This window comes from Salmo trutta, chromosome 15 (assembly GCF_901001165.1).
Source record: "Salmo trutta chromosome 15, fSalTru1.1, whole genome shotgun sequence".
NCBI classification, from domain to species: Eukaryota; Metazoa; Chordata; class Actinopteri; order Salmoniformes; family Salmonidae; genus Salmo; species Salmo trutta.
The window spans coordinates 22,445,684-22,734,041 of record NC_042971.1 but is presented as its reverse complement, the minus strand read 5'-3'; the positions used below and the strand labels follow the sequence as shown (position 1 = coordinate 22,734,041).

The following is a 288,358-nucleotide window of genomic DNA, read 5'->3' as shown; positions in this document are numbered from 1 at the left end:
AGCTTTCCAGTGGGAGTCTGCAGGGAAAACCATTAGCACATTTTATGAAGCATAAGGGAAATTCCCGTCTGACCAAAAGACGACGAGACCAGCCCAGAACAGACCCTTATTGTGAGCTGCACCAGGGGGAGACACATCATCTGTTACGTTCGTTGTTAAAGGTAGACCAAGGCGCAGCGTGTGTTGGGTTCATCATATTTTATTTGACGGTGAACCAGCAAAAAACCAAACAATAAACAACACAACGAACGAAAAGTCTTGCAGGCTACTAACAGCAATACAAAAACAAGATCCCACAACTGACTGTGGGAAAAAGGGCTGCGTAAGTATGATTCCCAATCAGAGACAACGAATGACAGCTGCCTCTGATTGGAAACCATACTCGGCCAATCAAAGAAAAACAACATAGACATACAACACATAGAATTCTCACCCCATGTCACACCCTGACCTAACCAAACAGAGAAAAATGGCTCTCTCAGGTCAGGGTGTGGCAGTACCCCCCCAAAGGTGCGGACTCTCAGCCGCAAACCTGAACCTATAGGAGAGGGTCTGGGTGGGCATCTACTCATGGTGGCGGGCTCCCGTTCGGAGCGTAGCCCCCACTCCACCCGCTGATCCCTCCGCTTTTGTGTCGCCATAGGAACCAGACCGTGGATCATCGACGGAAGCTCTGAACCGTGGATCGTCGCTGGATGAACCGGACCATAGATCATCGCCGGAGGTTCTGGACTGCAGACCGCCACTGGAGACTCTGGATTGCAGACCCTTGCTGAAGACTCTAGACTGCAGACCGCCGCTGAAGACTCTGGGATGCAGACCGCTGCTGGAGACTCTGGACTGGGGAACGTCGCTGGAGGTTCCGGACTGTGGACCGTCTCAGGAGGTTCCGGACTGTGGGCCGTTGCTGCAGGCTCCATGCCATGGATCATCACTGCAGGCTCCGCGCCATGGATCACCACTGGAGGCTTTGTGCCATGGATCATCACTGGAGGCTCCGGGCCATGGATCATCCCTACAGGCTTCTTGCCATGGATTATCACTGGAGGCTCCGGGCCATGGATTATCACTGGAGGCTTCGTGCCATGGATCATCACTACAGGCTCCGGGCCATGGATCATCACTGGAGGCTTCTTACGTGGAGCCGGAACAGGTCTCACCGGACTAGGGAACGTCGCTGGAGGCTCTGGACTGGGGAACGTCGCTGGGAGCTCTGGACTAGGGAACGTCGCTGGAGGCCGGGTGCGCAGAGCAGGCACAGGGTATACTGGGCCGTGGAGGCGCACTGCAGGTCTAGAGCTTATGGCTGGCACAACCCGTCCTGGCTGGGTGCTTACTTTAGTCCGGCAAGGGCGGGTCGCTGGCACAGGACAAACTGGGCTGTGCAGGTGCACTGGCAACACAGTGCGTAGAACTGGCGCAGGATATACTGGGCCTTGGAGGCGCACTGGAGGTCTGGAGCTTATGACTGGCGCAACCCGTCCTGGCTGGATACCCCCCGTAGCCCGGAAAGCACGGGGCGTTGGAACAGGTCGCACTAGTTTGTGCTGGCAAACTGGGGGTACCGTGCGTAAAGCTGGCTCAGGATAACCTGGGCCGAAGAGACGCACCGGAGACCAGGAATGCTGAGCCGGCACAATCCTTCCTGGCTGAATGCCAACTCTAGCACGGCCACTGCGGGGAGCTTGCACAGAGCCCACCGGGCTGTCGCTGCGCACTGGCACAGTGCGCATTACCGCATAACCCGGTGCCTGACCAGTCCTACTCTCCCCACGGTAAGCACAGGGAGTTGGCTCAGGTCTCCACCCTGACTCTGCCAATCTCCCCGTGTGCCCCCCCTTGGGGCTGCCTCTCGTGATTCCGTTGTTGCCGTGCTAGTTCCTCTTCTCGTTGCCGCTCTGCTCTCACTGCCTCCACCTGTTCCCATGGAAGGTGATCCCATCTAGCCTGGATCTCCTCCCACGTCCAGGATCCCTTGCCGTTCAGGATATCCTCCCAGGTCCACTCCTGATCACGCTGCTTGGTCCTCTTGTGGTGGGATCTTCTGTAACGTTCGTCGTTAAAGGTAGACCAAGGCGCAGCGTGTGTTGGGTTCATCATATTTTATTTGACGGTGAACCAGCAAAAAACAAAACAATAAACAACACAACGAATGAAAGGTCTTGCAGGCTACTAACAGCAATACAAAAACGAGATCCCTCAACTGACTGTGGGAAAAAGGGCTGCCTAAGTATGATTCCCAATCAGAGACAACGAATGACAGCTGCCTCTGATTGGAAACCATACTCGGCCAATCAAAGAAAAACAACATAGACATACAACACATAGAATGCCCACCCCGTGTCACACCCTGACCCAACCAAACAGAGAAAAATGGCTCTCTCAGGTCAGGGCGTGACATCATCCGCAAACAATTGAGGGACGGCAACTGATTTCAGTAAGTCAATTTAATTGAATCTGTATTAAAACATAAACAAATTATAAAAAATATAATCAAGGTGAGTAACGCATTAAAAGGTACCCATAGTCTTATAGAGAGAACACTATTCACTAGTTTTATGAGAAAACTAGAGCAAGGGCATAACAGTACCAAGAAAGCCCCGCTGACAGCTGTCTGTAGGCATTTATAAGAAACGTCTATTTGGTCTGCAGCCACTACAAAATAACACAAGATATTTTTGAATATGGGGTGTTATTTATATGTAGAGGAAGTAGTGGCAAGTGTACCGTTGAAAATACATATGGTGCATAGCAAGTAACAACAAGAGAATCGTTGAAGACGCACATGGGGTAATAAGGGAGATTACCAAGTGTGTTTGGGAATAGTACTAAGTGAATGTGGATGTGAAAGTTGTGTGATTGTGAGATATGACATATTAAACTGATTGAAATTTGGAAAATAACATTGAAATTACTAATATTAACCTTTACACACCTGATTTCAAAATATCTCTAACGGTCGCCCCAGCTTGAGTTTTTTTATGCACGTGATGTTAGAATGCACTCACCATTCCAAAATGTAATTGTTACGCAACAGGACATTTAATCCGCGCTGCCCTCAAACCAAGGCACGCTGCCTGTTTTTATTTATAGGCTGTTTCAACTTGTCAATTTCAAATGATTTTCTAACAAGTTTTTATTTTCTAAGAACAGTTTGAATTGAGGTGTGTTCCGCCTCCACATTGATTCACATAAAAGTAGGCCTTTTTACTTTTGGGGACAATTATTTTGGGGGGAATTTCTGACCCAGACAAAATTCCCCAAGCATTTCCTAATTGTTTGTGCAGTTCAAGTCTGAAGATATTTGTGCATCTCCCGTCAGAACAGGACCTGCACACACGTGTTCACATTTTCCGTCTGGTGCCCGCATCGCAGTCATTGTTGTTTTCATTACTAATAATAACTTTGGAAATGTCTTAGTTTCTATCAAAGTAAGTGCTTTATTACGTTATAATAGTTTATGTATGTCATGTTATGTCGTTTCTACTGTAGCTCACTATATGTATGGAGCATAATATATTTGTGTATATTCCTTATAACCGCGGACACGCGAGGTAACGTTACTCATTTCATTACCTTTATGGTGTTATATTCAATCGTGCTTATGTGGCTAGCTATGTTCTTCTATTACCTCTGTAAAACAATGCTAATTCGTCAGAGAAGTATTAGCTTGTGTTGTATTTTGAAGCTACCCTGGCCTTATGACTCCCAAGTGGCGCAGAGGTCTAAGGCACTGCATCTCAGTGCTAGAGGCATCACTACAGACACCCTGGTTTGAATCCAGGTTGTATCACAACTGGCCATGATTGGGAGTCCCATAGGGCGGCGCACAATTGACCTAGCGGCGTCCGAGTTTGGCCGGTGTAAGCCGTCATTGTAAATAATAATATTGTTCTTAAATGACTTGCCTAGTTAAATAAATAAAAAATACATGACCATGGTTTGTTTTCATTTGGCCTATTTAGCATAGCGCTGTTCTGCCCTGCCCTGCCCCATTGTGAAGCTCAACAGTTACTGTTTCTTACTGTTATAACTCAAATTTGTGATTTTGTCAATGCAATATATTATTTTTTATAGCAGTGTTTAAGTGTTTATTAGGTTACTTCTTTGTAATATTGCTTTATTGCTATATCCTGATATAGTATTCTAATTACTAATAATTCTTCTTTGTTCTGTACTTTCAGAAACCACACACACAAACATCCTTTTTCAACATCATAACTGGAACTGGGGCTGGACATCTTTCGAGCTGAAGATTGAGGTCAGCTTTTGTATGCTAGAGTACTCTCCTTAACAGTTTTACTGGATGAAAACACAGCAAGAAAACGCATAGGCCAATATGTAATAGTCGTCTATTTTATTGCAGTATTGGTGGTGGTTGGTTGAACAAACATAGGATCTGTGCTCCAGTATTCTCTTAGGGAGTTCTTCTTTACTATTCCCATGAGAAGGACTGTCACCAGGAAGGTATACATTTCACTAATTGTGGTTGTCACCCATTTAGCGAGTTTCCCCTCACTCCTGGCTCTCTCTTCTCCTGTAGCTCCAAGGCATAGCAATTGGTCTCCTCTACTATGTCTCCCACCAGCTCCTCTGTCAGAAACAACCTGAAGCACTCTGCCTCCAGACTGGGACTCATCAAAGCAAACAGCATGGCCAGGAGGGGTGAAATGGCTGGCAGCCTTCCAGCTACCACAGAACTCCTGTACTTCATCCAATGCCTCCATCACTACCAGCATCTTCAAAGGGACATGGGACTTCGTCAGTGGACAAGGAGTCCTCAGATTCAGGGTTCTCAATGACTACAAGGTTGCGGGGCAGCTCCTCACTGTCACTGTCACTGTCAGAATCTGATTCCTGACTTTCATACTCAGACTCATTGTCAGAATTTTTTAAATCTCCAGAATTTCTGCATTTGTGAGTTGTCTCCTTTTAAAAGACATTGCTAATGCTACAGCTTAGCTCACTAGCTACATACATAAATAACAACACTGAATGGCTCAGAGTGGGAGTGAGAGGTTACGTGATTAACTGCCGGCAAGCACCACTTGTATCAATAAACCACTATCAGAAAATGTTTTGAGTTGTAATTATTTATATATTTACTGTTTTATTCACATGTTTTCAAGTACTGGTGACAAATCATGCATTCTGATTCTTGCATAGATTGTAATGGGCACATATTATGTGTGTAAAATACCTTTTTGAAGGTTGTACTGATTATAATGAGCTAAGCTAATTCCAGCTATGTGTGGAGCCATGTTTGTTGACGTACAATGCATTCTGGGTTTCACGTAATCGTCTGTCGGACCAAAGGTGTTATATCAAAATTAACTGAATAAGGGTTCATTCATTTTTTGAGAACTTCCGGAAGTGAATGGTGGGATGTGAACAATGGTAGACGACACACCCCCTTCAACATGCATACTATAAACAGACCAAACTCATCATGTCTTTTCTTGTTATCTTTGGTTTCTGTGAGAAAAAAGCATGACAGCGCACAGAAACTACCCATCGTTGGATTACTTTCGATTTCTAGAAAGTGTTTTGATCAATTATTTCAATCAATGGTGAGCTCACCCTTGATGTGATTAATTATAAATAGTAATTGCTATTAGCTAATTCATATTGTAGTTTCTGTCAGCCGAGAGTTATAAAAATATGACCGCTTGTGTTACGTCAATCTTTCCTCAGTTAGCGCTAGGACAAGTGTAGCCTACATTTTTCTGGTTTGGATGATTGTGTTATGCTGTAGCTACTTCTGTGAATGTCTGAACATTGCATCCAAAAATAAACTACTCACATTCTGGACATAACTTAGTAAGGATTGTGTTTGTGCAAAATGTTTCTGAAAAAACAGTGTGGCCAGCTCAAATGCTGATTGTTGCGTCATACCAAAACTGGATGTTCTAAATAAGCGTTCTAATCACACTGGTTTGATCGTACGCTACAGGGACCACTGTAGAATGATCACACCTGTATGTTGGTAGGTGTGAATGGGTTAAAAGGACGTACTAAAACACTATCTGAAGAAGAACATGAAGAAACGTTGAACGATGAGTGTCGGGACAGAGGGGGGTGGTCAACTGTGCCCGTAATTGATTCAGGTTTATCCAGCATTGTTTATTTGGGGTTTTTGGTTGATTGTGTAGGTCTGCACACTGTGAAACTTATAGTAATTAAAAATAAGAATGCATTGAGATGCCATTACCAATCTGTCATTATCGCAATGATGATAATAGTTAACGCTAGAAATACAAGATGAATATACTGTATGTCAATGTAAATGTACATTCTGCCAGTATCAGTGTTGAGGGTCTTAAATTAAAGTGATAGAACCAACGTGAAGCTCTAAGAACTGTCATTCTAAATTTGTGTTGGATAATTTATCAATAGTTAGAATTATGATTTGGAAAGGCTTCTAGAGAGCCTAAAATTTGAGGAGAGCCACTCGATTGTAGCTTGGGCTAACCTTGCCCCAATCTCATTCTTATCAAGGTTGGTGTGAAACTGTTATAACATGTTCTCTCTCTCTTCCCTGTGAAAGTCAATATGCATGTACCCTAGACCAAATTCGGGAGATCTCTAAAGACGTAGAGAAAATTGGCAATGCTAAAATAATTACGTAAATTGGCTATGCAAAACAGAGAGGCTCTTTTGGCAGGTCAATGGGTTAATTGTGCACTCATTGGCGATGAATGTTGTACTTTTGTCCCAGATCACTCTTCTAATATGACTGATCTCGCCGAATACATTGCCACTATTGCTAAGAATAATTGTTCACAACCAGTAGACAATGTCACGTCCTGACCAGTAAATGGGGTTATTTGTTATTGTAGTTTGGTCAGGACGTGGCAGAGGGTATTTGTTTTATGTGTTTCGGGGTGGTGGTTTGTTTAGTAGGGTATTTGATTTATGTATTCCGGGGGTTTTTGGGCACTGTTATATGTTAGTGTATTTCTATGTTCTGTCTAGTCTTTTGTATTTCTATGTTTTGTTAATAGGGGTTGGACTTTCAATTGGAGGAAGGTGTTTTCTAGTTGCCTTTGATAGAGTGTCTTATATATAGGTGTAGATTTGTTGAGTACTTTGTGGGAGATTGTTCTGTGTATAGCCTTATGTCTTACCAGCCTGTGAATAGTCGTTGTGTTTTCTTTGTGTACGTGTTTATTTTGATTCTCCTTCTTGTCCGATTATAATAAAGAAGATGAGTGCACATTCTCCGCTGCATTTTGGTCTAAATCAAACGACAACCGTTACAGACACCTGCAATTTGGAATCCCTGTTTGGAAGTTGGGGATCCTAAATTTGCCAAATGGGCTGCAGCATGTTTTTTTCTTAGTTTGTCTAAATTGTGTTATTTAACATGCTGTGTATGTGTGTATTTTTTTTAAATGCACTCCCGTTAATAGAAGTATAACCTTTATTATGATTATAGTTTTACCATACTAATTGGATTGTAGAACTCAGAATGAAGGGTTTGAAATTATGAAGTGTCTTTTTTTTTTCTGTGTTGATTTCCCTTACTTTAATAGGAGTATAGAATATTTTGATATAGAAGCTAAAATCTAAATGCCTACATTAAAATGTAATGACTATTATCACACAAGTGATAAGAGGATGGAATGTGATGCAACATTTGATGTTGGTGCATTTCTATATTATACATTTCTGTGTTCTATGTTTGCGCTTTTCTATAAACCAATTTCTGTGTTAATGCAAGTGACTTATTGAACGAATCCTCACTATCAGTATCTGCAATTTGGCAGTACGTCCAGACCCTTGTTTTGAGAACCATATCTCAGTTTCAAGGTCTCAACTTAGAGAGAAGAAGCCTTGTGAGGTATTGGTCTGTTACATGCATGACCTATTATTGGTTGGTCACATGAACGAAGCAAACATTAATGATGAATGAATGATGAATAAGCTAAGTCATGCAAATATGACTTGTCAGTATATAAGGGAACTAACGGGGCTGCCCCGTTAGCGCTCCTGACAGATGTTCACTATGGTGCATCAAGTTTGTTGGAACCTTTCCAGCGCGCTGACAATAAACAATGATTAATTCAAGATTGACTTTGAGTGTCCCTGTGTAAGAGTTTCCACAACAGTGTTGTATGTAGAGACAGTGAGCAGTGAGATCTCCTGTTGGACTATGTTCTCCAGTTCAGGAATAGCTTGTGCCACACTCCCAGTTACCCTAATACCACCTGGATAATCTCCAAGCAGGATTTCTGTCCACTGTAATCAATCAACCGCATTGTCACCTAAGATAGCATCCTCTGACTAAACACACACACACAGAGAGAGAGAGCCGGCCGTAGCCTTTTGGGGGCCTAAGCAAAACAGAAAAAAGTACATTTCCTGCAATTCTACACATTTTGCCATGGAGCATAGAGAAAGTGAGGCAGTTTTTAAGCACGTTTACTGCAGTTCAACACATTTTCCCATGTCAGCAGAGAGAGGATCTTTCAGTTGTATGACTTATTTTCATGCAATTCTACTCATTTTGCGATGGGGTGGAGAGACCAATGTGCAGTTTTACAGCGAATTTCCTGTAATTGTGCACATTTTCCATAGGGTGAAGAGAAAGTATTTGCAGTTTTGAACTAATTTACTGAAATTCTAATAATCTTGCCCTGAGTTATGTCATGTCAATATGATATTTGAGTGACGAATAAAACCAATGGGGGCCCCCTGGAGGTCAGTGCCTCTGGGCATGTGCCCTGCGTGCCTGGTCGGTAATTCGACCATGATTACTATAGGTTTAGATAGTCCAGCCAGCTAACATACCAATCTAAAAAAATTTGCTGACATGGGCTAATTGAGTGATTGTTAGTGACTGACGTAAAAAAAGAAAAACTGCTGATGCACAACCAAATTCCAAAATTGCACCTTGTGTTTTCTACTATTCTAACTCTCAACAGTAAGTTGAGTGGCTAGGGTGCGCTCTGCAGACACACACACGCACTCGCACACGCACACACACACGCATGCGCACACATGCACCTTACACACAAATACACACAGGCATGCACACACACACATATGTATGCACATTACTATCTTACTCATCTCACTCTCTGTCACAGAAACACACACCCACACATAAAGAATAGCACACACCATGTTTTGTTTTCCTTTACTTTGTCTCAAGTCGATTGTGTTTGTTCTTCGTCTTGTTGAGGCAAGGAGCAGAGAATGTCTGGATTGTGCCTTTAAGTATTCTGTATCAAATGATAAAAAGTAGTTCAAGTGTATTGATTGAATGATTGATTACACAGATTACCATCCATGGAACTGGGGTTCAAATGCAGGGACAGACCCACCAGGCACAAGCTGGTTGAATCAATGTTGTTTCAACGTAATTTGTCAACGTATTGCAAAAAAATGAAATATACACTACCGTTAAAAAGTTTGGGATCACTTAGAAATGTCCTTGTTTTTGAAAGAAAAGCACATTTTTTTGTCTATTAAAATAACATCAAATTAATCAGAAATACAGTGTAGATATTGTTAATGTTGTAAATGAGTATTGTACTGTAGCTGGAAATGGCAGATTTTTTAATGGAATATCTACATAGGTGTACAGAGGCCCATTATAAGCAAACATCACTCCTGTGTTCCAATGGTACATTGTGTTAGCTAATCCAAGTTTATCATTTTAAAAGGCGAATTGATCATTAGAAAACCCTTTTGCAATTATGTTAGCACAGCTGAAAACTTTTGTTCTGATTAAAGAAGCAATAAAACTGGCCTTCTTTAGACTAGTTGAGTATCTGGAGCATCATCATTTGTGGGTTCGATTACAGGCTCAAAATGGCCATAAACAAAGAACTTTCTTCTGAAACTCGTCAGCCTATTCTTGTTCTGAGAAATGAAGGCCATTCCATGCGAGAAATTGCCAAGAAACTGGAGCTCTCGCACAATGCTGTAAATACTTATGTAAATGTGATACTTCATTTTTTTTATATATATATAAATTAGCAAACATTTCTAAAAAACGTTTTTTGCTTTGCCATTATGGGTATTGTGTGTAGATTGATTGGGGGGGAAACAATTTAATCAATTTTAGAATAAGGCTGTAACGTAAAAAAATGTGGAAAAAGTCAAGGAGTCTGAATACTTTCCGAATGCGCGGTATATAGTGCAAGAGATCAGCAATCCTGGTTTAAAAAAAACTAATAAAGCAACACCTCATGGCACAACGCCTCTCCCCCATGTGACCTACTTGTTGTGTGTATATACTGACGTGTATGTGTAACTGATGGATGCACACACACACACACACACACACACACACACACACACACACACACACACACACACACACACACACACACTACATGATAATGTTTTTAAATGTATGTAAATTGAGTCTTTTGTTTGTCTGTAATGTATTTTTCGTTATATGTCGGACCCAAGTAAGACTAGCTGTTGCCATTGGTGTCGGCTAATGGAGATCCTAATAAATGAAATCCTACTGAATAATGATCTATCTACAGCTAATGGGGGATCCTAATAAATACCAAATACCAACAATACCAGGGTTTTAACCAAGCCCAGCCTGCTTAGCTTTGATATTTGTCACTAACCACTACCAATGTGCTATCATAAGAATGATTATTAAGAGATCTCTTAATATCTAAATATAATCACTGTTGCTACTGAAATCAGGGTAGGTTTAAAAGAGCAAATGAAATGTAACCATACTTTGTAAGTAATGTATCATCAATAATACTATTTAGGCCTATATAGCATTTGCAAAGTCATCAACAGCTACTGATTTTAAATTCAACCCAGGATTAAATCAAAAATAGACAAAACATATAAGCCTAGGATTTCAAGCTTTAGTTCATTTCAAATATATCTTCAAGTTAATCATTAAACTGATGGATTTTGATGGGGACTTTTTTGTATTATGTTATTTAAGGATTTTTTATGTTGGATTCACGTCTCCATCTCAACCAAAAATCCAAGTTAAAGAATAGGGCTAAATCAAATCAAACTTCATTTTGAGTAGATTTAAAGTTTGATTAGATTAGAATTAGGCCTATTCTTTAATTTAGATTTTTGGTTAAAAATGGAGACATGAATCCGACAATATCAATGACTCATTTGTAGACGCCAGGGTTGTGGGTTCGATTCCCACGAGGGGCCAGTACAAAAAAATAAAAATAATCCATGAAATGAAATGAAATGTATGCATTCACTACTGTAAGTCGCTCTGGATAAGAGCATCTGCTAAATGACTAAAATGTAATGTAAAATGTAGACAAACTGTATATTGAATTGTCAACACAACCAAGTATCAACATTTGAATGAGATGTATCTTCTGCTTAGATAGTTCCATCTGTACCAATGACTTAGTCTGGTTTTAATTCCAGTTTGTCTACAAATTAGAAATTGACATGTTGTATTAACGTCTCCATCTCTACCAAAAAATCTATGTAAAATTGTTGCAATACAATTGCAACAGGGTTGGGGATGTGTGTGTGTGTGTGTGTGTGTGTGTGTGTGTGTGTGTGTGTGTGTGTGTGTGTGTGTGTGTGTGTGTGTGGGTGTGGGTGTGGGTGTGGGTGTGGGTGTGGGTGTGGGTGTGTGTGTGTGTGTGTGTGTGTGTGTGTGTGTGTGTGTGTGTGTGTGTGTGATTGGGACTGACAGCAGTCTGTATTACTGGCTGGCCAGCAGATTTAGCCGACCCATTTTAGACACTCTAATCTGGATTAACCACTGCAGTGTGTCAGTGGGGACACGGCCCGCACCCTCCTCCACCCTCTTATTCCTTCACCTGCTTCCCCCTCTCAATCCCTCCCTCCCTCCATCCACCTCACCCCACCGCCCTCTTCCCTCTGCCACCTTGTTCCCTCCAACTCTCCCTACTCTCTATCTCTCTGAGTTTACCTGTGTTTTTCCTCCCTTCCTCTTTCCTATCCTCCTCCTTGACCACCTTAGCCGATTCTCTGTAATCACTTCTGTCTACCTGTCCCCCTCCCTCTCTCTCTCTCTCCCTCCCTCTCTCTTGTTTTCTCTCTCTCTCACCTAATTCACTCTGTCCTCAATCTGTTTCCATCTCCCTGTCTCTCTAACTGCACCATCTTCAACAATTCCATCCCAAAGCTCTCCCGTAGCGTAATTTGGTGTGTGTGTGTGTGTGTGCGTGCGTGCGTGAGTGCGTGTGTGGGGTGCGGCACGTGGCAGCATGTGGCCAAGGATTACGGGGGCTCAGTCCTCTTCCTCTACTTCCCTAATTGCTCCTGCAGCTGTTCCACAATCTAGCATGGCTGCCTGTCTGAATCATCTGTATTGTGACAGTATGTAGACACTGAATAGTTGCTGACTGTCAATAAAAATGAAATGTCAAAAAAGTTTAGAACAAAAGTGGTTAACTATTGGATTTTACCAAATATTTATTTGACAAAAAAAAAAATCCTGAGGAAAATATACAGCTTTAAAATTATTATTTTGTCCAAATATTTGTCAACATTGATCTCCAAAAAGACAGCTAACGAAAGCCACAACCACATAGTTAATTTTCTCTTAGCTTGAACTGTTGACCAACACATTTAATGTGTGATGCACCTGTTCAATAACTGATTGAAAACCTTGAGTTGCAATTTAGAATCAAAGTTGAAGCCACATTCCTGAGTTTCAGCCAGGCTAAAAACCAAAATATACATTTTGGACATTTAGACTACGAGTTGTAACATGCTAATAAAGCATAATTATATTCTTAGAGAATGGTTATATAATTGAAATTACCATTAAACAGAAGAAAATATTGAAGATTGTGCCACAATCACCATCCTGTTTACAGTTGTGTTCAATCGTTTTGGTGCTATTTTTACAAGTTTCTGGTGAATCTTCAAAACATTTACTACAAAACTCCAAACTGGTAACACTTATAACAGAGCAAGTTTCATATTCAAAGCTTTTTTTACAGGTTTTTTTCAATTGCTTTGGTGCAATTTCCACAAGTATGTGGTACATTTTCCCAACTCTTAGTACAACATTCAAACCATATCATCAAAAAAGCAGTTGTTTCAAAACTATAAGCACATTTTCAATTGACTAAGTACAACACACAAAACCATACAGACACTTTTTCACAAAATGTTATTAGTGTTTCGTCTAGAAATACACGTTTCACATTGCAAAACATGTTAATATAAAGTAATTGCCTTTCACAATGCAATGCTCACATTACTTTTGATATGACTCATTTGTTAAAATACATTTTACTCTTGCTTAATATGACTGCTCTTAATTGATAATCACTTAAAAAATGTAAATCTGATATTGACAAGATCAGATATGTACTGTACTGTACTGTACTGTACTGTACTGTACTGTACTGTACTGTACTGTATGTAACAAATGCATCCCCTGTCCAAAATAAAATGTTTTGATGGGGAGTTAGGTAACACTGCTTTACTAAAATTGCATTGGCCAATGCAATACTTTAACACCGTAATATATGCCATTTACGTAGGAGTCACTTTTACCCAAAGTGACAACAGAGTCCACAAATGTTCATATGTGACCCCAGTGGGAATCAAACCCGACAACTCTGCTGTTGCTAGTGCCATGCTCTTACGAACTGAGTCACGTACAGGAGCACTACAATACATAAGTACAATACAATACTGTAAAATACAATACAGGATTACAATAGAGGTAGAAGATGTATGATTGTAATCCCCATGAGCTACCACCCTCCTTCAGGCCATGGATGAGGCATGCAATAACCTCAATCCAGACCTGTCAGGCAAAATCTATATTCATCATCATCATAATTATACATTACGGTATATATCATACTTTATATGTTTATACCAACCAACATACACTATAGACATACATAGACAAACCAGTTTAAAATCTATATGATTACCAAACGGTTAAATTATTATAAATTAAGAGCAGTCGGATTAATTCACAGTAAAATGTATTTTAACAGATTAGAAGAGGATCATTTCAAGTAATGTGGAAGGCAATTATTTTATATGAACATGTATTGCAATGTGAAACATGTAGGCCTATATCTAGATGAAGCACTGATTCAGTTTGGTGAAAAAGTGACCATATGATTTCGTGTGTTGTACTTAGTCAATTGAATATGTGCTTTTGAAAAACCTTCCTTTTTGATGATCTGTTTTTATTTTTGTAGTAAGAGTTGTGAACATTTACCACATACTTGTGAAAATTGTACCAAAGCAACTGAAAAAAGAACTGTAAATCAGGGCTTAATTTGCTTAATTTGTCAAATTATTGGCAACATGTTCATTGTCCACCATATTCTAAATAAAAATGCAGTTTAGTTGGGCCAACATAACTCTATAAAACAAATCCCGTGAAAACCTCGCAAAAACACATGCTTTTTACAGAACAAATTAAACGAATATGAAATATTTAACCGTTTCGGCTTATCACAAAAAAATGAAAGTCAAAAGAAATTATGAATAAAATCTTGGTTCAGAGGATGGTTGATTACATCAACGTTTTAATTAGATTCCAAAGTAGGCTAATCGAAATTACTGTGGACGAACATTAACTAATTTCTCATTGATTTTCAAATTACAATTACAAATTGAAACGTAAAATTGTAGGCTTATTTGAGAATTTAATGAAAATATAATTTTTGAGTAATGCAACATATTAACAATGGACTCAATTCAGTCATTTTAATTACTATATTAATATAGGCCAAATATGTCCTCGGCTGTATAATTTATAATATTATGTCTTGATTTCAAATGTTTAGAGAACGAATGTTTATCAGTTGTCGTTAATAAATCCTCGCATTTGAAAAAGTAGACTACTAAATATTATTTCTTGCTACAGCCCTCAAAATGTATAGTTTGAAATAGGCATATGTTCAACAACAACAAAAATGTTACCCAACCCATTCCTAACCAAAGATAAATCAGCCCAGCCCATACATCAGCAAATGCTTATTTTGTTCCATGGAAATGTGATGAATGCGAAAATCTAAACGTGACACATTTCGTTTTTTACTACGAAAAAGTACACCTATCTGCAAAATTGTTTGTAAATGTATCTGGGAATAAAAGTTTAATAGATGATGCGATGAAGTGTAGTGGGATGGGCAGAGACAAAAGAGAGCGAGAAAGAGAGAGGGGGGGGTTCTGTGCGTCCACTTGGTACCTTTAATTAGCTCACCGTGTCTGTAAAATAAGTCAGTGTAGTGGCATCACCCCGCTCACCGGCAGCACGCACCTCTTTTCCTGCTCCTGGCGCGCTAAAATAGAAGTGTCCGCACGCTCTACTATGTCCTAAACTGCATCCTAAATTGTCACGAAGGTTGCACTTCACATTTGTTTGTGTTTTCGACATGTCAAGTGAGAAAGAGTAAGAGGGAAAAGAAAGAAAGGCAAATAAATTTGAGACATCGCAAGATACCTTTGTCACTTGGCAAGGTCGATTTGGAGCGGGACCTAAACTTCAATACATTACCGACGGAGACGGACGGGTGGTAAATAGCCAAGTCTCCCAAGACCGGTCGTGTGTGCCTGTTCAGAGAGACGACCAAGTGAGCGAGAAGGCATAAAAACCCGGTGCGAGGATGATGTCCTACATTAAGCAACCCCATTACGCCATGAACATGTCTGGGATGGATCTGCTACACACCACCGCTGGATACCCATGTGAGTATAATAATATAACCTTTTTTTATTGTCATTTACCTCCTTTTGTATATTTTCTGTCAGGTTTGATGTAACTTTTTTTTTACAACACAAAACATACACTTACAAAAGACGATAACATCCCCCCTGCCCAGACCCACCTGCTCATACTCCATCTCCAGCGCACATACAATTCTCTGCCACATGGCCTCAAACTGCACCATTGTGTTTGTCTCCATTGCCCACGCACTTTCAACATTTAGATAATAAAGCATTTACCACATTTTTTCTAATTACCAATGTTTTTTAATTTTTTAATGTATATATATATATATATATATATATACTAAAACAAAAATATAAATGCAACATGCAACAATTTCAAAGATTTGACTGAGTTACTATTCATATAAGGAAATCAGTTAATCGAAATAAATTCATTAGGCCTTAATCTATGAATTTCACATGACTGGGTAGGGGCACAGCCACGGGTGGACCTGGGAGGGCATAGGCCCACCCACTTGGGAGCCAGGCCCGCCCACTGGGGATCCAGGCCCAGACAATCAGAAGGAGTTTTTCCCACAAAAGTGCTTTATTACAGACAGAAATACTCCTCCGGTTGGCTGGTCTCAGATGATCCCGCAGGTGAGGAAGCTGGATGTGGAGGTCCTGGGCTGGCGTGGTTACACGTGGTCTGAGGTTGTGAGGCCTGTACTGCCAAAAAATGGTGTTGAAGGCAGCTAATGGTAGAGAAATGAACATTCAATTCTTTGGCAACAGCTCTGGTGGACATTCCTGCAGTCGGCATGCCAATCGCACGCTCCCTCAAAACTTGAGACATCTGTGGCATTGTGTTGTGTGACAAAACTGCACATTTTAGAGTGGCCTTTTATTGTCCCCAGCACAAGGTGCACCTGTGTAATGATCATGCTGTTTAATCAGCTTCTTGATATTCCACACCTGTCAGGTGGATAGTTTATCTTGGCAAAGGACAAATGCTCACTAACAGGGATGTAAACAAATTTGTGCACAAATTTTGAGAGAAATAAGCTTTTTTGTGCGTATGGAAAATTTCTGGGATATTTTATTTCAGCTGATGAAACATGGGAACAACACTTTACATGTTGCGTTTATATTTTGTTCTCAGGATACATTGGCCAAAGCTTGACGCTGCTCATGCGTAAAACATTGCGCAGTGTATGCATTATGTCCATGCACCATGGATTTTTCAGCCCCTAAGGATTGGACCCTTTTTTTAAATTTTCGCCTAAAATGACATAAGCAAATCTAACTGCCTGTTGCTTAGGACCTGAATCAAGGATATGCATATTCTTGATACCATTTGAAAGGAAACACTTTGAAGTTTGTAGAAATGTGAAATTAATGTAGGAGAATATAACACATTAGTTTGGTCTCCCCATAATCTTTGAAAAGCAAGAGAAAGGCCTCAATGTATTATTCCAGTTTAGACACACTTTAGATTTTGGCCACTAGATGGCAGTGTATATGCAAAGTTTTAGACTGATCCATTGAACCATTGCATTTCTGTTAAAATATTGTATCAAGTCTGCCCAAATGTGCCTAATTGGTTTATAAATACATAACTGTGCACTCTCCTCAAACAATAGCATGGTATTATTTCACTGTAATGGCTACTGTAAATTGGATAGTGCAGTTAGATTAACAAGAATTTAAGCTTTCTGCCCATATCAGATATGTCTATGTCCTGGGACATTTTCTTGTTACTTACAACCTCATGTCAATCACATTAGCGCACGTTAGCTCAACCGTCCCACAGGGGGACACCGATCCTGTAGAGGTTTTAATAATGTATAACAACATAATAATAATAATAACTACAACAACAATAAGAATAAGAATATCAATGATAATATCAGTAAGAATATCAATACTACTAACAATAGATTATTTTGTGACTTGTTCACGTGACAATATTTAACAAAGGGTAGGCTAATAGCAAATAATAGCGATTCCTATTCAAAAAGCAAATATGAAATCATTGTGAGAATTGAAAAGAATAGAGAATAAAACAAAAACAATGTCGATAGTCCAAGTTGGATAAATGTCAGAGTAGTCCTTTACATTCGGCTATGCATTTCTGTGTCAAAATTTCTATTTTTGCATCTGCCATTACCATCATCACCAGTTGTAACACTTGTTCAACTATCACACAATCACCATTTAGCCTAACCCATATCTTCCCATATATGGGGAAAGACTAGTCAGGAAACTAATAGTTTTCACATAGCCAACATTAGCATAGGTCTCTTTCTTTTTTTTGCTATGAATTTACCTGCTGTGATTCATTTGAATATCTCAAAATACCATAAAGATAATAGAAACTATAGGCTATGACATTGCACAATGACTTGTTTTACCATAGAGAGTGGTCATGATAGATATTGAAACCAATACCACTGTTATCAACAGATATAGCTACATCCCTTTACCAATGAACTGTATGACTTGCAAGCCTAATGAAATGCAATGTGAATGTCAATCACTTTGAGCACTGAGGAGTGCTACTGTCCATTAATGCCATTCCATCATACCATTATTATCACACAGTCTCTGTGTCTCTGGATTTCTCAGCCACCCCGCGAAAGCAGCGTCGCGAGCGCACCACTTTCACACGCAACCAGCTGGATATCCTGGAGGCCATGTTCTCCAAGACCCGCTACCCCGATATCTTCATGAGGGAGGAGGTGGCCCTCAAGATCAACCTCCCTGAGTCGCGTGTACAGGTACGGTCTAATGATGATGGAATTATGTTTAACGTGATTTTTTTCATGACTACCTCATCTCTGTACCCCACACATACGATTATCTGTAAGGTCCCTCAGTCGAGCAGTGAATTACAAACACAGCCACAAAGACCAGGGATGTTTTCCAATGCCTCGCAAAGAAGGGCACCTATTGGTAGATGGGTACAAATAAAATAAGCAGACATTGAATATCCCTTTGAGCATGGTGAAGTTATTTATTACACTTTGGATGGTGTATCAATACACCCAGTCACTACATAGATACAGGCGTCCATCCTAACTCAGCTGCCCGAGAGGAAAGAAACTGCTCAGGGATTTTACCTTGAGGCCAATGGTGACTGTAAAAAAAGTTACATGGCTGTGATAGGAAAAAACTGAGTTAGTTACTCCACAATACTAACCTAAATGACCGAGTGAAAAAAGGAAGCCTGTACAGAATAAGACTATTTCAACACATGCATCCTGTTTGGAATAAGACACTAAAGTAAAACTGCAAAAAATGTGGCAAAGAAATTAACTTTATGTCCTGAATACAAAGTGTTGTTTTTCAGGAAAACCCATCACAACACATCATTGAGCACCACTCTTCTTTGGCATGGTGGTGTCCGCATCATGTTATCGGTGTGCTTGTCATTGGCAAGGACTACGGAATTCTTTAGGTTAAAAGAAACAGATTAGAGCTAAGCACAGGCAAAATCCTAGAGGAAAACCTGGTTCGGTTTGCTTTTCAAGAGACACTGGGAGACAAATTCACCTTTCAGCACGACAATAACAAAAAACACAAGGCCAAATATAGACTGGAGTTGCTTACCAAGACAAATTGAGTATTCCTGAGTGGCCTAGATACAATTTTTACTTAAATCGGCTTGAAAATCTATGGCAAGACTTGAAATTGTCTGTCTAGCAATGATCAACAACCAAATTGACAGAGCTTGAAGAACTTTTTTAAAGAATAATGTGCAAATATTAGACAATACAGGTGTGCAAAGCTCTTAGAGACATACACAGAAAGACTCACAGCTGTAATCGCTGCCAAAGGTGATTGTAACATGTATTGACTCAGGGGCATGAATACCTACGTAAATTAGATATTTCTGGATTTCATTTTCAGTACATTTGCAAAAAGTTCTAAAAACATGTTTTCACTTCGTCATCATGGGTTATTGTGTGCAGATGGGTGAGAGAAAAAAATACATTTAATCCATTTTGAATTCAAGCTGTAGCGCAACAAAATTTGGAATAAGTCAGGGTATGAATACTTTCTGAAGGCACTGTAGATAAAGTAGCCAATATGAAAATATATAGAAGAGATAGTGGCATATGCTCTCAGAGTACAATTCACCAGTATTGTGGTAAAGACTGTAGAAGGACATGTAGCCTACTAAATGCTCTGTACATACACATCCCACACTCGTGACAGTTTAGCTCACAGTTCTGTCTGGTACGGTTTTGACACACAAATAATATCACAGAGTATACAGATGTAGGATCTTAATTTGAGCCAGTTTTATTATGTGGATTATAATTAATGTAGAAAGCCAGTATGAGGGTTTTCTCTCAAGCTAGTAAGAAAGGTGGGTTGTTCGTAGGAAAAAAAATTAATGTTCTTTTTTGCAAGGTTTTTCCCTTACAAAAAATGTGTCAACCCTTACAAAAATGTCCATTCATTACAAACCTCCTTGGATTCTTCCTTTTCATGATTTAAGTGCGAGTACCTTTTGAACTCTTGATGGTAACTAATGTACATTTTTGTAGGGATTGATACATTTTCATAAGGGAAAATCAAGTCGGATTTTTGAAAGTGAAAATTACAAACTTCAGAAGCCTTTTTAAACCTCAAATATACAACAAGTTTTAAAGTTGTAAAGCCTTTAAAAATGTCAAATACACTACAAGTTTTCGCATTTCAAGAAAGTTCTCTTGCAACAGGGTGATCAAATGAAGATCCTGCATCTGTAGGTGCACATTGGCATAGTGACAGATATATCAACAATGATGTAGTAACATGGTGTCCTTTTCCCTCCACCAAACAACTTACTTTCACAATCACAGAATTTCGACATGTTTTCTTTCTCTATTCTAAGGGGTTGTGTTTGTGTGTCTCTGTCTCTGCAGGTGTGGTTCAAAAACCGCCGTGCCAAGTGCCGCCAGCAGCAGCAGCAGAGCAGCGGCCAGTCCAAGCCACGCCCGCCCAAGAAGAAGGCGTCACCCGCCCAGGACCAGCCCAGCAACGGCCCCGACCCCTCAGCCAACAACCCCTCTGGCTCCTACAGCCCCTCCCCCGACCCATCAGGCCCCTCCCTGCCCCCTAGCGGCAACAACCCTGGCAATGCACCCATCTCCATCTGGAGCCCGGCCATCTCGCCACTCCCTGACCCTCTGGCCTCCTCAGCGCCCTGCATGCAGCGGCCCTCTGCCTACCCCATGAGCTACGGCCAGCCTCAGGCCTACGCCCAGGGCTACGCCGGCACCTCCTCCTATTTCACAGGCTTGGACTGTGGCGCCTACCTTTCGCCCATGCACTCACAGCTGTCGGCAAACGGCGCCCTCAGCCCCATCACCGTGCCCTCCATGGGGGGCTCGCTGAGCCAGTCACCCGCCTCGCTCTCCTCCCAGGGCTACGGCACGGCTGCTTCACTGGGCTTCACCTCCGTCGACTGCCTGGACTACAAAGACCAGCAGGCGTGGAAGCTGGGCTTCAGCACCATGGACTGCCTGGACCACAAAGACCAGAATTCGTGGAAGTTCCAGGTGCTGTAGAGAGAAGAACAAGAACAAGAGTGGGAGGAGCTGTGATTGAATGAGGCCCTCGCCAGATATACGATCAAATACGATCAAATTATTCTGACAGATGACTTTGTTTTGGTTATTTCTTGCTTGTAAGTTTTGTTTCTCGTTTGTAATCTTGGTTTTTACAACCCCTGTAGAATGTGTTTTCCATTCAGGTGAGAGAGGAGAAGAGAGACGCAGGGATATAATTGATACCTCCTCCTGACTGTGAATGCAGGATATCAGGTCCATTTACTTTCTCATGCAGTAGAAGGGAAGGATGCCCCTTAGGATCACACTATATGGGAAAGACACTCAACTAGAAACTGATTTAAACACACAGGCCATGGTTCAAATGCATTGATTGGTCTGTCATGGAAAAACATCCTCAAGAGAATTCTGTTGATACAACCACGCAATACTCAATCGTTCCTCTGTTCTTTTTTTCTGCTGTTTTCAAGAAACATATCAATAGATCATATTCACAGAGCTTTAATACTCTCGTAGTCTCTCTCTTTTTTGTTCTGAAAAACCATCAGTGTTAATTTGAGTTTAGTCGTTGTTATATATGCTACAATTTAAATCTTAATTTGGTTATTTTTAGGCTTTTGGAGCTAACATGTTACTATGGTGTTAGGCTAGCATCATTGCTATTACATTTTGATGGGAGAAAAAAAATGACTTCTATGTTTTTTTTGTGTGAAATATTAAAGCTAACTTTGAATCTACATTTATGCCCAACGAAAGTCATTGCGATTACAAGTTTGAGTGACATTTTGGTTTCACAATTTATTTGAAGGGGTTCGGGTTTTTTGCATTCAAACGTACTGTACATCATGTATTGGTATTCCCTATTCGGAATTTAAATAGGTTGAGTTGAAGTACAAAACTGACCCAGAACTAAACAAGTGACCATGTTGTTATGGGCTATATTATGTGCGTGTAGTTTCTGTTGTGTTGCCGCCTTGGCCCACATGGCTCTCGAGTGCGTCTTGCTGTCAGGTATTTTTGCTGATCTGATTCTGGAGTGGCCCAATCCTCTTACCCTCCCTTTAGCAATGTCCTAAGTGAATTAGTCAGGATTACTCCTCTGTCCCCCTCTATCTCTCTTTCCTTCTCTCGCTCCCTCCTTCATTCCCTCCCCCTTCTCTCTCTTTTTTCTCTCTACCTCTATCTCTCCCCCTCTTTTCCTCTTCCTTCTCTCTCACAGTCTCTTTCCCTGTTTGTCGGTCGTCTACATGTCTCTCAATCTCCTCCACCAATGGTCTCAATTATTCCTTTTCTCCTTGAAAAAAGCTAAATATACCCTATAAAAGAAGGAAGGATGCCCTTGAGGATCATACTATATGGGAAAGACTTAACTAGAAACGGATTTAAACACACAGGCCATGGTTAAAACATATTTCAGCTAAATTCAAACTCTGCTATAGAGGAAAATGAGTGACTCAGAGATGTCATCACTTCCCCTTTATTTATTTCCTTCCAAAAATTGGTCAATGTCCAAAGAAAAATCAAGACTGTCATCTGTGACATAAAGTATTGTCTATCGTCCCTCAGGGTAACACAAAGAACATTTACTTCCTGCCTTATCCCACCCCTCCCCTCGAACCCATCTATTTTCCTTCATCTCTGCCAGCCTCTTATCCCCCTTTGCCTCCCTCCACACCCCCACTACTCCACCTCACCCCCCTCTTCTGACAACTCTAACAACTCAGTAATCCCTAGTTGACCTGGTTACATGTCATGCAATTTCACCACAAGTGGACATTTGTGTGAGTGTGTATACTTGTTTGTGAGTACAATATGTGTATTCAATGTGTATGTGATGTGTGTGTGTGTGTGTGTGTGTGTGTGTGTGTGTGTGTGTGTGTGTGTGTGTGTGTGTGTGTGTGTGTGTGTGTGTGTGTGTGTGTGTGTGTGTGTTCCTATCTTTTCCAATAAGGCATCTTCATTACAAATGTGTGTTGGAATCTAGACATCGAAAATTATGGATTCCATAACATATTTTACAGTGTCTGAAGATGACTAGATTTCTCATTAGGTGACAGAGTAACAATTTGTTACTTTAATCTTGGACAAATATGGACTCTAAAAATGAAAAACCTATTCATTTATAGAACAGAATAACTTCGTTTTTCAGAGTGGAACAAAAGTATATTTATCTAACAATGTTGCGAATGAATAACATAGGAGAGTGATGAATTGATGAAGAGTTCATTTGAACACAAACATAATACAGTATAGCATTGAGACGTAAAAGGGAAACTGGAGAGTTTTCCATAGCGCACTCAATACGCACAGTACATACGCACTCAACTCGCTGGGTTAATCCCACTCTGCACCACTTTAATCCCTCTGCCCTCCCTCTCTGTGATCTGATTGGTTAATCCCTGCCCTCTCTGTCTGGGTCCTGATTGGTTAATCTCTCTCAAAGGGTGCAGTGCGGTTGTAATCTGCCCGTCATCAGCACAGAGAGTTTTAGACAGACAGACATGTTGCTGGTAATCCCTGAAAGGAGCAGATGTGGTGGGGGATGGAGGAAGGGATGGACAGCAGCACTCGGCAGACCTTGGGGAAGGTGAATATAGAGACACAGCATTCCCAATGTGGGTCGTGTTCATTAAGCACCAAACAGACAGACACAGGGAGGGACTAGCTGGACTTGTCCAATCACAAACAAAAAAAAATTGTTTTCCATTGCAAAGAGTTTTAAAATGTTGTCCATTGTGTGCCCTTCTCTCTGAAGTATACTCACAAACTGTAAACCCTTAACACATAAGACCTAAATCACCAAATCATGACCCTTTAAAATATAGCATTTCCTTTCTCTTTAGGGAATAAGGAACACAAACACTTAACCACATCAGTCCAATGACTACTCAAACTTCTCAATGATGGAGAACTTAGTTCAGATGAGGTGTAGTGGTAAAATATGTGCATACCCTAATGCAAAGAAACATTTATTCACACAATAAACGCTATTTACAAAATAAAGAGTGGGTAAAGTGGTACATGTATACAACATAAACCTGTATAAACCGGGTTTAAAAAAACAAACAATTGTAAAGCAATGGTCACCAACCCTGGTGATCATTGGAGAGCTACTGGACGTGGAGGGTTTAGCTACAGCCCAACACAAAATTACTTAATTCATCTGAGTTTATCGAGACCTTGAGTTGATTAGCTGTATCAGGGTGGTATTCATTCCACCGATTCTGTTGCAAAACATTTCTTAAATGGGAGCAAATGGAATGCAACGGGGAGGGACATACCTGAATGTGTTCAAAAGAAACTCTCATTTGGCTCTGTATGCTTCCGTTTGGTTCTTAAACAGTAAATGGTTTCCGTAATGAATAAAGCCCAGGTGTTTTAGTGCTGTGTTGGCCGGAGAAACCCCTGCATACCACCGTACCTCTGCAGGACCAGGGTGATATTCATTAGTATCAAAATATTTTGCAATGGAAAATGAAGCCCTAGTGACTGAATACAACCCAAATGGCAATGCCAACTGTAGCGTAGGCATACAATTGCTATACATTAGTGTAGTCAGTGGTGCATCTCCATCTAGGCCTATACATGACCACATGAGTAAAAAATATATATGTAGTCACCACTGTAATCACTTTGAGTGGCAGATTTGAGAGAAATTGTGCCTTTTGTGATAGAGGCACCACATTTTACACACAGCTAGGGTAAGTCCTACTACATACCCCAGCTGCCATACTAACCCTGATTCAGATGACCATTCTACCCATGCTAGATTACGGAGATGTAATTTATAGATCGGCAGGTAAGGGTGCTTTCGAGCGGCTAGATGTTCAATATCATTGAGCCATCAGATTTTCCACCAATGCTCCTAGGACACATCACTGCACTCTATACTCCTCTGTAAACTGGTCATCTCTGTATACCCGTCGCAAGACCCACTGGTTGATTCTTATTAATAAAACCCTCTTAGGCCTCATTCCCCCTATCTGAGATACCTACTGCAGCCCTCACCCTCCACATACAACACCGTTCTGCCAGTCACATTCTGTCCCACTGTGTGGGTGAAAGGTGTTCCTAAGCACTGACCCAAGGTCTGTTCTGTGTGCAACCTCGTAATTATTTAGTTCAGGTTTGGACTTGGGGAAGCTGATCCGAGATCTATCCGAAGAACCTCCCTAAAGTCTAGAACCACAGACGGATAGGACAACCGCCAACACAAAACACTGCAAGTTCTTTTTAAAGACCCTTACTGTCATTTTATTTTTTGTAATTTGAAATAGATTTCTAAGTCTTTTTGTAAATGATTGTAAAGCCCAATATGGAACCCACATCCCTGAGTCGCTCCTCTTTTCAGTTCGCTGCAGCTAGCGACTGGAATTACCTGCAAAAAACACTCAAACTGGACAGTTTATTCTCCATCTCTTCATTCAAAGACTCAATCACGGACACTTTAACTGACAGTTGTGGCTGCTTTGAGTGATGTATTGCTGTCTCTTCCTTCTTGCCCTTTATGCTGTTGTCTGTGCCCAATAACTTTTGTACCATGTTTTGTGCTGCTACCATGTTGTGCTGCTGCCATGTTGTGTTGCTACCATGCTGTGTTGCTGCCATGCTATGTTGTCGTGTTAGGTCTCTCGTTATGTAGTGTTGTGGGGTCTCTCTTGTCATGTGTGTTTTGTCCTATATTTAGATTTTTATCCCAGCCCTTGTCCCCATAGGAGGCCTTTTGCCTTTTGGTAGGCCGTCAATGTAAATACAAGTTTTTTCTTAAATTACTTTCCTAGTTAAATAAAGGTTAAATAAAAAATGGAAGAAATAAACATAGGCTACCTGGGTCGTGTTCACTAAGCAAGAAACTGAAGGAAAGAAACAGTCCAAAACAGGGAGATACTATTTTAACTTCAGAAACACTCATTTTCATTTTCCACCGCTCGTTTGGAAGCTTTTGGCAACTATATGCCCTAATGAATACGACCCTACTAGTTGGTGGAACTGTAGCGCAGTACAAACTGTGCCAAATCTACTCCTGTTCAACTTCTTACCCCTCTGGTCAGGCATTGTAAGAGGAACTAGGAAAGAAAACAGGCCTGTCTACCTAAGCACACGGATCTCTGATGATGTAACAAAAATAAATACATTTACAAAGCTCTGACAACCTAATCTAACTTGGGAATCGCTGTCTTTCACTGTTATATAGCACATTTTCGACAATTCCTCTTGGAGTGGGCCACTAACAAAAGTGTAAACAAGGAGCAAAGGAATGCAACGCATATTCACATGCAAATAGCAATTGGTTTCTATTGTGCTTTAGGAATGACATTCCATGAGAGCAACATTACTTTTAAGAACATGATTTCAAGCTGTCATTTGTTTGCCTGCAAAAACAAACATTTGAGTTCTAGCTCCTTAGTTTTTTGGTTAGGACAGGGCAGGGACGGGCAACTGGCTGCCGGCGGACCGCAACCCTTTTGAAGGCACTCATTCGGGGGATAGAATAAACAGGGTGCAATTTCGAAATGTGGTTGTGCATCAGCAGTTTCTCTTGTTATGTCAGTCACTGCTAGTCACTCAATTAGCCCATGTCAGTTAACATTTTTTAGATTGGTAAATAAGTCTAGCGGCCAGGTATCTAAATTTAGTAATCATGGTTGAATTATCGGCCAGGGGTTTCCACATTGATTTTGTTTTTATTTATTTGTTTTTATTTAACTAGGCAAGCCAGTTAAGAACATATTCTTATCTACAATAACGGCCTACCCCGGCCAAACACTAAACCGGACGACGCTGGGCCAATTGTGCGCCACCCTATGAGACTCCTAATCACAGTTGGTTGTGATACAGCCTGGAATGAAACCAGGGTCTGTAGTGACGCCTCTAACACTGAGATGCAGTGCCTTAGACCGCTGCGCCACTCGGGAGCCCCGTCAGTTTCACTCAGATATCATATTAAAAACTGCAAACATTTCTCTCTCCAGTTTATGGCAAAATGTGTAGAATCACAGGAAATTAGCTCTAAAAGAGCTGTTTCTTCTCCGCCCCATAGCAAACTTAGTAGAATTGCATGATGCACATGTGGGTATACAGACACGTGAGAAACCCCAGCCCCTCATGACTTCAGATTTTTTATGGCCCCCACCCCCATCAAAAGATGCCCATCGGTAATCTAGTTGCATTTATAAATCATATTCTTTCAAATCAAATGGGTACCTCACCAGAATGTTTCATCAATCAAAATCCTACATCTCTTACAGACTACGCACGCAACAACAAGTAAAGAGCGAAACATTTGTAGAAAAGGAAATGGACAAAGACACCCATTTTGTATATCTATTTATTACCACCATAATATGAGAAATTTGGAAAATACAAACATTAGCTTATTTAAACATCTGAAAAAATATAAGAAAACAAACATGAGGTTATATTGTGTATCACAAATTTCGAGGAAAAGGATAGATTCTATGGTCAGAGCTAGAGAAGTGAGAGCAACAGAAAAGAACCCAAACGTGCAGAGTAACTCTTGCTACTACAAAGTCAATTTATACAGGTGTGACAACTCTAATGCTTATCTTAAGAGACAGAGATCGGGTAAAGAGATTGAGAGTAGCATCATGGATAATGACAGATTGATAGTGAGAAAAACAAAATAGGAAGGGGGCTGGTATATATCGGCCCCGTGTGGCTGCCTTTGGAACAGGAGCTCTCTTATGAAACAGAGCTCTTCCTGATTGGTTTAAAAATAATTCTGTAAAAACAAGTTTCCCATGTCTTAAAACGTCAATCACTTAGTTTTTTCTTATTCCTATTTTGACATCTCTGGCAGTTGTAAAAAGAAAATATATGTATGAATTATATATATTTTTTAAAGACACCATATCCACAATGATAGTAATAGTAATAAAAAAAATAAGTAACCAAGAAGAGATACTTGTTTGCCTTTGAATACAATTTGCTTGGCTGATCAGAGTTCTCACACCAACAGACTAACGGCGTTCCAGACAACCACCTCCCAACCATCGAGTTAGAGGGGCAGGAGAGTGCGGAAGGTCTGGATAGGGATCAGGGGAGTAGGCGGGGAAGGGGTCTGGCTGTGGTGGGCAGGAGGGCGCATGGGGAGAGTACCCCAGGTCAGGTGTAGAGGATGGAGCAGGAAGTGGGTGAGAATGGGAGGTGGTCAGACAGGGCAGAGGCCCTGGGGTTAGTTTAAGTAGCACCCTGCTGTGGAAGTTGCCACTCCCCTTAAGCAGACTAGCCCCAGGGCGACACCCCTCTGGTCTGCACACCTGTGTGTGAGAGTGTTGCAGAAACCCAACGCCTGTCACAAAACACACACTTGCCTGATATCTCCCCTGGTCAATCAGAGTGGAGTTTTGTTGTAGGAGAGCTGAGGATGCATGGTTCTAAGTGTGTGTGTGTGTATATATATGTGTATTTGTCTGATCAGCGACACCTACTACATGCACAAAAAAGGTACCCTAAAGCATCTGCTGAAGACAAAAACTATGAGACGAGACTTTTCAAACACGTTTCTATCTCATCATAATCACCGTTACTCTAAAGTCTACCAAGAAGAATACAGGGAGAGGGGGCTGAGGAGTGAGATGGAAGGGCGGAGGGAACGAGGGAGTGAAGGTGAGGACAGTTTGAGGTAAAGAAAAAGAGAATAGAGCTGAAACATTAAAGAGAGAAAAGAAAGAAGGACGGCATCTAAGCACGCTCTCCGCGGATGCGGCGTGCCAGCTGGATGTCTTTGGGCATGATGGTGACACGCTTGGCATGGATGGCGCACAGGTTGGTGTCCTCAAACAGACCCACCAGGTATGCCTCGCTGGCCTCCTGCAGACAGAAAGATTTTTACACACACACACGCATGGTGAACAGTGGGTCAGCACAAAAAAAATAATTTCAGATGTGTGCAGTAGGCCAATTAGGAAAGGATCTGGGTTAGGAGGGATAGAGTTTCACAAACACACAGCTACTGACCTGAAGTGCTCCAATGGCGGCGCTCTGAAAGCGCAGGTCGGTCTTGAAGTCCTGAGCAATCTCCCTCACCAGGCGCTGGAAGGGCAGCTTGCGGATAAGCAGCTCAGTGGACTTCTGGTACCGACGGATCTCACGCAGGGCCACAGTACCGGGCCTGGAACCAACACACTGTCAGTATGACTAGGGGGAAAAGTCATTATATGCTTTTCTCTTTTACTATAGTACTCCACTGCTCATATCCCCATGCTGAATGCTACTGCCCTGGTCGTGTCTGGCCATGGTAAAAACTGAGTGGTTACGACCGTTTACCAGCAGTCACTGCTTAGTTATAAGGCTTGTTTGAACGGCTAATTGAAAACAGTGTCTGCGTCTGAAATGGCACCCTATTTCCTATGGGTCCTGGTCAAAAGTAGTGCACTATATAGGAAATAGGGTGCCATTTCGGACACACAAAGGGACTTACAGGATTGTCAAGTCATCTCCATAACAATATGGATTGGTAGCACCTCTGTGGTTTCACACAAGCTCTACATGTCATAATGAACACAGACTTATTTCTAGGGGTGAACCGATGCTTTACCTGTAACGATGGGGCTTCTTGACCCCACCGGTGGACGGCGCACTCTTGCGGGCAGCCTTGGTGGCCAGCTGCTTACGCGGAGCCTTTCCTCCAGTGGATTTACGGGCGGTCTGCTTGGTACGAGCCATGACGAGTTAGTTATACTTGAAAGACAGGAAAAACCACATTGGAAACATGTTGAATATGTGTCAACAATGCTCTGTTAGATACATTCTGTGAGTTCCAAATATATTGAAATATAATGTTTCAAAGTGTTAAATGTAGTAGTCTGATTAATCAAACTGTAATATACAATTAATTGGAATATACAGCCTAATACAGCCTGTGTGGAAAATCTTGTAAATGTTCCTTACGAGCCAGAATGTTAAAAAGATTACATTTCAACTTACTGTACCAGTTGTCTGTGTGGTTTGTCCTTCTGCTACTCAAAATATTAGAAAAAATATCCACAGGAAAGTATTGTTTACCTGACTTTTTAGAGAGCTGGTAGATATATGGTTCAGTTCAGCACCTAAGCAGTTTGTTTTATATTGGAGATTGAATAAAAATACATAAAAAATATCATTCTCCATCCTCTCCTGATTCAGAATATACCATTTTCTTTGTCATGTCATGCTTGCTTCAATAGCTATTGATGGGGAAAAAATCCAATATAAAACTAACTTTACCTAGGTCCCAAATGAATATACAGCGCATACGGAAAGTACTCAAACCCCTTGACTTTTTCCACATTTTGTTACTTTGCAGCCTTATTCTAAATTGGATTAAATAGTTGTTTTTTTCTCCCCTTCAATCTACACACAATATCCCATAATGACAAAGCAAAAACATGTTTAGGAATTTTTGCAAATTTGTAACAACAGAAATATCACATTTACATAAGTATTCAGACTCTTTACTCAGTACTTTGTTGAAGCACCTTTGGCAGCGATTACAGCTTTGAGTCTTCTTGGGAATGACGCTACAAGCTTGGCACACCTGTATTTGGGGAGTTTCTCAAATTCTTCTTCGCAGATCCTCTCAAGCTCTGTCAGGTTGCTGTACAGCTATTTTCAGGTCTCTCCGGAGATGTTCGATCGGATTCAAGTCCGGGCTCTGGCTGGTCCACTCAAGGACATTCAGAGGCTTATCCCGTAGCCACTCCTGCGTTGTCTTGGCTGTGTGTTTAGGGTCGTTGTCCTGTTGGAAGGTGAACCGTTGCCTCAGTCCGAGGGCCTGAGCGCTCTGGAACAGGTTTTCATCAAGGATTTCTCTGCATTTTGTTCCGTTCATCTTTCCCTCGATCCTAACTAGTCTCCCAGTCCCTGACGCTGGAAAAACATCCCCACAGCATAATGCTGCCAACACCATGCTTCACCGTGAGGATGGTGCAAGGTTTCCTCCAGACACAACGCTTGGCATTCAGGACAAAGAGTTCAATCTTGGTTTCCTCAGAGCAGAGAATCTTATTTTATTTTGGATATTGAACCTGGCTGGGGAGCCAGCTCTAGGAAGTCTTGGTGGTTCCAAACTTCTTCCATTTAAGAATGATGGAGGCCACTGTGTTCTTGGGGACCTTCAATGCTGGACATTTTTGGTACCCTTCCCCAGATCTGTGCCTTGCCTTGCCACAATCCTGTCTTGGCGCTCTACAGACAATTCCTTCACCTCATGGCTTGGTTTTTGCTCTGACATGCACTGTCAACTGTGGGACTTTATATTGACAGGTGTGTGCCTTTCCAAATCATGTTCAATCAATTGAATTTAGGATTATCAATACAAACAGGATGCACCTGAGCTTAATTTCGAGTCTCATAGAAAAGGGTCTGAATACTTATGTCAATAAGGTATCTGTTTTTTTTCTTCTAATACATTTGCAAAAATGTCTAAAAACCTATTCTCGCTTTGTCATTATGGGGTATTGTGTGTAGATTGATGAGGACTTTTTATTTATTTAATCCATTTTAAAATAAGGCTGTAACGTAACAAAATGTGGGAAAAGTCAAGGGGTCTGAATACTTTCAGAATGCACTGTACCTACAAGCTCTCTTAAAAAAGTCAGGTAAACAATACTTTCCTGTGGATATTTTGTCTGAAATTTCGAGCAGCAAAAGGCCAAACCACACGTACAACCGGTATAGTAATCGTAAATGTAATTTAATTAAACATTCTGGCTTATAAGGAATATTTAGATGATTTTGCAAACAAATGTCTCAGGCTGTATACACCAATTAATTGTGTATTACAGCCTGAATAATCAGACTAACTAGTATGTTGCTATTATGGAGAAATGATGACTGAAATGGTTCCATCTGGAATACTACTCTGTCATGACAACTTTCTATTTTGCTGTACAGCTGCAATGCTACAGCAACAGTGGGCCAGTCACGGAAATCTATTTCTCTGGGCCAGTATCCTACCCGTGAACACTCGGATACTGCCCAACCAATCAAACTAGTATGCAGATCGCTTATCGAAAAACATCCAATCCAGTTGGCAATTTTCTCGCTGTCGACCAATCAAGATACACTACTTAGAACGTAGGGCTGGGTCCACAAACCATTGTGCCGCCTCTAACCGCAAGATTATGGCCGCAGATGGAGAGGCAATCGAATAAGTCTACCGATGTACTGGCAAAGAGCGGAACACAAACTTTGAAAAATCTAATAAAAACAAAGCAAAAATCAGGACTAAGAGTATTAAAACATCAAAGTAGACAACTGTAGCTATCCAAAAAGTTGCTTTGAGTTGTAGGTGAATGCTTGTTTACACCGTACAAGCGAAGTAAAACTATACATGAAATTGGATCAGAATTTTATATCTGCTTCCGCCAATGGAAGTAGAAAGCCTCTGGCATCGCGGCAGTCGCTTTTCCATTTCTACACCGACGGAATGGAAGGATATTTTGAAATAAAATGAATTTTAACCAATCTAAAACTTATATAAAAATGTGGTTAAGTGTTTTAGACAAAACAACATGCTAAAATATGCCACTTACCTGACGTGAATATAAATGTTTTTTCGCAAGGAAATAAATGTTATGGTTGTCTGGCAGTTTCAGTATTTACTATCTCTCACACAATGGTGGGAACACGGCGTCCAGCAGGAAAATGGCTGCCGTGTCAATCATTCTACTCCCATAATGCAACGTGTTTCATTTTTGTAAACACCGTTTTCTGATTGAATCTTTCCCTGAAAGGACCATTTGCATTTATTTCTAGTGAATTGTCTATCAATGTGAAGTAATATAATAAGAAATACCCTAAAGTGTTTAATCAATTAAACGTGAAAGAAAGAATAAGGTAGTAACCACAGTTTATCTGTCTGCTTTTCCAACAGCATGTGCTATGCCAAAGAGGCAGTCTCCTCTTTCACTGCAACAGCCTACATTTATTTGTAGGCTAAAACATGTAGGTAGGCATATATTATGCAATATGGCATCAGCTGGTGTATAAAAGTTTGCTAACAATTTATCAAGCAAATACAAGATATTCAAAACAACCACACAATCTGGGAAAGGGTTAAGAAAAAAGGAGAGAGGCACAGACTGGTGTCATTGACCATCAAAGCGAGTTTCAAGGACATTTAAAGCGGAAATCAAGGATAATTTAAGGTTTTGTTGATTAATCATGGCTGATTTGAGAGCTTCATTAAAAAATATATAATTTAATCGTTTAGAGATTAAGTAAATGATTGTTAATTTGCCTTACTGTAGGTCTGCTTTACAACAGCCTTCCCGTTGTGTGTGATGAATCAGTTCACTGAATTACAGTGTTATTAAGAAGTTGTAACCACTGACATTTAATTCAAACAAAAAACAACACTTGATTTTGTAGGATGGTTTATTTGTTATGGTGGAAAGGCATGGTGTAGAAAGGTCAGACTCTTGATTTATGACTCGATGCTAAAAACCACATGAACAAGCAGAGTTTAATAAGCAATTGAATTCAGTTTTTTTTTATTGTAACTTTTCGGAATTCAGTTCCCAGTCATTTCCCATCAATTTTACCAATGAATCTAGGCTAAAGGCGCCCGCATATGAGGTTTGGTTTGCCCCTAGCATACTCCCTTAAAAGACCTCAGGAAAAAAAAACATGGAAATATTACTGTTTGTCCCTCTTGAGAGCCGAAGCAAAAACATAGCCAGTATACACTTCCTCAAAATAGTCAAATTAATCTAAGATACGTCAAGAAATCTGTCATTAATGTAGAGTTTTTTGCTGAGGAAGTCTTAGTCACCCAATTTTACATCTAAGAGGTGCAGTATTTATCAAGTTATTTAAAAAAAAAAAATGTATACGAACAAAATGTCTTCATAATATATGCGCAAACTGTTTCAACTGGGCAGCATGCGACATGCTTTACAGATTTCTTGAGTTATCTGAGATTAATTGAGTCTATTTTGAGGAAGTGTATACTGGCTATGTTGCTGCTACAGCTTCTCAAGAGGGACAAACAGTGATATTGCCGCTTGTTTCTAATATTTCAAGTGAAGGTCTTTTAGGGGAGTACGCGAGGCACAGACATTCGCTTCGGCAAGCAAAGTTCTGCTAGGAGCAAACCTTTAGATGTTAGTTTCATGTGCTCTGTCTCCCTCTAGTGGTATGGTTTGCTTCTGCTTCTCTGAAGTTCACCATCATGTGAATATTGTTTTGGAGAAAAACTACATCAATGGAGATTGAGTAGGCTACAACTGATGTCTAATAAATTATACATTTATTTAATTAAACCTTTTAATTCGGCTCTATACTCCAGCATTTTGGATATGAGATACAATGGCTGCTGTACAAAATGTCACCTTTTATTTTAGGGTATTTTCTTACATATTTGTTTTGCCGTAGAAATGAAAGCATTTTATGTATATAGTCCCCATTTGAAGGTGTCATACTGTAAGTATTTGGAGAAATTCACTTATAGTATATTACATTTAGTCAAAAGTTTAGTATTTGGCCCCATATTCCTATCACACAATGATGGGAGCATGATCTTTGTTGAGTCTTTAACTTTCTCACTCATCGTTAGTCATTCATGATTATCTGTAATCATTGTAGCATTCACATTAATGTAGAAGTGTTCAGAAACATATTCTATTCTTATTTACAATAAAATTGACTCCAAAATCACCCAATGCATTATTTACTATACATTTCTATTGGGCACAACATAATCCGAAACAACCAAAACCAAATGCAAATGCTTCCAACAAGTTTGTAGAGTCACAAGCTTGATTTAGTCATTGCATGCTAGGAATATGTGACCAAATACTAAACTTTGGACTACATTTAATGCACTTTGTTCAAATACTTATGACACCTTCAAATGTGGGGGACGAGATACATAAAGTGCATTCATTTCTAAACTGTAAAACAGATATATATGAAAATACCCTCAAATAAAAGGTGACATTCTGTACTGTCGCTTCATATAAAACATTTGATCTGAAGTCCAAAATGCTGGAGTATAGAGACAAATTAAACTTTTTAATTAACCTTACTGTCCAAATATATAAGTAGGGGAGTGTATTTGATACATATTTCTCTATGCTTTATATCACAAAATAAACTGTTGCTACCCTAAAGAGACATGGAGGAAAAGCCAAGGAGATGAAGGACTGTGGTCGGGCAATGGAACACCATCACCAGACAGGCTGAATATAGGCAACAGTGATGCACTCTCATGAAAGCCTTATATTCCACATAGGAATTACGATTATGTAAGTAAGTATTCTGTCATCTTATAGACATTTTCATAGCCATGGTTTTGAAACTATTTTATTCAATTTGAAAGTAACAACAGCATTGCACTCAAACATAGTGAATGGAAAACTGTACCTGAAATTAAGTACAGGATCTAAGGTTAATAAATGTAATCAGCATCTCGATGTTTCAAGTAAAAAAAATTTTGCAGTCAAGGGTTCTGTGGGGTGCCATAAACCTCAAGCAGCTGAATATGCGGGTCGGGTCGTTTATGTTTTTCATATATGTTGCATACGTTTCATATAGAGTACCAGTCAAAAGTTTGGACACACCTACTCATTCAAGGGTTTTTCCTTCTTTTTTTACTATTTTCTACATTGTGGAATAATAGTGAAGACATCACAACTATGAAATGGCACACATGGAATCATGTACAGTAGTAACCAAAAAAGTGTTAATAAATCAAAATATTTTGAATATTTTTGAAAATTCAAAGTAGCCACCCTTTGCCTTGATGACACGTTTGCACACTTCTGGCATTCTCTCAACCAGCTTCATGAGGAATGCTTTTCCAACAGTCTTGAAGGAGTTCCAACATATGCTGAGCACTTGTTGACTGCTTTCCCTTCGCTCTGCAGTCCAAGTCATCCCAAACCATCTCAATTGGGTTGAGGTCAGGTGATTGTGGAGGCCAGGTCATCTGATGCAGCAATCCATCACTCTCCTTCTTGGTCAAATAGCCCTTACGCAGCCTGGAGGTGTGTTTTGGGTCATTGTCCTGTTGAAAAACAAATGTTAGTCCCACTAAGCACAAACCAGATAAGATGGCGTATCACTGCAGAATGCTGTGGTAGCCATGCTGGTTAAGTGGGCCTTGAATTCTAAATAAATCACAGACAGTGTCACCAGCAAGCACCCCGATACCATCACACCTCCTCCTCTGTACTTCCCGATGGGAACCACACATGCAGAGATCATCCGTTCACCTACTCTGTGTCTCATAAAGACACGGCAGTTGGAACCAAAATCTCAAATTTGGATTCAGACTAAAGGACAGATTTCCACCGGTCTAATGTCCATTGCTTGTGTTTCTTGGCCCAAGCAAATCTCTTCTTCTTATTGGTGTTCTTTAGTAGTGGTTTCTTCTAAGCAATTCGACCATGAAGGCCTGATTCTCGCAGTCTTCTCTGAACAGTTGATGTTGAGATGTGTCTGTTAGTTGAACTCTGTGAAGCATTTATTTGGGCTGCAATCTAAGGTGCAGTTAACTCTAATGAACGTATCCTCTGCAGCAGAGGTAACTCTGGGTCTTCCTTTCCTGTGGCAGTCCTCATGAGAGAGCCAGTTTCAACATAGCGCTTGATGGTTTTTGCAATTGCACTTGAAGAAACTTTTCGCCATTGACTGACCTTCATGTCTTAAAGTAATGATGGACTGTTGTTTCTCTTTGTTTATTTGAGCTGTTCTTGCCATAATATGGACTTGGTATTTTACCAAATAGGGCTTCCATCTGGATACCACCCCTACCTTGTCACAACACAACTGATTGGTTCAAACGCATTAAGAAGGAATGAAATTACACAAATGAACTTTTAACAAGGCATACTTGTTAATTGAAATGCATTCCAGGTGACTACCTCATGAAGCTAGTTGAGAGAATGCCAAGTGTGTTCAAAGCTGTCATCAAGGCAAAGGGTGGCTACATTGAAGAATCTCAAATATAAAATATATTTTGATTTGTTTAACACTTTTTTGATTACTACAAGATTCCATTTGTGTTATTTCATAGTTTTGATGTCTTCACTATTATTCTACAATGTAGAAAATAGTAAAAATAAAGTAAAAACCTGGAATGAGTAGGTGTGTCCAAGCTTTTGACTGGTACTGTACATTCATACTAAATGTGCTGTGTGAATTTAGCCTATGTCATTAAGGACAAATGTACAACAAATGATGATACATGATACTTTTTTTTTCTAAAGTACTTAAGTAAAAAGTACTATTTAAGTAGTGTTTTGGAGTACCTGTACTTTACTATATATTTTTTGGAGTGTGCCCCTGGCTATCCATAAAACTTTTTTTTTAAATTGTGCCATCTAGTTTGCTTAATATAAGGAATTTGAAATAATTTATACTTTAATTTTGATACTTAAATATATTTAAAACCAAATACTTTTAGACTTTTCCTGGGTGACTTTCACTTTTACTTGAGTCCTTTTCTATTAAGGTATCTTTACTTTTACTCAAGTATGACAAGAATATAAGACTTTTAGGAGTGACGCCTACAGCAGCACTCCTACATATATGAGCCTGGGCGTTTCCCAGCCGTGCCTCCCTGCTTATAGAGGCCTTCTATATCAGCAGAAAAAGAAGGGCATCCAGAGAAAGGAGCGCATAGCAGCGCCTGCCGCCATGCCCGCCAGTAGCCCCAGTGCCACCTGCTCTCCTATGCCATCGTATGGGTCTCTCTGGATCAGTATGTGGTGGGTACCTGAGAGAGATGGAGGGTGAGACAGGATGCTGAATATATGGCGTACTACTGTATACAGGAGCGTAGGTGAATATTTGAGTGTGTTTTATCAGAATTTTCGGATTTGATATAACCAGGATAGTTTTCTCAACAACTGATTTCAGGGAGTCTTGGAAAGGATTGCTAGATTCACACTTACTTGCTAACATCAGTCGTATTCACTAGGCACCAAACGGAAGAAAACAGACTGAAACAGGGAGGGACTACCTGAACTTGTGATAAGCAATTTTTTGTTTTTTATTGCAAAACATTTTGCTACGGTGTGCAGTAATGAATATGACCCAGAGCTTGGGTGTGTTGTCCTTACCTGATCCAGGAGCCAGGTAGATGGTGTTGTGGCTGTCCAGTGGGACGGACGGGTAGGAGTCGTTATACGGGTCATAAACAAACTGGAAAGGATAAGAAGATAAGATAAGGCTAGGGATAAAACAAGAATATCCTCTGAGCATCCCAATAAGCATTGATCATATGCTGTATGATATGGATATGGGATTTATTGATACAGTACTCAGTGGTGCACGTTGTAGAAATATACTGAGTTACTTACTGGGTCTCGTCTCACCTCTAGAATTGTCAATTTCCACGCTCTGTAAAAACAGAATGAGAAAATGAGAAAGAAAGGAAAGGAGAATTAGAGAGAGAGTGAGAGAGAAAGAAAGAATGTGTGCTGTAAAACCGAGGGAGTGTGTGTGTGTGTGTGCGTGCGTGTGCGTGTGTGTGTGCGTGTGTGCGTGTATGTGTGTGTGTGTGTGTGTGTGTGTGTGTGTGTGTGTGTGTGTGTGTGTGTGTGTGGGGGAAAGAGAAAGGGTATAGACTCACAGTGCCTCGTCCTCACTGTTGGCACACAGGATCACTGTGGTACTGTCTCTAAGCTGCACCACCACCAGGTTTTCCCTGGGGTGGTTCTCTGGGGGAGAGAGACCTGCACAACAACAGAGACAGCTAGGGTTACACACACTTACACACACATTATTAGGGTGTCCATATTAGGACAGCCTCAATATAAACTGGTGTTGTGTCAGTCTAATATGGACACTGTATATTTCAATACTTTATTTGGGTCCACATCAAAGGCACAAATCTTTTGTAGGTCAATAAAGATATTTGGACTCCACGTTCTTTCTGTAATAAAGAATACAGCATGTCTCAAGAAACTCTGGTCAAAAGTAGTGCACTATAAGCCCAGGGAATAGGTTGCCATTTCGGACGCATCCATTGTCTGTTGAACACCCCAATCTTTCCATACACTCCCTCTTCACCTGCACACTCCAGGCCAGACTTGACGCTCACACAGCTGGTCTTGAGGCCCACTCGGTGCTCAAATTCTCGCCTACTGTCCGTCTTGTAGAAGGCCAGGGTTCCATCGATCCATAGGTCACACCAATTCAGCTTCCAGTGTTTTAGGATAGAGGCTGACAGAAGTAAGTAAGGAAGAGAGGGAGGGAGGAAAGGAGAGAGGGAGGGTGGGAGATGGAGTGTGAAGTGGAGTAGAGTTGGGGTTAGTTTATGATGTCTAGTTTCCAATCGGTAAGGTCGACTTTGACAACTGTGTATACTTTTATTTAGTTTATCCACATAAACTGAAATGCTCTACTTAATTTATCCACCTATTGAAATGTTCCAGCTATTTCATTTATTCACATTAACTGAAATGCACCGTCAGCCAGATTCTGTCTCAATTCAGCACATACCCATTTTAGTCAATGATTCTGTAGTGGCTAGACCTACAGCCATTTTTTTTATTTATATGGTTGAAGCTCTAAATCCGTTGTTGTTTTTCTCCGGCGGTTGAATCCCCAGTGGTTGGCTTGTGGCCTGTCTGTGTGAGTCACTGATTCGCTAACGCTCATTAGATTATGGCCAGGCTGCACAAGTAGAGCGAGGATTAGAATTTCATAACAATCGTAACATTCACCTTCTAGAATGATTCTGATCTTATTTAAAAATCCAAATCAATCGATCTTGATGGCATCAACAGTCTTAAGAACATGGGAGAATAGTTTTTGGAGCGAGTGGCATGGACTGCGGACGGGAGAAAAGATTTCTACAGACCTCACACGCCACTTAACCTGTCTTTCAAAGTGTACTATATAGCGCTGATATCATTCTTATACTAGTGCCCCACACAACTTCTTATGCTTTGTTTAGCCGTTGAGGTCTACACTTGGTAAAGATAGTACCTGTAATGGCTAAGGCTGTATCCAAGACCAAAACATGTAGACACTAGGTTAGACTACAACATGACATTATTCGAGAGACATTGAAGGTACAGTACTCACTCTGTCTCCAGAGCCAGCCTGACTTCAGTAGAGCCATGGGTACGGTCAGTGAGCTGTCCACGACACAATTCCTCACCGCAAATAATATGTTTGTGATAGGAGTGTTTGTTCTGTGTATGTTGAGAGTTTGTTCTTGGTTGAGGAGCTGTCTGCAGAGAGACAGAGGGACATACGGTGCCTTTATTTTGATTCTGGCCCACACGTCTAATCTGAGAGCGAGAGGCGGAGACGGGGGCTAAACTAGATAATTTGGGATTAGGGGGCCTGGATTGGCCACACCTTTTCTCCTGACTCATCTACTTCTTCCCTCTCGGACTGGAATATTCTCACTTCCTGTCTCCTCCACCTCCTCTTCTTCTTCCTCCTCTATTTACTCTGCTTTGCCTTTATTTATATTTTATGTATCATCTCATCTGCCTTTAGGAACTAGGGTTATTAGGCTACTGCATATGTTGATAGTGTGTAGTGAAAAAGGCATACCACACTAACACACCTTAATCCCTGCATGAATTAGATAACTGTTACAGTTTCTTTGGGTCACTGGTGAGAACCTTTTTTCCTTAAACCCCCATTATTAGCCAAATAATGGTCCTTCTGCATAAACTTTTTTTTTTGACCGGACCACTGGGCTAAAGTTTGACCAGCCCATCTGGCATTTTCTCAAACTGCCATATGGCCAGTCCATTTCTGCTTCCTGTTTTAGTTCAGATGCACTTGTGACCCGAGTATTCTTGAGTCACTGTTGTAATATCATTATGAAAGCTGTCCAAGTATTTTCACAAGCAGAAATGTGGGTCTGCTGAGAAAGAAGTCATGATGCCAATTATATGACGTGAACCCAGTGGAAATGCTAAGGCGTATCAGATTGATTCAGTAGGGAATCACCTTGGCTCTATTTTAAACCTTACTAGAAGACTGTCTATTCCCTCCAAGTGAGCCAATCCCATGGAGGTATAATGATGACCTCATTTCTGTTGCCTGTATCATGGACACTGCCTCAGGTCAGTGCGTTATATAGAGGGTTTGAGTTTGAGATGGTTAAAATGATCTGGATATAGCCAATTAGAAATTGCAAAACAATATCAATAACTGTATTTATAGAAGTACGAAACAATATCAATAACTGTATTTATAGAAGTATACATACATTAGGTGTTTATAGATGCATTATTACTAATCATACTGTAATATTTCACAATGAATGCCTCTATAACATAGTCTATCCCTGCCATGGCAGAACTGGGAATTTTGGGAAGGTGAAGCTCATTTACTACAAGGACTTTTCTGGAAGTTGAAGCTCATTTATTACATTCCTACACTATTTAAAAACTCTAAAATGCTATTTGGAGAACAGCAAAAACAAGCACATATCAAATCAAATTGTATTTGTCACATGTGCCAAATACAGTGAAATGCTTACTTACAAGACCTTTAACCAACAATGCAATTTTAAGAAAAATAAGTGTTAGGTAGAAAATAGAAAAGTAAGAAATAAAAATAAAAGAGCAGCAGTAAAATAACAGTAGCCAGGCTATATACAGGGGGTAATATGTACATGAGGTAGAACTAAAGTGACTATGCATAGATAATAACCAGAGAGTAGCAGAAGCGTAAAAGAGGGTGCAGGGGGGTTGTTCAGGAGTCTTATGGCTTGGGGGTAGAAGCTGTTAAGAAGCCTTTTGGACCTAGACTTGGCGCTCCGGTACTGCTTGCCATGCGGTAGCAGAGAGAACAGTCTACAGTTGAAGTCAGAAGTTTACATACACCTTAGCCAAATACATTTCAACTCAGTCTTGTAATCCTAGTAAAAATTCCATGCCTTAGGTCAGTTAGGATCACCACTTTGAAATAAGAATGTGAAATGTCAGAAAAATAGTAGAGAGAATGATTTATTTCTGCTTTTATTTCTTTCACCACATTCCCAGTGGGTCAGAAGTTTACATACACGCGATTAGTATTTGGTAGCATTGCCTTTAAATTGTTAAACTTGGGTCAAACGTTTCGGGTAGCCTTCCACAAGCTTCCCACAATAAGTTGGGTGAATTTTGGCCCATTCCTCCTGACAGAGCTGATGTAACTGAGTCAAGTTTGTAGGCCTCCTTGCTCGCACACGCTTTTTCAGTTCTGCTCACATATTTTCTATGGGATTAAGGTCAGGGCTTTGTGATGGCCACTCCAATACCTTGACTTTGTTGTCCTTAAGCCATTTTGCCACAACTTTGTAAGTATGATTGGGGTAATTGTCCATTTGGAAGACCCATTTGCAACCAAGCTTTAACTTCCTGACTGATGTCTTGAGATGTTGTTTCAATATATCCACATCCTTTTCCTACCTCATGATGCCATCTATTTTGTGAAGTGCACCAGTCCCTGCTGCCACCCCCGTGCTTCACGGTTGGGATGGTGTTCTTCGGCTTGCCAGCCTCCCCCTTTTTCCTCCAAACATAACAATGGTCATTATGGCCAAACAGTTCTATTTTTGTTTCATCAGACCAGAGGACATTTATCCAAAAAGTACAATCTTTGTCCCCATGTGCAGTTGCAAACCGGAGTCTGGCTTTTTTATGGCGGATTTGGAGCAGTGGCTTCTTCCTTGCTGAGCGGCCTTTCAGCTTATGTCGATATAGGACTCGTTTTACTGTGGATATAGATACTTTTCTACCCGTTTCCTCCAGCATCTTCACAAGGTCCTTTGCTGTTGTTCTTGGATTGATTTGCACTTTTCGCACCAAAGTTAATCTCTAGGAAATATAACGCGTCTCCTTCCTAAGCGGTATAATGGCTGCGTGGTCCCGTGGTGTTTATACTTGTGTACTATTGTTTGTACAAATGAACGTGGTACCTTCAGGCGTTTGGAAATAGCTCCCAAGGATGAACCAGACTTGTGGAGGTCTACAATTTTTTTCTGAGGTCTTGGCTGATTTCTTTTGATTTTCCCATGATGTCAAGCAAAGAGGCACTGAGTTTGAAGGTAGGCCTTGAAATACATCCACAGGTACACCTCCAATTGACTCAAATTATGTCAATTAGCCTATCAGAAGCTTCTAAAGCCTTGACATAATTTTCTGGAAATTTCCAAGCTGTTTAAAGGCACAGTCAACTTAGTGTATGTAAACTTCTGACCCACTAGAATTGTGATACAGTGAGTTATAAGTGAAATAATCTGTCTGTAAACAATTGTTGGAAAAATTACTTGTGTCATGCACAAAGTAGATGTCCTAACCGACTTGCCAAAACTATAGTTTGTTAACAAGAAATTTGTGGAGTGGTTGAGAAACGAGTTTTAATGACTCCAACCTAAGTGTATGTACACTTCCGACTTCAACTGTATGTTTAGGGTGGCCTTCCTCTGACACCGCCTAGTATAGAGGTCCTGGATGGCAGGCAGCTTGGCCCCAGTGATGTACTGGGCCGTATGCACTATCCTACGTAGTGCCTTGCGGTCGGAGGCTGAGTAGTGATGCAACCAGTGAAGATGCTCTCGATGGTGCAGCTGTAGAACTTTTTGAGGATCTGAGGACCAATGCCAAATCTTTTCAGTCTCCTGAGGGGGAATAGGCTTTGTCATGCCCTCTTCATGACTGTCTTGGTGTGTTTGGATCATGATAGTTTGTTGGTGATGTGGGTACCAAGGAAATTGAAGCTCTCAAGAGGTTGTTAACTTGGCACCACACGGCCAGGTCTCTGACCTCCTCCCTATAGGCTATCTCAAGGGCCCCCGTGTTGAGGATCAGCGTGGCAGATGTGTTGTTACCTACTATTACCACCTGGGGACGGCCCGTCAGTAAATCCAGATCCAGATGCAGAGGTAGGTGTTTAGTCCCAGGGTCCTTAGCTTAGTGATTAACTTTGAGGGCACTATGGTGATGAATGCTGAGCTGTAGTGAATGAATAGCATTTTCACGATGGTATTTGTTTTGTCCAGGTGGGAAAGGGAGGTGTGGAGTGCATTAGAGATTGCATCATCTGTGGATCTGTTGGGGCGGTATGCAATTTGGAGTGGGTCTAGGGTTTCTGGGATAATGGTTTTGATGTGAGCCATGACCAGCCTTTCAAAGCACTTAATGGCTACAGACATGAGTGCTACGGGTCGGTTGTCATTTAGGCAGGTTACCTTAGTGTTCTTGGGCACAGGGACTATGGTGGTCTGCTTAAAACATGTTGCCATTACAGACTCATTCAGGAACAGGTTGAAAATGTCAGTGAAGACACTTTCCAGTTGGTCAGCGCATGCTCGGAGTACACGTCCTGGTAATCCGTCTGGCCCTGCGGCCTTGTGAATGTTGACCTGTTTAAAGGTTTTACTCACATCGGCTACGGAGAGCGTGATCACATAGTCATTCGGAACAGCTGATGCTCTCATGCATGCTTCAGTGTTGCTTGTCTCAAAGCGAGCATATAAGTAATTTAGCTTGTCTGGTAGACTCGTATCACTGGACAGCTCGCGGCTGTGCTTCCCTTTGTAGTCTGTAATAGTTTGCAAGCCCTGCAACATCCGACAAGCGACGGAGCCAGTGTAGTACAATTCAAACTTAGTCCTGTATTGATGCTTTGCCTGTTTGATGGTTCTTCTGAGGGCATATCAGGATTTCTTAGAAGCGTCTGGGTTAGAGTCCCACTCCTTGAAAGCGGCAGCTCTACCCCTTAGCTTTGTGCGGATGTTGCCTGTAATCCATGGCTTCTGGTTGGGGTATGTACGTACTGTCACTGTGCAGACAATGTTATTGATGCACTTATTGATGAAGCCAGTGACTGATGTGGTGTACTCCTCAATGCCATCGGAAGAATCACGGAACATATTCCAGTCTGTGCTAGCAAAACAGTCCTGTAGTTTAGCATCTGCGTCATCTGACTACTTCTTTATTGACCAAGTCACTGGTGCTTCCTGCTTCAGTTTTTGCTTGTAAGCAGAAAACAGGAGTATAGAATTATGGTCAGATTTGCCAAATGGAGGGCGAGGGAGAGCTTTGTATGCATCTCTGTGTATGGAGTAAAGGTGGTCTAGGATTTGCAGATTTAACATGCTGGTAGAAATGAGGTAAAACGGATTTAAGTTTCCCTGCATTAAGGTCCCTGGCCACTAGGAGCATTTTCCTGTTTTTTTTATTGCCTTATCTAGCTCATTGAGTGAGGACTTAGTGCCAGCATCGGTTGTGGCAGTAAATAGACAGCTACGAAAAATATAGATGAAAACTATCTTGGTTAATAGTGTGGTCTACAGCTTATCATGAGATACTCTTCCTCAGGTGAGCAAAACCTTGAGACTTCCTTAATATTAGATTAGATAAACAACAGCACCAGTTGTTGTTTACAAACATACACAGACCGCCACCCCTTGTCTTACCGGAGGCAGCTGTTCAACTTGCCGATGCAGCGTAAACCCCGCTAGCTGTATTTTATCCATGTCGTCGTTCAGCCACGACTCGGTGAAACATAAGATACTACAGTTTTTAATGTCTTGTTGGTAGGATATTTGTGATCATAGCTTGTCTATTTTCTTATCCAATGATTGTACATTGGCTAATAGGACTGATGGTAGATTATCCACTCGCCGTCGGATCCTTACAAGGCCCCCCAACCTATGTCTCCGATATCTCCGTCTCTTTCTCATGCGAATGACGGGGATGTTGGCCTTGTTGGGTGTCTGAAGTAAATCCTTTGCGTCTGACTCGTTAAAGAAAAAATATTTGTCCAGTACGAGGTCGGTAATCACTGTCCTGATATCCAGAAGCTCTTTTCGGTCATAAGAGACAATGGCAGAAACATTATGCACAAAATAAGTTACAAATAACACACAAAAAACACACACACACAATAGCACAGTTGGTTAGGAGCCCTTAAAATTGCAACCATCTCCTCCACCGCCATTCAGTTTCCTCAGCCATTAATTATTTAAGGGATAATCAACAAGGGGCTATGTGTTCTCTGGAAAATAATGAATGACAGGGAAGGTGTGTTCCACAATGCGCTAGCGGATTGGTTAAAACCGCATTCCAGCCGACACAAGTTACCACTGGCTAAATCTATGATGTTAAAATGCCTATTTACTCTGTTCCATCTGACTGCGCAATCCACTGTCTCATCAGCCCAGCCAAGCAATTTATAAACTTGATCTCCACTATAAAAAGCATCTTGACATTATCTCACATTTCTTATAGACTAACATTTAGTTTTCAACAGCGTAGAATTGTATAAACCTTGCTGTCTGTCTCTCTGAGATTTGCAACATTGTTTCAATATTCAAATTCGATCTCCAGTTGTCCTATAGTAATGAACGAGTCAGGATGAGACAGACATGCAGGCAGCGTTTCTCAGCCAGTCGAAATACAAAGAAATTGAAAAAAAGTCAAATGAAACAAAGAGCAACTAGTTTGCTGTCTTTCCAGCTTTAGTTTGAATTGATTGTGTTAGCTGTGTTATTGGCTAGCTCCTCTGAACAATAGTGTCCTGATGAGTGAGCACATTTTCTATGCCAGGCGAAATCGCGTCTCGTTCGCTCATTGTTATGGATGTATCCAAATAAATGTCACTATAAAACATCTTAAACACATGCAAATGCAGTTACTTTGCTTTTATTCTGGCTGCACTTCTTGACGTGACTGTAAGTTAGCCATAGTTGGCTAGCTAGCAAGCAAGGGATAAGAACATTTCCAGCCAGTATGGCAACGGAACATTGAAAACCAATGAGTGGGTCACATCTGTAGATACAGAACAAAAAGACTGAACGACTGGGTTGCGTGTCTGGCAACGAACCGTTAGAACAAACGATCAGCTGGCTTAGGTAGCAAACCTAGATTTGTGTCGGGACTATATCTTGTGGAAGGATGAAATAGTTTTATTGTTTTTCATTAAAATATTTCAATCATTTTTTTAATATGTTGGTAACCCGTTGTATAAAAGTGCCTTCGTCTTGGGCCGATAGGGATAGGGTCCCATCAGCGGGACACCTGTCGACAACATCCGGTGAAATTGGAGGGCGCGCAATTCAAATAAATAATCGTAATATTAAACATTATGAACATACAAGTATCTTATATCAGTTAAAAGCTTAAATTCTTGTTAATCTAACTGCATTGTCCGATTTACAATAGGCTTTATTTGTATGTGCGCCCCACATCAACATATTTTTCAACCAGCACAGGCTTCATAAAATCACAAATAGCGATTAAATAATCACTTACTTTTGAAAATCTTCCTCTGTCTACAATCCCAAGGGTCCCAGCTACAACATGAATGGTTGTTTTGTTAGATAAAATCCTTCTTTATATCCCAAAACGTCTGTTTAGTTGGCGCCATCGATTTCAGTAATCCACTCATTCAACATGCAGACAAAGGATTCCAAAAACCTACCGCTAAACTTTGTTCAAACAAGTCAAACTATGTTTCTATTTAATCCTCAGGTACCCTAAAATGTAAACAAACTATAATATTTTATATGGAAAGAAGTATGTTCAATACAAAAGGAAAATTAGCAAGTGCGCGTCCTCTTTGTCATGCACCCACAGATTGATTTTCCACTGTGACTCTGTAGCAAAACTCCAAATTCTTCCTTTTTTTGGAAGAAACAAGCCTGAAACCTTGAACAAAAACTGTTGACAACTAGTGGAAGCCATAGGAATTGCAAACTGGGAGCTGGAATTGCATAGGACTCATAGCTTTCCATTATAAGAGCCTGGGACCCCAAAAGAAAAATACAATTCTGGTTGGTTTTTCTTTGGATTTTCGTCGACCATATCAATAGTGTTATAGTCTAATACATTATTTTATCATTTCTACAAACTCTAAAGTGTTTTCTATCCAATGCTACCAATTATTTGCATTTCCTGGCTTCTGGGCCCGAGTAACAGGCAGTTTACTTTGGGCACGTCAGTCAGGCGGAAGTTCTGAAAAAAGGACCTTTGCCTGAAGAAGATCCTCCAAACACCGGCTTCAAGGGCATTATCACTTAAATAATGCATGCTCTAGAATGCAATTCAAGCCAATTAGAAACGAGTTTTCAACAATGCCATGGTACTGTATATACAGTTGAAGTCAGAAGTTTACATACACTTAAGTTGGAGTCAATAAAACTCATTTTTCAACCACTCCATACATTTCTACTTTGTGCATGACACAGGTATTTTTTCCAACAATTGTTTACAGACAGATTATTTCACTTATAATTCACTGTATCACAATTCCAGTGGGTCATAAGTTTACATACAGTAAGTTGACTGTGCCTTTAAACAGCTTGGAAAATTCCAGAAAATGATGTCATGGCTTTAGAAGCTTCTGATAGGCTAATTGACGTCATTTGAGTCAATTGGATGTGTACCTGTGGATGTATTTCAAGTCCCACCTTCAAATTCAGTGCCTCTTTGCGTGACATCATGGGAAAATCAAAAGAAATCAGCCAAGACCCTAGAAAGAAATTATAGATCTCCACAAGTCTGGTTCATCCTTGGGAGCTATTTCCAAATGCCTGAAGGTACCACGTTCATTTGTACAAACAATAGTACGCAAGTATAAACACCACGGGACCACGCAGCCCTCATACCACTCAGGAAGGAGACGCGTTCTGTCTCCTAGAGATGAACGTACTTTGGTGCGAAAAGTGCAACTCAATCCCAGAACAACAGCAAAGGACCTTGTGAAGATGCTGGAGAAAACAGGTAGAAAAGTATCTATATCCACAGTAAAACGAGTCCTATATCGACATAACTTCAAAGTCCGCTCAGCAAGGAAGAAGCCACTGCTCCAAAACCGCCATAAAAAGCCAGACTACGGTTTGCAACTGCACATGGGGACAAAGATCGTACTTTTTGGATAAATGTCCTCTGGTCTGATGAAATAAAAATAGAACTGTTTGGCCATAATGACCATCGTTATGTTTGGAGGAAAAAGGGGGAGGCTGGCAAGCCGAAGAACACCATCCCAACCGTGAAGCACGGGGGGGGGGGGGCAGCATCATGTTGTGGAGGTGCTTTTCTGCAGGAGGGACTGGTGCACTTCACAAAATAGATGGCATCATGAGGCAGGAAAATTATGGGGATATATTGAAGCAACATCTCAAGATATCAGTCAGGAAGTTAAAGCTTGGTTGCAAATGGGTCTTCCAAATGGACAATTACCCCAAGCATACTTCCAAAGTTGTGGCAAAATGGCTTAAGGACAAGGCCCTGACCTCAATCCTACAGAAAAATCTGGGCAAAACTGACAAAGCGTGTGCGAGCAAGGAGGTCTACAAACCTGACTCAGTTACACCAGCTCTGTCAGGAGGAATGGGCCAAAATTCACCCAACTTATTGTGGGAAGCTTGTGGAAGGCTACACAAAACATTTGACCCAAGTTAAACAATTTAAAGGCAATGCTACCAAATACTAATTGAGTGTATGTAAACTTCTGACCTGCAGGGAATGTGATGAATGAAATAAAAGCTGAAATAAATCATTCTCTCTACTATTATTCTGACATTTCACATTCTTAAAATAAAGTGGTGATCCTAACTGACCTAAGACAGGGAATTTTTACATTTTCATTTGGCCCTAATCTATGGATTTCACATTACTGTGAATACAGATATGTTGGTCACAGATACCTTTAATAAATGGGCCTCACAATGGGCCTCAGGATCTCGTGACAATATTTTTGTGCATTCAAATTGCCATTCATTGTCCGTAGTTTATACCTGCCCATACCATAACCCCACTGCCACCATGGGGCACGCTGTCCACAATGTTGACATCAGCAAACCGCTCGCCCACACAACGCCATACACGTGGTATGCGGTTGTGAGTACGGTTTGACGTACTGCTAAATTCTCAAAAATTATGTGTGAGCGGCTTGTGGTAGAGAAAATCACATTAAATTCTCTGGCAACAGCTCTGGTGGACATTCCTGCAGTCAGCATGCCAATTGCAAGCTTCCTCAAAACTTAAGACATCTGTGGCATTGTGTTGTGCGACAAAACTGCACATTTTAGAGTGGCTTTTTAGTGTCCCCAGCACAAGTTGCACCTGTGTAATGATCATGCATTTAACATTTACATTACATTTAAGTCATTTAGCAGACGCTCTTATCCAGAGCGACTTACAAATTGGTGCATTCACCTTGATATCCAGTGGAACAACCACTTTACAATAGTGCATCTAAATATTTTAAGGGGGGGGGGTTAGAAGGATTACTTTATCCTATCCCAGGTATTCCTTAAAGAGGTGGGGTTTCAGGTGTCTCCGGAAGGTGGTGATTGACTCCGCTGTCCTGGCGTCGTGAGGGAGCTTGTTCCACCATTGGGGTGCCAGAGCAGCGAACAGTTTGGACTGGGCTGAGCGGGAACCGTGCTTCCTCAGAGGTAGGGGGGCCAGCAGGCCAGAGGTGGATGAACGCAGTGCCCTTGTTTGGGTGTAGGGCCTGATCAGAGCCTGAAGGTATGGAGGTGCCGTTCCCCTCACAGCTCCGTAGGTAAGCACCATGGTCTTGTAGCGGATGCGAGCTTCAACTGGAAGCCAGTGGAGAGAGCGGAGGAGCAGGGTGATGTGAGAGAACTATGCGGTTGATGTATTATCTTGTCAATTGAGAAATGCTCACTAACAGGGCTGTAAATACATTTGTACACAACATTTGAGAGAAATAAGCTTTTTGTCCGTATGGAACATTTCTGGGATGTTTTATTTCAGCTGATGAAACATGGGACCAACACTTTACATGTTGCGTTTATATTTTTGTTCAGTGTAGATGCATAATACAGCTATCAAGTCACAACAAGGCCGACTTCAAATACCGACATCCATAGGCGCGGCGCTTGAGTTTCAAGTTCGGGGAAGCAATTTTTTCACTATAAAATAGCATCTTTATAATAAAGGATTGCATACATCTATCATCGCATTAGTAGACTAATGTAAGATAGGTTACTATTCCTAATGTGATGAGTAGATCACATAGTCCTAATTTAGGATAATAATGTAACTCAATCCCTCTCTGCTGGTGTCAATTGGGACTTGGTAATTTTGATTACTAGAGACAGATTTGAGTATTTTCTTTGTCTTCTCTTTTCAGCAATAGCCATTTGCTTTCTAAACTCTGTTTTTCTTATGATTGTATTGTAAAATATTGCAATTGGCCTATTTAACTGCCTTTCACTGACCGCTGCAACTCAACAATCAATCAGCTATTTTGTAGGCCATTTGATTCACACACTGCCCCAAATTGCGCACTTAAAACAATCTAAAGCTAATGATCCTCTGTGGCCAAATCATACTCTCTGGTCTAATATTTTGAATGATATAGCTAATTTTGAATTGATATAGCTAATTTTGGTACATTTAATAAAATGTACTTTAGGGGAAGCTTATCTTCTAGCCTATTGGATGTGCTGCCTATGCCAACATCAATGTGAAAGTAACCAGTGCATAAAACAGCTGGCTGAGTTCAAATTCAAAGCAACAAACGGCTGACCAGCAAAGCAAACTGTCTGGCACTGTCTCTGCGCTCTGCTTTCTTAAAGTGAGAGAAAGGGGCGCAGGCTGACAGCTTCTCTCCGAGTGATTTAATCGGGATTGGAATGATTTAGTCTACATTTTTGTAGCCTACTTTTACATTTTTTGGTCTTGAGCTAGGGTATGTCAGCATACCTTACCAAACCAAACTGAAGCCCCTGTCTCAGGGTTTGACCTTGAACCGGACTCTATTTATTCTCTCTGTACACTCCGTGGCCACTAGATGGTCCTATTCCTACCCCTATCAGTACCACACACTATTGTATTGAAGATCATGGTCAGCAAAGTCAGCAGTGACCCACTGAGTTCCATGACATTAAATTACATAACATGACAGTCCCTCAACATTCATCATAGCCCACCAAATGCATTTCTCTACTAGTGTGTTCTGTAGGATATTGTAGGATACTGGGACTATTACTCAATTAGAGGTCAATGGTACTAGATGTTGGTGACAGTAGCCCTATGTTTAGAGTGTAAGTGTTTTTAGACACAGCCCATCAACTTCCTGTCCGGTTAAGATAACAGGCCTTCTTTAACCCAATCCACTGGCCTGCCTGAAATAACACTGACTTCTAGCTGTTTGGAAAGCCCTCTGTCCAAAGGGGCTACACAACGCATATCATATGTCTATAACATTCATGACAGCTAGTGTCTTGACAATTATCTCAACAATCATGATGACACAAACCAATGTGTGGTTTAGCAAATTTGCTTGGTAAAACATCAGCCAACTTGTAAAATAACTAGCTGTCACCATATCAGCTGTCATCTGTTATGAACATTATTATGACAGCAAGCAATTATATGGCTTCTAGGACAGAATGCTCAAGTCAGGTCATTCTGTAAAATGCACAAGCATATCACATTACTTGTGGTGATAAAAGCAGAATTAGACTGCAGGGTCTGCAAATGTCAATAGACATCAGAAGACTGTGCTCTCTGCAAATTAACACTTATAGTTGAAGTCGGAATATTACATACACCGTAGCAAATACATTAAAAAAAATATTTTAAAATTCCTAACATTTAATCCTAGTAAAGATTCCCTGTCTTAGGTCAGTTAGGATCACCACATTATTTTAAGAATGTGAAATGTCAGAATAATTGTAGAGAGAATTATTTATTTCAGCTTTTATTTCTTTCATCACATTTCCAGTGGGTCAGAAGTTTACATACACTCAATTAATATTTGGTAGCATTGCCATTAAATTGTTTAACCTCGGTCAAACATTTTGGGTAGCCTTCCACAATCTTCCCACAATAAGTTGGGTGAATTTTGGCCCATTCCTTCTGACAGAGCTGGTGTAACTGAGTCAGGTTTGTAGGCCTCCTTGATCGCACACGCTTTTTCAGTTCTGCCCACAAATGTTCTATAGGATTGAGATCAGGGCTTTGTGATGGCCACTCCAATACCTTGACTTTGTTGTCCTTAAGCCATTTTGCCACAACTTTGGAAGTATGCTTGGGGTAATTGTCCATTTGGAAGACCCATTTGCGACCAAGCTTTAACTTCCTGACTGATGTCTTGAGATGTTGCTTCAATATATCCACATCATTTTCCCTCCTCATGATGCCATCTATTTTGTGAAGTGCACCAGCCCCTCCTGCAGCAATGCACCCCCCACAACATGATGCTGCCACCCCCGGCTTCACGGTTGGGATGGTGTTCTTCGGCTTGCAAGCGTCCCCCTTTTTCCTCCAAATATAACGATGGTCATTATGGCCAAACAGTTCTATTTTTGTTTCATCAGACCAGAGGACATTTATCCAAAAAGTATGATCTTTGTCCACATGTGCAGTTGCAAACCGTAGTCTGGCTTTTTTATGGCGGTTTGGAGCAGTGACTTCTTCCTTGCTGAGCGGCCTTTCAGGTTGTGTCGATATAGGACTCGTTTTACTGTGGATATAGATACTTTTGTACCTGTTCCCTCCAGCATCTTCACAAGGTCCTTTGTTGTTGTTCTGGGATTGATTTGTACTTTTCGCACCAAAGTACGTTCATCTCTAGGAGACAGAACGCGCCTCCTTCCTGAGCGGTATGACGGCTGCGTGGTCCCATGGTGTTTATACTTGCGTACTATTGTTTGTACAGATGAACGTGGTACCTTCAGGAATTTGGAAATAGCTCCCAAGGATGAACCAGACTTGTGGAGGTCTACAATTTCTTTCTGAGGTCTTGGCTGATTTCTTTTGATTTTCTCATGATGTCAAGCAAAGAGGCACTGAGTTTGAAGGTAGGCCTTGAAATACATCCACAGGTACACCTCCAGTTGACTCAAATGATGTCAATTAGCCTATCAGAAGCTTCTAAAGCCATGACATCATTTTCTGGAATTTTCCAAGCTGTTTGAAGGCACAGTCAACTTAGTGTATGTAAACTTCTGACCCATTGGAATTGTGATACAGTGAATTATATATGAAATAATCTGTCTGTAAACAATTGTTGGAAAAATTACTTGTGTCATGCACAAAGTACATGTCCTAACCTACTTGCCAAAACTAGAGTTTGTTCACAAGAAATGTGTGGATTGTTGGTAAAACGTGTTTTAATGACTACAACCTAAGTGTATGTAAACTTCTGACTTCAACTGTACCTGCTGCTAGCTCACCTCACATCAAACCCTTACACCAAACTAGCTAAGTTAACTTAATAGATTATTTGTCTGGTGTGTTTATCTTCAGTTGCCACTGTAAAGCTTGGCCCTAAATTCTGTTGCATGTTTTTGTCCGTTTAATTAATCACCTGGTAGCTTTCTGGGGCTGAGGCTTTTGAGTTGTTGTTAAGTTTGGTATTTTGGGGTATTTTATTAGGATCCCCATTAGCTGTTGCAAAAGCAGCAGCTACTCTTCCTGGAGTCCACACAAAACATAAAACATGACATAATACAGAACATTAACAGACAAGAACAGCTCAAGGACAGAACTACATCAAATTTGTTTTTTAAAGGCACACATAGCCTACATATCAATACATACACACAAACTGTCTAGGTCAAATAGGGGAGAGGCGTTGTGCCGTGAGGTGTTGCTTTATCTGTTTTTTAGTTGAAATAAGCAAGTACTAGCAGAATTTGGGATGTGGTTGATTGCATAAATGGGGTGGCAGGGTAGCCTAGTGGTTAGAGTGTTGGACTGGTAACCAAAAGGTTGCAAGATCGAATCCCTGAGCTGACAAGGTAAAAATCTGTCGTTCTGCCCCTGAACAAGGCTGTTCCTAGGCTGTCATTGAAAATAAGAATTTGTTCTTAACTGACTTGCCTAGTATGGGGCCACAGTGTCTTCTGATCCCTCCTGTCTCAGCCTCCAGTATTTATGCTGCAGTAGTTTATGTGTCGGGGGGCTAGGGTCAGTCTGTTACATCTGGAGTATTCTCTTGTCTTATCCGGTGTCCTGTGTGAATTTAAATAGGCTCTCTCTAATTCTCTCTTTCTTTCTTTCTCTCGGAGGACCTGAGCCCTAGGTCCATGCCTCGGGACTACCTGGCATGATGACTCCTTGCTGTCCCCAGTCCACCTGGCCATGCTGCTGCTCCAGTTTCAACTGTTCTGCCTGCGGCTACGGAACCCTGACCTGTTCACCGGACGTGCTTGTCGCACCCTCGACAACTACTATGATTATTATTATTTGACCATGCTGGTCATTTATGAACATTTTAACAACTTGACCATGTTCTGTTATAATATCCACCCGGCACAGCCAGAAGAGGACTGGCCACCCCTCATAGCCTGGTTCCTCTCTAGGTTTCTTCCTAGGTTTTTGGCCTTTCTAGGGAGTTTTTCCTAGGGAGTTTTTCCTAGCCACCGTGCTTCTTTCACATGCTTTGCTTGCTGTTTGGGGTTTTAGGCTGGGTTTCTGTATAGCACTTTGAGATTTCAGCTGATATAAGAAGGGCTATATAAATAAATTTGATTTGATTAGTAAAATAAAAAACAGGTTAGAATTTGGTTTTCTGTTGTCTTGCCATGTTTGTCTGATTCTATTAAACTCAGTCAAACTATCAAAAAAAGTGGGACTCCCACTGTTTGTTATTCGCATACAAAACATATTATAGTGCTATTATGATTGCCATGGCAATAGTGAAAACACAACAGAGCTCAAAAGGCTGGTATGCCAAGTATGTTTTGCAAAGTCATCTGGCACAAATCTCCAATATTTCTTATAGGAAAACCTTCCTGCTATTGTCATGCTCATTCTATAGGGCAAAGGTATGGAAACTCTTAGCCTACAAGGTCCGGAGCCTGCTGGTTTTCAGGTCTACCTGATAATTAAATGGAGTGGAATAAATGGAACGGAGTCAAATATGGTGTTTCCATATGTTTGATACCCTTACATTCATTCCATTCCAGCCATTACAATGAGCCCGTCCTCCTATAGCTCCCCCCACCAGCCTCCTCTGGTAGCGAGACTTCTGAATTGGTCCCTGTTTGACATTCACCTATAAGAAAAAGTTCCTCCCATTGTGTTTGCAAGGTTGTACCCAAGACAGTACAATATGAAGACAGAAACTGATTTTCCAATAGATAACGCTTGTAGGCGATGTTCTGGCGACGTTGGCTAGCTAAGATCATGCGCATAAACAGTCATCCGCTCTAACGGTCGTCTCGCGCTGAACTGCGCATATGCAGACCGTCAAATCAAGGCTCTCCTTCAACATAAAGTTGTTTTTGACGAAAGCTTGTCAGTTTGTATATAACTTCTCTAAATGACTTCACAAACACCGGCCTGGTCTGCTTCGCAAGCGTTCCCGGAAGTATCGCGATGTTGCGCCTCTGGGTTTAGAAACTCTGTGGTTTTACTGCCACTCTGATACCTCTCCTTTGCTCTCTCAATATTCCCATCCCCCACTTTGTGTGGATGTCGACGTTACCAAAACGCCACTTAGAGAACCCACCGAAGTAAACCTTGGAGAAAACTGCCAGCACTGATCAAGGGAAAACAGTGACAACACCGAACTCAGCATAGAATTAAAGGCAAGGTGCACCACGATAACAAATCCACTTTGACATTTTGGTGAGTTTGATATTATAACGTGATCGAATATTTTAGACAGATGTGTCCTGAGAATGTAAAGATATAGATTTGCTATGCATATGTAAAATATGTAATGGTCATGCATGGTTGAAAATATTACAGATGGATAGACTAGGCTACACGTTGCACGCCATAGATCCAAGGGCAAAGAAAACAAGACAATAGTGTTTGTGTGTAGCAATGCGGCTTGATGTGTGCAACAATATAGCCTTATGGCGGTAGCAACGGCTTTGGATCTAAAGGATGCATTGTAAAACATGACAGGGACTTGGAGTGGGTGCAAAGGAATTGCTGCCGACCTCTTGTCCCGGCTATACATTTTTCCTACTCATGCAGCAGCAGCATTTCGGCTGTTGGTAAAGGTTCGTGCTGCTCAAAATGGTGTCGGGACGTTGAATGTGTGACATAAAAAAAAACAAGTACATTTCTGAGCTCTGTAATTATTTCAGGACCGCGTCCACAGATAGAGAGGACAGACAGGGGAAACTATTTATTTCACTTTCTCACATCAGCTGAATCCAGATCAATCTTTCAGTTTGATAAAGGACAAGAGATGACATTCATTGATGTATTGTAGACCTATGCGTGTAATAGCTGCTGGGGAAATGTTTTTTATTACTTTTCTCTGTTTGCGGTGGTGATTATGCTTTTGGAAAGTAGGCTAGTACGATTGCAAAATAGCCCCTTCACTAGCTATGAAGTTACAATAGGCCTAGGTGGGAAAATTGTGCTTTGTGCAAGGTAAGAAATAGGCCTATGATCAAATCTAAGCTATTCAGTGATAATAATAAAAAGCCTAATATTCATAGTATAAGCATGCATAATAAAAATGATATTGTAATAACACTACAATATAACGAGAATAAGAATAATACCACAAATATTGTAGGTGTGATTTTCATTATGAAGGAAAAGATCAATAGCCTGTTGCACATCCAAACAATTCACATTTTGAAAATGTTGCTGCTGCTTTAGAGAGGATGAACAATCATTAACAAAACCAAATATGTTGGTTTATTGACAGTGCACATTGCTTTAGGACTTTAAAACCATGATTTAGGCCTGTGTAGGCTTGCCACCTTTGTGCATCTGAAATGGCACCCTATCCCTACATAGTGCACTACGTTTGACTAGAGCCCTATGGGGAGCCTTAAGGGGATGTTAGTAAGACAACACAAGGGGTGCATATGAAATGGCACCCTTGGGCTAGGGGAATAGGGTGCCATTTTGGATGCACCCCTTGTGTTGGGTTGGTAACACCCCTTTGTTGTTCTGGAAGGACAGGATGGACTGGCATGAGTGTCATCTTTATATTGTTGATTTTGATTGATGAAACCTCAGAATCCATATAGACTTGTCTCTTTTGCCTTAGATTTAGTGTCAAAAAAAGAAGCAAGCTTCTGTATTTGAGATCTATCCCTTTCACTGTGCACTGGTAGCTACACTTGCAGTTACTTATACTTGCAGATACTACAGTTAACCGATGTAGCTTACAGGAAGAGCTAGATCGAGATTTGGGGGTATATCAACTACTTTCAATGTTGTTTTCAATTGCCAAGTACTGTATCTGCAGTGATATAACCCACTACACTCCTCCTGCCTCTCCTGGCTTTATCAAACCATGGATGTGCTTCACAATCACCCCTTGGGCTCTCCCTGCCTTTACCAACAACACAAGGGAGGGAGCGAGAGAAAATAATGACTGAGCAGACCAATAGAGGAGAACGAGAGAGAGTGATGAACCAACATGCCCGCGGCTATGACCAACTGAACAATTCCCCTGTCTCTGTCTTTGAAGACACCCCAGGGATGTTGAGGATTTTTTTCTTCGCTGTTTTTTCTTCAAATGTTTTATTTATATCCCACTTTATCTCTCCACGTTGTGTATGTGTCTTTATAGTTGGTTTACCTGAGGCTGATGGGGGATCTCCAAAGCTCACTGAGTCATGCAGCAAGGCCTAGGGCAGAGGCACCGAGACTAGTCTAGCTTAATATCTCAATGTCACAATCTGCTTTTTTGTTGTTAGTTTGTTTCACATCTACCATAAAGCAAATCTACAGAGATGACTTGTAAAAATGTAATGAAAACTCCAAACAAACAGAGATGACTGCATTGGGTTAGCACTGGACACTGTGAACAGACGCATTGACAATGCAGGGAATTGTGGGATTTGTAGTCTGGTAGTTTGGTGTGAAAAGGCTCATGCTGTCCTCACCACAGGACTGAAAGTCACATCAAACATGATGCCCCACACGGTCATGAACCTGAAGACATCCTTCAGTGCAGCAGGGCCATGTTCAATAGGCAAACATTGTGGAACATTTTTAGATAGAAATGACATGAATCCCCATTCTACCCGTCAGAGGCATGTTTGATCTACATAACATATTTGTACCTGAACGGTCCAGTTCCACTTCGTTGTGGTCTGCCGAACATGTTCCAGGTGAACGCTGTGGACTGTGGCTGAGTATTGTGTCGCGCGGGGCGAATCTGCTGCGCCACCGTCCTGTGAGTGCGGGTGCTGCTGTGTGATCTGCCGGGCTCCAGAGGGCAGTGAGACAAAACACCACAGAGATGTGGAGACGCTCCAATATCTGTGGAAAGGCACTTGTTCCCGTGTTAATGTTTTAATGTGTCTAAATGGCTGATTTCTTCGTTAATGATACACCGTTTCTCATCGTTTTTAATGACTAATCGTTTCATGTCTCGTGTAGCTCAGTTGGTAGAGCATGCAAGGGTTGCGGGTTCGATTCCCATGGGGGACCAATACAAAAGAAAGTATGAAAATGTATGCACTCTGGATAAGAGCATATGCTAAATGACTAAAATGTCAAATGTAAAAATGACTAAGGCCTACTCTGTTCCACCATGTCATGTTAAAACTGTTTTTTCTGCAAGTCCTTTATCTGGATATGTACATAGTATATTGTAATTAATGTGTTGTTGGCCAGTGGCCAGGCTGTTTGTAGTGAAAGGCGCAGTGCTATAAAGTTGCTATGAAGTTTTATCCACTAATAGTTAAGGTTAAGGTTAAGATTGGAAGAAGGGGAGCTGATCATTGATCTGTACTTAGGGGAAATGTAATCGCGGAGTGAAGGGGAGGGGTCAGGTCAGTAGGAGGATTGGACCAGGCAGTAGGAAGCTGATTGGCTCGTTGCTCGGTCCTCGGGGACAGATGTCAGAGGGAATCTGAACTCTCTCTCACCTTAGGTAGCCCTGGGCCGCTGAAACAAGTCTCCACACACTCATACTGTCGACCGCGCACAACCCAAACAAACAGCAGCAAACACACTTGCATTTGCAACTCACACACACAAGTGCACACACTCACACACACACAAAGTATAGACACTCTCACACACATACACTGACTTTACAAAACATTTAAAAACACCTGCTCTTTCCATTACATAGATTGACCAGGTGAAAGCTATTGTAAGAATATTTCCTATGTTTCTCCCCCTGATTTTCTTTGGGGTCTGTGTTATTGAAGAGTAACATCAACTGCTAACACTGATCCCTTATTGATATCACTTTTTAAATCCACTCCAATCAGTGTAGATGAAGGGGAGGAGATAAGTTAAAGAAGATTTTTAAGCTTTGCGATGTGGATTGTGTATGTGTACCATTCAGAAGGTGAATGGTAAGACAAGCATTTAAGTGCATTTGAATAGGGTATGGTAGTAGGTGCCAGGCGCACTGGTTTGTGTGAAGAACTACAACGCTGCTTGATTTTTTTCACACTCAACCATTTCCCGTGTGTATCAAGAATAATCCACCACTCAAAGGACATCCAGCCAACTTGACACAACTGTGGGAAGCATTGGAGTCAACATGGGCCAGCATCCCTGTGGGTTGAGTCCATGCCCCGATGAGGGGGTGCAACTCAGTATTGGGAAGATTTTCCTAATGTTTGGTATACTCAGTGTGCATGCACACACACACACACCTCGAAGTTATGAGGCGTGCAGGCTCACAGTGAATAGAGAAGTCTCTTGGCTGAATGCTGGCTGGCTGAGGAATAATTTTCTCCGGGAGGAGAGCCATCTTGAGATGGTTTCTATTCTCAAAATTGAGGAGAGAGAGGAATTGCGATTCCTTGGCGGGTTTTATGCGGGCTCTAGTTAAAACTAGTGCACTATATAGGAAATAGGGTGCCATTTCGGATGCATCGTAATCCCAACTCTCTCTCCACAGCCCTGCAGTTCCTGTAACTGCTCTGTTTTGCTGTAGTAAAGGAGGCACAAAAAAACCTCAAACCTCTTTACCGCTGACGTCATGGGTTCACTCCTTTCCTGTCTTTCTCTCTTCCTCTAACCTCCACATGTTCACTTGATCCCTTCCCTTCATTTGTGTGCTGTGTTTTGAAGCAGAGCTGAGGAGCTGACAGACACAGGGTTATTTTCTATGGGGAGATCTTCTGGAATACGTGTACAGAATTCTCTGCTGCTGTTCCGTAGGCCTCCTCCTGTGGAATGATGGAATGTCGGAGTTGTTCTCTAGGAATGTTGTACCTCTGAACCCTGTCGAGGAGGCTGCCAAAGGGTGTGTGTTGGAGTCTACAATGACTCTGTAACATGCCCATAGGATTTGGGCTGTGGCGGTCACAATTTTGTCAGCTGGTGATTGTCAAGCAAATAACGGTCGGTCTCACGGTAATTGGCAATTTAATTAACATAAACACATTTAGCATCTCCTGGCTTCCACACATAGCCTACAAGCCATTTAAAAAAGTCTAATAAATACAGTTGAAGTCGGAAGTTTACATACACTTAGGTTGGAGTCATTAACACTCATTTTTCAACCACTCCACAAATTTCTTGTTAACAAACTATAGTTGTGGCAAGTCGGTTAGGACATCTACTTTGTGCATGACACAAGTCATTTTTCCAACAATTGTTGACAGACAGATTATTTCACTTATAATTCACTGTATCACAATTCCAGTGGTTCAGAAGTTTATATACACCATGTTGCCAGTGCCTTTAAACAGCTTGGAAAATTCCTGAAAATGATGTCATGGCATTAGAAGCTTCTGATAGGCTAATTTATATAATTTGAGTCATTGGAGGTGTACCTGTGAATGTATTTCAAGGCCTACCTTCAAACTCGGTGCCTCTTTGCTTAACATCATGAGAAAATCAAAAGAAATCAGCCCAGACCTCAGAAAAAAATTGTAGACCTAGACAAGTCTGGTTCATCCTTGGGAGCTATTTCCAAACGCCTGAAGGTACCACGTTTATCTGTACAAACAGTAGTACGCAAGTATAAACACCATGGGACCACGCAGCCATCATACCGCTCAGGAAGGAGATGCTTTCTGTTTCCTAGAGATGAACGTACTGTGGTGCGAAAAGTGCAAATCAATCCCAGAACATCAGCAAAGGACCTTGTGAAGATGCTGGAGGAAACGGGTACAAAAGTATCTATATCCACAGTAAAACGAGTCCTATATTGACATAACTTGAAAGGCCGCTCAGCAAGGAAGAAGCCACTGCTCCAAAATCGCCATAAAAAAGCCAGACTACGGTTTGCAACTGCACATGAGGACAAAGATCATACTTTTTGGAGAAATGTCCTCTGGTCTGATGAAACAATAATATAACTGTTTGGCCATAATGACCATCGTTATGTTTGGAGGAAAAAGGGGGAGGCTTGCAAGCCGAAGAACACCATCCCAACCGGGAAGCACGGGGTGGCAGCATCATGTTGTGGGGGTGCTTTGCTGCAGGAGGGACTGGTGCACTTCACGAAATAGATGGCATCATGAGGCAGGAAAATGACGTGTATATATTGAAGCAACATCTCAAGTCATCAGTCAGAAAGTTAAAGCTTGGTCGCAAATGGATCTTTCAAATCGACAATGACTCCAAGCATACTTCCAAAGTTGTGGCATAATGGAGGCCTACAAACTTGACTCAGTTACACCAGCTCTGTCAGGAGGAATGGGCCAAAATTCACCCAACTTATTGTGGGAAGCTTGTGGAAGGCTACCTGAAACGTTTGACCCAAGCTAAACAATTTAATGGCAATGCTACCAAATACTAATTGCGTGTATATAAACTTCTGACCCACTGGGATTGTGATGAAAGAAATAAAAGCTGAAATAAATCATTCTCTCTACTATTATTCTGACATTACACATTCTTCAAATAAAGTGGTGATCCTAACTGACCTAACACAGGGAATTTTTACTAGGATTAAATGTCAGGAATTTTGAAAAACCGAGTTTAAATGTATTTGTCTAAGGTGTATGTAAACTTCCGACTTCAACTGTACTTGTAATGTAGCCTACACCTTCACAATGAACCCATTATATATTTTAGACACTTTTAAATAAGCATGATATGTAGAAAATGTTGTTTATTTCAGAAGAAAAGAATAGCATAGAGTAGGGCAGGGTGATATGGCCAAAATCTCATATCCTGATAACGATACATATCACGATATAGCACATTTTCTGTAAATTCAATGAATAAATAGTTTATAAAATTACCACATGTACAGTCGTGGCCGAAAGTTTTGAGAATGACACATATTAATTTCCACAAAGTTTGCTGCCTCAGTGTATTTAGATATTTTTGTCAGATGTTACTATGGAATACTGAAGTATAATTACAAGCATTTCATAAGTGTCAAAGGCTTTTATTGTCAATTACATGAAGTTGATGCAGTGTTGACCTTTTATTTTTCAAGACCTCTGCAATCCGCCCTGGCATGCTATCAATTAACTTCTGGGCCACGTTCTGACTGATGGCAGCCCATTCTTGCATAATCAATGCTTGGAGTTTGTCAGAATTTGTGGGTTTTTGTTTGTCCACCTGCCTCTTGAGGATTGACCACAAGTTCTCAATGGGATTAAGATCTGGGGAGTTTCCTGGCCATGGACCCAAAATATTGATGTTTTGTTCCCTGAGCCACTTAGTTATCACTTTTGCCTTATGGCAAGGTGCTCCATTATGCTATAAAAGGCATTGTTCGTCACCAAACTGTTCCTGGATGGTTGGGAAAAGTTGCTCTCGGATTATGTGTTGGTACCATTCTTTATTCATGGCTGTGTTCTTAGGCAAAATTGTGAGTGAGCCCACTCCCTTGGCTGAGAAGCAACCCCACACATGAATGGTCTCAGGATGCTTTACTGTTGGCATGACACAGGACTGATGGTAGCGTTCACCTTGTCTTCTCCGGACAAGCTTTTTTCCGGATGCCCCAAACAATCGGAAAGGGGATTCATCAGAGAAAATAACTTTACCCCAGTCCTCAGCAGTCCAATCCCTGTACCTTTTGCAGAATATCAGTCTCTCCCTGATGTTTTCCTGGAGAGAAGTGGCTTCTTTGCTGCCCTTCTTGACACCAGGCCATCCTCCAAAAGTCTTCTCACTGTGCCTGCAGATGCACTCACACCTGCCTGCTGCCATTCCTGAGCAAGCTCTGTACCGGTGGTGCCCCGATCCCGCAGCTGAATCAACTTTAAGAGACGGTCCTGGCGCTTGCTGGACTTTCTTGGGCCCCCTGAAGCCTTCTTCACAACAATTGAACCGCTCTCCTTGAAGTTCTTGATGATCCGATAAATGGTTGATTTAGGTGCAATCTTACTGGCAGCAATATCCTTTCCTGTGAAGCCCTTTTTGTGCAACACAATGATGACAGCACGTGTTTCCTTGCAGGTAACTGTGGTTGACAGAGGAAGAACAATGATTCCAAGCACCACCCTCCTTTTGAAGCTTCCAGTCTGTTATTCGAACTCAATCAGCATGACAGAGTGATCTCCAGCCTTGTCCTCGTCAACACTCACACCTGTGTTAACAACAGAATCACTGACATGATGTCAGCTGGTCCTTTTGTGGCAGGGCTGAAATCCAGTGGAAATGTTTTTGGGGATTCAGTTCATTTGCATGGCAAAGAGGGACTTGGCAATTAATTGCAATTCATATGATCACTCTTCATAAACTTCTGGAGTATATGCAAATTGCCATCATACAAACTGAGGCAGCAGACTTTGAAAATGTATATTTGTGTCATTCTCAAAACTTTTGGCCACGACTGTATAGGCCTTTAACCTATTAGGCCTTTAGCCTATTTCTAATTACATTTTGAATTATTCTCAACAAACAAAAAGGTACTTACTCATATTTGATTATTTATTTTATTTAGAACCTGTGCAAGTTGTCAATTAAAAATTTAACGAAATATAAACTATGAATGTATAAAATCTAAAAAGGTAAATAGAAAACACTTCAAATATAGCCCTAAAATATGCTTTTATATTTCTTTTTTTGGGGGGGGGCTTGCCTGTTTTGGCATGTTATTTTGGCATTAATACGTGTCACATCTCAATTTGCATTTGGTACCTTGGGTTGAGTGTTGGCACCAACTCACGAAACCCCCGTTTCTCAAACTTGTAAATTGGGGCCATGTCTTTGCAGATATAAGTTGTAACGGCAGCTGTTATCTCCTTCCATCTTCGTGATTATTTGCCATATGGTGTGCCGTGGGCAAAAGCCTCTTGCAACGTCTGAGTCGGGGGTTTGTTTTGAGCACTCGACTGTACTTTTTTGGGGTCTCATCCGTAGACTCTCTCCGTACTGTTTCACATGATTCTTGCGTAGGTGGTAAGAGGTTAGTGGTGTTTGAGCCTGTTGTTGGGACCGGCCTGCGGCATATTTTCATACCCAAACCATGTTCATGCGACCGAAGTAGCCCCTCTTTTAGGTACGAGCTCCGTGTCTCTGTGCTCTGCCACGTTCACTCTCTTCCATGTTTGTTTGTGTTACAAATTTCCTTCCACACGGCACGTGCAAAGCGTCGTCCAATTGACGAAAAATATTGCCGTAAAGAGTGATTTGCGACACAACTAAATAATCGATAGAAAAACGTCTATCGTCACACGATATATATTGTCATATCGCAAGGCCCTAGCATAGAGTTGTCCTTATGCTAGGTCCTGATGTGGCTATGCCAAATGGCTGTTGGCTACACTAGTTAATGTTTCAGACAAGATTTGTTTGTAATTCCATGGCATTATTTTATATTGTTTTATAGTATGAAGAATACAATTGAACAAAGCTGAATAAAATATATTTAAAACAATTCCAAACGATTTGAGGGAGTGTGCACATGCGGCTATTCTGTGTTGAGCGGTTAACAAAGATATAGGTACTCCGATATGCTTAATTTAGAGTTATTCATGTAACTTTACTTGTTCTACAAACGTTGGCCTATATGTTTTGAATTTTAATACATTGTAAGGCTGCATGATGCAACTCTAATGATGATTTTAAAAAGTTGCATGAAAGGCATGAGCTCTGCTTTGTTTTTTGTGCAGGCTGTACAGTCTTTCATTCACAATTTGACAAGCACTTGATAATGCCTCGAATTTTAAAGCGACATCCCCTTTGTGGCCATAACGCACCCTAAAAAATCCATGCCTTTTGCGGCCCGGAGTGCTGCGTTGTGCCCTTCTCCCTGAGTGTGCTGCGCAATACAAAGCCTCTCTCACTCACATGGCTCTCACTCACATGGCTCTCACTCACATGGCTCTCACTCACATGGCTCTCAGTCACATGATTGGGTTTTTCTCACAGGCTACAAGTCAGACACACCAGGGACGCAACTGTGCGTGTTCTTATCCAATTCCAAGGTGCATATTGAAGATATTGGAAGAACTGTTCACATTTACTTTTCGTCGGCCAACAAGATGAGTAGACCTAACAAACAGCAAAAGCACTAGCCTATGTCAATCTACTATCCCCCATAGTACAGAAGTCGACCTATTCTATTCTGTGTGAGAAATAAATATTCCAAACATACTCTGGGACAGTTGTGGGATGCGATAGATCCCAAATTAGTACAACCACTAGAATATAAAAAAACGTTTTTTTTTTTGGCAATATGGCTGATGCAACAGATTAGAACTTTTAGCTTCAAATGTTGATAAACTATTAGGCTATTTCTTCACATTATAAACGCAGCAATGCACACGTTAGTAGGCTATAAGCGTGAATGTTCCATTAGTGAAAAAAATAACAAAAGTGTCCGCAAATGCAATTATGAATGTAATGCTTTTACATTTACATTTTAGTCATTTAGCAAACGCTCTTATCCAGAGCGACTGGATGAATGCATACATTTAATTCATTTCATGCATTTTTTTATTTTTTTTGTACTGGCCCCCCGTGAAAATTATCTTCCCCGAACTTGAAACTCACACGCTGCTTATATATGCCAGTTAGGCTCTACACCCCTTGTGAAGTGCATTAATGTGCTTAATTTTAAGAAGTTATTTGGCCACTTTAGTTGTGATACAAACCTTCTTAAAATATAAGCATATGGGCTTGGCTACAAGAGGTGTACGACTATGATTTTTTTCTTATGCTGGGCATCATTCACAAGTGACAATATAAAAGTGATCGGCTAGAATTGTCACCCATCAGACTATTCTTGATTTTAATCTTATCTTTACATTTGTTTTGATTTAGAATGGACCGTTATCATGCACCTGTATCGAAACAATGGCAGCGGAAAAAATACATGTCATCTATGCACTTAAATAGCGAATGGAGGATGCTTTTCCCCATGATTTATTTTCATGCCAGCCAGGTAGGCTATACTCCTGTTGTAAATAATTATAAGCAATGTGCTTAATATTAGGAAAGTTTAGAAATAAATATAGTAGGCTTAGCCTATAGAAAGCTGATGAAATCCTTGTATTTTTAATAGTGGGCATCACTCTGTTCTTTCGCAATTGCATAGCCTATAGAAATGTTGCGCAACATGAGCTCATGGGCTCTCATGAAGTGTTGGATTAGTTTTTCGATTACATTTGCATTGATGTCAGAGTGATTCGAGGGACAATGGAGTGCTGAGTACCAGGCAGTTAGCAAGTTTGGTAGGCTGCTAATGATAAGCAGCAGCATCAGAACTTGGAGAAGCCTAATCACCGTGACTAAATGTTCACATGGAATTTGACTGCCTTCATGACTTGTGACCGCCGGTGTGGCGGTAATACGGTCACCACAACAGCCCTACCTAGGATGCCTATCGGCTCTTAACCTGTAGGGTCGTAGCTGTGTCTCCATAGGTACAGCCAAGTATGTCAAAAGAGACAAATCTCTACTTTACAATTCTACTAATTTCTCATCACTTATAGTTGAGGATTCAGCACTGGACCTCAACGAAAAAGAAACTATGGAGTGAGCTCGGAAGACATTGTTTGTTTTGACTCGATCATAAGTCACACTCTCCCTCTTGCTCTGCCATTTTGTTTACCTTGATCCAAGTGTCAGTGTCTGAGGAAACTAGAATAGCCTCTGTGTCGTGCTTCCCATGGCTGGTAAACACTTGTTTGCCGTCAGGGAGAGAAGTTAAGAATTAATTATCTCCTTCTTGGAGGCACTCTTGTGTTCGATACATGGGGCCTGGCGACAGACAGCCCACCGCAATCAGGAGTGGAGTAGTCCTGGCTGCAATGCATTCCAATCATGCACGGCTACGCTACAACGCTCCCACAATGCTCCTACAAAGTTCCGGAGCTTGGTGTGCAATTGAGTTCTACACTCCAGTCGTCTCTCCTCTACATCTATTAAAGTGTTGATCTCAGTGGTGTGTGCTACTAAAAGGAGAAGTGATAGGGTGAGTGTAATTCTTGGAGGTTCTTCTGAAGGTAGGTTATCAGAAGTGTGCAAATCATCACATTGACCTTCTAACCTGGCTGTGCTAAATATCAAGGTATTATCATGGATGGGATCAGATCTACGTAGATGTATGGTATATACAGTATTATAAACTGGGTGGTTCGAGCCCTGAATACTGATTGGCTGACAGCTGTGGTAAATCAGACTATATACCACGGGTAAACATTTATTTTTACTGCTCTAATTACGTTGGTAACCAGTTTATAATAGCAACAAGGCACTTTGGGTGTTTGTGGTATATGGCCAATATACCACGGCTAAGGGCTGTGTCCAGGCACTCTGCCTTGCGTCGTGCTTAAAAACAGCCCTTAGTCATAGGATATTGGCAATATACCACACCTCCTCGGGTCTTATTGCTTAAATAAGCTATTGGTACACTCTGGTGGCATGGCTTTCAAGTGTCATGGATCATTAAATTACATTGCTTTGTTTGGTTTCCTTCCACCCACAGTTTTTTTGCATTTGCACATCCATCATGCTGCTGTATGTGTGCTCTGTGCTTCTACTTTAGAGGTGACCTACCTTGGCTTCTTCTGTTCAATTATCATGACCTATCTCTCTCGCTCTTTCTCCGCCTCTCTCTCTTTACCCCTTCTGTCTACCCCCCTCTTTCTCCTTCCCCCCTCAATGTCTCTCTTTCTCCTTCCATCTCTCTGCTTATGCTGCAGTCATACCCTCTCACTGCTACCTCTCTCCCAGTCTCTCTGCTTCTGTTATAATCATGGTTCTTTTGTTCATTTTCACAGATTTGCGTTGCCATTTCCTCCTCCGCTCCTACACTAGCATTGCCCCGAGAATGGCCGGCGGGCACCCCACCGACCAATTCAGTTTCTTGTACCAACCCGAAAGTGCTCAGAACCTGAAGAGGTCAGTGTAGAACAACTTCGATGCTTTAACCCCTCCGTCCTCCCCTACCAATGTGGTGAAATGGCCCAGAGTCTGTTCAGGAACGGAAATACGTTACAGAACGTTGAGCTAGAAACTTTTAACCTCACTGAATAGGCTACAGGTGTGAGGTTGAGGTTCATGAACTTTGACCTTGCTGACCTCTAAACATGTCACCAAATGAATGTCTGAAAGTGATGAAAACCAAATTAGCAAAATGGATGACCACATCGTAAGTCCTTACAGTATGTATATATTACAGTGTAACATGCGGACCAGACAGCGCGTCTGCAAGTTGATTTTGTCCACCCACACCAGACACGATCAGGACAAGCAGGTTGAAATGTCAAAACAAACACTGAACCAATTATATTAATTTGGGATAGGTCGAAAAGCATTAAACATTTATGGCAATTTAGCTAGCTAGCTGTTGCTAGCTAATTTGTCCTGGGATATAAACATTGGGTTGATATTTTACCTGAAATGCACAAGGTCCTCTACTCCGACAATTAATCCACAGATAAAATTGTCAACTGAATTTGTTTCTAGTCATCTCTCCTCCTTCTGGCTTCTTCTTCTTTGGACTTTATATGTTGGTTCGCAACCAACTTTAAGGTGCATTACCACAACCAACTGGACTGGAGTGTTGACCTCAGTTCATCTTTCAATCACCCACGTGGGTATATGCTCCTGAAAACCAATGAGGAGATGGTATATGCTCCTAAAAACCAATGACGAGATGGGAGATGCAGGCCTTTCCACGCGTCAAGCATCACAAATAGAACCAAGTTCTATTTTAGCGCCTAGCTATGCAGACGCTCGCGAGCAGTATGGGTACAATGATTTAATGACATGTATGTGTACATTTATTTTGCAACATTAGCGTATGCGACGCGTCTGGGTCTGGTCAGCATGTAATAGTGTGATATAATTTCAGCTTTTCTTTTCTTCTGCATTATATGCAAAAATTAGTTGGTACCAAATTAACTGAATATATTGTCATTTTATTTCTGCATTTACTCTGTCACAGGCTTGGGTGGATGATGGATGTCCTGACATGTTAGTGACTTGTTTTCTGTGTTTGATATTTTTTTCCTATGACATTTTATTTCCCAACCTCTATGCACAGTTTTATGTACAGTACCAGTCACAAGTTTAGACACCTACTAATTCAAGGGTTTTTCTTTATTTTTACTATTTTCTACATTGCAGAGTAATAGTGAAGACATCAACACTATGAATTAACACATATGGAATCATGTAGTAACCAAAAGTGTTAGACAAATCAAAATATATTTTAGATTCTTTAATGTAGCCAACCTTTGCCTTGATGACAGCTCTGCACACTGGCATTCTCTCAACCAGCTTCACCTGGAATGCTTTTCCAACAGTCTTAGTGTATTCCCACATATGCTGAGCACTTGTTGGCTGCATTTCCATCGCTCTGCGGTCCAACTCAACCCAAACCATCTCTATTGGGTTGAGGTCGGGTGATTGTGGAGGCCAGGCCATCTGATGCAGCACTCCATCACCCTCCTTCTTGGTCAAATAGCCCTTACACAGCCTGGAGGTGTGTTGGGTCATGATCCTGTTGAAAACAAATGATAGTCCCACTAAGCGTAAACCAGATGGGATGGCGTATCGCTGCAGAATGCTGTGGTAGCCATGCTGGTTAAGTGTGCCTTGAATTCTAAATAAATCACCAACAGTGCCACCAGCAAAGCACCCCCACATCATCACACCTCCTCCATGCTTCACGGTGGGAACCACATGTGGAGATCATCCGTTCACTTACTCTGTGTCTCACAAAGACACAGTGGTTGGAACCAAAAATCTCAAATTTGGACTCGTCAGACCAAAGGACAGATTTCCAATCATCTAATGTCCATTTCTCGTGTGTCTTGGCCCAAACAAGTCTCTTCTTCTTATTGGTGTCCTTTAGGAGTGGTTTCTTTGCAGCAATTTGACCATGAAGGCCTGATTCACGCTGTCTCTTCTGAACCGTTGATGTTGAGATGTTTCTGTTACTTGAACTCTGAAGCATTTATTTGGGCTGCAATCTGAGGTGCAGTTAACTCTAATGAACTTTTCCTCTGCAGCAGAGGTAACTCTGGGTCTTCCTTTTGTGGCAGTCCTCATGAGTTTTTGCATCTGCACTTGAAGACATTTTCAAAGTTCTTGAATTGACTGACCTTCATGTCTTAAAGTAATGGTGGACTGTCATTTCTCTTTGCTTTTTTGAGGTGTTCTTGCCATAATATGGACTTCTTTTACCAAATGGGGCTGTCCTCTTTATTCCAACCCTACCTTTTCACAACACAACTGATTGGCTCAAATGCATTAAGAAGGAAAGAAATTGCACAAATGAGCTTTTAACAAGGCACACCTGTTAATTGAAATGCATTCCAGGTGACTTCCTCATGAAGCTGGTTGAGAGAATGCCAAGAATGTGCAACACTGTCATCAAGGCTACTTGAATAATTTGTTTAACACTTTTTTGGTAACTACATGATTTCATAGTTTTGATGTCTTCACTATTATTCTACAATGTAGAAAATAGTAAAAATAAAGTAAAACACAGGAATGAGTGGGTGTGTCAACTTTTGACTGGTACTGTGTGTGTATGTGTGTATATTATAACAACAAAAAAAATTGCTTCGGACCCATTGGTCAATATATGCATTTTTGACTGGACACCCTACATACTTGTGTTTTGAGTGATACTCAGTGACAGAGTATAGGCCTTGTGTTATACAGTGACGTATCATCCTATACATGGACAAAGCATACACGAGTTATCTATGAAAAATTATACAAGGGATTTCAAGCGTCTCCGTGCTATTTTGTGTGTGTATTTGGACAGCCATTCGCTGGCACTCTGCTGTCATATGAATCCTCTGAGCCCACAGTCTTGATGCTTTTTGTGTGTAGCAGAGCAGCCTGTTTTTCTCAGCAAGAACCCACCAGTTTATTTTGGGAAGGCTGAGGTAGGTGCCGGCCTTACTGCAGTGAGTGGGTAGCAGCAGCTTGGAAGCCCTGCAGTGCTGTACCTGGGAATCATTGTTTCAAGCTAGGTAATATATGTACAGTATATAATATGCGTGATTTATATGTGTAGTACACAACATATAACCAATATATTTGTAGAATATGGCAAATACAGTATATTTGTTGTATATGTCCAATATATTTGTGATAAATGGTCAATGTAGTATACAGTCAGGTCCAAAATGATTGGCACCCTTGATAAAGACGAACAAATAAGACTGTATAAAAGAAATTATACAAATTCTGAGCTACAGTGCATTCGGAAAGTATTCAGACCCCTTGACTTTTTCAACATTTTGTTATGTTACAGCCTTATTCTAAAATTGATTTAATTTTTTTTTTCTCTCATCAATCTACATACACACAATACCCCATAATGAGAAAGGAAAAAACAGGTTTTTAGATATTTTTGCAAATGTATCAATTAAAAAAAAAAAAATGAAATATAACATTTACATAAGTATTCAGACCCTTTACTCAGTACTTTGTTGAAGCACCTTTTGCAGCGATTACAGCCTTGAGTCTTCTTGGGTATGACGCTACAAACACCTGTATTTACGGAGTTTCTCCCCTTCTTCTCTGCAGATCCTCTCAAGCTCTGTCAGGTTGGATGGGGAGTGTCGCTGCAGAGCTATTTTCAGGTCTCTCCAGAAATGTTCAATCGGGTTCAAGTCCGGGCTCTGTCTGGCCCACTCAAGGACATACAGAGACTTGTCCCGAATCCACTCCTGCATTGTCTTGGCTGTGTGCTTAGGGTTGTTGTCCTGTTGAAAGGTGAACCTTCACCCCAGTCTGATTTCCTGAGTGCTCTGGAGCAGGTTTTCATCAAGGATCTCTCTGTACTTTGTTCTGTTCATCTTTCCCTCGATCCTGTCTCGTCTCCCAGTCCCTGCCGCTGAAAAACATCCTCACAGCATGATGCTGCCACCCCCATGCTTCACCATAGGGATGGTGCCAGGTTTCCTCCAGACGTGACGCTTGACATTCTGGCCAAAGAGTTCAGTCTTGGTTTCATCAGACCAGAGAATATTTTTTCTCATGGTCTGAGAGTCTTTAGGTGCCTTTTGGCAAACTCCAAGCAGGCTTTCGTGTGCCTTTTCCTGAGGAGTGGCTTCCGTCTTGTCACTCTACCATAAAGGCCTGACTGGTGGAGGGCTGCAGAGATGGTTGTCCTTCGGGAAGTTTCTCCCATCTCCACAGAGGAGCGCTGTGAGAGTGACCATAGGTTTCTCCCCCGATTGCTCAGTTTGGCCGGGCAGCCAGCTCTAGGAAGAGTCTTGGTGGTTCCAAACTTCTTCCATTTAAGAATGATGGAGGCCACTGTGTTCTTGGGGACTGTCAATGCTCCATACATCTTTTTGGTACCCTTCCCCAGATCTGTGCCTCGACACTATCCTGTCTCGGAGCTCTACGTATAATTACTTCGACCTCATGGCTTGGTTTTTGTTCTGACATGCACTGTCAACTGCAGGACCTTATATAGACAGGAGTGTGCCTTTCCAAATCATGTCCAATCAATTGAATTTACCACAGGTGGACTCTAATCAAGTTGTAGAAGCATCTCAAGGATGATCAATGGAAACAGGATGCACCTGAGCTCAATTTTGAGTCTTATAGGAAAGGGTCTGAATACTTATGTAAATAAGATATTTCAGTTTGTTATATTGTAATACATTTGCAAAAATTTCTAAACCTGTTTTTGCTTTGTTATTATGGGGTATTATGTATAGATTGAGGATTTTTTTTTATTTAATCAATTTTAGAATAAGGCTGTAATGTAACAATGTGGAAAAAGTCAAGGGGTCTGAATACTTTTTCAATTCCCTATATATTGTATTAACTTTAGGTTGCATGTATCTTTCTTTCAATGCCAAACCCCCCTCTTGTGTGCGTGGCTAAAGAGCTCTTACATGTCATCTAACAAATGTAAATGCCTGGAATTTGCTAAACGGCATTGGCACTTTGATTGGAACCGGTTCTTTGGTCAGATGACATGAAAATAGAGCTCTTTGGCCACGCACATCAGTGGTGAGTTTTGCTTCGAAAGAAAGATGCATATGCAGAAAAGAATCCCATACCTTCTGTACAATTTGGTCATGGATCTTTGGTGTTCTAGGGATATTTTGCTTCCACTTGTCCTGGGGCCATTCTTAAGGTCAACTATTGAAAATTGAAGAGGGCAGTCCATTACCGCAGAGGAAGGATTTCAAGTATCTGGAAAGATTCTGTATGAAGGAATGGTCTAAGATCACTGTGTCCAATCTCATAAAACATTTGAGAAAAAGGCTCAGTGTCGTTATCCTCGCAAGGTGAGGTATTAAAAAATCCATCTCTCTGAACAATTGTATTTAGTACAAAATATTTCCCTTTTTTTTTGGGAGCATACAATATAGGACAGTATTTGTAATATATACAGTTTGAAGTCGGAAGTTTACATACACTTAGGTTGGAGTCATTAAAACTCGTTTTTCAACCACTCCACAAATTTCTTGTTAACAAACTATAGTTTTGGCAAGTCGGTTAGGACAACTACTTTGTGCATGACACAAGCAATTTTTCCAACAATTGTTTACAGACAGATTATTTCACTTATAATTCACTGTATCACAATTCCAGTGGGTCAGAAGTTTACATACACTAAGTTGACTGTGCCTTTAAACAGCTTGGAAAATTCCAGAAAATGATGTAATGGCTTTAGAAGCTTCTGATGGGCTAATTGACATAATTTGAGTCAATTGGAGGTGTACCTGTGGATGTATTTCAAGGCCTACCTTCAAACTCAGTCCCTCTTTGCTTGACATCATGGGAAAATCAAAAGAAATCAGCCAAGACCTCAGAAAGAAATTGTAGACCTCCACAAGTCTGGTTCATCCTTGGGAGCAATTTCCAAATGTCTGAAGGTACCACATACATCTGTACAAGCAATAGTATGCAAGTTTAAACACTAAGGGATCGCGCAGCCGTCATACCGCTCAGGAAGGAGACGCGATCTGTCTCCTAGAGATGAACATACTTTGGTGTGAAAAGTGCAAATCAATCCCAGAACAACAACAAAGGACTTTGTGAAGATGCTGGAGGAAACGGGTACAAAAGTATCTATATTCACAGTAAAACGAGTCCTATATCGACACAACCTGAAAGGCCGCTCAGCAAGGAAGAAGCCACTGCTCCAAACCGCCATAAAAAGCCAGACTATGGTTTGCAACTGCACATGGGGACAAAGATTGTACTTTTTGGATAAATGTCCTCTGGTTTGATGAAACAAAAATAGAACTGTTTGGCCATAATGACCATTGTTGTGTTTGGAGGAGGAAGGGGGAGGCTTGCAAGCCAAAGAACACTGTCCCAACCGTGAAGCACAGGGGTTGCAGCATCATGTTGTGGAGGTGCTTTTGCTGCAGGAGGGGTTGGTGCACTTCACAAAATAGATGGCATCATGAGGCAGGAAAATTATGTGGATATATTGAAACAACATCTCAAGACATCAGTCAGGAAGTTAAAGCTTGGTCGCAAATGGGTCTTCCAAATGGACAATGAGTCCCAAGCATACTTCCAAAGTTGTAGCCAAATGGCTTAAGGACAACAAAGTCAAGGTATTGGAGTGGCCATCACAAAGTCCTGACCTCAATCCTCTAGAAATTTTGTGGGCAGATCTGAAAAAGCGTGTGCGAGCAAGGAGGCCTACAAACCTGACTCAGTTACACCAGCTCTGTCAGGAGGAATGGGCCAAAATTAACCCAACTTATTGTGGGAAGATTGTGGAAGGCTACCTGGAACATTTGACCCAAGTTAAACAATTTAAAGGCAATGCTACCAAATACTATTTGAGTGTATGTAAACTTCTGACCCCCTGGGAATGTGATGAAAGAAATAAAAGCTGAAATAAATCATCCTCTACTATTATTCTGACATTTCACATTCTTAAAATAAAGTGGTGATCCTAACTGACCTAAAACAGGGAATTATTACTAGGATTAAATGTCAGGAGTTATGAAAAACGGACTTTAAATGTATTTGGCTAAGGTGTATGTAAACTTCCGACTTGAACTGTATTATACAGTCTTTGTTCATCTTTATTAAGGGTGCCAATAATTTTGGACCTGAGTGTATATGTCTTGTTTATCACCTCTGTCTGTCTGCTGTCCTGGACTTTCCCTAACCAGTTGTAAATATTCACTCTTTAATATACCCCTCCTTCAGTTCCTCAACCTATTCTTCTCACCTTGTCCATGCATCCATCCGTCATCCCATCTCATCTAATCTGTGTATTTCAACATCCCCTTATCTCATCACCTCTCTTCCTCCACCTTTCCACCTCCACTGTCTGGCCATCATGTGATCATGTCTTTTTTATTCTGTTTGTCAGTCATTTTTGTATTTGACTCTCCCTTTTTTATACATCGTTTATCTTTATTGATTTGTTTATCATTCTCTTTATCAGTCCCCCAGCGTGCACGCACACACACACACACACACACACACACACACACACAACCCACCCATCCATCTCTTCACTCATCTGTTATCTGTCCATTCCTTTTGCTCTTCTTTTCTTTAAGCACTATCTCTCTGTGTCTGCAGCGGTGTCTTGGCTATTACATTTTTCTCAATTGCATATAAGCATTTTTTGGAACTGGAGGTCAAAAGTATCAACAGCAGAACAACAATGATCAAAATGGATTAATACATTTGCCCAACTTCTTGCCTTTGTATCTGGATTGCATATCTTTACACCCGTTTGAAAAACTATTAATTTAATTGGCGTCAGGGAAATACTCTCCATCACAGTTGACAACACCACAGTGCAAAGAACCTTGGTGTGACGTCAGGCAACAGCCTGTCATTCTCTGCTAAACAAACATCAGAGCAGTGACTCGCTCCTGCAGGTTCATGCTCTACAACATCCGTAGAGTACGACCCTACCTCACACAGGAAGCAGCGCAGGTCTTAATCCAGACACTTGTCATCTCCAGTCTGGCCTACTGCAACTGCCTGTTGGCTTGGCTCCTTGCTTGTGCCATCAAACCCCTGTAACTTATCCTGAACGCCGCAATCCGCCTGGTGTTCAGCCTTCCCGTGTTCTCCACTGTCACCTTGTTCCTCCGCACACTCCACTGGCTTCCAGTCGAAGCTCACATCCACTATAAGACCATGTTACTTGCCTACGAATCAGCAAGAGGAACTACCCCTCTCTACCTTCAGGCTATGCTCAAACTCTTCACTCCAAACCCGAGTACTCCGTTCTGCCACATCAGGTCTCTTGGCCCTCCCATCCCTATGGGAGGGCAGCTCCCTCTCAGCCCAGTCAAAGCTCTTCTCTGTCCTGGCACCCCAATGGTGGAAACGGCTTCCCCCTCAAGCTAGGACAGCAGAGTCCCTGCCCATCTTCCCAAAACATCTGAAACTCTACCCTTTTAAAGAGTATCTGAAATAATCCCACAGCAGTGATTGACTGTCCCAGGTAAGGTTGTGGAACTTTGAATTTAAGTGAATTAATGAAAACATGAATACAATTCCCTTCACCCACTCTTGTACTTATGACACAAGTATTTTTCAAGAAACAGCAGTCCCCAAATCTATTCAATATATTTCCAAATAGTTCTGATTTGATTTTTTTGGGACAAAATGTAATCAATGTCCACATGGTGTGACAGAATTATGTGATTGAACAATGAACCAGCATTTGGGCACCTTTGCATGGGGAGGGTTCTCTTGCAATGAGGAGGTACAGAAGACATTAGTGGAGCATGTGGTCTGAACTAATGATGTATATAAACCCTGGATTACTGATGCTATGTTTTGACCATTGAGAGGCTTTGAAGCCACTGGTCAGTCATATTAGCACTCTCCATTTGGAGCAATCCTCCATAGTAATGAATGGAATTCTACAGTATTTCAGTTAAATGTATTAAGGACAAAATTACATGTATTTTGTTGTTGTAGTGGGGACAGTAACATTAGTCATCTCAAAAAAATTATACTTGAAGTAAAATGTGTGTATATATGTGTATATATATATATATATATATATATATATATATATATATATATATTTTTTAGCTCAAATTATATAATTGAAAACTATGCATTAAGGTGTCTTCAATAATAGTATAAACGTGGCAAAAACTGATGTAGACATTAATAAATGCAAATCTATAGTGGTGGAGTGCCAAGATGCAGGCACGGAGGCTTCAACACAGCGCCCCCTATCAGTCATCTAGTGTGTGCCTCTGCACACACGGCTTCGGCTGTTGGTAGGTCGGGTCTCCCACTTGGTGTGCTTGGGTCTTTTCCATCACTAAAGGACTGTGCCATTGCGCCTTATTGCGCATACAGGTACACCTCAATGTTGTGGGGGTCTACCTGAGTGATCCTGCTAGTCTTGTCTCAAAGATTAAACCATGCGATTCTTAACACACATGACCGGTACAGTAAAACTGCTCATGGCTCATTAAATTAGTTATGGTTCCTTTAATTGCTCCAACGTTATTTGGATGACTGCAGCAGGTACTTGCGGGCACCACAGGCGCATTTGGTGACTATAACCTCGACCGGTGATGCGCTGACGTCTTCTTCCAATATCAGCCCTATCAACTTTATGTGCATGCATTGGTGAACACGGGTAACGGAATCAGAGTTGGATTCCGGGAGGGAGCTACCACATCCAAGGAAGGCATCAGGCACGCAAATTACCCACTGCTGACTGGGAGATAGTGGTGAAAAATAACAATACAGGACTCTTTTGAGGCCCTTCAATTCGAATGAGTACGCTTTAAATCCTTTCATGAGGATCCATTGCTGATGTTTAGAAGTTGCATTTTACAGTGGTCAGAAACTTCTGAAAGTGTAATTAATGACGTTTTAACCTTGAACTCTGCCTGCCTGTTGTGTGTTGTCCATCGGTGTGACATAATGTCCTATGAGGTGACGCCAATAAATAAAGTGTTATCTTGAACAAAATACAAAAAAAAAATGTTAAGCATGAGGCAGGTAACATCATCATAATACACAAGTAAACAAATAGCTTTTTATCTAGTTTTTTGTCAAATTACTTAATCTTCATTATACAACAAATTCCAGAATATGATTACTGATTTAAAAACAGAAGTAGCTAATAATGAGTAAAAAAAACATTTTATGTCTATTTGAGAATCATTAAACCTTTTTATATTAGCATTAATTATGTCACACCAAAGGACAAATTCAAGGCTAATGCCTGAAATGGTTAATTCAATTTGATATTTTTTTTAATAATTGAAGGTGGCCACAACATTATGTTTAGACATAGTTTATTGCAACTGTGTTTTTTTTTAACTTTAATTATAGAATAAATGTTTTTTTCACTTGTTTTGGACATATGGCATCTACCCAAATACTAGTGGACAGAATTCTAAATCACTCCATTCATGTAGAATATAGGGAACGATCTAGGCAATGGGGGGACTGACTTTAATTATTTTTTTTTTTTTAATGTATCAGGAAAAAATATTTGTGTATGACATTTTTTGTGAAATATACAAAAAAGGAGAGAAATTGCCCGTAATATTGCACTTTTTGATAATTGTGTTTTCAATTTTGATCGTGATTTAGTGACTGCAAAGAAAATCTCTTGACGTTAATGGGATTTTTAATACAAAGACTTGCTTTCTGTTTTGTTGGCTTGACTCAATGTGTATGTATGGTTGTAATCTCAGACACTCAGAACTAAAATCTTGCGTATTTGCATCAGATGCTCGATTAAGTTCTGGAGGGAGATGTTAGAAAATGTAGTAACGAAACTAGCAATGTCTACTCCTCTAAACACACTCTGTCAGTTTCGGCCAAGTCTATGAGCCAAATGCGAGTACCTGCAAAATCGGAATTTGTCCAAATAATCAGTGACAATCTTTTGACAGTATTTTATAGTTTTGATTAATGTACTTTCTGTTTTGAAAAGGAATTTACAATAAAAAAAATACATTTACTGTTTTGGAAAAGGTCTGTGGAGTTCTGTGTCTTGTGAATATTGTTTTGAAAACTGACAACATTGTTCCAAAAAATGCTTGTATGCGATTTAAGAAACTGTAATACACCCTACTGATCTGTCTTCCGATTGGCTATTCCTCAATTTCTTCTTTTCTTTTCCTCTCTCTTTCTTTCAATTCTGTACAAAAATCTCTGTTTTAATGTATCATTTTGACCACTGAACTGAAAGGACCGGATAGGTGAAAGCAACATGGCGGGAAACCCCTTGGTGTTTTATTCCCTTCAAATATCTTCCATTTTGTTTGTATTTGTATTCATTATGGATCCCCAATAGCAGCAGCTACTCTTCCGGGGATCCAGCAAAATTAAGGCAGTTCTACATTTTTTTTTAAACATTACAATACATTTACACCAGATTTCACAACATATTAAGTGTGTGGCCTCAGGCCCCTAATCTACTTAAGTGATAATGCCCGAGAAGACGGTGTTTTGAGGATATATTGGCACGCGACAAAGTTGAGGGCCAATAAACTGTGCCAATATATCCTCCAAACACCGGCTTCGAGGGCATTATCACGTTTATACAACGGGTTACCAACATATTAAAACAATGATTGACATGTTTTCATTAAACATCCTTTTTATGAGTTTATTCATATTTACAGTTGAAGTCGGAAGATTACATACAGTGGGGCAAAAAGTATTTAGTCAGCCACCAATTGTGCAAGTTCTCCCACTTAAAAAGATGAGGCCTGTAATTTTCATCATAGGTACACTTCAACTATGACAGACAAAATGAGAAGAAAAAAAATCCAGAAAATCACATTGTAGAATTTTTTATGAATTTATTTGCAAATTATGGTGGAAAATAATTATTTGGTCAATAACAATCTCAATACTTTGTTATATACCCTTTGTTGGCAATTACACAGGTCAAATGTTTTCTGTAAGTCTTCACAAGGTTTTCACATACTGTTGCTGGTATTTTGGCCCATTCCTCCATGCAGATCTCCTCTAGAGCAGTGATGTTTTGGGGCTGTCGCTGGGCAACACAGACTTTCAACTCCCTCCAAAGATTTTCTATGGGGTTGAGATCTGGAGACTGGCTAGGCCACTCCAGGACCTTGAAATGCTTCTTACGAAGCCACTCCTTCGTTGCCCGGGCGGTGTGTTTGGGATCATTGTCATGCTGAAAGACCCAGCCACGTTTCATCTTCAATGCCCTTGCTGATGGAAGGAGGTTTTCACTCAAAATCTCACGATACATGGCCCCATTCATTCTTTCCTTTACACGGATCAGTCGTCCTGGTCCCTTTGCAGAAAAACAGCCCCAAAGCATGATGTTTCCACCCCCATGCTTCACAGTAGGTATGGTGTTCTTTGGATGCAACTCAGCATTCTTTGTCCTCCAAACACGACGAGTTGAGTTTTTACCAAAAAGTTATATTTTGGTTTCATCTGACCATATGACATTCTCCCAATCCTCTTCTGGATCATCCAAATGCTCTCTAGCAAACTTCAGACGGGCCTGGACATGTACTGGCTTAAGCAGGGGGACACGTCTGGCACTGCAGGATTTGAGTCCCTGGCGGCGTAGTGTGTTACTGATGGTAGGCTTTGTTACTTTGGTCCCAGCTCTCTGCAGGTCATTCACTAGGTCCCCCCGTGTGGTTCTGGGATTTTTGCTCACCGTTCTTGTGATCATTTTGACCCCACGGGTTGAGATCTTGCGTGGAGCCCCAGATCGAGGGAGATTATCAGTGGTCTTGTATGTCTTCCATTTCCTAATAATTGCTCCCACAGTTGATTTCTTCAAACCAAGCTGCTTACCTATTGCAGATTCAGTCTTCCCAGCCTGGTGCAGGTCTACAATTTTGTTTCTGGTGTCCTTTGACAGCTCTTTGGTCTTGGCCATAGTGGAGTTTGGAGTGTGACTGTTTGAGGTTGTGGACAGGTGTCTCTTATACTGATAACAAGTTCAAACAGGTGCCAGTAATACAGGTAACGAGTGGAGGACAGAGGAGCCTCTTAAAGAAGAAGTTACAGGTCTGTGAGAGCCAGAATTCTTGCTTGTTTGTAGGTGACCAAATACTTATTTTCCACCATAATTTGCAAATAAAATCATAACAAATCCTACAATGTGATTTTCTGGATTTTTTTTTCTCATTTTGTCTGTCATAGTTGACGTGTACCTATGATGAAAATTACAGGCCTCTCTCAGCTTTTTAAGTGGGAGAACTTGGGAGAACAATTGGTGGCTAACTAAATACTTTTTTGCCCCACTGTACACCTTAGCCAAATACATTTAAACTCAGTTTTTCACAACTCCTGACATTTTTAATCCTAGTAAAAATTCCCTGTCTTATGTCAGTTAGGATCACCACTTTATTTTAAGAATGTAAAATGTCACAATAATAGTAGAGAGAATGATTTATTTTAGCATTTATTTCTTTCATCACATTCCCAGTGTGTCAGAAGTTTACATACACTCAATTAGTATTTGGTAGCATTGCCATTAAATTGTTTAACTTGGGTCAAACGTTTCGGGTAGCCTTCCACAAGCTTCCCACAATAAGTTGGGTGAATTTTGGCCCATTCCTCCTGACAGAGCTGGTGTAACTGAGTCAGGTTTATAGGCCTCCTTGCTCGCACACACTTTTTCAGTTCTGCCCACAAATGCTCTATGGGATTGAGGTCACGGCTTTGTGATGGCCATTCCAATACCTTGACTTTGTTGTCCATAAGCCATTTGGCCACAACTTTGGAAGTATGCTTGGGGTCATTGTCCATTTGGAAGACCCATTTGCGACCAAGCTTTAACTTCCTGACGGATGTCTTGAGATGTTGCTTCAGTATATCCACATAATTTTCCATCCCTCATGATGCCATCTTTTTGTGAAGTGCACCAGCCCCTCCTGCAGCAAAGCACCCCCACAACATGATGCTGCCACCCCTGTGCTTCATGGTTGGGACGGTGTTCTTTGGCTTGCAAGCTTCCCCCTTTTTCCTCCAAACATAACGATGGTTACCACAACTACAATACCTCTTTCGCCATCTGTCCCGGTCCCTTCGTCGACACGGCACCCTGCCGTACCACCACGACTGGTCCGCAGACGTAATTCCATCAGCTGTGCCTTCAACCGGCCTATGACGAAGCAGACGCTTCTACTTACCCCGGACTGCTAACTTTAAATGCCGTGTCTCCCGCGTGCTAGCGCAGTAACGACTACCTAGCGGCTTCCCTGTTTCATCTATTGCTGTACACTGGACCCTATGATCACTTGGCTACATAGCTGATGCCTGCTGGACTGTTCATTTATCACGGTACTCCACTTTGTTTACCTTTTTATTTATCTGTCGGCCCGAGCCCCGAACTCAGGCCCTGTGTGTAGTTAACCAACCCTCTGCCCATTCATCGCCATTTTACCTGTTGTCGTTGACTTAGTTGATTAGCTGTTGTTTTACCCGTTGTTGACTTAGCTAGCTCTCCCAATCAACACCTGTGATTGCTTTATACCTCGCTTTTTGTCTCTCTCAAATGTCAATATGCCTTGTATACTGTTGTTTAGGATAATTATCATTGTTTTAGTTTACTGCGGAGCCCCTAGTCCCACTGTACATGCCTTAGATACCTCCCACACATGCGGTGACCTCACCCAGTATAACCAGCATGTCCAGAGATGCAACCTCTTATCACTCAGTGCCTGGGCTTACCGCCACTGTACCCGCACCCCACCATACCCCTGTCTGCACATTATGCCCTGAATCTATTCTGCCACGCCCAGAAATCTGCTCCTTTTATTCTCTGTCCCCAACGCACTAGACGACCAGTTTTGCTACCCTTTAGCCGTACCCTCATCCTACTCCTTGGGTGATGTGGAGGCTAACCCAGGCCCTGCGTGTCCCTAGGCACTCTCATTTGTTGACTTCTGTAATCGAAAAAGCCTTGGTTTCATGCATGTTAACATCAGAAGCCTCCTCCCTAAGTTTGTTTTACTCACTGCTTTATCACACTCCTCCAACCCTAATGTCCTTGCCGTGTCTGAATCCTGGCTTAGGAAGGCCACCAAAATTTCTGAGATTTCCATACCCAACTACAACATTTTCCGACAAGATATAACTGCCAAAGGGGGAGGTGCAATCTACTGCAGAGATAGCTTGCAAAGTTCTCTCATACTTTCCAGGTCTATGCCCAAACAGTTCGAGCTTCTAATTTTAAAAATGAATCTCTCCAGCAATAAGTCTCTTACTGTTGCCGCCTGTTATAGACCCCCCTCAGCTCCCAGCTGTGCCCTGGACACCATATGTGAATTGATTGCCCCCATATATCTTCAGAGTTTGTTCTGTTAGGTGACCTAAACTGGGATATGCTTAACACCCCAGCAGTCCTACAATCTAAGATAGATGCCCTCAATCTCACACAAATTATCAAGGAAACCACCAGGTACAACCCTAAATCCGTAGACATGGGCACCCTCATAGATATATTATCCTGACCAACTTGCCCTCCAAATATACTTCTCCTGTTTTCAATCAGGATCTCGGCGATCACTGCCTCATTGCCTGCATCCGTTATGGGTCCGCGGTCAAACGACCACGACTCATCACTGTCAAACTCTCCCTAAAACACTTTTGCGAGTAGGCCTTTCTAATCGACCTGGCCCAGGTATCCTGGAAGGATATTGACCTCATCCCATCAGTCGAGGATGCCTGGTCGTTCTTTAAAAGTAATTTCCTCACCATCTTAAATAAGCATGCCCCTTTCAAAAAATGTAGTACTAAGAACAGATATAGCCCTTGGTTCACCCCAGACCTGACTGCCCTTGACCAGCACAAAAACATCCTGTGGCGGACTGCAATCGCATCGAATAGTCCCTGCGATATGCAACTGTTCAGGGAAGTCAGGAGCCAATACACACAGTCAGTCAGGAAAGCAAAGGCTAGCTTTTTCAAACAGAAATTTGCATCCTGTAGCTCTAACTCCAAAAAGTTTTGGGACACTGTAAAGTCCATGGAGAGCAAGAGCACCTTCTCCCAGCTGCCCACTGCACTGAGGCTGGATTTATCGGTCACCACCGATAAATCCATGATAATCGAAAATTTCAATAAGCATTTCTCTACGGCTGGCCATGCTTTCCTCCTGGCTACCCCAACCCCGGCCAAGAGCTCCGCACCCCTCGCAGCTACTTGCCCGAGCCTCCCCAGCTTCTCCTTCACCCAAATCCAGATCGCAGATGTTCTGAAAGAGCTGCAAAACCTGGACCTGTACAAATCAGCTGGGCTAGACAATCTGGACCCTCTCTTTCTAAAATTATCCACTGCCGTTGTTGCAATCCCTATTACCAGTCTGTTCAACCTCTTTCGTATCATCCGAGATCCCTAAAGATTGAAAAGCTGCCGCGGTCATCCCCCTCTTCAAAGGGGGTGACACTCTAGACCCAAACTGCTACAGACCTATATCTATTCTACCCTGTCTAAGGTCTTCGAAAGCCAAGTTAATAAACAGATCACTGACCATTTCGAATCCCACCTTACGTTCTCCGCTGTGCAATCCGGTTTCCGAGCTGGTCACGGGTGCACCTTAGTCACGCTCAAGGTACTAAACGATATCATAACCGCCATCGATAAAAGACAGTACTGTGCAGCCATCTTCATCGACCTGGCCAAGGCTTTCGACTCTGTCAATCACCACATTCTTATCGGCAGACTTGGTTTCTCAAATGATTGCCTCGCCTGGTTCACCAACTACTTCTCTGATAGAGTTCAGTGTGTCAAATCGGAGGGCCTGTTGTCCAAACCTCTGGCAGTCTCTATGGGGGTACGACAGGGTTCAATTCTCGGGCCGACTCTTTTCTCTGTATATATCAACGATGTCGCTCTTGCTGCGGGGGATTCCCTGATCCACCTCTACGCAGTTGACATCATTCTGTATACATCTGGCCCTTCTTTGGACACTGTGTTAACTAACCTCCAGACGAGCTTCAATGCCATACAACACTCCTTCTGTGGCCTCCAACTGCTCTTAAATGCTAGCTTAACCAAATGCATGCTTTTCAACCGTTCGCTGCCCGCGCCCGCCCGCCCGACTAGCATCACTACTCTGGACGGTTCTGACCTAGAATACATGGACAACTACAAATACCTAGGTGTCTGGCTAGACTGTAAACTCTCCTTCCAGACTCATATCAAACATCTCCAATCCAAAATCAAATCTAGAATCGGCTTTCTATTTCGCAACAAAGCCTCCTTCACTTACCCTAGTAAAACTGACTATCCTACCGATCCTCGATTTCGGCAAAGTCATCTACAAAATAGCTTCCAATACTTTACTCAGACTGCATCCATTTTGCAATCACAGTGCCATCCGTTTTGTTACCAAAGCGCCTTATACCACTGCGACCTGTATGCTCCTGTCAGCTGGCCCTCGCTACATATTCGTCGCCAGACTCACTGGTTCCAGGTCATCTACAAGTCTCTGCTAGGTAAAGCTCCACCTTATCTCAGCTCACTGGTCACGATAACAACACCCACCCATAGCACGCGCTCCAGCAGGTATATCTCACTGGTCATCCCCAAAGCCTACACCTCTTTGGCCGCCTTTCCTACCAGTTCTCTGCTGCCAGTGACTGGAACGAATTGCAAAAATTGCTGAAGCTGGAGACTTACATTTTCCTCACTAACTTTAAACATCAGCTATCTGAGCAGCTAACCGATCGCTGCAGCTGTACATAGTCCATCTGTAAATTGCCACCCAATCTACCTACCTCATCCCCATATTGTTTTTTACTTTGCTGCTCTTTTGCACACCAGTATCACTACTTGCACACCATCATCTGCTCATCTATCACTCCAGTGTTAATCTGCTAAATTGTAATTACTTTGCTACTATGGCCTATTTATTGCCATACCACCTCATGCCATTTGCACACACTGTATATAGACTTTATTTTTTTTCTATTGTGTTATTGACTGTACGCTTGTTTATTCCATGTGTAACTCTGTGTTGTTTCTGTCGCACTGCTTTGCTTTATCTTGGCCAGGTCACAGTTGTAAATGAGACTTGTTCTCAACTAGCTTAACTGGTTAAATGAAGGTGAAATATTTGTATTTTTTTAAATAAATAAAAAATCAGAAGCTTCTAAAGCCATGACATCATTTTCAGGAATTTTCCAAGCTGTTTAAAGGCACAGTCAACTTAGTGTATGTAAACTTCTGACCCACTGGAATTGTCATACAGTGAATTATAAGTGAAATAATCTGTCTGTAAACAATTGTTGGAAAAATTACTTGTCATGCACAAAGTAGATGTACTAACCGACTTGCAATAACAATGAGCTAATGAAGCACGATATAGCCCGTCATAGAAAATGTGCTCTCTCGTCAGGACACTGTTGTTCAGAGGAGCTAGTCAACAACACAGCTAACACAATCACTTCAAACTGCAGCTGGAAAGACTGCAAACTAGCTGCACTTCGTTTCGTTTGACCTTTTTTCAATTAACATGTCTTTGTATATATCCATAAAAATGATGCCAGCTGATTCATGATTTCAACTGTCTGAGAAACGCTGCCTGCATCTCTCTCTCGTCCCTACTTCCGACCCCTACACGTTCATTACTATTGAACAGTTGGAGATCGAATTTGCATATTGAAACAATGTTGCAAATGTCGGATAGACCCATATTAAGGTTTATACAAATCTCCACAGTTAAAAATGTGAGAAATGTCTATGCTTTTTATAGTGGAGATCAAGTTTATAACTTCCCTGCCTGAGCTGATGAGACAGTGGATTGCGCAGTCAGATGGAACAGAGTAAATAGGCATTTTCATGTCATAGATTTAGCCGGTGTAACTTGTGGAATAGACACCGGCTGGAATGCGCTTTTAACCAATCAGCATTCAGGATTAGACCCAGCTGTTGTATAATACCGCACATCTACAACACAAAATCCATGTGTACATGTGTATAGTGCGTATGTTGTGTGTGTGTGTGGGAATGCATGTGTCTGTGCCTGTCTCTTCACAGTCCCCGCTGTTCCATAAGGTGTATTTCTATCTGTTTTTTTAAATCAAATTTTACTGCTTGCATGAGTTACTTGATGTGGAATAGAGTTCCATGTAGTCATGGCTCTATGTAGGACTGTGCACCTCCCATAGTCTGTTCTGTACTTGGTGACTGGGAAGACACCTCTGGTGTAGAGGTCGACCGATTTATGATTTTACGATACAGATTATTGGAGGACCAAAAAATTACAACAATACTGAATGAACACTTTTATTTTGTTTAAGTTCCTTGCTCAGAACATGAGAACATATGAAAGCTGGTGGTTCCTTTTAACGTGAGTCTTTAATATTCCCAGGTAAGAAGTTTTAGGTTGTAGTTATTATAGGAATTATGGGACTATTTCTCTCTCTACCATTTGTATTTCATATACCTTTGACTATTGGATGTTCTTATAGGCACTATAGTATTGCCAGCCTAATCTCGGGAGTTGATAGGCTTGAAGTCATAAACAGTGCTTTGCGTCAAGCATTGCGAAGAGCTGCTGGCAAATGCAGGAAAGTGCTGTTTTGAATGAATGCTTACGAGCCTGCTGCTGCCTACCACCGCTCAGTCAGACTGCTCTATCAAATATCAAATCCTAGACTTAATTATAATATAATAAACACACAGAAATACGAGCCTTAGGTCATTAATATTGTCAAATCCGGAAAATATAATTTCTAAAACAAAAAGTTTATTCTTTCAGTGAAATACGGAACCGTTCTGTATTTTATCGAACAGGTGGCATCCATAAGTCAAAATATTGCTGTTACATTGCACAACCTTCAATGTTATGTCATAATTATGTAAAATTCTGGCAAATTAATTACGGTCTTTGTTAGGAAGAAATGGTCTTCACACAGTTCGCATAGAGCCAGGCAACCCAAACTGCTGCATATACCCTGACTCTGCTTGCACAGAACGCAAGAGAAGTGACACAATTTCCCTAGTTAATATTGCCTGCTAACATGAATTTCTTTTAACTAAATATGCAGGTTTAAAAAAATATAGTTGTGTATTGATTTTTAAGAAAGGCATTGATGTTTATGGATAGGTACATTGGTTAGGTACATTGGTGCAACAACAGTGCTTTTTTTGCGAATGCGCTTGTTAAATCATCACCTGTTTTGCGAAGTAGCTTTTGATTCGATGATAAATTAACAGGCACCGCATTGCTTATTTGCAACGCAGGACAAGCTAGTTAACCTAGTAATATCATTAACCATGTGTAGTTAACTAGTGATTATGTGAAGATTGATTGTTTTTTTTACAAGTTAAGTTTAATGCTAGCTAGCAACTTACCTTGGCTCCTTGCTGCACTCGTGTAACAGGTAGTCAGCCTGCCACGCAGTCTCCTCGGTGCAATGTAATCGGCCATAATCGGCGTCCAAAAATGCTGATTACCGATTGTTATGAAAACCTGAAATCGGCCCTAATTAATCGGCCATTCCGATTAATCGGTCGACTTCTACTCTGGTGGCATGTCTTGTGGGGTATGCATAGGTCTATGAGCTGTGTTTGGACTTTTCACATCAATGGTCACACAGCTGATGAGGAAACCAGGGTTGTGTTATTATTCATTAGGCAAAATGGAAACAGGATGGGCCTAGCTCATTTTTGCTGTCCATTGCAAAACATTTTAAAACCTTTCATGCCCTAATGAACACAATCTACGTATGATACCAGTTTTGGTTCATATTCAGTAAGAACGAAAAGGAAGCAAATGGGCCAAAACAGGAAGGGACTACCTGAACTATTCCAATAAGAAACACTTGTTTTCATTTTACATTTCTAAACGTTTTGCTACGGTGTTCACTAATGAATACGACCCTTTTGTGAGTGGAAGTTTGACAGGGTCCATGTGAAAGGTGACTTGGATCCCTTGAGGAAGGCATTTTCTCTCACTCGTCAGGTGTGCACACATTCTCGTGTGTATTTTTTATCTGACTTAGTATTATTGCATTGTTGAAGAAAAGCCTATAAGTAAGCATTTCACTGTACTGTTTACAACTTTGATTCAATTTCACACACACACTGGGAGAGGGCTCTCTAATGTGAGGGAGGTCCTTTTGTTCCTGGGATGCCCTCTAGACTGGTGATAGGCTCCTGGCTGCTTGGGTTACACACAGGACATTATACATTTTTGTCAATAACCAGACACTCTTATCCAGAGCGACTTATAGGAGCAATTAGGGTTGAGTGCCTTGCTCAAGGGTACATCAACAGATTTTTCACTTAGACAGCTCAGGGATTCAAACCAGAGACCTTCCTTTCGGTTACTGGCCCAATGGTCTTAACCGCTAGGCTAACTGCCTCCGAGGACGAAGAGGTGTGTGTGTGTGTGTGTGTGTGTGTCAAATCAAATGTTATTTGTCACATACACATGGTTAGCAGATGTAAATGCGAGTGTAGCAAAATGTTGGTGCTTAGTTCCGACAGTGCAGTAAGATCGAACAAATTCACAACAACTACCTTATACACGCAATTGTAAAGGGATGAAATAAGAATATGTACATACAAATATATTGATGAGCGATGGCCGTGTAGCATAGGCAAGATGGAATAGATGATATGAAATACAGTATATACATATGAGATGAGTAATGTAGGATATGTAAACATTATTAAAGTGGCATTATACCTTTTATTAAACCCATTTATTAAAGTGGCCAGTGATTTGGGTCTGTATGTTGGCAGCAGCCTCTCTGTTAGTGATGGCTGTTTAACAGTGTGTTGGCCTTGAGATGGAAGCTGTTTTTCAGTCTCTCGGTCCCAGCTTTGATGCACCTGTACTGACCTCGCCTTCTGGATGATAGCGGGGTGAACATGCAGTGGCTCGGGTGGTTATTGTCCTTGATGAACTTTTTGGTCTTCCTGTGACATCGGGTGTTGTAGGTGTCCTGTAGGGCAGGTAGTTTGCCCCTGGTGATGTGTTGTGCAGACCGCACCACCCTTGCGGTTGAGGGCGGAGCAGCTGCCGTACCAGGCGGTGATACAGCTCGACAGGATGCTCTCGATTGTGCATCTGTAAAAGTTTGTGAGGAATTTAGGTGACAAGCCAAATTTCTTCAGCCTCCTGAGGTTGAAGAGGCGCTGTTGGCCTTCTTCACCACGCTATCTGTATGGGTGGACAATTTCGGTTTGTCCGTGATGTGTGTGCCGAGGAACTTAACTTTCCACCTTCTCCACTACTGTCCCGTCGATGTGGATAGGGGGGTGCTCCCTCTGCTGTTTCCTGAAGTCCACGATCATCTCCTTTGTTGAGTGAGAGGTTGTTTTCCTGACACTACACACTTCCTCCCTGTAGGCTGTCTGGTCATTGTTGGTAATCAAGCCTGCTACTGTTGTGTCATCTGCAAACTTGTGTGTGTGTGTGTGTGTGTGTGTGTGTGTGTGTGTGTGAGAGAGAACGAGAGTAGCCTCGCGAACCTTCTTGGAAATCTTGAACGAGCTAAATATGAATGGCTGTCAAGAGAGACAGAGAGTATGTGTGTGTGCGTGTGGTTCAGTTCTTGCATGCGTGTGAAAGAGATGGGTGGTGGAAACAGGTTGAGAAAGAGGTGGAGAAAAGTGTTGCAAACAAATGAGCTCCGGTTGAAGAATGTCCTAGTGTGTCAGTCACGTTTGTACTTGTGTGTTCTTATGTGACCGTTGAAGATGTTCAAAACAGTAATACTCAGAATGCAGAAATATTTGTATTGTACACATTTGTATTTAGCAACAATTGTATTGTATGCTTTCGCATTTTCTACCTGATTTACTTTTAACATGCGGAAATAAATTGCTGCCTTCTCACGAACATCGAAAAAACAACTTTCAGGATCAGACCTGCTCCAATATTGTGAGTTTTACGGTCGTTTTTGTGGAGTACCTTTTAGTTTTTTAGACGTCAGATGTCTTTAAGCTGGCTATAGAACACTTCCAAGGTGGAGACCTCTGAGCTTATGCATATTCTCAATTAATAATTATTGAATGCCATGACCTTTCTTCTTACCATATGTTTATATCTCTCTCTCCCTCTGTCTCTCTCTCTCTGTCTGTTCTCCTTGCAGTAAGGGTAGACTGTCTTCCAACATGAATCCTGTGTACAGTCCTGTCCAACCCGGGACACCGTATGGCAACCCTAAGAACATAGCATATGCAGGTGAGTGCCAAAACAACAACATCAGCATCAATGCCATACCAATACTGTGTGTGTATGCATGTGTGTAGGAATGTGTATGCCCCGCCCACCTATTTCTTGTGTTTGAGGGGTGCAAAATCCACTTGTCACTTAAATCTCGCTGGATTGATTGCTTTCATTTTATACTTTCCCACTCTTGCTTGTGCCATTCGATTATTTAAAAAAATGTTTTACCGTTAATGTAACGACAGCGGAAACGTTTGTAATGACCTTTCAAACACACTCCAGTAATGGCTGAAATGGGCTCAATGGAACACATTGGCTTTCCGTTGCATCTATAAAAACAATAATGCTTTGTCAGGGATTTAACTCACTGTCTCGACACAGTCGCTAGTGAAAGTCTACATACCCTTTGCATAGTCTTCACATTTAACTGCCTTAAAATGACATCTAAATAGGGAATACACTAGATTTTTTTCCCTTGATCTACACAACCTACTCCACATTTTCAAAGTTAAAGACAAATTGCTTATGGCAACATATATCCTCAGTAAATTTGTTTGGGGATCATTGATGGACAACAATATTCAAACCTTGTCTCTGATTTTCAAGCAGGGTTTAAGTCAGGGCTGAGACTGGACCGTTAAGGAGCACTCAATACCTCTTGGAAAGCGTGTGTAATTGTCCCACTGAAAAATAAAACTGTATCCCATGGTTAGGTTTTCAGAAGACTATGACGGGTTTTCCCCCCCAACATTTTATCTGGGGTTTACGCCTTTCATATTTATTTTGATCCTGACAAACTCCCCAGTCCCTTCCGGTGACAAGCATACCCATAACATGGTGTTGCCACCACAATACTTGAAAATAAAAGATCCACCACCATATTTTACAGTAGGTATACGGTTATTTTCTGCTTATGCATTGTCATTTTGACGCCCAACACACCACTGGTCTTTGATTTTCAAGTATTGTGGTGGCACATTTTGTTGGGTTACAGCCTGAATTTAAAATGGAATAAATTTAGTTTTTTTTTATCACTGGCCTACACACAATACCCCATAATGTCAAAGTGGAATTATGTTTTTAAAAATGTTTACAGATGTATTACAAATGAAAGCTGAACTGTCTCGAGTCAACCCCTTTGTTATTGCATGCCTAAATAAGTTCAGGAGTAGAAATGTGCTTATCAAGTCACATAATAAGTTGCATGGACTCACTCTGTGTGCAATAATAATGTTTAACACGATTTTTGAATGACTATCCCATCTCTGTACCCCACACATACAATTATCTGTAAGGTCCCTCAGTCGAGCAGTGAATTTCAAACAGATTCAACCACAAAGACCAGGGAGTTTTTCCAATTCCTCGCAAAGAAGTGCACCTATTGGTAGATGGGGAAAAAAGCAGACGTTGAATATCCCTTTGAGCATGGTGAAGTTATTAATTACACTTTGGATGGTGTATCAATACACCCAGTCACTACAAAGATACAGGCATCCTGCCTAACTCAGTTGCCAGAGAGGAAGGAAACCGCTCAGGGATTTTACCATGAGGTCACTTTAAAATAGTTGCAGAGTTTAATGGTTGTAATAGGAGAACTGAGGATGAATCAACAACATTTATAGTTACTCAACAATAGTAACTTAATTGACAGAGTGAAAAGAAGGAAGCCTGTACAGAATAAAAATATTCCAAAACATGCATCATGTTTGCAACAAGGCACTAAAGTAATCTGCAATGTGCCAAAGCAATTCACTTTTTTGTCTTGAATACAAAATGTTATGTTTTGGGGCAAATCCAGCTTGAACACATTACTGGGTAGCACTCTCCATATTGTATTCTTGTAATCGTTAAGGACTGGGGAGTTTTTCAGGATAGATAATAAACAGAATGGAGCTAAGCACAGGCAAAGTCCTAGGGGAAAAGCTTGTTCAGTCTGCTTTCCACCAGACACTGGGAGATGAATTCACCTTTCACCAGGACAATAACCTAAAACACAAGGCCAAATCTACACTGGAGTTCCTGAGTGTCAGAGTTACAGTTTTGACTTAAATCTGCTAGAAAATCTATGGCAAGACCAGAACATGGTTGTCTAGCAATGATCAACAACAAATTTGAAAGAGCTTGAAGAATTTTGAAAAGAATAATGGACAAATGTTGCACAAGCCAGGTGTGGAAAGCTATTAGAGACTTATTCAGAAAGACTCACAGCTGTAATCGCTGCCAAAGGTGATTCTAACTTGTATTGACTCAGGGGGTTGAATACTAAGACATATTAGTGTTTTATTCTTCATAAATGTTTTTACAAATGTTAGAATTTTTTGGACATTAGTGTATTTTGTGTAGATTGTTGACACAAAAAAAGACAATTAAATCCATTTTAATCCCACTTTGTAACACAACAACATTTTGAAAAAGTCAAGTGTAAATACTTTCTGAAGGCACTGTATCTACCTCTACCACTCTACCACCCCTGCACATTGTAAATATGGTATTGGCACTGACCCTGGAACTGAATCTGTATATAGCTTGATTATTTTCTCGTGTTTTTCTTATTTCTATTTCTCGTGTGTTTTTGTTCTAATTAACTTTTTTTTATTATAGTACTACTGATATTAATTACGGCATTGCTGGGAAAGAGCTTGCAAGAAAGACATTTCACTGTACTTGTGCATGTGACAATAAAAACGTGAAACTTAAGAACCCTCCCAATGTGTTCTTCAACTCATAAAACATTTTAGATAAAGGCTCAGTGCCGTTATCCTTGCAAGGTGAGGTCGGTATCCTCGCAAGGTGAGGTCGGTATCCTCGCAAGGTGCGGTCGGTATCCTCGCAAGGTGCGGTCGGTATCCTCGCAAGGTGCGGTCGGTATCCTCGCAAGGTGCGGTCGGTATCCTCGCAAGGTGCGGTCGGTATCCTCGCAAGGTGCGGTCGGTATCCTCGCAAGGTGCGGTCGGTATCCTCGCAAGGTGCGGTCGGTATCCTCGCAAGGTGCGGTCGGTATCCTCGCAAGGTGCGGTCGGTATCCTCGCAAGGTGCGGTCGGTATCCTCGCAAGGTGCGGTCGGTATCCTCGCAAGGTGCGGTCGGTATCCTCGCAAGGTGCGGTCGGTATCCTCGCAAGGTGCGGTCGGTATCCTCGCAAGGTGCGGTCGGTATCCTCGCAAGGTGCGGTGCGGTATTGAAAACAGGGTGTCAATCATTTTGACCTCTACCTTTTTGACAAAAATGTATTATTTGCTAAACAAAATCTCTTTCTCTGAGTATTAGTATTGTATGATAAATTTTTTTAGCATAAAGTATAGCTCAGTAATTGAATTATTTTATACAGTAATTTTTGCTTATCTTTATCAAGGGTGTCAATCATTTCGGACTCCACTCCATATCCTTTCCCTGCTCTCTTTCTGAAAAAACTGAAATTAATTACTCTCTTTTGCGCTTTAATTCATTTCAGTTGCTTTCCATTTTCTCTCCTGTCATCCCCAGACGGTTTACAATGGAGATGAATTGTTTTTCGTTTTACAAGGACAGTGCAGCATTGAAGGTGTCCCCACTGATACAAACTTTGCATTTTCTTAGTCCCTCCCCTTTTCCCCATTAAGCAGTCTAATGTGGGTCATAAAACGATTGGGTGCCTTCAATAGATTTTGATGGGGAAAACCGATGTACGGAAATGGTGTAGTAGTGGTATATTGTGATCTGTTTACAAAACAAACCCTTGTAGTAAGAGTGGCTGAATGGTAATGATTAGTACGCTCCTCTAATGGTCGTCATCATGTACATGAGTCCATTGGTGAGTCCATTGGTGATTCCTGGCTGGTTGGCATAATGGGTTGTTTTGTCACCGAAAGCCAAATGTCAGTGTCACCGCCTCTGTCACATGCTGTATTAGGATGTATGATCCATATGTATGTAGAAGTAGTGGATGAGTCTATGCATCGATTGAGCTGTCTGTGCAACAAAATAATAATTCACACGGTATGTCCAAAGAAAGGTGAAAAAAGGGAAGACAGGAAAATGAGTGTGGAAAAAGAAATGTGATTTCTGTGGTGGTGTTTTCCTCCACTGGCTCAGGAGGGCAGGGCCGGTTACTTAGCTTGTGATTCATAGGCCAGGCTGTTACCACATCACTGGCTTTCATAAGAGAGAGATTATTTTAAAGGTGCCCTCAGCTCTCAATGTTTTTTTTTCTCTAGTCGCTTCTTCCTACCCATAATGCATTGCTGCTCGTCCTTAAGTTACAGCTGATCAGAGAGTTAAGAGAAAGGACAGACGCTTGCAGTGGTTGCAGTAGCCTTGTGTTATGGAAGCTGTGTGGAGGGAGGCAGGAGGTACATATGCAGGAGCTCACACACATACACAGACACACATGTACACACATACCCCTGGGGACAGCAGACCAAGGGAGTGCAGTTGTCGTTCTCAGATACTGCTGACAGTAGGGATCCCTCCCTCTATTCCATTCCTCCCTCAGTTCCTCCCTCCCTTTCAGTGTCTCTCTCTCTCTCGCTACGGCTCTCTCTCTACCGCTCTCTCTCTACCGCTCTCTCTCTACCGCTCTCTCTCTCCCGCTCTCTCTCTACCGCTCTCTTGCTCTAATTGTCTCTGGCTGATTCTCTTTTGCTCACAATTAGTCCACAGTCACACTGTTCCATAAATATGAGGGCTAATTAGTGTGTGTGTGTGTGTGTGTGTGTGTGTGTGTGTGTGTGTGTGTGTGAATACTGAGGCTCTGACTGTGTGTGTGCGTGCGTGTGGGCCGTCGGATCAGGTTGCGTAGGTGGTGTGTAGCCTCAGGATTGAGACACACACACACACACACACACACACACACACACACACACACACACACACACACACACACACACAGGCTGCTCCTGCATTCTTTGTTATTTCCAATAATAGGCTACTGTGTTTTAGTGTGATTGCTATGCGATCAGTAGTCATATCAATAGCACCTGTCATTATAGCATAGAGAAGGCATAAATTCATAAAATATAGGTCTGCCTAACCTTAAATAAATATTGTCCCTTTCTTCCAAATTCTCTCCACATTCCATACCCCTTTATTTTCCTTATAGGCCGCCTACCATCAAGTAAATATTTGTCTTTTTGTTCCTCTTCTCTATCATCCATACCCCATATTTTCCATTTACAGGGAAACGCTGTGTGCTTTTTAGTTTAGTTTGCATCTGATTGCTTTTTGACTATACTATAATCTAGGCTTTGCAGTGTCTTTGTCTGCATCCCAAATGACACTCTATGCCCTATATAGTGCACTAGCTTTGACCAGAGCCCTATTGGCCCTGGTAAAAAGAAATTGACTATATAGGGCATAGGGTGCCATTTGGGATGCAGCCAAAGACACTTCTATGCCTATATTACTAGCGTAGTATATAGTGCACTATTCACAGTGTACAAAACATTAAAGAACACTTTCCTAATATTAAGTTGCACCCCCTTTTGCCCTCAGAACAGCCTCACTTCGATAGGACGAATTGGGAGAGTGTAGCTCCGTTTTGTACCGACAAGACTGTGGTTATATGAAGAAACAGATTAATATATATCCAAGTAACCAGGGGAGAGTGAGCGGTCAGTTACAGTGGCTTGCGAAAGTATTCAACCCCTTGGCATTTTTCCTATTTTGTTGCCTTACAACCTGGAATTAAAATGGGTTTATATCATTTGATTTACACAACATGCCACTTTGAAGATGCAAAATATTTTTTTATTGTGAAACAAACAAGAAATAAGACAAACTGAAAACTTGAGCGTGCATAACAATTCCCCCCCCCCCCCTTTGCAGCAATTACAGCTGCATGTCTCTTGGGGTATGCCTCTATAAGGTTGGCACATCTAGCCACTGAGATTTTTGCCCATTCTTCCAGGCAAAACTGCTCCAGCTGGATGGGTTCTGCTGGTTTACAGCAATCTTTAAGTCGTACCACAGATTCTCAATTGGATTGAGGTCTAGGCTTTGACTAGGACATTCCAATACATTTAAATGGTTCCCCTTAAACCACTCAAGTGTTGCTTTAGCAGTATGCTTATGGTCATTGTCCTGCTGGAAGGTGAACCTCCGTCCCAGTCTCAAATCTCTGGAAGACTGAAACAGGTTTCCCTCAAGTATTTCCCTGTATTTAGCACAATCCATCATTCCTTCAATTCTGACCAGTTTCCCAGTCCCTGCCAATGAAAAACATCCCCACAGCATGATACTACCACCACCATGCTTCGCATGTGGGATGTTGTTCTCGGGGTGATGAGAGGTGTTGGGTTTGCGCCAGACATAGCGTTTCCCTTGATTGACAAAAAGCTTCATTTTAGTCTCATCTGACCAGAGTACCTTTTTCCATATGTTTGGTGAGTCTCCCACATGCCTTTTGGCAAACACCAAACGTGTTTGCTTATTTTTTTCCTTAAGTAATGTTTTTTTTTCTGGCCACTCTTCCGTAAAGCCCAGCTCTATGGAGTGTATGGCTTAAAGTGGTCCTATGGATAGATACTCCAATCTCCGCTGTGGAGCTTTGCAGCTCCTTCAGGGTTGGTATCTTTGTTGGTATCTTTGTATCTTTGTTGCGCCTCTGATTAATGCCCTCCTTGCCTGGTCCGTAAGTTTTGGTGGGCGGCCATCTCTTGGCAGGTTAATTGTGGTGCCATATTCTTTCAATTTTTTAATAATGGATTTAATGGTGCTCCGTGGGATGTTCAAAGTTTCTGATATTTTTTTTATAGCTCAACCCTGATCTGTACTTCTCCACAAATTTGTCCCTGACCTGTTTGGAGAGCTCCTTGGTTTTCATGGTGCTGCTTGCTTGGTGGTGCCCCTTGCTTAGTGGTGTTGCAGACTCTGGGACCTTTCAGAACAGGTGTGTGTATATATATACTGAGATCGTCTGACACTTAGATTGCACACAGGTGGACTTTATTTAACTAATTATGTGACTTCTGAAGGTAATTGGTTGCACAGATCTTTTTTAGGGGCTTCATGGCAAAGGGGGTGAATACATGTGCACGCACCACTTTTCAGTTTTTAATTTTTTTGAATTTTTTGAAACAAGTACATTTTTTCATTTCACTACACAAATTTGGAATATTTGGTGTATGTCCATTACATGAAATCCAAATAAAAATCTATTTAAATTACAGGTTGTAATGCAACAAAATAGGAAAAACACCAAAGGGGATGAATACTTTTGGAAGGCACTGTATTCACAACAGCGAACCAATCTGTGAGTAAAGTGACACACTCGAACCCAGCATGCCATGGCTTCCCTTAGAGGAAAAGTCAAAGAACAACTTGGAGATGCAAATGAGAGCAACTGCCAGCTGAATTCTATCCAGAAAAACATATATAAAATCCTCTCTAAATCTGTTGTTAAAAAAGTATATTTGCTCGAAAGAAAAGTAGGGTCTATCGAGTCAGATATGCACATACAGGGTGGGTGCGTGGACGGACGAGACAATTCAATTGGCCTTCTGGAAACAAAGGTGCAAACTTTAGAAGATCAACTGGATCAGCTAGAAAACGGATAGAGACAAAATAATATGAGAACATTAACCTTACCGGAGGATGAGGATAAAGAGGACCTTTCCAGCAAGGTGATCAAGCTTATATCAGAAGAGCTTGGCATGGATTATGTCACCGGATGGTCTGGATGTCATCGGATCGGCGTGAAGCAGAAGAACCCTAAATAATTAAACATTCTTAGGACACAGGAGGGAAAGGACATCAAGGTCCAGGGCCAGTCCATTCGATTCGTCCAGGACCTTTCTGCTAGACTGAGAAAAATACTCCAGCAATTAATTTCTATTGGACAGTCACTGGAGGAAAAGGGAATCAAGTCTCAACTCTGATTCCCGGCAGTACTGTGGGTATGGAAGGGAACACAGAGAATGGAGTTCGCAAGCATCGTTGAAGCCCTGAACAGGTTGCAGGAAACCTTTCCAGTTGAAAGAGAGCCCAGTGCCCTGAGGTTAGGCAGAAGCAGAAAAAAACAGATAAGCACACTAGGCTACATACAGTGATGCCCAAGACCAGCTTATTGTAAGTTGAGACAACATTCCTTCCCCCTCCCCCAATACAACTTAGACTCTATTGTCGCCAAGTAACTGTTCTTCTCTAGGAAGTAACAATAGACTTAGCTGATGCCAATCAGATACATTGACACTGAAAGGACAATATGAAATAGTAAATATAGCATGTAAGTCAATTGTTCTATTGAAGTGTGTGTGTAGGCGAGAGGGTGTATGTGTGGGTATGTGTCTGTGCATATGAATGGGAGAGTGGATGTGTGTGGGTGGGCGGGCGGGAGAAAGTGGGTGTGACGAGGCGTGGGTTGTAGAGATACAACAGAGGTAATTAGAAACAACATTGAGATCAATGACAATTTTAAAAGTTTCAATGAACATTTATATAAATCAGAATTAAACAACAGTTGGATGGATCCTATAGCCTTCTTAGACTCAACAACTCTGAAGTAACTATCAGCGGACAAAAAATAATCATTAAAAACAGAGGTCACCCAGGAAGAAATATTAGATATTGTTAAAACATTTGCCTGTACAAAAGCACCAGGAATGGATGGCTTTCTCATAGAAATCTATTCAACATTTTGGGACAAAGTAGCCACCTTATTTACACATGACAACACACGTCACTTAATTCAGTACTCCCTAGTTGCATGTATCAAAAAGTTATATTAAAACCAGGAACATCTGGAGAATCCCCTGTTGATTATAGACACATACGTTTTTAATAAATTGTGACAATAAAATAATAACAAAGCTTATAAGCAATAGAATGGTGAAAATATTAGCTATTACAGTGAAAAAATACCATGCTGTTGTTTGTGGAGAGTGCACAACAACAAACTTTTATCACGGCAACCTTGTTTGATACATTCACCTCTGAAGGTAAATAATGTACTTACATTCAGTAATCTTGCTCTGATTTGTCATCCTGAGGGTCCCAGAGATAAAATGTAGCATAGATTTGTTTGATAAAATCAGTTATATTCAAATATAGGAACTGGGTTCTGCAGTTTGAAGCCCTGCTGTCTCTGGCTCCACATCCACCCCTCCCGGCCATCTAGATGTGTGAAAGTTAGTGTATAAGCTAATGATCCATCATGCATGACATTCCTGGGAGTGTGTAAACTTTGCACACACCGCTGCCATCTCGTGGCCAAAATCAAAATTGTGCCTAGACTCCTATATTACATTATGGTCTTTCTCTTGCATTTCAAAGATGATGGAACAAAAAAATAATACAAAACGCATGTTTTTTTTGTTTGTATTATCTTTTACCAGATCTAATGTGTTATATTCTCCTACATTAATTTCACATTTCCACAGACTTCAAAGTGTTTCCTTTCAAATAGTATCAAGAATATGCATATCCTTGCTTCAGGTCCTGAGCTACAGGCAGTTAGATTTGGGTATGTCAGTGTAGGCAAAAATTGAAAAAACAGGTCTGATCCTTAAGACGTACATTACGCAAAAAAAATGGATATAGATTTATCAATAATGGCTGTTGATATGAAAAAGGCTTTACATCGTCTTGAATGGCCTTTTCTATTCAAAACGTTGAAGTTTTCAACTTCCAGCTAAATGAATAAATATTGTATAAATGTTCTAAAGCAAAAATATACACAAATAATACATTTTATTATATTGCTTTAGAAAGGGGCACAAGACCGGGATGTCTTCCCCCCCCCGTCCTGTTTGTACTGGCAATTGAACCAGTTGCAGAAAGAATTAGACGGGACCCAAACGTAACAGGTATCAGTATAGGTAAACATGAATATAAACTAAACTTATTTGCATCACCTGATATACTGAAAACTCAATGCCCCCTTTGCAAAAAATATTTTCAAAATACAAAAAAAATCTCAGGTTATAAAATTAACATGGGGAAAAAAATTAAGAAATAATGGCAATAAGAAAAATAACTCACGATCTACAGCAATCCTTTAAGTTGACCATAAATCTTACAGGTAGAATAAACCTTTTTTTTAGAATGGCATGGCTGCCAAAGGTTTTTTTTCTTTTTTTTCTTTTTTTTCTCGGTGCTACCAATTACCCCACCGAAGACATTTTAAAAAGTAAACTCGGTCATAGGACTTTTATATGGTTGAATAAAATTCAGAGAATAAAAAGGAAAGTTTTACTTCTTCCTAAGTCTTAGGGTGGTTTTAACTCGCTACCCAAGGCTTTTACTTGTAACATATAGTTAAATGCACTAAAGAGGAACAATGGGTACATATTGAAGATGCGCATGCTCATCCCCAGCATTGAAGATCCCCAAGAACACAGTGGCCTCCATCATTCTTAAATGGAAGAAGTTTAGAACCACCAAGACTCTTCTTAGAGCTGGCCGCCCAGCCAAGCTGAGCAATCGGGGGAGAAGGGCCTTGGTCAGGGAGGTGACCAAGAACCCGATGGTCACTCTTAGATAGCTCCAGAGTTCCTTTGTGGAGATGTGAGAACCTTCCAGAAGGACAACCATCTCTGCAATCCTCCACCAATCAGGCCTTTATGGTAGAGTGGCCAGACAGAAGCCACTCCTCAGTAACAGGCACACGATTGCCCTCTTGGAGTTTGCCAAAAGGCAACTAAAGGACTCTCAGACCATGAGAAACAAGATTCTCTGGTCTGATGAAACCAATATTAAACTCTTTGGCCTGAATGCCAAGCGTTACGTCGGGAGGAAACCTGGCACCATCCCTAAGGTGAAGCATGGTGGTGGCAGCATCATGCTGTGGGGATTTTTTTTCAGTGGCAGGGACTGGGAGATCAGTAAGGATCGAGGGAAAGATGAACGGAGCAAAGTACAGAGAGATCCTTGATGAAAAATCTTGTAGCGTCATACCAAATAGGTATTTATACTGTAATCGCTGTCAAAGGGGCTTCAATGAAGTACTGAGTAAAGGGTCTGAATACTTATGTAAATGTGATATTTCAGTTTTTTAATACATTTGCAAAAATGTATGCTTTGTCATTTTGGGGTATTGTGTGTAGATTGATGATGAAATAAAACAATTGATTCCATTTTAGAATAAGGCTGTAATGTAACAAAATGTGGAAAAAGTCAAAAGAAGGGGTCTGTTGGGTTTTTAGAATATGAATTAGAACCTAACATGTCTGAATACTTTCTGAATGTATTTATTTATTTTTAATTTAACCTTTATATAACTAGGCAAGTCAGTTAAGAACAAATTCTTATTTTACATTGACGGCCTACTCCGGCCAAACCTTCCCCTAACCCTGACGACGCTGGGCCAATTGTGCACCGCCCTATGGAACTCCCAATCACGGTCGGTTGTGATACAGTCCGGGATTGAACCAGGGTCTGTAGTGACGCCTCTAGCGCTGAGATGCAGTGCCTTAGACCGCTGAGCCACTTGGGAGCAATGTATGTGGATGGGTTGTATCCACTACATTGTCCAATACATAGGTTTTATGAATCAGGTGCAGGAGGGTGGTTAAGGGCTGTACATCACTGTGACAGGGATGTGGGGAGATGAAGGCTCCATAGAGTAATAAACTGGGATTTTTCTCCTCCACACAGGCACTCTGGAACACTGTCTCTTTGCTGTCCTCCCTTTGTCCTTCCATCTCACAACACACATTCACTTGTATACTAATGTGCATTCACGTACATATACAAACTCACACGCGTGCTACACACACACACACACACTCACTCATTGGATGATGTTCTAAAAAGCTTCTGTTCTCTGTCCTCAGGCTATCCTGCAGGTTATCCTCAGGCTCCTACCTACACACCCAACCTCTACCAGACTGGCAGCCCAGGCTATCCCCAAGGTAAGAACACAAGTGTACAAATGCATGCACACATGTACATGCACGGAAACACACATCCGCGCAAGCACACACAGACATGCTTGCAAGCACACACAGACATGCACATAAGCACAGACATGCACATAAGCACAGATAAGCCTGCACACACACCGTTTTATCAAACTACAAATCCACTCTATCCCGCAGGTAAGAATATACACATGTAATAGAACACACACTACATGAATCAGATTGCTGGTGCATGCTATTCAAAGGTAAGAACACCTGCACGCACAGCACTCCAGGAGCACGCCACAATGTCTCAATCCACATATTCACAGTATTCATGGAATGGGATCTAGACATTGTCATGTGTCTAATCTTGGCACCTTATCAGAAAGTGGAAGGAAAAGGTGAATTTGCCCCTAGACACTGATCTTGGATCAGTTTGCCTTTTTCCCCACTAATGGTTAAGATTAGGATTGGGTGAGGGGATGCTGATCCTAGACCTGTACCTACGGGAAACTTCACCCCAGAGCCTTCACAATGCCTTGAGTACTCTTATGTAGAGCTGCTAGAGAGGCTTTGTTCATATTGCATCCACACAGTGCTCTAGAAAGTTCTGTTCAGATTCCAGAAGAGAGTGTGTGTGTCTGTGTGCTGTGTGTTAAGTCATAGAGAGTACATGTTGGCCATGGCCACAAAAAAGATTGAATAAGATAATTCTTAATTTCTTTTCTGTTTTATTTGAATAAACGATTTTCAGATGTAGGCCTTAGTATGTTTGTTGGTTAAGTTTGCCCTTTGTTGTTAGATGATGGCTTGAGATGTTTGTCACTTAGTGAAACTGAAATAACCTGGGGTTGAATTGGCTTTTTATTATCGTAAATACTGTAATACTATTTATCGTTGAGATGGCTAGAAGCAGGTCTCTCTCTCACCTCCTTGTGCTAGCTAGTACACATGAATATAGTTCCAATGTAATGCATCTCTCAACCCCTGTGCATGGAGAGGGAAGGGTTGGGTAGATACAAGGGTTGGGGTCAATTCCTTTTTAAATTCAGTAAGTACATTTCAAATCAAATTTCATCCATGCTTCTCTGAGAATTTTTTTTAGCTGGACTTTCAGTTTACTTCCTGAATTGACTGAACTGAAATGGAATTGACTCTAGCCGTGGTAGTTAGTAGTGGTTGGTGGTGATCCATATTTGTTATGTGTCGAGTGGTTTTACTGCATTTCTCCTGGAGCTCCAGTGGGTTTGACGGGCTTCAAAGAGTGTAGTGAATTAGGTCAGTTAGAGCTGTGACAGCTGTGCCATGTTGTCGTCGACAGTGCAGCACTGCCTTTGCTGGGCTGGGTCATGTTTACTAGGCATGAAACACAAGAAAATACATCCAAAACTAAGCCCAAGTTCGGCAATAGAGGAGTGTGTGTGTGTGTGTGAAACGTTATGCATATGTGTACTCTCTGTGTGTGTGCACACTTTGTGTATGTACGCTATTTCTGTACTCTGTGTGTGTGTGTGTGTGTGTGTGTGTGTGTGTGTGTGTGTGTGTGTATGTGTATAAAATGCCTAGTGAAAGTCTACACACCCCTTGCACAGTCTTCACATTTTGCTGCCTTAAAATGTAATCTAAAAATTGATTTAAAAATGTTTTCCTACCAATGTACATAACGTACTCCACATTTTGAAGTTAAATAAGAATTATACAACATTTTCCTAATTAATACAAAATAAAAAACATAGATGTATTGATTGTGTATGTCTTCACACCCCAGAGTTAATACTTGGTGGAAGCACCTTTGGCAGCCATTACAGCTGTGAATCATTTTGAATACGATTCAACCAACTTTGCAAAACTCTTAGGACAACATATATCCATTGTTTTTGTCAAAATTGCTCAAGCTCAGTAAATGTGGTTGGGAGTCATTGATTCACAGCAATATTCAAATTTTTGTCTCTGATTTTCAAGCAGATTAAAGTCAGGACTGAGACTGCACCATTGAAGAACACTCGACACCATTCTGGTGTGACTTTGGCATAAATATTTGTGTAATTTTCCCGCTGAAAAGGGTTAGGTATTCAGAAGACTGAGGCAGGGTTTACTCCTTTCATATTTATTTTGATCCTAACAAACTCCCCAGTCCCTTCTAATGACAAGCATGCCCATAACATGATGCTGCCACTATAATACCAGAAAATATTTTATAATTTTTCTTTCACTTTGAAAATGTGGCGTAGGTTCTATAGATTGGTAGGAAAATTATAATTTGTTAAATTTTTTAAAGATTTAATTTTAAGGCAGCAAAATGTGAAGACTGCAAGGGGTGTGTAGACTTTCTCTAGTGACTGTATGTGTGTACTGTATGCTCTGTGTATTCTCTATGTGAGTGCTTGTGTGAGTGCATTTGCATGCGGTGTGTGTTCTATTACTATCTATCCATGTCTGTCTTCTGTGTCTGTCTCTGTTCTATTGTGTGTGTGAGCGTGTGTGTAATCTCTCTGTGTCTGTGTCTGGGACAGTGCTGCTGGTGAAGCAGGGCTGGCCCCAGGCCTCCGGTGCTGCAGGGGCCCTAGAGGGCTCCTATGACCTGGCCATGGACGCGGGCTCAGAGGGCCGCCAGTACCAGGCCTCAGCCGCAGCTTTCAGTAAATATGACCCTATGTACTCTACACACTCTCACACAAACACAGATACTGTATGTATGCACACAGACATACACACACACACACACACACACACACACACACACACACACACACACACACACACACACACACACACACGTTTGTACGCACGCACGCACTCTCGCACGCACACAGATGTATGTACACACATGTTGCACACACGCTGGCATGGCTGGGGTACATTCAAAGCTGGGCTGGGTTTTTCAGCTGTTGGGAAAAATGGGTTAGGAAAAGGTTTGGAGTAAGACAGGCCGTAGAACGATGTGAGGTAGTGAGTGAAATCACAGGGGCAAGTGGCATCTTAGAGTGAGGGGCTTTGTGCCGGCATCAATGCTTGGTTTTGTGCTGTGCTGTATCATATAACACGCATGCTGGCTGCTGCAGCAAACACTCTTCTCATATAGGGAAACTATGTTTCAGTTGGATAGGTAATGTGTGTTTCAGTCATGGAAGTGATTTGGTGGTGTCCTAACATGAATCTAATGATCAGTGTCCTCTATCACCCACCAGAACGGACAGTTATGTGTGTGCCTGTGGGTGTTTGGAGTATTATTTGTTTTGGTTAACATTCTGTGTGTAGTTAGTCATCGCTAAGTTGTCTAACATGGGAATTGTTCACCATTGCAGTTGACTGCCGACTGATAACTATACAAATTACCTTGCGTCACAATAACTACTTATTATTATTTGTAGATCAGTCAGTCACAATTTACCAAAACTGCATCCCGTCTGTTGCAATGTCAAACAAACCCAGCAGGTTGAGGTTTATTGTAATGAGTCTGAGGGATTTCCCCTTAGAAAGGCCAGCTGCAAAGTCAAAATTTGATATATTGTTAAAAATTCATGAAAGCAAAAATAATGTTTTTGGTCTTAATTTAAGATTAGGGTTAGGCATTAGGTTTAGCAGTGTGATTCAGGTTAGGGTTAGGGTTAGGTTTAAAATCAGATTTTGTGGCTTTGCCAGCTAGTGACCACTCTGCAGAGCTGCCTTCTGAACAAGATTCATGATGAAAAACACTTACCTGCACAAGCCCATGGCCTCTCTTTGGGCATTCATACAGCTGGTTCTGCTTCATATCTGTCCAAAGTTCTATGGAAACCATAGACTTAGATAGATAGACAATGCATCATTATATCTGTCCCATTATTGCGTCTGTGACACCACGGGCAGCGCGCCATTGAGGCCATCTCCATTTTGAAGTAGCCAATTTTCTTCTTTTACTGCTATGAGTTGGCAAACAAACTGAAAGGGTGCACACTGCCATCTAGAGTGTGTTGTTTGAACAAGTATAAAGCCAAGGTTGGCAATTTACTGCCACCTGTAGTTATGGAGTATAATTCATTGGCTGATGCCTCAGGGTGACCTGGAGGGAATTATGTGATCCATTCTTAACCCATAGGAAGTCCCAGCCAGTTGACTACTTCAAAATGGGGAAAGTACTCAAGTGGCGCTGCCCATGCTAAAACAGGCTTTTGGGCACTAGAGTCCTATATCTACCTCTGTGGTAGAAACTCAGCAGAAAGTGTTTATGGGTAGTGTAGTTCTGCATGACCAACTCCATGGTCCAGGGACTAGATAACCTCATACACTTATATGCATGGTTGACATCATTTACATGTCTTGAGCCCTCATCATTTTTTAACATTGAAAGAGGTTACTGGTAGAAGATGAGTAGTCACCTTGTAATGCCCAAGTTAGGCCTAGATAATCTTTCACTACAAATGAACTAATTCATTTATATGTATATTGTATAATGATATATTTTATATATTCTTCCTAAGGTAACTGACAAAATAATGGAAACGCTTGAGTAAATGAGGGATTAAAAAAAAGTATATTGAAAGCAGGTGCTTCCACACAGGTGTGGTCCCTGAGTTAATTAAGCAATTAACATCCCATCATGCTTAGGGTCATGTATAAAAATGCCAGGACCAAGGGTTGACAATGCCCCTATCCACAGGTCACGGGTCACTGAAAAGTTTGAGCATGAAAAATATGTAAGCCATATATCATGGCCGGCTCAGTCACCAGATCTCAACCGTGTAAAGCTTAGAGAGGATCTCATGTCAAACGCTGTTGAAGTAATTGGCTACAGGTTCACCTGCCTCACCTAAAGCCCATTCTTGTGGGAAACTGCTACAGACCACCAAGTGTTTACAGTTAGTATCTGGATAATATGTGTGAAATGCTTGATAATGTATGTGATATCAACAGAGGTATATTTTCTGGGTGACCTAAATATTGACTGGCTGCTCACTCAAGAAAAAGCTTCAAACTGTAACCAGTGCCTGCAACCTAGTTCAGGTTATCTATCAGTCAACCTACCATGGTATTTACAAACCGAACAGGAATAAAATCATCATGTATTGATCACATCTTCACTATTGCTGCATAAATCTGCTCTAAAGCAGTATCCAAATCCATCGGATTTAGTGATCGTAATATAGTAGCCATATCTAGGAAAACCAAAGTTTCAAAGGCTGGGCCTAATATAGTGTATAAGAGGTCATACAATACGTTTTGTAGTGATTCATATGTGGAAGATCTGTGGTGTGTAATGAGGAGCAACCAGACGCTGCACTTGACACATTTACGAAATTGCTTATTCCAGTTACTAATAAGCATGCGCCTATTAAGGCAATTACTGTAAAAACTGTTAAAACCCTATGGATTGATGAGGAATTGAAACATTGTGTATGGTTTAGCGAGATGAGGGAAAAGGAATGGCAAATAAGTCTAGCTGCACAGCCGATTGGCTAACATACTGTAAATTGAGAAATCATGTGACTAAACTAAGCAAAAAGAAGAAGAAACTACTATGATTATTATTATTTGACCATGCTGGTCATTTATGAACATTTTAACATCTTGACCATGTTCTGTTATAATATCCACCCGGCACAGCCAGAAGAGGACTGGACACCCCTCATAGCCTGGTTCCTCTCTAGGTTTCTTCCTAGGTTTTTGGCCTTTCTAGGGAGTTTTTCCTTGGGAGTTTTTCCTAGCCACCGTGCTTCTTTCACATGCATTGCTTGCTGTTTGGGGTTTTAGGCTGGGTTTCTGTACAGCACTTTGAGATATCAGCTGATGTACGAAGGGCTATATAAATACATTTGATTTGATTCATCATTCATTGAATCAGATGGCTCATTCATCACAAAACTCACTGATATTGCCCACTACTCTAAAGATTTTTTTCATTGGCAAGGTTAATAACCTTAGGCATGACATGCCATAACAAACCCTTAACCTTTTCCACGTTTTGTTTTGTTACAGCCTTATTCTAAAACTCATTACATGTTTTTTCCCCCCTCATCAATCTACACACACTATCCCATAATGACAAACCAAAAACTGTTTTTTACAATTTTTTTACATTTACATAAGTATTTAGACCATTTACTCAGTACTTTGTTGAAGCACCTTTGGCTGTGATTGAAGCCTTGAGTCTTCTTGTCTATAACACTTGGCACAACTGTATTTGGGCTATTTCTACCATTCTTCTCTGCAGATCCTCTCAAGTTCTATCAGAGTGGATGGGGAGTGTTCCTGCACAGCTATTTTTAGGTCTCTCCAGAGATGTTAGTTTGGGTTCAAGGCTGGGCCACTCAAGGACATTCAGAGACTTGTCCCGAAGCCACTCTTGCATTGTCTTGACTGTGTGCTTAGGTTTGTTGTCCTGTTGGAAGGTGAACCTTCACCCCAGTCTGATTTCCTGAGTGCTCTCAAGCAGGTTTTCATCAAGAAACTCTCTGTACTGTGCTCCGTTTATCTTTCCCTCGATCCTGACTAGTCTCCCAGTCCCTGCCGCTGAAAAACATCCCCACAGCATGATGCTGCCACCACCATGCTTCACTGTAGGGATGGTGCCAGGTTTCCTCCAGACTTAACGCTTGGCATTCAGGCCAAAGAGTTCAATATTGGTTTCATCAGACCAGAGAATCTTGTTTCTCATGGTCTGAGAGTCCTTTAGGTGCCTTTTGGCAAACTCCAAGAGGGCTGTCATGTGCCTGTTACTGAGGAGTGGCTTCCGTCTGGCCACTCTACCATAAAGGCCTGATTGGTGGAGTGCTGCAGAGATGGTTGTCCTTCTGGAAGTTTCTCACATCTCCACAGAGGAACTCTAGAGCTCTGTCAGAGTGACCATCGAGTTCTTGGTCACCTCCCTGACCAAGGCCCTTCTCCCCGATTGCTCAGTTTGGCCGGGCAGCTAGCTCTAGGAAGAGTCTTGGTGGTTCCAAACTTCTTCCATTTAAGAATGATGAAGGCCACTGTGTTCTTGGGGACCTTCAATGCTGCAGAAATGTTTTGTTACCCTTCCTCAGATCTGTGCCTCGACACAATCCTGTCTCGAAGATCTATGGGCAATTCCTTCGACCTCATGGATTGGTTTTTGCTCTGACATGCAGTGTCAACTTCGGAACCTTATATAGACAGGTGTGTGCCTTTCCAAATCATGTCCAATCAATAGAATTTACCACAGGTGGACTCCAATCAAGTTGTTCAAACATCTCAAGGATGATCAATGGAAACAGGATGCACCTGAGCTCAATTTCGAGTCTCATAGCAATGGGTCTGAATACCTATGTAAGTAAGGTGTTTCTGTTTTTTTTATATATATGTGCAAAATGTTTTAAAAACCTGTTTTCGCTTTGTCATTATGGGTTATTATGTGTAGATTGAGATTTAAAAACAAGGCTGTAACGTAACAAAATGTGGAAAAATGGAAGGGGTCTGAATACTTTCCGAATGCACTGTACACATCCATGCATAACTGACCGAGTTATGAAAGACAGGCATTGTAATTTTTTATCCTGTAAACTGAGTGTCGAAGAGGTGAATTTTTGTTGTTGTCTATCAACAATGACAGGCCACCTGGGTCTGACAACTTGGTTGGAAAATGACTGAGGATGATAGCGGACGATATCGCCACTCCTATTTGCCACTCTTATGTAGCAACATTTCTAATTTATTTTTTTTGCATTGAATAAAAGTAGACTGCATTTGAGGAACAATGGGGAAAGTAATTCTGCTTTGAAAGTTGATCAACCCCATTTTTTTTTAAAAAGGCCCTTGAATGTTTTGTTACACCTACTGGTGAGCTCTTCTCTGTCTACACCCATTCAGCATCATTCACATCCTATTACGCCTAAGTCCCACCCATCTCCTTAAGGATTCACATGTGAGGCTATGTGCTAAAAAGAGTGAGTAGTGTAGTAAACAACCAAAGATTTTAAGACTAATTGTGTTAAAAGTATTAGCCTACAATAAGGAAAAACCCCAGGTAAAAATATACTTTATCTAGTCCTTGGTCTATATCCTAATCTGACTTTGGTGCAGGTCATGTTGTTCTTCACATCACCGTCTCTGGTATACACACACTATATCAAATAAAAATCTATGTTTATTCATCACATGCACAGGATACCGAAGGTGTAAACGGTACAGCGAAATGGTTACTTGCATATTTGCATAGTAGCAATATAAAGTGTCCAGATAATTATTAGATGATGCTTACCCAGTCATGTGAAAGAAACACTATAACCACCCCCTAGCCTGATGAAACACTATAACCACCCCCTAACTTGATGGGTCATGTAATCATCTGGTGAAGTGGAGTCTTTTGTTTAGACATGTAGCTAGTGAGCTAGCTAAACAATGAACCGGCATCATCTCAACTCATACTACGACGACCAATACAAACGGATTGTCATAGCTATAGTGTGAATCTGCAGGTAGCTAAAGCTAACCAACTAGGTTCAATGTTAGCTAGCTAAAATTAGGCTATAACTAGCAATGGAAGTGGATTACTGATTCAAATCATATTAATACACAGATCATACCTGTAATGTTAGCTAGCGAGCCACCAAGCTAACATTCGCTAGCTAGCTAACAGTACGCTTTAACTTGCAATGAAAACAACTTTCTGGCAAAATTTGAAAATGTAGCTAGACTCTTACCCATATATAGAACCAAAAGTTTGGACACACCTACTCATTCAAGGGTTTTTACTACATTGTAGAATAGGGAAGACATCAAAACTATGAAATACACATATGGAATCATGTAGTAACCAAAAAAATAGTTAAACAAATCAAAATATATTTTATGTTTTGAGATTCTTCAAAGTAGCCATTTGCCTTGATGACAGCTTTGCACACTCTTGGCATTCTCTCAACCAACATCATGAGGTAGTCACCTGGAATGCATTTCAATTAACAGGTGTGCCTTGTTAAGTTAATTTGTGGAATTTCTTTCCTTAATGCTATTGAGCCAATCGGTTGTGTTGTGACAAGGTAGGGTTGGTATACAGATCACACCTCCCCCTCCATCCTACACGGTGGGAACCACACATGCGGAGATAATCCGTTCACCTACTATGCATCTCACAAAGACACTGCGGTTGGAACCAAATTTGGACTCAGACTTCCATTGGTCTAATGTCCATTGCTTGTGTTTCTTGGCCCAAGCAAGTCTTTCTTATTGGTGTGGTTTCTTTGCAGCAATTCGACCATGAAGGCCTGATTCACGCAGTCTCCTCTGAACAGTTGATGTTGAGATGTGTCTGAAAGCAACGTCGGAAAGCAAGTGCAGGTGCAGTTTAATAAATGGTAAAAAAACATGAGCTGGCGCACACCCAGAATAATAGTTTGTGTGGAGGTGCTGACTAATGGCGAATAAACTATCAAAGTAAAGAAAGTCGCACACTCCATGTATAATCTCCCAGCAGGAAGGGACAGTGATGCCGAAACGTTGGTAAATACCCATTAAATTGCAGGGAGATTATACATGGAGTGTGCGACTTTATTTTGATAGTTTAATAATATACGGAACAGTATAACAAACACGAGTAGCGTATAGACATGAAACACAAAGTGAAGCATTTATTTAGGCTGCAATTTCTGAGGCTAGTAACTCTAATGAACTTATCCTCTGCAACAGAGGTGACTGTGTCTTCCTTTCCAGTGGTGCTCCTCATGAGAGCCAGTTTCATCATAGCGCTTGGCTCCACACTTCTCCGCTCCTGAACAACTCATCAACCGTAGAAGCGTCGGTCTGGCCCGGGGTCCAAGGAGCCAGGGCCGGCTGAAAACCCAGAACACACTGGAAGGGGATCAACCCAGTGGAGGAGTGACGTTGCGAGTTCTGGGCATTCTCCGCCCATGGAAGGAATGAGCACACTCCCTGCTGGTCCTGACACTGACTCCTCAGGAACCTCTCCAGCTCCTGGTTCATCCTCTCCACCTGCCCATTGGACTGAGGCCTATACCCGGAAGTGAGGCTGACCGTAACCAAGCTTCTCCATAAAGGCTCTCCATACCCATGATGTGAATTTGTGGCCACAGTCGGAGACAATGTCCTGCTGGAATAGTGCCTCAGCGACCTGGAGAGTAGTAGGGAGACCAGAAAGAGGGATTAAACGACAGGATTTTGAAAATCTATCCACAACCACCAAAATGGTGGTGAAACTGTCAGAGGGGAGATCAGTAACAAAGTTAATGGGTAGATGAGACCAGGAATGCTGAGGTATGGGAAGGGGAAGGAGTTCACCTGCTGGAGCATTCTGGGTGAATTTGGTTTTGGCACACACGGAACAGGAGTCGATGTAACGAGTGACGTCCTGCGCCAAGGTGGGCCATCAGTGCTTCTCAGAGATAGATTGGGTAGTGTGAGAAATATCTGGATGTCCAGAAACCACAGCTGTGTGTGCGCAGGTCAGCAGCTGATCCCTTATCCCTGTGGGAACGTAGATGCGCTCGGGAGAGTGGCACGCTTATCCTCTCCAGAGCCTGGCGAATGTCCACGTCTATGTCCCAGACTACAAGAGTTGGGATTATAGGTGTATTCTGGACAGGACCCTCTCCCGAATCCTAGAGATGGGACAGGGCAACGGCCTTGGTGTTTTTTAACCTGGGCGATAGGTCAGCGTGAAGAAAAGGGCCCACCTTGCTTGGCGCAGATTCAGCCTGCTTGCTGTCCGTATGTACTCCAGATTCTGATGGTCTGTGAGGATGATGAATGGTTCCTTGGCGCCCTCCAGCCAGTGTCTCCACTCCTCTAATGCCAACTTCACCGCCAGGAGCTCTCGATTACCGACGTCATAATTCCTCTCTGCAGCGGACAGTTTCTTAGAGTAATATGCACACGGATACAATTTCTGTGGATTACCCTGTCATTGAGACAGAACTGCCACCACGCCCACCTCTGGAGCATCCACCACCATAAAGGAGATCATGGGATCTGGGTGTTTGAGCAATGGGGCGGAGGTGAAACGTCCCTTGAGTAGACAGAAGGCTCCGTCGGCTGCTGGGCTCCACACCAAAATACGGGGACCACCATTGAGGAGAAATGTGAGAGCGGTGGCGACTGAGCTGAAGTTCCTGATGAAACGGTGGTAGAAGTTGGCAAACCCCACAAACCAGGAGGCATTCCATTACTGCTCCCATTGTTGGAGTCCGGAAAATGTAACGTATACACTGGGAGTCGGAAAGCATGTGCAGGTGCTGAGTTGAATAATAAATGGCACATCGAACAATATAACAAACACGAGTAACGTAGAAACATGAAACACATAAACAATACTGACTGGGAAAAGAACTTAAGGTGGTGCCAGATATAGGGGAGGTAATAAGTCAGGTAATAGAGTCCAGGTGTGTCTGATAATGTGGAGGTGCGTGTAATGATTGATGCCAGGTGTGCGTAACGATGGATCTCAGGACCGGTGGTTAGTATACCGGTGATGTCGAACGCCGGAGGGGAGGAGCGGGAGTATAGACGTAACAGTGAAGCATTTATTTAGGCTGCAATTTCTGAGGCTGGTAACTCTAATGAACTTATCCTCTGCAGCAGAGGTAACTCTGTCTTCCTTGCCTGTGGCGGTCCACATGAGAGCCAGTTTCATCATAGCGCTTGATGGTGTTTGTGACTTTTTCCGCATTGACTGACCTGCATGTCTTAAAGTAATGATAGACTGTCGTTTCTCTTTGCTTATTTGAGCTGTTCTTGCCATAATATGGACTTTGTCTTTTACCAAATAGGGCTATCTTCTGTATACCACCCCTACCTTGTCACAACACAACTGATTGGCTCAAACGCATTAAGAAGGAAAGAAATTCCACAAATTAACTTTTTACAAGGCACACCTGTTAATTGAAATGCATTCCAGGTGACTACCTCATAAAGCTGGTTGAGAGAATGCCAAGAGTGTGCAAAGCTGTCAAGGCAAAGGGTGACTACTTTGAATAATCTCAACATTTTGATTTGTTTAACACTTTTTTGGTTACAACATGATATAGAACAATATGTGTTATTTCATAGTGTTGATGTCTTCACGATTATGCTACAATGTAGAAAAAGGTAAAAAATAAATCAATAACCCTTGATTGAGTAGGTGTGTCAACATTTGACTGGTAATGTATATTATTTATATACTAACACAATTTCTTAGAGAAAAGTTTGACAAGTAATACAAATCTAAAAAAGATAGTCAAAATGATTGGATCCCCAGTTTTCAATACTCCAGCACCCTTTTGAGGATAATGACACTGAGCCTTTTTCTTAAAATGTTTTATGAGATTTGAGAACACATTGGGGGGTATCTTAGACCATTCCTTCATACAGAATCTTTCCAGATACTTGATATCCTTTGTCTGCGCTTATGGACTGCCCTCTTCAGTTCAAACCACAGGTTTTCAATTGAGGTTCAAGTCCTGAGACTGAGATGGCCATTGCAGAATTTCTGGTCAATTAACCATTTTTTTGTTGATTTAGATGTGTGCTTGGGGTTGTTTTTTTTTTGCTGGAAGATTCACTTGCGGCCAACTTTCAGTGTCCTGGCAGAGGCATCTAGGTCTTTGGCTGAAATACCCTGCTACTTGGTAAAGTTCATGATGCCGTTGCTCTTAAGTGCCACAGAACCAGTGGAAGCAAAATAGCCCCATAACATCAAAGATCCACCACCTTGGTTCACAGTAGGAACGAGGTATTTCCTATGCATTGTTCTTTCGAAAGCCAAACCCACCATTGGTGTGAGTGTGTCTGTGGCCAAAGAGCTCCATTTTCATATCAGATACTAGCAACGCCTGGCGTTTGCTAAACGGCATTGGCACTTGGATTGGAACCAGTGCTATGGTCAAATGACACAAAAATAAAGGTCTTTGGCCACGCACATCAAATCAAATGTTATTTGTCAGACCTGCCGAATACAACAGGTGTAGACCTTACAGTGAAATGTTTACTTAAAACCCCTTAACCAACAATAGTTTTAAGAAAATACCCCCCAAAAAGTAACAGTTAAGAATAACAAATAATTAAAGAGCAGCAGTAAATAACAATAGCAGGTAATATGTACTGTAGGTAGAGTTATTAAAGTGACTATGCATAGATTAATAACAGAGAGTAGTAGCAGCGTAGAAGGGGCAATGCAAATAGTCTGAGTCTTATGGCTTGGGGGTAGAAGCTCTTTAGAAGCCTCTTTGACCGGCGCTCCGGTACTGCTTGCTGTCCGGTAGCAGAGAAAACGGTCTATGACTAGGGTGGCTTTGGCCCTATCCCCAACAGGTTAAGTACTGCAGTGCATCTCCTCCTCATGGACTGCACCAGATTTGCCAGTTCTTGCTGTGAGATGTTACCCCACTCTTCCACCAAGGCACCTGCTAGTTCCCGCACATTTCTGGGGGGAATGGCCCTAGCCCTCACCCTCCGATCCTACAGGTCCCAGATGTGCTCAATGGGATTGAGATCCGGGCTCTATGCTGGCCATGGTAGAACGCTGACATTACCGTCTTGCAGGAAATCACGCACATAATGAGCAGTATGGCTGGTGGCATTGTCATGCTGGAGGGTCATGTCAGGATGAACCTGCAGGAAGGGTACCACATAAAGGAGGAGGATGTCTTCCCTGTAACGCACAGCGTTGAGATTGCCTGCAATGACAACAAGCTCAGTCCAATGATGCTGTGACACACTGCCCCAGACCATGACAGACCCTCCACCTCCAAATCAATCCAGCTCCAGAGTACAGGCCTCGGTGTAACGCCCATTCCCTCGACGATAAACGCGAATCCGACCATCACCCCTGGTGAGACAAAACCGCGACTCGTCGGTGAAGAGCACTTTTTGCCAGTCCTGTCTGGTCCAGCGACGATGGGTTTGTGCCCGTAGACAACGTTGTTGCCAGTGATCTGGTGATGACCTGTCTTACAACAGGCCTACAAGCCCTCAGTCCATCCTCTTTCAGCCTATTGCGGACAGTCTGAGCACTGATGGAGGGATTGTGCGTTCCTGGTTTAACTCGGGCAGTTGTTGTTGCAATCCTGTACCTGTCCCGCAGGTGTGATGTACCGATCCTGTGCAGGTGTTGTTACTCGTGGTCTGCCACTGCGAGGACGATCAGCTGTCCGTCCTGTCTCCATGTAGCGCTGTCTTAGGAGTCTCACAGTACGGACATTGCAATTTATTGCCCTGTCCACATCTGCAGTCCTCATGCCACCTTGCAGCATGCCTAAGTCACGTTCACGCAGATGAGCAGGAACCCTGGGCATCTTTCTTTTGGTGTTTTTCAGAGTCAGTAGAAAGGCCTCTTTGGTGTCCTAAGTTTTCATAACTGTGACTTAAATTGCCTACCGTCTGTAAGCTGTTAGTGTCTTAACAATCGTTCCACAGGTGCATGTTCATTAATTGTTCATGGTTCATTGAACAAGCATGGGAAACAGTGTTTAAACCCTTTACAATGAAGATCTGTGAAGTTTTGGGATTTTTACGAATTATCTTTGAATGACAGGGTCCTGAAAAAGGGCCCTTTGCTGAGTTTAGTTAGCTAGCTAACTAGAGCTTCTGAAACAGATTATGTCATTTTGCTATGTTTTTGGGGAAGAACATTGTTTGCACCCATGAGCTTTTTATGATCAGCACTGTAGGTACGCGAGACAACTTTATCAGCATCATAGCGTATGTATTGATTAATGGTTGTGATATATGAAATACGAGTGATAGTGTAATCAATGTGTAATAACTACATAAAAAATGTTTGAACGCGTTTAAATTATTATGTGACGTACAGTCATATTCAGGTCCTGATTGGTCAACAAGCTTATTTGACACGCAAAGACCCAAACAGCTTTCCATAGTATGAGAAATCCTGGTTGAGAATGAAACGACTGAACAAATGAACAACGAAACAGCACAGCAAGTAAGTGAAGGAAATAGGTTTTGATTATGTTTTACTGGTAATGGGGACATACGTAAATGCCAACAAAATAACTTTTTGGTGTGTGTGTGTAACCTTTTATTTAACTAGGCAAGTCAGTTAAGAACAAATTCTTATTTACAATGACGGCCTACCTCAGCCAAACCCGGACGATGCTGGGCCAATTGTGCACCGCCCCTATGGGACTCCCAATCACGGCCGGATGTGATACAGCCTGGATTCGAACCAGGGACTGTTGTGACACCTCTTGCACTGAGATGTAGTGCCTTAGACCGCTGTGTCTATGTGTGTGTGTTAACTATTTAACTGTACTAGAATGCTTAAAAGGTTGCTAAAATTAAAAATATATTTTATTGGTATTGGTATCGTGTTATTTTGTCAAGGAAAATATCGGATTTCGGTATCGGCCAATAGTGTCATAGCGGTGCATCACTAGCTTGGACCATGTTAGTTTGTTGGTGATGTGGACGCCAAGGAATTTGAAGCTCTCAACCTGCTCCACTACAGCCCCGTTGATGAGAATGGGGGTGTGCTTGGTCCTCCTTTTCCTCTAGTCCACAATCATCTCCTTTGTCTTGATCGCGTTAGCTCATCTGGTAGGCTCGTGTCACTGGCCAGCTCTCGGCTGTGATTCCCTTTGTAGTCTGTATTAAGGCGAGGGAGAGCTTTGTACGCGTCTCTGTGTGTGGAGTAAAGGTGATCTAGAGTTTTTTTCCCCTATGGTTGCACATTTAACATTCTGATAGATATTAGGTAAAACTGATTTAAGTTTCCCTGCTTTAAAGTCCCCGGCTTCTAGGAGCGCCGCCTCTGGATGAGCATTTTCCTGTTTGCTTATGGCGGTATACAGCTCATTGAGTGTTGTTTTAGTGCCAGCATAGGTCTGTGGTGGTATGTAGACAGCTACGAAAAATACAGATAAACTCTCTAGGTAGATAGTGTGGTCTACAACTTATCATGAGATACTCTACCTCAGACGAGCAAAACCTTGAGACTTCCTTAGATATCGTACACAAGCTGTTGTTTACAAATATGCACATGCCCCCGCCCCTTATCAGAGGCTGCTGTTTTATCCTGCCGATAGTGTATAACAAGCCAGCTGTATGTTATTGATGTTGTCTTTCAGCCACGACTCTGTGAAACATAAGATATTACGGTTTTTAATGTCCCGCTGGTAGGATATACATGCTTTCAGTTCGTCCCATTTATTTTCCAGCGATTTGAACGTTAGCTAACAGTACTGAATGCAAAGGCAGATTAGCCACTCGTCGCCTGATCCTCACAAGGCACCACAATCTCTTTCCACGAAATCTGTTTTTCTCCAGCGAATGACGGGGATGAGGGCCTGTTTGGGTGTTTGGAGTATATCCTTCCCGTCTGACTCATTAAAGATAAATTATTTGTCCAATTCGAGGTGAGTAAATCGCTGTTCTGATGTCCAGAAGCTCTTTTTCGGTCATAAGAGACAGTAGCAGCAACATAATGTACAAAATAAGTTACATGTGGTGGGTTTGGCCTTCGAAAGAACAATTCGTATGCAGAAAATACCTTAACATTTTAAACTATCTTGTGTCTAGCTCTTTTAATAAACGTAGGATAGGCCTAAATTCCCTTCTCTCTCCATTCGATAGGCTATTTATATGAATTTGGGCAAGGCTACACTACACTTCAGCGTTTTATGCATGCATGGCTTTCTCCAGATCAAACAATGAATGAATCTAACGGAGTTCCATGTCCTAAAGTTGCCACTTTAAAAATGAACAAGAATTAAAGTCGGAGTCTATAGACAGGTTAGCTGAGAACATCATGGAAACGATGCGCAAGCTTCAATGGGGCAGAAGGTAGTGTGTAGCTAGCAGATAGCTAGCAACAATGACAAACTGCCATGAGGGGAATTTGAAGTGGCTCGTTTCAGTTAGTTTTATCTTGTTCTTAATAGCATGAATTGTTTTGAGGTGTTTTCACTGATGTCACGTCTATGCTAATATGGCTAAAATTAGCTAGTTAGATATCCAACAACTGTAACGACGTATTTGAGAGACAGGTGCTCATTGTGCAACTTTATTTGTTTTAAATAAACGTTGGAGACAAAATATAGTTACATGTCAATAAACCAACCCTGTCTGTTTTGCCCCATAGTTGCGCACACATTGGTTTTGTTGCTAAACAACCAACCCGTCTACAGGCCTAGGCATAGTATAAGGAATGCGCTGAGAGTCGGGAAGCAGGTTCAGGGAGTGAGTGGTTTAATGAAACACAAACAGCGCACCGCCATGGAACAGAGTCAATAACACCTGAGGAAAGATCCAAGGGGAGGGACATATAGGGAAGATAATCAAGGAGGTGATGGAGTCCAGGTGAGTGTCATGAGGCGCTGGTGCGCAAGACATTGGTGACAGGTGTGCGGGATAATCAGCAGCCTGATGACCTAGAGGCCGGAGAGGGAGTATATGTGACAGGCTATTCTCAATCGCAGATTTATGAGAGTTCAAGAGATTGAACAAACAATACTAAGGAGAGGAGGATGAGGCAAATAGTCATTGTTATCCAGTTCTGAAGACCGTAGACTTTGCTTCTATCCAGCCCATGATTTATAACTTAACTCACTAAAGCAAAACAGCCCGTTCCTCACCAGTTGACTGTCACTTTGCTCTATCGTGTGCATGCCACACAGATGCAGTGTCACATGTGCTCCCTCCCCGGCCTCTAGGTCACCAGGCTGCTCGTTATGGTGCACACCTGTCACCATCGTTACGCGCACCTGCGCGTCATCAGACTCACCTGGACTCCATCACCTCCTTGATTACCTGCCCTATATATGTCACTACCTTTGTTTCCTTTCCCAGACATTGTTTCTGTTTCATGTGTGCGTTGTTCGTGTTTCGTATTATGTTTTGTTTATTGATTAACTCACTCACTCCCTGTTCTTGCTTCCCGACTCTCAGCGCACAACGTTACATGCAGAAAGACGCACACAAACTTGTTTCATGCTTCAATGAGACACTGAATCTCAAGAGAATGACAAATGATCTGAAAACTGAAACTAGGTCTCTCACCCCATCTTTTCTCCCCCTCTCTCTTTCTGCCCCTCTCTCTTTCTGCCCCTCTCTTTCTGCATCTTTCCCTTTCCCTCCTGATCGCACTCTTATTCTCTATCTTGCTTTTTTTCTCCATATTCTTCAACCCCCCCCCCCACACATCTCGCTTTTTCTCACATCTAGGATACACTGCTGGGACACCCTACAAGGTGCCCCCTGGCCAGTCCAATGGGGCGCCCCCTCCCTACTCCCCATCCCCTAACCCCTACCAGACGGCCATGTACCCAATCAGAAGTGCCTATCCCCAACAGAACCTCTATGCTCAGGTAAGGACCTGACATGGGCTCTACTCACTGGGGTTGGTTGTCTGTTTATATCGCCTACCTGCCTTTATAAGACGTGGTTGATTAGCTCTCTGTACTTGTTTTTGGATTGTTAGTAGACAGCTAGCTTGCTGAGTAAAATTATCTGTGCTATAAAAGTAAGAAAGGCCAATTCTCCTTTTGTTCCTTTTCTCTCACTTCTTTCTCTTCCTCCCTATCCTCTCTCTGTCCACCCTCTCGCTTGCCCTCTTTCGCTCCTTTATTGTATTATCTCCCTCCCTCTCCTTCTCTCTCTACCTTCTTCCTCTCTCTCTCCCCTCGCTCCCTCTCTCCCTATCTCAGATCAATTCAAGATGCTTTATTGGCATGACATGCATTCTTCAATATTGAATATTGCCAAGGCAATATTTCAAAAACCACTTCTATCTTGTCTTCTCTTTCTCTCAGGGTGCGTACTACACACAGCCGATGTATGCAGCTCAGCCTCACGTTATCCACCACACAACAGTGGTGCAGCCCAACAGCATCCCCTCCGCCCTCTACCCTGCCCCCGTCCAACAACCCCGCTCCAACGGCCATATGGCCATGGGCATGGTAGCTGGCACAACCATGGCCATGTCTGCTGGTAAGAAGTCAACACTCAACTACTAGAGTTGCAAAATTCCCAGATTTTCCAGAAATCCCAATTGGAATATTTGTGGAATCAGGAGGTAATAACTAGGAAATCCTACAACCAAGATTTCTGGAAAACCTGGGAATTTTGGGAAAGGTACTTGAATTTTCAACTCTATCAATAACTCAAAAAAATTATTCACACTATAATTTGTAGTCAAGTTTCTGTTTGGCGTGAAGGCTCTGTTTATAACAAATGTATAACAGTATTCAGCAACCAGCGTGTTTCCATAATGATGACAACTGTCTGTCCATGTTACCATGGTGACCTCTGTATGTCTGATTGACCCCCTCTGCCCAGGTACTCTGCTGACCACACCTCAGCATGCCACTCAGCACATCGGTGGGCATCCGGTCACCCTGCCAACATACCGGCCCCAGGGGACGCCTGGGTATAGCTATGTGCCTCCTCACTGGTAGACCCCACTGGACCCCACTCATGTAAGTTACTGTTCCTATAATCCAATGTGTGTATAGATGGATATGTGTGTGTAGTGTATATATACACATTGCATTCGGAAAGTATTCAAACCCCTTGACTTTTTTTACATTTTGTTACGTTACAGCCTTGTTCTAAAATTGATGAAATGGTTTTTTCCCCCCTCATCAATCTACACACAATACCTTATAATGACAAAGCAAAACAGGTTTTTAGAAAAAAATATATATTTAGAAAAAAATATATATAAAAAAAAAATATATATATATATATATTATCACATTTACATAACTATTCAGACCCTTTTCTCAGTACTTTGTTGAAGCACCTTTGGCAGTGATTACAGCCTCGAGTCTTCTTGGGTATGACGTTACAAGCTTGGCACACCTGTTCTTCTCTGCAGATCCTCTCAAGCTCTGTCAGGTTGGATGGGGAGAGTCACTGCATAGCTATTTTCAGGTCTCTAGAGATGTTCGATCGGGTTCAAGTCCGGGCTCTGGCTGGGCCCCTCAAGGACATTCAGAGACTTGTCCCGAAGCCACTCCTGCGGTGTCTTGGCTGTGTGCTTAAGGTCGTTTTCCTGTTGGAATGTGAACCTTCGCCCAAGTCTGAGGTCCTGAGCATTCTGGATCAGGTTTTCATCAAGTATCTCTCTGTACTTTGTTCCGTTCATCTTTCCCTAAATCCTGACTAGTCTCCCAGTCCCTGCCGCTGAAAAACATCCCCACAGCATGATGCTGCCACCACAATGCTTCACAGTAGAGATGGTGCCAGGTTTCCTCCAGAAGTGACGCTTGCCATTCAGACCAAATAGTTAAATCTCGGTTTCATCAGACCAGAGAATATTGTTTCTCATGGTCTGAGAGTCTTTAGGTGCCTTTAGGCAAACTCCAAGCGGGCTGTCATGTGCCTTTTACTGAGGAGTGGCTATCTTCTTGCCACTCTACCATAAAGGCCTAATTGGTGGAATGCTGCAGAGATGGTTGTCCTTCTGGAAGGTTCTCCCATCTCCACAGAGGAGCTCTGGAAGTCTGTCAGAGTGACCATTGGGTTGTTGGTCATCTCCCTGACCTAGGCCCTTCTCCCCTGATTTCTCAGTTTGGCTGGGTGGCCAGCTCTAGGTAGAGTCTTGGTGGTTCCAAAACTTCTTCAATTTAAGAATGATGCAAGCCACTGTTCTTGGGAACCTTCAATGCTGCAGAAATGTTTTGGACCCTTCCCCAGATCTGTGCCTCGACACAATCCTGTCTCGAACCTCTACGGACAATTCCTTCAACCTCATGGCTTGGTTTTTGCTCTGACATGCACTGTCAACTGTGGGACCTTATATGGACAGGTGTGTACCTTTCCAAATCATGTCCAATCAATTAAATTTACCACAGGTGGACTCCAATCAAGTTGTAGATTCATCTCAAGGATGATCAATGGAAACAGGATGCACCTGAGATCAATTTCGAGTCTCATAGCAAAGGGTCCAAATACTGTAAATAAGGTATTTCTGTTCTTTAGATTTTATTTATTTGCAAACATTTCTAACCTGTTTTTGCTTTGTCATTATGGGGTATTGTGTATAGATTGCTGATGATTTTTTAAATGTATTTAATCCATTTTAGAATAAGGCTGTAACATAAACAAAATGTGGGAAAAGTATATAGAGTGCATTCGGAAAGTATTCAGACCCCTTCCCTTTAACCACACTTTTTTACGTTAGTCTTATTCTAAAATTGATTAATTATTTTTTGTTCATCATCCATCTACACACAATACCCCATAATGACAAAGCGAAAACAGGTTTTTAGAAATGTTTGCAAAAAAAAAAAAAAATAACAGAAATACCTTATTTACAAAAGTATTCAGAAATACCTTATTTACAAAAGTATTTACAAAAGTATCCATTTGCTATGAGACTCGAAGTTGAGCTCAGGTACATCCTGTTTCCATTGATCATCCTTGAGATCTTTCTACAACTTTATTGGAGTCCACCTGTGGTAAATTCAATTGATTGGACAGTTCCTCTGTGGAGATGGGAGAACCTTCCAGAAGGACAACCATCTCTGCAGCACTCCACCAATCAGGCCTTTTATGGTAGAGTGGCCAGACGGAAGCCACTCTTCAGTAATAGGCACATGTCTGCCCGCTTGGAGTTTGACAAAAGGCACCTAAAGACTCTCAGACCATGAGGAACAAGATTCTCTGGTCTGATGAAACCGAGATTGAAATCTTTGGCCAGAATGCCAAGCATTACGTCTGGAGGAAACCTGGCACCATCCCTATGGTGAAGCATGGACCTCAGACTAGGACAGGACATGACTTAAACCCGATCAAACAGCTCTGGAGAGACCTGAAAATAGCTCGCAGCGACGCTCCCCATTCAACCTGACAGAGCTTGAGAGGATCTGCAGAAAAGAATGGGAGAAACTCCCAAAATACAGGTTTGCCAAGCTTGTAGCGTCATACCGAAGAAGAATCAAGGCTGTAATCACTGCCAAAGGTGCTTCAACAAAGTACTATTTAAAGGGTCTGAATACTTATGTAAAAGTTATATTTCAGTTCTTTGTTGAAATTTTTGCTAATTTATTACAAATAATCTGGTTTTTGCTTTGTCATTATGGGGTATTGTGTGTAGATTGAGAAAAAAATAACTTATACATTTTAGAATAAGGCTGTAACATAACACAATGTGGATAAAGTCAAGGGGTCTGAATACTTTCCGAATGCACTGTATATAATACATTGTTCATGTGAAATTTTTCATCCCTCCACTTTTCTTCCTCTCTCCGTCTCTCTCTGTACCTCTTTCCCCTCAGATCGGGAGTCAATATCACTCACAACAACTCAAGTCTTACATTGGTGCAGGAGGCCTGGCATATAAGCACCAAGTCTGTCTGCAAGAACAAAAAACTAAAGTGCAAGGATCACTTTATGCATTCTTTTGTGATTTGGAAAAGCTGCTTTTTCATGTTTATTATTTTTGACCAGCCTCAGTTTTTTGGGGATTAGTTTCTTTGATTTTGACTCTTATAATCCAGACACACTGACCAGCAGTATGGTACATTTATAGTACATTTGTGCTTCTTTTTTATGTTTGTGTATTTTTGTGTTCTGAACACTGGTTCTGACGCAAAGCCAGTCCCTTCAGCCGTGAGAATGTACACGTCTTTGTATGCTGCCAAATTCTAATGTTGAAAAAAAAAATCATACTTTTTCAGGCGAGTATCGGTTGTTTATTTTCCAGTCATTCTTGGGGGGGAAAGCACCGTACGTACACGTGTCACGCCTCAATTTCCTTTCACCCTTTTTGATTTGCCTTCCCATTTGGGTTTACGTTCACACACAATCATCTTCCAGCACAAGATAATAAGGGTCGTCTTCCAGCTTGTAGCAACAGTGCATTAACTTGGCTTCTTTAATATTTTACCCACTATATCAGTCAAGTTGGGTGCACATTTTGGTTTTTGCCCTAGCACTACGCAGCTGATTCAAATAACCAACTCATCAAGCTTTGATTATTTGAATCAGCTGTGTAGTGCTAGGGCAAAAAATGAATGTGCACCCAGAGGGGACCCCGGGACCGACTTTGGGAAACCCTGCACAAGGAGAAAGACTAATATCGTAAGTACCATAATAGTTACACACCACGTAGAGGATATTTTCAGTAAGTTCAGTGGACATAGTTAGCTTGTAAGTCTACTAGAGTAGAGTAAGAAATTGAAATATCTATACACGACTATATTATATATAGGTATACTGATGTGTCAGCGAGCGCCTGTGCGCGTTTGTAGTTCTTTTGTACACATAAAAGCTTGCCGAACATGCAAACACACTCGCATTTAGGTATTTCAGTTGGCATGCGTAAGGTGTGCACTGACACACTTGCTCACAGATATACATTTACAGATGTATAGGACATCGCACACATTTTAAAAGTGTAGATGGTATATGATGCGATGGATAGATGACTGGATAGGGTCTCCCTCGTACCTTGCAGGCTATGTTGTGAATTGAATCCAGTTCTGGTCTAGTATCAACGAAGGTGCATGGAGTTTGAGGGGTGAGGCAAATTGTCAGTAGGACCAGGGATAGCTAAGTCAAAGGATTCAAAAGGGATTTTAAAGTCAATAGCTGGCCGACACACTTAAGAACAGCAGACTTGAAAGAGGGAGAAAGGAGTACAAGGGGAGTAGTGAGTGGAAAAAGGAAGAAAATAATCTAAATTGTTTAGTGGTCAAGCATCAATACCCATAGCCCTGTGCTGCATGCCTCCCATCAATCTCACAGGCTAGAGATAAGTGTTATTCGCAATAAAGATCCCATGTGATGTCATGTTTACATGTTTAATAGAGATTTAGCCCCTGATCAGAGTGTCATCAGTTCCTCAGGTGACCAGGAGAGAGCAGAAGTGAGGGGTGCAGGGCCCCCTATTCCTTACCTATATAGGGCTCTGGTCAAAAGTAGTGCACTATATAGGGAATAGGTTTTAGAAACCTGACTGACCTCAACACAGATGTGTCCCAAGAGAATTGTGTTCCAGAGAATTGTAATCTGGTCTCTATGTGTATGTTTCTGAGTAGTCCATGCAATTTAAACTAGTTCACCAGTCTGGTGAACGCTTTTAAACAATGGCAGTTGGAAAAACACTTTATTTTGGACCTAGGTCTCATACAATTAGTGAAAGGAAACATTTTGTTTGCATGTTGGTCAACCTGCTACCTTGCTAGGCCCTCCCTCTGGCCTCCCTCCCTTCAGAGTAGCTAATAGAACAGGCCCAGGACGTCATTGTTTCCAGGGCAGACACCATGGAAGGAAGTTAGGATCGTGAAGGGAATCATGCGTATGAGGGAAAAATTTGTGTGGGACATGTGTATGGGGGAAAAAAATTGCAAGGTTTCATGTCCCTTTAGTCTGGGGGGCAAAAGGAGAGGTCTGTGTGGGACATGTGTTGACTTCCAAATCGAACCCTAGCCCCCAGGGTTGGGTTCAATTCCAATTTGATTTAAAATTCCAATTAAATTCTTGAATTCACTATGAAATGAAGAATTTGTTGAATTCAATTTGATTTCAAAAAATATTTTGAATTTTATGGAATTGTAATTCAATATTTGTTAGTTGATGGAACTAATGCACTTAGTATAAAAAATGGACTGCAGGATTTGTGTTGAATCATTTCAACTTGTAATTTTTGGGGATAATATTGAATTATGAATTGAATTATTGGAATTGACCTAACATTGAAATTGAGAGGAATTGAATTATCTCTGGATTCAAAGACTGACCTGGAATTTGAATTGTATTTATTGGAATTTACAGGGAGAGTAAATTGAATTAGTGGAATTAACCCCAACACTGCTAGCCTCAACTCCCCTCCCTAGTCCCTATTCCCTATTACTGCAGACCTGAGAGGATTGGGATAGGTGAAAGCAATATGGCTGACATTTCTACCTAGCCAATCAGAAGGCAAGATGAAGCTTTTACTGTAACATGTACGGTATATTGACCCAGTCCGCCTAGATCCACAGGAGTGGCTAGGGTGTAGGGGCTAGGGATCCATTTGGAATTTATAAATGTAGTTGGCAAGGAAACAGGGTTCAGCTTGGGTCAGTTTGAAGGTTGTGAGGAGGAGTTCCATACTCTGTTATTATGGTTCAGCACTAGGTTACTGTGTCATGACCACATATCATGTGAGTGTGTAAAAAATGTATTGCACAAACATCTAAAAGTAATAATCTATGCTAAATAACAGGTACTTAGCTCATCTTTTAAGAGACATCTTATGCTTTCTTAAGAGTGAATTTAGTTCAGTGCATTTGATAGCGTACTCTTTGGTCTCAATAAACAACTGTACATTTAAGATATCTGTTGTGAATAATTGCTACTGCTTCTTTTAATCTGTTACAATTAGTTAACCACTACGTACAATTCAAAATGCTATTTTATTTGACACCGTGTTACCTCGCCATTAAAAAAAAAGAACAGAAAAGAGGTATCCTGCACCCAAAATATTACAATTTATAGAGTATCATTCACTAGTGAATGGGGTATAGATGTGTGTGTGTGTTGACTGTGTGAGGAAAGGTATCAGTGGGCAGTGTGGTATCAGCCCCTCACCTCCCGGGTAGTGTGTCCGTGCGTGTGTGTGTCTGTGTGTGTGAAGCATGTATGCAGTCCTGTGTGATTTTCCTCCCAAAATTGCACTGGTCAGACTGTAGAGCTAACGTTGCCCAATCTCCACTTTCCCCTGTCAGTAGCATATCACAGAGCCAAATAGAACAAGAACATTGAAAACAAGTCTGAAATGTACACTTATTGTGCTACATTTTTTGGGAGCATTAGAGCAAAGAAACACAAACAACCAGACAGCTTTTTTTTTTGAGACCATTGACAAATATTGTTTTGTAGTGCTATTCACAAGAACATGTAATGTGATGCAAGAACTGAACAAGGCATATGACTAGTTGCACAGGCCCAAATGTATGTGAATGCTATGCTGAGTGCTAAATATCTGGAGGTTCAAAACCTCCAAAATAACCATGTGTACTACGAGTATAACCTATGTGTTTTAAAAAAGGGATTAAAAGAATGATACACTTTTCATTTCTGGTATGTAATTTAAGAGCTTTTTACCATAAGTGTTATTTAAGGTTTTGTTGATTGATTGATGTTTATTATTCTTAAAATAGAAGATCATTATGGTTGAGCTGATGTGGGTTGTCTCTTAGGGCTTCAGGGGGCATTTCAGAACACAAGTCTGTAAGATGAGTGGAGCAGATGTGGGGAGGGGCACCATCTGGCAACCTGGTCAGAAACGACTGGCATACAGTCCCCACTCGCTAGCCTTTCCCCTCAAAGACCCAGGGCATTGAAACACAAGAGAAATGTTCCCAGAACCAAACTGACACCATAAAGAGACGTTCCCTGAACATCTAGGGAACCTAATGTGCTAACGGGGCATACTGTAGACTGAAAGCTAGCCTGGAGTTAAGTCCTTACACTACAATTCATGTTTATTGAAAAATGCTAAAGGGTATGGGTCCAGAGATTGTGGATTGAGGCATGAGAGTTGTGAACTGGGATCAAAACTCCTTTTGCTACAGTATGTTTCACCGCTGTTCACTTCATGTTATGTGTAACATCCCTGCAACGTAGCAAACTCGGTCTGGAATTTTAGGAGCTGCCCTGGGTCTCTCAGTGCCTGGAGGTCGAGAAGCAAGCAGCTCCACCAATGTTGAACATGAAAGAGTAACATTCCCTATGCCTTTTCTGTTTCCTTTGGTCACAATGAACTTCGGCCTTGTCAAACTTTTGATTTGAACACTAATTTCGAAAGAGGGAAGTATAGTCCTCTTCACAAAAAAGTATCTATTTTTAAGACCGACTTTATAAGAGTCAGCACCTTGAGATTAAAACTACTTCCCAACTAATGGCCCCCAGAGTCTTTGCTATGTTCTGTCACTACGTTGCAGCAATGCTGGCAGAACGTTTTATAACATGCGGTTGGGACGTTCTTGAAGCAAAGACCCACATCAGACTTGTGTATATGAAGTGTAAATCTGTTTTTGTTTGTATGTCGTTCTAATGAGGATTGGATAGTGGTCCTGGTGACAAGGCAAGTTTGTAATTGTATAATACTTACTGTACGATGTAGAACATTCAATAACTATTAAAATATTTCCCAAAAAGCCCAGCTTCTACTTGTTTGTGTCCTGCGCCAATTCACCATAAAGGAACATTGTGGCCTCTTGATTTGTAAGTTATTGTTTTGACTGTAAACTGCAAAAAAAAAAGGAAACGTTCAAGGGATAAGATATACACTACACATCAGATTTCTAACGTCAGATATGCATCAGTGGAGAAATGTTATTGAATGAGCCGGTGTGGGAGCCTTGAGGAAATGCCGGGGCCGATTTCTGGTCCAAGTCTGTCCCTGTTCACAAATGCAATGCAATTGCATTCTCCCATGAATCTCTTATAAGCACATCAGACTCAGTGCACTGCTATCTGCTGATAGCCTATAATCAAAATAGTAGGCCTGTACAAAACAACCTGGAAATTGTTTTACTCAACCATGTTGAATCTGTATACTTTTGCCTTGACATGTCACTTATCTGTAGGAATACATCTCTATATTGATCTGAGAGAACTGAGGGGAAATGATAAAATAGGTGTTTTTCTGAGGGCCACAGCGTAGACCTAAACTCACAGATGTGCAGGGGTCAGATATGATTCACCTAATCTCCAACGAATCCCCATGTTTATGAAGCGGACATGACCACGGTGAGTCTACATCACAAATTCCCAACAATGAGCAACGCAATCCCCACGAAAAGTCCCGTGCACTTCCTCAGCGTGCCGCCATCCCCTGTCTCTCCTCCACCGGAAACCCCGCTGAATCGCAAACTTCGCTTTTATGTTCCCGGAGGCAGTCGATTTTCAACAGGACTTCATCGGTGTGTTGAGTTGGGTCGTCATGGCCGCCTGAACCAGACTAAATTCACCCAGTGCGTGGTTCTCATTCTGTAATTTACATACAATCGAAAGTGTTTTGCGGATTAACTCCAATATTTGTTAGGGGGGAAAAATTCCATGTAAAAATTCTGACATGCAGCCTCCGCCAAGAAAGGTGAGTTGGTCCGGTTTTACTTTTCTCTGGAAATGTTTCGACGAATGTTGCTTATGTAGCCTAATTGTTGAAAGATGCACGCTTTGTTGTAGTCCAATTTTAAGATATGCAACCACCAGGTCGGCACAAAGTGTTATAACGTTAGTTCTTGTCAAACGCAAACACGACCTTTTGGTTAGTGAGTTGTTTTAGATATTCTAAACTTGAATATTTTTTAGAATGTTTCAAAGTAGCCTAAGAAATGTCCTGGGTAAAATGGTACTCAATTCAATAAAAAAACAAATGTCCTCACGGTTCCAAATTGTAGCCTTTGCGTGGCTTAAACGATTATAAATATATATATATAATATATATTTTGTAACAGTCTTGGTGGAGAGTTGTTACAAGCGAAAGCGGTGCTGGATTGCTGAATTTAGACCTCTAAAGATTAAAGGTAACTAAAACAGCAACAAACATATGGGAATCCTGTTATAAATCATGTTCCAAAAACATTACACAAAGTCTGTTGCTGTTTGGATAAGAAATTGTACTTCTGTTAGAATTCCTATCGTCTAGGTTTAACTATATCAAATTCTTTAGAGTCAAGAGTTGTTGTAAATAACTTTATTTTATACTGAACAAAAATATGAATGCAACAAGTGTTGGTTTAATGAGTTAAAATGAATTATCCCAGAAATGTTCCATATGCACAAAAAGCTAATTTCTCTTTTTTTGCACACATTTGTTTACATCCCTGTTAGTATTTCATCCATTTGACAGGTGTGGCATGTCAAGAAGCTGATTTAAACAGCATGATCATTACACAGGTGCATCTTGTGCTGGGAACATTAAAAGGCCACTCTAAAATGTGCAGTTTTATCACAACACAATGCCACAGATGTCTCAAGTTGGGGGAGTGCGCAATTGTCATGCTGACTGCAGGAATGTCCACCAGAGCTGTTCCCAGATAATTTAATGTTCATTTCTCTACCATAAACCGCTTCCAACATCCATTTTAGAGAATGTTACTGTATGTCCAACTGGCCTCACTACCGCAGACTACATGTCACCACGCCAGCCCAGGATCTCCACATGTGCCTTCTTCACCTGTGAGATTGTCTGAGGGGGCCCTGAGGAGTATTTATGTCTGTAATAAAGCTTGTTTGTGTGGAAAAACATTCTGATTGGCTGGGCCTGGCTCCCCAGTGGGTGGGCCTATGCCCTGCCCAGTCATGTGAAATCCATAGATCAGGGCCTACTTCATTTATTTCAATTAACTGATTTCCTTATGAACTGTAACTCAGTAAAATCTTAGAAATGATTGCATGTTGTGTTTATTTTTGTAAAGTATGAATTAGCACTGTTACAGTACATTTGCCATTTGTTATGTTCATGATTGTTTATGGATAACATTTCTCTCACAAACAGGGGAGTTTTAGCATACTAATTGCTGAGGAATAGTCCAAAGCCATTCAGATGTCAGTGGTTGCGCTACAGATGATTCATTTCCTGAAATAGAAACACACCGTGGCCTTTTAGATCAACCACTTGACCTGTTTTTGTAGTTGCCTGAATATAGCCTTATTTCAGCCTCAGTATATTTCCCCCTAATGATCGGCTGTGTTAGTCAGGCAACTAATGCTCGTGTGAGATCATTGAATAGTGTCCGAACTGCCCATTAGTTTCAAGTTTTTAATGTCATGCGCACAAGTACAGTGAAATGCCTTTATTGCATGCTCCAAACCCAACACTGCAGTATTCAATATAGCACTAAAAAATAACATAAGGTCAAAGCTGTGGGAAGTAGGAAAATCTGAATTTAATATACACCACTTGACCAAAAGTATATGGACACCTGCTCGTCGAACATCTCATTTCAAAATCATGGGCATTAATATGGAGTTGGTTCCCCCTTTGCTGCTATAACAGCCTCCACTCTTCTGGGAAGGCTTTCCACTAGATGTTGGAACATTTGCTGCGGGGACTTGCTTACATTCAGCCACGAGCATTAGTGAGGTTGAGCACTGGTATTTCGTATTTTTATTAGGATCCCAATTAGCTGTTGTGAAATCCGCAGCTACTGTTCTTGGGGTCCACACAGAACATGACAGAATACAGAACATTAATAGACAAGGACAGAACTACATACATTTAAAAATGCCACACACAGCCTACATATCAATACATACACAAAACATATCTAGGTCAAATAGGGTGATGTTGGGTGATTAGGCCTGGCTCTGTCGGTGTGCCAATTCATCCCAAAGGTGTTCAATGGGGTTGAGGTCAGGGCTCTGTGCAGGCCAGTCAAGTTCTTCCACACCACTCAACAAACCATTTCTTTATGGACCTCGCTTTGTGTACGGGGGCATTGTCATGCTGAAACAGGAAATGGCCTTCCCCAAACTGTTGCCACAAAGTTGGAAGCCCAGAATCGTCTAGAACAGTGGTCACCAACCTTTTCTGTGTCAAGATCACTTTCGCAGTCAAAAAGCAAGCTGAGATCTACTGCTCAGATTATTATTATTATTATTTTTTTTTTTACATTAACCTCACACAAACAGTTTTGTAGAAATGAGGTTCGGTCAGTAGGCCTAATACATTATCACAGCATATTTGCTATATGATTGGCCTGCCAATATTGTTAATCAGACCATATTATATTTCAAAACTCGAGCTTTAACAACAAAATAGATGAGTTGGTTTAGCGCTTGTGAGGCACTGTGGAGCATGAATTGAAATCATTAGCTTTTTTATTTTACTTGACTGATGGTACCTGCATCTGATGGTCAACGAGGTCAAATAACGAGGTCAAATCACGACGTCAGTGATCTTCAGGTGGAAAAGTCGGAGCTCTAGAAAGATGCCCGAGTCTCCGACTTGGAATTCCGAGTTGGATGACCATTGAAAACGATTTTTCTCAACCGCTCTCTCCTTCCTTTCCTCCGGTGAAACTCAAGTCGCACCGCATCTGCCTCATGCACAAATTCATGTTGTTCCTATGACCAGAGAAAATGAAATATTCCTTAATATTAAAATCGACACGATGAGCTGCTAATAATAATAAAACACAGGGCTATCGATACTTGGATACTCAGAAGCGCGTTTTGTAATAGTGTTGAATCATTTCTACAGAAATATTTGGTGATCGACTAGGAATGCCTTGAAGATTCGACCGGTTGGTGACCACTGGTCTAGAATGTCATTGTATGCTGTAGCATTAAGATTTCCTTAAACTGGATCTAAGGGGCCTAGCCCGAACCATGAAAAACAGCCCAAGACCATTATACCTCCTCCACCAAACTTTACTGTTAGCACTATGCATTGGGGCAGGTAGCGTTCTCCTGGCATCTGCCAAACCCAAATCAAATTTTATTTGTCACATGCGCCGATTCCAACAGATACTGTGAAATACTTACAAGCCCTTAACCAATAATACAGTTAAGAAAAATAAGAGTTAATAAAATATTTATAAAATAAAGTAAAAAAAAATAGTAACACAATAATGAGGCTATATACAGGGGTACCGAGTCAATGTGGGGTACAGGTTAGTTAAGGTAATATGTACATGTAGGTAGGGGTAAAGTGACTATGCATAGATAATAAAGAGCGAGTAGCAGTGGCGTTTAAAAAAAAGGGGGGGTCAATGCAAATAGTCTGAGTAGCCATTTGATTAACTGTTCAGCAGTCTTATGGCTTGGGGGTAGAAGCTGTTAAGGAGCCTTTTGGACCTAGACTGGGAGCTCCGGTACTGTTTGTCATGTGGTAGCCGAAAGAACAGTCAGCATCCCGGAGTCATCTCTTCACTGTTGACGTTGAGACTGGTGTTTTGCGGGTACTATTTAATGAAGCTGCCAGTTGAGGACTTGTGAGGCATCGGTTTCTCAAACTAGACACTAATGTACTTGTCCTCTTGCTCAGTTGTGCACCGGAGCCTCCCGCTCCTCTTTCTATTCTGGTTAGAGCCAGTTTGCACTGTTCTGTGAAGGGAGTAGTACACAAGGTTGTACGAGATCTTCAGTTTCTTGGCAATTTCTCGCATGGAATAGCCTTAATTTCTCAGAACAAGAATTGACTGACGAGTTTCAGAAGAAAGGTCTTTGTTTCTGGCCATTTTGAGCCTGTAATCGAACCCACAAATGCTGATGCTCCAGATACTCAACCAGTCTAAAGAAGGCCAGTTTTATTGCTTCTTTAATCAGAACAAGAGTTTTCAGCTATGCTAACAGAATTTCAAAAGGGTTTTCTAATGATCAATTAGCCTTTTAAAATGATAAACTTGGATTAGCTAACACAATGTGCCATTGGAACACAGGAGTGATGGTTGCTGATAATGGGCCTCTGTACGCCTATGTAGATATTCCATTAAAAATCAGCCGTTTCCAGCTACAATACTCATTTACAACATTAACAATGTCTACACTGTATTTCTGATCAATTTTATGTTATTTTAATGGACAAAAAATGTGCTGTTCTTTAAAAAACAAGGACATTTCTAAGTGACCCCAAACTTTGTGTGTGTGTGTGTGTGTGTGCACACACAGTACCAGTCAAAAGTTTGGACACCTTCTCATTCAAGTGTTTTTCTTTATTTTTACTATTTTCTACATTGTAGAATAATAGTGAAGACATCAAACTATGAAAAAACTAGAGGTCGGCCGATTATGATATTTCAACGCCGATACCGATTATTGGAGGACCAAAAAAAAGCCGCTGACGATTTATATATATATATATATAATTTTTTTAATTTTTTTTTTATTAAAATATATATATATTTTTTTATTAAAATATATATATATATATATATATATATATATTTGAAATAATGAAAATTACAATACTGAATGAACAATGCAAATTTTATTTTAACTTAATACATAAATAAAATCTATTTAGTCTCAAATAAATAATGAAACATGCTCAATTTGGTTTAAATAATGCAAAAAGTGTTGGAGAAGAAAGTAAAAGTGCAATATGTGCCATGTAAAAAAAGACATTTAAGTTCCTTGCTCAGAACATATGAAAGCTGGTGGTTCAATATTCCCAGTAAAGAAATATTAGGTTGCAGTTATTATAGGAATTATGACGCGTCAACTATTTCTCTCTATACCATTTTGTATTTCATTAAACGTTTGACTATTGGATGTTCTAATAGGCACTTTAGTATTGCCAGCCTAATCTCAGGAGTTGATAGGCTTGAAGTCATAAACAGCGCTGTGATCAAGCATTGCTAAGAGCGGCTGGCAAACGCAGTAAAGTTTGAATGAATGCTTACGAGCCTGCTGCTGCCTACCACCGTCAGTCAGACTGCTTTATCAAGTATCAAATCATAGACTTAATTATAACATAATAAACACAGAAATACGAGCCTTTGGTCATTAATATGGTAAAATCCGGAAACTATCATTTCGAAAACAATGTTTATGCTTTCAGTGAAATACGGAACCGTTCCGTGTTTTATCAAACAGGTGGCAACCCAAAGTCTAAATATTGCTGTTACATTGCACAACCTTCAATGTTATGTCATAATTATGTAAGATTCTGGCAAATTAGTTCGCAACGAGCCAGGCTGCCCAAACTGTTGCATATACCCTGACTCTGCGTGCAATGAATGCAAGACAAGTGACACAATTTCCCCAGTTGATATTGCCTGCTAACATGAATTTATTTTAACTAAATATGCAGGTTTAAAAAAATATACTTGTGTATTGATTTTAAGAAAGGCATTGATGTTTATGATTCGGTACATTGGTGCAACGACAGTGATTTAACAAGCTCGTTCGCAAAAAAAGCAATCTACTGTAAAGAGAGCCTGCAGAGTTCTGTATTTCTCTCCAAGTCTGTACCTAAACAATTCGAGCTTCTACTTCTAAAAATGCACTTTTCCAGAAACAAGTCTCTCACTGTTGCTGCTTGCTATAGACCTCCCTCTGCCCCCAGCTGTGCCCTCGATACAATATGTGAGTTGATTGCCCCCCATCTATCTTCAGAGCTCGTGCTACTAGGTGACCTAAACTGGGACATGCTTAACACCCCGGCCATCCTACAATCTAAGCTTGATGCCCTCAATCTCACACAAATTATCAATGAACCTACCAGGTACAACCCCAAATCCGTAAACACAGGCACCCTCATAGATGTCATCCTAACTAACTCGCCCTCCAAATACACCTCTGCTGTTTTCAATCAAAATATCAGCGATCACTGCCTCATTGTCTGCACCCATAATGGGTCTGCGACCAAACGACCACCCCTCATCACTGTCAAACGCTCCCTAAAACACTTCTGCGAGCAGGCCTTTCTAATCGACCTGGCCGGGGTATCCTGGAATGACATTGACCACATCCTGTCAGTAGGTGATGCCTGGCTATTCTTTAAAAGTGCCTTCCTCACCATCTTAAATAAGCATGCCCCACTCAAAAAATGTAGAACTAGGAATCGATATAGTCCTTGGTTCATTCCAGACCTGTCTGCCCTTGTCCAGCACAAAAACATCCTGTGGCGTTCTGCATTAGCATCGAATAGACCCCGTGATATGCAACTTTTCAGGTAAGTTAGGAACAAATATACACAGGCAGTTAGAAAAGCTAAGGCCAGCTTTTTCAAACAGAAATTTGCATCCTGTAGTACAAACTCAAAAAGGTTCTGGGACACTGTAAAGTCCATGGAGAATAAGAGCACCTCCTCCCAGCTGCCCACTGCTCTGAGGCTAGGAAACACTGTTACCACCGATAAATCCACTATAATTGAGAATTTCAATAAGCATTTCTCTACGGCTGGCCATGCTTTCCACCTGGCTACCCCTATCCCGGTCAACTGCCCGGCACCCCCCACAGCAATCCGCCAAAGCCCCCACCATTTCTCCTTCACCCAAATCCAGATAGCTGATGTTCTGAAAGAGCTGCAAAATCTGGACCCATACAAATCTGCTGGGCTAGACAATCTGGACCCTCTCTTTCTAAAATTATCTGCCCGAAATTGTTGCGACCCCTATTACGAGCCTGTTCAACCTCTCTTTCATATCGTCTGCGCTTCCCATAGATTGGAAAGCTGCCGCGGTCATCCCCCTCTTCAAAGGGGGTGACACTCTAGACCCAAACTGCAACAGACCTATACAGTGAGGGGAAAAAAGTATTTGATCCCCTGCTGATTTTGTACGTTTGCCCACTGACAAAGAAATGATCAGTCTATAATTTTAATGGTAAGTTTATTTGAACAGTGAGAGACAGAATAACAACAAAAAAATCCAGAAAAACGCATGTCAAAAATGTTATAAATTGATTTGCATTTTAATGAGGGAACCACATTCTTATCGGCAGACTCGACAGCCTTGATTTCTCAAATGATTGCCTCGCCTGGTTTACCAACTACTTCTCTGATAGAGTTCAGTGTGTCAAATCGGAGGGCCTGTTGTCCAGACCTCTGGCAGTCTCTATGGGTGTGCCACAGGGTTCAATTCTCGGGCCGACTCTCTGTATACATCAATAATGTTGCTCTTGCTGCTGGTGATTCTCTGATCCACCTCTACGCAGACGACACCATTCTGTATACTTCTGGCCCCTCTTTGGACACTGTGTTAACTAACCTCCAGATGAGCTTCAATGCCATACAACTCTCCTTCCGTGGCCTCCAACTGTTCTTAAATGCAAGTGAAACGAAATGCATGCTATTCAATCGATCACTGCCCGCACCTGCTCGCCCGTCCAGCATAACTAGCTCTGACTTAGAATATGTGGATAACTACAAATACCTAGGTGTCTGGTTAGACTGTAAACTCTACTTCCAGACTCACATTAAGCATCTCCAATCCAAAATTAAATCTAGAATTGGCTTCCTATATCGCAACAAAGCATCCTTCACTCATGCTGCCAAACATACCCTCGTAAAACTGACCATCCTGCCGATCCTCGACTTCGGTGATGTCATCTATAAAATAGCCTCCAACACTCTACTCAACAAACTGGATGCAGTCTATCACAGTGCCATCCGTTTTGTCACCAAAGCCCCATACACTACCCACCATTGCGACCTGTACTCTCTCATTGGTTGGCCCTCGCTTCATACTCGTCGTCAAACCCACTGGCTACAGGTTATCTACAAGTCTCTGCTAGGTAAAGCCCCGCCTTATCTCAGCTCACTGGTCACCATAGCAGCACCCACTCGTAGCACGCGCTCCAGCAGGTATATCTCACTGGTCACCCCCAAAGCCAATTCCTCCTTTGGTCGTCTTTCCTTCCAGTTCTCTGCTGCCAATGACTGGAACGAACTACAAAAATCTCTGAAGCTGGAGACTCATATCTCCCACCAGCTGTCAGAGCAGCTCACAGATCACTGCACCTGTACATAGATGGGCTGTTTACAGATGGGCTATCTACCTACCTCATCCCCATACTTTATTTATTTATTTATCTTGCTCCTTTGCACCCCAGTATCTCTACTTGCGCATTCATCTTCTGCACATCTACCATTCCAGTGTTTTAATTGCTATATTGTAATTCCTTCGCCACCATGGCCTATTTATTGCCTTAACTTACCTCATTTGCACTCACTGTATATAGACTTTGTTTTCTTTTGTTCTACTGTATTATTGGCTGTATGTTTTGTTTATTCCATGTGTAACTCTGTTGTTGTATGTGTCGAATTGCTATGCTTTATCTTGGCCAGGTCGCAGTTGCAAATGAGAACTTGTTCTCAACTGGCTTACCTGGTTGAATAAAGGTGAAATAAATAAAAATCAATAAAATCATCACCCTTTTGGCGAAGTAGGCTGTGATTCGATGATAAATTAACAGGCACTGCATTGATTATATGCAACGCAGGACAAGCTAGTTAACCTAGTAATATCATCAACTATGTGTAGTTAACTAGTGATTATGTGAAAATAAGTTTAATGCTAGCTAGCAACTTACCTTTGTGTTCAGCCTGGTCAGGCAGTTTCCACGTGGAATGCAATGTGATCGGCGTCCAAAAATGCAGATTACCGATTTATGAGAACTTGAAATCGGCCCTAATTAAATCGGCCATTCCGATTTTAATTGGTCAACCTCTAGAAATAACACATGGAGTCATGTAGTAAACAAAGAAGTGTTAAACAAATCAAAATATATTTTAAATTGAGATTCTTCAAAGTAGGCACTCTTTGCCTTGATGACAGCTTTGCACACTCTTGGCATTCTCTCAACCAGATAAGTTTTCAGTTGCAATTGTTTTTGCTACAGTGTGCCCTAATGAACATGACCCTAATCGATTCAACGACTTACCGCTGTTAATGCGTCAACTGGGAAACATGCACATATACAGAGACTGTTAAAATGAATGTGTTTGTGCTTATGACATTCAGTGCACTTTTTAGGAGTTGACGGTGTTCTTCTCCATATACCAGAGATGGATTTGGTTGTCTAGTCCATTTCTTCTGACATTTTTTTTCTCCCTCAGGTCAAGGTTACCCAGGAGCTAAAGCACGCTCATGCTGAGCAGATGAGCAGACTACAAATCAAACACCAGACCGAGTGTGACCTACTAGAGGACCTGAAGTAAGGGGAGGGTTGAAGTTGGGGGTGGAGGGAGCCAGTGGATGGCAATTGTCTCTATCCCCAGTTCCAAATCAACCCCTACTACCTAGGCACTTGCGTAGTTTTGATAGGCTTGGATAGATATAATCAATGACAATTCTACATGGGGGGGGTTTTAGCCACTATGATTGTTGTACATGTCTATGATATGAAGTACCCTGGGAGGGAGGCTAAGGGTTTATTTGGAATGTAACGGTACTCTTGGGTTTCACTTTCTTTTCTTTGGCTTGGGTGAGGTGGCACCGCCCACACTAAACAGCTGGAAGTGAAAAGCAAGGAGGGCCTCCACTCCAGATGTTCTGGCTGCCATAAGTAGTTTGTTGGGGGGGAAAGAGAGGAGAACAAGGAGAGAAGAAAAATACCTAGAGATCGAACAAGCCCGAAATGTTCAGCCAGTCACTCTTGGAGGAAAATCGAAGTTGGGTAAAAATACCTTTCAGTGTTAAAATAAGAGTTGCAACATTCCCAAAGATTCCCGGAATAAGGATGGAATAATCAGGAAATCTTGGAATCCTGCAAATGTGATTTCGAGAAAGTTAAGAGAATAAAATAAAAAACATGGCACAGGGAGAATGATAGGGACAGGCTGTAATATAGTATAGGGAGGCAGGGTTGTGTTCATTAGTTACCAAACAGACTGAAACAGGGAGGGACTACCTGGACTCCAATAAGAAATGTATTTTCATTTCCATTTCACAGAATTTTAAATCAATGTTCTCTAATGAACATGACCCATGCAGAAGGAAAGGAAAAACAGGCCAAGAGGACCTGCAAATCACCATAGAAGAAGCTGGATCTGTTGTGTCAGTTTGGCCTTGCTGTATACTGGAGCACTCAGACAAATATTAACACACTGTAATTTACTATAAAATGCCCAGTGAACGTGTGCTAGAAAAGAAGACTAGAACTGGGGTGTCTGACTGGCCCTAGACCTCAGAGGCTCTCGTCCTCTAATCAAGGAGGCTGGAGGGTAGGGAGGAGGGTAGGGAGCTCGCAGGAAGCCCCCAGTGATGCACCACCTTTTGTAGAGCCTTCCAGATGAGGGAAGTGCAGTTTCTGTACCAGGCGGTGATCCAGCCGGTCAAGATGCTCTCAGTTGTGCAGCTATAGAACTACTTGAGGACCCGAGGGCACATGCAGAATTTCTTCAGTCACCTGAGGTTGAAGAGACACTATAATGGTGGTGGTGTGATTGGACCATTTTAGGTCTGCTGTGATGTGCACGCTGAGGAACTTGATGCTTTAACCCTCTCCACTGCCGCCCCGTCCACTGCATCCGCTGTTTCCTAAAGTCCATGATCAGCTCTTTGGTTTTGCTGACGTTGAGGGAGAGGCTTTTCCTGGCACCACTCTGCCAGGGCTATAACCACCTCCCTGTAGGCTGTCTCGTAGCCGTCGGCAATCAGGCCCACCACTGTCATGTTGTTGGCATACTTAATGATGGTGTTGGAGTCGTGCATGGCCACACAGTCGTGGGTTTACAAGAGGGGGCTGAGCACACACCCCTGGGTGTGGCAGAGGTGTTGTTGTCTACCCTCACCACCTGGGGTTTGCCTGTCAGGAAGTCCTGGATTCAGTTGCATAGAACAGAGCCTGGAATAGGGAGAGAGACCGGGAGAAAGGAGGGACTAGTGGCCCGGGAACGGGAGGAAAAATAAGTAAAGTTACTGAAAGAATTCTCATTATTTTTGTTGTGAGATTGGAGGGGAGGACATAGGCCAGTAGACGCTGTGGTTCTCCAACTGTTTACCCGTGAGGGAGAACAGGCTGTGCCATACTCTGCTCACTCCTGGAACTGTAAAGACTCCAAACAATAACACAACTGGGACCCTGGGGATTATTCATTAGACATCAAACGGAAGAAAACAGACAAACAGGGAGGGACTATTTTAACCAATAATGCATTTGAATCTTTGTTTTCTGTTGTAAGTGTTTTCTGTTGCATGCCCTAATGAATATGACCTTGATAAGCAGTGAAATAGAATGGAGTAAAAATATTACAGCACGTCTACACTGCATAGTTATATGTACCACTATACTATTTTGATCAATCAAACGATTTGTCGCAATTTATCATTTATTTAACAAGCCATCACATTCATTAGATATCGGATTGATACACTATATATACAAAAGTATGTGGACACCCCTTCAAATTAGTGGATTTGGCTATTTCAGCCACCCATTGCTGACAGGTGTATAAAATTGAGCACACAGCCATGCAATATCCTTGGCCTTGCTGAAGAGCTCAGTGACTATCGACTTGGCACCGTCATAGGATGCCACCTTTCCAACAAGTCAGTTCGTAAAATTTCTGTCCTGTTACAGATGCCCCGGTCAACTGTAAGTGCTGTTATTGTGAAGTGGAAATGCCTAGGAGCAACAATGGCTCAGCCGTGAAGTGGTAGGTCACTCAAGCTCACAGAACGGGACCACCAAGGGCTGAAGCGCGTAAAAATCATCTGTCCTCGGTTGCAACACTTATTACCGAGTTCCAAACTGCCTCTTGAAGCAACGTCAGCACAAGGACTGTTCGTCAGGAGCTTCATGAAATGGGTTTCCATGGCCAAGCAGCCGCACACAAGCCTAAGATCACCATGTGCAATGGAGTGGTGTAAAGCTTGCCGCCATTGGACTCCATTGGACTCTGAAGCAGTGGAAACGCATTTTCTGGCAGCTTCACCATCTGGCAGTCCAACAGACAAATCTATGTTTGGCGGATGCCAGGAGTAAGCTACCTGCCCCAATGCATAGTGCCAACTGTAAAGTTTGGTGGATGGCTGTTTTTCATGGTTAGGCCACTTAGTTCCAGTAATGCTAGAGCAGCCAATAACATTCTAGACAATTCTGTGCTTTATTTTTTATTTAACAAGGCAAGTCAGTTAAGAACAAATTCTTATTTACAATAACAGCCTACACCGGATAATCCCGGACGACGCTGGGCCAATCACGGCCAGTTGTGATACAGCCTGGATTCGAACCAGGGTGTCTGTAGTGACACCTCTAGCACTGAGATGCAGTGCCTTATACCGCTGCGCCACTCGGGAGCCCACTTTGTGGCAACAGTTTGGGGAAGGCCCTTTCCTGTTTCAGCATGACACTGCCCCCGTGCACAAAGCGAGGTCCGTACAGAAATGGTTTGTCAAGATCGGTGTGGAAGAACTTGACTGGCCTGCACAGAGCCCTGACCTCTACGCCATCGGAAACCTTTGAGATTAATTGGAACGCCGACTGAGAGCCAGACCTAATCGCCCAACTTCAGTGCTCAACCTCACTAATGCTCTGGTGTATGAATGGAAGCAAGTCCCCGCAGCAATGTTCCAACATCTAGTGGAAAGCCTTCCCAGAAGAGTGGAGGCTGTTATAGCAGAAAAGGGGGAACCTACTCCATATTAATGCCCATGATATTGAAATTAGATGTTTGACGAGTAGGTGTCCCCGTGCTCTTGGTCATGTAGTTATGATGCCTAGCATGTCATTAGCTTTTGAATCTAAATGTACCATGCCTTGCTTAACTTATATAGTCTTGCAGTGTCCATTCAGTCTCTTTTCCCAGCTAATTATTATATGGTGTATATAATTCTGTTCTACCTTTGTTCCTTGTAGGACATTCAGTCAGAAGAAAGCCGCTGTAGAGAGGGACTATGCCCAGGTGAGCTCTCTCTCTCTCTCGCTCTCTCTCTCGCTCGCTCGCTCGCTCCTTAGTTTGCTCGCTCGCTCGCTCTCTCTCTCCTTAGTTTGCTCTCTCTCTCCTTAGTTTGCTCTCTCTCTCCTTAGTTTGCTCTCTCTCTCTCTCTCTCCTTTGCTCTCTCTCTCTCCTTAGTTTGCTCTCTCTCTCTCTCCTTAGTTTGCTCTCTCTCTCTCTCCTTAGTTTGCTCTCTCTCTCTCTCTTCCTAGGTGCTCCTCCATACATCTCTCTCTCTCTCCTTAGTTTGTCTCTCTCTGCTCTCTCTCTCCTTAGTTTGCTCTCTCTCTCTCTTCCTCTCGCTCTCCTTAGTTTCTCTCTCTCCATCTCTCTCTCCTTAGTTTGTGCCTCTCTCTCTCTCTCTCCTTAGGTTTTGCTCTCTCCTCTCTCTCTCTCTCTCTCCTTAGTTGCTCTCTCTCTCTCTCTCGCTCTCCTCTCCTTAGTTTGCTCTCTCCTCTCTCTCTCTCTCTCTCTCTCTCGCTTAGTTTGCTCTCTCTCTCTCTTCTCTCTCCTTAGTTATGCTCTCGTCTCTCTCTCTCTCTCTCCAGTTGCTCTTCCTCTCTATCTCTCTCTCTCTCTCCTTAGTTTGCATCTCTCATCTCCTCTCATCTCTCCTTAGTTTGCTCTCTCTCTCTCTCTCTCTCTCCTTAGTTTGCTCTCTCTCTCTCTCTCTCTCTCCTTAGTTTTGCTCTCTCTCTCTCTCTCTCCTTAGTTTGCTCTCTCTCTCTCTCTCTCTCTCTCCTTAGTTTGCTCTCTCTCTCTCTCTCTCTCTCTCTCCTTAGTTTGCTCTCTCTCTCTCTCTCTCTCTCTCCTTAGTTTGCTCTCTCTCTCTCTCTCTCTCTCTCCTTAGTTTGCTCTCTCTCTCTCTCTCTCTCTCTCTTTCCTTAATTTGCTCTCTCTCTCTCTCTCTCTCCTTAGTTTGCTCTCTCTCTCTCTCTCTCTCCTAGTTTTGCTCTCTCTCTCTCTCTCTCTCTCTCTCTCTCTCCTTAGTTTGCTCTCTCTCTCTCTCTCTCTCCTTAGTTTGCTCTCTCTCTCTCTCTCTCCTTAGTTTGCTCTCTCTCTCTCTCTCTCCATTCTTAGTTTGCTCTCTCTCTCTCTCTCTCCTTAGTTTGCTCTCTCTCTCTCTCTCTCTCTCTCTCTCTCTCTCCTTAGTTTGCTCTCTCTCTCTCCATTCTTAGTTTGCTCTCTCTCTCTCCCTCTCTCTCTCTCTCTCTTCTTAGTTTGCTCTCTCTATCACTCTGGAGGCGTGTTCATTTCTGCATATGGATGACATTATATTGTGGCATTGCTGTCGTCTTCTCATTTGTGTCGCCAAAAAAAGAATCTCCCAATAATGACCCACAAAGACACCAACTGCGCCACCATACGAGGTTTGGGTATAGTTAAGGTTGGCGTCGTTGGGAGGATCAGGGCTCAGTTGTGGTCTGATGGATTACTCCTCTATCTGAGAGGACCACTAAGGGCTCAGACACATTTGCTGGCTGAGAGTACTTAGCACCTCCTGAATGTAATTTGCGAACCGAGTGCGCACCTACTTTACATGTAGAATCGCGTGAAAATGTTGGTAGTCATACGCTACAGCGGGTGGTCCCTAAATCAGACGACCACTAGATCCTCATTCGATGCTATGTGTGTCAGCTCTAAAGTCTTCTGTCTCAGTTGTGGTGTTTTTGTGTGGCCCACTTCCTCATTGTGGAGTTGTTTTGGCCACAGCTTCCTGTGAATATAAATGTACTGTTTCAAAATCCCCCTATGCTCCTGCTTTGGTCTATTCTGGCGTTGCATCCCCGTGTGGAATGTGAACCATTACTGTGATTTAAAAGAGGGTCCTGGCTTGGGAGTAACCCCAACCAGGCACTACCCAGCCACTTTTGTGCTCACATGCCATTCATATGTACCACATTCTTCTTTATATCAAGAGTCACCACCAAGACAGAGTGCCTCCAAGACACTTTCTCACACCCACTCTCCAACCAACACTATCTAGTCGGCTAAAGATTCAGGGTGCCACACAAGAAAACCAAGTATTTTGTGCACACACTGTGAGCCTGCTGAAGGAGGACACTGAACAATTCCTATTACCACATTGTCTATTCATGAATAGCGTTATTGTGCTAGAAGCTGTGTTGTGCCGCCTGTCTCTAACTTCCCTAAAGCCAATCCTGTGAGCTGCTATAGATGCACACACATTAAGAGATGTCTTATTTAAGACACTCTTTGAAGAGGCAGTATTTCAGATGTTTTCGGGAAGATGGGCAGGGACTCTGCTGTCCTAGCATCAGGCGGACGCTGGTTCCATCATTGGGGTGCCAGGACAGAAGAGCTTTGACAGGGCTGAGCGGGAGCTGACCTCCCATAGGGGTGGGACAGCAAAGAGACCAGAGGTGGCAGAGCGGAGTACTCGGGTTTGGATGTAGGTTTTGAGAATAACCTGAAGGTAGGGAGGAGCAGTTCCGCTTGCTGTTCTTTAGGCAAGCACCATGGTCCTGTAGTCAATGCGAGCTTCAGCTGGAGCCAGTGGAGTATACGGAGGAGCATGGGAGTACTTGGGAAGGTTGAACACCAGACAGGCTGTGACATTCTGAATAAGTTGCAGGGGTTTGATGGCACAGCGGGGAGCCCATATGACAAGTACCTGGAATAGAACCTGCGCAGCTTTATGTGTGAGGAAAAGTTGTACTCTATTGATATTGTAGAACATCAATCTGCAGGAGTGAATCACTGCTTTTATGTTTTTAAGAACGACAGTGTGTTGTCCAGGATCACGCCAAGGTTCTTTGCACTTTGGGAGGGGGACCCAGTGGAATTGTCGACCGTGATGGAGAGGTCATGGAGTGAGTGGGCAGGCCGTCCCCGGGAGGAAGAGCAGCTCCGTCTTGCCGAGGTTGAGCTTGACATCCAAGCTGAGATATCTGCTAGGCAAGTAGAGATGCGGGTCACCACTTAGGTGTCAGAAGGGGGGAATGAGAAAAGTAGTAAGTGTCATCCGCATAGCAATGATAGGAGAGACCATGAGCGGATGGGACGGAGCTGAGTGACGTGGTGTATAGAGAAAAGAGGGCTTAGAACCAAGCCCTGGGGGACACCAGTAGTGAGGGCATGTGGTACAGATTCTCTCTGCGCCACCTGGTAGGAGCGTCTTGCCAGTCAGGATGCAATCCAGGAGTGTGCATAGCCTGAGACGCCCTGCCCTGAGAGGGTAGAGAGGTGGATCTGATGGTTCACACTGTCGATGGCAGTGGATAGATCCAGGATGATGAGAACAGAGTAGAGAGAGTCTACTTTGGCTGAGCAGTCCCCATTAAGTGACCCATATTGAAGCCTGACTGGTTATGATCTAGAAGATCGTTTTGAGCGAGATAACGAGAGAGTTGGTCAGAGACGGCACGTTCAAATGTTTTGGAAAGTAAAGAAGGAAGGGAAACTGGTCTGTAGTTTTTTTACATGAGATGGGTCGAGTGTTGGTTTCTTGTGATGGGGAGCGACTGGCAATCTTGAAGTCAGAGGGAACGCAGCCAGTGGTCAGGGATGAGGTGGTGAGAAATGGGAGTAGATCTCCAGATATAGTATGGACAAGGGAAGAGGGATGCGGTCCAGTGGGCAGGTTGTCAGGTGGCTGGACATCACTAGTTGTAGGATTTCATCTGGAGAAAGAGGTCAAGGTGTAGGGTAGTTCTGTGTGAGTAGGACCATTGGACTTAGTAGGCTGAGTGAATGAGGAGCGGATGTTGTCAACCTTTTTTTCAAAGTGGTTGACAAAGCCGTCTGCAAGGGGGGAAGTGATGGAGAATTAGTGAGGGAGAAGGTGGAAAATATTTTATGGGGATTGGAGGCAGAGGCTTGGAATTTAGAGTGATAGGAAGTGCCTTTAGAAGTGGATACAGAAGAGATGGTAGAAAGGAGGAATGCTAGGTCCTTGTGGAGTTTCGTTTTCCCAAATTGTCATTCAGCTGCCTGCTGCCCTGTTCTGTGATGACTCAGCAACAGAACAGTGAGTCACTCAGCCACAGAGCAGGAGGGGAGGGTTGAGCCGCCTGGGAGGAAAGGGAGGGTCGAAGAGGCAGAGTCAGGAGACAGGTGGGAGAACGATTTAGCGGAAGGAGGAGATTATGGGATAGCAGAGGGGGGTAGTAGGAGAGAGAGAACAAAGTTTGCGACGACAGATGACCATCTGGGTAGGGGCTGAGTGGGTAAGGTTGGAGGAGAGTGGAGAGAAAAAAAACTAAGTAGGGATCAGATACCTGGATGGGGGTTGCAGTGAGATCAGTCAGCGAACGGCCCCTAGTAAAGATGAGGTCAAGCATATTGCCTGCATTATGAGTGGGAGGCGACTGGGAGGTCAGGGTGAGTTCAAAATGGCAAGGAGAGGAAATAGAGGTGGAAAGAAATGAGTCGAAGTCAGGTGCCAGGAGGTTGACATTGCCCAGTACGATGAATGGTGAGCCATCGTCTGGAAATGATGGGTTGTGCTCACAGGGTACACTAGATTAGAAGGGTTGCATCCACTGGGTGGGGAGCGTCTGTAAAACATACTGAGAGGAGCGAACAGAGAGAGAAATCACACACATACTTGACAAAGTTCCAAAAGAGAAAAATGAGAATCTGAAAATAACTACGCAAGATACTGTAGTGAGAGTGCCTTGAAGCCTTTGGCACTTTCCTTCCTCGAATAACTCTGCAGAACGTCTTTGTTTTGGGTGACAACGCCGATGCATGACAACGCCACCTCTGAAAAAATAGGGGCAACTGAAGTACTATAACTAATTGATGATTGCCTAGCAGAGGTGAAGAAAAACACCCCCTCTAACACTCATCTGCCAATTATCAGAAAGCGATCTGAAACCAGTCAATGTTCCCAACACTTCGCAGGGACAAGTACTTAGCATTCAGTAGTTCAAATCAATGATTAAACAGGCTACTATGTAGAAGGGCAGCACTTAACTAGAATTGACTTAGCCAGACTATACCAACAAAACTTACTGGAAGAATATATACTTAGGCTACTCTTACAGAGATTAGCTGTCTTCGCTCTGTCTCTCTGTATATCTGTATAGGTCTCTCTCTCTCTTACCAAGACACTCAGGACATCACAGCAATGTGCTGGCATCCCAATAGAGGTTAAAGGTCATCACACAGCCCTGCTGTTGATATCCTGTCACTGTGTGTGTGTGTACTTACTAGGAACTAAATGATAGCAAACAGAACAGAACTAGGAGGGACCGACTTAAAGTTTTCTAAACACATTTTTCATTGCAAAATGTTTCGCAACAATGTTCACTAATGAATAGATCCCAGGTAGTCCATCCCTGTTTGTCTGTTTTCTTCCCTTTGTTGCTTAGTGAATATGACCCTGCTTCAGGTCACACACGGTGAGTTCAGAGAAACTGTCAGATAGCATTACAGTTATGAAACCGCTTTGTAAAGTGCAGCGCAGCCACAGACGCACACACTCCCAACAGTCTAACACCTACATGTTTCAAGAAGACCACCATTGTCCCTGTGACCAAGAATGCCAAGGTAGCCTGTCGAAATGACTGTCGCCCCATAGCACTCACATCTGTAGCCATGAAATGCTTTGAAAGGCTGGTCATGGCTCACATCAACACCATCATCCCAGACACCCTGGCCCCAGTCCAATTTGCATACCGCCCCAACAGATCCACAGATGATGCAATCTCTATTGCATTCAACACTGCCTTTTCCAGCTTGGACAAAAGGAACATCTATGTGAGAATGCTGTTCATTGACTACAGCTCAGTGTTCAACACAATAGTGCCCTCCAAGCTCATCACTAAGCTAAGGACCCTGGTACTGAACATCTCCCTCTGCAACTGGATCCTGGACTTCCTGACGGGATGCCCCCAGGTGGTGAGTGGAGGCAACAACACATCTGCCACGCTGATCCTCAGCACGAGGACCCCTCAGGGGTGCGTGCTTAGTCCCCTTCTGGACTCCCTATTCACCCACGACTGCGTGGCTTTGCACGACTCCAACACCATCATTAAGTTTGCCGATGACGCAATGGTGGTAGGCCTGATCACCGATGATGAAACCACCTAAAGGGAAGAGGTCAGAGACCTGGCAGTGTGGTGCCAGGACAACAACCTTTCCCTCAACGTCAGCAAGACAAAGGAGCTGATCGTGGACTACAGGAAACTGAGGACTGAGCACGCCCCCCTTCACATTGACGAGGCTGTAGTAGAGCAGGTCGAGAGCTTCAAGTTCCTCGCTGTCCACATCACTAAGACTCTATCATGGTCCAAACACACCAACACAGTCGTGAAGAGGGCACAACAACGCCTCTTCCCCCTCAGGAGGCTGAAACTATTTGGCATTGCCAGATCCTCAAACAGTTCTATAACTGCACCATTGAGAGCATCTTGACTGGCTGCATCACCTCTTGGTATGGCAACTGCTTGGCATCTGACCGCGAGGCCCCGCAGAAGGTAATGTGTACGGCCCAGTACATCACTGGGGCCGAGCTCCCTACCATCCAGGATCGCTATACTAGCCGGTGTCAGAGCAGGGCCCTAAAAATGTTCAGACTCTAGCCACTCAAGTCATAGACTATACTGCATGCAGTACCAATGCACCAAGCCTGGAACCAACAAGACCCTCAACAGCTTCTACCCCACAAGCAATAAGACTGCTAAATAGTTTGTTAAATAGTCTGGGTAGCTATTTGGTTAACTATCTGGATTGACCCTTTTTTGCAATAACTTTTTTTTACTCATCACATACGGTGCTACTACGGTTTACTGTCACTTTATTCCTAGTTATATGTACATATCTACCTAAATAAAAATGATTTTTTTTTTTTAAGTATAGCAAAGTTGTCATTACTCATTGTATCTATTACTTTTAATATTACGTCTTTTACTTTCCTATTATTTCTCTTTTCTTTCTACAAGGGCCTGTAAGTAGTCCACACCTGTTGTTTACGAAGAATGTGACGAATAAAGTGTGATTTTGATTTGACATGTCCCCCACTCAGTAATATACACTGAGTGTACAAAACATTAGGAGCACCTGCTCTTTCCATGACAGACTGACCAGGTGAATCCAGGTGAAAGCTATGATCCCTTATTGATGTCACTAATTAAATCTAGTGTAGATGAAGGGGAGGAGACAGGTTAAAGAAGGATGTTTAAGCCTTGATACAATTGAGACATGGATTGAGAACGTGTGCCATTCAGAGGGTGAATGGGCAAGACAAAATATTTTAGTGCCTTTGAACAGGGTATGGTAGTAGGTGCCAGGCGCACCGGTTTGAGTGTGTTAAGTAGGCTTGGGCGGTATCCAGATTGTCATACCTTCATGCCGACCTTGTGCCATACCGGGATATTCGGTAATACTTGCACTGAACAGAAGGGACGCTATTTTCATACCCCACATAGCACTGCAAACCTTCAGATTACAGAGGCTAACAAGTACATGTAATATCTCATAGAGAATGTTAATGACATGCTAATGAACGCATTGCGAGCATTTTACAGTCTTTGACCTAAACAATTTGCAGGACAGACATCCCAGCGCAAAGTTTTAAAAGTAACTAAAAAATGCTACTCACAACGCACAAAAATAAATATTAGACAGCAAGGCTCTTGATCCAGGAGGGGATTCTCTGCTATTAGGCTAACAAGTGAAGCTTGGTTTTAGAAGCAGCTAACCACTTAGCTAGATAGCTAACTAGCTACTAAATTAGCAAACAAAATGCAGAACTGCAGAACATTTAGTACATTTTAGACAGTTAACATAATAGTTATAAGTAGTTAGATCACCTGGAGCATGCTGCACAACAGTGAGTGAGCAAACACCACGCGAATGAGGGCTACCAGTAAGCTTCATAATGAAAAATGTGGGAAATGAAATGAACGCAATCATCTTTATATCGTAATATATTGCACAAGTTAACTGCAGGTATTTACTGAAAAAGTAACTACTAGTATTCAAAAACTTAAAATAAATAGTGTTGGCGGTATTGAAAAACTGTCCTGTGGCTATCTTCCTTATACCCCGGTATACGGTATACCGCCCAAGGCTAGCGTCAAGAACTGCAATGCTGCTGAGTTTTTCACCCTCAACAGTTTCCCATGTGTATCAAGAATGGTCCACCACCCAAAGGACATCCAGCCAACAGATGAAAGAGGACAAAGGAGGCTGACGTGAATAGTGCCTTTGCACAACAGACTGCTACAGTTAGTCAACTGACAGTCCAGTACAACATTGGTGCCCAAAGACCCATAAAAGAACACAACTCATTGTACTTTGACACAAATGGGGTATGGCAGCTGACGAACACCCCCTGTCTACCTAGAACGTGTTTGTGGCTTCTTTTTTTTCATAATAGGTCATTTGATTATAGCCGTTTTGATTTCCCTAAAGAGCACACACACTGGCACAGATAGAGCAATGAGGCAGATGTTTAACCGGCTGTATAAAGGGAAAGGGGGATACCTAGTCAGTTGTACAACTGAATGCATTCAATTGAAATGTGTCTTCCGCATTTAACCCAACCCCTCTGAATCAGAGGTGTGGGGGGCTGCCTTCATCGACATCCACGTCTTCGGCGCATGGGGAACAGTGGGTTAACTGCCTTGCTCAGGGGCATCCGGTTGGCATTTCCACTCGCCACCAAATATGGTGATGAGAGGAAGCCCAGTGGGAGAAGATGGAGCGAGATGGATTTCTGTCATCGCCAAAACATTTAATCTCAATTCAGTTTTTTCTCAAAACTGAAATCTGTTAAGAACTGAGTGCACTAAGTTTTGTAGACTTTACCCTTTGCCAAAGTTTTCAAAAATTGCGTTGTTTAAGCATGCATGGGCGAATTTAGTTATTGCATACGAGAGAGTAGGCGTTCCCTAACGGAAATATGCCAATACATGCTAGAACGCGCCAATCGCATCCCGCTAGCACGTACTTGGATCTGCTTGCCTGCGCTATGATTAATTTGCTCCCATTGGAAATGACAGGCTGTGGTATATCTTGGGTTAGTTATATAAAAATCTCTGGTGGTGGGAATTTTCCCCTAGGATCAGCTTCCCCTCACCCAATCCTAACCATAAAGTGGCACTCTGTGATTGCTACATAATTGGTTTTACTTTTATATTAATGTAAATGCCCATTTGATTATTTTGTAAAACATATATTTTGAAGGATTAATATTATATATTTTTCACAGTACAGTGGGAAATGTAGAGATGAGGGCATAGCCAGAGGGTGGCCAAGATGGGTCTCGAACCCTCGTCGCCAGGGGGAATTTGTGGTCCGCTACACCAGACTCCGGCACTACCCATTGATTTGTTGAAGTATATAACTTAGAAATGCCTCATGCTTGTGTTTACTCCAATGTTTGTAAACATTGTAATTGTAAAAAAAAAAATAATAATACTATAGGCTCATAACATGGTTAAAACTGTAAATTAGATCTCACAGATAGTCAGTCCTTGCATCCATAGCTCTGCCCATGAATTTGAGTGGCACCATCAGCTGTTTACCAAGTCAGTGGTGGGGTGTGACCACTTTGTTATTGTTTGAACGGCAGATTAGTCGGGAAAATGAAAAACTGACTCAAAATCAGCATCTAAGGGCACCTTCGCCTTACACTAAGAGCACACACTGTATAGTTGTTCAGCTATGAGGATTGGCGGTACATGCAATCAATAGGACTTTCCCAATATGTTTCAATGACAGACAGTTGTGATAATACAACAGTATTCTTCTCACTCGGCTTTCTGCTTTGGTCTCTGAACTATTAGGTTGTGTGCATTAGGCATCAAATGGAAGAAAAGAGACAAACAATACTAATTCATTTTCCGTTGCAAAATGTTTCAAAATGTTTGCCCTAATGAACAGGACCTTGGTAAAAGCAGCAGATGGCTTTATTGGGCCTGTGCAGGTTAAATGGCATCCTCTGTTTTTTGGCACCAAATTAGAGACTAGAGTTAGACTGTTAAATCAAAGTGGGTCACAGTGGACTCAAACTCTCCTTTTCCTCTAGCCTACCCCTCCTCCTTCTGCCTCTTCTTCACTAACCCTCTCTTTTTCATCTCTTTAACACCTGCATGCTGCCATGACCCGATTTGATATTCAAATCACAGTAAGTGATGAAATGACACTCTGTCCCTTGTTCTTACCCCATCCTGCCATCCCCTCTTCCCTCACACCCTGCTGGCTGCACTCTCTGTGACTCCCACAATGGCTGGGTTTGTGGCGGTGGATTCTGCCGTTTGGGGCTTTGACACCAGAACCCAGAGAGTCCAAAGGGTTTAGAGACTGGGCCTAAAGTGTGTCCCTTGTGGATTGACTTTAGCCTGGTCCCATCTGTTGGCGCTGTATAGCCAACTCAAATAGTTCTGGTATGGCAATGACCATAGGAGTTGGCTAGATGGATCTGACCGCCCTGCATGGACTTTAAGTCCCAATTTAGATCACCTGTCTTTCTGTTCAGCTGAGAATGTGCTCTGTATAGCCCTGGCTGCGTGTGTGTGCACGTTTTTGCGAACAAATGCCCCCTCGCATACTAGGGCTGGGAATTTCTGAGAGACCTTACGATATTATCATGATACTCAGGTGCCGACGTAACCGGTGTGAAATGGCTAGCTAGTTAGCGGGGTGCGCGCTAATAGAGTTTCAATCTGTGACGTCACTTGCTCTGAGACTTCGAAGTAGTTGTTTCCCTTGCTCTGCAAGGGCCGCGGCTTTTGTGGAGCGATAGGTAACGATGCTTCGAGGGTCCCTGGTTCGAGCCCAGGTAGGGGCGAGGAGAGAGACTGAAGCAACACTGTTACACCGCTACGATATGTATTGCGATTCTCATGATTCTATATGTATTGCGATTGATCAGTCATGGAAATAAAAGTGCTAGAAACAAATTGGCTCCCTATTTTAAAAAGATGGAGAACAAGCTATGAAGGAAAAATACTGGAGTTTTGGTGCAGGTACTGCCAACTAGTGTGAAAATAATATTGCGATATTGTCAAAACAATACAATATATTGTCAACGGTAGCAGGGTTCCCCCCCCCATCACTATCGCATGCTAAAGTCCAAAAATAAATAAATGTAAACATGTATGTTCTATGTTTAATTTGTGACGCTATTTAAGTTCCTGAAGGCTCAACCTTACTGCCGGCCCGCGGTATTTCCGGCGATGCTGCTCTGGTTTAACTCAACTCTGGACCTCGAAGCCAGTTGCACTGTATTTTTTCATTGTTCATCTCTATTCAGGGACTGATTTCAAACTGGGACAAGGTGTGTGCGTGCACAATTAATTATCAGGTAGAACAGAAAACCAGTAAGCTCTACATAGTACAGGTGAATGAGTTCATGGCTGCTTCTGAAATGGCAACCTCTTCCCTATATTGTGCTGCACTACTTTGACCAGGGCCCGTAGGGCTCTACACACAGATGACGGTTTAGTGTCGTGTTCATTAGGGCATAGCGTAGCAAAACGTTTTGTAATGGAAAGCGAAAAATGAGCGTTTCAGTAAGTACAGTTGAAGTCGGAAGTTTACATACTTAGGTTGGAGTCATTAAAACTTGTTTTTCAACCACTCCACAAATTACTTGTTAACTATAGTTTTGGCAAGTCAGTTAGGACATCTACTTTGTGCATGACACAAGTAATTTTTCCAACAATTGTTTACAGATAGATTATTTCACTTATAATTCACTGTATCACAATTCCAGTGGGTCAGAAATGTACATACACTAAGACTGTGCCTTTAAACAGCTTGGAAAATTCCAGAAAATGATGTCATGGCTTTAGAAGCTTCTGATTAATTGACATAATTTGAGTCAATTGGAGGTGTATCTGTGGATGTATTTCAAGGCCAACCTTCAAACTTGGTTCCTCTTTACTTGACATCATGGGAAAATCAAATGAAATCAACCAAGACATCAGATTTCAGCAATTTCCAAATGCCTGAAGGTACCATGATTATCTGTACAAACAATAGTATGCGCAATAGTACGCAAGTATAAACACCATGGGACCACGCAGCCGTCATACCGCTCAGGAAGGAGACGCGTTCTGTCTCCTAGAGATGAACGTACTTTGGTGCAAAAAGTGCAAATCAATCCCAGAACAACAGCAAAGGACCTTGTGAAGATGCTGGAGGAAACGGGTACAAAAGTATCTATATCCACAGTAAAACGAGTCCTTTAACCTTTAACCTGAAAGGCTGCTCAGCAAGGAAGAAGCCACTGCTCCAAAACCGCCATAAAAAAAGCCATACTATGGTTTGCAACTGAACATGGGGACATGGATCGTACTTTTTGGAGAAATGTCTGATGAAACAAAAATAGAACTGTTTGTCCATAATGACCATCGTTATGTTTGGAGGAAAAAGGGGGAGACTTGCAAGCCGAAGAACACCATCCCAATCGTGAAGCACGGGGGTGGCAGCATCATGTTGTGGGGGTGCTTTGCTGCAAGAGGGACTGGTGCACTTCACAAAATAGATGGCATCATGAGGGAGGAAAATTATGTAGATATATTGAAGCAGCATCTCAAGACATCAGTCAGGAAGTTAAAGCTTGGTCTCAAATGGGTCTTCCAAATGGACAATGACCCCAAGCATACTTCCAAAGTTGTGGCAAAATGGCTTAAGGACAACAAAGTCAAGGTATTGGAGTGGCCATCACAAAGCCCTGACCTCAATCCTACAGAAAATTTGCGAGCAGAACTGAAAAAGCGTGTGCGATCAAGGAGGCCTACAAACCTGACTCATTTACACCAGCTCTGTCAGGAGGAATGGGCCAAAATTCAGCCAACTTATTGTGGGAAGCTTGTGGAAGGCTACCCGAAATGTTTGACCCAAGTTAAACAATTTTAAAGGCAATGCTACCAAATACTATTTGAGTGTATGTAAACTTCTAACCCACTGGGAATGTGATGAAAGAATTAAAAGCTGCAATAATAAATAATTATCTCAACTATTATTCTGAAATTTCCCATTCTTAAAATATAGTGGTGATCCTAACTGACCTAAGACAGGGAATTTTTACTAGGATTAAATGTCAGGAATTGTGAAGAATTAGTTTAAATGTATTTGGCTAAGGTGTATGTAAACTTCCGAATTCAACTGTAAGATCAGTAAGTGGGGCACAGTAGGTGGGTCTGGAGTTCAGAGATTAAAGGTCATCGATCCTCTTCCTCCCTCCCAGGCTCTACACAAGCTGGCCAATCAGTACCTGAAGAGGGAATGGCCAGACAGCCTATCAGAGGAGCCAACAGACCACGGGTAAGACCCCTAGCCAAAGAATGAACCATTATTGTCTCAGCAGCGTCAGAAATGTCTCTCTCGTTCTCTCAAGTGTTCTTCTGTAATAGTACTACCAGTATCAGTGTGTATTATTGAAAGCTACATATTATAATTTGGCATTTTTTGCTAGACTGTTTGATATTTTGTGTTATATTTAGTCCAGGTCCTCTCATGTCCAAATTGTCATTGCCTTTTAAATAAAGGTTCTTGTTCAAAAGATTAACTGGTTGAACCAACAGTTCTTGTATTGTGTCGTCACAACCAAGAACATAAGAAAATATCAGGGATACTACCAGTATTCACACTGACTATTGTGTGTTTGTTGTCACAGGAACATGTACACCTTGTGGAAGGCATACCTGGAGGGCATAGTGCAAGTGAGCCAAACCAGAATCACGGCCTGTGAGAACTACAGGAACCAAGTGTCGGACCCTGCCAAGACTGCCAGGCTGCAGAAGGAGCAGCAGCTCAGGAAGGTATGGAAGGCAAATCACCACAACACTGCTGAGCTTTCCATAGTTTAGACTCCCCCCCCCACCCCGTCTCTATCCTCAGTCTCGCTCGCCCTCTTGCTCTCTCACATGGTTTAGATTATTTGACGCATGTCTCCATTTATACAGCTGGTGAGTTGAAACGACTGAAACAGTTATGTGCTTTCTAAGGAGAAGTCTGCTGTTCTTTGGATACAAACCAGTGTATCCAGTGCATTTTGGAAAGTATTAAACCCCTTTTACTTTTTTTACAGCCTTATTCTAAAATGGATTAAATCCAACATTTTCCTCATCAATCTACAAACAAAACTCCATAATGACAAGCGAAAACTGGTTTTCTACATGATTGAATATGTATTACAAATAAACAGATACCTTATTTAAATAAGTATTCAGACCTTTTGCAATGATCACATGTATTTATAAAGCCCTTTTTACATCAGCAGATGTCACAAAGTGCTATACAGAAACCCAGCCTAAAACCCCAAACAGCAAGCAATGCCGATGTAGAAGCACGGTAGCTAGGAGAAACTCCCTAGAGATTCAAAATTGAGCTCATGTGCATCCTGTTTCCATTGATCCTCCTTGAGATGTTTCTACAACTTGATTGGAGTCCATCTGTGGTAAAATAATTTGATTGAACATGATTTAGAAAGGCACACACTTGTCTATATAAGGTCCCACAGTTGACAGTGCATGTCACAGCAAAAACCAAGCCATGAGGTCAAAGCAATTGTCCGTAGTGGCCTCCATCATTCTTAAATGGAAGAAGTTTCGAACCACTAAGACTCTTCCTAGAGATGGCTGCCTGGCCAAACTGAGCAATCAGGGGAGAAGGGCCTTGGTCAGGGAGGTGACCAAGAACCCACAGACACTCTGACAGAGCTCTAGAGTTCCTCTGTGGAGATGAGAGAACCTTCCAGAAGGACAACCATCTCTGCAGCAATCCACCGATCAGGCCTTTATGGTAGAGTGGCCAGACGGAAGCCACTCTTCAGTAAAAGGCACTTGACAGCCCGCTTGGAGTTTGCCAAAAGGCCTCAGGAGGCTAAAGAAATGTGGCTTAACACCTAAAACCCTCACAAACTTTTACAGATGCACAATTGAGAGCATCCTGTTGGGCTGTATCACCGCCTGGTACGGCAACTGCACCGCCCACAACCGCAAAGCTCTCCAGAGGGTGGTGCGATCTGCCCAACGCATTACCGGGGGCTAACTTCTCGCCCTCCTGGACACCTACAGCACCTGATGCTGTAGGAATGCCAAAAAGATCATCAAGGACATCAACCACCCGAGCCACTGCCTGTTCACCCCGCTATCATCTAGAAGGCGAGGTCAGTACAGGTGCATCAAAGCTGGGACCGAGAGACTGAAAAACAGCTTCTATCTCAAGGCCATCAGACTGCTAAACAGCCATAACTAGCACATCAGAGGCTGCTGCCTGTAGACATAGATTAGGAATCACTGGCCACTTTAAGGAAATGAAACACTAGCCACTTTAATAATGTCTCCGTATCTTGCATTACTCATCTCATATGTCTATACTGTACTCTATACTATGCCACTATCTTAGTCCAATGCCGCTCTGACATATATGTATATATATTCTTAATTCATTCCTTACTTAGATTTAGGAATGCACATTTTGGGGAATATTCAGAGGTGGAAACTTTCCGTGGGAATATATGGGAATTAATATTAATACCATTTAAAAGCATTAGATATAAGCATGTAGTCCTCGGCTCAGAAAGTGTAGTAGTGTGGGCTCAATAGCATCTCATTAGTGTGCAAGATCTTGAGAATCAGCTGGACATGTGATGGAAGAGTGCGTTGTACATGTGATGGAAGAATGTACTGTGCATGCAGAGGGTTGCAATTCCATTGAATTGGGGATAGTTTAACCAAAATATTCCAAAAGACCTAGAATTGCCTTATGTGTATCCCACAAAAAAGGTTCACTGTTATAAGCTAACTTTTTTTAATGAATTTAAGCAAAATTCCCAAAATTCTAGGACTTAACTTCCTATGGAAATTTCCCGGGAAGTTTCTGACCCTTTGCAACCCTACTTAGATTAACGTGTATTTTTGTTGTTATGTTGTGAAACTGTTCGATATTACTGCACTGTCTGAGCTAGAATCACAAGCATTCCGCTACACCCACAATAACATCTGCTAAACACGTGTATGTGACCAATACATTTTCAGTTAATTTGAAAAGGCACCTAAAGAACTCTGACCATGAGAAACAAGAGTCTGTGGTCTGATGAAAACAATATTGAACTCTTTGACCTGAATGCCAAGCGTCACGTCTGGAGGAAACCTGACACCATCCCTATGGTGAAGCGTGGTGGCAGCATTGCGATGGGGGATGTTTTTCAGCAGCAGGGACTGGGAGACCAGTCAGGATTGAGAGGAAGATGAACGGCGCAAAGTACAGAGATCCTTGATGAATCTAACAAAATGTGGACATTTTTTATTTAACTAGGCAAGTCAGTTAAGAACAAATTCTTATTTACAATGACTGCCTAGGAACAATGGGTTAACGGCTTGTTCAAGGGCAGAATGACAGATTTTTACCTTGTCAGCTCAGGGATTCGATCTAGCAACCTTTTGGGTACTGGCCCAACACTGTAACCACTAGGCTACCTGCCGCCCCAAAGTCAAGGGGTATGAATACTTTCCGAATGCACTGTATATACAGTGCTGTGCAAAAGTATTCAGACCCCTTGGATTTATTGTGTTACAAAGTGGGATTAAAATTAATTGAATTGTACTTTTTTGTCTACAATCTACACAAAATATTCTAATGTCAAAGTGGAAGGAAAAAGAATAACGTTTTTGAAAAATAAAATTAATAACAATGGAATAACTGTGCAATATTTGCCCATTATTCTTTTAACCATTCTTCAAGCTCTGTCAACATATTGGGGATCATGACTAGACAGCAATTTAAGTCTTGCCATAGATTTTCACTCTGTCATTAAGAGTGGAGTCGACTACAATGTTGTTGATCCATCCTCCATTTTCTCCCATCACAGCCATTTGAACTCTGTAACTGTTCTAAAATCCCCAATGGCCTAATGGTAAGATCCCTGTGTCTTTGTGGTTTAATACATACTCCACAGCATAATTATTAACTTGACCATGCTTAAAGAGAAATTCAATGTCTGATTTTGTTATTGTTATCAATTTACCAATCACTGCCCTTTGAGGCTTTCGAAAAGCTCCCTGATGTTTGTAGTTGAATCTATGCTTGAAATTCAATACTTGACTGAGGAACCTTACAGATTTTATATGCATGGGGGACAGAGGAAGTGTTAGTCATTAAAAAAGTGAGTCCATGTAACTTTGATTTGTTATGCCAAATTTATCTTCTGAACAAATGTAGGCTTGCCTAAACAAAGGAGCTGAATACTTATGCAACGACTATTTTAGTTATGAATTTATTTATCTTAAATAAATAATTATTCCACTGACAGAGTATTGTGTGTAAATTGACAAAAAAAATGACAAATCAATTTTAATCCCACTTTGTAACCAAAAGTGAAGACATCCAAGGGGGTCTGGGTCATCCTACTGGGTCATAGTTCAGGTGGGCCTTCGCACTTCAGCAAACAACGTTTTTCTTGGTACGCTCTTCTCGTATACTGGGTCATGTTCAATTTGGCACACTGTAGCAAAACCTTACCTCCCTGTTTTAGTCAATTTTGAAATGTTTTCGCCCTACTGAACATGCCCAAGCCTGGACGCTTTGCTTCAATATCAGCTAAGAGATGGCCGCCCTGTCCATATGATCACTGGATGTCAGGCTTTGGCCAACACTTGCTCTCTATTTATCTTTGTCCACGTTCCACTGGCTACCATCACCAAGCACCCTCTTGTTCACCCCGACTGACCTAATAGGAATATCATATTTATTCTTAGTACAAACATCTTAGAATGGCTACCAGTGGAACAGGCATGCTTGTCTGGGTATGTTATTAGATTGAGTTTATTAGTCACATGTACAGGAACACAGATGTAATTGCAGGGTGGGGGGAACAGGTAGCTGCCTAGTGGCTATTCATGGTCTGGGGGTAGAAGCTATTGGCCAGTCATCGCCCAGATAGTCCTGTACTGTCTGAGTGAAGGAAGTGAGCCATGGCTCGGGTAACTGTATTAGCAATGAGTCAGGATGTTTGACATGTTTCACCACATGAGCCATATTGTGCCAGCTGACTATGTGTATTGACCAGCTGACTGTATGTCCTCTGGTTGTTTCTCCAGTAGTGGTGAGCTATTGGTGCTTTTTTAGGTCTGTTAGGTTTCGGTTCAATTATTTAACAAATTATCACGGTATTTGGTTGCGACAATTGTTTTTAAACATGAAATGCATTATGAGATAATGACGTTACATTGATTTTAGTCCGTTTTAATCGAAATTCCAAAGCCAAAAATAGTGAACATTGATCATATTTCATTGTCTCTGTCAGGTCCACATTGGGTAGACGTCAATAGAAAAATAGTAAATTACTATACAATATTTCAGCTACTTAGTTTTTATTTGATGGCTTTATTATTTTTCATTCCTTAAAGTAATCATCTCTACTCAGGCAGTAGCAGGCAGCCAGGCCATATAACGCTATGTGCTCCCCATACTGTACTGTCTTCATATTTTGCCAAACTGCATATTATGCTGCAGAGCTGTCTGACAATCATTTTACTAGTTCTTCAAATTTGAGGCGTACTTTCACGAACTGTCTCTGTCCCTCTTGTCGTTGTTGTGTACATTATTCTCATGCGGTCTATGCAGTCTGTGTATCTAACCTGATGTAGCAGGTGTAAAAGTGTATCCGTCCAAAGATCTGTATATAATGACGAGATGCTCCTGTCTACGCCCTATCAATGGGAGTTGTTGTCCCAAAGGCGGGAATGCAGGCGACAAGCTTAGGTCCAAACTAAGCCAATAGACTTCGCATTGGGCTTATTTCTGACAGATTTTGGCAAAAGTGAAACCTCTCGCTTTGCCTCTTTTTCTCTGATCCGTCTGTCTAAATGGAATTCAAGTAATTGTACCGACATCGGTCAATTAGTTGTTTAATAACAGAGAACCCCCAGAAAAGTTGGTTAATCACTCAGCACTATTCTCCAGTGTACTGACCAGCTGACTGTATGCCCTCTGGTTTTTTGTTCAGTGTATTGACCAGCTGATGCTGGTGCAGGCGGAGCTGCAGGACTCGGTGAAGGAGCTGGCTAAGACCAGGAAGAAGTACCAGGAGACAGAAACCATGGCCCAGGCCGTCAGGGACAAGGCCGAGCAGGATGCCAAGTACGTGCACGCACACATACACACAAAAAAATCCTACCTCTACGGTCTTGTGGAGATTTGAGAGGATCAGATGGGTAACACATCTGAGGACAAGGTGGAGCTATTGCCATAATGCTACCTATCCAATCCTCACTAATGTACAGGAGTGACAATGTAAAAGACTATAGGGAATCATTGGTCTTGTGTGACTCTGTTCCACGTACATGTTCCATCTCTCCTTCTGTTCTGTCCAGGTCCAAACTGAGTCTCTTCCAATCCAGGTCCAGTCTGCAGAGGGCAAGTGTGAAGGTGAGAGAATTAAATGAATCAATTTTATGTATGGCCAATTGGCCATGACTACCAACTCAAGTGCATATGGGAATGGGGAAATAACTATCAAACCAAGTTACTGAAGTGCATGTTTTCAGCTGAAAGCCAAGAGGAGTGAGTGTAACTCCAAAGCCACCCGTGCCAGGAACGACTATCTCCTCACGCTAGCTGCGGCTAACGCTCACCAGCAGCGCTACTACGACACTGACCTGATCGACTGCATTAAGGTGAGGCGTTGGCACACACAAAGTATGGGGGCATTCCAGGTACTTTTTTTTTGCAGTTGCCTCATATCTCAGGCGATTGCTGTGTCATAGTTAGCATGACTGCAAAAACAGGCTACCTTGAATGCCACCACCAGTGTGCGAGTGAGTGAGATGGAGGGTTATTGCTGCATTACTGATAAATTACAAGTTAAGTTCTTTCCCTGTTTACTGCGCTCCTCAGGTCCTGGATGGGAGCATCTATGAGCAGGTGAAGGACTATCTGGTCTCTCTGTGCCAGATGGAGCTTGAGTCCTACCAGGCTGTTCACAACACTTTCAACATCCTCCTGGAGAGCTCCAATGGGGTGAGCGCACGCAAACTAGCCCAGTGACCGTATGTGTCAAGTGTCTCGAAGGAGCGCTGATCCAGAATCAGTTTTGCCTTTTAGATGAAAAATGTATAGGAAATGGAACTTGAACGGGGAATTCTGAGATGCTTGATACTAATGGCCCCAGGTATTATCCTTCATTGAACTAGCCTATTCCAAGATTTGTTTGTGTTGTCTTGCCAACTCCTATGGTCTAATGATATTGGCTATACAGCACAAACCAGGATTTTATTGGAGGTTTTTTTTACTTTGGGAGAGAGTTTCTATGCAGAGAATGCTGGGAAGTCGGTGTAACAGAGGTGGTTCGTCCAGAACCTTGCCTGAAAGCTGAAGGATTGCGTTAACTTCCCCGAGCTAATGCCTAGACATTAGCTCAGAGTGTGCAGGAGACCCAGGTTCAAAACCAGATGGTCAAGTTAGCATTGTTTAGGTCCATATTTTTCTTTTAAAGCTAGAATCGTTCATTTAAACAATAACAAAGCAACTCCCCACCCCTGGTTTTCTAAAAAGCTAAGGGATGGGGCTGGAGAGTTATGCATGTAAAGACTGACCATCCATGATATCAAATGTATAGCTTCAACCATGTTTTGAGGCTATACAAGTGTTTGTTTATGTTGTTTCCAAACATTGGAGTAAAGCAAGCTTAAATGTTGGGTTCTGATGGGGTATGACCATTGAACAAAGCTCATGAGGTATATATAAATGATATTCTTTAAAACAATCTGTGTATAATATCATTTAAGTCTAAAAATGTATGTAGCAACTATGGATTCTAGCTTTAAAGATTTAGAGATGACTAATTACTTATCCCAATACGCTGTTGTCTTCTTAGCTATTCAGTTACCCCTCAGCGATCTTAGTTCGGGGCTCTTGGGGTCATCTTGTGTTTCTGTAACCCGACTGTAGTTTACAGTTAGTTTCCGCTCAACCCAGCATGAACGAACAGTACCAGTCAAAAGTTTGGACACACCTATTCAGCGTTTTTCTTTATTTTTAGTATTTTCTACCTTGTAGAATAATAGTGAAGACATCGAAACTATGAAATAACACATATGGAATCATGTAGTAACCAAAAGAGTGTTAAACAAATGAAAATATATTTTAGGTTCTTCAAAGTAGCCAACCTTTGCCTTGATGACAGCTCTGCACACTCTGGCATTCTCTCAACCAGCTTCACCTGGAATGTTTTTCCAACAGTCTTGAAGGAGTTCCCACATATGCTGAGCACTTGTTGGCTGCTTTTCCTTCACTCTGCGGTCCAACTCATCCCAAACCATCTCAATTGGGTTGAGGTTGGGTGATCAAATGGCCCTTACACAGCCTGTTGGTGTGTTGGGTCATTGTCCTGTTGAAAAACAAATGATAGTCCCACTAAGCGCCAACCAGATGGGATGGTGTATCGCTGCAGAATGCTGTGGTAGCCATGCTGGTTAACTGTGCCTTGAATTCTAAATAAATCACAGACAGTGTCACTAGCAAAGCACCATCACACCTCCTCCTCAATGCTTCATGGTGGGAACCACACATGCAGAGATCATCCGTTCACCTACTCTGCGTCTCACAAAGACACGGCGGTTGGAACCAAAAATCTCAAATTTGGACTCATCAGACCAAAGGACACAATTCCACCGGTCCATTGTCCATTGCTTGTGTTTCTTGGCCCAAGCAAGTCTCTTCTTCTTATTGGTGTCCTTTAGTAGTGGTTTCTTTGCAGCAATTTGTTCATGAAGACTAGAGGTCGACCGATTAATCAGAATGGCCGATTAATTAGGGCCGATTTCAAGTTTTCATAACAATCAGTAATCGGTATTTTTGGCCACCGATTTGCCGAATTTGTGTTATTTCTTTAAAAAAAAAATGTTTTACACCTTTATTTAACTAGGCAAGTCAGATTAAGAACACATTCTTATTTTCAATGACGGCCTAGGAACGGGGGTTAACTGCCTTGTTCAGGGGGGATTCGGGGATTCGTTTTTGCAACCTTCTGGTTACTAGTCAACGCTCTAACCACCTGCCTTACATTGCACTCCACGAGAGCTTGCATGGCAGGCTGACTACCTGTTACACGAGGGCAGCAAGAAGCCAAGGTAAGTTGCTAGCTAGCATTAAACTTATCTTATAAAAAACTATCAATCTTAACATAATCACTAGTTAACTACACATGGTTGATATTACTAGTTTATCTAACGTCCTGCGTTGCATATAATCGATGCGGTGCCTGTTAATTTCTCACAGCCTACTTCGACAAACGGGTGATGATTTAACAAGCGCATTTGCGAAAAAAGCACTGTCGTTGCACCAATGTACCTAAGCATAAACATCAATGTCTTTCTTTAAAATCAATACACAAGTATATATTTTTAAACCTGCATATTTAGTTACTATTGCCTGCTAGCATGAAATTGTGTCACTGCTCTTGTGTTCATTGCCCAGCTCGTTGCCAACTAATTTGCCAGAATTTTACGTAATTATGACATACCATTGAAGGTTGTGCAATGTAACAGGAATATTTAGACTTAGGGATGCCACCCGTTAGATAAAATATGGACCGGTTCCGTATTTCACTGAAAGAAAAAAAAGTTTTGTTTTCGAGACGATAGTTTCCGGATTCGACCATATTAATGACCTAAGGTTCGTATTTCTGTGTGTTATTATGTTATAATTAAGTCTATGATTTGATAGAGCAGTCTGACTGAGCGGTGGTAGGCACCAGCAGGCTCATAAGCATTCATTCAAACAGCACTTTCGTGCGTTTTGCCAGCAGCTTTCGCAATGCATTGCGCTGTTTATGACTTCAAGCCTGTCAACTCCCAAGATTAGGCTGGTGTGACCGATGTGAAATGGCTAGCTAGTTAGCGGGTGCGCGCTAATAGCGTTTCAAACGTCACTCACTCTGAGACTTGGGAGTGGTTGTTCCCCTTGCTCTGCATGGGTAACGCTGCTTCGAGGGTGGCTGTTGTCGATGTGTTCCTGGTTCGAGCCCAGGTAGGAGCAAGGAGAGGGACGGAAGCTATACTGTTACACTGGCAATACTAAATAAGAACATCCAATAGTCAAAGGTATATGAAATACAAATCGTATAGAGAGAAATAGTCCTATAATTCCTATAATAACTACAACCTAAAACTTCTTACCTGGGAATATTGAAGACTCATGTTAAAAGAAACCACCAGCTTTCATATGTTCTCATGTTCTGAGCAAGGAACTTAAACGTTAGCTTTCTTACATGGCACATATTGAACTTTTACTTTCTTCTCCAACACTTTGTTTTTGCATTATTTAAACCAAATTGAACATGTTTCATTATTTATTTGAGGCTAAATTGATTTTATTGATGTATTATATTAAGTTAAAATAAGTGTTCATTCAGTATTGTTGTAATTGTCATTATTACAAATTAAAAAAAAATTGGCCAATTAATCGGTACTGGCTTTTTTTGGTCCTCCAATAATCGGTATCGGCATTGAAAAATCATAATCGGTCGACCTCTAATGAAGACCTGATTCACACAGTCTCTCTGAACAGTTGATGTTGAGATGTCTGTTACTTGAACTCTGTGAAGCATTTATTTGGAAGCATTTCTGAGGCTGGTAACTCTAAGGAACTTATCCTCTGCAACAGAGGTAATTCTGGGTCTTCCTTTCCTGTGTTGGTCCTCATGAGAGCCAGTTTCATCATAGAGCTTGATGCTTTTTGCGACTGCACTTGAAGAAACTTTCAATGTTCCTGAAATGTTCCTGAAATGTTCCTGAAATGTTCCGGATTGACAAACCTTCATGTCTTAAAGTAATGATGGACTGTTGTTTCTCTTCGCTTATTTGAGTTGTTCTTGCCATAATATGGACTTGGTCTTTTACCAAATAGGGCTATCCTCTGCATACCACCCCTACCTTGTCACAACACAACTGATTGGCTCAAACGCATTAAGAAGGAAAGAAATTTCACAAATTAACTTTTAACAAGGCACGCCTGTTAATTGAAATGCATTCTAGGTGACTACCTCATGAAGCTGGTTGAGAGAATGCCAAGAGTGTGCAGAGCTGTTATCAAGGCGAAGGGTGGCTACTTTGAAGAACACTTTCTTTGGTTGCTGCATGATTCCATATGTGTTATGTCATAGTTTTGATGTCTTCACTATTATTCTACAATGTAGAAAATAGTAAAAATAATGAAAATCCCTGGAATAAGTAGGTGTGTCCAAACTATTGACTGGTACTGTGTATCTGCAGGGAGGCAGCGAGCTGTAGGTGCCAGATCCCACAGAGGGGTCAGATTTCTACCGGCTGACTCATATGGTTCCTCTTTCACTGTGACGCCACAGCAGGCTGTGTGTGTGGGTGTATAGTTTTGACCTCTCTCTGGTAATCTTCCTATGACCCTTGAGGTGACCGTGAATGCTCCCCTGTGACTTTAGGTCATGCTGCGCTCTGCTCTGACCGTCATTGGTCCTTCGATGGCCCTGGCTTAAATAAGAACAGTGTGGTCGCTCGCCAATGACATAATAAACTCTCAAAGGCATTTAAGGCCTCTTCTGTCATGATAATGAGTTTTATCTATTCTAATCCCTTTATGACTCTCAGGTTATCAGTTGCTTCTATTGTGCTGTATTATGAGGTTAACTAAACGGCTGTGTGTGCGTGTCTGCATGTGTGTGTGCATCTGCGTATGTTCGTGTGTTCTCTTCAGATGATGCAGGACTTCCACCAGCAGCAGTTTGTACAGCAGAACCAAGTGTTCCACAGTACCCCAGCCATCCTCTTCCAGCCCATCAACACTGACACGGTGGGTAGTAGTGCTACGCTAATGCTACTTCTCTCATGGAACGTGGTGGCTAGTGCTACGCTACACACTAGTTATGCTAAAGCTACCCTCTTGTAGCTGAAGGATTGGTCCTTCTTCTTCACCGCTAGGCTAGCTAACCTGCTCTACTGTAAATGCCTGTGCGTATGTGTAACCAAGTTGAATTTGTAGGATCACTCCTCAACTTCAAATGCCTCTACCCATGCCATTGAATTGCTAGCTTTTCTTTGGCATAGCTGGCTAAGGCATTGCGAGACAGGATTGGGATTTGTAAAATCAATCCCAGTAGTGGACCTGTGAGGTAGGAAGCAAAGCTGTTAAAAGACAGTGACGTCCATTACATGCGATGCGTGTGTTTTGGTGAGTGTGTTTGTTTTGCACGCAGGTTTGTTTGTATGGTTTATGGTGTGTATGTATATGGTGTGCATGCGAGCCCCAGAGGAACATGTTCTCAACTGACCCAGCCTGCCAGTCATTCCGTCTGCCCGCCAGTACACTTGTCCGCACCCTCTGCCGCCTGCAGAGGGTGTTTGTCTCCAAGACCCTCGTTGTTTTCCGTTGGTAGTGAAACAAGCGGTGGCCTGTTCCTAAAGAAAACATTTAATGATGCAGTTGCACCCTCCACCTCCCTCAAACCTACCCCCCTCCTTTCCCCTCCCTGCACAATGTGACAGAGGTATCCGGAAAATAACAGCACTGAAAGAGACAGGGCATCTGTGAAAAAGGGGCATTGTGAGGGAGCCTCACTCCAGCCCCCCGCCTCCACCCTTCTACCACTGACTGCCTCGGCCTCTAAAAGTAACACAGTGTGGCTCTCCTTCACTGATTTATTGGCCTTGCGCATGGTCCACATTGAATAGCGCTCGCTCTCCCTCGCTGGCTCTCGCTCTCTCCCTCGCTGGCTCTCGCTCTCTCCCTCGCTGGCTCTCGCTCTCTCCCTCGCTGGCTCTTTCTTTCTCAGTTCAAAGGGGCTTTACTGACGTGTCATTGAAATGGGTTTTATTGACATGTAATTCAAAACAAAAAAATGTGAAGAAACAAACAAACTAGAAATGAACAGCAATCACTAACTCGGAGAGGTTGCTGCCTACACTGAGACCCAATCACTGGTCACTTTAATAAATGGCTCACTAGTCACTTTAAATAATGCCACTTTAAAAATGTTTACATATCTTACATTTCTCATATCATATGTATATACTGTATTTTATACCATCTACTGCACCTTGCCTATGCCACTCGACCATCACTCATCCAGATATTTATTTATTTTTATATATATTTTTTAACCTTTATTTAACTAGGCAAGTCAGTTAAGAACAAATTCTTATTTTCAATGACGGCCTAGGAACAGTGGGTTAACTGCCTTGTTCAGGGGCAGAACGACAGATTTGTACCTTGTCAGCTCGGGGATTCGAACTTGCAACCTAGTCCAACGCTCTAACCACTAGGCTACCCTGCCACCCCGAGAATATGTACATATTCTCATTCACCCCTTTAGATTTGTGTGTATTAGGTAGTTGTTGGGGAATTGTTAGATATTACTGCACTGTCGGAAGTAGAAGCACAAGCATTTCGCTACACTCGCATTAACATCTGCTAACTATTTGTATATGACCAATACAATTTGATTTAAATATTGCATCCACAAAGGTTTCTAAAAGATAAAGGCATTTCTAATGTTATCAGCTGTGTGCAGTGTTTTTAACAATGTGCAAATATTTGAAAAACAAGTGGTAGGGGTGTCTGTGTTTTAGAATAGATAAAAGCGCATATTATCGTGACCGAAGAGCGCTCTCTCTCTCTCTCTTTCCTCTCTCGCTGAATGCACTCATAATTATACATTTAGCCATTTGGACTGTGTTTATTATTTTGTCAGGGCTCAGAGATTAGAGGTCAGCTGTGTACGCATGAATCATGCCAGGGGTCATCATCAGTCATAGGAGTTGACCTATACAGCTCCTGAGGAGAGGTGAGACCAAACTTTGTGGTCCTTTTGCGTGTGTCCATCAGACGGCCAGTGATCTCTGTTCATTACCGAGTGCAATGGAAAATGTTTCAAATCATTTTGTATTAGGAAACAAGAATAAGCGTTTGATTATTAGACAAGTCCAGGGACGTCCCTCCCCCTTTCAGTACGTTTTCTTCTGTTTGGATAATGAACACTTAGTGTTACAGAACGTTCTGATATAAGTCTATTGTGTAGAACACATATGATTGTCGGTCATGTAGACTAGAGAACCGTGTCAGCTCTATTCGTTTATGTTTTGCAATGTTCAGAACATATCACATTACAGAGTACACATCAGAGAGGCCTGGACTGGGACTTCAGGCCTTGTAGATGAGTTGTGGAGAGAAATAAGCACAAGATTATTCCATTTTAATCTGGAATCAACCTACCCCCGAGCAAATATCAGACATTTCACATGTTGTGCTGATTACATCCCTGATTTAGAGACATTGCCTCTCATCCCATTGGGATGCGTGGATTGGCTGTGTTCCTCTTGTGAGGTCATCCATAGAGGAAGTGTTTTCCTCTATGTTGTTTTCCTTTCGACACAAACACGCATTGTTTCGCTGTCTGCCTCAATAGTTGAATAATGTTTTTACTACGCCGCCTTGAGTTCATTTCTCAAAAATCTAATTTCATAATATTTGCCAACATTCACCCTCAAACGAATATCAGCTCCAATATCCAACCATAAATATTTAGGTGAATGTCTGTTTTATATGTACCATATATTATATATGTCTTTTTGACTTATTTTAATAGATGCACGGACAGATCTGGACGCTGAATATGTTTAGCTGAATATTGTCAATTATTATTAAACTCTCTCTCTCCCTCCCCTACACATCATCCCTGGTCACTAGGTGGGGCAGTTGCAGAAGGAGAGTGGCACAGTGGAGGAGCACAGTCTGGATAAGGAGGCACGGAAGTGGGCGACCCGAGTGGCACGAGAACACAAGAGCATCATCCACAGTCAGAGGGTGAGAGAGAGAGGGAAGAAAAGAGCGAGGGATGGAAATAAAAAGAGCGAGGGATAGCCTATATTCACAAAGTGCCTCAGAGTAGGAGTGCTGATCTAGGCAAAGTTTTCTGCCTTTTTAGATAAGATTACATGGACTCATAGACTTTATGAATACGGGCTCAGATTTGTTCAACTTCAGTACACTTCCAACTGACTCAACACAGAGATATCATTAACCCAATATAAAATACTAATAATTAATCAGTTTTATGATGCTTGCACTGTTTCAGAGGGAAGGGAAGTGATAACGTTTAGGAAACGTTCGACCATCGCCCTACTGGCCTGACGGTTTGTTGTTAAAACTTGGTGATAAGATAACGGATGTAGGTAGTTCTTGGCCAAACTCTGACAAGTGTTTTCCAGTAAACCAGGATGTAACATGGCCCTTTAACAACCCCATTACTTTAAATTATATTAAATGAGTCATGTTTTATCTGTGAGTTTTACAATTTCTTCTATTCACTGTAATGTTGTCTACCATTTATTGCTGGATTTATTTCAGCATTTCTCATTTTCATGGCCATATTGTTTTAGCATTTCCTGCTTTTGATTGTGATTTGGTTTTGGTTCCTCCTTTTCATTGTGTGGTGGTGTAGTTTCTTTTAAGATTTGTCATAGGTTGTGTCTGAAATGGAACCCTATTCCCTACTGTACAAAGTGCACTATGCAGGGAATAGGGTGCCATTTCAGACGTAGCCATTAAGATTGGTTTGTTCTCTACATGTTACTGTGACCTTTCAGGCCCTGGAGGACTATGGGACCCAACAGGGGCTGTCGGAGCAGAACCGCAGTGAGCTAGAGCTCAAGATGGAGGAGGCCAGGGAGAACCTGCGGAGAGCAGAGGTAAACTTGTGTGTGTAGTGAAGTTTAGTAGGATTGTTGTGATTTTATTTTTTATTCATTTAACCTTTATTTAACTAGGCATGTCCGTTAAGAACAAATTCTTATTTACAATGACAGCCAATTGTGTGCTGCCCTACGGGACTCCCAATCACGGCAGATTGTGATATTGCCTGGATTCGAACCAGGGTGACTGTAGTGACCCGTCTAGCACTGAGATGCAGTGCCTTAGACCGCTGCGCCACTCGGGAGCAATGAGGTAGCCCTGCCTGCGGCTTAAAATCTGTCATCCTTGGCCCAAGAAGGAGACGTTGGTTTCCTGAGCAGGAGACCATGGTTACGATTCCACCAGTGCTCACGTGTGTGTGTGTGTGATCCCTTACTGAGGTTTGTTTATCAGTGGGCCAGCAGGTTGTCTCACCTTAATCTCTCTTGCCTCTGATGCCCTCTGTTGGTGGATAAGGCTGAATACATCCAACATAGTTCTAATAGAGCTTTTTATTATAGCATGAGTCATTACTAGGGTTGCGAAATCCCAGTTTGGAGGGAATAAGCATGAAATTCATAATATGACAAAACATGCAATGATGTCGCTAACTTCAGACCGTGAAGCTGAAGGCGGATGCTCGTCTGGCTCTACTGAGAGAGGCAGGCATCACAGTGGAGACGTGGCTGAAGAGCGCCATGAACCAGGTGATGGAGGAGCTGGAGAACGAGCGGTGGGCCAACCTAAATGCCCATGATCTTTCACTCTCCGTGAGTCACAAAACACACATTATGTATTCAAATACGAGACAAAATTTCATAAACACAAACGCATCTCAATTTGTCATTTTGTACCCTTTATACCTGCTTACTGGAATTTGCCGGTCTCAGGTAAATCCCATAAGGGAGCTGAGGTGCGTCTTTAAGACACTGTTTCTCAACCTTAAGGTGCTATGTTTGTGTTTTGAGATTGACTAGCCTTGTGAAACCAGACTAACAGCATGGGAGCTTGCGAGATCAGGATAGTTTAACAAGGCTACAGATTTTGCAGTCACTCATCACTGATCTACAAATCACTTTCTCACTATGTCACGTCTCAAACTCATTCCCCGGAGGGCCGAGTGACTGCAGGTTTTCGCTCCTCCCTTGCACTTGGTTGATGAATTAAGGTCATTAATTAGCAAGGAACTCCCCTCACTTGGTTGTCTAAGTCATAATTGAAAGGAAAAACAACAAAACAGCAGACACTAGGCCCTCCATGGAATGAGATTGACACTACTGCACTAGGTGATCGAATGTATCGATTCTGCGGCTTCCCTTGCTCAAAGGGATCCTCTACAGCATGCTGTGTGTGTGTTTTTAGGGTACAGGTGACCTAGAGAGGGAGGAGGATGAAGATAGCGGAGAGGTGTTGGACGACAGCAGCTCCAGCCCCTCCAGTACCCTCAGGAACTACCCCCTCACCTGCAAAGTGCTCTACTCATACAAAGTACGTACACACACACACACACACACACACACACACACACAGAGTGCTTTCCTATTATCATCTGGCAATGATCAAGCTGGCAATTAACTCAGCGCCTTGGATGCGGTGCAGTATGGTACCGTACCTCGTACCATATAGGTCCTGTGAGCAGCACGCAGCTCCAACCTACTGTGAGGGAAAAAAAGTATTTGATCCCCTGCTGATTTTGTACGTTTGCCCACTGACAAAGAAATGATCAGTCTATAATTTTAATGGTAGGTTTATTTGAACAGTGAGAGACAGAATAACGTCAAAAATGTTATAAATTGATTTGCATTTTAATGAGGGAAATAAGTATTTGACCCCCTCTCAATCAGAAAGATTTCTGGCTCCCAGGTGTCTTTTATACAGGTAACAAGCTGAGATTAGGAGCACTCCCTTAAAGGGAGTGCTCCTAATCTCAGTTTGTTACCTGTATAAAAGACACCTGTCCACAGAAGCAATCAATCAATCAGATTCCAAACTCTCCACCATGGCCAAGACCAAAGAGCTCTCCAAGGATGTCAGGGACAAGATTGTACACCAGTTTAATCCACCTGAAAAGACAGAACAAATAATACAACAAATATTGTGGTTAAATTCAAATATAGTAATTGATTAAAAAAAATGTTTTAAAAATGTTTAGTGAATGATATTATAAATAGGACTGGTGGAGTGATGTCACACATGCAGCTAACACAGACATATGGAAATGTCTGATCTACCCAAAATTACAACCAATTAATTGCAGCATTACCACAAAAATGGAAGAGGCAAGTAGAAGGGGGAAAAAGTAAGGAACTTGTATTTCGGCCCTGTATTAATGAACATAAATGGTTAAAGAACAGTGTGATAAATAAAAACATATACAAATTTCATTTAAGGACCAAAAAACTGATAGCTGTGCCATATAATTTGCAAAATAGTTGGGAAGAGATTTTCGATGTGGCCATTCCATGTCACATGGTTTATGAATTGATACGCAAAACAACGCCGGATTCAAAACTTTGAATTTTTCAATTTAAATTACTATACAAAATTCTTGCAACTAATAGAATGTTATATACAGTGGGGAGAACAAGTATTTGATACACTGCCGATTTTGCAGGTTTTTCTACTTACAAAGCATGTAGAGGTCTGTCATTTTTATCATAGGTACACATCAACTGTGAGAGACGGAATCTAAAACAAAAATCCAGAAAATCACTGTATGATTTTTAAGTAATTAATTTGCATTTTATTGCATGACATAAGTATTTGATACATCAGAAAAGCAGAACTTAATATTTGGTACAGAAACCTTTGTTTGCAATTACAGAGATCATACGTTTCCTGTAGTTCTTGACTTGGTTTGCACACACTGCAGCAGGGATTTTGGCCCACTCCTCCATACAGACCTTCTCCAGTTCTTCAGGTTTCGGGGCTGTCGCTGGGCAATACGGACTTTCAGCTCCCTCCAAAGATTTTCTATTGGGTTCAGGTCTGGAGACTGGCTAGGCCCCTCCAGGACCTTGAGATGCTTCTTACGGAGCCACTCCTTAGTTGCCCTGGCTGTGTGTTTTGGGTCGTTGTCATGCTGGAAGACCCAGCCACGACCCATTTTCAATGCTCTTACTGAGGGAAGGAGGTTGTTGGCCAAGATCTCGCGATACATGGCCCCATCCATCCTCCCCTCAATACGGTGCAGTCGTCCTGTCCCCTTTGCAGAAAAGCATCCCCAAAGAATGATGTTTCCACCTCCATGCTTCACGGTTGGGATGGTGTTCTTGGAGTTGTACTCATCCTTCTTCTTCCTCCAAACACGGCTAGTGTAGTTTAGACCAAAAAGCTATATTTTTATCTCATCAGACCACATGACCTTCTCCCATTCCTCCTCTGGATCATCGAGATGGTCATTGAAAAACTTCAGACGGGCCTGGACATGCGCTGGCTTGAGCAGGGGGACCTTGCGTGCGCTGCAGGATTTTAATCCATGACGGCTTAGTGTGTTACTAATGGTTTTCATTGAGACTGTAGTCCCAGCTCTCTTCAGGTCATTGACCAGGTCCTGCTATGTAGTTCTGGGCTGATCCCTCACCTTCCTCATGATCATTGATGCCCCACGAGGTGAGATCTTGCATGGAGCCCCAGACCGAGGGTGATTGACCGTCAACTTGAACTTCTTCCATTTTCTAATAATTGCGCCAACAGTTGTTGCCTTCTCACCAAGCTGCTTGCCTATTGTCCTGTAGCCCATCCCAGCCTAGTGCAGGTCTACAATTTTATCCCTGATGTCCTTACACAGCTCTCTGGTCTTGGCCATTGTGGAGAGGTTGGAGTCTGTTTGAGTGTGTGGACAGGTGTCTTTTATACAGGTAACGAGTTCAAACAGGTGCAGTTAATACAGGTATTGAGTGGAGAACAGGAGGGCTTCTTAAAGAAAAACTAACAGGTCTGTGAGAGCTGGAATTCTTACTGGATGGTAGGTGATCAAATACTTATGTCATGCAATAAAATGCAAATTAATTACTTAAAAATCATACAATGTGATTCCGTCTCTCACAGTTGAAGTGTACCTATGATAAAAATTACAGACCTCTACATGCTTTGTATGTAGGAAACACTGCCCATTTTGCAGGTTATCAAATACTTGTTCTCCCCACTGTATATAGGGGATACAATCTTCCCAGCTCTGCAGATTCTGCTGTGAGGAGGCAGAGTCATTAGATCATTTATTTTGGTATTGTCCATATGTAGCTCGTTTTTGGTCACAGGTCCAGGAATGGCTGAAGAATTGCAACATTTGCCTAGAACTAACACTGCAGATAGCCATACTGGGTGATTTGAAAAGCCATAGTCAATCAATCAATAATATAATAATTATTTTAGCAAAAACATTTATTTTTAATTTACAATCTGTAGAAGCTATGAGAATAGAAAGGTTCAATTGTTTTGTGAAGCATCACAGCACAGTTGAAAAATATATGGCAAATAGAAATTCGAAATGGATGATGTTGATGGATAGATGGGAGGGGTTGAATGGAGCTGAAGGGTGGGACTTAATAACAAGATAAACAATGTAAAACATATGGGGTCTGTAAAATGTATATAGGTTCAGAACTTTTGTGATATAGCACAGTTACAAATAGAAATCAAACTGGATGGACATCAAAAATAGAGGAAGGACTAAAAACAAACAAAAAATAACTATTGTAAAATAGACTGTCTGTAAAATGTGTATAAGATGAATAAATTGAAGGTAAAAGCCGAAGTGTTTATTAGTTTACTCCAATTGGGCGATCGGTGGTAGGGTTTATTGGGAATAATAATAAAGGTAAATTCTTTAAAAAAGTCTATGTGTATATATATGTATGCATGCGTGTATGGATATATATATTTACCCAAAAAATAAATGGGGGATTGGAAATGATGCAGACAATTACATTGATGGAAGCAATATTCTTTCTGCAATATTAAGCTGATCCACCCCAAGGCTGGAATGGGCTACAAGACCATCGCCAAGCAGCTTGGTGAGAAGGTGACAACAGTTGGTGCGATTATTTGCAAATGGAAGAAACACAAAAGAACTGTCAATCTCCCTCGGCCTGGGGCTCCATGCAAGATCTCACCTCGTGGAATTGCAATGATCATGAGAGCGGTGAGGAATCAGCCCAGAACTACACGGGAGGATCTTGTCAATGATCTCAAGGCAGCTGGGACCATAGTCACCAAGAAAACAATTGGTAACACACTACGCCGTGAAGGACTGAAATCCTGCAGCGCCCGCAAGCTCCCCCTGCTCAAGAAAGCATTATACATGCCCGTCTGAAGTTTGCCAATGAACATCTGAATGATTCAGAGGACAACTGGGTGAAAGTGTTGTGGTCAGATGAGACCAAAATGGAGCTCTTTGGCATCAACTCAACTCACTGTGTTTGGAGAAGGAATGCTGCCTATGACCCCAAGAACACCATCCCCACTGTCAAACATGGAGGTGGAAACATTATGCTTTGGGGGTGTTTTTCTGCTAAGGAGACAGGACAACTTCACCGCATCAAAGGGACAATGGACGGGGCCATTGTACCGTCAAATCTTGGGTGAGAACCTCCATCCCTCAGCCAGGGCATTGAAAATGGGTTGTGGATGGGTATTCCAGCATGACAATGACCCAAAACACACGGCCAAGGCAACAAAGGAGTGGCTCAAGAAGAAGCACATTAAGGTCCTGGAGTGGCCTAGCCAGTCTCCAGACCTTAATCCCATAGAAAATCTGTGTAGGGAGCTGAAGGTTTGAGTTGCCAAACGTCAGCCTCGAAACCTTAATGACTTGGAGAAGATCTGCAAAGAGGAGTGGGACAAAATCCCTCCTGAGATGTGTGCAAACCTGGTGGCCAACTACAAGAAATGTCTGACCTCTGTGATTGCCAACAATGGTTTTGCCACCAAGTACTAAGTCATGTTTTGCAGAGGGGTCAAATACTTATTTCCCTCATTAAAATGCAAATCATTTTATAATATTTTGTGTTTTTCTGGATTATTTTGTTGTTATTCTGTCTCTCACTGTTCAAATAAACCTACCATTAAAATTATAGACTGATCATTCCTTTGTCAGTGGGCAAACGTACAAAATCAGCAGGGGATCAAATACTTTTTCCCTCACTATATAATATATTCACGGAATTGACTGGGGCAGTCTTGCAGTAATGAAACATGACCTCTTTCCTCTCACTTCTCTCCCAGGCGTCTCAGCCAGACGAGCTGACCATCGAGGAACAGGAGGTGCTGGAGGTTATCGATGATGGGGACATGGAGGACTGGGTCAAGGTACAAGAGTGCTTTCCAAGAGTGGCACTACCTCACAGTTTGTGTTTTAACTAGAATAAAGCAAGAGGTACTCTGAAGTCATATCATATACCTACTGTACACACTAGGGGTTGTGTCCAGTGGGGAGAACATTTTTGAAACCGAGTGAAATAGGGAGGTACTACTTCAACTTGTCCAATAAGAAATTTGTTTTGTTTTCCATTACAAAACATGTTTCTGCGGTGTGCCCTACTATCACTGACGGTAACCCTGTGTGTGTGTGTGTGTTCCAACATTGTCTCTAGGCCAGGAACCAGACAGGCCAGGTGGGCTACGTCCCGGAGAAGTACCTGCAGCTGCCCTCGTCCAACAGCCTAATGAGCATGCTCCAGTCTCTGGCCGCCCTGGACGCTCGCTCCCACTCCTCCAGTAACTCTACTGAGCCCGAGCTGGCCGAGTCAGAGCTGCACACGCCGGGCACACCTATTGTCAACGGAGACTCCAGCGGTGGTGAGAGACAGTGAATTTGGCCGAAACGTTTGGAGCAGCATGACTCAACATTCTCTCATGGGCGAATCCTGACCTTCACTTAATCCCGATGTCAGTGGGAGATAAAAGGAAATTGGACTTAAGTAAAAGTTAGGATTCGCCCCACATTGAATAAACAATGTCATTGAGATGTTGACCATTTCTTTTTTAAATGTTCTCTTCATTTTGATCTCTTCTTTGTTCTCTTTCCCCTCTATCTCCTTCCCTCTTCCACCTCCCCTTTTCACCTCTCCCACCCTCAGTGTGCTTCGCCAAGGCCCTGTACGACTACGCGGGCCAGACAGGTGAGGAGCTCTCGTTCCCTGAGGGCGCCATCATCCGTGTGCTGAGTCGCGAGACCTATGAGGATGACGGTTTCTGGGAGGGCGAGTTCAATGGCACTGTGGGTGTCTTCCCTGCCGTGCTTGTGGAGGACCTTCTGGCAGCGGGTGGTGCCGGTGGAGACAGCGAGAATGGCGACATCTCAGGAGAGGCCAGCAGCAATCCGCAGGTACACACCTGTGCAACCACCCTAGGAGCTGTTTACCATACAGATGGATAGAGGACTAGTGCCCAAATGCCCGTTTTAGCATGGGCAGCACCATTGAGGATTTTCACCATTTTGTTGAACTAGTCAACTGGGTGGGACTTCCTGAGTTAACCTGGATAGAATTATGTGATCCTTCCTTATCAGGAGCCAACCTTTGCTTTATACCTGTTCAAACAACACACTACAGGTGGCAGTATGCATCCTTTCAGTTTGTTTACCAACTCATAGCAGTAGTAGAAGAAGACAATGTACCACTACAAAATGGAGATGGCCTCAACGGCGCTGCCCATGCTCTCACAGACGCCATAATGGGACAGATGCAATGTTGTGTCCTCTAACGATCTCTATGCTGTTTACACACATGAATGCCTGAATGAATGAATGATTGAAAAAAAAGGTTCTCATGGCTCACATTCTCATCCATACAGTATACGTCATAAAGATACTGCATAACAGTAATCAATATATTACTGTTTTATTTAATTCTGTGGTGTGCTCTGTCTTCCAGGCATCCCCCTCTCCTCTTTCTGAGTGCTCTCCACAGAGCCCCTTCCATTTGGGCCCGTTCCACAGCAGCCCTTGTCAGAGCAGCCCCCTCCTGACCCCCACTCTGCCCTCGCCCCAGTCCAGCCCCTCCAGTGCCAGCTCCTCCCCCATACCCCGCCCCCCCTCCAACGGCCACCATAGGCCACCGCCCGTACCACTCAAAGGCCACTTGCAAAGTAAGAACCACTCCTCAATGGCTGACTATTTATTATTTTGCACTTCAAATGTTATCGCAATGCATATCATTCATTGCCTGGTCCCAGATCTGTTTTGTGCTGTATTATAGTCCGTGGCATGACAACAAACATAGGAGTTGGCAAGACTGCACAACCAGAGCTGGGACCAGGCTATGTTATTTATCATAATAAATGAACACAAAATAGACCATGTAAAAAAAGTAGGGACATGGACAAGTAATAAACAACAGCATGGATTTTAAGATTCCTCATTCTGAGATTTGACACATCTGGGTTGTGTTCATTAAGGCACAATGTCACTACCCTGTAGTGATTTTGATGCCAAGACATGGTGATGACTCTGTCTGCCCCCCTCACCTTCAGGTCCTACCCAGAACTCCACCCAGCCCCCCAGGTACCCAACAGATGGTGGTGCGGGGGGCACCATTCGACCTGTAAGTCACCACACACACTGTATGGATACTGTCCCTTGTCCGGTTTGAAAAGACTCGTTGAGGTTCCACTTGGAGCTCAAAGGAATAACCTAGCTTGTTTGTATGTTATGGACAGGTCCGCGCTGCTCCGCCGCCCCCCAAGCCGCAGCAGCCTCGTGGCCAGGTGAAGAAGAGGGAGGAAGTGGAGATCACGCTGGTGTAACGACGCTGCCGTGGCTGCTACCCACAACCAGATCAGACCTGGTGGATCCAGGTCCCTGACCGACTGACCCCCCCCCAGGGAGAGACAACAGGCTCCAGAGCCCCTGAACCAGCCAGGGGGTATCCCCACTCCCCACCGGAGAGGCTCCATGAGGTGGCCCGAAATTTGGTTTGTCTCCCTCCACACAGTCCAAAGCCAGTAGGGCTGAAACGGTGCGGTGCGGAGAACCCAAATAATTGTGCAATTGACACCGTATCCAAATTCCAACCCGACATCCCATTTTCTAGTTCTCTTTATTATTTTTCTCTGTTACCCATCTTTTTCCTTGGTCTATACCTCTTTTTCTCTGTGCTGTATTCTAACACTGTGTTTTCTTGCTCTCTCTACCTCTTTCTCTTTTTCTCTCTCTGGCTAGCTCCCTCACCTTCATAACTGGGCATTGAGCAATGGGGGGGTCTTGCCTTGTTGTTCGAGCAAGATATCGCCATTGAATTATTATACAACCAAGTTATGCTAATTTTGTGGGAGGATTGTACATCTGTCACAATGTTTAAAAAAAACACAGGTAAAGTCCAAGCCAGATCTCTGTTTGGTTCTTGGTAGATTGTGTTATTTTTGTCTCCGCACATTTCAGGGAAATTGACAACACAGTAGAGGCGGGTATCACTCCTGTACCTGAAATATGTCTTTAAAAAGTGTTTCCAACATTTCATAAACAAGGGAAAAGTGGCAATTTTGGAGGGGTGTAATTGTTTAAGATAGGAATAGCCCCATTGAGGGCAAAATCTGGGTCACACTGTGAAACTAGAACAAAACTGCCCCTGACACGTAAATTACTACTCTTCTAAATGTATTTGTACAATTTCCTTGTGTTAAAACTTGGGATATTTCAAGATTGCCAGGGGCAGTCTATAGTGTGTGTATGAGTAAATGTAGACTACATTTTTGTGCTACTTTTTGTTGTAAAAACAAGGATCTAACTATGTTATCAAAACTAATCTAGGTGTAAACTAGCCAATAATGGTTGCTGGTGAGAATAGTTTTTTCAGTCAGGAATGCAGACTGGGTCGCAGTTCAAGACTGAAAGCATCGCAAGATGATTTGCAGTTGTGCGTGCCTTAAAGTTCCCGGAGGAGAATCACCATAGTTCCTAATTACCTACAGGAAATGTGAACTGACTGAAATACTGAAGCACTTTTTTGATATTTTGTTAATGCCCTTTTCAGTATTGCTGCTTGGTCTCTCTCGTGGTTGCTGCATTGTTTGTCTACTTTAAAAACATTTTTTGCTCCATCTATATCGGTATGAGTATTGTTCTGCTTGTGAAATGCATTTGATTTATGTCGCCAAAAAATATATATTTGTTTACGTTGGGAGGTATGATTGATTTTATTTGATGTATGCTTTTTAATTGTATCATTTAAATATTAATAGTTTACAGAGCTTTGAGATGGATAGCTGTGCAGCAATTTTAGAATAAGGATAAAAACATACGGAAACGTATAAATTGTTGATCATAGGAAATCAAGAATCTGTCAGCCACGTTGCTGTGTTCTCGTTGATCTCCTTGAGATTTGAATGTCAAACTTATTTTGAAGTTTACCCTGTTATATTGAAAAAGTACATGCTGTTGTGAAATACTTTGACACAACCATGAAGTCGTTTTTTGTCATTATGTTCCTGATTTATTTTCAGTATCTTCAGAGATACGGTAGAAACAAACGGCCCACTCTGATGTAGCATCTGCAGCAATAGCAGAACATCTAAATTATTTCATTGGATATTAAAAATATTTGTTAAATATGGATTAAAATTTGCTGAAATCACATTTTGTTCTGTTTTATTCAATATTTCACAAACTAATCGTGGGTTTCCACTAGATACCACAGACACGAAGTCAACATTGGCTATAAACTTTCACTCAACGTAAACAAAACAAAGGAGATGAACGTGGACTTCAGGAAACAACAGAGGGAGCACCCCGCTATCCACATCGACGGGACAGCAGTGGAGAAGGTGGCAAGTTAAATTCCATCAGCGTACATATTACTGACAAATTGAAATGGTCCATCCACACAGACAGTGTGGGGAAGAAACAGCGCCTCTTCACCCTCAGGAGGATGAAATTTGGCACTTAAAACACTCAAACTTTTATAGATGCACAATCGAGAGCATCCTTTCGGGCTGTATCACCGCCTAGTACGGCAACTGCACCGCCCACAACTGCAAGGCTCTCCAGAGGGTGGTGCGTTCTGCACAACGCATCACCGGGGGCAAACTACCTGCCCTCCAGGACACCTACAGCACCCGATGTCACAGGAAAGACAAAAAGATCATCAAGGACAACAACCAACCGAGCCACTGCCTGTTCACCCCGCTATCATTCAGAAGGCGAGGTCAGTACAGGTGCATCAAAGCTGGGACTGAGAGACTGAAAAACAGCTTCTATCTCAAGGTCATCAGATTGCTAAATAGCCATCACTAGCACAGAGAGGCTGCTGCCTACATAGACTTAAAATCATTGGCCACTTTAATAACTGGAACACTAGTTACTTAATGTCACTTTAATGTTTACATATGTATACTGTATTCTATATTATCTACTGTATCTTAGTCTATGCCGCTCTGACATTGCTCGTCCATGTATTTATATTTTCTTAATTACATTCCTTTACTTAGATTTGTGTATTAGGTATTTGTTGTGAAATTGTTAGATATTACTTGTTAGATATTGCTGCACTGTCGGAACTAGAAGCACAAGCATTTTGCTACACCCGCAAGAACATCTGCTAAACATGTATGTGACCAACAACGTTTTATTTTATTTGATCATAAAATATTCATTAAAACAATTCGATTTTTGGTTTAAGGTATAAAACTTTTTAATAAGATAAATTGTAGAAATATTCATGGTTTATGACTTTGTGGCTGTGGTAACTAGTGACAACCAGAATTGTGGCAGGCTAGTTTGGTCTGTGTATGTTCCATTCATTGGTTATTGATTCAAAAGACGACTTGAAAAAAACGAAAAGGGCTCGTTTCTGAATTTGAAAATCGGAAATGGACTTGTTTTCTCCTTTATTGGGTCAAAAAATGGACATGGAATAACAGAAAACAAATAACACTTTATTCCGATTTTCGTTTTGTTCATACCCGGAAGTACTCACTCCCTCATAGAATATTCAAGTTGTTTGGGGGGGCGGTTTACAGCACAAATGATTTGTGTGACAGGAAGATAAAGATGCAGAACTTATCATGAAGTTAGCTTGCCAATAGAACAATCTCTATATCTGAACAAAGTTGGTTTGCAGTAGCTGGCTAGCTAGCACTGGCTGGCTACTGACTAGCTAACCCTACATGACCACTTGCTATAGTCATGCTAACTAGTAGTAGCAAGTGGAAGTAAATTAGCCCCTCAACATGCTACAAGATTAAGCTGCCCGGCCAGAGCTACCTGCAGAAGAAAGGTGAGATTTCTCAATTTCTTTCTGTAGCTAATTTAGGTAGACCACCTGGCTGTGCTTAGTAACTGCTGTTCATTATTACTCCGTAAATATGTCACTTTTAACTATCTGGCACTTTGCATCGCCAACTTTGCCATTGCTTACACATGCAACAATATCCAGTGACGCTATATATCACATTTCATTAGCCACATGCGCTGAGTACAACAGGTGTAGACCTTAGTGAAATTCTTACTTACAAGCCCCTAACCAACAATGCAGTTAAAAAAACATGAATAATAAATAAAAGTAAGAAGTAGTTAAAGAGCAGCAGTAAAATAACAATAGCGAGACTATATACAGGGGGGTACCGGTACAGAGCCAATGTGCGGGAGCACTGGCCAGTCGATGTAATATGTAAATGTAGGTAGAGTTATTAAAGTGGCTATGCATAGATAATAACATTGAGTTGCAGTTGGTGTGTGTGTGTGTGTCCTGAATGTTACAGCAGGAGAAGGGCACAGTATGGCATCTGAGCAGATCATCATGAACTTCATGTAGTTACATCAGCCAATACAGTAAGTTAAAATGTGCCTTTTTATTGCTATGGGTATACTTCACAAACATCCTACCTGCTCACTACAATTGGCCTACTTCTTGGAATGTATACCCCTTGTCTGGGGTGGGGGGGCTAGTGATCAATGATACAGAGCCAGTCTGATATTACTTGATTACTGACCCTTCCTTCTATCTCTCTCGCTCCCACCCACAGGACCATTCACACAGTTCAGTCACTCAGCCCTATCCAGTGGACATGATACTCACAAGGTCCTGCACTACCGTCTCCTACAACACCCTGATGCGAAGCAATAAGCCTGGCCCCATGGCTGTAAATCAGAATCTCTCTTTAATCCTGCTGTACCCTACTGTTCTGAAAGAATGACTATCTCTCGCTCTCTCTGTCTTGACCATTCTCACAGTTCACTCACAGATAATATGTAGGCTGGTTGATGGCACCTGCAGGCAGGCCTGTTTGAGGAACAACTGGACAGAACATATCAGAATGCTTGGACCTCAGCTGAGACCCTCCTCTCCTCCCCCATCTTTCAAGGAAAGCCCTTTACACTTCCTGTTATGCAAAATGCTCTCAAGGTGTCTCAATCTCTCATGTCTTGTGGTAGTACCTACAGTGTATTCAGAAAGGATTCAGAAACCTTGACTTTTTCCACATTTTGTTACGTTACAGCCTTATTCTGAAATGTGTTAAATGGTATATTTTCCTCATAAATCTACACAATATTTTTTTTGCCATCTGCCAACTGAACGTTGACAGATGGCACTTGTATGGAGGAATGTGGCTGACAAGTGATCTGCATCACATAATCCTAAAATAACATTGCGGGACTGCGGTTGGGTTTGGGACCAGTTCTTGCTGTAGCGGGTGGGAGTCGGGCAGAAAGCCAGCAGGTGCGGGCAAGAGCAATCTGTCCCGTGCATCATGACAGTGACCTCTACTGTGCACCATGATAGTGAAACCTATAACATTGGAGCTGTTTATTACTGTGTCACTATGAAAAGTAGGGAATTAGTTAGGGAAACTGACAGATCATTAACGTTACATTGCCATACTGAGCCAATAAAAACCCATATTGCACTGAAAAAAAAGTCCGAATATCTTCAAACGTTTGGCTGATGGTTTCATTGTTTGATTCAGGTCTAACGTTAGTGTGATTGAGGGGGTGGGTATCATTTGTGTAATCTGTTCCAAAAGCTTCGTAAATAACATCAACGCATACAAAGTTGGATAGCGGCAGAATAAGATACCGGGTGGGCTCTTTAATTAAGTTTTTCACTCGCCACGTTTATTCCGAAAAGTGTCTGTCCTCACTCTGGTAGCCTGTTGACAAACATTAAAGATGAGCTACATGGTGAGTTAGCTAGATGAATTGATCATGCTACTTTGTATGTGTTTGTTGGCAACCTTGTACTTTATGAAGTTTTTGGAACGGATTCCTGTTTGAACGTTACACAATATTTGTATTTTTTTTTTTTTTTATTACAAAAAATGTAACCTTTTATTTAACTAGGCAAATCAATACTTGTACCCACCCTGATTGAGGCAAAAAGAATAGCTAACATTATCCAACTTTTGGCCAGCTCTCTCCAACGGTACATCAACTGGCGAAAACTCGCCAAGTTAATTTACTTCTGAAACGGGACATAAACAAAGGCTACAAAACATTTCCATACAAACAGCTGCTAGATAGCAATATGAGGTGGCTATTTTTACTATCTGACATAACTAGAGGCTAGAGCTGACCTGGCTGTGGTAGCTACTAACTAGCGTAGCTTATTCATTCACCTCAGCCGAAAATGAATTAAATATTAGATAGTATTATAACTGACATGTAATGTTATCTCAGCACTACAAGTAAACACTAGTTTAGTTTTTCTGTTAAGTTAAACAGCCGTTACCTTCCCAGCTACACCAGTCAACTAAAGAGTAGCCACTTTCTGCTATTCTCTCTTACAACTTGGTGAAAGAGCTCAGTTGGTAGAGCATGGTGTTTGCAACACCAGAGTTGTGGGTTTGATTCCCACGGGGGGCCAGCACAGGGGGAAAAAATGTATGAAATGAAATGTATGCATTCACTACTGTAAGTCGCTCTGGATAAGAGCGTCTGCTAAATGACTAAAAATGTAAAAAAATAAATAAAATGTAAAAATGTAACACATACACACTGAGCTTTGCTCAACTCTCCGGTTCTAGTCCAGCCAGCCTTCCAAAATCTTTGCCTTCACACAGCCTACCGACCGCTCGGAGGCGTCCGCATGGTCCTAAAGCACACCGTTGTATTTTTTTTACACATTGCAATGATAAAACTGGGAGGGACAAAAATGGCATTTCGGGATGTGGGGGGGAAATGAACCCAGTGAAAGTTGCGCCAATGCCATGGAACCTTCGGGACAGCATAGCACCCATCAAAATTATAATGTTAAACAGCCTGCGACAGCTTTTAAACCCTGTCTCTACTTTCAACGGTGTACCATTTTATCATTAGGATATCCTGTCGGAGCAGCAAGAACATTTCGGTACTAAAGTTGCAAATAGGTAAAACAATAATGTCTGTTTCATGACCAGGGGCAAATGAGCAACATTTACTACATTGAAATTAGGACTGGGATTGGTGAGTTTCACTTTGTTTTACTCTGAGCCAAAAAACAACTGGAAAATGGGCTATATGCTCACATTACCCTTTGAAACATCTAACTCCATACAAGTGACATTTGTCAACTTTCAGTAGAGTGGGTTGCCCATTACTTCCATCTAGTGGATTAAAAAGTGTACAACAGTATTCTGTGCATACACTACAATTCATCCATATTTGAGATTTAACCCAGGATTAGGGCCATGTTTTATTTATTTTTTGGCACTTTGCTTTCACTGGTATTTCCAGTATGATCCACTACATTTGCAGTAGGTAGAAAATCCTAGGAAATATGATTTAATTGAGTCAATCTGTCTCCAATCATCAATGTCTGGTTGTGCATCTGTATTTGGGGGGGGGGGGGGTGTCGCCTATGCCAGGGGAGGTGAATCTTAATCACATAAAGCCTATTATTTGGCAGATAATACTATTTGTAGATCAGTGATGTTACCTCACTTTGCTCAAGCTGATCTTCTCCAACGGACTCAGAAGTTGTAGCTAAACATGTTGCAGTTAAAGGGGAGGGTCAATGAAACCAGTAAGTATATTACAGCAAATTCGGGGGGTAGCCTCGACCGGGTCTTGTACCCAGACCCAGCGATTGTCAATCCAACGTCTCAGCTCAGTATTTCCCAAACTCGGTCCTCGGGACCCCAATGGGTACACATTTTGTTTTTGCCCCAACACTACACAACAGATTCAAATGATCAAACCTTGATTAGTGAATCAGCGGTGTAGTGCCAAAACGCGTTTGTGAATCTCTGCCTTAACTGTATGCAAACAGGTTTGGACCACACAAACCCAACAGTTGCTAGCCAGCTAATACAATCCAACTTTGTTCCGTTGTTGTTGAGTTTGTTCTAGTGCAGGGGTGGGCAATTCCAATCCTCGAGGGCCTGATTGGTGTCACAGTTTTGCTCCGGCCCAATAATCACCTAATCATGATCTTCAGTTAAGAATACAATTTGATTAATCGGCTGGTTGCTAGGGATGGAGAAAAAGTGTGACACCAATAAGGCCCTCGGGGACTGGAGTTGCCCACACCTGTTCTAGTGGCATGCTAACGTCTGCTTGTTAGCTAACATTTTTGTCTTCCTTTCACAGTAAACACACCTTAAGCGTGTACTTCCGGCTATTAACAAGACGAAAATATCGTTAGGTAGTAGTGTACGTTTTAGTTTGTCAGTTTTAGCTTAGTTGTTTTTGGAAAAAATACTTTCAGTTGTGTTTGAATCTGTTGTGTAGTGTTGGGGCAAAAACCAAAGACAACAAAGCTAAGACAAACTAGAACGTACACTACTTGACGGAAATAAATATAATTGTATAACATTCCAGATCAATTACATTGTGTACGTATTTCAGCTATTCTACCTAACGCAGTGAGGAAGAGGCGAATCTGGGAATGTGCATGCGTTTAAATGAAAACAATAGCATATGGTTATTTCCGGGAAGCGGAACAGTCTTTCCGGTCTATGACACGTCCCAAGATGGCAGTGCAAATATCTAAGAAGAGGAAGGTTTGTACCGATTTATCTTTAGTTTTAGAGATTTGAGGTCACATATATAGAAACCACCCTTATAGTTAAGCAGTTAGTTACTGCGGTAAAATTTAAAATTTTCCGATTTTTATTTTTTTATTTTTACGGCTGGTGACCTAGCATGCTAGGCAACATGCGCACATGATCCAATACTGTAGTGTGTTGAAATATATTCTTCATTGACCAGTGTAGTTTGCTAAAGATGTTAACTAACCCACCGGTACCTTATCGGCAGCTTCAAAATGTCAATCAATCCCCAACCTGCAGGGTATTCTCCTGGTCATGCAAGTTTAGGTCGTACAATATTACTATTCCAGTTTTCCATAAAACATCAACATGCCACGGTGAGGCCAGATAATGTGTGCGTTGGAAAAATAAGTTGCCTCCGGATAGATGGGGTTTTCTCGGTTCGACCAGGAGAGTTAAACTCTATTTTCTAATGTGATCGAAGTGTACATGTAACATTCCAATCTTTACTTTGGTTAGACATGATGTGTCCTTGGTAAGTCTACTGATTGTTGCAATGAGCAGCCAGGATGCTGTATTTCAAACTGTCCCTGCTAAATTACTTGCTGATTACCTCACTCACACTCCTCCTGTCTTCATATTTTTACAGTTTGTCGCTGATGGCATCTTCAAAGCTGAACTGAACGAGTTCCTCACCAGAGAGCTCGCTGAGGATGGCTACTCTGGCGTGGAGGTTCGTGTCACCCCAACCAGGACCGAAATCATCATCCTGGCTACCAGGTGAGTCCAAAAACCTGGACATCAAAACCACAGGACTAGTGGCGTACTGGCACATTCTACTCCAAAATCAAAGTTTGTCAGATGTTTTGACCTCAAAAGTAGTCTGTCAAGATGAATCCACACTATTGGTTGTGCATGTCCAGCTATATGCCCCCCCCCCCAAAAAAAAGATTAGCTCTGGAAATTACATGGTGCATATGTTTCCTTTATTTTGGGTTGTGGTTTATAGCTGTATCTGTGGGGGTGGGGGATTATTAATGAGTGCGTGCTGATCGCCGTTCATGGTGAATGCAATAATGTTCCCTATATTTTCAATGTGTTTTCTGCAATGGGTGGGATAGTGAACTTTTCTCCACATATGACCACATGAGGTTTGACTATCTGACAAACTTAGATTTTTAGAAAGTTGACTCTGATAATGAACACTACTGTTGAGAGCCAGTGAGTTGACTCAAACTGTTGAGGTGCCAACAGACCAAATACTCCTTCTCCAGGACACAAAACGTTCTTGGTGAGAAGGGGCGTCGTATCCGTGAGCTGACTGCAGTGGTCCAGAAGAGGTTTGGCTTCCCAGAGGGCAGTGTTGAGGTAAGGGATGGTTGGTTTCAGACACCCATTGTCATGTTATGGCCATGATAGATCTCTACATTTTTGTTTTCATTGCTTCAGGGTCATATTTTAGGGGTGGTGGATGACTATAAAGTTAATATTTGCTTGTGGCTCATTCCTTGTCAAATACTACCAGAAATTCTATCATTGTCGTCTGGTCCCCTAAACACTTTCTGCTCTGTGAAAGTTTGCAACATACTGTGAGTGTGGTTATGTAACTGTCCTTGTCTGTTTTTCTTGCCATCAGCTGTATGCTGAGAAGGTTGCCACTCGTGGTCTGTGCGCCATCGCCCAGGCAGAGTCCCTGCGCTACAAGCTTCTTGGGGGTCTGGCTGTCCGCAGGTGAGGATCTTTGCCCTGTGTTTTCTCGTACTAACTATGGTTAGTACTTGATTAAAGGTTTGTATTAGTTACTTTTTAATTTATTTAACCTTTATTTAACTAGGCAAGTCAGTTAAGAACAAATTCTTATTTACAATGACGACCTACCAAAAGGCAAAAAGCCTCCTGCGGGGACGGGGGCTGGGATTAAAAATAAATTAAATAAAAATATAGGACAAAACACATATCACGACAAGAGAGACAACACTACATAAAGAGAAACCTAAGACAACAACATAGCATGGCAACAACGCATGACAACACAGCATGGTAGCAACACATCATGACTACAACATGGCAGCAGCACAACATTATTGGGCACAGACAACAGCACAAAGGACAAGAAGGTAAAGACAACAATACATCATGCAAAGTTGCCAAAACTGTCAGTAAGAGTGTCCACGATTGAGTATTTTTCTCTCTCCAGCTTTAAAGCAATTTTCCAGCAATTCTACACATTTTGCCATGGAGCTGAGAGAAAATGTTGCAGTTTTAAAGATGTTCTGCAATTCTATGCATTTTTCTATGGCTAATGCTGTGTTCTTTTGCTCAAACATAATTAACTAAATCAATACTGCTAAATTAATAGTTTTTGTAATGTTCAATTCTCCCTGACTCTAGTTTTGTATTTTGTTGATTGTTAGTTTTCAAAGATTATATATATTTTTAAAAAAAATGGTCCATTATCTTTCCTACATGCTCAGTCTGGTTTTAAGGGTTTAAGTTTACACTGAAAGTGTTTATCCCGAGAAGTTGTGTTCATTTAAAAAAAATCTAAATTTTTGTTTTACTCTGCTCTAAATTTGGAGATGCAACTATACTGGCCCTCCCAAAGATCCCTGCTAACTCTAAGATGTTTGTGTTTTGTGGAGTATGTCAAGTGCTGTCAAAATGTTAAGTTTAGTTTTCAGTTGTGTACTGTAAACGTTTTGCTTTCAGCCCTGTTTCACTTTTTAAAACTCGGATGAATAATTTATGAGTACTTGAACGGACATTCTTAATAACCATCCTGTCAAACCTTGAAAAGATAGTGAAGTGACGCAGTGGTACGGTACACCTCTTGGGACTTCAGTTAATATTTTAGGTGTTAGTTGAAACTGGAAGATCCCAGTGTCAGAGCGCAATCTCATCTTTTACAATATTTTACACACTACTCTAAAGGGTGGGATTATCTGTTGTATATTGTTGTCATTTTTCATGGCACTGTCTGGCAGAGTTGAAGACCTGGGACTTGTAAGAATATATGGTGTTTTAATTCTGCTTGTTTTGGTGTTGCAGAGCCTGCTATGGTGTCCTGCGCTTCATCATGGAGAGCGGGTCCAAGGGTTGCGAGGTGGTGGTCTCTGGAAAGCTCAGGGGTCAGAGGGCCAAATCTATGAAGTTCGTGGATGGCCTCATGATCCACAGCGGAGACCCCGTTAACTACTACGTCGACACTGCTGTCCGCCATGTGCTGCTCCGTCAAGGTGAGGTCACCGTGGGGTTTTATGCCTGATTCACACTATAGGCCCAAGCTGTCTGGACTGGCCTCTTTACGCATCCACCATGGTTGCTGTCCATTCCAGCAGTTCCAATGTGGCTATGTCCCAATGATCTCTTATTCATCCCAAAGTGTGTACTTGCTTGCTTACTTCCCTTAACTGATTTGAAAGGAAATGACTGCTATAAGACATGGTGGAAACTCCCACTAGCCTATGCCTCTACCATTTTTTTTGTTTGATTTGTTGGAAGTAGGGAATGAATGCACACTTCGAGAGAGGCGATATTATTGGGATGCACACAGTGAGAAGAAATGATCCAAGCTAGCTCCATATGGTTCGGATCGGCCCTATAGTGTGCATCGGGCATTATTTGGGCCAGGTCAAGACTAGTGTTGCACAGTATACTGGTACCACAGTAGTATCACTGTACCAAAACATGATACTTATGATACCAACATTTTAGAATACCGTGGTACCGTTTCATGATACTACCACATTTTTCAGCCCTACCGATTTAAAGAATCTGCTGGCGTCGGTTATAAAAATGTTATGAGGTCTGTTTCGTTTAAGCAACAGGCACTAGTCTCTTGTATGTTCATGTGCAATAATATCCACATCACTTTCATGCGCATATCACGTGTGGCAGCTGTAATCAGCCAGCCGCATCTTCTACCAGCCCTCACTCACCTGCTTCTCTCTGTCTGCTCTTCATGATCATCTATTCCTCCATCAGTTTTTAAAATATCATTTTGCCTTGATGGCGAATGGGGATGCAGACCCTGATGATTCTTGATTTGTTACATTGGAGCAGCAGGCAGAGCAAGCAATGTTGACACATTGTATAAATTCATCACCTGTTATAACCAAGAGCACAGGCCAGTCTGAGTAGATTTTACAAGTTCACTGTCATGCAGCCTCTGAGTGCCAGAGGGCGAAGAAAATGGTTTGTCTCTAGCCAAAACGGTTAAAACATGACCCATATTACCGTAAATGTCTTTATTGCTTTCCATTGGGATTCGCGTGCATGATATTTAATTTCACAAACCATGTAGCAGGCCGTTTTAAACTAATCCTGGGTCACAAATGATTGGTTTGATAACAACCAACGTTCAGTCAGTTTACCTAGCTAGCTAACAACCTGGTAACTTAACGGCAAATTTGATTAGCACAGGAAGAAAAGGGTTGGATACTCATGAGATGTGCTTCAAAGGTAGATTTTATATAGGGCTAATGTAAGCCTAAACTATATACAAAATGTCTTTCTTTTGCTCCTTAAATTATGTTTGGTGCCCAATGTTTTAAAAGTTGTGGGCAATGTGCGTGTGTTTGTGGGAGAGGGTGTGTGAGGAAGGGCGGGAGAGGGTCTGTGTTAACTGAAGAGTAAAGAATGTTTTATTCAGTGTTTTACCCTTATTGCCACAATGACATGCAGCTCATTATGCATGTATATTCCTCCAACCAAATCACAGGTAGGCCTTTGCAAATATGAGCAAATCAGCCATTCTATGCAATATTCTATTATACAGTGAAGTTAAATTCAATGTGCTGTATTGAATAGATGTGTGAATTTGTGACAGCTTTTTGCGTAGCACATATGTAGAACGTTTCGAAAACGCAGGGTTCGCACAAGGCGCTTGAGGTGCTTAAAGTACTTGAATTTGGAACTCAGAAATTAAAGTATTGGAATACCTTAAATCAAACATTTTCTCAAGTTGGTACTTGAAAGTACTTGGATTAAAATGAGAGAACAGATAATAACCAAATAATGTTAATGAAAAATATTAGAAAAATGTGTTGGTCTTACAAATTCATTTCCAGGCAGACTACTGAGTTTTGTTTCCTCACGTGTTTCATGCTGTGGTTGCCAGTTGAGCTCGCTCATCCCATCCACACTGCCACTCAGGTACAGAACTGACTGTACCTGCCTGGCAACGTCACATCGATAGCTAAAATGCCAGGCAAATGTAGGATTAAATCTACCTTTTGTGGGTATGGAACATTTCTGGGATCTCTAATTTCAGCTCTGAAAACATTGGACCAACACTTTACACGTTGCGTCTTATATTTTTGTTCAGTATAGTTTACCCACCTTTTTTTACCACCACATCATTGGACCCAACCATCCCACACTTCTCTGCAACAACCTCCAGCTTTTTTGCCAATAGCCTCATTTACGGGGCGCCCGCGATATTCTGCTTTATCAAGCGGCAGCCGTGTGCCTGCCATTCTGGTGGCCGTTCACATGCCATTTACCCCTCACACATGCCACCCGCCCTTTCCCGTCCAGCAACACTAAAGCTGCAGTCGGACGCAAGACGCTTTTCTAAATCTATTAATTAGTAGATTCCCAAGTACTCAATAAAAACAGTCATTCAGCTGGAATTGTGTAATGTGAATAGGAAATGTGTTCACCAGTAGGCATGTCTCAACTCTGCTCGTCACTACTCAAATGACAAAATCATTAGTACTGACCTAACACTCATATGTAGTGAAACATCGTATTATTTAGTAGAACTTGTAAGGTAGTGATGAATACTGTTTTTCCCCCATGAGGTTGTGGCAATATATTGCCACCTGGTGGCAACAAGAAACAATTGCATAATATTAACTTACAAATTGATGGTCCTTAAATAGATATTAGTACTTAAGTCCTTACTTAACTTGCCACTGTCTGTACGAATCCTGAAAACGGGAACAAGCGTCTGGGGGTGAACAGGACACTAGGCTGCTGATTTCCCCCTATGGCATCGCAATACTGCTTGGTATCGTGATAATTGGCCTGGTATCGTTAGTACAAGGTTTGTATAGTGACAACACTAATAAAGACGACTTGTCGTCTTATGGAACAGGACCAGAAATGATAAGTGGTGAAATGGTGTCAAATACTTGAGGTGCAATCTGTTCTGCCTGTCCAAAGGTGTGCTGGGGATCAAGGTGAAGATCATGCTGCCCTGGGATCCCAGCGGTAAGATCGGCCCCAAGAAGCCTCTCCCCGACCACGTGAGCATCGTGGAACCCAAGGACGAGCAGGTCCCTTCAACCCCCATCTCAGAGCAGAAGGGAGCCAAGCCGGAGGCAGCTGCCGTCGCACCTGCGACACCCATCCCCACAGCATAACCATGAGGGAGCCCCAAACCAGAGTCACAATTTTCCCAATGTAAGGCAGGTTTAGCTAAGTGTTAAAAAGGCAGGATAAGTTCCAGTACAGCTTGCACAGTGCTGCTTTGTCGTTCCCCCCGAACACAGAAACCCTGTTTCCTACTACCTCGGTCTGTCTGCATCCCACAGCTGGCAGGGACGCTTGGTTTCAGACACCACATCGCCCGTTGACATACCGTAAATTCAGGACTATAAGCCGCAACTTTTTTCCCAGCTTTGAACCTTGCGGCTTAAACAATGACGCGGCTAATATATGGATTTTTCCCGCTTTCGCATTTTTTTTTCTCCTAAAAAACACATTCTGTGACGTGCTCAGTTTTTTGGGCGGCATGAAGCTTTCATTAGACGAATGAAATTGCCGAACGGGTTAAGGTCAAACAACTTTTTTGTTTACTGTTTAGATCAAATCAAGCGCTCTCAAACTTCCCATCATTCTGATTACGGTAGTCATTTTGTCACCCTCATCATGGTAAAGACACAGAAATGCATATGATGCAGCTTTCAAGTTGAAGGCAATTGATCTGGCTGTCGGAAAAAAAGAAATAGAGCTGCTGCACGGGAGCTTGGTCTTAATGAGTCGATAAGACGTTGGAAACAGCAGCGTGAGGAATTGACTCAGTGCAAAAAGACAACTAAAGCTTACTGCTAATTTTTTATTTTTGTTACAAGCTGTGTTTCGTTAAAGCCTGTGTAAAGTTCATTTGTTTCAATGTACCGGTAGGCACCTGCGGCTTATTTATGTTAAAAAAAAAATTAAAAAAATTTAAATTCAGCGGGTGCAGCTTATATTCAGGTGCGCTTAATAGTCTGGAAATTACGGTAAATCTATGCATTTTGTTAGCATAGCCTAAAAGGAGTGCTAAAAGGTTTAAGGTAGCAAAATGTCTGATCTAATTTTCCCTTTTTTTTTCTTAAAAACAGGTCATCATGAGTCATCTGGAAATTCTCCAAATACCTTTTTCAAGTGTTGAGAAAAAAAATAAAAATAGTAAATGTTTGTAAATGTTTTCTTTGAAATGATTTGACCAAATTGCCTTTCACTATGGGAAGTTACACAATGCTTGCTTTAAAACGGAGCCTTTGCCTTTTAAAGTCACTTTGGTTATCTTGATACCCACCCCAGAGCATCTAGAATGTAGTTGCAACCTATTGCCAAACTGTTACTTTTACTTGTCAAAAGTTGAGCAATTTAACAAGTGTCTGTGTGAATTACAATTGCATATGTAATTATTATTATTATTTTCTTATCTGGTACATTTTGTATGACAAAGTATGGACAACTGCTCATGCCAAAATTATGGGTATTAATAGGGAGTTGGTCCCCCCTTTGCTGCTATAACAGCCTTCGCTCTTCTGGGAAGGCTTTCCACTAGATGTTGGAACATTGCTGTGGGGACTTGCTTCCATTCATTAGTGAGGTCAAGCACTGATGTTGGGCAATTAGGCCTTGCACGCGGTCGGCGTTCCAATTCATCCCAAAGGTTTTCGATGGGGTTGAGTTCAGGGCTCTGTGCAGGCCAGTCAAGTTCTTCCACACTGATCTCAACAAACCATTTCTGTATGGACCTCGCTTCGTGCATGGGGGCAGTGTCATGCTGCAACAGGAAAGGGCCTTCCCCAAACTGTTGCCAAGAAGTTGTAAGCACAGAATCGTCTAGTATGTATGAATGTATACTGTGGCGTTAAGATTTCCCTTCACTGGAAGTAAGGGGCCTAGCCCGAACCATGAAAAACAGCCCCAGACCATTATGCCTCCTCCAAACTTTACAGTTGGCACTATGCATTCGATCAGGTAGCGTTCTCATAGCATCAACCAAACCTAGATTGGTCCGTCGAGACTGTCAGATGGTGACGCGTGATTCATAACTCCAGAGAACTCGTTTCCACTGCTCCAGAGTCCAATGGAGGCAAACTTTATAACACTCCAGCCGAAGCTTGGCATTGCGCATGGTGATCTTAGGCTTGTGTGCGGCTGCTCTCCCATGGAAGCTCCCGACAAACAGTTCTTGTGCTGACGTTGCTTCCAGAGGCAGTTTCGAACTTGGTAGTGAGTGTTGCAACCGAGGACAAACTATTTGTACGCATTTCAGCACTTGGCGGTTCAGTTCTGTGAGTTTGTGTGGCCTGCCACATTGTGGCTGAGCCTTTTGTTGCTCCTAGACATTTCCACTTCACAATAACAGCACTTACAGTTGAAGGGGGCAGGGCAGATATTTTACAACTGATTTGTTGGGAAGGTGGCATCCTATGACTGCCATATGGAAAGTCACTAAGCTCTTCAGTAAGGCCATTCTACTGCCAATGTTTGTCTATAGAGATTGCATGGCTGTGCTCGATTTTATACACCTGTCAGCAACGGGTGTGGCTGAAATGGCCGAATCCACTAATTTTGAAGGGATGTCCACATACTTTTGTAACATTACCTGTGTCAGTATTTACCATCACTCATTGCATTTGAAAAATCAGGGTAATTGACTTCTAAATCATTAGCAAAATCACGTTTTAGATGGGTGAAATACAGCTTTGCATGGAAAACAAATAATTCTATAGTTTTCCGAAAATTATATTTTTGCTGTGGAGACTAATCCAACGGATGAATAAGTAAAAATACTTAGTTTTTTGGGATATCTATACTTCACTATTTATTTTTGACAACTTTTACTTAACCACATTCCTGAAGAAAATAATGTACTTTTTGCTCCATTTTCTCTGACACCCAAACGTACTCGTTCAATTTTGAATGCTTAGCAGGTCAGGAAAATTGCCTAAATCACACATTTATCAAGATGACATCCCAACTGCCCCTGATCTCACTAAACACATGCTTTGTTTTTAAATTATGCCTGAGTGTTGGAGCATGCCCCTGGCAATCTGTAAATGTAAAAAATAAAAGAAGATGCCATCTGGTTTGCTTTTTATAAGGAATTTGAAATTATTTATACTTTTACTTTTGATACTTAAGTATATTTAAAACCAAATACTTTTAGACTAACTCAAGTAGTATTTTACTGGGTGTCTTTCATTTTTTGAGCCATATTCTATGATGGTATCTTTACTTTTATCCCCACTGAGTGTTCCTGGCGTTACATTGTTACAAGTGGATGAATTAATACAATTGCCAATAGGCAGGCAGTGTATCACATTGTAGAAGTTATTCAAGCTACAAAATGGCAGCTGCGTCCGAGCCACTCTATGGCAGACTGTCCATGTATTTATTTGGGGCTAAATTGCCTAACTATGGAAGAATGTGAAACTGTTCGCACCTTCATCAGTGCCAAAATTATCACCGAAGGATCATTCCCCGCGCATACTCTTTACATTAGTAATTTCACTTTTTACCGCAAAGACCTCTGGGCTGCTATTTTCCTTTTCGCGGTGAATTGTGGGCAATCATTGGTCCTCCGAGCTTTTCGAGTCTGCTGTTCCACCATTGGAAAAGATGGCTGCCTCGGCTCCATCGGCGGGTTTCTCCTCCGATTTGTGCCCAAGCTACGCCGTGATATGCTCTTTTCTAGAGCGTTACGGAGCTTTACTGGATCTACCGGAGCTCACATTTCCGCAGTTGGAGAGATATCTCCAAGACACATCTTCAGGTATAGTTTGAAAAGCGCGAGCTGCTGTGGGGACGTGCGACTCCACACCATTGCATAGTGTTCTGTGTCGTTTGTCCCAGCTAGCTCGTTGTTATTGTGTGTTTTCCAAACGTTTTATATGCATTTTTGCTGTCCCAAATTCACGCTAAAGATCCCGGGTGAGTCAGATACTTTGTTTTTGCACTGTTTAACTCCGAACTTTTTAAAGACTGAAAGGCTTAGTTGAAATTTGCTGATTTTTAAATTATTGAATTTATTTTCCAGCCTTTATCTGCCATGGACCGAATTGCACGATATCACATCCTACAGAAACTGCTTTGAGCTTTTGCACAAAGATGAATTGCTGTTAACATTTATGAAAGTATGGGGCACACATGTTCGTCGGTTTATGACGTTTGTTGTGATAAGGACAATTGCCCATTTTTATTTACCGTGAAGTAATATTTTAGTAGTGGTTCGCTCGCACTGTATTGCGCACGCGCACACCTGGTCTTCCTGCCCAATGGACTCCTGTAATTAGGTTCCAATTATCTTGTATAGTAGCCACAAAGTCCAAATTGTCAACAAATCTTAATGGTTATGTTTAAAAAAAAATTGTATGATTTCGATGCATAAAGTAAAAATCATATTTGGAGCCGACTTAGTTATTTGGAGGTCCCAGGCAGAGGCCCTGTTCCTCACCCCCCCAATTGTTTTCATTTATTGTGAGTAATTTAACTGTGAAAATGTATTACCTTTTAATGTAACATGAAACAGTAACTTTTTGAAGTGATTTGATGAGAGAAAAAATGTTACCCATAGCACATTAATCCCAAAATAATTCTAGCATCTGAACAGTGCACTGTTCAACTGCCAACTTTCCTTCAATTCACAAGTGGCTGAAACGATCAGAGTGATCGAAACAGCGCCTCTCTGTCTTACTGTATGTAGCCCATGTATCTGTTGCCAAAATCTTTTTGGGTAGACCGCATCAGATACAGTGCCTATAGAAAGTCTATTTCTTCATTTTATTGTTACAAAGTGGAATTAAAATGGATTTAATTTAATTTTTTTGTCAACGATCTACACATTACTGTCTAAGTAGAACAATTCTCTATATTTTTTAAAGATTAATGAATCAAAAAAATGATATACCTTGATTAGATAAGTACTCACCCCCCTGAGACGGTACATAGTAGAAGCACATTTGGCAGCAATTACTGCTGTGAGTCTTCTTGGGTAAGTCTCATAAGAGCTTTGCACACCTGTGACCGACCAGCTTGATTCGGTCTTGAAATGGTGTTTTACATTGGATAAAAGTAGAGACTCAGAGCTAGAAAATGTTATACCATACTCTACAGTTGAGGAACAATGGGAACGTAATTCTGCTTTGAAAGTTGATTAACTTGAAACCTCACTTTTGAGAAAATGGCCCTTGAATGTTTTAGTACCTACTGGAGAGCTCTGCTTTGTCTACATTCATTCAGCATCATTCATACCCTTCTAAGCTTTAGCCCCACCCATCTCTTTAAGGATTCACATGTGCGGCTATGTACTAAACAACCAAAGATTTCAACACTAAAGGCTGGTTTATACTACGGGTGTGTTAGTACATTTAATCTGGAGTGCCAGACTGTGCTCTGGGTGTAAATAAACTGTGTTGTCAGATTGTCCATTCGTAATTGAGTGTTTCATTATCGGAGTGCACACTGGATGCTCTGGCTGAAAAGTAGGGTTGATCCAAGCGTTCTGACCTAACAGCAGTCAAGCACCCAAGCTAACTGGCTAACGTTGGCTAGCTAAACACAGCAAAAAAAGAAACGTCCCTTTTTCAGGACCCTGTCTTTTAAAGATAATTCCTAAAAATCCAAATAACTTCAGGTCTTCATTGTAAAGGGTTTAAACACTGTTTTCCATGCTTGTTCAATGAACCATAAACAATTAATGAACATGCAGCTGTGCAATGGTCGTTAAGACACTAACAGCTTACAGACGGTAGGCAATTAAGGTCACAGTTAGGACACTAAAGAGGCCTTTCTACTGACTCTGAAAAACACCAAAAGAAAGTTTTTCATCTGCGTGAACGTGCCTTAGGCATGCTGCAAGGAGGCAGGAGAACTGCAGATGTGGCCAGGGCAATAAATTACAATGTCCGTACTGTGAGACGCCTAAGACAGCACTACAAGGAGACAGGATGGACAGCTGATCGTCCTCGCAGTGGTAGACCATGTGTAACAACACCTGCACAGGATCGGTACATCCGAACATCACACCTGCGGGACAGGTACAGGATGGCAACAACAACTGCCTGAGTTACACCAGGAACGCACAATCCCTCCACAGTGCTCAGACTCTCTGCAATAGGCTGAGAGAGGCTGGACTGAGGGCTTGAAGGCCTGTTGTAAGGCAGGTCCTCACCAGACATCACCGGCAACAACGTCGCCTATGGGCACAAACCCACCGTCGCTGGATAGACAGGACTGGCAAAAGTGCTCAATGATGAGTCACGGTTTTGTCACACCAGGGGTGATGGTCGGATTTGCGTTTATCGTCGAAGGAATGAGCATTACACTGAGGCCTGTACTCTGGAGCTGGATCGATTTTGAGGTGGAGGGTCCGTCCTGGTCTGGGGCGGTGTGTCACAGCATCATCGGACTGAGCTTGCTGTTATTGCAGGCAGTCTCAACGCTTTGCATTACAGGGAAGACATCCTCCTCCCTCGTGATACCCTTCCTGCAGTCTCATCCTGACATGACCCTCCAGCATGAGAATGCCACCACGTACAGAACGAGTAGTATGGCTGATTTCCTGCAAGACAGGAATGTCAGTGTTCTACCAATGCCAGCGAAGAGCCCAGATCTCAATCCCGTTGAGCATGTCTGGGACCTGTTGGATCGGAGGGTGAGGGCTAGGGCCATTCCCCCCAGAAATGTCTGGGAACTTGCAGGTGCCTTGGTGGAAGAGTGGGGTAACATCTCACAGCAAGAACTGGCAAATCTGGTGCAGTCCATGAGGAGGAGATGCACTGCAGTACTTAATGCAGCTGGTGGCCACACCAGATACGGACTGTTACTTTTTACTTTTGACCCCCCCGCCCCCCTCTCCCCTTTGTTCAGGGACACATTACTCCATTTCTGTTAGTCACGTGTCTGTGGAACTTGTTCAGTTTGTCTCAGTTGTTTAATCTTATGTTCATACAAATATTTACACATGTTAAGTTAGCTGAAAATAAACACAGTTGACAGTGAGAGGACTTTTCTTTTTTTTGCTGAGTTTACATCCAGACACAAATGAGAGATCTGCTCACTCTGACAATTTTACTCGCCCTGGCAGAGCTGGTTAGGCTGATTTTATGTTGTCCAGAGCATTGGTGACTGCAACTGTGATGCTGGCAACAATCTAATTACGTTTCTTTTTGCCAACCTTTACTGACACTGGCCATATTCAATGGGTGTTGAGCATTTGTAAATTTGTCAGTTATTCTGCGCTCTGGCACACTGACGAGAGTGCTCTGAAATCGGAGTAGACAGCCACAACGAATTTACCAGCTACGTCTATCGACAGTTGTTGCAGTGACATCAACATTCTATTGAAATAGATACTTGCATAGTGGAGTCATTTTTTGTTTAGACATGTAGCTAGCTAAACAATTAACCATAATCCCAACTCATAACGTTACAACCCTACATGAATCTGCAGGTAGCTAACCAACCAGGTTCAATGTTAGCTAGCTAACATCAGGCTACATTGAGGGAAAAAGTATTTTATCCCCTGCTGATTTTGTACGTTTGCCCACTGACAAAGAAATTATTTAATGGTAGGTTTATTTGAACAGTGAGAGACAGAATAACAACAAAAAAATCCAGAAAAACGCATGTCAAAAATGTTATAAATTGATTTGCATTTTATTGAGGGAAATAAGTATTTGACCCCCTCTCAATCAGAAAGATTTCTGGCTCCCAGGTGTCTTTTATACAGGTAACGAGCTGAGATTAGGAGCACACTCTTAAAACCTCTTACATCTAGATGTTCCGCTAGCGGAACGTCTGCTCCAATATCCAATGATGGGCGTGGCGCGAAATACAAACTCCTCTAAAATCCGAAAACTTCCATTTTTCAAACATATGACTATTTTACAGCTATTTAAAGAAAAGACTCTCGTTAATCTAACCACACTGTCCGATTTCAAAAAGGCTTTACAGCGAAAGCAAAACATTAGATTATGTCAGCAGAGTACCCAGCCAGAAATAATCAGACACCCATTTTTCAAGCTAGCATATAATGTCACAAAAAACAAAACCACAGCTAAATGCAGCACTAACCTTTTGATGATCTTCATCAGATGACACACCTAGGACATTATGTTATACAATACATGCATGTCTGTTCAATCAAGTTCATATTTATATCAAAAACCAGCTTTTTACATTAGCATGTGACGTTCAGAACTAGCATACCCACCGAAAACTTCCGGGGAATTTACTAACAAGTTACTAAATTACTCACGATAAACGTTCACAAAAAGCATAACAATTATTTTAAGAATTATAGATACATTACTCCTCTATGCACTCGATATGTCCGATTTTAAAATAGCTTTTCGGATTAAGCACATTTTGCAATATTCTAAGTAGATAGCCCAGCCATCACGGGCTAGCTATTTAGACACCCACCCAGTTTAGCCTTCACCAAAATCACATTTCCTATAAGAAAAATGGTCTTACCTTTCCTGTTCTTCGTCAGAATGCACTCCCAGGACTTCTACTTCAATAACAAATGTTGGTTTGGTCCCAAATAATCCATTGTTATATCCAAACAGCGGCGTTTTGTTCGTGCGTTCTAGACACTATCAGAATGCTAAATCATGGTCGTGCGCATGGCGCAGAACGTGACAAAAAAATTCTAAATATTCCATTACCGTACTTCGAAGCATGTCAACTGCTGTTTAAAATCAATTTTTATGCAATTTATCTCGTAGAAAAGCGATAATATTCCGACCGGGAATCTGCTTGTCTGTAAACTGAGGGAAAAACCGAAAGACGGGTGCGGGGCAGGTCACGAGCCTAAGCGTTTCTCCTCTGATAGAGCACTCAGCAAAAGCGCTCGTGTGTTTCAGCCAGGGCTTTGAATTACGTCATTCCTGTTTTTCCCGGGCTCTGAGACCCCATTGGAGACGTGGGAAGTGTCACGTAACAGCAGAGATCCCTTGTAATAGATAGAGAATCAACAAGGGCAAGAAATGTTCAGACAGGGTACTTCCTGAACAGAACCTTCTCAGGTTTTTGCCTGCCATAGGAGTTCTGTTATACTCAGACACCATTCAAACAGTTTTAGAAACTTTGGAGTGTTTTCTATCCAAAGCTAATAATTATATGCATATTCTAGTTTCTGGGCAGGACTAATAATCAGATTAAATCGGGTATGTTTTTTATCCAGCCGTGAAAATACTGCCCCCTAGCCATAAGAGGTTAAAGGGAGTGCTCCTAATCTGTTTGTTACCTGTATAAAAGACACCTGTCCACAGAAGCAAGCAATCAATCAATCAGATTCCAAACTCTCCACCATGGCCAAGACCAAAGAGCTCTCCAAGGATGTCAGGGACAAGATTGTAGACCTACACAAGGCTGGAATGGGCTACAAGACCATCGCCAAGCAGCTTGGTGAGAAGGTGACAACAGTTGGTGCGATTATTCGCAAATGGAAGAAACACAAAAGAACTGTCAATCTCCCTCGGCCTGGGGCTCCATGCAAGATCTCACCTTGTGGAGTTGCAATGATCATGAGAATGGTGAGGAATCAGCCCAGAACTACACGGGAGGATCTTGTCAATGATCTCAAGGCAGCTGGGACCATAGTCACCAAGAAAACAATTGGTAACACACTACGCCGTGAAGGACTGAAATCCTGCAGCGCCCGCAAGGTCCCCCTGCTCAAGAAAGCACATACATGCCCTTCTGAAGTTTGCCAATGAACATCTGAATGATTCAGAGGACAACTGGGTGAAAGTGTTGTGGTCAGATGAGACCAAAATGGAGCTCTTTGGCATCAACTCAACTCGCTGTGTTTGGAGGAGGAGGAATGCTGCCTATGACCCCAAGAATACCATCCCCACCGTCAAACATGGATGTGGAAACATTATGCTTTGGGGGTGTTTTTCTGCTAAGGGGACAGGACAACTTCACAGCATCAAAGGGACGATGGACGGGGCCATGTACCGTCAAATCTTGGGCGAGACTCTCCTTCCCTCAGGCAGGGCATTGAAAATGGGTTGTGGATGGGGTATTCCAGCATGACAATGACCCAAAACACACGGCCAAGGCAACAAAGGAGTGGCTCAAGAAGAAGCACATTAAGGTCCTGGAGTGGCCTAGCCAGACCAGACTCTCCAGACCTTAATCCCATAGAAAATCTGTGGAGGGAGCTGAAGGTTCGAGTTGCCAAACGTCAGCCTCGAAACCTTAAAGACTTGGAGAAGATGTGCAAAGAGGAGTGGGACAAAATCCCTCCTGAGATGTGTGCAAACCTGGTGGCCAACTACAAGAAACATCTGACCTCTGTGATTGCCAACAAGGGTTTTGCCACTAAGTCATGTTTTGATTTAGAGGGGTCAAATACTTATTTCCTTCATTAAAATGCAAATCAATTTAACATTTTTGGCATGTGTTTTTCTGGATTTTTTTGTTGTTCTGTCTCTCACTGTTCAAATAAACCTACCATTAAAATTATAGACTGATCATTGTCAGTGGGCAAACGTACAAAATCAGCAGGGGATCAAATACTTTTTTCCCTCGGTGTATAACTAGCAATGCAAATGCTTCTGAAATAAGAATAATATTACTACACAGATCATACACGTAACATTAGCTTGCCAGCCAGCTAACGTTAGCTAGCTAGCTAACAGTTTCACTTTAACTTGAAATTAAAATGAATTTCTGACTAAATTAGAAACGTGTAGTATCTGACAATGCAGTTAGCTAGACTCTCTTACCCATATACATGGATGGACACTTCTCCCTCTTTGTCACGGATGCCATGTTTGCCCTTAGTTTGAAGATGTCGTCCGGAGCCTTCTGTGTGTTCTCTTTTCGACTCCGTCTGCATGTTTGCAATCAAACGCCAGAATTTTCTCCATCTCCTTAGCTATCGTAATCATATTCCACTGATTTCAAAACTCGGTCCTCCAGAAAGTGGAGAGCAACACTTATGCAGTTTTACTATGTGATAACTTTCAAAAAAAGCCACGTTAGAAAGGATTACCTGTGTGTGATTACCTACTGACCGATTTTGTGATTTTTCAACGCCGATACCGATTAATCGGCCGATTTTATTATTTTTATATATACACACTTTTGTAATAATGACAATTGCAACAATGCTGAATGAACAATGAACACTTGTTTTTATTTTAACTTAATATAATACATAAATAATATCAATTTAGTCTCAAATAACATGAGAACGTGTTAAAACGAACCACCAGCTTTCATGGGTCTTCAGTATTCCCAGTTAAGAAGTCTTAGGTTGTAGTGCAGAAAGCAGAGCTTGTCTGCATGGTCCCCTGTCAGTCTGCTCCTCCGCTTATCATAAATGATTACCACCTCACTGAACACTCTCTTGCTTGGGACCGAAGAAGGTGGGGGACAGAGAAACTTCTTTGCCAGTGGAGCGAGTGATCGAAGTCTGTCCTCATTCTGCTTCCACCACTTCAAAGGCAAGCCGCTCTTTCTGTCAATGACAGGCTCTGTGAGGTAACGCTCAAACTCAATTTCAAAACTGCACTGGACTTCAGCCCTGCCCTCTTGGCTTCCAAGGATTCTAGCGTAGAGGATGTCCACCAGACTGGGTGGCTGATCTACTTGGACTCTTTGCCTTTTTGCACCTGGATCTGGGTCCTCTCTTCACTCGTCGCATCTGCTGTGACTCTGGGATTTGGTTTCCTTAGTAGGTCAGACTCCTCCTTCAGCCACTCTTTTGCTTTCTCTAGCGCTGTCCCTGAGGTGAAGGCATAGCTCGTGTAACGTGGATCCAGGACAGTTGCCAGCACCAGGCACTTTGTCTCCTCTGCCTTGGAGAACCAACCTTGTCAGACTGTCCAACATGGTCTTCCGTAAGGTTTTGATGCCTTGAGTAGAAGAACCCTCCTGCTGCAGCATCAGCTTCAGCACCGACACACTGGGGATGATGCATGCTGCTGTAGAGTTGGAGTGGCTCATCTCCAGTGTCACCTCCTCCATAGGTGCCAGAGTCTAAATTAGGTTAGAGACAAACTGCTGATGTGTCCGTATTCACCTGCATACACATTCAGTGCACGCCTCTGTTCAAACATCCTCTGCAACATGTGTAGTGTTGAGTTCCACCGAGTTTGAACTGCTTGGATGATGCTGTGTTTGGGAAGGCCAAGCTCTTCCTGAATGGCCCTCAGCCTCTGTTTGGCCAGTACAGAGTGGTCAAAGTGAGTTGCACAGCTCTTCAACATGGCAATAATGTCTAGCACAGCTCTCTGACTGGATAGTCCATCATTGATTACAAGCTGTAGGGTGTGTGCACTGCAGCTGAAGTCTGGAAGCTCTGCCAGTCTCATACCTTTCACCATGTTTGCCCCACTGTCCCTGAGGACCAACACTACACGTTCTGTGTGGATTTCCCAGTATTCCAACATGGTCAAAAACATCTCTCTGATGTAGTTTCCTGTGTGTGATCCATTCATAGTCTTGACATTCAGCACAACCTGTTTTCTTGTCCAAACATTGTCAATGAAATGTCCAGTAAGGCTCATCAGGGACTGTGTAGTGCCTGACCAGCAGTCAGTTGTGAATGCCATGTGTGGAGCGTTGACTGGTGCCACCAGATTCTTCACTTTCATCGCAACTCTTTCATGCGTTTTATCTAGCATTTCTGTGCAAAATAATTTTTCGTCTTTGATCCTGTACCGGGGTTCAGCAAGAGTAATCAGCTGCTGAAAACCAACGTCAGACACCACTGTGAATGGCTGGTTGTCAGTGGCAATCATCTCAATAATTGCTTCATCCATCTTCTTGGCCCTCGGGTCTTTGTCCTGCCATTTTGCTTGTTTATTAATAAGTTTTAAGATTGTAGCCTGTGATGTCTGTGACGTCTCTGTATCACTTTTTCCTTGTGAAGAATTTGCATTGCTTTTTTTCATCATTGCTTCCTTATGGGCTTTTGGGTGGGTGTTCTTAAGGTGATTCCACAGGTTAGTGGGATTTTCTGATTTAGGTGTTGCGGACCCCATGCTTACATCTTTATCACAAATAAGACACCTTGCTTTCCCTGGTGCCAATTCAATGTAATAGTCCCACACTGGTGCTCTGATTTTCTCTGCCATCTGTAAAACACACACACACACACACACACACACACACACACACACACACACACACACACACACACACACAGCTCTGAAGTGACAACAATACTGACGAGTCTGCTTAGGAGACATACTCTCAACTGTTTGAATAATAAAAATAGAGTAAGTTACCTGTGATGAATGCTGGAAACAAAAACTGTAATTTCTATATGCAGGAACTCCTATTTTAATAATGGGCATGGTAAGAATTGACTACCAAAGTGCGAGTCACAATTCCCATGACACCTTCTATCAAAATCTGAAAAGCGGTTCCTTCATTTATTCCATAGGATATTTTTTAGATTAACTTAAAATAAGGTCTGTATTTGGTTTAGGCTTACACCATCTTGCCAATTGTATAACTTTGTAGATATCCATAGGATATAACTCTGATCAATATAAGCGAAGATCATTTTTTTTGTAGAGTGGATTTATGAAAATATGTTGACAAACGTTACCTAGTGAGATTTACATGCCGAGGTGGTTTAAGGCACATGTAATTTCACGTTCGAGAATATATTTCTGCGCAAATGTATTTATTTAAGTTGTTTACGTTCAAATGGCGCTCCTGTGAAGTAGTGATGCGCCACATACGCCTAGTTTCCTGAAACGGTTCACTATTGTGCCATATTTGCCCATAATTATTTAAAAAATTCTTCATGCTCTGTCAAGGTGTTGGGGGTTAGGCTAGACAGCAATTTTCAAATCTTGCCATAGATTTTCAAGCAGATTTAAGTCAAAACGTTAACTTAGCCACTCAGGAACATTCAATGTCTTCTTGTTAAGTAACTCCAGTATAGATTTGGCTTCTTGTTGTAGGTTTGTCTTGCTGAAAGGTGAATTCGTCTCCCATGTCTGGTGGAAAGCACACTGAAGCAGGTTTTCCTTCATGATTTTGCCAGTGCTTAGCTCCATCCCGTTTCTTTTTATCCTGAAAAACTCTCCAGTCTTTGCCAGTGTCAAGTATACCTATATCATGATGCAGCCACTACCATGCTTGAAAATAAGGAGGCAGTTACTCAGTGTTGTTGGATTTCACCCAAACATAATGCTTTGGATTTATGCTCCTTTGCTGTTTTTTCCCCCAGTATTACTTTACAGATGCATGTTATGGAATATTGTTATTCAGTGTGTTTTTTTCATTTTCTCTGTCATTTAGGTAATTATTGTGGAGTTACTACAATGTTGTTGATCCATCCTCAGTTTTCTCCCATCACAGCCATTGAATTATGTAGTTGGCCTCAGTGACATCCCTAAGCAGTTTCCTTCCTGTCCTGCAGCTCAAGGACAACTACAGGACGACTGCATCTTTGAATTGTCTGGGTGTTTCAATACATCATCCACAGCATAATTATGAACTTGACCATGCTTAAAGATCTGTTCAATGTCTGATTTATTGTTAACAATCTACCAATCACTGCCCTGCTTTGAGGCTTTCAAAAAGTGCCCTGTCTTTTGTAGTTGAATCTGTGCTTGAAATTCAGGACCTTTTTTTATTTGTTTTATTTCACCTTTATTTAACCAGGTAGGCTAGTTGAGAACAAGTTCTCATTTGCAACTGCGACCTGGCCAAGATAAAGCGTAGCAATTCGACACATACAACAACACAGAGTTACACATGGAATAAACAAAACATACAGTCAATAATAGAGTAGAACAAAAGAAAAAGTCTATATACAGTGAGTGCAAATGAGGTAAGTTAACTTCTATGGGCTAGCGTCCCACCTGCGGGACACGGCCAGTGAAATATCAGGGCGGCAAATTCAAAAACAACAAAATGTCATAATTCAGCTTTCTCAAACATACAACTATTTTACACCATTTTAATGATACACTCTCCTTGATGTAACCACATTGTCTGATTTCAAAAAGGCTTTACAGCTAAAGCAAAACATTAGATTGTTAGGAGAGTACATAGACAAAAATAATCACACAGCCATTTTCCAAGCAAGGACATGTCTCAATAAAACCCAAAACACAGCTAAATGAAGCACTAACCTTTGACGATCTTCATCAGATGACACTCCTAGGACTATGTTATACAATACATGCATGTTTTGTTCAATCAAGTTCATATTTATATCAAAAACCAGCTTTTTACATTAGCATGTGATGTTCAGAACTAGCATACCCACCGCAAACTTCCGGTGAATTTACTAAATTACTCAAGATAAACGTTGACAAAAAACAATTATTTTAAGAATTATAGATACAGAACTCCTTTATGCAATCGCGGTGTCAGATTTTAAAATAGCTTTTCGGTGATAGCACATTTTGCAATATTCTGAGTGGCCATCATGGCTAGCTAATTTGACACCCACCAAGTTTGGCCCTCACCAAACTCAGATTTACTATAAGAAAAATTGGATTACCTTTGCTGTTCTTCATCAGAATGCACTCCCAGGACTTCTACTTCAACAACAAATGTTGTTTTGGTTCGAAATAATCCATAGTTATATCCAAATAGCTCCGTTTTGTTCGTGCGTTCAAGTCACTATCGGAAGGGTGACGCGCCGGCGCATTTCGTGACAAAACATTTCAAAATATTCCATTACCGTACTTCGAAGCATGTCAAACGCTGTTTAACCTCTACGGGCTAGGGGGCAGTATTGAGAATTTTTGAAAAAATATGTGCCCATTTTTAACTGCCTCCTACACCAACTCAGAAGAATATGCATATTATTGTTCAGGTTTGGATAGAAAACACCCTAAAGTTTCTAAAACTGTTTGAATGGTGTCTGTGAGTATAACATAACTCCTATGGCAGGCAAAAACCTGACAAGGTTTCATGCAGGAAGTACCCTGTCTGACAAGGTGTTGTTGTTCTTGCTTCTGTTTATTGAAGAGTCAGGATCTTAGCTGTAACGTGACAATTCCTAGGGCTCCAATAGGCTCTCAGAACCCGGGAAAAACCTGAACGATGACGAGGCAGCCTCAGGCTGAAACACAGAATCCCCTTTTCCAAGTGTCCCATCAGAGGACAATGGAATTAGGCGCGTGCGCGATTCGACCCCGTGCAGTATTTTCCTTCGGCTGTTTAGCTAATTGCAGATTCCCGGTCGGAATATTATCGCTTTTTTACGAGAATAATGGCATAAAAATTGAATTTAAACAGTGGTTGACATGCTTCGAAGTACGGTAATGGAATATTTTGAAATTTTTTGTCACGTTCTGCGCCATGCGCACGACCGTGATTTACCATTCTGATAGTGTCTAGAACGCACGAACAAAACGCCGCTGTTTGGATATAACGATGGATTATTTGGGACCAAACCTACATTTGTTATTGAAGTAGAAGTCCTGGGAGTGCATTCTGACGAAGAACAGGAAAGGTAAGACCATTTTTCTTATAGGAAATGTGATTTTGGTGAAGGCTAAACTGGGTGGCTGTCTAAATAGCTAGCCCGTGATGGCTGGGCTATGTACTTAGAATATTGCAAAATGTGCTTCATCCGAAAAGCTATTTTAAAATCGGACATATCGAGTGCATAGAGGAGTTCTGTATCTATAATTCTTAAAATAATTGTTATGCTTTTTGTGAACGTTTATCGTGAGTAATTTAGTAAAATCACCGGAAGTGTTCGGTGGGAATGCTAGTTCTGAACGTCACATGCTAATGTAAAAAGCTGGTTTTTGATATAAATATGAACTTGATTGAACAGACATGCATGTATTGTATAACACAATGTCCTAGGTGTGTCATCTGATGAAGATCATAAAAGGTTAGTGCTGCATTTAGCTGTGGTTTGGGTTTTTGTGACATTATATGCTAGTTTGAAAAATGGGTGTCTGATTATTTCTGGCTGGGCACTCTCCTGACATAATCTAATGTTTTGCTTTCGTTGTAAAGCCTTTTTGAAATCGGACAGTGTGGTTAGATTAACGAGAGTCTTGTCTTTAAATAGCTGTAAAATAGTCATATGTTTGAGAAATTGAAGTAATAGTATTTCAAACGTTTTAAAAATCGCGCCACAGGATTCAACTGGCTGTTACGTAGGTGGGACGAATTCGTCCCGCCGGTCCCATAGAAGTTAAAATACATTTTTATGTTATTTTTCTTGTAAAATAGCGATAATATTCCAACCGGGCGACGTTGTATTCGTTCAAACACTGGGAAAAAAATGGAGTCGTCTTGTGCATGCGCGCTCCAGTGTCATTGTTCTCAGAAGGACCACTCACAAAAACTCTTGCTGTTTCTCGCCCAGAGACTGGAGAGCTCTCATTCAACTTTCTGGCGCCATCTGAGAGCCAATGAAAGCCTTACAGCAGAGATGCTGTATTTTTGATAGAGATGCCCTAGAAGGAGAACAAATTGTCAGACAGGGCACTTCCTGTATAGAATCTTCTCAGGTTTTGGCCTGCCATATGAGTTCTGTTATACTCAGACACCATTCAAACAGTCTTAGAAACTTTAGAGTGTTTTCTATCCAAATCTACTAATTATATGCATATTCTAGTTTCTGGGCAGGAGTAGTAACCAGATTAAATCGGGTACGTTTTTTTTATCCGGCTGTGAAAATACTGCCCCCTATACCATAACAGGTTAAAATCAATACACAAGTATATATTTTTAAACCTGCATATTTAGTTAATATTGCCTGCTAACATGAATTTCTTTTAAATAGGGAAAATATGTCACTTCTCTTGCAAACAGTGTCAGGGTATATGCAGCAGTTTGGGCCGCCTGGCTTGTTGCGAACTGTGAAGACTATTTCTTCCTAACAAGGACAGCAGACTTCGCCAAACGGGGATGATTTAACAAAAGCGCATTTGCGAAAAAAAGCACAATCGTTGCACGACTGTACCTAACCATAAACATCAATGCCTTTCTTAAAATCAATACACAGAAGTATATATTTTTAAACCTGCATATTTAGCTAAAAGAAATCCAGGTTAGCAGGCAATATTAACCAGGTGAAATTGTCAGTTCCCTTGCGTTCGTTGCACACAGAATCAGGGTATACAGAATCTGTCTCGTTGTGAACTAATTTGCCAGAATTTTACAGAACTATGAAATAACATTGTAGGTTGTGCGATGTAACAGGAATATTTAGACTTATGGATGCCACCCGTTAGATAAAATACGGAACGGTTCCGTATGTCACTGAAAGAATAATGTTTTCGAGATGATAGTTTCCGGATGTGACCATATTAATGACCTAAGGTTTATTATATTATAGTTAAGTCTATGATTTGATAGAGCAGTCTGACTGAGCGGTGGTAGGCAGCAGCAGGCTCGTAATAGTCAAAGATATATGGTTTAGAGAGAAATAGTCGACGCATCATAATTCCTGTAATAACTTGCGGCTGAACTTGAAAGGGGTTCCTTCGTTATTTTACCGTTCATGTCTTCCATAGAGAATGTCTTGATCTACTTCAAATAAGGTCTGTTTTGTGCTTAAACCGCCTCTGCGTTTTGATACCCGTGTAAATCTCACTAGGTAACGTTTGTCAACATATTTTCATAAATCCACTCTACAAAAAAAATGATTCGCTTATATTGATCAGAGTTATATCCTATGGATATCTACAAAGTTATACAATTGGCAAGGTGGTGTAAGCCTAAACCAAACACAGACCTTATTTTAAGTTAATCTAAAAAATATCCTATGGAATAAATGAAGGAACCGCTTTTCAGATTTTGCTAGGTGTCATTGGAATTGTGACTCGCACTTTGGTAGTCAATTCTTACCATGCCCATTATTAAAATAGGAGTTCCTGCATATAGAAATTACAGTTTTTGTTTTCAGCATTCATCACAGGTAACTTATACTCTATTTTTTATTATTCAAACAGTTGAGAGTATTTGTCTCCTAAGCAGACTCTTCAGTATCGTTGTCACTTCAGAGCTGTGTGTGTGTATAAGGTCTCCCACTTCCACAAGAAATGTTCATTTGTTCGATAAAGTCCATTATTTATGTCGGATAAAGTCCATTATTTATGTCGAAATAAATCAGTTTTGATGGCGCGTCCAGATCCCCATTACAAAATGCATCTATCCACCATCGACGAAAAGTTAAAAAGTTCCCTCGGCGTTTGTAGAAACATGTCAACCCATGTTCACAATCAATCTTTAGGGTGTTATAATCGTAGAATTGCGATAATATTCCAACCGGACAATAGCAGATTCATTACAGAAGAAAAAGAAAAATGGCTAATCCTTCTTGAGCGCGCGCGAGGTAAGGCAATGACCCCAGGTCGACCACATACTGTTCCGGGTGTTATTCAATCAAATTGCATTCTAGAAACCTCAAACGAGGTTCTAATGACTGTTGATATCTAGTGGAAGCCTTAGGAAGTACAATATGACATCACAGACACTGTAGTTAAGAAAGAACTTCATTTCAAATGACTTCAACCCTCTGAGGTCCAACTTCCTGGTTGGATTTTTCTCAGGTTTTTGCCTGCCATATGAGTTCTGTTATACTCAGACATCATTCAAACAGTTTTAGAAACTTCAGAGTGTTTTCTATCCAAATCAACTAATAATATGCATATCCTACCATCTGAGTAGGAGGCAGTTTAATTTGGGTACGTTTTTCATCCGTCCGTGAAAATACTGCCCCCTATAGTGAAGAGGTTAAGAGCAGTTGGAGGACACGGAAGGAGAGTTGTATGGCATTAAAGCTCGTCTGGAGGTTAGTTAACACAGTGTCCAAAGAGGGGCCAGAAGTATACAGAAGGGTGTTGTCTGCATAGAGGTGGTTCAGAGACTCACCAGCAGCAAGAGCAACATCATTGATGTATACAGAGAAGAGAGTCGGCCCGAGAATTGAAACCTGTGGCACACCCATAGAGACTGCCAGAGGTCCGGACAACAGGCCCTCCGATTTGACACACTGAACTCTATCAAAGAAGTAGTTGGTGAACCAGGCGAGGCAATCATTTGAGAAACCAAGGCTGTCGTGTCTGTGGTGATTGACAGAGTCGAAAGCCTTGGCCAGGTCGATGAATATGGCTGCACAGTAATGTCTCTTATCGATGGCGGTTATGATGACATTTAGGACCTTGAGCGTGGCTGAGGTGCACCCATGACCAGCTCTGAAACCAGATTGCATAGCGGAGAAGGTACGGTGGGATTCGAAATGGTCGGTAATCTGTTAACTTGGCTTTCGAAGACCTTAGACAGGGTAGGATAGATATAGGTCTGTAGCAGTTTGGGTCTAGAGTGTCACCCCCTTTGAAGAGGGGGATGACTGCGGCAGCTTTCCAATCTTTGGGAATCTCAGATGATACGAAAGAGGTTGAACAGGCTAGTAATAGTGGTTGCAACAATTTTGGCAGATAATTTTAGAAAGAGAGGGTCCAGATTGTCTAGCCCGGCTGATTTGTATGGGTCCAGATTTTGCAGCTCTTTCAGAACATCAGCTATCTGGATTTGGGTGAAGGAGAAATGGTGGGGGCTTTGGCGGGTTACTGTGGAGGGTGCCGGGCAGTTGACCGGGGTAGGGGTAGCCAGGTGGAAAGCATGGCCAGCCGTAGAGAAATGCTTATTGAAATTCTCAATTATAGTGGATTTAACGGTGGTAACAGTGTTTCCTAGCCTCAGAGCAGTGGGCAGCTGGGAGGCGGTGCTCTTATTCTCCATGGACTTTACAGTGTCCCAGAACTTTTTTGAGTTAGTACTACAGGATGCAAATTTCTGTTTGAAAAAGCTAGCCTTAGCCTTTCTAACTGCCTGTGTATATTTGTTCCTAACTTCCCTGAAAAGTTGCATATCACGGGGGCTGTTCGATGCTAATGCAGAACGAATGTTCTTGTGCTGGTCAAGGGCAGACAGGTCTGGAGTGAACCAAGGACTATATCTATTCCTAGTTCAACATTTTTTGAGTGGGGCATGCTTATTTAACCTTTCTGGGGTATGTGGGACGCTAGCATCCCACCTGCGGGACACACTCGCCAACAGTCAGTGAAGTAGCAGGGCGCCATATTCAAAACAACAACATCTCATAATTCAAATTTCTCAAACACAACTATTATATCCCATTTTAAAGATACACTTCTCGTTAATCGAACCACAGTGTCCGATTTCAAAAAGGCTTTACGGCGAAAGCATATTAGATTATGTTAGGACAGCGCCTAGACAAGAAAAACCACACAGCCATTTTCCAAGCAAGGAGAGGCGTCACAAAAACCAGAAATACAGCTAAAATTAATCACTAACCTTTGATGATCTTCATCAGACGGCACTCATAGGACTTCATGTTACACAATACATGTATGTTTTGCTCGATAAAGTTCATATTTATATCCAAAAATCCCATTTTACACTGGCGTGTAATGTTCAGAAATGTTTTGCCTCCCAAAACTTCCGGTGAATGAGCACATCAATTTACAGAAATACTCATCATAAACGTTGATAAAATATACAACTGTAATTCAAAGAATTATAGATACGCCTCTCCTTAATGCAACCGCTGTGTCAGATTTCAAAAAAGATTTACGGCAAAAGCAAACTTTGAATAATCTGAGTACAGCTCTCAGACATCAAAACAAGCCATACAGATACCTGCCATTTTGGAAGCAACAGAAGTCACAAATAACATTATAAATATTCACATACCTTTGATGATCTTCATCGGAATGCACTCCCAGGAATCCCAGTTCCACAATAAATGTTTATTTTGTTTGTTAAAGTTCATCTTTATGTCCAAATACCTCCATTTTGTTTGCGAGTTCAGTCGAGTAATTACTCCAAATGCACTGTGCCCGTGTTTACGGATTTGGGGTTGTACCTGGTAGGTTCATTGATAATTTGTGTGAGATTGAGGACATCAAGCTTAGATTGTAGGATGGCCGGGGTGGTAAGCATGTCCCAGTTTAGGTCACCTAGTAGCGCGAACTCAGAAGATAGATGGGGGCAATCAATTCACATATGGTTATTGAGGGCACACCTGGGGACAGAGGGAGGTCTATAGCAAGCGGCAACAGTGAGAGACTTGTTTCTGGGAAGGTGAATTTTTAGAAGTAGAAGCTCGAATTGTTAAGGTACAGACTTGGATAATAATACAGAACTCTGCAGGCTATCTCTGCAGTAGATTGCAACACCGCCCCCTTTGGCAGTTCTATCTTGCCGGAAAATGGTATAGTTAGCGATGGAGATTTCAGGGTTTTTGGTGGTTTTCCTAAGCCAGGATTCAGACACAGCTAAGACATCCGGGTTGGCAGTGTGCTAAAGCAGTGAGTAAAACAAACTTGGGGAGTAGGCTTCTAATGTTAACATGCATGAAACCAATGCTTTTACGGTTACAGAAGTCAACAAATGAGAGCACCTGGGGAGTGGAGCTAGATTAACCTCCACATCACCAGAGGAGAAGTAGGATAAGGGTACGGCTAAAGGCTATACGAACTGGCCGTCTAGCACGTTTGGAACAGAGAGTAAAAGGAGCAGGTTTCTGGGCACCATAGCATAGATTCAAGGCATAGTGTTCAGACAAAGGTAAGGTAGGATGTGAGTACATTGGAGATAAACCTAGGCATTGAGTAATGATGAGAGAAAGTCTCTAGAGACGTTTAAACCAGGTGATGTCATCGCATATGGAGGTGGAACAACATGGTTGGTTAAGGCATATTGAGCAGGGCTAGAGGCTCTACAGTGAAATAGACAGTAATCACTAACCAGGACAGTAATGGACGAGGCATATTGGTTATTAGAGAGAGGCATGCGTAGCCAAGTGAACATATGGGTCCAGTGATTGGTTGGGCTGACTGGGGACACGGCGATTCAGACAGTTAGTAGGCCGGGGCTAAACAAGCTAGCAATTAGCAGACTGGGGCTAGCAGTTAGCAGACCGGTGCAGGCAAGCTAGCAGTTAGCAGACCGGGGCTAGCAAGTTAGCCTTTGGGGGACGTCGCGATGGGGGTAAGTCAGTTTTTGCCTCTTTGTCCCACTCCTCTTTGCAGATCTTCTCCAAGTCATTAAGGTTTCGAGGCTGACGTTTGGCAACTCGAACCTTCAGCTCCCTCCACAGATTTTCTATGCGATTAAGGTCTGGAGACTGGCTTGGCCACTCCAGGACCTTAATGTGCTTCTTCTTGAGCCACTCCTTTGTTGCCTTTGCCGTGTGTTTTGGGTCATTGTCATGCTGGAATACCCATCCACGACCCATTTTCAATGCCCTGGCTGATGGAAGGAGGTTCTCACCCAAGATTTGACGGTACATGGCCCCGTCCTTTGATGCGGTGAAGTTAGCAGAAAAACACCCCCAAAGCATAATGTTTCCACCTCCATGTTTGCCGGTGGAGATGGTGTTCTTGGGGTTATAGGCAGCATTCCTCCTCCTCCAAACACGGCGAGTTGAGTTGGTGTCAAAGAGCTCCATTTTGGTCTCATCTGACCACAACACTTTCACCAGTTGTCCTCTGAGTCATTCAGATGTTCATTGGCAAACTTCAGACGGGCATGTACACTGCTCAAGAAAATAAAGGGAACACTTAAACAACACAATGTAACTCCAAGTCAATCACACTTCTGTGAAATCAAACTGGCCACTTAGGAAGCAACACTGATTGACAATAAATTTCACATGCTGTTGTGCAAATGGAATAGACAACAGGTGGAAATTATAGGCAATTAGCAAGACACCCCCAATAAAGGAGTGGTTCTGCAGGTGGGTACCACAGACCACTTCTCAGTTCCTATGCTTCCTGGCTGATGTTTTGGTCACTTTTCAATGCTGGTGGTGCTTTCACTCTAGTGGTAGCATGAGACGGAGTCTACAACCCACACAAGTGGCTCAGGTAGTGCAGCTCATCCAGGATGGCACATCAATGCGAGCTGTGGCAAGAAGGTTTGCTGTGTCTGTCAGCGTAGTGTCCAGAGCATGGAGGCGCTACCAGGAGACAAGCCAGTACATCAGGAGATGTGGAGGAGGCCGTAGGAGGGCAACAACCCAGCAGCAGGACCGCTACCTCCGCCTTTGTGCAAGGAGGAGCAGGAGAAGCACTGCCAGAGCCCTGCAAAATGACCTCCAGCAGGCCACAAATGTGCATGTGTCTGCTCAAATGGTCAGAAAGACTCCATGAGGGTGGTATGACGGCCCGACATCCACAGGTGGGGGTTGTGCTTACAGCCCAACACCGTGCAGGACGTTTGGCATTTGCCAGAGAACACCAAGATTGGCAAATTCGCCACTGGCGCCCTGTGCTCTTCACAGATGAAAGCAGGTTCACACTGAGCACGTGACAGAGTCTGGAGACGCCGTGGAGAACGTTCTGCTGCCTGCAACATCCTCCAGCATGACCGGTTTGGCGGTGGGTCAGTCATGGTGTGGGGTGGCATTTCTTTGGGGGGCCGCACAGACCTCCATGTGCTCGCCAGAGGTAGCCTGACTGCCATTAGGTACCGAGATGAGATCCTCAGACCCCTTGTGAGACCATATGCTGGTGCGGTTGGCCCTGGGTTCCTCCTAATGCAAGAATGCTAGACCTCATGGGGCTGGAGTGTGTCAGCAGTTCCTACAAGAGGAAGGCATTGATGCTATGGACTGGCCCGCCCGTTCCCCAGACCTGAATCCAATTGAGCACATCTGGGACATCATGTCTCGCTCCATCCACCAACGCCACGTTGCACCACACTGTCCAGGAGTTGGCGGATGCTTTAGTCCAGGTCTGGGAGGAGATCCCTCAGGAGACCATCCGCCACCTCATCAGGAGCATGCCCAGGCATTGTAGGGAGGTCATACAGGCACGTGGAGGCCACACACACTACTGAGCCTCATTTTGACTTGTTTTAAGGGCATTTCATCAAAGTTGGATCAGCCTGTAGTGTGGTTTTCCACTTTAATTTTGTGTGACTCCAAATCCAGACCTCCATGGGTTGATAAATTGGATTTCCATTGATTATTTTTGTGTGATTTTGTTGTCAGCACATTCAACTATGTAAAGAAAAAAGTATTTAATAAAATTATTTATTTCATTCAGATCTAGGATGTGTTGTTTAAGTGTTCCCTTTATTTTTTTGAGCAGTATATATGTATTCTTGAGCAGGGGGATCTTGCGGGCGCTGCAGGATTTCAGTCCTTCATGGCGTAGTGTGTTACCAATTGTTTTCTTGGTGACTATGGTCCCAGCTGCCTTGAGATCATTGACAAGATCCTCCCGTGTAGTTCTGGGATGATTCCTCATGATCATTTTCATGATCATTGCAACTCCACGAGGTGAGATCTTGCATGGAGCCCCAGGCCGAGGGATATTGACAGTTCTTTTGCGTTTCTTCCATTTGCGAATAATCGCACCAAATGTTGTCACCTTCTCACCAAGCTGCTTGGCGATGGTCTTGTAGCCCATTCCAGCCTTTTGTAAGTTTACAATCTTGTCCCTGACATCCTTGGAGAGCTCTTTGGTCTTGGCCATGGTGGAGAGTTTGGAATCTGATTGATTGATTGCTTCTGTGGACAGGTGTCTTTTATACAGGTAACAAGCTGAGATTAGGAGCACTCCCTTTAAGGGTGTGCTCCTAATCTCAGCTCGTTACCTGTATAAAAGACACCTGGGAACCAGTAATCTTTCTGATTGAGAGGGGGTCAAATACTTATTTCCCTCATTAAAATGCAAATCAATTTATAACATTTCTGACCATGAGTTTTTCTGGATATTTTTCTTGTTATTCTGTCTCGCACTGTTCAAATAAACCTACAATTAAAATTATAGACTAATCCTTTCTTTGTCAGTGGGCAAACGTACAAAATCAGCAGGGGATCAAATACTTTTTCCCCCCACTGTAGCTGGTAGGTAGTTAGCTGGCTAGCTTCAGTTGAGGGATTCCAGATCCGAAGTAAATAGAAATACTTTAGGGAAGAAAAAAAAACAGATCCACGCCACATTGGGTGAGGCGGGTTGCAGGAGAGTATTTAGAAGTTGAGGTTTAGGAAAATATTTTAAAAAGATATCAGAAGAAAAAGATGTGAAAGATATATACAAGGGACACGGACAGGACAAAGACGTCTGACTGCTACACCATCTTGGAATTAATCAACTTGATGGATCTTACAGGTGATGTATGTATGAGGGACAGAGGAAGATGTAGTCATTCAATAATCATGTCAACCCCAATTATTTAAAACAGTGAGCCCATATAACCTATGTGGTTAGTTATGCCAAATTTGACTTCTGAACTAACTTATGCTTGTCTAAACAAAAGGGGTGAATACTTATGCAACTACTTTTTTTATTCAATTTTTATTAATCACATTTTATTAATAGAATTTTCTTTTCACTTTGACATTGGAATATTTTGTGTAGATCGATGACTAAAAACGGAGAATTATATCCATTTCAATCCTATTTTGTAACGCAACAAAATGTGAAAAAAATTCAAGAGGGTGTGGACTTGCGATAGGCACCGTACATGGGCTACACGTGTCTGCTGCCTTGGTGTCGGTGGCACTATTATCAGCAGCACCTGAAATGTTATTTTACGGTAGAATTACCCGTATATCTTTTACATGGAAATGCCCTATTCACTTCCATTTGTTTTTTGTCCGTTATCAGGTTACCTTCAGATGAGCCCCGTGACTCTTGTGGGGGTAGAGCAAACTGGAGAACATCGTGTTCGTGAGGTTCTCATCTTTCCATAGAGGGGGTCATATTAGTGTGCTCGGACGCTACAGACGTTTTCGTGAGAAAACCGATATTCTGGATGTCCCGTGTGGCTCAGTTGGTAGAGCATGGTGTTTGCAACGCCAGGGTTGTGGGTTCGATTCCCACGGGGGACCAGTACGGGGGGAAAAAATGTATGTAATGTATGCATTCACTACTGTAAGTCGCTCTGGATAAGAGCGTCTGCTAAATTACTAAAATGTAAATGTAAAATGTCTCCTGGTCTGACAAACACTGCTGTAGCTCGGCCGCCTTCCACCGCAGATGTGTAAGGTCAACATTGCCGGATGTGATGGATTGAGACGGAGCCCATGCAAAAAAACATCTCAAGCTTAAACCGATGGATTTTGATGAGTATTCTTTTATTATGCCTCGAGTGGAGAAACAATTACAAATGTGTATATATGCTGTATTTACATGTATAGATATACATGTATTCATTTGATTTTTATTTCCAGCTCTTGTGGCGCCTTGATGTGAATCCTGCCAAAGGGTAAGTCCACCAGTGAGCATAGTGGGTCAATCTCTGCTACAACTGAGTGGTGAAGTGTGAGGCTCAACTTCTCTGCTGTTTTGGCCCAGTTGCTACCACGCTGTAAACGGTGTGAAGTGAACCCACACATGAGCAGATACTGTGTGTGACTGTGAGAGCGAAATCTATGATTTCGTGGCTACAGAATCTAGTGACCACCCTGTAATTACGCAAAGACATAAGTCTGCCTCATTCAAACTATGCTGAACAAAATATAAATGCAACATGTAAAGTGTTGGTCCCACGTTTCTTGAGCTGAAATAAAATATCATGTGATATTAAAGTTTTCTGTTGCTTGTGGGCAACGGTCTTAGGCACTGCATCTCAGTGCAAGAGGTGTCACTACAGTCCCTGGTTCGAATCCAGGCTGTATCACATCCGTCTGTGATTGGGAGTCCCATACAGCGGTGCACAATTGGCCCAGTTTTTAAAAAATTGTTACAAATAAACTGAAATGCCTTATTTACATAAGTATTCAGAACCTTTGCTATGAGACTTGGAATTGAGTTCAGGTCCATCCTGTTTGAATTTATCATCCTTGAGCTGTTTCTACAACTTGATTGGAGTCCACCTGTGGTAAATTCAATTGATTGGACATGATTTGGTAAGGCGCACACCTGTCTATGTAAGGTCCCACAGTTGACCATGCACGTTAGAGCAAAACCCAAGCCATGAGGTCGAAGGAATTGTCCATAGAGTGCCGAGACAGGACTGTCGAGGCACAGAAGGGTACCAAAAAATGTCTGCAGCATTGAAGGTCCCCAAGAGCATACTGGCATCCCTTATTCTTAAATGGAAGAAGTTTGGAACCACCTAGACTCTTCCTAGAGCTGGCTGCCCGGCCAAACTGAACATTTGGGGAGAGGGGCCTTGGTCAAGGAGGTGGTCAAGGACCCAATGGTCACTCTGACAGAGCTCTAGAGATCCTCTGTGGAGATGGTAAAATGTTCCAGAAGGACATCCATCTCTGCAGCACTCCACCCATCAGGCCTTAATGGTAGAGTGGCCAGACAGAAGCCACTCCTCAGTAAAAGGGACATGACATCCCGCTTGCAGTTGCCAAAAGACACCTAAAGACACTGACCATGAGAAAGAATATTCTCTGGTCTGATGAAACCAAGATTGAACTCAATGGCCTGAATGCCAAGCATCACGTCTGGAGGAAATCTGACACCATCCCAATGGTGGTGTCAGCATCATGCTGTGAGGATGTTTTTCAGTGCGGTTTTCGGTTCACCTTCCAACAGGACAATGACCCTAAGCACACAGCCAAGACAACGCAGGAGTGGCATCTGGAGAAGTCTGAGTGGCCCAGCCAGAGCCCAGATTTGAACCTGATCGTACGTCTCTGGAGAGACCTGAAAATAGCTGTGCCGCAATGCTCTCCATCCAGTCTGACAGAGCTTGAGAGGATCTGCAAAGAATGGGAGCCCAAAAAATAAAACGTTTTTGCTTTGTCAATATGGGGTATTGTGTGTAGATTTGATGAAGGTGGGGGGGAAACAATAAACAAAAAAAACAGGCTGTACCGTTACAAAATGTGGAAAGTCAAGGGGTCTGAATACTTTCCGAAGGTACTGTATTTGTCTTAATGGAAAAGGTGTTACAGGCTTTGGTTTTTCATTTATATTTAGAGGTTGGATGTTAGCACTTTGGGCGCACTGATTGGTGTCACCTCGTTAGTCAGTATGTTACACCCGTGCTGGCTTGTCATCTCATTAGTCAGGTGTAACAGGTGACATTTTAAGAGTTGCTGGCCCAGTGCTCCAGTTGGTTTGAGAGATGTGGAGGGTTAACACCTTTTTTAGTTGGGTCTCCCTATTTCATTTATTTAAAAATATATACATCCTAATCTGATCTTCCTTCCTGTTTTTTGTTTGTTTTGCTCTACTTATTGGTTTGCTTTGTCTTCAAGTTTGGTGTAGGTTTTAATTTTGTTTGCCTTTTGGGCAATTATAGTGGGTGCTCTTGGTGGGTGTGTCTTAGGTCCCAGTTGTTGTTGCTCGTCAATTCAGTGGACAACCCCATAAGTGTTTTTCAGAACCCATCTTAGAACCCCACCTGTTTTTGTTTTGGCTCATGTTAGTGACTCTGTTAGTTCCCCATTCTGTTTGAGCAACACTTTTTGGTTCATTGCTGGGGAACGTAACATCTACACACAATACCCCATAATCTCAAAGTGGATTACGTTTTTAGACATTTTTACAAATTATTAAAAATGAAAAGCAGAAATATCTTGACTCAAATGTTCAACCCGTTTGTTATGGCAAGCCTTAAGTTCAATAGTATAAATGTGCTTATGTCAAGTTGCATGGACTCACTCTGTGTGCAATAATAATGTTTAACATACAATTATCTGTAAGGTCCCTCAGTCGAGCAGTGAATTTCAAGCACAGATTCAACTACGAAGACCAGGGAGGTTTTTCAAACCTTCCTAACTCATTGGCCGGAGAGAAAGGAAATCGCTCAGTGATTTCACCATGAGGCCAATGGTGACATAAAACAGATTAATGACAGTGATAAGAGAGGCATGAGGATGGATCAACAACATTGTAGTTACTCCAAATACTAACCTAGACTGAACAAAAATACATGCAATGTGACGTGTTGGTTCGATGTTTCATGAGCTGAAATGAAAGATCCCAGAAATGTTCCAAAATCTGCCCAAATTGGTTTACATCTGTTAGTGAGCATTTCTCCTTTGCCAAGACAATCCATTCAACTGACAGGTGTAGCATATCAAGAAGCTGATTAAACAGCATGATCATTACAGGTGCACCTTGTGCTGGTGACAAAAGGCCATACTAAAATGTGCAGTTTTGTCACAACGCCACAGATGTCTCAAGTCTTGAGGTAGCACGCAATTGGCATGCTGACTGCAGGAATATCCACCAGAGCTGTTGCCAAAGAATTGAATGTTAATTTATCTGCCAACGTTGTTTTAGAGAATTTGGCAGTACATCCAACCGGCCTCACAACCGCAGACCATGTGTAACCACGCCAGCCCAGGACATCCACATCCGGCTTCTTCACCTGCGGGATCGTCTGAGACCAGCCACCCGGACAGTTGATGAAACTGGGTTTGCACAACTGAAGAATTTCTGCACAAACTGTCTGAAACCTTCTCAAGGAAGCTCATCTGCATGCTCGTCATCCCCACCAGGGTCTTGACCTGAGTGCAGTTCGGCTTCGTAACCGACTTCAGCCACTGGCATGCTGGATAAGTGTGCTCTTCACGGATTAATTCTGGTTTCAACTGTACCGGGTAGATGGCAGACTTGCGTCGTGTGGGTGAGCGGTTTGCTGATGTCAATATTGTAAACCCTCCATGGGGCACTCTGTTATGGTATAGGCAGGCTTAAGCTATGGACAACTAACATTAATTGCATTTTATTGATGGAAATTTGAATGCGCAAAGAAACCGTGCCGAGATCCTGAGGCCCATTGTCGTGCCATTCATTCACCACAATCACCTAATGTTTCAGCATGATAATTCACAATTCCTGCAAGCTGAAAATGTCCCAGTTCTTCCATGGCCTGCATACTCACCAGACATCTCACCAATTGAGCATGTTTGGGATGCTCTGGATCAACATGTACAACAGCATGTTCCAGTTCCCGCCAATATCCAGCAACTTCGCACAGCCATTGAAGAGGAGTGGGACAACATTCCACAGGCCACAATCAACAGCCTGATCAACTCTGAGAAGATGTCGCGCTGCATGTGGCAAATGGTGGTCACAGCCCATACTGACTGGTTTTCTGATCCACACCCCTACCTTTTTTGTTTTTGGTATCTGTGACCAACCGATGCACATCTGTATTCCCAGTCGTGAAATCCATAGATCAGTCAATTGAAATGAGTTAATTCAGCCCTAATGTCCTTATATGAACTGTAACTAAGTAAAATCTTTAAAATTGTTGCATGTTTATATTTTTGTTTAGTTTAAATGACAAAGTGAAAAGAAGGAAGCCTGTACAGAATAAAAATAGTTATCCTTTTTAGATAAAACTATACTAAATAAATTCAGGGCACCAAATAATTTATTAAAACATACTGTTTTGCTATGAAGGTCTACATTACAGGGATGTAAACTAGTCACCTTTTGGCAAAATTTCTCAGTTTTGAATCCAAAATAGGTGACCTACGTGATTCGTGTAGATCCGATGAGAAAAGTTTGAGGGGGATGGGGGGCTTGGATCACTACTGTCTGTAAGCAAACGAGTGATTAGCGTTTGGAGCAATACTGGCTGTATCCAAGGCTCAGCCAATCGTTCATATAACAGAATGCAGCACGTGACTGAAGAGACAACCAATTTGCTAATTTCCGCATCACCGCACGCTTTGGAAAGACAGCGGGAGAGATTAAAGGCCGTTTTCCAGTTACAGCAGCGCGTCCCCTGAACGATAACGAAGAGTTAGGTGAGAAGCCTGACCACGGAGACCGGGGCGAGAAGGTGATGGAGCGTACTTCATGAGCTGTAACCGAAAAACAAGTGGCATTTGGAAACTTTGAGATGAGGGAGAAAGTGTGGTGGAACTAGCATTGTTAAGTATCTTGCTAGCTGGATTGACTTTTCCGTTAGCTAGCCAGAGAAGTGTTGAACAACATTAGCCAACTTCACTGATCAAATTAGTTTATGGTGTGAAAATTAGCTGGCTAATGAAGGCAGACAGCTAACGTTACAACGTCAGGTGAGGTAACATTAGTAACCTAACCAATTCGCTATAGTATTAACTGGTATACGGCTCCTTGCCGTACATCAAGTTATGAGGTAGTTGCTTACTGGACCCTGGCAATCAGTTTGTTAACTAGCTAACATTTCACACAAACTACTATCAGTGAACTTATGTTTTCCCACAAAAGTATGTGGTTCATTTTCAGAATGAGAGAATTAGGTGAAAATGAGGCGTTGCTTGTTAAACAAGTGGATTCAGGGATAAAGTGGAGCTGGAGTTGGGCCTGGCTTAAACTCGATGCCACTATAGAGTTGAAAGGAACGCCACACACTTTCCCTCTTTTTCTCACTTTTTCAATACAGTGGATAAAAAGGTGTGCTCTCTGCCTGAAATAGATCAATTATGCCAACAAAGGGTATCATGCTCTGCTGGCACGTTGTAGAACAGATGTCCACAGGCAGAAAGTGTATAATGTGTAGGCCAAAGATATTGCTTTTGTTGTGTTGAACTTGACAGTAACACTTTTTTGTGTGAGTGAGGGGGGGATAATCTTTTTTAGTCTTTTTTTTTTACTCAACGTTATTTCTGCACACATGTAGCCTTGTGCACTTGATCGACATCTACTGTAGTGGCCACTATAATAGAGCAAAAATAGAATGCCTGTTTGTTTCATTCTATTTCTACTTTTAAGATGTTTTTTTCCCAAGTGCAATATTTCAATAATTAAGGCTGTCGTGGTAACTGCATTATTAGTGTATTGTTTTTTTTCTCAAGACTGGGGTGTCATTTGCAGTAAAGTCTAGGCAACAAATAACATTGGATTGCTTTTTGAACATTTTTTAGCTGCTATTTAGGTTCACTTTAACCTTTTTTTTTTTTACAGACTGATCATGTAGATCATAATATTTTGTTTAATTAGTTAACCCGCATTTCTTCCTAGCAGGGATTTTTTTGCATGTTTCAGTGTTTAAAAAAAAAAGTGTCACCAGTTTGCATCCCTGACATGAATCTTAACAGTCTGTAGGGTAGCACCATGGTGTAGCTGGAGGACAGCTAGTTTCCGTCTGTCCTCTGGGTACATTCATTTTAATCCAAAATCGAGTAGGCTCATGGTTCCTACCCCCTTCAATAGACTTACACAGTAATTATGACAACTTCCAGAGGACGTCCTCCAACCGATCAGAGCTCTTGCAGCATGAACTGTTGTCCACCCCATCAAAGGATCAGAGAATGAGCATAAGCTACAGCTAGCAAGCAGTGCAGTTCTTCAAAAGGGGTGAGTAGTTGACTCCGAGCGAGACAATGGTTGAACAGTTTTGAACAAATTTATTGAAAAATGAAGTAGAATCGAGAGAGAGCTAGCTAAATGCATCTTATTTTGCTAGTGAATGCAGCTAGCTAGTTTAGCCTACTCAAACACCCGGCTCAGAGAGGGGTTCCATGTTAGCTAGCCGTCTATAGATGTTTAACACTGGAACTCTTTCAACTTAAGGTAACCTTTTGGTTTTATTCATTTATTGTCACCGGGCCTGCCGGTGTAACTGCTAAATGGCTTGCTGACTGTACACTGTACTGCTTGATTGTGGAGGGTTTACTAACATGTCAGTTCTAGTAGCTATGTTGACGATAATGTTCACTAATATGGTGACAATGTAGGCTGTGTGCACGATTATGATATGAAGGTTTGGCTTGGAAAGCTTTATTTTTATTTTGCCTGGTCACAGACAACTGATGTGTTGTGCACTGAAGTCCCCAAGCATAGGGAAAAGGTGAGAGCGCATAGATGCGAGAAGGAATACAACGAGCATAGTGATCATGCTGTTTGTATGTGGCTGCTATGTAAGTAAACAGTGTTTGCATGTGATCAGGGGTGTATTAATTCGTCCAATTCTTCTGTTGAAAAATGTTTCTGAAACGGGTATAAACATACCTGAATTTGTCCAATAGAAACTCTTGGACTTATCAGCTAGATGTAGGCAAGAGTATGCAAGGCAATATTAAATGGGTCACTGTCTGTCACCTTGATTACTCAAATGTTTCTCTCAACCTGTGCACCTTCGTTGTAAACTTTAATTCATAGGTTGTAGTAACGTGATGATTGTTATAAAGAAAATTTGAGTAAGGTGTAGTAGCCTAAATATATTGGTGTTATATTGAGCTGGGTGAATGGAATAAGAATGACAGTCATCCAATATGCTGTAATAGAAATAAGGCCTTGCTCATAAAACAAAATTGTCCTCCCTAATCTTAAACAGCACCAACTGCTACTGATTCCAAAACCTGCATTTTGTTTGCAATAAGGCACGAAAGTTAAATTGCAAAGAAGTGAACTTCATGTCCTGAATAGAACGTGTTATGTTTGGGGCAAACACATCACTGGTACCACTGTAAATATTTTAAAGTATGGTGGTTGCTGCATCATGTTATGAGTATTCTTGTCATCGGCAAGGACTACAGGTTTTTAGTTTGTTTGGGAATAAAAAGAAAATTTAATAGAGCTAAGAATAGGCAAAATCCTTGATGGGAAAACCTGTTTGTCTGCTTTCCGACTGACACTGGGGGACCTTTCACCTTTCAGCAGGACAATAACCTTAAACACAAGGCCAAATCTGCACTGGAGTTGCTTACCAAGAAGACAGTGAATGTTCCTGAGTGGCCTAGTTACAGTTTTGTAATATACTGCTCTGGAAAAATTTAAGAGACCACTGCAAAAATGATCAGTTTGTCTGGTTTTACTATTTATAGGTATGTGTTTGGGGAAAATGAACAAAAACAAATTATTCTATAAACTACTGAAAACATTTCTCCCAAATTCCAAATAAAAGTCATTTAGAGCATTTATTTGCAGAAAATGACAACAGGTCAAAATGACAAAAAATGTGCAGTATTGTCAAACATCGAATAATGCGAAGAACAATAAGTACATATTCATTTTTAAACAACACAATACTAATGATTTAACGTAGGAAGAGTTCAGAAATCAATATTTGGTAGAATAACCCTGATTTTCAATGACAGCTTTCATTGGGAGAAATGTTTTTAGTAGTTTATAGAATAAAACAAATGTTCATTTTACCCAAACACAAACCTATAAAGAGTAAAACCAGAGAAACTGATCATTTTGCAGTGGTCTCTTTGAATTTTTTCCAGAGCTGTATATAATCCTTAATGAATTCAGGCTGTAACACAAAATGTGGAATAAGTCAAGGGCTATGAATACTTTCTGAAGGCGCCGTATATTTGTGCATAAAGGCGTTTCCACCACCATTTCTCACATAATTAATTTTACTGATCCCACCCTGTCTAGTGTATTTTCTTTTATCGACGTTTGGAAAGTTTTTACTGACAAATTAGCTGTTTCCATCAGGCCTGTCGTGACTTTGTTTTTTTATCCGACATGTACTTTATTCGCATAAGGTTGGATGGAAACCTGGTTAGAATGTAAGTGGGATTCATATTCAACATACACATGCTATAGCTCCAGGTAATGACCAAAATAATGGAAACACGAGTAAATGAGGGATACAAAGTATATTGAAAGCACGTGCTTCCACACAGATGTGGTTCCTGTTTAAGTAAGAGGGGCCCGAGACAGCTTTTTCCACCACCATCAACAAAACACCATTGGCTCATAAATAGGGCCAGTTGACTATTTTTTTCTTTTATTATTATTATTTTTTAATGGTATTGTCGGCATTATCCACTAGGTTTGCTGCAGGTAGAAAATCCTAGGAAATGTTCTTTAATTGACACAAGCTGTCTCCAATCAATGTCTGGTTGTATGTGTGGGTATCGCCTAAGCCAGGGGGAGGCGTAGCTCTACGAATCTTCATTGCACAAAGCCTATTATTTGGCAGGGAATACTATATGTAGATTCTACACCTCACTTTGCTCAAGCTGATCTTCTCCAACGGACTCAGAAGTTGTAGCTAAAAATTGGTAAATTAAGGGGAGTGTCTAACCATGGAATTATGTTGTAGCGAACTCTGGGTAGCCCCGACCAGGTCTCACTATGTGTTGGCTTAAGATCGCTTCTTCACGTTTCTCTATATCAAGTCCCTTGTGTGTACATGCCTCTTCATTGGCCTTACGGGCGGCATCCCACTTCTAACGCAACTGTCAAGCCAACACCTTAACCACTATGCCTAGCAATCCAAACCTCTTGGTGTAACGGTCAGTGTCTTGGCGTAACAATTGCGTCAGATCCCGTTTGCCCCAGAAGACTAAGGTAGTGCTCACCAGAATAATGTCAAACATCGATAGAATGAATGCAAGTAAGCTAGTTAACATCGGTAAAGTTGTCTGTTCCGTTTAGGGACCGGGGAGAGAACCCAATAACTCCCAACAGTGGAAAGATTGGTCCTGTGCAAAATGTCCAAATGTCATCAGTTTGACCGGTTTTAAGAAATGAAAATCTGAGAAAACGAGTGAACACGTTACTGGTAAATTAACATGTTCGTCTTGGGGGCATATTTTATGTGGTTGAAATACTGTCTGCTTGCATACAGTGCATTTGGAAAGTATTCAGCCCCCTTCACTTTTTCCACATTGTTACGTTTTATTCTAAAATTGATCAAATCATTTTTTCCCCCCCAATCTACACACACTATCTCATAATGACAAAGCAAAAACAGTTTTTAGACATTTTTGCAAATGTATTAACCTCTCAAGGGGGTGTGGGACGCTACCGTCCCATGTAAAGTCTTTTTGAAATCTAACATGAAGTTAATCTTTAAACCGATGTATAACACTTGTATGTTTCATGAATTTTTATAATGAGTATTTCTGTTTTTAAATTTGGCTCTCTGCAATTGTTACCGTCCCACCTGGCCAACATCGAGTGAAATTGCGGAGCGCCAAATTCAACAACAGAAATACTCATAGAAATTCATGAAACATACAAGTGTTATACATCGGTTTAAAGATTAACTTCTTATTAATCGAACCATGGTTTCAGATTTCAAAAAGACTTTACGGCGAAAGCAAACCATGCGATTATCTGAGAACAGCGCCCAGCAGACAAATTACAAACAGTTAGCAGCCAAGAAGAAGAGTAACATAAGTCAGAAATAGTGATAAAATGTATCACTTACCTTTGATCTTCATATGTTTGCACTCCCAAGACTCCATGTTAAACAATAAATGTTTGTTTAGTTTCATAATGTCCCTCTTTATAGTCAAAAACCTCTGTTTTGTTGGTGCGTTTTTTTCAGTAATCCATTGGAACAAAGCTCGGTCACTACAGACAGACGAAAAATCTAAAAAGTACCGTAAAAGTTTGTAGAAACATGTCAAACGATGTTTATAATCAGTCCTCAGGTTGTTTTTGTCATAAATAATCAATCATATTTCAACCGGACAATTGCTTCGTCAATAGAAAAGGAAAAACAAGAAAGGCATGGTCCCGGTCACTCATGTCTGGAAATTTCCACTGTCCTCTCATTGAAAGTGGTGTTCCTCCCTCATTTTTCAGAGTAAAAGCCTGAAACAATGCCTAAAGACTGGCCACATGTAGTGGAAGCCATAGGGATCGTGAACTGCGTCATAAGTCTTTGTATGGTGGATAGGCTTTCAATGGAAAAACAGGCATTTCAAAATAAAGGCACTTCCTGAATGGATTTTCCTCAGGTTTTCGCCTGCCATATCAGTTCTGTTATAATCACAGACATTATTTTAACAGTTTTGGTAACTTTAGAGCGTTTTCTATCCAAATCTACCAATTATATGCATATCCTAGCTTCTGGACCTAAGTAGCAGGCAGTTTACTTTGGGCACGCTTTTCATCTGAAATTTAGAATGCTGCCCCCTACCCTAGTGAGGTTAAAAATATACTGATCACATAAGTATTGACATTTTACTCAGTACTTTTGTTGAAGCCCCTTTGGAAGCGATTACAGCCTCGGGTCTCTTTGGGTATAACGCTACAAGCTTGGCACACCTGTATTTGGGGAGTTTCTCTCATTCTTCTCTGCAAATCCTCTCAAGCTCTGTCAGGTTGGATGGGGAGCGTCGCTGGATAACTATTTTCAAGTCTCGCCAGAGATGTACTATCTGGTTCAAGTCCGGGCTCTGGCTGGGCCACTCAAGGACATTTAGAGACTTGTCCCAAAGCCACTCCTACATTGTCTTGGCTGTGTGCTTAGGGTCGTTGTCCTGTAGGAAGGTTAACCTTCGCCCCAGTCTGAGGTCCTGAGCACTCTGGATCAGGTTTTCATCAAGGATCGCTTCTGTACTTTGCTCCGTTCATCTTTCCCTCGATCCTGACTATTCACCCAGTCCCTGTCGCTGAAAACATCTCCACAGCATGTTGCTGCCACCACCACGATTCACCGTAGGAATGGTACCAGGTTTCCTCCAGACGTGATGCTTGGCATTCAGGCCAAAGAATTCAATCTTGGTTTCATCAGACCAGAGAATCTAGTTTCTCATGGTCTTTCGGTCCTTTAGGTGCCTTTTTGGGAAACTCCAAGTGAGCTGAGGAGTGGCTTCCGTCTGTCAACTCTACCATAAAGACCTGATTGGTGGATTGCTGTAGAGATGGTTGTCTGGAACGTTCTCCCATCTCCACAGAGGAACTCTTGTGCTCTGTCAGTGACCATTGGTTTCTTGGTCACCTCCCTGACCAAGGCCCTTCTCCCCCGATTGCTCAGTTTGGCCGGGCGGCCAGCTCTAGGAGGAGTCTTGGTTTTTCCAAACTTCTTCCATTTTAAGAATGGAGGCCACTGTGTTCTTGGGGACCTTCAAAGCGACAGACATCTTTGGTACACTTCCCCAGATCTGTGCCTCGACACAATCCTGTCTCGAAGCTCTACGGACAATTCCTTTGACCTCATGGCTTGATTTTTTTTTAAATTTTTACCTCTGACATGCACTGTCAACTGTGGGACCTTATATAGACAGGTGTGTGCCTTTCCAAATCATGTCCAATCAATTGAATTTACAGGATTCACAGGTGGACTCCAAGTAGTTAAAACATCTCAAGGATGATTAATGGAAACAGGATGCACCTATGCCCAATTTCGAGTCTCATAGCAAAGGGTCTGAATACTTATGTAAATAAAGTATCTGTTTTTTTATTTGTAATACATTTCTAAACCTCTTTTTGCTTTGTCATTGTGGGGTATTGTGTGTGTATCTTGATGAAGAAAATGTAATTTTAATTTTAGAATATGTCTGTAAAGTAACAAAATGTGGAAAAAGGGAAGAGGTCTGAGTACTTTCCGAATGCACTGTGTCAAAGATAACACATTACACGTGGGTTCACATTTTCTCAAGAAATGCTGAAAGAAATGTCATAACTCCTGTTCCTGAGGACAAAATGAACATTTTGTGTAATTTCACTGCAAGTAATGCATAATTCTGCAGGAGTTAATATTATATTAGCTACATGTGAGAGGTTACAGACCTACAGTCAGTGTCTGTATTTCAGTTACTATTCCATTTAACCCATATGAACTTAAATATTCTGTTTATTAATGGGTACAGGGATACTCGTGAGCAGGATATCAAAGGTGCATGTAAACAGCTTATCCCAAATAAGACCTTTAACTTCTCTGGGCTAGGTGGGACGTGACTGTCCCACACTATTCAACAGCCAGTGAAATAGCATGGCGCGAAATACAAAACAGCAAAAATCTCAATTTCATTTTCTCAAACAATCAACTATTTTACACCATTTTAAAGATAAGACTCTCGTTAATCTAACCACATTGTCCGATTTCAAAAAGGCTTTACGGCGAAAGCATAAAATTAGATTATGTTAGGACATTAACTTCACAAGAAAATCCACACAGCAATTTTCCAAGCAAGGACATGCATCATAAAAACCAAAAGTACAGCTAAAATATTCACTAACCTTTTGATCTTCATCAGATGACACTCATAGGACTTCATGTTATACAATACATGTATGTTTTGCTCGATAAAGTTCATATTTATATCCAAAAACAGCATTTTACTTTGGTGCGTGATGTTCAGAAAATGTATTCCCACCAAAACCATCGGTGAATGTGCACATCAATTTACAGAAATACTCATCATAAACGTTGATAAAATTTACAACAGTTATTGTAGATACACTACTCCTTGACGCAACCACTTTGTCAGATTTCAAAATAACTTTACGGAGAAAGCACATTTGTTCAATATTCTGTGTACATAGCTCAGCCATCGAAGCAAGCTATACAGCTACCCGCCAAGTTCTGGCATCAACAAAACTCTGAATTAGGATTATAAATATTCTCTTACCTTTGCTGATCTTCATCAGAATGCACTCCGAGGACTCCTACTTCCACAAGAAAAGTTTGTTTTGTTCGAAATACTCCATATTTATGTCCAAATACCTCCGTTTTGTTCGTGCGTTCAGATCACTATCCAAAGGCATAATGCGCGAGCGCAGATCCAGAGACGAAAAGTCAATGTTCCATTACCGGTCGTAGAAACATGTCAAACGCTGTTTACAATCAATCCTTAGGGTATTTTTAACATAAAACGTCGATAATATTCCAACCGGACAATAGCGTATTCATTACAGAAGAAAAAGGAGGGGCGCGCATCACCAAGTCCTTTGTCCATAGGCAGTCCACTCATTGACTGAGCTATTATTCTCTGCCCAGTAACAGGAGAAAGATGGAAAAACTTTCTGAAGGCTGTTGACAGCCAATGGAAGCCTTAGGAAGTGCAACGTGACCACACAGACACTGTAGTTTCGATAGGGATTCAAAAGAACTACAATTCTCAGATTTCCAAACTTCCTGGTTGGATTTTTCTCAGGTTTTTGCCGGCCATATGAGTTCTCTTATACACAGACATCATTCAAACAGTTTTAGAAACTTCAGAGTGTTTTCTATCCAAATCTACTAATAATATAAAAATATTTAACTCTGGGCCCGAGTATTAGGCAGTTTACTCTGGGCACGCTTTTCATCCGAAATTGAAAATACTGCCCCCTATACCCTAAAAAGTTAAGAGGGATATGAGCTACTACCCACAATACTGTGCCCATGTAAACTGCCCCTAATTTACCCAAGTCTGTTGGAGAGGATCAGCTTGAGCAAAGTGAGGTTTATAATCACTGATCTACAAATAGTATTCTCTGCCAAATAATTAGTAGAGCTCCGCCTTATACTATGACAACATTTATTAAGTTTGTTTTGGTGTTCAGCGGGTTTTTTTCGGCTGTTTGAGCAAAACAAAAATCTTGAGGCTTGTTGAAGTTTGGTAGTCGACGCCAATGCCCCTTCATCGGTGATTGATCAACATTAGGGATTCTTGAAATGTGGGTTGTCATTCAATGACTGACGACAAGTTTTTTTTTTTTTTTTAATTCACTAGAGAAATACTGCACCAAACATCTTTGTTAAGAAGTGTATCTATAATTCTTTCAATAACTGTTGTAAATTTGATCAATGTTTATGAGGAGAATTTTTGTAAATTGATGTGCTCATTCACCGGAAGTTTGAGGCAATATATTTTCTGAACATCACGCGCCAATGTAAAATGGGGTTTATGGATATAAATATGAACTTTATCGAACAAAACATACATGTATTGTGTAACATTGAGTCCTGGGAGTGTCATCTGATGAAGATCGTCAAAGGTTAGTGATTAATTTTAGCTTTATTTCTGGTTTTTGTGACGCCTCTCCTTGCATGGAAAATGGCTGTGGTTTTTGTCTCGGCGCTCGCCTAACAATCTAATGTTATGCTTTCGCCGTAAAGACTTTCTGAAAATCGGACAATGTGGTTGGATTAACGAGAAGTGTATCTTTAAAATGGGATATAATAGTTGTATGTTTGAGAAATTTGAATTATGAGATTTTTATTGTTTTGAATTTGCCACCCTGCTATTTCACTGGCTGTTGAATAGTGTGTCCCGCGGGTGGGACGCTAGCGTCCCACATGTCCCAAAGAGGTTAACCTGTTGGGGATAGGGGGCAGTATTTGCATGGCCGGATAAAAAACGTACCCTATTTAATCTGGTTACTACTCCTGCCCAGTAACTAGAATATGCATATAATTAGTAGATTTTGATAGAAAACACTCTAAAGTTTCTAAAATGGTTCGAATGGTGTCTGAGTATAACAGAACTCATATGGCAGTCAAAACCCTGAGACAAATCCTAACAGGAAATGGAAATCTGATGTGTGGAATCACTTCAAACCTTTGCCATTGAAACACACAGGGACTTATTAATCATTTAGCACTTCCTAAGGCTTCCACTAGATGTCGACAGTCTTTACAAAGTGGTTTCAGTCTTCTATGGTAGAAACTGACCCAAAGAGAGGCTTGGGAAGTTGGTCACAGGGGGAGGGCCATTTACTACTATGACGCGGGCGCCCATGGCTACCCTCCCCTTTCGAAACGTTTAGTAAGACAATGTAATCGTCCGCCTTGAATATTATTGAAGCTCTGGTTGAAAAAGGCCCTAAAGATTTCTGTTATACAACGTTTGACATGTTTGAACGAACGTAAATATATATTTTTTGCACATTCGTAACGACAAGTCCCGCGCGCTTCAGTACATTATGAGTAGCCTTCAGAACGCGCTAACAAGAAGGAACTATTGGGACATAAATTATTAACTTTTTCGAACAAAACTACATTTGTTGTGTACCTGGGATTCCTGGAAGTGCCTTCTGATGAAGATAATCAAAGGTAAGGGAATATTTACGATAGTATTTTTGATTTTAGATGGTTCCAAGATGGCGCTAACATGTATCGCCTAGCCTATTTTTCTGAGCATACCACGTCGTTTATTGCAAAGTGTGATTTCCCAGTAAAGTTATTTTTAAATCTGGCAATGCGGTTGCATTCACGAGATGTTAATCTATAATTCTTTGAATGACAATATTAAATTTTAACAATGTTTTCGAATAGTAATTTTGTAAATTGTAGCGCTGATTCACCGGAAGCATTTGAGGGAAAATATTTTCTGAACGTCACGCGCCGATGTAAAATGCTGTTTTTATATATAAATATGAACTTTATCGAACAAAAAATGCATGTATTATGTAACATGATGTCCTAGGAGTGTCATCTGATGAAGATTGTCAAAGGTTAGTGCTGCATTTAGCTGTGTTTTGGGTATTTGTGATGTATCCAGTTGCTTTGAAAATGTCAGTGTGATTGTTTTTTTGGCAGGGTACTCTCCTCACATAATCTAATGTTTTGCTTTTGCTGTAAAGCCTTTTTGAAATCGGACATCGTGGTTCGATTCAGGAGAGGTGTATCTATAAAATGGTCATATGTTTGAGAAATTGAAGTTATAGCATTTATGAGGTTTTGTATTTCGCGCGACGCGATTCCACTTGCTGTTGACTATGGTGGGACGCAAACGTCCCACCTTTCCCAGACAGGTTAATGCAACCGCGGTGTCAGATTTCAAAATAGCTTTATGGCGAAAGCACATTGTTCAATATTCTGAGTACAGAGCTCAGCTATCAAAGCAAGCTATACAGTTACCTGCCAAGTTCTGGAGTCAACTAAACTCAGAAATAGTATTATAAATCTTCACTTACCTTTGCTGATCTTCGTCGGAATGCACTCCCAGGACTCCCACTTCCACAAGAAATGTTTGTTTTGTTCGATAAACTCCATATTTATGTCCAAATACCTCCGTTTTGTTAGCGCGTTCAGATCACTAATCCAAAGGCATAATGCGTGAGCGCAAAACCCGAGACGAAAAGTCAAATAGTTCCATTACTGTTCGTAGAAACGTCAAACGATGTTTACAATCAAGCCTTAGGGTCTTTTTAACATAAATCTTTGATAACGTTCCAATCGGACAATAGCGTATTCATTACAGAGGAAAAAGAAGGAACGGAGCGCCTGTGTGCCTGCGCAGTAAACAACTCGTTGGTCTCAGGCTTGAGTCAGCTCTTATTCTCTTCCCAGTAACAGTAGAAGCATGAAACAAGGTCCTAAAGACTGTTGACATCTAGTGGAAGCCTTAGGAAGTGCAAAATGACCCCACAGACACTGTAGTTTGGAAAGACAGTCAGTTGAAAAACTACAAACCACTTCCGGGTTGGATTTTGTCTCCAGGTTTTTGCCTACCATATGAGTTCTGTTATATTCACAGACATCATTCAAACAGTTTTAGAAACTTCAGTGTTTCCTATCCAAATCTACTAATAATATGCATATCCTAGCTTCTGGGCCCGAGTAGCAGGCAGTTTAATTTGGGCACGTTATTCATCTGAATTTCCGAGTACTGCCCCCTGTCACCAAGAAGTTTAAGTAAAAATAGCCTTTGAATGATCAAAACATCACCCATAGTATTTTGACATTATTAAAATGCTCAGAATTTTTATTGTACCTTTTCTCTCTTACTATCGGAAAGCCTGAAAGAACAGGTTGAGTGGGCGGGAGCTTACATTCATGAGCTCGCCTTGATTGAAAGCTCTTTGAAATGCCCTTGTGGTCGTTGCCAGGTAACAATGTAAACAAAGGGCCACATGTCATTGATGACAAGGTATACAATGGACCACATGTCATCTTACCCTAAATAGTATGCCTCAACCCATTTTTTTGTTCTGCAAAATGCTCTGTTCAACAGAGCGGATCATAGACTGTTGGATATCAGACAAACCGCAGCAATACACAATTGCATTTATATTGTTTTGTAACTAATTACAGAATACAGTTCACTGATACACGTCACAATAATTAGTAAAGCCTCAGTCACCTTTTGACACCATTTAACTTTTTTTATTACAGCCATAAGCCTAATATAGGCACCTGGCTGCCATGCAGTGTGCAGGACCTGTTGATTCTTAAAATTTTTAACACTCATCTCCCATCTGAATGCGTGAAGGAAAAAAATGGCAAAGTAACAATGTGATTATCATATTACGTAAAAGTGAATTACTTAGGCTTTAGGAAATGCAACCAATTACAGAGATTGATCAAGCGAGGAAGGGGAACCATGTACCTTGCTTCAATCAAGCAGACTTCAGTCACCCACTTGGCTTCAGTCATCCCCAAGGTTGAAGCGGGATACAAATCCGGCTATTGCCTCCTTGTCAGGCCTCTCACACTGGGCAGACGGGTCCTGGGATGGACAGCTCGCACAGCTTCCCCACATACGATGATGGATCAAGGGTGACCTCATTGAAGAGGAGATCCAGGAACCTGTCTACTAGCCTGTAATGTTTTTGACAAGGGAAATGTTTGTTAAATGGGTAGTGTATTTAATTTCCTTTTTATTTAATGTTCTGAGTTACTGTTGATGTAGTGGTCTACTCATTTGAGAATGTGTTTTTGAAGTACTCAATTTGAAATATGCAATATTTGGCTGCACTTTTTTTGTGAAACTTCTCAATGTTTGTATTTGGAAATGGTGTGCTCAATTTATGCAGATTTGAAATGAGTAACTATGTTGGGTCTGGTTGCACAGGCTTCACAGCATATCCCCCTTTGCCTTTGGGAAAGCTGATTTTGTATCACAGCATTCCTGTTGCGGTGGTTGCCTGAGAAGCTGTGCAGACAGATGTTGAATTCTCTAAAATGCCTATCATTACTGCTTGATGATAGTGGAAAGACAAAAGGTGATGGAAAGTGAAATGACTGTTGGCTTGCTAGCTAAGTCACACCACAGATGAAAGGTTACCAGTATCTTTGGTCGTACATTCTGCCTGAGCTAGCTACTAGTTGCTATCTTACGGTCTGTAAACAAAACCAAAGCAAGGTGTGTGTGTATATATGTGATGACGGTTTTTAGGCGGTACATATTTAAATTAGTAAAGTTAAGACGTTACCAAAGCTGGAAGTAAATCCTTGATAATGCATGCCTCCTACATCTAAGTTTTTGACACTGGGGAGGGGACTGGTAACTTTATGATCAACCTTTATCTATGTACCAGCTACAGTCATTTTTCATACTTGGGCACCTTACTTTGAACTGGATTCATCCAAATATTGTCAAATTTGAAGAAGAAAACAACATGATTTTGATTGTTCGGGACCAAAACACTCATGCGCAACCAGACGATTGATTGATTGGAGACTGCTTTCGTCAATTAAATAACATTTCCTAGCATTTTCTACCTGCAGCAAACCTAGTGGATAATGCTGGATACACCGGTCAAAAAAAACAAAACACTAAAAACAACTGGCCTTACCTATACAATATGTGATGTGTGGTTGAGATGCAAATTTAGCAAATTGTGCCATTTATCCCACCTCTCCCCTTAGTTCCAAAGCTCTTGGTGGACCTTCATGTGAAGTTGCTGAGGAAGATTGGCAAGTCAGTGTCGGCAGAGAGATGGGAGAAGTACATTGTGAAGGTAAATAGAGCTCAGAACAAGGCTGGTCATTTTTTTTGCCCACTCCGATACAGTTAGGCTTAGCTTTATAGATGATTAACCTGTACCCCTGCACACTGACTCGGTACCCCCTGTATATAGCCTCATTATTTTATTGTTACTTTTTATAATTTTTTTACTTTAGTTTATTTGGTAAATATTTTCTTAACTCTTCTTGAACTGCACTGTTGGTTAAGGGCTTGTAAGGTCTGCACTTGTTGTATTCGGTGCATGCGACAAAGTTTCATTTGATTCAACTATCAATATATTTCATTTGAATAAAAATACAGGCAGCAGCATGACTCTGGGCATTCTGAAAGATGATAATGTATATTTTAGAGGTTAACCAATGGCTGATGGAATGTGTTTCCTTACAGGTGTGCCATGAGTTCAACAGTACATGGGCATGGGAACTTGAAAATAAAGGATACAAGGACATGTCTGTGGAGTGCAAGACTGGAATCCTCAAAGTAAGTGGCCAGTCTTTGTAATTAGTAGGCCTAACATCTAGGGATGCACTGTTTATTTTCAATCAAAATCTCAATATTGACATGTCCATTATATTGCATGAGTTTGCCATATACAGTGCATTCGGAAAGTATTCAGACCCCTTGACCTGTTCCACATTTTGTTACGTTAGCCTTATTCTAAAATTGTTTGAATTCATTTTTATCTACACAAAATACCCCATAATGACAAAGCGAAAACAGGTTTATAGAATGTTTTTTCAAATCTATTAAAAATAAAAAACATAACTTATTTACATAATTATTCAGACCCTTTTTTACAAGACTTGAAATTGAGCTCAGGTGCATCCTTTTTACATTGATCATCCTTGACATGTTTCTACAACTTGATTGGAGTCCACCTGTGGTAAATTCAATTGATTGGACATGATTTGGAAAGGCACACACCTGTCTATATAAGGTCCCACAGTTTACAGGGCATGTCAGAGAAAAAACCAAGCTATGAGGTCGAAGAAATTGTCTGTAGAGCTCCGAGACAGGACTGTGTCGGCACAGATCTGGGAAGGGTACCAAAAAATGTCTGCAGCATTGAAGGTCCCCAAGAACACAATGGCCTCCATCATTCTTAAATGGAAGAAGTTTGGAAACACCAATACACTTCCTATGGCTGGCCGCCTGGCCAAACTGGGAAATCGGGGGAGAAGGGCCTTGATCAGGGAGGTGACAGAGCTCCAGAGTTCCTCTGTGAAGATGGAAGAACCTTCCTTCCAGAACCTTCCTTCTCTGCAGCACTCCACCAATCAGGCCTTTATGGTAGAGTGGCCAGACAGAAGCATAAAAAAAGCACCTAAAGGACTCTGACCATGAGAAACTAGATTCTCTGGTCTGATGAAACCAAGATTGAACTCTTTGGCCTGATTACCAAGTGCCACGTCTGGAGGAAACCTGGCACCATCCCTATGGTCAAGCGTGGTGGCAGCATCATGCTGTGGAGATGTTTTTCAGCGGCAGGGACTGGGAGACTAGTCAGGATTGTGGAAAGATTAACGGAGCAAAGTACAGAGATCCTTGATGCAAACCTGCTCTGCTCAGTACCTCAGACTGGGGTGAAGGTTCACCTTCCAACAGGACAACGACCCTAAGCACACAGCCAAGACATCGCAAAAGTGGCTTCTTGACAAGTCTGAATGTCTGAGTGACCCAGCCAGAGGCCAGACTTCAACCCGATGAAATATCTCTGGAGAGACCTGAAAATAGCTGTGCCGCAACAGACTCAAGGCTGTAATCGCTGCCAAATGTTATTCAACAAAGTACAGAGTAAAAGGTCTGTATACTTATGTAAATGTGATATTTCTGTTTTTGTATTTATGTTGGCAAAATAAAAAATACAAAACTGTTTTTGCTTTGTCATTATGGGGTATTGTGTGTAGATTGTTTTTCTCAATTTAATCAATTTTAGAATAAGGCTGTAACGTAACAAAAGGTCAAAGGCTTGAATACTTTCCGAATGCACTGTAGCTATAATTAGGTTAGTTCAGCATGCAAACATTTCAACATATGTTTACAAACAAGATGCAGGTGGTAAAAATGACCCCGCTTTTCACCTAAATAAATCTACATATTTTCTGTATGATACAAAAGTTAATTCTCTGAAAAGTGGTTGCCAGTGTTGGTGGCACAGATCTTGTTCAGTTCACTCAAGTGTGTTGTGTTGCTAGTCATATCGCAATATTCCCCCCCAAAAAATGTCCATATCTTGCAGCCCTACTATCTGATTTTTGTTTTTGCCAAAGGAAACATTTCTCATAATTTTTATTTCTCTGTCCAGCACTTATGTGAGTGCCAGTTTGATGACAATGTCAAGTTCAAGACTGCAATTAATGAGGAGGATCCCGATAAGATGCGGCTCCATCCCATTGGCAAGGACAAGGATGGCCTAATGTACTGGTTCCAACTTGACCAGGATAACAATGTGAGGGTCTATGTGGAGGAGCAGGATGACCTGGACGGGTCCTCCTGGAAGTGCATTGTCAGGTACTATGGATCTGTTGGCCTGGGGGGGGCAGTGGGCTTTAGGGGATGAAAGAGGCATACTATGGTACTGCAGAGCCTAATTGTCAAGTCTTGTATTCCATGTGGATTATAGGTTACTTGGTTCATATGTAATTTTACCACAAGACTACTGAGAATGTCTGTCTGCTAAACTGGAAAGACTGATTTGAATTATCCATCGCTATGTAGAGACAGAAACAGCTTGGCTGAGATCCTGGCACAGCTGAAGACTCAAATCGACCCAGCACTGTTGACAAAGAAAGAAGGAGAGGAGGAAGATGAGAACAAGAAGACTGGGGGAGAAGGTAAAGTTATATGGACAAGGCTTGTTACATCTTTTTTTTGCTGTTTACGCAGACATTTTTATGATATTGCATGAGTTCAGTCATTTGCCTTGGATCTATTTTATCCAAAGTAAACAAAACGTATTTCCCTAACATGCAGTTATAAATGTTGTACTTGTATTTTCTATTTGTAATGCCTTTGTCCATTAGGGGAAATTAAAAAGACAGAGGATACCTCAGGGGATGAAGAGGACAAACCCTCCAAGGATACAGATTCTTTAGTGTCCCCAAAAACAGAGAGTACAGAAAAAAAATCCCCAAAAGAGGAATCAAAGCTGGACGAATCAGATGCCAAATCCCCATCGAATGGCCTCAAAGACAGCCAAGTTGAGTCAGAGTCAACAAGACAATCCGAGAAGCCAATGGTGGATGACAAGGCCACCATTAACACCCAGGCCATCAAAGAAGAGCCGATGGAGGTGTCAGAATCCAAGGAGAGCACAGCCACAAGTGCTACAGAGCCTCTTGTGGAGAAACATTGTGTGATGCCACAGAGAGAACAGACTGAGGAAGCCAAGAGGAAGACTGCAGAGGAACTCCAAAGGGTGATGAAGAATGACCAGCAGGCCAAAATCCCCTTGAAAAAGAGAGAGATGAAACTTAGTGACGATTTTGATAATAGTAGTGGCGGTGGAAGTAGAATCATTGTGCGTAACCCATCTGTTGCTCCTGTCAAAGAAGCTCCTAAAGTTGAGGAGACAAGCAAAGAGGTCTCTGTTGCCCTGGTGGGGACGATGGAGACTAAAAGTGATCAAGTGAATGGTGATGCTCAGCCTGTCACAGAAAAAAGTGTCAATAAGGGGATGAGAGGATCTCCTAAAGAGATGAGAGAATCTGCTGATAGCAAAGAACAGCAAACAAAAGCTGTTGCTAGGGAAGAATGTGAAGCAGCAGAAGCTAGTGAAAAAGAGAAAACAAATCTGGACATGGACAAAAAGAAAGGGGAGATGGCAAGCAATGCTGAGGAGCCCATGGAGGTGGCCATGGCTGATGAAACTAACCCAAAGAAAACTATTCCAGCCCCAAAGGCAGAGAAGGAAAGCACTGAAGCACTGAAAAAAACATCCCTAAAAGAGGCTAAATCTTCATCCCCTCTGACAAAGCCAACAAGCACACCGGAAAAGTCCTCTGATCTTAAAGAGGAACAAAAAGTCAAGGTATCCAAGTGGGATGTGAAAGTGCGTCGTACAGAACACAAGACATCCACATCAATAGAAACCGATAAAAACCCTTTATCTAGTAAGTCACAGAAACCAGATGAAACTAAAGGAACCGATTCATCCATTGCATTTCAAGAGGTAAATTTGGCTGCCTTTAAGGAAACAGTTGTCCCTAAAGACAGTTGTCCCCTTTCTGTAGTGAAAGAGATGGAAAACACATCCATCATAAAAGCCACAGAAAAGTTGTTGAACCCTAAAAACCCAGAAACATCAGTCATCACTAAACAAACCGAGAGACCTGATCCCATTACAGATAAACTAGAAAGCTCGAAACGCCCTGAGTCGCCAGCAGTCATAAAAAATACAGAGAAACCATCTAACAAAGAGAGTGCAGAGAAATGTGATGGTTCTAACGATATCGAAACATCTTCTGTCATTAAAAAGACAGAGATTTCAGAAAAGAGTAAAGATGCCAAGAACCTGGTCAGCTCTAAAGAGACCAATACGTCTTCATTCCTTAAAAAGGCAGACAAACCGGTTCCCAATAAAGAAGCAGAGAAACTGGACAGCACTAAAGAGACTAATAAATCGTTGGTCATTAAAATGGCAGTGAAACCAGAAGCATCTAAACATACAGAGAAATGTGATACCCCTAAAGACATTATGTCAGCTCTCACCAAGGAGAAACCTGCTGTCAGTGCTGTAAGCACAAATACAAATGTTGCTCCTGAGGTGAAGAAAAAAAACGTCCTGGAGAAAGACTCTAAGAAAACAGCTATCTGTAAAGATGAGACGAGAGCTGTTGCGACAGTGACTGAGACACAATCTGGCCCTAAAGATGTGGAGATGGCAGACGTCTTTGAGAAATCAAACCAATCACAACTGGAAGGACCCAAAAAGGTAGAGAAATTGGGTATCCCTAAAGACACGTTGAAATCCACAATGCCTAAATACGCAGAGAAATCTGCTAAATTGGCTACCCCTAAAGACGCGGAGAAATTGGCTACCCCTAAAGACGCGGAGAAATTGGCTACCCCTAAGGACTTGGCGAAATTGGCTACCCCTAAGGACGCGGAGAAATTGGCTACGCCTAAGGACGCGGAGAAATTGGCTACCCCTAAGGACGCGGAGAAATTGGCTACGCCTAAGGACGCGGAGAAATTGGCTACGCCTAAGGACGCGGAGAAATTGGCTACCCCTAAAGACGCGGAGAAATTGGCTACCCCTAAAGACGCGAAGAAATTGGCTACCCCTAAAGACGCGGAGAGATTGGCTACCCCTAAGGACGCGGAGAAATTGGCTACCCCTAAAGACGCGGAGAAATTGGCTACCCCTAAGGACGCGGAGAAATTGGCTACCCCTAAGGACGCGGAGAAATTGGCTACCCCTAAGGACGCGGAGAAATTGGCTACCCCTAAGGACGCGGAGAAATTGGCTACGCCTAAAGACGCGGAGAAATTGGCTACCCCTAAGGATGCGGAGAAATTGCCTAAATCGGCTACGTCTGAAAATGCTGGGAAATCTGTTACCCCTAAAGACACTGAGAAATCGGCTACCACTACAGACGCTGAAAATTCTGCTAAATCTCCTACGCCTATCCCTAAAGACGCTGAGAAATTGGCTACGCCTAAAGACGCGGAGAAATTGGCTACGCCTAAAGATGCGGAGAAATTGCCTAAATCAGCTATGTCTGAAAATGCTGGGAAATCTGTTACCCCTAAAGACACTGAGAAATCGGCTACCTCTACAGACGCTGAAAATTCTGCTAAATCGCCTACGCCTATCCCTAAAGACGCGGAGAAATTGGCTACGCCTAAAGACGCGGAGAAATTGGCTACGCCTAAAGACGCGGAGAAATTGGCTACGCCTAAAGACGCAGAAAATTCAGCTAAATCGGCTACGCCTATCCCAAAAGACGAGGAGATATTGGCTACTCCTAAAGAAGCGGAGAAATCGTTTAACACTAAAGACACTGAGAAATCGGTTACCCTTAAAAACACAGAGACTGCTTCTAAAAAGATTGTGAAATCTTCAATCTGTGAAGGACAGAAACCAGATGCCTCTAAAGAAACTGAGAAACTGGCAGACATAAAGCCACCTGCAGCAAAAGGAGAGAAACATTCCAAGCAATTACCTTCTCTCAAAGAGTCTGTCCCAGTGGGGAGGAAACAGGAAGAGCCTATGGAAATAAGTTCGGAAAAGTCAACAGATGACAATGTAATTATTAGGGGACATGCCAATAAAGGCTGGACAAAGAAGTCTGTTAAAAGTGGAGAGAATTCTGAGAGTGAGCCTATCAAAGACTCAAACCGCATGGACTGTAATGCACCATCAGAAAAACAGGCTACCAGCAAGAAGGCATCATCTCTCACTGAGGCTGAAGGTGAGACAGATAAAATCCAGGACAAAGTAATAAAGGAAGATGCCACAACACAGGGATGCCCTAAAGAGGATGAGAAGGATGATGATCAGGCTAAGAAAGACGACGACAAGGAGACTTATAGTGCTGAGAAAGATAACTCAACTGCAGCAGAGAAAACGGGTGAGGCAAAAGCAAGTAAAGAGTCTGAGAATAAAGATGAAAAAAAGGATGCCGGAACAACATCAGAGATTCAAGAGAAGGGAATTCGCCTGAAAATACGGGGGATTACTCATCGAAGGAGAGCTGAGCTCCAGAGAACGGAGAGGGATTCAGGGTCCGATACTGGTGAGACTGGGAGTTCCCTGAGGAGGTCACCCAGGATTTGCAGGCCAACCGCTAAGGGGGTGGAGTTCCAGGACAGGAGGCTGGAGAAAAAAGAGACCACGCCCCCTGAGAAGGAGGATGAGGACGAGGAGGAGGAAACTGTTCAGAGGAAACCGAGAGAAAAGGTTGATCAAGATGGACAGTCCAAATCTAAGGTAAGTTCTTTCAGTAACTGCAGATATTTCTACATTAATATTACAGGTGGATTGTGAATGCATGTTTTTGGATCAACAGTATCTTTTAATTCAGGGATCCACAGTGTCAGCCTTCAGTAACTTAAGTGTATGCTGTCCTACATTTAGCCTTATGAAATCCAAAAATGAGGTGAGGTGTTATTTTGTTTTCAGGGGCGACGGAGGAGAAAGACCCGGTGGTCCAACACTCGAACACGAAGGCGCAAAAAGAATGGTTCTGGTGATGACAATGAAAGCGAGTCAAGCGAAGAGGAGAGTGAGGAGGACGACAGTGATGAGAGCTTTAAGGTGGAGAAGGGCAAGAGGAGGTGGAGGAACCGGAACAGAGAAAGGCACAGCGACGACTCTGACACTTCCTCGGATGATGACCTCCCTCCTAACGAAGACCCCTGCAAACACTGCGGCCTCCCCAACCATCCCGAGCTGGTGGGTCCTCATTGAAAAGCATTTAATTGAAACTGAATTGAAATGGAATTGACCCTAACCCTGGATAGCTGTAATCATGGTTATACTAGCCTGTATCACAGTCTCATAGGGTGGCGCACAATTGGCCCAAGCGTCGCCCGAGTTTGGCCGGTGTAGGCCGTCATTGTAAATAAGAATTTGTTCTGAACTCATTTGCCTAGTTAAATAAAAAAATATTATGAATATAGTATATTTTTTTATTATTTATCTCCACTGACAGATAAGACTACCATATAATGTGTTCCAGCTAATCCCCCTCCGTGTTTCCCCCACAGATCTTGCTATGTGACTCGTGTGACAGTGGCTATCACACGGCCTGCCTCAGACCCCCTCTCATGATCATCCCAGATGGCGAGTGGTTCTGTCCACCCTGCCAACATGTAAGTAACATCCAGATGCTAAACAAACGGGACTCACACTACAGTTTCGATGCTAGCCACATCACTATGTTTTGAACTAATGGCTTGATTATGCACTCCCCTACATATTTATTTGGACAGTGAAGCTAATACTTTTAATTTGACTCTACTCCAGCCTTTTTGGATTTGAGATCAAATGTTTTATGAGGCGACAGTACAGAATGTCACCTTTTATTTGAGGGTATTTTCATACATGCAGTCAGGTCCATAATTATTGGCACCCTTGATAAATATGAGCAAGAATATACTGTATAAAATAAATAATATAAATACTGAGCTACAGTATATTGTATGCTCCCAAAAATTGGGAGAGATCGAGTTTCTTTTTACCAAGTAATAAAAAAAAATCTCAGATGGCACCCGTTTTCAGTACTCTAGCACTCTCCCCTTGCGAAGATAACGACACAGCCTTTTCCTGAGATTGTCATTTTGTCACTTTTATTGTAAATAAGAATATCAAGTATTTCTGAACATTTCTATGTTAATGTTGATGCTACCATGATTACGGATAATCATGAATGAATCGTGAATAATGATGAGTAAGAAAGTTAGATGCACAAAGATCATGGCCCCAAAACATGCTAACCTCTCACCATTACCAATAGTGAATAATGATGAGTGACAAAGTTAGAGGCATAAATATCATACCCCTAAAAAATGCTAACGTTATTGGTAATGGTGAGAGGTTAGCATGTTTTGGGGCCATGATCTTTGTGCATCTGTAACTTTCTCACTCATCATTATTCACGATTCATTCGTGATTATCCGTAATCATGGTAGCATCCACATTAATGTAGATGTGTTCAGAAACATATTCTATTCTTACAATAAAAGTGACTTGAAAATGACAAACCAAACAAGCTGAAATTGCATCCAACAAGTATGTAGAGTCACTTGATGTCGACATTGCGTGCTAGGAATATGGGACCAAATACTCAACTTTTGAATAAATGTAATACAGTATCAGTGAATTTGTTCAAATACTTAGGACATCTTCAAATTAGGGGATTAGATAACTAAAGTGCTTTAATTTCTAAATGGCAAAACAGATAGTGCCTAAAGAAAGTATTCACACCCCTTGACTTTTTCAAAATGTTGTTATTCTTTAGTCACATAATAAGTTGCATGGACTCTCTCTGTCTGCAATAATAGTGTTGAAAATGATTTGTTTATGACTAGCTTATCTCTGTACCCCACACATACAATTATCTGTAAGGTACCTCAGTTGAGCAGTGAATTTCAAACACAGATTCAGTAATAAACACCTGGGACATTTTACAATGTCTTGCAAAGAAGGGCACCTATTGGTAGATGGTCAAAATAAAAAAAGCAGACATTGAATATCTCTTTGAGCATGGTGAAGTTATGAATTACGCTTTGGATGGCGTATCAATACACCCAGTCACTACAAAGATACAGGCGTCCTTCCTAACTCAGTTGCTGGAGAGGAAAGAAACCACTCAGGGATTACTTCACAATTTTACCATGAGGCCAATGGTGACTTTAAAACAGTTGCAGAGTTCAATGGCTGTGATAGGAGAACTGAGGATGGATCAACAACATTGCAGTTACTCCACAATACTTACATAATTGAGAGTGAAAAGAAGGAAGCCTGAACATAATAAAAATATTCCAAAGAATGTGTCCTGTTTGCAACAAGACACTAAAGTAATACTGCTAAAAATGTGACAAGAAATTAACTTTTTGTCCTGAATACAAAGTGTTATCTTTGGGGCAAATCCAATACAACACACTACTGAGTACCATATTTTCAAGCATAGTGGTGGCTGCATCATGTTATGGGTATGGGAGGACTGGGGACTTTTTCAGGATAAAAATGAAATGGAGATAAGCACAGGCAAAATCCTAGGGGTAACCCTGGTTCAGTCTGCTTTCCACCAGACACTGGAAGATAAATTCACCTTTCAGCAGGACAATAACCTAAAACACAAAGCCAAATCTACACTAGAGTTGCTTACCAAGAAGAACATTTAGGTTCCGGACTGTCTGAATTACAGTTTTGACTTATATCTACTTGAGAATATATACCAAGACCTGAAAATGGTTGTCTAGCAATGATCCACAACCTTGAAGAATTTTGAAAAGAACAATGGGCAAATGTTGCACAATCCAGGAGTGAAAACCTCTTTGACTTACCCAGAAAGACTCACTGCTGTAATCGCTGACAAAAGGTGCTTCTACAAAATGTTGAGTCGTGGATGTGAATACTTATGTACAATAGATTTCTGTATTTCATTTTCAAGAAATGTGCAAAAAGTATTGGGGTAGTGTGTGTGTGTGTGTGTGTGTGTGTGTGTGTGTGTGTGTAGATGGGTGAGGGGGGAAAATAATAATTGAATTCAGGCTACAACAAAATGTGGAATAAGTCAAGGGGTATGAATACTTTCAGAAGGCACTGTATGAATGAACATAAACTCAAATAAAAGGTGGCATTCTGTACTGTCGCCTCTAAAACCCAAAATGCTGGAGTATAGAGCCAAATTAAAAGGTTTGGCTTCACTGTCCAAATAAATATGTAGGGGAGTGTGTGCATGTGTGATGTTGTCATTCTTACCCATCTCCTGGTGACCCCCTGCAGAAGCTACTCTGTGACAAGCTTGAGGAGCAACTTGCTAATCTCGATGCTGCCCTGAAAAAGAGGGATCGCGCTGAGCGAAGGTGAGAACCTCTGAACCATGACCCTTGGTGTAAAACTGCAAATGACAACAGGAAGATAAATGCATTTAGTTGGGTGGTTCTTATTAAAGAACATGAGGCTCAGTCCACAAAACATGCAATTGGAGTCTACACTGAATTGCATTGTGCCTATTCTATTGTCGAACCAATCACCCTGATCTGTGTGTCGATCTCAAACATTTATTGGAGCTTACATTGCTTGACATTTCTTTTTGTACAATGGCAGTGGGCCTCTGATAATGGGAAAGCAGTTTTTTTTTATTCTATCATAAGTTGTTTTAAATAAAATGATTGTATTTTCTCCCTCCAGAAAAGAACGTTTGGTCTATGTTGGAATAAGTGTTGAAAACATCATCACTCCCTCTGTAAGTAGCATTTGGTTGTTATGGTTATGTACCATCATGAAAGTCCATCGCAAAATCCAGAATTCAGTGTGTTGGATGTCCTTGTAAAATGGTCTGTCACACTGTTCACTGCCCAGCCTAGACTGATTGCTTCCTATAGTGTACTGACACGTTGCCTACTCTCATTTCAGTTGGAGGTAGAGGAAGAAAAGGAGGATGAAGTGAAGAAGGAGAAGAAGGAGAAGAAGGAGAAGAAAGAGAAAAGCAAGAGCTGGGGTCGAAGGTCGACAAGGGCAAAGAAAAGCATAAGTTACAGGTATGAAATCTGTACTAAACTCAGGGTTATTAGAAAAGTCTTATGTGTGGTTGGTCTTTATTGTTTCAGTATGGTGGCTGTTAAATCCCTGAATAATTACTACATCTTGTTTGCAGGTTTGATGAATTTGATGAGGCTATCGAGGAGGCAATTGAAGAAGACATCAGAGAGGCTGATGGTGGAGGTACAGTTGGAGGACATTATGGAATCTGGCAACAAAGTCATAGAATTATGAATTTAATTCAATGTCTCTTAGTTTTGTTCTGAAATTACTTCTGGCTGCAGCATTTCACCTGTGCGCCCCCTGGTAATTGTGCATTGTTCAAGCTTTAAGAAGGGTTATGAAGAGTTAAGTCTGAGGCTGCGTTTCATTTTAGATCTGTCAAGGAGTGTGAACGAGGGCAAGGAGGGAACATCTACCCTGAATGAAACAGCCTGAGAGCCTTTTTAACTCATGTAGCCTGCAAACAATCTTTCATTCTTTAGTCTTAGACATTGGGGGAGGGGGTGTGCTAAGCTGACATATTGAATTGTTTTAAGATTGTCATACTATGGATAATTTAGCTATTTTGAATTTTAGGACCCCTTTAGGTATAGAAAAATACACTACCGTTCAAAAGTGTGGGGTCACTTAGAAATGTCCTTGTTTTTGAAAGAAAAGCAATGTTTTTGTCATTTCAAATAACATAAAATTGATCTGAGATACAGTGTAGACGTTGTAAATGACTATTGTAGCTGGAAACGGCAGATTTTTAATGGAATATTTACACGGGCGTACAGAGGCCCATTATCAGCAACCATCACTCTGGATGGAATAGCTTTTTTTATTATTATTATTATTATTTTTTTTTTACACATTTAACCCATTTTTGGGAGGGTAGGCACAAAACTACCTTCACTCTTCCATTCTTTTAAAAAAAACGGTACCGGTTACATTTACGTGTTCCGTGAGACGTGTGGGGGTCGTAGAGCAAAACGAAGAACACCATCGTGTTCGTGAGAGTCTCTCCTTTCCATAGAATAGTTTCGGGATGTCTCATGGTCTGACAAATACCGCTCTAGCTCTGCTACCTTTCACCCAGATGCGGAAGTACGACACTGGCGGATGCAGTAGATGGAGACTCATCCTATGCTATTAAACGATCTCTAGCTTAAACTGACAGATTTTGATGGGAATTATTTTGTTATGTAACTTAGATTGATGCACCGGTTTGTCAATTGACTCTAGGGGGTTAATGTGTGCCTGTTGGATTGTCTAAATGTTGACGTATGCTGCCCTCTACAGGAGCTGGTCGGGGCAAGGACATGGCCAACATCACAGGCCATAGCAGAGGGAAGGACATGTCCACCATCCTGGCAGCAGGAGAGGTTGGTGAGGGCAAGGAGAATGGACGCCCGCCACGGCCCAAAGCCGGCCAGCGCAGGAAGAAGCGCCGGCGTCTCAACGACCTGGACAGCGACAGCACTGTGGAGGAGGAGGAGAGTGAGGACGAGTTCCGTCTCAGTGACAGGTAGGGTCATCAGGTGGGTGGGAGGTAGGGGTGCATAAGTCAGGACAAGGACGACAGGGTTGTGTTCATAAGGCACCAAATGGAAGACGACAGACTGAAACACAGAGGGACTACGTTGACTTTTTAAAATGTTTTATGTTGGGTGCCATAATGAACACAACCCAAGGTACCACTTTATGACAGCTATTACAGCTAGAAAGGTGTGACACAAAGGGGTGTTGAATTAATTTGTCTCATTTTCTTCTCTCCCTCTGCACACTTTTATGCGTAGTACGGAGGAAGAGGAGTTTGTGGCGTCAGACAAGAGCGACGCAGAGAGCGAAGCGGCAGTCGACTCTAACGACGACAGTGACTTCGGCAGCACGCGACGCAGAACTGCCAGGACAAGGAGGCCGGCCAAATGTCAAAGGAGCACTCGGCCGCGAAGGCGCCGCAGAGCGAGAGGGTACTCAGACGATGAAGAGGAGGAGACGAGTGATGAAGATGAGGACGAAATGAGTACGTTGGTGTCGTCAATTCCTCTTTGTTGTTTGAAGGGACATCTCTCCAGAATTACACTTTGTTAGATGTTTTCGGATGTTTTCGGATCTGCTTTATGCCACAACCCAAAATAATTTGAAAAGGGTCTGATTTGTGGCGCTTATGTTTTCCACTAATTTGTGGTTGTGGCCTTCGTTACAGTGGTTAGACAGCCCATTGGGTGGGACATAGATCCATCTTGATATTATAAAAATCTTATGGTCTAAAAACATCTGACATAATGGCATTAAGTGTTGATTTTGTAATTGTCCTTTTAAAGACCAATAGGTATGTGTTGGCCCTGTGCCGTGGCTCTCTGTGTTGACTGGCTCTCTCTCTTTGCTGACCTTTTTAACTAGTGTCAGAGGGCTCCAGCGAGTTCAGCGACAGCGACCTGGACTGTAGCCAACGCCGATCCCGCCGTAGTCATACAAAGAAGCAGGTCAACTACTGCGAGTCGTCCGGCGACTCCGACGGCTCCAAGGCCGGCACCAACCGGGACAAAGTCAAACCGCGGAGGCGCCTTGCCAGCTCCGACAGCGAAGGTCAGCCAGACGTTTTTTTCTAGACACGCACTCTTTGCCTCACTGCTATTAGCGTATTGTGTGTGTGTGTGTGTGTGTGTACGTTTTCTGTAGTGTGTGTAAGTCATATGAATTAGATTCTTAAGCGAGTCCTCACTGGCCATTACTTTAACTGATATTAACAATATGGTTTAACCAAACGTCCACCGTTTCATGCCTTGCTCTTTCAGCAAGCTCCTCCAGAGGCTCAGACGACGGCAAGAGGGAGAGGACTAGGTTGAAGAGGAGGGCTGACTCATCTGAGGAAGAGTCCCAGCAGCGCCGCAGACGCCTCTCGCTGAAACGGAGGCGAGCCTCCGAGGAGGACGATGACGATTCTGACGAATCATCGGAGGGAGAGCGTCCGGTCCGCAAGCGTGTGAACCGCATTGACTCGGACGACTCTGACGAGGAGGAGGAGAAGGAAGAAACAAAGGAAGAGGAGGAAGGGGGGGTGCTGGGGAAGGGAGCCAGCCCATTGGACTACAACCTGGTGGAGCTGCACCCCCCTACAAACGGACAGAGTCCCATCAAGGCCCTGGAGGGCCTGGCTCACATTGGGCCCCAAAAACCTGGAGCCACAGCCGTCACCATAGCACCCAACGGACTGGAGTTGGCGCCACAGGACGATGATGAGGACGACCTGCTGGGGGTCACAGACCTAGTGGACTTTGTCTGCAATAGTGATGTGTTGTAAAACCAACTTGTACGTTTGTTCATTTCTGTAGTATTGTATTTTTTTATATTATGTTTTTTTCTCCACTGAAGTCGTCCACCGTTTATTTCTGCCCTATTGTTTTTCTTTTTTTTCAATTCATCCTCCTTGTCCCCTCCTCAGTGTGGCCCCATCCATCCATATGAACTGGATGCCTTACGGGGAGAAGTTAATTCTCTTCACTCTTCGCACCTCTCGCAGTTGGATTGTACAGTCATTGAGAGCACTAACTCTAAAGGTTGTTTTGTGGCACGTGAATTAGCTTTGTCTTATCCTCTGTACTCCGTCACCGATGGACATGCGGGTCAGATACTTGACTACAAATGAACCTACCTGTTTCTCCAGCCAACTTCCAGGGTTTCCTACTCAGGGGTATGTCCACTACCCCACATGACCCCACCATACAAAGAATCCATCTCTCAACTTCATGGTTTTGTTCATTAGGCCCAAAACGGAAGAAAGTAGACAAACTGGGAGGGACTAACTAGACTTGTCCAATAAACATTCATTTTTGTTTTCTGTTGTGTGACTTAATGAACACGACCCATGAAAACCTGTTCTCCTGAGAAGCTCCTCAGTGTTCCTGCCTGGGAAAGAGGATGTCTTATTGTTGGATATAATTCATTGTTTGTAGGAAGTAGATGTGTTTTAGCTCAGGTGGGCCTTCACGCTTCAGCAAACAAAGGAATGGAGGGGTGCTCAACAACGACAAAAGTCACGAGAATGGCTGACCATGAATAATTTTTTTTTTATTGGTAAGCCATTCTCGTAGCTTTATATTGTTTAGTCTGTATACCTCTTGTAAGATTTCAAAATTTGTATATGAGAATAGATGGCAGAGGTAAGGGGTCAAACTGCTTCCATTTACAACTTAAATTGACATCGTTTTGTGGATCAGCTGCTGGAAACCAATCATTGTTTTTATCCCCCACTCTTTTCCCCAAACATTTAATATTGTCTCACTTTTTTTGATATTTGAATTCCACATTTTAATCCTCAAACAATTTATTTGTTTTGATGTGTTCAGTTCTATTAGTCAGTTGTTTGACTAAACCCTTAAGCAGGTTTCCCACCCACCTTAAGACCATATACAACAAGCATTGGATGAAAAGCATGAGCGCAACAGAGTTTCCCATGAGAACACCGGACACAGAACCATCATCATCATGCTAGAAACAGCTTTTTTTAATAGACAGACTGGGTGACCAGAACCCACAACCGTTCCCATACTTTCTTGTAATTACAATCTCCAAAAGAGTATTTGTTCAATCGTTTTTACCCAAAGTATTGTAACGTTCTACTGTCACGTACAGTTGAAGTCGGAAATGTACATACACTAACAGGCTGACTACACCGCTCGCGTCATGTGCGCTGCAAAATCAATTTAGAAATCTATGTTATTCAATTATTGCACCCACACTACTCGCTCGCGCCAACGAGCATCTGCGTTGCCAAGGGCTAAAATAGAAGTCAGTTCTATTTCTGACGCAGATCGCACCGCAAGGCCTGCCTCTCCCATCTCCTCATTGGTTTATATAAGTAGGTACCCACATGGGATCTCCTCATTGGTTATACCCACGCAGGTGACTGAAAGACAAACGAGGTCAGTGGCGGTAATGCACATGATTTATGAAAGTTATCAATCGCAATATAAAGTCAAGAGAGGAAAAGGACTGGAAGGAGGAGAGATGACTAGAAACGATTCGGTTGACCATTTTACGTGTGGATTAATTGGAGGAGTAGAGGACCTTGTGCATTTCAGGTAAAATAACTCAATGTTTATAACCCAGGACAAATTAGCTAGCAACAGCAAGCTAGCTAAATAGGACAAATTAGCTAGCAACAGCAAGCTAGCTAAATAGGACAAATTAGCTAGCAAGTGCAAGCTAGCTAGTCTAAATTGATGTAAATGTTTAATGCTTTTCGACCTGTCTCCAAATTAATATAATTGGTTCAGAGTTTGTTTTGATATTTTAACCGACGTGTCGTGATCGCGTTTGGTGTGGGGGTACAAAATACATTTACGCACGATGGCGCACGCGAGCAGCCGGTTTGGGTTCCGTGTTAGGTTGGAGTCATTAAAACTCGTTTTTCAACAACTCCACAAATTTCTTGTTAACAAACTATAGTTTTGGCAAGTCGGTTAGGACATCTACTTTGTGCATGCCAAGTAATTTTTACAACAATTGTTTAGACAGATTATTTCACTTGTAATTCACTGTATCACAATTCAAGTGGGTCAGAAGTTTACATACACTAAGTTGACTGTGCCTTTGAACAGCTTGGAAAATTCCAGAAAATTATGTCTTGGCTTTAGAAGCTTCTCATAGGCTAATTGACATCATTTGAGTCAATTGGAGGTGTACCTGTGGATGTATTTCAAGGCCTACCTTCAAACTCAGTGCCTCTTTGCTTGACATCATGGGAAAGTTAAAAGAAATCAGCCAAGACCTCAGAAAAAATTGTAGACCTCCACAAGTCTGGTTTATCCTTTGGAGCAATTTCCAAACCCCTGAAGGTACCACGTTCATCTGTACAAACAATAGTACGCAAGTATGAACACCATGGGACCACGCAGCCGTCATATCGCTCAGGAAGGAGACGTGTTCTGTCTCCTAGAGATGAATGTACTTTGGTGCAAAAAGTGCAAATCAATCCCAGAAAAACCGCAAAGGACTGTGTGAAGATCCTAGAAGAAGCAGGTACAAAAGTATCTATATCCACAGTAAAACTAGTCCTATATTGGCATAGCCTATAAGGCCGCTCAGCAAGGAAGAAGCCACTGCTCCAAAACCACCATTAAAAAAATCCGGACTACGGTTTGCAACTGCACATGGGGACAAAGATCGTACTTTTTGGTGAAATGTCCTCTGGTCTGATGAAACAAAATAGAACTGTTTGGCCATAATGACCATCGTTATGTTTAGAGGAAAAAGGGGAAGGCTTGCAAGCTGAAGAACACCATCCCAACCGTGAAGCACAGGGGTGGCAGCATCATGTTGTGGGGGTGCTTTGCTGCAGGAGGGACTGGTGCACTTCACAAAATAGATGGCATCATGAGGTAGGACAATTATGTGGATATATTGAAGCAACATTTCAAGACATCAGTCAGAAAGTTAAAGCTTGGTTGCAAATGGGTCTTCCAAATGGACAATGATGGGGTCATTTTGCCAAAGTTGTGGCAAAATGGCTTAAGGACAACAAAGTTAAGGTATTGGAGTGGCTATCGCAAAGCCCTGACCTCAATCCTATAGAAAATGTGTGGGCAGAACTGAAAAAGCGTGTGTGAGCAAGGAGGCCTACCAACCTGACTCAGTTACGCCAGCTCTGTCAGGAGGAATGGGACAAAATTTACCAAACTTATTGTGGGAAGATTGTGGAAGGCTACCTGGAACATTTGACCCAAGTTAAACAATTTAAAGGCAATGCTACCAAATACTTACTGAGTGTATGTAAACTTCTGACCCACTGGGAATGTGATGAAAGAAATAAAAGCTGAAATCAATCATTCACTCTACTATTATTCTGACATTTCACATTCTTAAAATAAAGTGGTGATCCTAACTGACCTAAGACAGGGAATGTTTACTAGGATTAAATGTCAGGAATTGTGAAACTGAGTTTAAATGTATTTGGCTAAGGTGTGTGTAAACTTCCCACTTCAACTGTATATCCATTTTTTTTTTTTTTTTATCAAATGTTTTCATCAAGTGGTATTGACTGTTTTTAATAAATTCATTATTGATACGGAACAATATCAAGGCAGCTCCTCAGTGCATCATGCCAAATTACAGGTGTCATTTAGTCAACATTCAAATCTGTTAACCACCACATTTACAAGACTTTCCTTTTAAATAAAAGTTTGATTGTATATAATGTGACCAACTAGAGTAGACCAATCCTGGTCTTCTCACATCTAATGTGTGCGCATGCACCTGTTTCTAAAAACCCTAGTTTAGTTTTTGTATACTGTATACATATATAAATATTATTTTAAAGTGTGTGCTGCCAACACTATAAATGGATTAAATGCCCATGTTTTAGACAAATGTTTCAATATGCTAATATTTAAAGGGATTTGTTATTTACAGAAAACTGCCTATTTTCTTTGTCCATCAAATTGTGAGACTTTAGTATAACCATGTCAGCATTTTAACCATTATTTTACGTTGCATTTTTATAATGTATTTCTTTCTATATCAAATCCTCCTTCACGTGTATTGTTTTCCTCCCTAGCAAAGCATCAAATGGCTTAATGTTTCCTATGTACCTTCTAGTCAATACTGTGTGTACGTTCAAAACCTGGAAAGTAGCTGTACTTACTGAGTACACAACCTGTCGTTGTTCATCAGACTATTTTGAAGTAATTATTTTTGTCATTTTCTTCCCATGTCTTTTTGTAACCCTCTGCCACCACCAGTGTGCAGTGTTGATTGTAGAGAACACTACGCTTGCTCTAGTCTCCCCTCTACATCTTACTGAATCAACTAAATAAACCTCTCTCTGATCTCAGAAAGCCTACCCTTTTGTCTGTTCTGAAATATGAGCTCATTTTGGTTTTAAGGTTACATTTTGAGGTCAGTTTAAATCACTGACTTTCTAGGCCCGTATTCAGAAAGTGTCTCAGTAGGAGTGCTGTCCATATCTTATTCATTATGATCTACAAGGTAAAACTAATCCTATATTAGCACTGCTATTCTGAGACTCTGTGAATACAGGCCCTAGCCTCGAATCCAGAGGATTATGAATTAAAGGCATGCTGGATTGATCTTTGTTTGGAAAATGGTCTAGAAAAACCTCAGTAGGAACTAATGTGACGTGTGTGTGTGTGTGTGTGTGTGTGTAGTTTTTACTGTAATAGGCCTATATATTTAGAGGCATTTTTTTTATCATGGGGAAAAAACGATTTGGCAATTTTTTTCCATTTTGTCTCTTTAGAATTATTTTCCTTGTAGAGGAGTTGTGATATTGGCACAACTGTTTCGTAATGAATTAATCAGAGGCCTGGCATGTTTTGTTGGATATAATTTTGTTATGTGCAGACATATGCGCCGACCGCCCTACGGATTTGCGAGGTTCAATAACCACAGACCTCTAAATTCCTTTGCTCCGCAATGTTCATTGAGGCCTGCTAAGGGACAGGAGAGCATAAACCAACCACTGGAGGCATGGACAATACCTGGGAGGACTGCTGGGTTGTGTTCAGTAGGCACAAAATGGAAGAAGAAAATGTGGTGAATTGGGGAGATACTAACTGAACTTGTCCAATTAGAAACGCTTGTTTTTGTTTTCCGTTGTGCCCCAATAAACAAGACCCTCATCAGAATCATAAGGACAGTTCAAGATAAATGTGCTCCAATTAAGAAATTAGGCCTGTTTTGTAAATTTGTATTTTGCAAAATAGTTTTGACGTGTTCTTCACTGATGGTAAACTCCTATTATTTTTGGTTGATCACAATGTTTGATTCAGTTTGAAGTAAAGGATGATTTCCAAGGCAAAATGCTATTTCTGTGCTGCCTGCAATGCACTCAACTAACATGGTAATATTGACTACAGTTACCACAAGATTAGTTTGACTGCCCCTAAGCTTCTACTGGCAGTTTAATTGTGGGAATTTGACAAAAATGACTAGGGTTGGTTTACCATTGTTTTGGGATGAAGAAATGTATGATTTCTGATATGATGTTCCCAAGATATGAAGTTTCTTAGCTGTATGCATGAGTTTGACATAGTTAGTGGGAATTTTTTTAATCAATGGTAGAAAGACAGTAGTTGGGAGGGGCAGTGTCAGTCAGCCACTACAGGCTGTCCTCTGCCGGGGGGGTTGGTGCCGATGATTCAAAAGTGTTTGTTCATTATTGTCTATTACGGGTAGATGTGGAGGACTGAGGATGCCACTACAGGTCTGGTGTATGAATATAAGCCCCTCGAGTGGTTGCCTATGTTTTCTGTTCCTCTTCAAGACCTTTTTGTTAACTTTCCTGTATTTTATTTCATGAATAAGATCTTGTACATTTGTAATAATAAAAAGGTTTATAACCTGGTATGGTAGGCGTACTTGTTTTCTGTCTGAGAAAGGGAGAGGACATCATTGTGGTGTGAAATATTGGTCAAATAAATGTGAAATTATTAGCTTTATGACTAATGCAGGCGTAGCCACATAAACCTCTGGAAGAAGTGGTGAGGAGGCATATCCTTAAAGATGCATTCATGGAAGTTTAGCTGTTTCTTTATTGGGGTTTTTTCAGAGATGTTGACTTGTGTTGGCTGTGTGGTTTATTTACATATATATTGATATCTTAACTTTTATTTCAGTCTCTTTTTTTTTGCTAATGGGTGTGGAGATGTGTGCCCCTTTCTAGCAAATGTCTGTCAAATACTTTTTGTCTATTTAGGGGATCCTTTTTGGCTCAAGAGCACCCCTGATTGTAAAGGTTCAGTATAGTTTTTTTATAACCCACCAATTGCAGTGCTCAGAGGATAAATGGGATGCCCGTCCAGGTAACCTCAATTAGGCTACACTCTGTCAACTGCAGAAACTGGTTTGGAAGGTAAGGCGAGGTAGGACTAGAAGGCTGTGTTAAAGCCGTGTTCACATTGGCAGTTTGAGTAACTCAAATCCTATTTATTTGCATATTTGAAACTGTTCTTTTTCCTGCAGTCTGAACAGCCAAAAAGCGCATGGAATCTGATATTTCGCGCCACATTTCAAACCACCTACAAATCTGATTCCTGGCCATGTGACTTGTCTGTATGGTCAAATATGATATATTTGCCACCGGTTTTAGACTGTTATTTGGCATATCTTGTTGATTGCTAGCTACTCTGTTGACAGTTTGACCAGAACATGTGGTAGTTAACTAGCTTGTTAATTGTTTACAAACAAATAAGTGAATGTGCTCAGTGTTGCCATGTTCGCTGTTTTCCTGAAAATTAGGCTACTTTGAAAGTTACACCACGGCAGCCATGGCATTTGTCTTAAATATTTATTTCACTGTGACCTGCTGCTGACTGTGAGGCAGGCTGTTGCTGAGTGAGTGGCCCACCAGAGGACAATGGAATTAGGCGCGTGCCCGTTTTGACCCCGTGCAGTATTTTCCTTCGGCTGTTTAGCTAATTGCAGATTCCCGGTCGGAATATTATCGCTTTTTTAAACAGCGGTTGACATGCTTCGAAGTACGGTAATGGAATATTTAGACATTTTTTGTCACATTCTGCGCCATGCGCGCGACCGTGATTTACCATTCTGATAGTGTCTAGAACACACGAACAAAACGTCGCTGATGGAACATAACGATGGATTATTTGGGACCAAACCTACATTTGTTATTGAAGTAGAAGTCCTGGGAGTGCATTCTGACGAAGAACAGGAAAGGTAAGACCATTTTTCTTATAGGAAATGTGATTTTGGTGAAGGCTAAACTGGGTGGGTGTCTAAATAGCTAGCCCGTGATGGCTGGGCTATGTACTTAGAATATTGCAAAATGTGCTTCATCCGAAAAGCTATTTTAAAATCGGACATATCGAGTGCATAGAGGAGTAATGTATCTATAATTCTTAAAATAATTGTTATGCTTTTTGTGAACGTTTATCGTGAGTAATTTAGTAAATTGTTAGTAAATTCCCCGGAAGTTTGCGGGGGGTATGCTTTTTCTGAACGTCACATGCTAATGTAAAAAGCTGGTTTTTGATATAAATATGAACTTGATTGAACAGACATGCATGTATTGTATAACATAATGTCCTAGGTGTGTCATCTGATGAAGATCATCAAAGTTAGTGCTGCATTTAGCTGTGGTTTGGGTTTTTGTGACATTATATGCTAGCTTGAAAAATGGGTGTCTGATTATTTCTGGCTGGGTACTCTGCTGACATAATCTAATGTTTTGCTTTCGTTGTAAAGCCTTTTTGAAATCGGACAGTGTGGTTAGATTAACGAGAGTCTTGTCTTTAAATAGCTGTAAAATAGTCATATGTTTGAGAAATTGAAGTAATAGCATTTCAAACGTTTTAAAAATCGCGCCACAGGATTCAACTGGCTGTTACGTAGGTGGGACGAATTCGTCCCGCCGGTCCCATAGAGGTTAATAAAAGTCATAGTTTATATTAATTAAATCTCAACCATAAATGTTAGAAATGTACCATTTTTTCCCCGTGCAAGACGACATTCCGAAGTAGCCACCTTGAGCTATAGTGTAGCCTTCGGCTTGTGTATTTCCTGTTATCGCTAATTGCCTAGAAAAGATGTCCAGTCTAATAGGTAATCTGTCTTTCCCTTAACACCTCATGGAATGGTATGTTATCATATCTCGCTGTATACAGATCTAAATGTTGTTAGCCAATCACAGACTGTGTTTCCAGTTCCCAGTAGCCTACATCAGACAACCAATAAGAGTTGTGTCCATGGCTTTCAGTTGAGTAGAGGAGTTCATAGGCTTTCCCAGAGGGTCTGTGCTATTTGGAATCATTGATGTCCCTACCTCAATTAAGTATAAATATAAAATGGTTAAGTTTACTGTTAGTTAAGGGTTATAGTGTAGGGTTCAGGGTAGTGACGTCCCAAGGAATCAGGATAGCAGTGACTGTTCATAGAGTGAGAGACGGGCATGGTATTTGAGAGCTTGGCGGCGACACAGACATTTATTTGTTTTTTTTTTACAAGCGGCAGTCGCAATTTTCGAGAGTGTCTGCCCCAGATAGTTTCCTTAGAGACGATGAAAATAATTACCAAGATGTCCTTGATCCGATTGAGGAGTAAGTAGGCTATATTTAAGTTGTGATATCGTTAGGAAGTATTTAGGCCTACTATGTGGATAAGGCAAATTTGGTTTATTTGAAAATAATAACTTTTTGTTGGTAGCGTATTGTTGAATGTTTTTTATTTTTTATTTAACCTTTATTTAACTAGGCAAGTCAGTTAAGAACAAATTCTTATTTACAATGACGGCCTACACCAGCCAAACCCGGACAGCACTGGGCCATTGGGAGTCCCATAGGGCGGTGCACAATCACAGCCAGTTGTGATACAGCCTGGATTCGAACTGAGATGCAGTGCCTTAGACCACTGCGCCACTCGGGAGCCCACTCGGAAAGCATGTAGGCAATATTATTTACTGTGTCAATAGGGGAGTAGGCTAGTGTACAATAACATAATTTGATGTGCTTGTATTTATTTAATGGATGAATTATATTGTAAATGAAAATATACACGTGGTGCTATAGGATATATAGATATTTTACATTGTAATAGACTACCCCTACATACCATTGTGTGCTATGGGTTTATTTTTCCACTGTCACTAGGCCTACACATTCACATTCGAACTGAATTGAATGGGGGATGCATAACTACTTTTCACTGAAGAAGGGAACTAGGTACAATGTACTACTTCGATCAAAGAGCTTAAAATCATGCCTGACAAGACCAATGAAATCTTAACGGTATCCTAATATAGTGTGGATACAGGAGTAGCCTGTTCTACAATAATGTAACAAGGTGCTAGTATTATTTATCTAATTGATGAATGAAATTGTAAATGGGGATGGGTAGGCTACTTCATTCAATGAATACTGAATGTCTTGCTATCTCCGGAAGTATGTTAATGAAGGCTTTTCAGCTGTTGAACTATGGCAAGGTCGAACTCATTTCTAAATCTATCTTTCTTTTAGTCAAGAAGTGATGAGCCAGAGCAACCAATCAATGTCACTGTAGCTGTTTTACCCACCACCCACACTGCTCTCCCTCCATAAGCAACCACATCCTGTTCAATTCATTTGCGCCACACTGAAAAGCACTGTACATACATACCTCTGTGCTCATCTCATTGCCGTTTGAGGATACTACAGTCACCCCTGGTGGAGGTTCTTGGAACACTGCTATTTAAGTCTGAACAGAGGTTGACGGAAACCTTCAAAGGTGGTGGTGCTATGTTGCAAGTTATCTAAAATACCAGGCAGATGTTTGAGTACAGAATGAAATGGTGTGAACTGAACAGGCTAAACTTGTTGAGTACCCTCTTTGAGAAAGGGGTTCAAACAGGGTTATTTGGCTGTCACCAAAGGAGAACCCTTTTTGGTTCCAGGTAGAAGTATTTTTGGTTCCATGTGGAACCCTCCTGTGGAATGGAGCCCAAAAGGGTTCTACCTGGAACCAAAAAAGGTTATCCTATGGGGGCAGGGGAAGAATACTTTTAGGTTGTAGATGTAATATTCATATGTGAATACATACTGAATTATAATTGGATGCATTTTACCGCCGTATCCTACTGTGCAGTGATTGGTTAAGACCACCCAGACGGTTAGGGCATAGTCAGTTGATCGTGGTTGGAGATAGGCGAACATGTAGTTGTAGCTAGTTAATAAAGAGTTATGTTAAGAAACATCCTGTAGTTCTGCGTTTTATTATTTGTACAAAGCGTACAAAACAAGATGTCTCTATGTGACTTTTTTGTGTCACTGAATCAATAAACAGTTCATCATCATTTGACTCTTTGATTGACATTTCATCTTCACTCACTGCGTGTACTGTTTTTCCACGGTAAGCTCTGCACACTTTTGCAAAGTGATTCCATTTACCACATTTAGTACACTGTTTGCCTTTAGCTGGGCAATTTCCTTGTTCGCCATGCACTTTGTATCCACAATATCCACATGTTTTGGGGCGTTTTGAGTCTGTGTCGCTCTGTTTTGGAGTTATGTCTCTCTCCCAGTAAAAGGCACATGCACTTTCAAATGCAAACACAAGGAAAGTGACATGATGTTGGACTTTTACGTTGTTGACACTAGAGCACCTGCAGTGCTAGGTCTTAAAGCATGTTTAGACATGGACCTCATCAAGCTAGTTTTATCAGTAACAGCACCAGTAGAGACAGAAAATGTACTGGAGGAGTTTGCTGATGTCTTTACAGGAATAGGATTATTCCCAGGAGAATGTACCATTCACCTTGACCCAGACGCAACCCCTGTGGTCTACCCCCCGAGAAAGATTCCCCTTGCTCTCCGTGCCCGTCTGAAGAAAGAGTTGGAGAGCATGGAACAATCTGACATAGTCACCAAGGTTACCGAACCGACCGACTGGGTAAACGCGTTAGTGGTGGTGGAGAAACCACGCACAGGCAAGCTCCGAGTATGCCTCGACCCAAGAGACTTGAACAAGGCTATCAAACGGCCCCATTACCCTTTACCGACGCTAGATGGCATCGCACACAAGCTAGCGGGAGCACACTACTTCAGTGTCATGGACGCTAGATCAGGCTACTGGGCTATCAAGCTCACAGAAGAGTCATCTAAGCTCACAACATTCAACACACCGTTTGGACGCTACAGGTTCCGTCGCCTGCCTTTTGGGATTATCTCAGCCCAAGACGAGTTTCAGCGAAAGATCGACGAAGTGTACGAAGGCCTCGACGGAGTTGTGGCAATTGTGGATGACATCCTTGTCTATGGTCGAACCAAAGAGGAGCACGACCGAAACCTCCGCGCGATGCTGCAAAGATCCCGCGAGAGAGGAGTCCGGCTCAACCCAGAGAAGAGCACAGTCGGCGCTACAGAGGTCAGCTACTTCGGACATCTTCTCACAGCGAATGGAATCAAGCCAGATCCACAGAAGATCTCAGCCATAAAAGAAATGGAGCCACCAAAAAACCGTGCAGAGCTGGAAACAGTGCTTGGCATGGTCAACTACTTATCCAAGTTCGCACCCAGCCTCTCCAATGCTAATGCACCCCTGCGTCAACTGCTAAAGCAGTCCAGTGAGTTTCTTTGGGACAAGCAACACGACATTGCTTTCCAGAATGTGGAAGACTTGATCACGAGAGAACCAGGACCAATCCTTGCCTACTACGACCCCAACAAAGAGCTCAGACTCCAAGTGGACGCGTCGAAGTATGGACTAGGTGCAGTGCTACTGCAAGAAGGAAAGCCCATCGGCTACACTTCCAAATCTCTCACAGACTGTGAAATCAACTACGCTCAAATTGAAAAGGAGCTCTATGCCATTCTGTTTGGATGTAAACATTTCCATCAGTACGTATATGGACGACAAGTCATTGTGGAATCCGACCACAAGCCCCTTGAGTCAATCATGAGGAAACCACTAGCTGCAGCCCCGCCAAGGCTACAGAGAATGATCCTTCAATTACAAAAATACGACTTCACAATCACTCACCGTCCAGGCAAAGACATCCCTGTCGCAGACACACTCTCCAGGAAGTTTCTTACCTACAAGGACAGCAGCCTCAGTGAAGGCATGGACATGCAAGTACACACTGTGTACAGCAACTTACCAGTTAGTGACACAAAACTGAAGGAGATCCAAGCAGAAACAGGAAAGGACTCTCAACTCACACAGCTGAGGGAAGTCATACAGTCAGGATGGCCTGAGGAGAGGAGAAAATGCCCTCAGAGCGTCTCAGAATTCTGGAACCATCGTGATGAACTATCACAGATCAACGGAATCATTTTCAAAGGAGAGAAAATAATTATTCCTACCAGTCTCAGAGAAGAGATTTTGAGAAAGATCCATGCTGGACACATGGGCATGGAAAAGTGCAAACAGAGAGCACGGGACATTATGTTTTTGCCTGGAATGTGCAAACAAATAGAGGACATTGTTGGTAGATGCACCATCTGTCTTGAAAGACACCCCTCAAACACCAAAGAGCCAATGTTACCTCACTGGATCCCAGACTGACCCTGGCAGGTCGTGGCAACCGATCTGTTCACCTGGAACAACGAGGACTACATCATAACAGTGGACTACTACAGCAGATACTTCAAACTCGACAAGCTTCACAGCACCACATCTGCAGCTGTGATACACAAGCTAAAAGCAGCCTTTGCCAGGCATGGCATTGTAGAGACTTTAATATCTGACAATGGGCCCTGTTACAAATCAAATGAGTTTGAATCCTTCACAAAAGCATGGGAGTTCACACATGTCACCACAAGCCCACATTACCCTCAAAGTAATGGCCTTGCTGAAAAATCTGTGCAGATTGCTAAATCACTCATGGACAAAGCAAAAGCAGACAAGAGAGACCCCTACCTCAGTCTCCTTGAATACCGCAACACTCCAGTTGACAACTTCAAATCACCAGCCCAGCTGTTGATGAGCCGCAGACTTCGCTCAACCCTTCCCAGCACCAACCAGCAGCTGCAACCTGAGGTCGTCAGCTACAATGAAATGCATGGAAAACGTGCACAGAGACAACAACAACAAAAGCGATACTACGACAGGTCAGCTAGACCACTGCCACCACTGATCGACGGAGAGTCAGTTAGAATCCAGGAGCATGGCCTCTGGAAACCAGCAGTCGTCATCCAGCCAGCTGACACTGAACGTTCATATCACGTCCGCACAGCAGAAGGAGCAGTGTACCGCCGCAATCGTCGTCACTTACTGAACACAAAAGAACAACACACTGATGAGATGAACTGTTCCCCTGAAAGAGAACGTGATGGACTAAACACACACACACAGCACAACATACACCATACTTACCTGCAACACCACAAGAGCTGTTGACTGACACAGAATCATGCTCAACATCATATCGCACAAGGTCAGGAAGAGAGGTCAAGCCCAGAGCTGTCCTCGACCTGTGAAATGTCAAAGGGTGTAGGCGGATCGCTGCCCTAAAAGAGTTCCAGACTGTAAACTTGTTATTGAAAGTTCACTTGAAATGCTTTGGTATTGTATTTGTTTGAAATGTTAAGATGTCATTTCTACAGTGAAAGCTGAGTTGCTGAGAATCCCTTGTTCTAAAAGTAACAGTATGTTGGATCATTGTTTCAGAGTCTATGTTGATTCAGTTGGTGTGTTATGCAATATAAATGGTTACTTACCTTGAGTTCAAACTACAGAGCATGTATTCAAAAGAAAAGCTTAGAATATGTAAACATTTGTATTTTGTTTTAAAAGAAGGGGGATGTAATATTCATATGTGAATACATACTGAATTATAATTGGATGCATTTTACCGCCGTATCCTACTGTGCAGTGATTGGTTAAGACCACCCAGACGGTTAGGGCATAGTCAGTTGATCGTGGTTGGAGATAGGCGAACATGTAGTTGTAGCTAGTTAATAAAGAGTTATGTTAAGAAACAATCTGTAGTTCTGCGTTTTATTATTTGTACAAAGCGTACAAAACAAGACAGTAGATAGCACCTTTTTATCTGAGTGTAGGCCTATATTGCAGCGGTGGTTTTCTGTAACAAACAAAAAATTGTTCATTGGTGGTGGGGTGTTAAGATAATCAGAAATACTATAGCACACATTTGCAAGCAAGCAAAGTAGCTTTGTATGTGTGCTGAGGCATGTGTTTTCACTCAACATTGACAGGACTGACAAAAAATACGTGCTCACATGCAAATAAAAGATAACGTGTCTAACTTGCAGCATTATGCAATTATTAGGAGACTAGATACAAATAGCTAATTGTGGCTACCAATGTTCTGCTTGCCTCAATAAATGAATGCTTGATCAGTGATATCAAGGTGGTACCCAAGCATATGCCATGTGTATATGTGACACACACAAATATTTATGGTCATATTTGTTATGTTTTATTTCGTTTGTTATTTCATGGAGCCATCCATTGTATCATTTTCTAGGCCTCCCAGGTATTTACATTTAATGTATGTAAATGATAACTGCCGCTAGGGGGAGTTGTGACGTCAGTGGAGTGTGTTAGTGAGATCTTGGAGAATGACTACTACTGAAAACTAACGTTTCTCCGTCTCATCATTTTACCCTATTAATTCAGGTATGTAATGTGCAAAATTGCAATAAAACTCAAAATATTGAGGTAACATGGTTAATTACATAGTCTGAGTTTAGTGATGTTTGAATGGAGTTTTAATCAAGATAAAAACAGGTTGGTATTTTCCCCATTGTAAGTAATGGAGTTTGGCTAGGTTGCTAATGGTTTACATGTAAGAGAAGGGATTAAGATGGCATCCGAACTTTCTGTACTTATTTTCAATAACGTTTTAGATCCAATTTGTTTTATTTTGTATGAACAATGGCTCAGTTTACTTAAGGTAATATATGTAAATATATGTTGCCACGATAAAATTTGTTAGTGTGAATATTTGTATGAAAATAGCTTTTAACAGTTCACTAGCTTGATGCTAACCAAATTTAGTTTGGCTAAGCACTAGTTAGCTCTAGGCTAGTTGGTTTCAGGTCAATGTTAGCTTATATGTTAGTGGTTCATAATGTAATGGTTGTAGCATTATTTCGCACAGGCCTCCAGTAATTGACACTGATAGTACAGTGAGTTTATATATATATACTATGAATATGTAGATGTATGGTGACTCCAGGTTTGGATGAACGGACCAACGTGACTTCCACGGACAAGTCCCTTGACGGGTACCAGGAATTGTGGAAGGACAATCTGAAGGTAATTATCTTTGCACACAAAAGCAGCGTCCAGGTCTCCAGAGTACTCACCCTATCGCCTGCTGTATATGACACGTGACGTGTCAGTGCCACATTATATGACGGGAACACTACGTCTACATGGCGTGTACGTGTCACATGACGTAAATGTGTCGGCAGTTTGACGCCTTAGAAAAAAAACTTGTCTCCATTGACAGTCCATGTTAATTCATGGCAGTATTTTATGGCGCTAGAAAGACATTAGGTGACTTGGTGAGAAGTATCAGTAGCTTCACGATGCTTAACTCTGGCACTTATCACCCCATATATCTGTTCACCGTCTGCCCTGGTCTGTCTCCCCCTATTTGGTACAGGTACCCCCACCACACTCCCCCCTCTCTCCCGAGCTTTCGCTTGCCTCCAGCACACACGCACTGTTGTGGCAAGTGTCTCTGAACTTACAATGGCTAGCCCCAAGTCGTCAAATATTTTATTTTCTTGTGCATTTTGCCTCATGACTCCTGCATGCTTTGTTGACTATGAACTTTCTTGTTTACCCAACCGTGGGACAGACTATGTTTGTTCCCACAATCGGAACTATGACTCTTTATTGGTTACACAGACTTTTGGCCTCCCATCCTATTCTAACCACCTCTCGCCGGCTTTGTATTCATGTTACCTGATGAAATTGCTGTACAATATGATCTTGTTGCCATGTAACGCACATTCCAATGTCATAAATCAACACTGCAGAGCTCTCCCTGTCCTCTGGTTGGTATTGACTGTATTACAGCTGATGATATCTGGAAATGTGCATGTACACCCTGGCCCATCTACAGTGAGGGAAAAAAGTATTTGATCCCCTGCTGATTTTGTACGTTTGCCCACTGACAAGGAAATGATCGGTCTATAATTTTAATGGTAGGTTTATTTGAACAGTGAGAGACAGAATAACAACAAAAAAATCCTGAAAAACGCATGTCAAAAATGTTATAAATTGATTTGCATTTTAATGAGAGAAATAAGTATTTGACCCCTCTGCAAAACATGACTTAGTACTTGGTGGCAAAACCCTTGTTGGCAATCACAGAGGTCAGACGTTTCTTGTAGTTGGTCACCAGGTTTGCACACATCTCAGGAGGGATTTTGTCCCACTCCTCTTTGCAGATCTTCTCCAAGTCATTAAGGTTTCGAGGCTGACGTTTGGCAACTCGAACCTTCAGCTCCCTCCACAGATTTTCTATGGGATTAAGGTCTGGAGTCTGGCTAGGCCACTCCAGGACCTTAATGTGCTTCTTCTTGAGCCTTTGTTGCCTTGGCCGTGTGTTTTGGGTCATTGTCATGCTGGAATACCCATCAACGACCCATTTTCAATGCCCTGGCAGAGGGAAGGAGGTTCTCACCCAAGATTTGACGGTACATGGCCCCGTCCATTGTCCCTTTGATGCGGTGAAGTTGTCCTGTCCCCTTAGCAGAAAAACACCCCCAAAGCATAATGTTTCCACCTCCATGTTTGACGGTGGGGATGGTGTTCTTGGGGTCATAGGCAGCATTCCTCCTCCAAACATGGCGAGTTGAGTTGATGCCAAAGAGCTCCATTTTGGTCCCATCTGACCACAACACTTTCACCCAGTTGTCCTCTGAATCATTCAGATGTTCATTGGCAAACTTCAGACGGGCATGTATATGTGCTTTCCTAAGCAGGGGGATCTTGCGGGCGCTGCAGGATTTCAGTCCTTCACGGCGTAGTGTGTTACCAATTGTTTTCTTGGTGACTATGGTCCTAGCTGCCTTGAGATCATTGACAAGATCCTCCCGTGTAGTTCTGGGCTAATTCCTCACCGTTCTCATGATCATTGCAACTCCACGGGGTGAGATCTTGCATGGAGCCCCAGGCCGAGGGAGATTGACAGTTCTTTTGTGTTTCTTCCATTTGCGAATAATCGCATCAACTGTTGTCACCTTCTCACCAAGCTGCTTGGCGATGGTCTTGTAGCCCATTCCAGCCTTGTGTAGGTCTACAATCTTGTCCCTGACATCCTTGGAGAGCTCTTTGGTCTTGGCCATGGTGGAGAGTTTGGAATCTGATTGATTGATTGTTTCTGTGGACAGGTGTCTTTTATACAGGTAACAAGCTGAGATTAGTAGCACTCCCTTTAAGGGTGTTCTCCTAATCTCAGCTCGTTACCTGTATAAAAGACACCTGGGAGCCAGAAATCTTTCTGACTGAGAGGGGGTCAAATACTTATTTCCCTCATTAAAATGCAAATCAATTTATAACATTTTTTACATGTATTTTTCTGGATTTTTTTGTTGTTATTCTGTCTCTCACTGTTCAAATAAACCTACCATTAAAATTATAGACTGATCATTTCTTTGTCAGTGGGCAAACGTACAAAATCAGCAGGGGATCAAATACTTTTTTCCCTCACTGTACTGTTGCTAGCCCCAATACTGACTTGTGCTCTGATATCTGCTTCATTGATTTCTGCTCTTGTAAAAGCCTGGGTTTTCTGCACGTTAACACTAGAAGCTTATTACCTAAAATGGATCAATTGAAAGCGTAGGTTCACAGCTCCAATCCAGATGTGTTGCTCATTACTGAGACGTGGTTAAGGAAGTGTTTAGAATACTGATGTTAACCTTTCTGGTTATAACCTTTTTCGGCAAGACAGATCTGCCAAAGGTGGGGAAATGCCAATTACATTACACATTTTAGTAATTTAGCAGACACTCTTATCCAGAGCGACTTACAGTAGTGAATGCATACATTTCATACATTCTTCATACACTTCATACATTTTTTTCCCCGTACTGGTCCCCCGTGGGAATCGAACCCACAACCCTGGCGTTGCAAACACCATGCTCTACCAACTGAGCCACACGGGACCACAATCTTTACCAAGGATCACCTTCAGTGCTTGGTTGTCTCCACCAAGTCTGTGCCCAAACAATTCGATTTTCTGGATTTAAGCATTAAACTTTCAATTAGCTCTTTGTTGACTGTTGCTGGGTGCTATTGTTCTCCATTAGCACCGGCCTGTACCCTAACTGCCCTAAGCTCTTTCCTGATCCCTTAGACTAAATCTGAATTTATCCTGCTAGGTGACCTAAACTGGGACATGCTTAAACCACCTGACCAAGTCCTAAAGCAATGGGACTCCCTAAATCTTTCTCAGATTATTACCAATCCCACAAGGTATGACTCCAACCCAGAAAAGTCTACTCTCCTCGATGTTATCCTCACAAATAATCCTGATAGGTATCAGTCTGGTGTTTTCTGTAATAACCTTAGTGATCACTGTTTTACAGCCTGTATTCGTAATGGCTGCTCAGTGAAACAACCTGTCCTGATTTGTCATAGATGCTTGCTAAAGAACTTTCATGAGCAAGCCTTCCTTCATGAACTGGCCTCTGTAAAATGCTATAGAATCAGCTTGATCTCCTCTGTCAAAGACGCTTGGACCTTCTTTTTTTTCAGTGGTATTGTTAACAAACACGCCCCCATAAAGAAAATGAGAATTAAAACAGGTTCAGCCCCTGGTTCGACCGTTATCTTGCTGAGTTACTCCACCTCCCATCAGGCAAAAGGCTCGGCACACTCGGGCTGACTGGCTCTCATTCAGGCAAATGAGAAATAAGTTCACTAAGGCTATCTGGAAGGCCAAAGTTAGTTACTTTAAGGAGCAGTTCTCTCTCTTTGGGTCTAACGCCAAGAAGTTCGAGAAAACAGTTAAAGATCTGGAGAATAAACTCCTCACAGCTGCCCATGTCCCTTAATGTTGATGTGGTTGTTACTGACAAGAAGCACATGGCTGAGCTCATCAATCACCACTTAATTAAGTCAGGATTCCTATTTGACTCAGCCATGCCTCCTTGCCCGTCCAACATTTCCTTAACTCCTACTCCTTCTAATGTGACTAGCCCCGACACTCCTCCCTCTTTTTTCCCTGCCCCGCTACAAAGTTTCTCCCTGCATGCGGTCATTGAGTCCGAGGTGCTCTCTCTGACCTTTTAAACCTGTCTCTCCTCTCTGGGGAGGTTTCCATTGCTTGGAAGGCAGCCACGGTTCGACCTTTATTTAAAGAGGATCAGCTTGATCTCCCCAACTGTTAATCAAATCAAAGTTTATTTGTCACGTGCGCCGAATACAACAGGTGTAGACCTTACAGTGAAATGCTTACTTACAGGCTCGAACCAATAGTGCAAAAAAGGTATTAGGTGAACAATAGATAGGTAAAGAAATAAAACAACAGTAAAAAGACAGGCTATATACAGTAGCGAGGCTATAAAAGTAGATATGCTACATACAGACACCGGTTGTCAGGCTGTTTCATGTAGTATGTACATGTAGATATGGTTAAAGTGAAAATGCATATATGATTAACAGAGAGTAGCAGTAGCATAAAAGAGGGGTTGGCGGGTGGTGGGTGGGACACAATGCAGATAACCCGGTTAGCCAATGTGTGGGAGCACTGGTTGGTTGGCCCAATTGAGGTAGTATGTACATTAATGTATAGTTAAAGTGACTATGCATATAGGATAAACAGAGAGTAGCAGCAGCGTAAAAAGAGGGCTTGGGGGGGCACAAAATGCAAATAGTCTGGGTAGCCATTTGATTACCTGTTCAGGAGTCTTATGGCTTGGGGGTAAAAACTGTTGCGAAGCCTTTTTGTCCTAGACTTGGCACTCCGGTACCGCTTGCCATGTGGTAGTAGAGATGACAGTCTATGACTGGGGTGGCTGGGGTCTTTGACAAGTTTTAGGGCCTTCCTCTGATACCGCCTGGTGTAGAGGTCCTGGATGGCAGGCAGCTTAGCCCCAGTGATGTACTGGGCCGTACGCACTACCCTCTGTAGTGCCTTGTGGTCAGAGGCCGAGCAGTTGACGTACCAGGTAGTAATGCAACCAGTCAGGATGCTCTCAATGTTGCAGCTGTAGAACCTTTTGAGGATCCCAGGACCCATGCCAAATCTTTTTAGTTTCCTGAGGGGGAATAGGCTTTGTCGTGCCTTCTTCACGACTGTCTTGGTGTGTTTGGACCATTCTAGTTTGTTGGTGATGTGGACACCAAGGAACTTGAAGCTCTCAACATGCTCAACTACAGCCCCGTCGATGAGAATGGGGGCGTGCTCGGTCCTCCTTTTCCTGTAGTCCACAATAATCTCCTTAGTCTTGGTTACGTTGAGGGATAGGTTGTTATTCTGGCACCACCCGGCCAGGTCTCTGACTTCCTCCCTATAGGCTGTCTCGTCGTTGTTGGTGATCAGGCCTACCACTGTTTTGTCGTCTGCAAACTTAACGATGGTGGAATATGCAGTCATGGGTGAACAGGGAGTACAGAAGGGGACTGAGCACACACCCCTGGGGAGCTCCAGTGTTGAGGATCAGCGTGGCAGATGTGTTGCTACCTACCCTCACCACCTGGGGGCGGCCCGTCAGGAAGTCCAGGATCCAGTTGCAGAGGGAGGTGTTTAGTCCCAGGATCCTTAGCTTAGTGATGAGCTTTGAGGGTACTATGGTTTTGAACGCTGAGTTGTAGTCAATGAATAGCATTCTCACGTAAGTGTTCCTTTTGTCCAGGTGGGAAAGGGCAGTGTGGCATGCAATAGAGATTGCATCATCTGTGGATCTGTTTGGGTGGTATGCAAATTGGAGTGGGTCTAGGGTTTCTGGGATAATGGCGTTGATGTGAGCCATTACCAACCTTTCAAAGCACTTCATGGCTACAGACATGAGTGCTACGGGTCTGTAGTCATTTAGGCAGGTTGTCTTTGTGTTCTTGGGCACAGGGACTATGGTGGTCTGCTTGAAACATGTTGGTATTACAGACTTAATCAGGGACATGTTGAAAATGTCAGTGAAGACACCTGCCAGTTGGTCAGCACATGCCCGGAGCACACATCCTGGTAATCCGTCTGGCCCTGCAGCCTTGTGTATGTTGACCTGTTGAAAGGTCTTACTCATGTCGGCTACGGAGAGCATGATCAGAGAACAGCTGGAACAGCTGATGCTCTCATGCATGCCTCAGTGTTGCTTGCCTCGAAGCGAGCATAGAAGTGATTTAGCTCGTCTGGTAGGCTCGTGTCACTGGGCAGCTTGCGGCTGTGCTTCCCTTTGTAGTCTGTAATAGTTTGCAAGCCCTGCCACATAAGACAAGCGTCGGAGCCGGTGTAGTTTGATTCAATCTTAGCCCTGTATTGACGCTTTGCCTTTTTGATGGTTCGTCGCAGGGCATAGCAGGATTTCTTGTAAGCTTCCGGGTTAGAGTTCCGCACCTTGAAAGCGGCAGCTCTACCCTCTAGCTCAGTGCGAATGTTGCCTGTAATCCATGGCTTCTGGTTGGGGTATGTATGTACAGTCACTGTGGGGACGATGTCCTCGATGCACTTATTGATAAAGCCAGTGACTGATGTGGTGTACTCCTCAATGCCATCGGAAGAATTCCGGAACATGTTCCAGTCTGTGATAGCAAAACAGTCCTGTAGTTAAGCATCTGCTTCATCTGACCACTTTTTTATAGACCGAGTCACTGGTGCTTCCTGCTTTAGTTTTTTCTTGTAAGCAGGAATCAGGAGGATAGAGTCGGATTTACCAAATGGAGGGCGAGGGAGAGCTTTGTACGCGTCTCTGTGTGTGGAGTACAGGTGATCTAGAATTGTTTTCCCTATGGTTTTACATTTACCATGTTGATGGGAATTTGGTAGAACTGATTTAAGTTTCCCTGCATTAAAGTCTCCGGCCACTAGGAGCGCCACCTCTGGGTGAGGGGTTTCCTGTTTGCTTATTTCCTTATACAGCTGACTGAGTGCGGTCGTAGTGCCAGCAACTCTCTAGGCAAGTAGTGTGGCCTGCAATTTATCACAATATACTCTCCTTCAGGCGAGCAAAATCTAGAGACTTCCTTAGATTTCGTGCACCAGCTGTTGTTTACAAATATGCACAGACCACCCCCCCTCGTCTTACCCGAGTGTGCTGTTCTATCTTGCCGGTGCAGCGTGTATCCCGCTAGCTGAATATCAATGTCGTCATTCAGCCACGATTCCGTGAAACATAGGATATTACAGTTTTTGATGTCCCGTTGGTAGGATATTCGTGATCGTACCTCATCTAGTTTATTGTCCAGTGATTGCACGTTGGCGAGTAGTATTGACGGTAATGGCAGCTTTCCCACTCGCCTTTTTCGGGTCCTGACCAGGCATCCAGCTCTTTGTCCTCTGTACCTGCGTCGCTTCCTCTTGCAAATAACATGGGTGTCGGCCCTGCCGAGTGTTTGGAGAATATCTTGTTTGTTGAAGAAAAAATCTTTGTCTAATCTGAGGTCAGTGATCTCTGTCCTGATATCCAAAAGCTCTTTTTTTGCCGTAAGATACGTTTGCAGAAACATTATGTACAAAATAAGTTACAAATAACGCCAAAAAAAACCACATAGCACAATTGGTTGGGCGCCCATAAAACTGCTGCCATTTCTTTCGGCGCCATTTTGAACTATAGGCCTATTTCTATTTTGCCCTGTTTATCAAAAGTGTTGAAAAAATTGTCAATAATCAACTGACTGGCTTTCTTGAAGTCTATAGTATTCTCTCTGGTATGCAATCTGGTTTACTCTCAGGTTATGGATGTGTCACTGCAACCTTAAAGGTCCTCAATGTCACCATTGCCCTTGATTCTAAGCAATGTTGTTCTGCTATTTTTATGGACTTGGCCAAAGATTTTGTTACGGTAGACCATTCCATTCTTGTGGGCCGGCTAAGGAGTATTGGTGTCTCTGAGGGGTCTTTGGCCTGGTTTGCTAACTACCTCTCTGAGTGCACTGTATTAAGTCAGAACATATGCTGTCTCAGCCACTGCCTGTCACCAAGGTAGTACCTCAAGGCTCAATCCTAGGGCCCACGCTCTTCTCAATTTACATCAACAACATAGCTCATGTAGTAGGAAGCTCTCTCATCCATTTATATGCAGATTATGCAGTCTTATATTCAGCTGGCCCTTCCCCGGTGTCATGACGTGACTGTCATTAATGTGATGACGGCTATTTGATCAAATCAATTAACTATGTTTAATTATTAAGTGATTTAAATTAATCGTGTAACAATTAACTCATTAGTAACTTGGGGCACCACGGAAAACTTTGAGTTACCGTTTCCCGAATTAACTCAGGAATATATCTGTCACGAACCGGCTTGAAGCCCGTAACAAAAAGGGAGACGACATGGAGATAAGGAATAACAAAATATATTTATTAACTAAAGTAAACTAAATACAATTAACAATGGTGTGTGTAGTCAGTAATCAGTAGTGTAAGTGAGTGGTTGCGTGCATAAATGTGATAATGAGGGGTGTTGAAAGGTGCCAACGCAAACAAACAAAAACAGCCACAAAAATGCCACAACCAAAATCTATCAGTGTCTGCATGGAGAGAGCCTCCTCAATGCATGGGGAAGAGGTGCATTTATCCTGGGACATACCCGAGCCCAGGTGTGTCCCATTTCCTGGCTCTTCTCACTGACATCCTATTAAGGAAAACAAGAGCAAAGAGAAAGAATTCGGCAGACAGAGTGGGAGGGTCGTCACATATCAGAATATATCGTTATCGTACCAGTCATCCATTAATCATTATTACCTTATGTAATTCTCATTCTGAACGTTGCAAAATTCTTGGATATTTGCATGAATCCTAGTCTAAATAATGATTCAGCGATACACAAATTGGCTTATTTATTTATTTACTATCTAACTAAATAACCACACAGAAATACATACACACACACACGTGGTACGTTGAATTGATTACTAACATAATGCAATGAAAAGTCCCTAGTGGACTAACCGGATATAATGGCTTGTTACACAATGGAAGGGGAGGGGTAAGATAAAGAGAGCGGGAGAGACAAAGAGAGTGGGCTGGTACATACATGTGGAAGCTATGCTCATGAAAAATGAGTACTTTGTCCATGAACGACTGCTAATTCGAAAAGAAATGCAACACATATATTTACGCTTGTATGCCTTTGTTATCTCTCTGTTGAACCCACTCGTCCATCTATGGCGAGTAGTTCGATGTACGTCTCTGGTTGTATAAGTCTCTGGTTGTCCACCAGAGGTCACAATGTCCTCAGTTGTAGTAGGCTTCTTTGTCTCTGAGTTTTCGTTAGACTGGATCCTTCAAAGGTACACACACGGTGGTCCTCGGTCGAGTTTACTAGACTAAAGTACTTCAACAACTGCAGACGGAATGTTCCGATGTTGTCTTTATCTTCTTCACTCGTGTTGAGAGTTTCTAACCATTTCGTAAACATTCAGCTCACTCTGTCGGTCACGCTGGTCTCTATTTAAATTGCAACCATTTCATCATATTCAGCTCGGACTGCACGTATACTGCTGTTGTAGTTTTAAACCATTTCAACATGTCAAATCAAATCAAATGTATTTGTCACATACACATGGTTAGCAGGTGTTAATGCAAGTGTAGCGAAATGCTTGTGCTTCTAGTTCCGACCATGCAGTAATATCTAACAAGTAATCTACCAATTCCACAACAACTACCTTGTACACACAAGTGTAAAGGAATGAATACGAATATGTACATAAAAATATATAAATGAGTGATGGCCGAACGGCATAGGCAAGATGTAATAGATGAAAAGCAAAATACTGCATAGTTTCCTAGGAACGCGAAGCGAGGCGGCCATCTTTGTCGGCGCCTGAAGCCCCGCTCCACACTTTCTGGTCTAATGTAAATTTTGTTAGCCGTCCTTTTATGCACTCTGGAAAAAGGGGCATTCCATCCTGTTGGCATAATGTCTGTGCTCAGGTGGGCGTGGTTACTGACTGGGTAAAACTTTATACAACAATTATCTCATTTAGAAGGCTAAAATAACCTTGCTTTCTTTCACAAATAGTTTTGTATTTAATCATATGTTTTACAACATTTAGATGTAAATCTGATTTGTAGAGTTACAGTTATTTAGTTATACCATCCTTAATGATATCATAAAAAAACTAACTTTTGACAGGATTTATTGTTTGGATTCCCACCAACCATTTCCCACATTCTTTAAATTAGGAATATTGTCTGGCAGCAGATTCTCTCTCTACACACATCAGATTCCTTTGTTCAATACTGCAGGTCCAGAGAGAGAGTTTACGACAGGTCGTTAAAGTCATAAGACCTGTCCACTTCCCCCCCTTCCTCTCTTGGAGAGGGGGGGCTCTCTTTGATTCGCACCCAGGAGGAAAAGTCATGACACCGGATTTTGTGTTAAACGCTCTACAATAAAGCTTTCTTAGTGTCCAACATGCTTTCTCTACCCTTAACCTTGTTCTGAACACCTCCAAAAGAAAGGTTATATGGTTTGGTAAGAAGAACTGCCCCTCTCCCCACAGGTGTGATTACTACCTCTGAGGGTTTAGCGCTTGAAGTAGTCACCTCATACAAGTACTTGGGAGTATGGCTAGACGGTACACTGTCCTTCTCTCAGCATATATCAAAGCTTCAGGCTAAAGTTAAATCTAGACTTGGTTTCCTCTATCGTAATCGTTCATCTTTCACCCCAGCTGCCAAACTAACCCTGATTCAGATGATCATCCTACCCATGCTATATTACGGAGACGTGGTTTATAGATCGACAGGTAAGAGTGCTCTCGAGTGGCTAGATGTTCTTTACCATGCAGTCATCAGATTTGCCACCAATGCTCCTTATAGGACACATCCCTGCACTCTATACTCCTCTGTAAACTGGTCATCTCTGTATACCCGTCGCAAGACCCACTGGTTGATGCTTATTTATAAAACCCTCTTAGGCCTCACTCCCCCCTATCTGAGATACCTACTGCAGCCCTCATCCTCCACATACAACACCCGTTCTGCCAGTCACATTCTGTTAAAGGTCCCCAAAGTGCACACATCCCTGGGTCACTCATCTTTTCAGTTCGCTGCAGCTAGCGACTGGAACGAGCTGCAACAAACACTCAAACTGGACAGTTTCATCTCAATCTCTTCATTCAAAGACTCAATCATGGACACTTACTGACAGTTGTGGCTGCTTTGCATGATGTATTGTTGTCTCTACCTTCTTGCCCTTTGTGCTGTTCTCTGTGCCCAATAATGTTTGTACCATGTTTTGCGCTGCTACCATGTTGTGCTGCTGCCATGTTGATTTGCTACCATGTTGTCATCATGTTGTGTTGCTATCATGCTGTGTTGTCATGTGTTGCTGACTTGCTATGTTGTTGTCTTAAGTCTCTCTTTATGTTGTGTGTTGTCTCTCTTGTCGTGATGTGTGTTTTGTCCTATATTTGTATTTTTATTTTTAATCCCAGCCCCCTTCCTCGCAGGAGGCCTTTTGGTAGGCCGTCATTGTAAATAAGAATTTGTTCTTAATTGACTTGCCTAGTTAAATAAAGGTTAAATAAAATAAATAAATATGTGTGTTAAGAGAGCAATACAGTTATTGACTGAGTCACGTTAGTGAGAGGGAGCAGCGCGCCCACATGGTGACAACTTTAGACCAGTTGTAGGTAGGCTATTTAGATTGTCATTATGAAGACAACAATTTCCAAATCTTTTTTTCCATAAAACATTAATATGCTAGAAAATATGAACATCAAGAATTACAGGAGACAAAGCACTGGAAAATGACTTTGGGCACACTAGAACACATTACATAAATTCGCTCAGTGGTGGTTTAAACTGCATTCTAATGTTGACTTTGCTTAAAGAAAATTGTATCAAGCAAATGACTTTATGCATGCTTAGTTCTTGGCTCTCGGGGGCTGCCCGTGTGTAAATTTGATATGGAAGTTATTGATCTCCCGCACTGGTTCTTTTTATGAGGAAAAGTCCTCAATGAAACTGACAAATGTGGAGAATGATACACTTGCCTTTGTTGGCCATCAAGTAGCCTATTAATGTATATGCCATTGTAGGCTACCAATTTTATACAATAAACATGTTGAAATGACAATATCACTGGAGTCATTACAAATCAATGTGCCACTTGTGTAGCCTACCTGGAGCTGGCAAACCAATGTAATAAATAGCCTATAAATTCATTTTTTTGTTGTTTTTATGTAAATAATATTAATGGGCATGTTTTGTTAATTAAATTGTAAATTAACAAAGCTCTATCGCAATTGCCAATCAATTGTTAGAACGCATTAGATTGATGGTAACAGTAGTCAGATTAGGATACAGGTTTAAAAAAAAATTATCTACAAAATAAACACTGGCTGTTGTTGACAAGCACATTCAGTTTATTTACATATTATTAATATTTAATTCAGTGATTGAAATTACAACCCCATCCTCAGTAGCCTATTCCAGCAGGCTATTGGGCAACACAAGCACTTCTTACCTCGAAATCACCTTGCTATTCATGTTGAATAAATGTCTCTTAATTTGAACTAAGCAAGCTGCTAAATCGTTGAGTTTACCTCTTGCCTACTACACCTTGTCTGGGCTACTGCCCAGATTTTAGTTTGACTTGTCATTTCAATAGGCATAGTCTACAATCTCGCAAACCGTCCATTTATAACGGTTTGTGGTCTTAACATCAAATCGAATTTTATTGGTCACATACACATGTTTATCAGATGTTATTGCGGGAGTAGCGAAGTTCTTTAAAAAAATATATATATATTTTTTGGTAACAGTAGTTACCAAAAAAACATTTTTTTTTTACCCCTTTTTTCTCCCCAATTTCGTGGTATCCAATTGGTAGTAGTTACAGTCTTGTCGAGAGCCATGCGTCCTCCGAAACACAACCCAATCTAGCCGCACTGCTTCTTGACACAACGCACATCCAACCCGGAAGCCAGCCGCACCAATGTGTCGGAGGAAACACCGTACACCTGCCAACCTGGTCAGCGTGCACTGCGCCCGGCACGCCACAGGAGTCTCTAGTGCGCAATGAGACAAGGATATCCCTGCCGGCCAAACCCTCCCTAACCTGGACGACGCTGGGCCAATTGTGCGTCACCCCAGGCTCTGTCGCGGCCGGCTGCGACAGAGCCTGGGCTCAAACCCAGAATCTCTGGTGGCACAGCTAGCACTGCGATGCAGTCCATTAGACCACTGCGCCACCCGGTGATTTCAAGTCTGTGTATATAGGCAGCAACCTCTGTGCTAGTGATGGCTATTTAACAGTCTGACGACCTTGAGATAGGAGCTGTTTTTCAGTCTTTCTGTCCCAGCTTTGATGCACCTTTGCTGACCTCTCCTTCTGGATGGTAGCGGGGTGAACAGGCAGTGGCTTGGGTGGTTGTTGTACTTGATCTTTTTGGCCTTCCTGTGACATCGGGTGCTGTACGTGTCCTGGAGGGCAGGTAGTTTGCCCCCGGTGATGCGTTGGGCAGACCACACCACCCTCTGGAGAGTCCTGCAGTTGTGGGCAGTGCAGTTGCCGTACCAGGTGGTGATACAGCCCTACAGGATGCTCACAATTGTGCATCTGTAAAAATGTATGAGGATTTTAGGTGACAAACCAAATTTCTTCAGCCTCCTGAGGTTGAAGAGGCACAAATAACAACGGCATAATTGCCAGAAAACATTATTTTTTTTACTTAGTTCAAGTGTTTCTTGCTCAGACATTTCAGGTCCTCTGTTCAACTTTCATCACTAAACTCTCCTGATGGATTTATCTATAGTTACACATGCGCAAAGGGGATTTATTTACAATTATAAACCTGGTTCGAGCCCTGAATGCTGATTTGGCTGAAAGCCGCGGTATATCAGACCATATACAATGCATTCGGAAAGTATTCTGACCCCTTGACTTTTTCCACATTTTGTTACTTTACAGCCTTATTCTAAAATTTATGAAGAAAAAAAAATCCTAATCAATCTACACACAATACCCCATAATGACAAAGCGAAAAAAAAAGAGAAAAAAAAACTGAAATACCTTATTTACACAAGTATTCAAATCCTCTACTATGGGACTCGAAATTGATCTCAGGCGCATCCTGTTTCTATTCATCATCCTTGAGATGTTTTTACAACTTGATTGCAGTCCACCTGTGGTAAATTCAATTGATTGGACATGATTTGGAAATGTACACACCTTTCTATATAACGTCCCACAGTTGACAGAGCAATATCAGAGCAAAAAACCAAGCCACGAGGTCAGAGGAATTGTCCATAGTTCTCAGAGACAGGATTGTGTCGAGGCACAGATCTGGGGAAGGGTACCAAAAAAATGTCTGCAGCATTGAAGATTCCCGAGAACACAGTGGCCTCCATGATTCTTAAATGGAAGAAGTTTGGAACCACCAAGACTGTTCCTAGAGCCGGCCGGCCGGCAAAATTGAGCAATCGGGGGAGAGGGGCCTTGGTCAGGGAGGTGACCAAGAACCCGATGGTCACTCTGTTAGAGTTCCTGAGTTTCTGTGTGGAAATGGGAGAACCTTCCAGAAGGACAACCATCTCTGCAGCACTCCACCCATCAGGCCTTAATGGTAGAGTGGCCAGACGGAAGCCACTCCTCAGTAAAAGGCAAGACAGCCCGCTTGGATTTTGCCAAAAGGCACCAAAAGGACTCTGACTCGCACCTCACAAAGGTGAACAGTTTAAACACTGTTTAGTCATCTTTAGGACCAGAGTTTAAGCTAACAAGTTCTACAGTGAAGGAAGTCCTGTGTTGTTTATTTAGTTAATCATGCTCAATTATGGAGATGGGATCTCTAAGGCCAACTGTACTGGACAGACAATCCATACACAGTTTACCGCCTCCCCCAGAGACTAAAGTACTGATTATAGGCTAACATGTTACATTGTTTCTGCTGGAAGAATTGCCCAGTAGAAGTTAAACATTTGTATTTTCCCATTACCATTATTCCTTTTGGGTGTTAGGAATATGTGGGAATATTGTGTTGTTTTCTGAGCTATTCTCTATATTTCATATAGTTTGAGGAAATTGCAA

General features: G+C 41.9%; 7 protein-coding genes and 1 long non-coding RNA gene across 15 annotated transcripts; 6 read left to right on the top strand and 2 right to left on the bottom strand.

Annotated features, from left to right (window-relative positions):
* Nucleotides 1-15,158: 15,158 nt before the first annotated feature.
* Nucleotides 15,159-21,931, top strand: LOC115148638 (homeobox protein otx5). 2 transcript variants are annotated; one of them, XM_029690712.1, is made up of 3 exons: nt 15,159-15,669; nt 18,262-18,413; nt 20,550-21,931. In XM_029690712.1, the coding sequence occupies exons 1-3, from the start codon at nt 15,588-15,590 to the stop codon at nt 21,192-21,194; spliced, it is 879 nt and encodes a 292-aa protein (XP_029546572.1). In that variant the 5' UTR covers nt 15,159-15,587; the 3' UTR covers nt 21,195-21,931. The 2 variants fall into 2 exon arrangements, with proteins under 2 accessions (XP_029546572.1, XP_029546571.1); XM_029690711.1 differs by having other exon boundaries at nt 18,238-18,413.
* A 5,573-nt stretch (nt 21,932-27,504) lies between these two features.
* On the bottom strand, nt 27,505-32,871 carry LOC115148637 (histone H3.3). The gene is made up of 4 exons (XM_029690710.1): nt 32,732-32,871; nt 29,755-29,897; nt 29,175-29,328; nt 27,505-29,027 (listed from the first exon to the last, which is right to left on the bottom strand). The coding sequence occupies exons 2-4, from the start codon at nt 29,880-29,882 to the stop codon at nt 28,899-28,901; spliced, it is 411 nt and encodes a 136-aa protein (XP_029546570.1). The 5' UTR covers nt 29,883-29,897; nt 32,732-32,871; the 3' UTR covers nt 27,505-28,898.
* A 4,772-nt stretch (nt 32,872-37,643) lies between these two features.
* On the bottom strand, nt 37,644-40,827 carry LOC115148224 (pleckstrin homology domain-containing family B member 1). The gene is made up of 6 exons (XM_029690195.1): nt 40,239-40,827; nt 39,219-39,371; nt 38,779-38,881; nt 38,507-38,546; nt 38,267-38,348; nt 37,644-37,920 (listed from the first exon to the last, which is right to left on the bottom strand). The coding sequence occupies exons 1-6, from the start codon at nt 40,273-40,275 to the stop codon at nt 37,787-37,789; spliced, it is 549 nt and encodes a 182-aa protein (XP_029546055.1). The 5' UTR covers nt 40,276-40,827; the 3' UTR covers nt 37,644-37,786.
* Nucleotides 40,828-56,345: 15,518 nt separating this feature from the next.
* Nucleotides 56,346-131,360, top strand: LOC115148636 (protein FAM168A). 3 transcript variants are annotated; one of them, XM_029690707.1, is made up of 9 exons: nt 56,346-56,725; nt 69,187-69,307; nt 92,434-92,525; nt 104,257-104,334; nt 106,839-106,964; nt 122,434-122,576; nt 123,021-123,198; nt 123,547-123,686; nt 126,492-131,360. In XM_029690707.1, exons 2-8 carry the CDS (start codon nt 69,237-69,239, stop codon nt 123,663-123,665), a joined length of 807 nt encoding a protein of 268 aa, XP_029546567.1. In that variant the 5' UTR covers nt 56,346-56,725; nt 69,187-69,236; the 3' UTR covers nt 123,666-123,686; nt 126,492-131,360. The 3 variants fall into 3 exon arrangements, with proteins under 3 accessions (XP_029546567.1, XP_029546569.1, XP_029546568.1); XM_029690709.1 differs by lacking the exon at nt 106,839-106,964; XM_029690708.1 differs by lacking the exon at nt 69,187-69,307 and having other exon boundaries at nt 56,347-56,725.
* Nucleotides 131,361-132,049: 689 nt separating this feature from the next.
* LOC115148635 (F-BAR and double SH3 domains protein 2) lies at nt 132,050-184,740 on the top strand. The gene is made up of 20 exons (XM_029690705.1): nt 132,050-132,301; nt 141,719-141,816; nt 145,462-145,507; nt 158,712-158,788; nt 159,141-159,285; nt 164,475-164,608; nt 164,842-164,896; nt 165,016-165,144; nt 165,365-165,487; nt 170,198-170,293; nt 173,186-173,302; nt 174,085-174,186; nt 174,787-174,939; nt 175,532-175,657; nt 180,395-180,478; nt 180,763-180,967; nt 181,249-181,496; nt 182,044-182,257; nt 182,642-182,712; nt 182,828-184,740. Exons 1-20 carry the CDS (start codon nt 132,281-132,283, stop codon nt 182,912-182,914), a joined length of 2,331 nt encoding a protein of 776 aa, XP_029546565.1. The 5' UTR covers nt 132,050-132,280; the 3' UTR covers nt 182,915-184,740.
* Nucleotides 184,741-185,672: 932 nt separating this feature from the next.
* LOC115148634 (uncharacterized) lies at nt 185,673-188,025 on the top strand. Of its 2 annotated transcripts, none has more exons than XR_003866710.1 (3): nt 185,673-186,381; nt 186,833-186,935; nt 187,130-188,025. It is a non-coding gene; the product is annotated as an uncharacterized LOC115148634 (long non-coding RNA). The 2 variants fall into 2 exon arrangements; XR_003866709.1 differs by having other exon boundaries at nt 185,680-186,381; nt 186,866-186,935.
* A 2,957-nt stretch (nt 188,026-190,982) lies between these two features.
* On the top strand, nt 190,983-198,484 carry LOC115148633 (40S ribosomal protein S3). The gene is made up of 7 exons (XM_029690704.1): nt 190,983-191,083; nt 191,721-191,851; nt 192,346-192,439; nt 192,708-192,802; nt 194,120-194,307; nt 197,240-197,479; nt 198,403-198,484. The coding sequence occupies exons 1-6, from the start codon at nt 190,985-190,987 to the stop codon at nt 197,437-197,439; spliced, it is 807 nt and encodes a 268-aa protein (XP_029546564.1). The 5' UTR covers nt 190,983-190,984; the 3' UTR covers nt 197,440-197,479; nt 198,403-198,484.
* A 2,400-nt stretch (nt 198,485-200,884) lies between these two features.
* Nucleotides 200,885-259,304, top strand: LOC115148631 (remodeling and spacing factor 1). 4 transcript variants are annotated; one of them, XM_029690702.1, is made up of 17 exons: nt 200,885-201,074; nt 243,428-243,519; nt 243,915-244,007; nt 245,833-246,038; nt 246,246-246,361; nt 246,551-249,017; nt 249,177-250,461; nt 250,654-250,926; nt 251,241-251,345; nt 253,984-254,063; nt 254,392-254,446; nt 254,617-254,741; nt 254,858-254,925; nt 256,027-256,252; nt 256,524-256,750; nt 257,131-257,316; nt 257,526-259,304. In XM_029690702.1, the coding sequence occupies exons 1-17, from the start codon at nt 200,921-200,923 to the stop codon at nt 258,029-258,031; spliced, it is 6,264 nt and encodes a 2,087-aa protein (XP_029546562.1). In that variant the 5' UTR covers nt 200,885-200,920; the 3' UTR covers nt 258,032-259,304. The 4 variants fall into 4 exon arrangements, with proteins under 4 accessions (XP_029546562.1, XP_029546561.1, XP_029546560.1 ...); XM_029690701.1 differs by having other exon boundaries at nt 246,551-249,220; nt 249,353-250,461; XM_029690700.1 differs by having other exon boundaries at nt 246,551-250,461.
* Nucleotides 259,305-288,358: the final 29,054 nt, after the last annotated feature.

What these genes read in the sequence shown, in the direction of transcription:
- LOC115148638 (XM_029690711.1), top strand. Translation starts at nt 15,588, where the DNA reads ATGATGTCCTACATTAAGCAACCCCATTACGCCATGAACATGTCTGGG. An exon ending in CACCACCGCTGGATACCCAT is followed by an intron (nt 15,670 to 18,237) that starts GTGAGTATAATA and finishes ATTATCACACAG; the next exon opens with TCTCTGTGTCTCTGGATTTC. An exon ending in TCCCTGAGTCGCGTGTACAG is followed by an intron (nt 18,414 to 20,549) that starts GTACGGTCTAAT and finishes CTGTCTCTGCAG; the next exon opens with GTGTGGTTCAAAAACCGCCG.
- LOC115148637 (XM_029690710.1), bottom strand. Translation starts at nt 29,882, where the DNA reads ATGGCTCGTACCAAGCAGACCGCCCGTAAATCCACTGGAGGAAAGGCT. An exon ending in AAGAAGCCCCATCGTTACAG is followed by an intron (nt 29,329 to 29,754) that starts GTAAAGCATCGG and finishes TGTTGGTTCCAG; the next exon opens with GCCCGGTACTGTGGCCCTGC. An exon ending in CCGCCATTGGAGCACTTCAG is followed by an intron (nt 29,028 to 29,174) that starts GTCAGTAGCTGT and finishes TTCTGTCTGCAG; the next exon opens with GAGGCCAGCGAGGCATACCT.
- LOC115148224 (XM_029690195.1), bottom strand. Translation starts at nt 40,275, where the DNA reads ATGGCTCTACTGAAGTCAGGCTGGCTCTGGAGACAGA. An exon ending in AACAGTGAGGACGAGGCACT is followed by an intron (nt 38,547 to 38,778) that starts GTGAGTCTATAC and finishes CTGTTTTTACAG; the next exon opens with AGCGTGGAAATTGACAATTC. An exon ending in CTACCTGGCTCCTGGATCAG is followed by an intron (nt 37,921 to 38,266) that starts GTAAGGACAACA and finishes CATCTCTCTCAG; the next exon opens with GTACCCACCACATACTGATC.
- LOC115148636 (XM_029690707.1), top strand. Translation starts at nt 69,237, where the DNA reads ATGGCCGGCGGGCACCCCACCGACCAATTCAGTTTCTTGTACCAACCC. An exon ending in TAAGAACATAGCATATGCAG is followed by an intron (nt 92,526 to 104,256) that starts GTGAGTGCCAAA and finishes CTCTGTCCTCAG; the next exon opens with GCTATCCTGCAGGTTATCCT. An exon ending in AACAGAACCTCTATGCTCAG is followed by an intron (nt 122,577 to 123,020) that starts GTAAGGACCTGA and finishes TCTTTCTCTCAG; the next exon opens with GGTGCGTACTACACACAGCC.
- LOC115148635 (XM_029690705.1), top strand. Translation starts at nt 132,281, where the DNA reads ATGCAGCCTCCGCCAAGAAAG. An exon ending in AAGTGCTCTACTCATACAAA is followed by an intron (nt 175,658 to 180,394) that starts GTACGTACACAC and finishes CTTCTCTCCCAG; the next exon opens with GCGTCTCAGCCAGACGAGCT. An exon ending in ACTCAAAGGCCACTTGCAAA is followed by an intron (nt 182,258 to 182,641) that starts GTAAGAACCACT and finishes CCTCACCTTCAG; the next exon opens with GTCCTACCCAGAACTCCACC.
- LOC115148633 (XM_029690704.1), top strand. Translation starts at nt 190,985, where the DNA reads ATGAAAACAATAGCATATGGTTATTTCCGGGAAGCGGAACAGTCTTTC. An exon ending in AAATATCTAAGAAGAGGAAG is followed by an intron (nt 191,084 to 191,720) that starts GTTTGTACCGAT and finishes ATATTTTTACAG; the next exon opens with TTTGTCGCTGATGGCATCTT. An exon ending in CCATGTGCTGCTCCGTCAAG is followed by an intron (nt 194,308 to 197,239) that starts GTGAGGTCACCG and finishes GCCTGTCCAAAG; the next exon opens with GTGTGCTGGGGATCAAGGTG.
- LOC115148631 (XM_029690700.1), top strand. Translation starts at nt 200,921, where the DNA reads ATGGCTGCCTCGGCTCCATCGGCGGGTTTCTCCTCCGATTTGTGCCCA. An exon ending in GGGAGAAGTACATTGTGAAG is followed by an intron (nt 243,520 to 243,914) that starts GTAAATAGAGCT and finishes GTTTCCTTACAG; the next exon opens with GTGTGCCATGAGTTCAACAG. An exon ending in TCTGTCCACCCTGCCAACAT is followed by an intron (nt 251,346 to 253,983) that starts GTAAGTAACATC and finishes GACCCCCTGCAG; the next exon opens with AAGCTACTCTGTGACAAGCT.